Genomic DNA, 275,024 nt, shown 5'->3' on the forward strand with positions numbered 1-275,024 from the left:
CAGAACTCGAATGGTCTTCCAGAATGGATTACATTCGAAAACCAAGGTACCACTGTATACGTAGGGCCATCAATGGGCAATTTACTGTTAAATTTATACATAGCCCTGGTGAAAGGTCAGCACACTGATATAAATACTAGGTGCCTACCCACAATCTGTAACAGTACCAAAGCGTACCAGTAGCCACTATTAAATCTATAAAAGCAAAAACTATAGAATTTGAAAATCAGCCATATTTTATCTGAAGATTCTTTACCCCTTCATGTGGCATCTTCAGTCGCCCAGCAGCTTGTAAATAAAACTTATCAACCAAAGAAGAAATGATTAGAAAGCCCACCGATTCAAATCATGTTTTCGAAATTTATTTCACACTCCCGTTAAGAAATACCACTCATTAAAAAACACGTTTGTTTGTTGTCAAAACAGAAAAAAATATGATCTCTCGAGGTAAAAGTTCTGCTTTCAATTGCAAGATATATTATTAAAGGCGGCCACTTCCTTGCTAAAGACTTTTGCACAGCAATTCTTACTATCAAGACTATACAAAAGATACAAAAGCACTGGATCTGGCGAGCCTTTTAGCGTGGGGAAATAACAGTTCCCTTTCCCTGCTTTCTACTGGCCAATAAGAAAACAAGAGGGTGCGAAGGAGCCGCCCCAGGGGAAGCCGGAAGCGCTCCAAAGCCAACCTCCATGTCGGCGGCTGTTCGCGAGACTCTCTACTAAATGGAGCTTTTCTGAAGCCTCGGTCCTCCGAACGCTCTAGGAGCGGAGTAACCATAAATCACAGGAGGAAGACGACGAGAAGAAGAAGAAGTGGCCCTTCTAGCCCGGCTTCTTGTTGGTGGGGCTACACCAAAACGAAAGTCGGCAGGGGAGCGTATGTAGACGAAACCATTGGCGTTCTGAAATGTCCCTCTTCCCCGGGGAAGGGGCGGGAGTGCGGTTTTTAAAGAGACAGGCAGACATTTTCCTTTCCGAACCTGAGCAGAGCAGCTGAAGGTTGCGGAAACCGGGGGAAGCTGCGTGCATTGGGCCGAAGCAGGAAGGCAACAAGCGGGGAGCGGGAGCCTCCGAGTCCGTCGTGAGGACGAGAAAGAGCGGGCGGAAGACGAGGGGCTCCTGCAGCGGGTGGGCGCTGCGTGGTCCGAGCGTTGCATCGGCTCCCGGGGCTGGAGCGGGGCTTGCAAGGAGGTTCCGCCGCCGGAGCAACAGCTGGCCGCGAGATGAAGCAAGAAAACATCTTCCTCTTCGTCCCCAACCTCATCGGTACGTTCCCCGGGGTGCCGGGGGCGGGGGAGAGGAGGAGGCTGCGATCCTGAAACACGTCGGGCTGCGTGCGCGCTGCTTCTCCTCCCGGAAATGCTGGGAAGTGGAGTTTACCCGGCACGGACTTTTTAGCCCTCGCAAACCCCTGTTCCCAGGATTCATATGTGCTTTAAGGATGGTTTAAATGGATGGTGTGTGTGTTCGCATCCTGAATGAGTAGACCGGCTGGAATGAATGGGGGCCTGCCTTAGTCACGCCCATTAATCTGGATGAGGCAGCCCTGCTGTGGCTCCTGGTCAGTGTAATCCATGAGCCCCGGGAAGAGCCTCATCAACCCAGCTGAACTGCACAGGGGGAGTCGCTTCTGTGTAAACGTGCTTAGGGTGGGGTGCTGCGATGCTCAGGCCTGGCCCTAGTTCTGGAGACATGACCTAGTTCTGGGCCTCTCGAGATGTTCAGAAGCAGTAGAGCTCCAAATCCCGGTGCTGGGAGGCAGACACAGGTGGGTGAAGGCTCCTTGCCTTCATGCTTCGTTTAACAGACTTCCCGAATGCAGCCTGGAAAACCGGGTGCCGATGCCGGACTAGATCGACCTTTGGTCTGATCTCGCTTGGTAAGAGCTGAGAAGTGCATCGTGCTCCGGCCCCTTCCCCGCCTCCTTTGCCTTGCCTCCGGGCCTTCTGCTTCAACACTCCCGTCTATTTCCTACCCTGTTATTTTCACAAGTGTTAATCTGCAGCTGAAAGCAGCTGCATCTGGACTGTCTCCTCCAGATCAGATGTGACAGGCAGGCAAGTGACTCACCTGTCTCTTGTAGGCTCAGTCTGGACCCTTTCATTTCTTACAGTTGATTGTAGCTTTCAGTGCCAAAAACGAAAGAGGAAAAGGGTGTTTCTAAAATAGGGAGTCTGTTTCTCCTTCTCTTCTGAAGCAAACATTAATGATCTTTGAGTGACTCTTGCCTAGATATCCGGGGAGGTGGGGTTGTGGGTAGCAAAGCAGGGGAACCAACCAGAATTTGCATGACCCATTTCCCCAGTTTTCTGAGAGCTGCAGGGCTTGGGGGTTAAAAGATTCCAGGACAAAGTCTCATTTTGTTTTCTTGTCCTTTGCAGGTTACGCCCGCATAATCTTCGCTTTTATCGCGTTCTATTTTATGCCAACCTCCCACATAATAGCATCCTTCTTTTACCTCCTAAGCGGTTTCCTTGATGCCTTCGATGGCTATGCGGCTCGGGCCCTGGACCAAGGTAAGGCTTGTTTGCCTCAAGGCAGAGAGGGCTACAGGGTGGCTCATACAAGCCAGACACTGAAAGCACATGGCTCCGTGAGCAGCAAACTATAGTTCCCAGGATTCTTTTGGGGTGCTTTTAAATGCATGGCATGTATGCATTCTGTGTGGTATGGAACAATTTGTTGTGGTGTAATGCAGTCAGTTTGAATATATATATATACAGAGAGAGAGAGAGAGAGAGAGAGAGAGTGAGTGTGTCAGGAGCACATATATGAGGAGATGAAGCTGTCCCACACAGAGTTAAATCACTGGTCCATCTATTTCAGTGCTGTCTGCTCTGAATGACGGCAGCAGCTCTCTACAGTCTCAGGCTAACTGACCCTTTATTAAAATAAAAAAATTCCTTCCAGTAGCACCTTAAAGACCAACTAAGTTAGTTCTTGGTATGAGCTTTCGTGTGCATGCGAAAGCTCATACCAAGAACTAACTTAGTTGGTCTTTAAGGTGCTACTGGAAGGAATTTTTTTATTTTGTCTATGGCAGACCAACACGGCTACCTATCTGTAACTGACCCTTTACTAGTTGAAGATGCTGGAGGATGCACCTGAGACCTCCTGTGTGGGCAGCATGTCTCCCACTGCTGAGCTGCATTCCGTCCTCAGAAGATGACTGAGGTTGCCGTGTTGCTTAAGAGTATGAGCTACAAGGTCCCTGGCTCAAAACTTGGTTCAGGTTTGAGCTCACTGGGTGGCAGCCGGCAAGGAGCTATCCCTCAGTCTTACCCCTCCTCAGATCTGTACTTTGCTGCTGCTGCAACAAGGCGCTGCCTGCCTGAACCTCCCCTGCCAGCAGCAGCCACAAAGAAGGAGGGTCTGTGCCCTAGCTCCTTTGTGCAATGTGCCCCACCCCACTTCCTCTTGCAACGCAGTGCTACTCTTTGCCTCACCCTCCCTTCCAGAAATCTGCAGGAATAACACCTGGTTCTGGGTAAAACCCTCCAGATCCGCAACTGTAGCCAAAAGGAAGCGTGTCCAAATAGACTGAGCTTTTCTTGCTGAGATGGGAAGGTTTCACAAGGCTCTCGTTACTTTCCGTCTGTGTAAGCTGCACACAGAAACCTGTTGTTTTCAAGTGTGCCTGCCTGGACCACACAACTCATGGCCTCACAGCAGAAGCACAGCCACCTGTGCCCGTCACCTGCCTGTCAAGCACATAGCAAGCCACAATATATGCATTAAAACTTTGATGGGTGGCGGGTGACGTGTGGCTGCAGTCTCTACTGTATGCATAGCTTCCTCCCCATTGGTTTACAGCGCCCTTGCCTTTCTAATGTGTGCTGTTCTTCCCAGGCACCCGCTTTGGCGCCATGCTGGACATGCTGACGGACCGCTGCGCCACCATGTGCCTGCTGGTGAACCTAGCTATGCTCTACCCTGAATCTGCCCTTTGGTTCCAACTCAGCATGAGCCTTGACGTCGCCTCCCACTGGCTCCATCTCCACAGGTACCAGCTGGGGAAAGGAGGGACTCTGCCCTCGATGGCCGCATCAGAAGTTGCCTTGTACAATATTGGACAATGATGTCCAGGTCTGGCTCAGCCTCGCCTGCTGTGACTCGCGGCAGGGTCTCGGGCTGATAGGGAGCCTTTTGTATCGCCCATCTGCCTATTCCTTTTAACTGGAGGTGCTGCAGACCAAACCTGGGGTCTTCTGCAAACAACCCAGATGCTCTGCCACTCAGCCATGGTGCCTCCCCGGCTGGGATAGAGAGGCATGGAAGGGAAGAGAGGCTGAGCACCACTGGCTCCCATTTTAACTACCTTCTCTGCTCCCACCAGCACCGTGGTAAAAGGTGGGGAGAGCCACAAGACCATCGACTTGTCAGGGAATCCAATCCTGCGGGTGTATTACAGCTCCCGGGTGAGTGATAATTTCTTTAGAAAACTCTCTCCCCCCTCCCTCTCCCTCTCTCTGAACTCTCTCTCTCTCCTTCTCTCTGAACTGCCTCTCTCCCTCCCGCTCCTTCTCTCTGAACTCTCTCTCCTTCTCTCTGAACTGTCTCTCTCTCCCCCCTGCTCCCTCTCTCTGAACTCTCTCTCCTTCTCTCTGAACTGTCTCTCTCTCCCCCCCCGCTCCCGCTCCCTCTCTCTGAACTCTCTCTCCTTCTCTCTGAACTGTCTCTCTCCCCCCCCCTCGCTCCCTCTCCCTCTCTCTGAACTGTTCCTACTACATTTCTCCAGGCTTCCATCCCTTTAAAAAAAAAGTATGTTCAAAAGCTTTATTGAACAAATGACAAAACAAATAAAGCAAGAAGATGGGGGGGACGGACGTAATGTGATAAGCTACAAAAAAAAAGCCAAAGGAAATCAGAATTGTTGGTGCAAGGTCGGTGTAATTGAGCAATTTTCTATTTCCGCTGCTTCCTATGGGTCCTTTCTCCTTGGAATCAAAATAGAAATATCGCTTGCTATCATATTTTCTCTAAGGCAAAATACTGCCCCATTCATTCCCCTCCACCATCAGAGTCTCACAATCTATATTGGGAGATCCCTCCCTCTCTCCTAGTTCTGCCCCACTCTCCACCCCAAATCCTGTATTTGGAAGCCTTCTTGAAAAGTATGAACAGAAAGGGAGGGTCCATTCATTGTCATTAAAAAATATACTGCAGTACACAATGAACTATGGGGGATTTAATCTCCACTCGGTCCCCTGCAGATTTAGCTGTCTGCTTGAAGAGGGTTTGTGGCCATTGTATCATATTTTAAAAGTTTGGAAAGTGTTTCATATTTCACTTCTGCAGCTTCTCCGTTGGCTTCCAGTCAGTTTCAAGGCCTGATTTTTTTAAAGGGCTCTTTTGGATCTTTTAAAGCCCTAAGTCATCTGGTTCCAGAATTGTTTGTAATCAAATGATCTCAGGACGGGATACGCGGATCTTTAAAGTAATCCCAGTTGCAAATCAAGAGTGGATAAAGACAGTAAATAAACTTAAAACACGGGCCAGTTGCTACACTATTAAGTTGATAAGGGTAACAATTCCAGAATGCCTGAGCAAATTAACCAGGTCTTAAGCTAGTGCCAAAACAAAATCAAAGTTGTTTCTGAGTTGTCTTCAACAGCAGCCCCACATTGAGTGCGTTACAGTAATCCAGTCAGAAGGTTATTAGTGTTGCTGTAGCCAGGCTATCTCTATCCAGAAATGGCTGTAGCTGGAAAAACAACAGAAGTTGACCAAACACGGCTTCATTCCCCAAACCAGGCCTGAAACCAAGCTGGAAGGTGTCTAGATAATCCATTTCCTCCTGAAACGTCTGGAGCTGCATGATCATCCCTCTCCTGAGCACCTTGAAATATGCCCAGAAAGGGGATATTTGCAGCTGGGCAGTAGTTGTCATGCGCCTCCAGCTTCCCGTATGAGGCTGTCTGTATCTTAAGATCCCCCTCGGGGTCCCTGCCCCGGGGGATCAGGGACTTCTCTATGATGGCATCAAAGCAATAGAGCTCTCTTCCTAGAGAGCCCACCTGACTCCTTCATTGTTGGTCATCAGACGGCAGGCCAAGGCTGCCCTTTTCTGCAAAGTGTTGGGAGTATCCGACCACTGGCATAATGTGCCTGCTACTTATATTAACTTTGTTTCCCTCTTGACATAGCTGACATAATTTCCATTTTTAAGGGAAATTCCCTTATTCCGAATAGGATTCCTTGCAAGAAAAGGGAAAAGTTGACAGCTATGCCCTCTTGGATTGTAGTATTAGTAGTACCAGTGGTACTTACCGTATTTTTCGCTCTATAAGATGCACCAGACCACAAGAAGCACCTAGTTTTTGGAGGAGGAAAACAAGAAAAAAAATATTCTGAATCTCAGAAGCCCGAACAGCAAGAGGGATCGCTGCACAGTGAAAGCAGCAATCCCTCTTGCTGTTCTGGCTTCTGGGATAGCTGCGCAGCCTGCATTCGCTCCATAAGACGCACACACATTTCCCCTTACTTTTTAGGAGGGAAAAAGTGAGTCTTATAGAGCAAAAAATACAGTACATACATGATGCTGTACTGCATGCTTGTAAGCTGATTTAGCGGTGATTGCAGTCTGCACACATTTTTGAATAAACTAGCAGCCAAACAGAGCTGACATTCTTATGTGTGCAGTGGGCACGCCCTTCGGAACAACTCAGGTAGCTTCTCTTTGCTGTCTTTTCTCCGGCCTGGTTTGACATGGTTTCTCCTCTTCTTCCTCCTTCCAGACTGTCCTCTTCATCATGTGCGCTGGGAATGAGCTCTTCTACTGCATGCTCTATTTGCTGTGTTTTGGGGAAGGACCAGAAAGTGAGTATCCTAAGCCAGAGGGATGCTGCCTGGGGGTCGGAGGGCATTTCAAAGGACTCCTTCCTTACCCCACCCCCGTTTTCTTTTTCCAGTCCTGTCCGGACAGGCTGGTCTCTACCGCCTAGTCCTGTGGGTTTCCGCCCCCATCGCCATCACCAAGAGCCTCATCAGCCTGGTCCACTTGATCTGCGCCTCGTGCAACATGGCTGCTCTTGATGTCGCGGAACGCGCAAAGAGGAAGTAGCGTCAAATGACCCCAGCGGAGGGGCAGAAGCAGCACTCCCTTTCACGCTCGCAGTGGGACCAGCTTACCATCCCTCGCCGTGACAGGGCTAGCCACTCCACATGCACAGCTCTTGCTTGATGCGATGACCCCACCTTCCCACGAATGTATAGGATGAGGGGAATACGTCCTGCTCCTCCCGGCTCCCTCCTGCATTCCCATGATGCTTTGCACTTAGGAGAAGATTGGCTGGCAGAGAGGAATATTGACTTCGCCTGTGGGCTGAAATGGAGGGATTGGATCAACCATTTTGAGGGCAGCTAAATAGACCTTCGTTTCCAGCTTTTTGGTTCTGTGCTTCAAAACTTGCTGTATATTTGGGTGGGGCAGGACCAAATTCAGCCACAAAAGAAGTACCTTTTCATTTCCTAAAAGTGCATGGGAATATTGCTCTTGAGTTAGGAGGCCATATCATTTCCAAAATTCCCAAGTATATCTAGGCCTGGGCAGCAAATGAATTGGCCAGTTGGTGACCATTTGATTTGGATTATACATTTGAAAATGACTATCCTAGGTTCCTAGGAAAGAAGCCCCATTGAGGCTTGAGTTCTGTGTGCAGTATTATCCATTTTAAGATTATCTCTGGCTGTAAATTTCTGCATCTACTTTAGCCGGTGGTCCATGTTGTTTAGACATGCTTGGCCGTAAACAGCCATTTGGATCCTGCTCCCAGATTCTCTTCTCTTCTCACAATGCTTTGCTTGTGAGAGCATCTGCATTCCTTTTTCTGCTGTTGTTGGCTGTTTTTGCTACATGGAGCTGTAGGCTTCTAAATACCCTGGAGGAGCACAGGGCATAGAGGAGCCATTTTGCAGCATTGCTATTGAACATTACCTTGGCCCGCTGTTTCTTCACACAACTTTCCCCATCTTCTTTGCACGCAATTTCGGACTGACCATAGTTGAGATTGGCTGTTCTTTCCCCCTCAATCATGCATGTGCAATTTTGAAAGAGTGCAGTAGAATTCGAATGTGAGGTAAACATTGGGCAGTTTAGCAGCCATCTTGCCCAGTCTGGCTTCTCTGTCCTTTCTTCCTCTGAAGGCAGAGCAATTATTTGTGGGTTTCTCCCCCTATTTCTGAGCTCTTGGTAGTTCCCTGAGATATTCTGGGTCCTGTCCTTGCACACCTGTCTTCCTCTTTTCCCTTTCCTCAATCATTTGTGCATGAACATAAGTTGCCATATCACATCACAGTTCTGTTTTCCTCCATGTGATTTTTTTGTTGTTGTTATCAGTGATGGCTAGGTTTACAGTGACATGGTAGCCATTCTAGCCACTCCTAAGACTATGTAGGGCCTTTGGCCCTCTAGATGTTGCTGAACTGCAACTCCCATCAGCCCCAGCAAGCATGTCCAGTGACCTGGGATTATGGGAGTTGTAGTTCAGCATCATCTGGAGGGCTAAAGGTTCCCGACATTCACTTTAAAGCTTCCTTCTCTCAGCTCCCCACAAAAGCCAGTTCTTCCTTTTGACAAGCGGAGATAGAGGTGACTAATGACGGGGACTGTGGAGATGGGATTTGGCGGCCATCTTAGAAAAACCACCTTAAGGACCTGAAGTGACACTAAGGACTTGACAGCTGTATTGGAGCAAACCAACTTCAGGTAACCTGCCCCATGTCTTCATATATTGAGCCAAACTAGATTATTATTTGCTAGAAACTTCCCTCATCCAAATGGTGCGGTGGGGGCAGAGGGACGCCCAGGTGCTGAGGGTAATTATTGCTTCTGTGGATTGTCGTGCGCTGTCTCCTGCCGGATGGGGAGCAGTTGTTACCTTGCCATGTCCTCTCCTCTCCTTCGCAGCGTCACTGCCACACCCTCACAACCCCCAGTGGTGTGTAATTTGTATGTAGGTTTTTAAAAATTAAGACTTGGTGCAATAAGACACCCCCTCTCTCAACGGAGTGGGAGTTGCTGTAATAAAGACAACTGTGTAACCATATGATTGTGTGTGTGTTGTAATTTGGTGGGAGGTTTTATATAAGGATCTTGAAGAATATCTGGGTTGTTGGGGGCGGGTTGCTCAGGCACAGTTCCCAGCTCTGAATTTAACTGCATTCTGAAAGGGTTGAGAATGTCAATATGGTCAAGTGCTCACAGTGCTCTGTATGTTTAGATTTGGTCCTGGATCCTAATCTCATGGATGAGGTTGATCAAACTGCACACTCTTGATTATGTGGGTAGTTTGAGTCTTTGGGAAGGAGGCAGGAGGCACTAGGATGCTGCCAGAATCTCGTGCCTCCTTACCTGGCTTTGGGAAGGCAGTGCAAGGACTTGTGGCAGGGTGTGTGTGTGTGTGTGCAAATGTTGCAGAGGGCCACCAGAAAATACATTGAGGGCTACGTGTTGGACCACCCTGAATTAAATTCAGTTTTCCTTGTGAGTTTTCCTGTTGGGCAGAGAATTGGCACAGACACAAAATCTTTGCAGGAAACAGGGACAGACACAGCCATCATGCATCTGAGTTTATTTACTCGATTCATGCGTTGATACAAAAATCTGTAGCAGTTTATAATTTGACCTTCTCCCGCCCCGCCCCGCCCACCATTTCTTTATACAAACTGATAATAGGATTTGTAATATTTCTTGGAACTCCCCACCCCACACAAAAAAAAACCAAAACAAAATTCTGAATCTTATGAAAGGATTTGATTGGTCCCAGACTCAGGAAGACCCCACCCTTTCCTGTTTTTAATATAATAATTTTAATTAGCAGGCACAAATAATGCAGAACCGAGCAGAAAAATGAACAGTAACAAATAAGTTACAAAATAAGCAAATCTAGTGAATAAAAGTGCTTACCCATTTTTGCTCAACATTATGTTACGAGCGCTATATGGAAAACAATGAACTGTGATTTGTTTTTTGGAATGATGGCATGATAGAAATCGGTTCTCCTGGCGGAAATAGACCTGTTTCCACATCTCCCCATCAGGAAAGATGGTGGAAATTTATATTTTCACTGAGACAGTGTTGCAGAGGGATATGAAGTGTCAGGCTGTGACGTTTCCTGTTCCCTCCTCAACACCGCTACATATGAAGGCACACTTAGTGCTCCACGAAGTGAAAAACTAAACTACGTCTCAAAAACGGGGGGGAAAGGAAATACAAAATAAAATCTCCCTCTTGTTCTTTCCCCCCTAAAAACCTCACCCTGCCCCGAATTGTATAATAGTAAAGCAAACTTCATTCTTCAGCATCCAAAATTTTGCCCCACCCCAAATATGAAAACATCTATCAAGCATCATGTCAAAGATATAGGTTATGTGGTTTTTCATTCAATAACGGATACGTGTAAATGTAAAACCCCTCTCCCCCAACAAACAGTCTCTCCTATCATTCCATAGGCGCCTCCTCAAATTCTGCTTTTAACCCCCCTTCGTGCCCCACCCTCTCCTGGCCCCCAGGGTCTGGTGGTGGTTTAAAGCATGGTTTTGAGTGTAAAACAAGGCAACAGATTATTTTGTAGACCGGGGGTGGGTGGGTGGGTGGGAAGGGGCAACGGGTAAGGTAGCTTTGAGAGAACATCTGCTGCAATGGAACCTCTCCTTTCAGATTGCATTGTGGACCCCAACTTTGATCTGAAGTCTCAGATCAGCAGTTGATTCTACTTAGCAGGTCACTTGGAGTTAGCTGCTACAGGATGGTGGTTGCAGGACAACGGTCCTTCTCTCCAAGTGGACTGTGGGCCAATCCACTGCCCTTCTTGCTAGAGAGGACTGGATACCTCCCTCTCGGTGGGCTGGCTATAACTACGCAGGCCCCAGTTACTGATCCCTGTGCGAAGTTCTAATTCTTCCCTGTTATTTGCAATCCATCCCAAAACAATTCCTTGTTCCTGACCCCGTCCTGTTTGAGATTTGGGTTTCCTGAATCCCGCTGAACCCACCTCCCCTTCCATTTTGGTCCCGCTGGTATTCCATCTCCCACCAAACTGAACCCTATTTTCCCTCCTCTAAGAGACCGCCATTCACCTGCCAGCCCCCTCACCACTTTCCTGACCCCTTTCCCCCTCAAAGCCGTCCTTCCTATTGACTTTCACACCATAGTACACTCTGAGCTCTCTCCTCCCTTCCAAGTTTCTGATTCACCCCCTCAACTTTCCCTCCCCCCAAATATAAGCATATAAAAACATGCAGATTAGAATACTTGCATTTCAACATCAAAATACAACCGCTTTCCCCTGCCATCCCTTCCCACCTTAGAGAGTTACAGTCTCCAGGAAGCGGGAGAAAAACAACAAAATTGCCCTGCCTTCTACGCCATGCACCCATCAAAGGGAGAGCAAAATTATTATTTTTCTGAGGGATAGTTGAGGGAAGGTCAGAGGTTAATAATTCGTGCAGATGGGATTAACGGGGGGTGGGAGTTTAAGGTCACCCCCCTCACCCTAAATAAAGCCCTGTGACATCCTCCGAGCACAGATTTTATAGGAGGAGGCCATTATACCACCCCTTCCCCCATATCCCCACCCCCCCCCCCTCCCCAGCCCCATTGAATAACAGTCTGAGAAACAAAGCAAAAAATTAGTCACATTGTGCCGGGTGAAAATTCGTGTCTGACACACACACAATTCTTTGCTGGTGCCCTTCCCCCACCCACCCCGCCCACCCAATTGTCTCTGTCCAGTAGCATACACAGTTGTCCATCAGGCCCTTTAAAAATAGTTGTTGTTGTTGTTGTTGTCGTTTGGTATGGAGTGTATGCTCTCTTGTGTATTCCTCCGTCAGTGAAGTACAGTTTGACTCTCCTCTACCGGCGCCCCTTTCGTGTTCTGTTGCTCTGCTTACCAGTGTGGTCTCAACACTCTTCTCCAGCCTTTTGCTCTGCAGGGCTCGCTCTTATCTGCTTCCCTTCACAGGACACCCAACACACACACAGTTCCTCTTCCAGCGGATTTTAAACTGGCCTGGGTCATCGTTTTCACATCCAGAGGGAGTTTGTAGCCTTCAGTGCTTCCTTTGCCCATTCCACGCTCTCTCTCGCACCACCAGCTGATCTCATACATTAGCCTTTCATTCTGCAATTCTGTGTATATAACTTTCCCCATCCAGCAGTTTTTCAACTTATTTTCAGGGAGGGGGGTTGTCTTATCACACATCTCTCTCAGTCTCTCTCTCACTCACACGTTTTTGCTTTGAGACGCTTTTCCTGGCCCTGGTGTTTTCTCACTCCTTAGTTCCTGCTCTGTTTCTTTTGTCACGAGTGTGCGATTGCTGACCTCCCCTATCCATTCTGCCTTTCAAAAATGGCCTCGTGCCAGAACTGAGCAAACACATTCAGATTTCCTGGTGTGGCCGAAAAATTAATGCCAAAGGGCTTGGCCTAAACAGCCTTCTATGCCCTCCTAACTGCCTCCATTGCCTCTTGTGTGTGCTCAAATCTGCCCTGTTGCTGCCCTAAATCCATGCCAACTTGGGATAAAGGCAGGATATAAATAAGCAAATGCCTCAGCTGACTCCCACCCCAACTGGATACTTTCAGTTTCTCTTAATCAGTGTTCAGCCAAGCTTCGCTTCTCCTAAATAGCCACATACTGTATGCCAACATGACAGACACCAAAATAGCTTAAAGACTAACCAATGTATTATGGCATAAATGTAGTTTGTGGAAGTTTATGCCATGACATTTGATGGCCTTTAAGGTGCCACAAGGCCCTTAGTCTTTTGCAGCAAAAGCAACAAAACAACTTTATTATTTATGGTGCTTTTTTCTTTTACCACGTTAAGTCGGGTTTGAGAAGAAACACAGGGAATGGGGGCTGAGGTAAACAGGATGCCCTTTGGATAAGGACATCATGAAAACCACACAAAAACCATGTGCATGCCTGTGGCGCATCAAATACACTTCAAAATGCCATGTGCAGGCATCCCCGCTTCTCTGAAAATGTAAACACAACAGAGCATTGTCTCACCTCAAAGACTAAATTATTGCTGCATAAGCTTCTGTAGACTAGAGTCTACCTTATCAGAAGAATGGAGTATACATAATTGGGAGACAGGACAGGGTGGACAAAGATGAGCAAGATCGGAGGGAAATGTGCTGAAAAAGTACAGACTGTGACAGCTGTCAATGCCCAAATAAATGCATCATCAAAGCTGTGTTGATGGTAACACCTGCATCCTGGCATTGGTAAGCTATGTGTATTAATTGGCTTACCAAGGTCAGGATCCCGGTGTTATCATCAATACTACTTTGTCAACTAGTTTGCCTACATTTTATGTCATTGTCACAATCTGAACTGTTTCGCTCTGACCTCACTCCTCACCCCGCCATTTAGATGAGCCTGCCAACTCAGGTTACCACTTGATTCATCTGTACATGACAGCTTAAGCCACAAGACATCATTATTCTTTTAAGGGGCCACAGACCTCTTCTGTTGTATTTGCTGCAACAGACTAACAAGGCTACCCCTCCTCCCCCCCCCCCGAAACAGCTAGACATCCTGCCTTTTCCTGCTTCCATTTAGACCCATGTTCCGCTTTCCTTTTCCCTGTTGAAGAACCCTATGCAAGCCAACACCTTGTGGCCCTGCTCTAATGCCAGCAACTGGTCTTCTAGAGGAAAAAGAGATACCTTGCCATGCTCTCTTTTTTTCTGAATGGGGTGCCTACTAATACTGTTCTCTATCCTTCCCAGTTTCATTCATTCCAGCAACTTTCTCATGTAAAAATGTAGCAGCACCAGTTCTATTCCTTCATGACCGGTGGGTTTTTGTTCCCCTGTTGGCTCATTTGACATTCTTCCAACTTCTTGAGCTTCCCTTTTTCTTCCTTCCTCCTCTTTTGCACTTGCGCCTTCAGCTTGGAGAGTAGCGTCTCACACACACACACACACACACCCCGCATAAAACCCACCACCACTCTTACCAGTCTGTTCCCTTCTTTGCAAGGTCCTTGGCTCCTTCTTTCTCCTCCATTGCCTTGTCCACAATTTCCACTTTCACGCTCCAACTTCCACCGGTCCCATTTGTTAGAATCATTTTGCTCAGAGCTGTATTCCCTCGAGATTGATTTTATTCATTTCTCCAGCCAATACCGTAAATTTCACTGCCGTTCTCTTTCCTGTTGAGTGGCTGGGTGATGGATTCGGTTATACAAGCCAACCTCCACGCCTGTGTGTGCCACCAAATCCAGGCAGCTTTGGCCTCCTTGTTAGCAGACCTCCTCTGACGCAACAGTTAACTCACTACAAGAAACTCCCACCTGCAAAACGCTCAGTGGGCTCTGGTGGGCTCTTCCCTGCTTGCTCCTGCTTGCTGTCTTTGTAAACACGACGGATGAGAGCAGGAGACCTAAGAAGTCTTTCCTCTCTTGCTGCTGCTGCTGGTTCTGTTCATTTGTTCCCAGCAAACATGTAAACATGCTCCCCACCTCCTTCCCACGGGGGTGGGGAAAAAGAGCTTTTCTCCGGCAGGTTCTTGTAAACATGGAATATCGAAAGAGTTTTATTTGCTGTCGAAATTTGGCAGTGGATGGAAGATGGGCAGATGGGTCATTGGTTGAACAGATGACTGGATGGATGGAAGGAGAGTGAGAGAGAGTGCAGAGAGAGGGAGAAAATGGCGGAGAGGAAAGGGGAGATGAGAATACATCCCCGCCTAATTTTTGTTTCCTTTCTCCTGTTTCACCTTATTTTTGGTTAGCTAAAATCCCTAGAAGGATGGGACACATGCAAGCATAAGCAAAGGCGTTGTTTCTCTCAGTTTCGCTCTCTCGTGTCCCTCTCTCTTTCTCTCTCTCATCTCCATTCTTGTGCTCCTGTTTTTGCATGGTTCAGAGATGGATGGGGACATGGGATGGATGTTCTGTACTCATGCTGGCTCCCAGCTCCAAAGATGAAGGTTTCGGTGCTAGGGATGAAGTGGCAAGTTGAGTGCCGCCTTCACTGGAACACTGAGGGGTTCGGGTGGGGAAGAAGAGGGATTCGGGGGACGGGGACAGGGGCAAGGCAGGTTGGGGTTGGGGGAGCGGAATAAGAACACAGGGAAGGAGAACAGAAGAAGGAGACTTTTACTACCTGGAAAGAAACATGAAGGGGAAAACATTTTCACACATGCCCCAATTCAACCTCCCCACACCTGGCTTCCACTAGAATCTGGAGCATGTGGGAACAGGTCATTGGGAAAGCAACATGGAGGCTAAGGAGGCAACGTCAGGGGAAGGTCTGATGGATGTACTTATTTCCTCCTTTTTTTGTTTTTGGCTGCTTTAGGTATGCTGGCAGCAGGAAGCAGGGAGGTTAGGATGGGAAAGGGTTCTGAGGAGACACTGGTAGCTATGAAGATGGCCTGCTGTGTAGAATTAGGGCCAAGGTTGCGGCTGAAGGGCAAGGCCAACATAACCTTACGAAAAGCACTGTGTAATGCGAGGGGAGGGGAGGCTGTAGCCATCCAAATGTTTTGGGAATTCCCATTTCCATCAGCCTGGGTCAAAGGTCAGGCTTAGTGGGAGTTGTAACATCTGGATAAAACATCTGGAGGACCACGGGTTCCCCATATCTGGGATAATGTGTAATATTTTTGGAAAAAAGAAGCAATAGCTGTGCCCGGGGAGGGGGTTTGCTCTGAAGGGAGGACATGAAAAGCAGAGCATACAGCAAAAGGGATAAAACTGACCATTTCAAGAAGCTGCCATTTTCCCCAGAGGGTTAGGAAGAAAATGGAGGTGTTGGGGACAACTTTATGAGGAAAAGAAAAGCTCTTTTCTTTTGAGAAGGGAAGGCATGGAACTCGCCTCACTCCTCAGGTAACAGTGATCCTGACTGCTCTCCTGGTTTGGGGCTTAATGGAGTTTTCTTCTATTCTCTCCCCCCACCCCACCCCCAACATCATCTCCTGCAAAATTCCTCAAACTTGCTGATCCCTCCCCCTTTTTCTCTCAGTAGCCCCAGTTTGGCTACAGAATTAACTTAGCGCCTGCATTATATATGTATATTATCTCTCCACTGATAAGCCTCTCTCTTAAGAAGGGCAACTCTTACAAAGATAGTCAATTTGGAGCCTCTTCCCCTTCCTTTAAGCAGCCCCCTCTATTCCACTGGCTCAGAGAGAGGTCACAATCTGATACAAACATATATTCTTGACTAGAAATTGCACCATCTGTTTATTTATTTCATAAAATTTATACACCCCGTGACTATAAAGTAAAATTGGTTTAAAACAATAGTTCTGTGACTAAGCGCCGAGTGCCGTGGCAGATGCTGATTTTTTAAACAGCAATATTAAGGATTCTAAGAATAATATATTCTCCTCTGGCCTGATGGTGTTCCACAGGTCCCCCTCAAAAGCACTCAGGCAATCAGGATCCAGCCGAAATACGCTGTCAGGTGGCATGTGTGCAAATGAGCCACCATTCGTGTTTCCATCCTAGGCTCTCTACGTCCCATAATGCTTTGCTAAGCCCTTCTCTGGCCAAACTGATCACAAATGTTACTTTTTCCAAAAACCCAAAAATCCCTGGAATCCCATTCTGCTGGTTTCTTTGTACTGCAGCAGAAGACTGGGCAAGAGGGTTAGAGCTTAAAGGACAAAATGTTTGGACAAGAGTCCTCACCACCCCCTGGTCCTCGGGATACTCACCTCCGAAGTTGATGGCGCAAGATGCCACGATGATGAGCACCCCCCCGACCAACGCGACAATGCTCAGCAGCTTTGCTACCCGTCCCAGGCGCCGTGCGCCGTCAATGTCTCCTTGCTGGAAGCTGTTCCGGGACTGGCGAGGAATTAAAAAAGAAGGAAAAAAAAGGAGCAAGGGTTTGGTGATTGTCCTGACATACAGCCTTTTGGTTAAAGGAAGAACAGGGAGAATTGAAAGAGAAAACTCTACACTTGCCTACATTGTCAGAGGAAAATGGGCCCACACACAGGGGGCCCTCAGCGTGGTGCCACCACCACCCACCCGCACCCAAGGCAGTGTGTGCTTCTGTTTCAGCTGCTATGGCAGCAGCAGCAGCCCCTGCCTTCTGCTGTAGATTTCATAGATCTATAGGCTGGGGCCACCATATTCATCAAGAAAGCAGGCAGTCACCGCAGACGATACCACTAAAACAGCCATCCAGGGGGTCAGCGGGGAGGTGAATGGCAGCAGAGGTGGGTCAGGCTGGTGAGGGGCCCTTCTGAACCCGTGGGGCCCTCACCCACTGCCTCACCTGGCTGGCTGCTGGGGAAAGAGCCAGGGTTGTGGGGTGAGAGTCTTGCTGTGCTGTCCCAGACTGGGTCCTGAGCACCTTCAACGAAAGGCATTTCTGGCAGCAGGTGAGGGGAGGACCTTTGCTAAAGAGCCTGTCAATCCGCTGTCAGTTCAAGGGGACAGCAGCCAGGGGGCCTGACCTGTCACGAGGCGGCTGCATCAGTGCATGTAGTTTGGGAGAGGACCTATTGCTATGGCAGTGGCAAGAAGCCAAGAAGTTGAGATCCTTCTTGGCTGCTGCTTGGATAGAAGCAATCTCTGAGCTTCCTAACGGAAGAACGAGACACAAGAAAACAGAATTTAAGCCTGTGATCCTAGTACTGAAAGACACAAGATTTGCCCACTCTGGAAGAATGGCAGACGCAACTGATAGACTACGTGGAACTGGCAGAAATGACTGGCAGAATCCGAGACTTGGGAGAAGAGACGGTGGAAGAGGACTGGAAGAAATTTAAGGACTATTTGCAAAAGTACTGTAAATTGTATGAATGTTAGAATGATGCAGGATAGAAAGATAATTTGGCATTAGTAAATTTAGTGGAAAGAAGCATGAAAATAATTGAATCATAAGAACAAAGATGAAAATTGATTAATATTGTGTCAAATTTAAATATTTAAATATTTGATAACAAAGTGTAAAACTTGAGACATAATATCTGAAAGGTACAAAAACAAGATTTGAGAGAAGGTGAAGCACTGCTGAACATGACTTTTTAAACGGGAACGCAGGAAAGGGAGATGTGAGGGAGTCCGAAAGCAAGGTTATAGAAACTTGGTTTTTGAAGTTATTGTATTGTTGTTGTTTTTTTCTTTCTCTCTTGTATTGTGTGTATTTTCTTCTTATTTTTTCTTTGGTGATGGTGTTTTATGTGTTGGGTGTTGTATTTCTTAAAAACCTTAATAAATATTTTATAAAAAACAATAAGCCTGTGTTCCTATGTCCACCTGGAAGTAAACCTCATGTAGCTCAATGGAACTTGCTTCTGAGTAGACACGGAAAGGATTGCACAGCTCGTAGGGTGGTAGTGTGTGCTCAAAATGGATTTGGGTAGATTGTGAATGGTCAGCTGGCATGAGCTGCCAAACGTATTTTATTACATTTAGTGGGTTTTACCAAATAGGAGACCTGAAGGAAACTTTCTAGTAGGTTGGACGACTCTTGGAGAGGTGTCCCAGACTGCCTTCTTGTGTGGGTAGATTTACCTGTGAGGAGGTGCTCCCGTCTGAGATTTTAAGCAGCAGACTGAGCCACTTCCAAGTTAGTGGCCTTGCTCCTTGGCTGAGGAGGCGATTGACCCACAGCCTCAAGGGGCAAACAAAAGAGAACAGTGACAAGGAAGCGCTATTGTGGGGACAGCCTTGGTGCTGGTGGGTGTCTCAAAGCAGCAGGTGGCTCTCCTAGTGTTCCAGGACGCACAAACCAAACACACACACACATACACATAGAGGCGCCACTCCCTTTGCACTTACCATGACAGAATACACAAAGGCGACGATGTTGATAGGCCAGATTGGGCAGAAACAGGAGAGGGCAGCAATGAATATGTAGTCTCTGGGTTTCTCCCCAGCTTCAGCAGCTGCTGATCCTGTTGCAGAGGCCTGCCGGCTCAGGCTGGCCCGCGGAGACCCCGCAGATCCCGCTAAGTGCACCTGAGACCCAGACAAACTGCCCCTCGCGACAACCCTTGGGCCGCCATTGATGCTGTTCTGAGGCTTCAGGTCATTCAACGACGCCGACTTGGAGCGGGCTGGGGGGCTAGTGGGTGGGGCTGGGGTGGTCCCTATCTCCTCAGCTGAGCCAGCCCTAATCCCCGGGGGGTCCCCATTCTCCTGCGGCTCCCCCACCGTCTCCTCCTCAATGGTCACCGTCACCATCACAGGCGATGCGGGGGTCTCTGGGCCTTTGGGGCTCTTAGGTGGGGACTGCGGTGGCTTGGGCTGCTCCTCAGGCTTCCCCTCCTCCTCCTCCTCCTGGGCATGATCCTCAGGCTTCCCCTGCTCCTGCTTCTCCTCCTCCTTCTCTTGCTGCTCCTGTTCTGGGGGAGCCTCGTTCTTCTCAGCGTCGTCCGACATGGCAGGCAGCTACCTGGATTAGAGGAGAATTAGAGGAGGGGGAATGTTCAGGGTGGAGAACATTCAGCTGTCTTCCCCCCCCCCCACCTGGTACTGGGTTTAATCTGCAGAACCAAAGTCCAGGGCCAATGGACCAGCGCTTCTCAACTTGCAGCCAAGTTCCCAGAGTCCTCCAACCCCCTAGCAGCCTTCAGTGTCCCTTTGAGCTGCCTAAAGCAGGGATGGGTGACTTGACGGCCTTCAGAGGTGGTTGTGTTCCATTTCTCATCATTCCTGGCTGTGCTGGAGATACCCCTTCCCAGTTCTTTTTTTCCTTAAAAAAATGTTTAGGGGTACTCTCATTTTCCTACTCATATTGAAATACTGCCCCTCAATGAGGCCAAACTTAGATTCACAATATGTTTAGGGGTATGCACTGCCCTCTCCCCTGGTCTAAAGCGATGTGTGGATCAGGTTGATGTGCAAAAAGATTGACCAACTGATCAACGGTTGCAAAAATTGTGACAGCTGCATATGGGGGAGGGAGGAAATAACATCGCCTCTCTTCTATGTGGTTGGTTTTTTATAGGATATGGGACGTCGTTGCGAAAATTGCTACTTCTTATTAGACACGTGCTCAAGAGAAATAAAGTATAGGGTGCTTGGTTTGTAAAGAAAGGTGAATGGCTTTTAGCATTATATGGAAATATGAATTCAGCTGGGATGCAAGGTTTTCGTTTATTTTAATTGCTCCTATATATGGAATAACATAACAGGTGCTATTCATAGAGCAATAATTCATAGCTACTGTACATGCCTTTCTAATGACACAATGATATCATAATATATCATATAATGATATATTATAGTCAGCAAAAGAGTGGCAAAAGCTGTACTGGGATGCAATCTCAAAAATGATAGAATGATCTCTATACGAATCCAAGGCAGACCTTTTAACATCACAGTAATCCAAGTTTATGCACCAACCACTGGTGCTGAAGAAACTGAAATTGACCAGTTCTATGAAGACTTACAACACCTTATAGAAATGACACCAAAGAAGGATGTTCTTCTCATTATAGGGGATTGGAATGCTAAAGTAGGGAGTTAAGAGATAAAAGGAACAACTGGCAAGTTTGGCCTTGGAGTTCAAAACGAAGCAGGGCAAAGGCTAATAGAGTTCTGCCAAGAGAACAAGCTGGTCATCACAAACACACTTTTCCAACAACACAAGAGATGACTCTACACATGGACATCACCAGATGGGTAGCACCGAAATCAGACTGATTATATTCTCTGCAGCCAAATAATAATAATAATAATAATAATAATAATAATAATAATAATAATAATAATAATTTATTATTTATACCCCGCCCATCTGGCTGGGTTTCCCCAGCCACTCTGGGCGGCTTCCAAAAGAATATTAAAATACTGTGATACATCAAACATTAAAAGCTTCCCTAAACAGGGCTGCCTTCAGATGTCTTCTAAAAGTCTGGTAGTTGTTGTTCTCTTTGACATCTGGTGGGAGGGCGTTCCACAGGGAGGGCGCCACTACCAAGAAGGCCCTCTGGCCCAAAGATGGAGAAGCTCTATACAGTCAGCAAAAACAAGACCTGGAGCTGACTGTGGCTCAGATCATCAGCTTCTTATAGCAAAATTCAAGCTTAAACTGAAGAAAGTAGGAAAAACCACTGGGCCGGTAAGATACAATCTAAGTCAAATCCCTTATGAATACACAGTGGAAGTGAGGAACAGGTTTAAGGATTTAGATTTGGTGGACAGAGTGCCTGAAGAACTATGGATGGAGGCTCGTAACATTATACAGGAGGCAGCAACTAAAACCATCCCAATGAAAAGGAAATGCAAGAAAGCAAAGTGGCTGTCCAACGAGGCCTTACAAATAGCGGGGGAGAGAAGGCAAGCAAAATGCGAGGGAGATAGTGAAAGATACAGGAAATTGAATGCAGATTTCCAAAAAATAGCAAGGAGAGACAAGAAGGCCTTCTTAAACGAGCAATGCAAAGAAATAGAAGAAAACAATAGAATGTGAAAAACCAGAGATCTGTTAAAGAAAATTGGAGATATGAAAGGAACATTTCGTTCAAAGATTACCATAATAAAAGACAAAAGTGGAAAGGACCTAACAGAAGCAGAAGACATCAAGAAGAGGTGGCAAGATTACACAGAGGAATTATACCAGAAAGATATGGATGTCTCGTACACCCCAGGTAGTGTGGTTGCTGACCTTGAGCCAGACATCCTGGAGAGTGAAGTCAAATGGGCCTTAGAAAGCACTGCTAATAACAAGGCCAGTGGAAGTGATGATATTCCAGCTGAACTATTTAAAATTTTAAACGATGATGCTATTAAGGTGCTACACTCAATATGCCAGCAAATTTGGAAAACTCAGCAGTGGCCAGAGGATTGGAGAAGATCAGTCTACATCCCAATCCCAAAGAAGGGCAGTGCCAAAGAATGCTCCAACTACCGCACAATTGCACTCATTTCACATGCTAGCAAGGTTATGCTTAAAATTCTACAAGGCAGGCTTAAGCAGTATGTGGACCGAGAACTCCCAGAAGTGCAAGCTGGATTTCGAAGGGGCAGAGGAACCAGAGACCAAATTGCAAACATGCGCTGGATTATGGAGAAAGCTAGAGAGTTCCAGAAAGACATTTACTTCTGCTTCATTGACTATGCAAAAGCCTTTGACTGTGTCGACCACAGCAAACTATGACAAGTTCTTAAAGAAATGGGAGTGCCTGATCACCTCATCTGTCTCCTGAGAAATCTCTATGTGGGACAAGATGCTACAGTTAGAACTGGATATGGAACAACTGACTGGTTCAAAATTGGGAAAGGAGTACAGCAAGGCTGTATATTGTCTCCCTGCTTATTTAACTTATATGAGGAATTCATCATGCGAAAGGCTGGGCTGGATGAATCCCTAGCCGGAATTAAGATTGCCAGAAGAAATATCAACAACCTCAGATATGCAGATGACACAACCTTGATGGCAGAAAGTGAGGAGGAATTAAAGAACCTTTTAATGAGGGTGAAAGAGGGGAGCGCAAAATATGGTCTGAAGCTCAGCATCAAAAAAATGAAGACCATTGCCACTGGTCCCATTACCTCCTGGCAAATAGAATAGTGATGTATGGAAGTGAGAGCTCGAACATAAGGAAGATCAAACGCATCCATTCTGAAGGAAATCAGCCCTGAGTGCTCACTGGAAGGACAGATCATGAAGCTGAGGCTCCAATACTTTGGCCACCTCATGAGAAGAGAAGACTCCCTGGAAAAGACCCTGATGTTGGGAAAGGTGGAGGGCACAAGGAGAAGGGGACGACAGAGGACAAGATGGTTGGACAGTGTTCTCAAAGCTACCAGCATGAGTTTGACCAAACTGCGGGAGGCAGTGGAAGACAGGAGTGCCTGGCGTGCTCTGGTCCATGGGGTCACAAAGAGTCGGACACGACTAAATGACTAAACAACAACAACAACATATCATATAATATATACTAAAATATGAACAGAATGCCTCTGAATTTAGCTTTCCCTTTCACCTAAGTAGCTTCAGGCAGGTCTTCCAACACCAAAGATTGGGGGTTAGTATTTATTTCCTTCTCTTTCAGCAATCTTGAGCCCAGCATTTTATTTTATTTCATTTTACTTTGGAATGGGTGGCACCCAACCAGGTGAGGACACTCTCTCAACAAGGCCAACCCAAGACACTCTGCCTCCTGAGGCAAAATAAAACATTGCATCCCCTCTGGATCTCACTTCAGCACTGACAATGGGACTCACATCTGAGTCAGCAGGCTAGTTTAGCAGGGAACTGTGTGACATACATCGCTCTACCTTCAACAGAGAGAGGTGGCTGGGAGGTTCAGAAAGAATAGCATAGCTGTCAACCTTCCCTTTTTTGTGGGAAATTCCCTTATTCCAGTGCCATTTCCCACTGCTTCCCACTGCTATCTTGGATTGTTAGATATCCCGTAGACTGTCCCTGGGACATGTGAGGCTACTGATCCCTTATTTTCAAATCTGAAAGTTGACAGCTATGAAGAACAGTCAAGGACTGATACAACTGCCCACCCCCCTGTGACACCTGAGGCAGTTTCCTCACTCTGCCTCATGATCCAGCTGGCCCCACCACCCAAATACACACCATTGCTACCATCACCATCTTTCCGACCAACACAACCCAATATTGCCATTCCACTGAATGGCACATGCGCTGTTAGAAATTAGCCATGCGCCAGGCGCGTTTTGCTACTGGAGTGGTTCCAATAGCAACTACATGGAGATTTCTGGGCTCCAGGTTGGCAGCCACAGTTTTAAAACCTCTGCCTTAGTCCATCGTTTATTCCGGTTCCATTTCCACTGTGTGTGTTTCTCCTCCTTGCATACTGGGACAAGTGAATTGTTGTGAGAGCAAGCTACAGTCAAGTAACATAGATGAGATGATAGGATCATAGAACTGTAGCATTGGAAAGGACCTTGAGGATCATCCAGTCCAACCCTCTGGAGAATAGACATTCTGTTGTGGAGGCTGTAACCTAGTTTTAAGACGCCATTTGACACCTTGCTTATATATCTGAGTTTCTAGCGCTGGGCACATGTCAATCTAAGTGATGCACACAGCCCTTCTGTTACCAAGAGTTCTGTTACCTTCAGATGGAGGATGAATGACACCTTATTTAGAGATGAAGAAGTGTATAAAAAGGCCCCTAAAACCTTGAGAGACTATTCTGAAATAAATATGAACACCAATGTAGAAAAAAGAGTAATCTGGGACGCAAGCAAAGCTGTTATGAGAGGGTTTCTGATACAGCAGAATGCTATAAAGAAGAGAAGTCAAAATGAGAAGAAAGAAAAATTTTTGGAGAAAATAAAAGAAAATGAGAAGAAATTGAGAGCAAAACCAAAGTCCCAGGAGATTTTGAGAGAAATAAAATTCTATCAAGTACAATATATGGAAATAATGAATCAGGAAATAGAATGGAAAATTAAACAAATGAGACAAAAAACATTTGAATCAGCTAATAAATGTGGGAAACTGTTGGCCTGGCAAATGAAAAAAAGACAAAAATTAAACACTATTACAAATTTAGAAGTGGAAGGAAAGAATATACATAATCCAATTGAGATTAAAAATTGTTTTCAGAAGTATTTTAAACAATTATACATGCAAGGGCCACAGAAAGAAATGGACATAGACCAATTTTTGAAGATAAATGGATTACAAAAAATCTCTCAAGAAAACAAGTTAATGCTGAACCATAAAATATCTGAACAGGAGGTAGAAGGTGCCATTCAAAACATGCAATTGGGCAAATCTCCAGGACCGGATGGGCTGACTTCTAGATATTATAGATCTTTGAAAGAGTGGTTATTGCAACCTTTGAAAGAAGTCTGCAATGAAATACTGGAAGGGAAAAGGGCACCAGAGTCATGGAAAGAGGCGTACATTACACTGATACCGAAAATAGAGACTGAAAAGACTCAGCTTAAGAACTACCGCCCTATATCGTTACTCAATGTGGATTATAAAATTTTTGCAGACATTTTGGCCAAGAGATTGAAAAAAGTATTGATGGAAGAGATCCATAAAGACCAAGCGGGCTTTCTCCCAGGAAGACACATGTCTGATAATTTGAGGAATATAATAGATATTTTGGAAAAACTAGAAGTGAATATAAACACTAAAGCAGTTTTGATATTTGTGGACGCGGAGAAAGCTTTTGACAACATCTCTTGGAGTTTTATGAAGAAGAACCTACAGGGATGGGGGTAGGCCAAGGTTTTGAAAATGGTATAGGTGCAATATACTCTGAACAAAAGGCTAAATTAATTGTAAATAATGTGGTTACGGAAGAATTTAAAATAGAAAAAGGGACACGACAGGGGTGCCCAATCTCCCCACTGCTTTTCATATCGGTCCTGGAGGTCCTGCTAAACATGATTAGAAGGGACCAGTTGGTTAAAGGTATACAGGTTGGAGCCAAACAATATAAACTGAGAGCATTTGCAGATGACTTAGTACTGACATTACAGGAGCCAGAATCTAGTACTAAAAGGGTTTTAGAATTAATTCAGGAATTTGGTCAAGTGGCAGGCTTTAAACTAAATAAGTTAAAAACCAAGGTTTTAGAGAAAAACTTAACACCAATTGAAAGCGATAGGTTTCAGAACGAGACAGGATTGACTGTGGTAAAGAAAATGAAATATTTGGGGATTAACATGACAGCCAAAAATGGGAATTTATTTAAAGATAATTATGAAAAATGTTGGACGGAAGTGAAAAAAGATTTAGAAATTTGGTCAAATTTGAAGCTTTCACTGTTGGGCCGAATTGCTGTGATAAAAATGAATGTATTGCCGAGAATGTTGTTTTTATTTCAGACATTGCAAATTGTGGACAAGATGGATTGTTTTAAGAAGTGGCAGAGAGATATCTCTAGATTTGTCTGGCAGGGCAAGAAGCCCAGAATAAAATTTAAGATACTGACAGATGCAAAGGAAAGGGGTGGATTTGCCCTGCCAGACCTTAAACTATACTATGAATCAGCAGCTTTTTGCTGGTTGAAAGAATGGCTACTTCTTGAAAACACAGACATTTTAGATTTAGAAGGTTTTAACAATGTATTTGGATGGCATGCATATTTATGGTATGATAAGGTCCAAGCTCATAAAGCATTTAAAAATCATATTATCAGGAAAGCTTTGTTTAATGTTTGGATAAGATATAAGGACTTGTTGGAAAATAAAACCCCAAGGTGGCTGTCACCAATGGAAGCAAAAGCTTTGAAAAGGCTCAATATGGAGGCCAAATGGCCGACATACTGTGAAATTTTGGAACAAGAAGGAGATAAACTGAAATTGCAGAGTTTTGAAAAATTAAAAAACAAAGTGAGAGATTGGCTTCATTATTATCAGATAATGGAGACATATAATTTGGATAAGAAAATTGGCTTCCAGGTGGAAAAGTCAAAATTAGAAACAGAACTGTTAGAACCCAAAACTAAGAATTTGTCAAGAATGTATAATTTGCTGTTGAAATGGAATACTCGGGATGAAACGGTGAAATCTGTTATGATTAAATGGGCACAGGATGTTGGACATAATATTATGTTTGCTGACTGGGAACAGTTATGGACCACAGGTATGAAGTTTACGGCATGTAATGCCTTAAGAGAGAATATTATGAAAATGATATACAGGTGGTACATGACCCCAGTCAAGCTTGCAAAAATCTATCATTTGCCCGATAATAAATGTTGGAAATGTAAAGAAACTGAAGGTACATTTTTTCACCTTTGGTGGACATGCCCAAAGACTAAGGCCTTCTGGGAAATTATATATAATGAATTGAAAAAGGTATTTAAGTATACCTTCCTGAATAAACCAGAGGCCTTTCTCCTGGGCATTGTCGGCCAATTGGTGCCAAAGAAGGATAGAACTTTTTTATGTATGCAACAACAGCAGCAAGAATACTTATTGCAAAGTATTGGAAGACACAAGATCTACCCACCTTGGAAGAATGGCAGATGAAGGTGATTGACTACATGGAATTGGCAGAAATGACTGGCAGAATCCGAGACCAGGGAGAAGAGTCGGTGAAAGAAGACTGGAAGAAATTCAAAGACTACTTACAGAAACATTGTAAAATTAATGAATGTTAGAAGGATGCTGGATAGAAACTAAGTGGTTTCCAGCTGTAATGCTTTAAGAGATATGAAAAAAAAGGGTTTCACAAATGGGTAAAAGTTTAATGGTAAGGATTTGCTGAACTAACAAATTGAACTGGAATACAAAGAAGGGAGGTATGAGGAGGTCCGAGGAAATAAGTGTATGGAAGTTATGTTATTGAAAATTAATGTGTGTTTTTAACTGTTTTTTTATTTTGTATGTTTATTTTTCTTTTTTGTTATATCTTAAAAACTTTTAATAAATATCTTTTTTTAAAAAAAAGAGTTCTGTTACCTTCTGTTACAACCTGACTCCAATATATCTAAAGAGCCCCTGTGGACCCTTTACTCTGCAAGATCTACAAGAAGGACTAAGAAACTACTTATTACTTTATGAAAAGCATTTGCATTCTGCCTTTCATTTCATGGAGAAGCTTGTGTGGGAGACGTGTGTTTTTAGTTGCCAGTGGGAGCACCTAACAGTTGGCACATCTCCAGAGGTAACTCATTTCACACAAGTTGGGTGCCTGCATGGAGGAGGTCTTCCCTGCAGTACCATTTAGCAGACCTAGGGAACCTGTGGCACACTTAACAGGACCTCCTCCATAGATTGCATTTATATTAAATTTCGCCCAGTTTCTTATTTGGCATAAATTCAGAGTCAGCTTTTACGTTGCCCTTGGAAATGAACTTGGAGGAATGCTTAATGAAGAGCCTAGTGCTGCCAACGAACCCGTAAGGTGAGTAATGTTAAGCATAAACTCAAGGTGCCGTTCAGTTTTCAGTACAGTAGTGGGTGGATGAGGGTGAGAAAGAGATTTAAGTGGTTGGGAGATAAGCCCGAGCAGCTGGTTTGTGGATACCTTCCTAGTTAAATTGCAAAAAGCAAAACTCAAAAACAACAACATGCACACATACTTTAAGACATACCATTGCATAAAGGAAAATTGTTACGTGTGTGTGTGTGTGTGCGCGTGTGTAATCTGTGTTGTGATTCTTTTCTTCTTTTATACTTCACAGTAACTACAACAGTTTTTATTCACAGAGGATAAAGATCTGCCTCACCCCTTTTTGAATGCAAAGAGATCTCTGGCAAGCGCACCTTGTATGCATCTCTATTCCGTTGCTTAACAATAGGCTACATAGCGTACAGAACCAGAGAATGGGCTCGAGAGCAGCTAAGTGCTCCATCACATGGGGCCGTCCCCATCTGGACTGCCTGCCTTCCCTGAATGGCATTCCTAACGCCAACACTCCAGATTCAATATCTATGCTTTTCTCTTTCCAGAAACAAAACTGGGGAAAGCAGTCTTTGAAAGGAGGTTGAAATGGAACTCAAACAAGAAATAAATGCTCCCGTTTTAAATCAATAAAGTAGCTGCAAACACTAGCCCACTTGAAAACACACACCAAAACAACTATTATCAAGGACATGCACAAAACTAAAGGCATCCTCTTGCCCGAGGCACAGCTCTTAGGAATTGTGAGAAGGGCCAAGTACAAACAGAAGTATTCAGAGGGCGCTTTGGCCCTCTGAAAATAGCAGGCATTAAACTGGCGGCTCTGGTCAGTGGACCACTTCACACGTAAAACGGACTCCCTGACAGGGCCCTATAGCCAAAGGCAGCTCCTTTGCAAATGTACCTCAGTGATGCATATTGCAAGCAGGTGTTTATGGCATTCCCTTCTTAAAATGCCCTGCGTAAACTGGCCTTCTGGACTGCCTGCACCGCAGCTATCAGTGCAAACAAGTGGACCCACCATTCATCTTTGGCTGATACGCCACCTATACCTGGAAGCTGCCTTAGAGCAGATCAGAGCAAGGGGTATTTTTTCCACTGACTGGGGCAGGTCTCCAGTGTTCCAGGAAGGAGCCTTTTCCCAGTCCTTACCTGGAGCTGCTGGGGATTGAACTTAAGACTATCTGCATGCAAAGCAGATGCTCTTCCAGCTGAGCTATGGTTGTTCACCTACCGCTGGGAGATCAAGGCACTGTTGTGCATGCTTTGGTGGCTTCCAGATTCGAGCCCTCTGAAGCCCTCCACATGTGCTTGAGGATAGTTTGGAAACTTCAGCTAGCGGAAAATGCAGCAGCAGCAGCAGGCCACCTGCAGACAGATGTATGCGACTGTTCTTAAATATCACCTATTTTGAGACATCTGCCCTTAAAATCCTAGCGGTTTAGAGTCCTTGTGAACTCTTAAGATCTTCTGATGATGGCCTGTTGCTGATGCTCTACGGAGAGGTTGGATTCACTCCCAAATAGGGTCAGTGTCTTCTCAGTCGCAGCTCTGATGTTCTGGGAACTCATTATGAGACAGGTGAATAGTTTCCCCCCCGCTGTCTTCCGAAAACTGAGCTAAAATGTTTATTTTTCAGAAAGCCTTTAGAAATCAGTTGGTTTGTTATGCTTTGTTTGTTTGCTGGCCTAAGCTCATGCTAAAACTGTTGTGGCTTTTATCATTATCAATGTTTGATGGTGTACAGTTTTTGTGATTAAAATCGTAAGCCGCTGTGCAGGTTTTTTTTTTTTAAAAAAGAGACACATATGTGATAACATAAACAAACAAACAAACAACTGTACTTCCTGGTGGGCATCCTGTGATCTGTTGGGACACTTCCCTGGCACGTGCTGCAGTGCCTCTATAGTTGTGTAAAACCAAAGCAGACTCCCATCATATATCAGGCTGTTAACTGCAAAGCATTATCAGAAGACACAAGGTCCCAAATGAATGTGCGACTGTAGAGCTGTATGCATGATTATTTACATTTTTATCCTGTTTTTCTTCCATCATAGAATTCTATATGATGCACATCTCCTATCCAGGCAGTGACCAGACCCAGATGTGCTTAGTTTCATTGAGTGGCGGCCTTCAGACTGCACCCTAGAGCTCACAAAGTCAGATGACACCAAGTCAAAGGGCACACACAAACACACACAAACACACACGACTCCAAAACATCCAGTGTAACAAATACCTTGCACCGGCTTATCAGGAATTGGAAATGATCAGGACAGTTCACATCTGATCCAAGGAGAGAGACTGTAGAACTGGTATGCAGAACCAAGAGCATCTTTCGCCACAGTGAGATGAGCAAAACAGAAGCAGACTCTCACTACATACAGGGAATGTGTATGCAGAATTGAATTGCTGGTTGGTATTGGAGGGGAGCAGTAGGGGCTGGAACCATATTGAATTATCTTAAATTTACTGATTCTGCAGAGGAGAAATTAAATCTTGGCAGGCATAATTCTTCCATTAGACTCCTTCCTAGGTCATGCTAGCCTCTGCTTAGGTGAGTTATCACTAATCTCCACCTTAAATCCCTTTCCACCAGAGTCTTCACAAGGAAATTTCAGGGTGGGAACTGACCAACCTTGGTCCCCCTCTTCTTTCCCCCTTCCTTCAATTCAGTTCTTTGACAGAGGATAGACCACATGAGTGATGCTGTGGGTTGATAATCTTCAACAAAAGATGTTACAACTTCTGCACTTTCAGGTCTGACCTACCTCTCGAAGACCTGGGGCGCTTGGCCTGGACACAGTATACTGCAATGTTAAAATGTGCAAAGGCAATGCAATTTTAGAAGGTATGATCAGTTGCAGGGAGAGGGAGAGGGCATGGATCATCGGAAGAAAATAGAAGCTAGAGGGAGCTGGTATAGATCTTGTAGAGAGGAAAAAGGAAACCTTAACTATGTGAAGGGCACCAAATCACATGGGAGGGAGAAGAGGGGAGGGTGGAGGGTGGATGGGGAAGCCCCATGGGCCATCTCTGACCTACAGGCCAGAGGCAGCTCCCCCACAGCTGACAGACTGTGCTAATTTCCCTGTGGATACCACTGGGACTGATTCTGATTCAAATGGAACTTACTCTCACAGGTAAATGTGCATACGATTTGCAGGCAGACTTTGGCTTGATTATGCTCAGACTTCAGAGCACAATCCATTGGGTTTCCTGCAAAAGCACCACTGAAATTAATGGGAAATATGAAATATATTATTTGGAGGGAAGCAACAACCAGGGGGAATTTAGAGTTCTTCTCTAGAGGCATAAATGGGTTAGAAAATCATATGTCAAGGATGCAGGAGGCTGTGTTCATGCATTCCTTCCTACAATCTGGCCAAAGCTGTTTTAGTCCCCACCCCCCTGTTGTTTGTAAGAGGGAAGAGTGGCAGGGATATGTTTTTTTCCCCTCTTCAAAAAGTGCTACAACAATTGTCATGATATACTGGTTCTCATTACCATGTTCCTGCTTCCTGACTGACACACTCTTTGAACGAGACACAGACAGACAACATGATTAAAACACTGGCTGGCACAAAGATGCCATAACAGATTCTCTGACTGACACAGCCATCCGATTATTATGGAGCCTGGAGGCATGGAACACCTCCACACGACCAAGGCAATTGTGCTTGACATCCTGCTCCTTGCTGATCCATATAGTGCAACGGGCAACCACACAATTTCTCTAGTACCCATTCAGCAGGCACACCAAGAAGGCTGACATGTGGCACGGCCACCACTTTGTGCAATTCAGACGCACAGGGACCTGATTTGTTCCCGAGGCAGATTATTATTTTATGACAAACCCCAATGCTATGGACATTGATCCCTAAAACCATTACCTTATTTCCACACACTTGCATGTGTCCTGCACACATTTTGATCACCTGCTGTGCAGCAGATGTAACCACAGCAGTAAATACTGGGCCATCACAAAGAGATCTTTGCCTGACACCTCCGATTAGCCTGACCAGCCAATTTCTGTGCTTGACAACCTCAACAATTCCTTCCCAGTTACTGGCTCTGGCAACCAGCTGCTGCCTTCCTCAAACGGAGGATCTGCCATGGAGAAGCTGATTCCCCCATCTGTTGAAGCCATACACCATTGAAATCATCCTGACAGGCCCCATGGTCAAGTCACCAATGGTCTCACCCACTCTCTCCTTCACCCACCCACAGCCTTGCCATTACATCACATCCTTGGTCCACTGCTAAGCATTTTCTCTTATAAGAAGAGGAGACACACACACACAGCATAGTGCTGATGCAGACTCTCCTTTGACTTAGGGTAGTTCTGTGTGCTTTGTCCCTCGCCAGTCCACCCTCCGCAAGAAGTCACACGTTATGCTTGCTGCAAAGACCTATTAGGTGGCCGTTGGTCTTCCGACAGCTTCTTCTGCCAAACAGAATGGGAATTGTTGTACATTAAAGCATGCAAGCATCATAAAATCATCAAAGTCTCATTTATACTGCAGGTAGCTGGGGAGTGAACTTGGAAACCAGTTTGGGGGCCACACATCAGAGAGATAGTGCTTGACCCTACCTTGGAAGGAATTCCCTTTCTCAGATAAATCACCTGTTTTGGGACAGAGGATCTCACGTGTGAATGTGTTCTGTGCTTTACATAGGCAACATCCCTCCCTCCCTCCCTTCACTTTCTCTAAGACCACACCCAACTGGGCAAACCCACCTTGGCGCCCCCCCCACACCAGAGCCGCCCCTCTCTTTGGGCTGCTTCCACACACCCAAGCCCCACACAGTGCCTCCTTCTCCCTCTTGTACCAGGGGCAATTTCTCCTTCACAGCATCCATCCACAATCGCCTTCCCACCACCCAAACCGCCTCCCTTGGGGACTCCCGCTTCTATCCTTCATCTTACCCCTGGTGGGAGCTCACCTCCACAAATCCTTCCCTCCTCACCTGTTTTGCCTCACTGTTTACGCCCCCCTCCTGCCAGTGACTTCACTCCCCGCACCCGACTTCCCTAGACCACACGACCAACGCCTTCTGCTACCAAGGACAGCTCCTTGCAACCCTTTCCTAACTCCGAGACGCGTCTGTATCTCCTCCTCCTCCTCCTCACATCCACCCCGGTCCCCAGCTTCAAAGGGGAAAAGCAACCCCCCTTCGCCAACCTGCCAGCCATTCACTGCCCCCTTGCTCACTAAAACCCCATTCAGAGAGACTTATGGGGAAATCCTGCACGGGTCTACACAGCAGCTGGTCCCATTGAGTTCCTTAGGACTTACTTCCAGGAAAGAGAGTATCGGGTTGTAGCTTTAGCAAAGGCTTGCCACAGCCCACCCCTCTGCCCCCTTCGTCTCCTCCTAAACACCCACTGCCCTCCCCCCTCCATTTATGTCCAACTTCCCTCTCACGCCCTCCTTCCTTCACACCCATTTCTGAGCAAGGCTGAGCCAGAGATTCTCCACACTCAGCCTCCTTCTCCCACCTCCCTTAGCCAGCCCGTCCAACTCTTCGACCCATTTCTCGTTAAGGAACACACGCGCGCTCGCGTACACACGGGATCGAGACCCTCCAACATCTCCCCCAACCCCAAAACCAGCTGCTTTCTTCCTCCTCCCTCCCGCTGCCGCCCTCCTTTTTCTCGCTGCACCTTTCCCTCTCCATTCCTTTTATACCATTTCTGTGCCCATAGATGAAACCAGCAGCCGGCGAGGGGATTCGGTTGCCCTACATATCCACCCCCACCCACTACTCCCTGCTGCCCCGCCCTCACTTCGCATCCCTACACCCCCACCGCCAGATGCCTCCGTGAATCTTCCAGCCCCCCATCTCCATCGTCACCCCTTGGAGAGTGCCCCCCGCTCCCCTTTTCCCGTTCACACCCATCTCCGCCTGCTCCCTTCAGTCCCCCCCCCCCGTCTCCCCCGCCCGCTTGCCGCAGCACCGTTATCCTTTTAGACAAATAGATAAAGAGGGTTTGGGGGGGCTAAGGATGGACCAAGTCAGGGTCTCTCTTCTCCTACCTGGGCTCCCGGCTGTGTCCAGTTGGCAGAAGGGGGTGGGGTGGGCAAATGGCTGGCAGGATTAGTGCCCCCCCTTACGCACACATCACACCCCTCCCTTTCTGCTGTATCCCTCCTTCTCTCCCCTCCCCTTCTCTCCCTGGCTTCAGAGGGAGGAATAGATGGGGAAATGCAGCCTCCGCCCCCCTTCCTTCCTCCCCCCCCACAAACCCACCCCTCTTACTTGCTCACTCGGCAGCTTTGTCTGCAATGACGCCCCTTCCCCTCCCTTTGCACGAGTGTGTGCATCAAATGGTCTAATCGACCCTGCTTCTTCAAGGCAAGCTGGTTGAAGTTGGGGGGAGGGAGTTGTGGTTTGGGTTTTATGAAGAATCAGCTGATCGGGCGGGGGCAAGACATTAGCAGAAATGGTGTTGGTACTGGAAGCGTCCCACATATTCTGTATCTCCTCTCCACCTCAACCCCCCTGGAATAGACCAAAACTTCACGTCAGCAAGCCACAAGTGCAATGAGCATCAAAGGACTAAGAAGTCCCAGCACCGCCACCATTGCCTCCTCCTCCTCAGGGACTGCCCAGAGGCACAAATGTGTGCTGCATAAAAATGGGAGCTGGCAGATGAGGCTGAAGGGTGCCTGGGAAGACCCCATGGGTGGGACCTGAGGGTGCGGGACTGAAGGGGACCCCAGGCTGGGTGAAGGAGGGAAACTGTACCCTCCGCCCAGCTGAGCTCAGCAAGATGATGTGGGAAATTTTCTGCACCAATCTGTTTTTGGGGAATCCTGGCTCCACAGCCCTCCCTCCTCCCCCTCCGGGAGAAAATTATATAAAATCTCTCGCTTCCAGTTTCTCATCCATTATTTATAACCTGCCCCGGCTGCTGCACAAGGGAGGGAGGAAAGAGCCCACAATTAACCCGCCTCGCTCACACCATGCCACAGCTCCAGTGCAGCATTTGCTGTCTACCAACCAGCAAAAAAACCCACTGCCACTGCCGCCACCGCCACCACCACCCAGATGTCCAGCCACAAGGCAGCATTTGCTCCTTCTCCTAGAAAGGGGAGTTTGATGCAGCAACCATGAAAAAAAGAGAAGAGATCCTCCTGGGTAATCACAGGAAGCAAGGAAGTGCATTGGGAAACGCACTTAGAGCTGAGAATTGCGACCTGGTGCCAGATCCATTAGACATTTTAAATAGGCATAAAGGTCCTGAGAGGAGATTCTGATGGTGTAAGGAGGTAGGCAGAGCAAGAGAGACCAGCAAACGTAATACTTCCCCCTTTACACTCAAAGTGACACAGAAACAGTCTGACAATAAACAGACAAGAGTGTGGATTTTTTTCCTTCAATGTTTTTACTAAAATCTTTTGCTGTTGAGACACAGATCCAGAAAGGGTGCACGGGAGAAGGAAAGATGTGGGGTGAGGGAGGGAACAGGGAGAAAGGATAGATGGACACAGCTTCATTACATTTTGTGTTAACAAAAAACAAAAACAAAAAAAAAACCACAAAGGGAGATTATTTTAAATGTCAGGGGATTTTTTTTTAATATATATAATACAAAAAAGCGAGGACTCTAACCCCAAACTGTGGGGGTTGCATGCAACAAGAAAGGTTTTCAGCGGGTGGGGCATCAATGCTTGGTGTGGGGGGCTGACACGCTTGGAACACGAATCACGAGAGAAGCTCAGGAAATGGAGCATTAAAACAGACACCATGAAAGAATGAGGTGCTTGGGCAAGGAGGGAAATTCAGAGCAGTTCCTCAGCAGGGGAATGGAGGGCACTCCACACTGAAGCCATGGAGAAATCCAATCCTTTTCCATCCCATCCCACTGCAGCCCCCTGCCACCCCAGACTTGAGCTCCTGGCACCTACAATGCCCCTCAATCCTGATTTTCATCCCCCTTCTAACTTCTTTTTGGGTTTCCCAAGATCTGTCAACCCCTGAACCAACACAACTCTATTCCCAACTCTGGCCTCCCCCCGCCACCAGCTGCAATCTTGCCCCACAATTTTGTCCCACAGATATCCCATCCTTAGCCCTCCTCATTCTGTTCCTGAGCTGAGCTTGTTAAGTCTTTCCTGTCCCATTGTCTCACTCTTTTTGTGTAGCTGATTTAGGGGCAATGGGGAGCACTGCTGGAATGAGCAAGAGACTTATGGTGACGAAGACTGTAGCTATTTGGCTAAGGACAGGAGAGGGTGCATGGGTTTATGGGACTCTTGTGGGGCTAGACGTTAAGGGGACTAGAGCAGGGGAGTCAATAAAACGAGGGTGCTCTCTGAATGCACACACAGCCCTTCCATGGCCCTCTGAACAAGAGCTGCTGCTTTGGCTGGGCAGGTGCTTTCCCAGCACCACTATTTTACGAGCACAGGCAGGGGAGAGAATGAATGAAACCACCATTAAATTAAACACCCAAATATGGCCACTGCATATTCATCTGGGCTTGGAGGCTCCAGCTGCCAGTGAGGGAGAGGGATGGGACTGGGAGGGTCGGCTTCTGCCTCCCCACTCCCAGAAATCACCAGGGCTGTGTGGGGAGGGCTTGGCTCACAACCGAAGCTCCCTCCATGGGCAGCACCGTGACGGCGGCGGGAGGTGGGGCCGAGACGGCTGCCGCGAGGGGGCAGACCTCACCCGTACCTGTGGAGGAAGACAGATGTACAAAGTCAAAGGGGTTTCTCACCCTCAGAAATTTAATTAACACAGTTGTGTAGCCTGCTTCCTCCCACCCTCCCCCTGCTGTAAGCTGGAGTAGAAGACACAGCTGGTTTCACGTAGTAAGAAAGAGATGGATGCAGCTGCCCCTTCCTCCAAAGCACCATATTTATCCATGTCCTGCAGGGAAGTTCCCTTCCTTAAAAGGCTGAAAAATAAAGCAAGGTTGAAAGAACTCACTGCTCTAACTTGAAATTAACCGCAGACAATACAGCTAACTGGGGTTTATCACTTAAATTGTTGTCCTAATGCATAATAAAGGTTAAACTTTCACAGGAAAGTTTTCTCAGGGGATTCCAGCTCTCACAGTTCTCCAAGGTGCACGATACATAGGGAATACATCCATAGCAGTGAATGAGGCTAGAAAATCTCCCACTACATTACAGCATCTCATGGGAATAGATTCACTTACTACTGCCCCATGATCAGTTGTGTCTCAAAAGCAACAGTTACGCCTAACGTTGGACAGGAGACAAAGTAATGAAGGGCAAAAAGGAGACAAAACACCCATCAATGTGCCCCGTCTGTTGCTAACTTCAAAATATTAATAGTAGTCTATATTTCTTGTTAAAAGTACAAGAACTCCTTTGACTTTGGAAAAATAAAACAATATTCAGATAAATAAAACATTCAAAGGATTATGTGACCTTTTCATTTAAAAAAAATATGAAAGCTCAATCCTGCTTCTATCCTCTTTAGATGAACCTGCAAAAGGATCCTGAGTCACACATAAGCATCCAAACCAAGATAGGCACTGCAATATGCAGGCACTTAAACACTGGCAGAGGGATGCTAATTTAGGATGCAGCCGCCCCAGGGGAGATGGGGTTCTCTGTCTCCCACTGAGAATACAAGGACACATGGGTACCCTATGGGACAGATGGGCCTCCCCTCCCCATTCCCTAGGACAGAAGGAAGCGGCTCTTGCCTGGTGGCCCGGCCAGCGTTTCACCGCAGCGGTTGGCCCTCAGTGGCCGCAGCCCCTTCTCCTGCGTGCGTCTGCAGATGCCCGTTGAGCTGAGCTGGGGTCTTGCAGTGCACGCCACACAGCTTGCAAAGGAAACGCTCCAGCCGCGGGGCGGCCAGTCCGTGGTCCTTGACCGCGTGGACCCTGAGGTAGGCCGCTGTGGTGAACCCTACGGGAGGGGGAGAAGGACAAAAACCAGCCAGGTCAGTGTCCGGTCTACTGAAAACGTACTCCAGTGTCCTGTAATGCTTGGCTGTGCCTCACCCTAGAGGCGGCTGCGTCTCAACATCTAGTGAAAGATCCATTGCGACAGGGCTCCCTGGTGAAGAGGCAGCTTCTCCACCCCAGAGATGGCTGCATCTTGCCACCAGGTAAGCTATCTGTGTATGAACAACAGACCCCACTCTAGGGGCAGCTGCATCGCGGCATTGAGGAAGTAAAGGTGAGGAACTTAAGACTCAACACAAAAATATCAGAGCTGTAATCCTAGACCAGAAGTAGCTGGATGAGAAGAAAGCAAATTTCCTCCCCGCACCCCACAGCAAATCTATGTTACCTATATTCTTTGCAATATAAAATACTTAAAAGTCATAAAAGAATTATAAGAAGTGATTAATAGTAAACTGCTGCTTTATGCTTCTGAGAATCCAGTTATCTACAATATGTTGAAGATTTTATTTTAAATATATGGGTAAAGCATAATGGATTATGCATATTATCCAGTGAGATAATCCAGGTGTTTCCACAAAGGAAAAGCAGATTATTTTTTTTAAAAAACTGTTTCTTACTAACCTGCACATTATTCAGCCTATTTTGACTTATGTTTTAAGGATATTGTTTTCTATTTAAAAATAATATACCCATCTAAGTATGTCAGATGGGTAAATTTGTAACACACAAAATTCAAATATTAGCCCTCTTTTCATACTGTTTAGTTATCTACCTGCACATTGGATTCCACCTATATATGGAGAATTAGCAAAGCTAACTATATACAATAAATCATGTCATCCTACACTTACACAGTACAGTGAAGCTATTTAAGCCTGTGGCAAAATGGAACTAAGGAGATGCTCGGACATGTAAATGGAGAAAAAAAGATTAGGAGCCAGCTGTCTTCTTGTTGAGATAAAGCAGGAAGTCTGAGCAACAGCTGCAGGCCCACAAAAATAAAATGCTGCCTGGTCTCACATTGATCCTTCAAACGCAGCTTGTTTAAAAGGCATTATTATATATTCTTATCAAGTCAGTCCTCTTCTGCAATTCTGTATTTAATGCTCACAGAGAGTAAGTTTGGCCTCACATGTAAAGGATTCAAACCTGGCTTACTACTTCTATAGCAGGCATGTGCAACTCTGACTTACCAAGATGAATGCAGCCCACCTACCACATACTGTGGCCTGTCAGTTGGGTAATAAACCAATATAGCTACCTATAAGGCCCTGGTGGGTCACCATCCATGGCTGTTCAGCTGAGCTGAAGTTAATGAGAGCCTGGCAGGTCTGCTTGAAAGCTTGTGGAAAATCAGCCACATCTAATTCAAACTGCAAATGAAATAACCTGAAGCAGGTCTCAAGCATGACTCTGGCTGATATGCTGAGAAACCATATTATAAAGGAGCAAGCACTTATGCAAGTACCAATTAAAGTTGGAATCCTATGCAAATGCAGCTAGGAGTAAGCTCCATTGAAACCTAATTCTTACAAAACCTACATCAGATTGTACTGTGCGACTGCTAGCATTCCCAGAAGAGACAGTTAAGTATTTTTCTCTCACTTCCAGATACTTTCACAGAGAGCCCTGTCCTCTTACCTTTGTTGCACAGTTCACAGACATGATTCGGCCCTTGGCTGTGTACTTTCATGTGGTCCGTGATGTAGGCGGCGCTCAGCATCTTTCCACACACGTGACATGGCACCTTCTCCTCATGACGGACTGTGTGAGCACGCAGCCGATCCTTGGTGGCAAAGGCTGCTTCACATGTCTGCAGAAACAGAGAGAAAGGAATCATGGCGAAAACGTTTTTGCCTACAGCAGCCCACTTCCCAACCAAAGACTATGGGACTTGAGAACGTGCAAAGTTCCCTTTAAGTACAGGGGAACTGACATCACCTTCTATTGCACCAGAAACGCAGGCAGATTATTGGGGACAAATTAAATAATGGGAGGGAGTAGAGAGTTGATACAGCAATACTGTCAGTGGGGGAAGGTACCTCACATTTGAAGGGCCTCTCTGTCGAGTGGACTTGCCGCACATGGCTGTTCAAATGGTCCGGACTGTGGGAGGAAAGAAATATTCAAGTAAGTGATCTGTTCTTGAGGAATTCTCTTTCATTCCCTGCTATAAAGGTCCATGTCCCCCTCATTATTAAATTCATCTCCCTTTCCTTCTCAATCCCAACTATGTTGCTATAGCTGCATGTCTCCTAGAGCTGGGTTGCCCCTGTTTCTTTTACTGGTAAAGTTTTTCTGCCTTTAACAGATGCACAGGAATACACTTCTTTTGGAAAAGCTGTTCCTCTTAAACACCAGTTAGCTTGCAGCTGTTAACAGTACAATAACTCTGTCATTAAAAAGTGCCAGTTATAGTTTTAACAGGCTTAATTCATCATTTTTAAGCATTCACTGACGTGAGTCAAGGCAAGATGAGTGAGGGAGACTATGTGCCTACAGAAATGTTCTTGGGGAATTCATCCACTCAATGGTTTATTAAGCTGGAATCTAAGCTGGAAAACAATTCAGAAAAGGATTTGACACTCAAGAATCCAATTGATTTACAGGGAACCCTCCATTAGAAAGCAAGCTGAAAATAGAAACTGTAAACTTAGAACTGATAGATGCTGACATGTTTTAATCTCTTTAAGTTTAGAGCTGATTTTAATTTTTTAAAACATTTCTTATTTTTAACTAGCTTTGCTGATAATATTCTTGTAAACCTTTTAGAGGTTTTGTTACAATAAAATGGCATATAAATTTTGTTAAATAAATAAAATAAAGGTTGTCACTTATTTGAAAGGGTAAGAAAGTGCAGTGTTAAAAAATGGGAGCAACCTTGAATATATATAGCTAGCTTGCCTAGAGGAAATTTCTACGGCACATGTGTAATTTATGTGCTTTCTGCTGCTAAAATTACAAGCCCTTGATGTGATGAAAAGAAATTTTGGATATATTCAAGTAGTTTCTACCCAATGAAATAAACAAAAAGGGTGCAGAAAACAGTGTATTCTAGTCAGGTGTTAGGTCCTCTTGTATTTTATGTAGTTCTATGTGACTTGAGTGTATATGTATCAGACCATACCAACACTCCTATTTTAAAGACCTACTTTAAAAAGGTTGCATTTCTAAAGTTATTTCTTTAAAAGCCCATGTTTACTCCTTTATTGTTGCAAGTCAGAAGCCTGACTCTATGGCCTCTAGGAGCTGTGAAGCCTGGAATGTTACTAGAATTTTTTGTTAAATAGGTTAAATAAATTTGTAATTTTATGTTGTGAACCACCCTGATATCTATGAGTATTGTGTAGTACACAAATTTAATAAACCAATCAACCAACCTACACCTGTCCTCTTGCTTTCATTTCTACAAAGGGCTGTCAGATCAGAAAACTTGAGCACCTTCTTTTTATGTTCATGCTTTTTCTGGGGGCTTACAAGAACATCTAAAGCCCATGGGGCAATTACTGACTATTTTGTTTCTCTGGAATTTTCTTTGTATTTTGAGGACAGGCTGCTCTTGGTATTCCATGCAACTGCAGGTCCACGCAAAACCTGGGCCAAGTGTAGGAATTGAGATGGCCTAACTTATTTTAAAGACCAAGTGCATTCTTTCTACAGTTGTACAGAAAAGCTGGCAAATGTAACGGCAATTCTGGCAAAATCTCAGAAACAAAGGGAGAGAAATCTGGTTACAGAGCCTTTCTGATCAGGCTGCAACTTATCAGTGTTCTATGCTGCCAGCATGGTGACAATGCAGTTACTAAGTACATTTGCAAATGTTTAATTCTGGAAATGTGAGGTTTTCTTTCCCCACAAGCTGACCTCATTGTCTGTTGCTTGATCTAACAGCCAATTAATATGCAAAGGAATTCCATAGATCTGGCACTTCTTGAACTGCACACTTCAGACTGCAGGTGAGGTACTACATGTTTGAATACACCTTCCTGTTAAAACAAATCCCTTGAATGAAAAGCTAGCATGTCAAGAAAGCTTTTAGTTTCTTACTAACATGCTAGTTCAGTATATGCAGGGATTTGTTTTTACACGGAGGAACAATGAAACACGGACACGTCTGTTGAGTTGACAAAGTCAAGGAGAAGTCTTATGCTATTTCTACATGTTTGAATCTGACCTGAAATGGGCAATTGTGGGGTTATATTTATATTTTCCTGTTTCTTTTCAATACTTTATGAAAGCCACTTGTTGCACTTTTGTGAAGGCTCTTTGAATGTCTACACTTACCTCTCATGGGTGTCGATGCCTCAATCCCAGTTAGAAGCCTCTTGTTAATGGTTGCATTTTATAGGTACAGTGGTGCCTCGCAAGACGAAAAGAACCCGTTCTGTGATTTTCTTCGTCTAGCGGTTTTTTCGTCTTGCGAAGCAAGCCCATTGACGGATTAGCGGATTAGCCCTATTAGCGGCTTTTAGCGGCTTATCTGCTGATCGGATCAGCTGATAAGCGGCTTAGCGGCTTAGAAAAAGGGGGGGAGGGGAAAAAACCAGCAGGAACTCGCAAGACATTGTCGTCTTGCGAAGCAAGCCCATAGGAAATTCGTTTTGCGAAGCACCTCCAAAACGGAAAACTCTTTCGTCTAGCGAGTTTTCCGTCTTGCGAGGCATTCGTCTTGCGGGGCACCACTGTAGTCAGAAGGAAACACTGCCTAACACTCTGGTATTATAATACAAAAGTACTAGTGGCAGGACTGGGGAAATTTTCTGGATTGGGTTATACACTGCTAACTTAAAATAAGTCAGTGAACCACAATTGAGAAAATATGTGCTTTCACATGCCTCCCCTTTCCTTTCTTTCTGTCCTGTTTGTTCAGCTGGATTGGTACATAAGAACTGCAATGAGTTAGCTGCTCCTAGGACTGGAACTGGTGAGGGATTTGGATGGATTTCCCATGCGGTCTTTACTGTTCTGGAGTCCTCCCACAGAACCAGCACCAGCTGGTGTCCCTTAGAAAACCTCTTATATGGCCAAGGTAGTCAAGATTAGGCTTGGAGGAATTTGAGTTATGGCAAGAGCTGCAAAGGGAAGGGATCCTGAGGTGCCCCCAGACATCCCTCAATCAGTTAATGTTAGCTTCTAGTCTAATAGTGCCATCCTAACTCATACTGGTTCAGGATGTTGTCTGCTAAAGCTTATTCTCTATCACAAAGGGAAACACCTTTTCTAAAAGCCAACCTTCCTCACGTAAGCCCTGCAACAAGTCCCCTTTGAACTGCCTCCTCCCTGCACCCTTGAATCCCTCGTACCGAGAGAAACTCTTCCCACAGTGGCTGCAGATGTACGGCTTGTGCACAGCACCATCATGCGAACGGACGTGATAGCTCATGCGATCCTTCCGCTTGAATCGCTGCTGGCAGACAGGACACTGGTAGGGCTTCTCATCTGAATGAGACAACTTATGCCGATTGAGATGGTAGACGTCCCGGAAGGCTTTCCCACACATCTCACAAGCATGGTTCTTCCGGATGCGTTTGCCTGATGCTGTAGTGGTCACCAGCCCTGCTCCTGACCCTGCTGTGTTTCCTGCACCTTCGGCAGGGGCAGGTGTTGCTGCTGTTGTGCCACCGATGGCGGAAACACTAAGCAAGCTGAGGGGGACCATGGTGGGCATCTTCATGGTCGTGGGTCCAGCGCGAGAAGCTTTGGCCCCCGTATGAATGGCTTCATGGCGCCGCAGGTTGTAGCCATTTTTGAATTCTTTAGCACACAGGGAGCAGATGTAGGGACCTTTGCTCTTGGGCTTCTTCTGGGCATCACCTTGCTGTTGCGTAGCAGAAGCCGCCTGGGAGGTTGGGGCTTGTGTAGTTTGAGAGGATGGTGCTACCTGCCCACCACCACCCTCGGAAGCAGAAGGTTGCTGCTGCTTCAAAGCGGCCGTGTCTACTGTGGAAGCAGATGGTGCGGAGCCAGTAGCGGCAGCAACCACAGCAGCAGCAGCGGCTGTTTCCTGGGCTGCAGCCAAGACTGGAAGGAGATCCACTTGGAGGGATTCAGCAGGGGTGGCTGTCTGCTGGGGAGGGGCTGTTGTGGTGGCAGTCTGAACAGAAAAGAGATTTTATACTTGAAAAATACAGTAATGAACAATAAATCCTGAAAGCCTACAGTATTCTAGAAACTTGTAGAGTGGATGGAATAGTAAATTCCCATTTCAAAAGCATCCGTCTCTCATAACTATCTTTAACTCATCTTAGGTGGGGGAAGACTAAGGTGGGCTGGATTATTATTTACCAAATGTTATGGAAGGAGAAGCAGGAATACTCACTACAAACACTCACCAGCTCCACTGAATAGTTAGAATTCAAGTTAAAGAGCTGGGCATCTCAGAGTTGGAGAGCTCTGCTTTTACAGATACCATGCCCTGCAAAGTGAAGACTTGGGTATTTCTTACTAAGTCTGGAAAATCTAGCTCAGTACAGTGCCATCAGCTTAAGTGTACTGGAAGCTTCACCCTAACTCTAACCACAGAAACTACTAGCCCATTTGCTCTCATGCATCTGCACGTTTACAGGTGGGAGAAGGACAACCAGGTTCCAGTTTGTTAAACATTTCTTGCTGGTTGCCTGTGTGTCAAAGGCAACTGGATGATTGGCTGTTTACAAAGCTGGATTACAGAAACTTTACAGTGGTGCCTCGCAAGACGAAAATAATTCGTTCCGCGAGTCTTTTTGTCTTGCGATGTTTTTTGTCTTGCGAAGCAGGGTCCGTCACAACTGCGCCTCTTCAAGTGGCTTTAAGAAAAAAGCGCAAGACGTTTTCGTCTTGCGAAGCAAGCCCATAGGGAAATTCGTCTAGCGAAGCACCGCAAAACCGAAAAACCCTTTTGTCTAGCGAGTTTTTCGTCTTGCGAGGCATTCGTCTTGCGGGGCACCACTGTATCTGGGATAGCTTTCTGCCTATCTTAAATGTATACCCTCCCTTCTAATAATGCATATCATCATAAGTCTTTAAAATTGATGCCAGTGAATGGTGTGGAAACCACAGCATGCCTGAAGCTAATCAGGTGTGAACCTGATCATTCTCTTGGATGGGAGTTCCGAGTACGAGCAGAATATAAAAAACACATTAGAAAAGAAATTCAGCCTACAATATCTCATTACATATATGGCTGATGCGGCTTTGTACTATTTAAGTACTAGCCTGGTAGCCATGAGAAGGAATTCTATGCAGGCAAGTGAGTAGTCTCGGGAAGGAGTTATCCATCCCTCCTGTGCACCTACCAGAGAAATGCAGCTAACTGATGCAGGAGGGACAAAGCTCTCTGTCCATCTGCCATCCCTAGTGTGCTAGTAAAAACATGGCAGAAAAGCAATGTTTGTAAACTTATTTACAAGGCTTTTAGAAAGAAGAAATGCATAGATTTGAGCCAACAACCATTTAGACACCAATTTGTTCTTATTCCTTAGCCAAAATATTTCCCAGAATTTTCAATCAGGAAAGAAATCACAGGATTAGAGAAAAATGTGTTTGGAACCTTTTAAAAATCTAGAAAAGTATTCTTTTTAAAATGCTAACAATTTAAAAATCAATTTCAATGAAAATATGTTCAGTCCATATATGGCAATTCATGGGTCCAAACTAAGCCGTTTTACTTTGTGATTTTCACATAGAGAGATTAAATTTTTTCACTCCAAATTCTACAAACCAAAAATTACCTCTTCACTGAGCAGCTTTTGTGCATTAGCTATATAAGGTGATGAACATAATTTAACTCCAGGCAACAAAGAAATACATAAGGACCCGTGGTACTGGCTTGCCTGGCTAGATGACTTTCTAGTGTCCATCACCATCAGAAAACAGTAAGGACAACTACCATATCATGAAGTGACAGTCTTTCTCAACTTCTATAGAGGTGAAGTTAAGAAGAGACTTGAATTCAAATTCCTGTTCAGTCACTGATTTGTGACCAAGGTCAAGTCATATGTGTCAGAAACTAGGCAGAGTTACTTGGAAGTAAATTATGCTTTGTTTTGTATTGCTTATTCCCAGGAAAATGTGTGAAGGACTAACCCCTTAATCTCTGTACACTGGTCAGAAAAATGGAACAAGGGATGCTATCAGGAAAAATGACAAACCACTACATAAACCTAAGTTCAATCTAGCATTTCAGAGATCTGTTATTATTCAAAAATACAGTTGTCTTGGTTATGTTCCTTCAAGACCTTTTAAATTCAATTTAGAGCATTATCTGTAAGTGAAGTTCAAATAGTTCTTTCTCTGGTAGAGGTTTGTCAGCATCCAAGTCTGGGTAGCTTTCAAAACAACCAGCTATACGCAATATTAGTTATACTCAGAACAGATCCACTGAAATCAATGAACCTAAGTAATACCACTAGGTCTACTAAGGGTATGATTTAATTAGATATTACCCAATAAAGCTTTGATTCAGATTGCTTTTTAAAGTATAGAGTTAACCAGGGAAGGGCTGACCTTAAACTGCAATCCTATGCCTACTGAACATGGTGACACTTACTTCGGAAAAAATGTGTATGGGATAAAGCTGCCTATCAGGATATTTATACAATCATAATTTATTTTGTTTTAATTTGTTACCTGTTGAAGTCTGGGATATATGAGGCTAGTAATAATAATAAAAGCAAAACAAATCTAAATAGAACCAAGATAATATCTGCACAGCAAGGCAGAATTATTGGCCCCAGTAAAACTAACTTTTAATTCAGAGTAAACTTGAAGTGCACCAGATTAACTTAATGGGTTTGGTAAATGAGAACTGGGAGAAGGGGACGGTTTCCTTTAACATAAGGGTACTTGGCTTTAACACTCTGCACAAGCTTTATTGGGTGGTCTCTGGCAAACCATTATTTCAGAGCCTCAGTCCCACAACTGTTTTATGCTAATTTTTTTTAAAGTAGTGCTGCTTCTGTATTGATTTTAATTGACTGAATATAGTTGTATTTTATTGATTTTAATTTGTGAACTGCCCAGAGGACATGGTTAATTGGGTGGTATATAAATGCTGAAAGTAAACAAATAAAAAGAAACATTAAGTGACTGACATCAAGTAAGAGTGGCTAAATAAATGTAAAACAGTATTTACAGAAAGAAATACAGAAATTATTTTTTAAAATCAAGTATTTGTACAGGGTACCCTTTGAGGTTGAGGCAATTCGTATAAAAAATTTTGGTCTCCAGCACTGAGATGCAGCTGCCTCAAGTAGATATCGTTTTTCAAAGGGGTCCATCGCTCTCCATTTGGTGCCCAGACAGAGCTCACCTGGAAGGGGCTTTGACTGCAGCCCTGAGCAGCAAAAAATCTGGACTGGATTTCGGTCCCAACCTGCAGAGGGTTCTGTGTATGACTCTGCTAAAGAGACAGAAAAAAAGAAAGATTAGGGAACCTTAAAAGAAAAAGAATCCTCCCCACCCTTCAGCAAATTTGAAAACTCAAGAGTTACCGTAAATTCAAAGGACAGCAAGAGAGAAATGGGTAATTGTAGGAAATTGGTGTGTTTGGTTATTCCACAGGAACTATGGGTGATGAGATGAAAGATGTAGAGAGAGCAGCAATTGCTTGACCCAAGTAACTTCAAGCACTGAATGTAAGTGTGGAGTAATTATGGTTTACAACAGGAAAAATATGGGGTTGAATCCAATGTAAGTAGGGCAATTTAAATTAATAAATATGCCTTTCTGGTCCATTAATTTCAGTGGGTCTACTCTAAGCAGAACTTAGTTGGTTTCCCATGGTGTGGGAAAGGAGGAAAGTTTGTTTGTGGGAGAATAGAAAGCTAGGTGTAAGGTATGGGACTGTAAAGATAAATTGCTACACTGGGCCAAGATGAGGGTTTGACTATTGTGTACAAAAGTATGGAATAAAAGAGGGCATGTACTAGGAGAGTCTACTTTTCATGGGGAAAAGGACAGGCAAGGGATTCCCAACAGCAGTAGATATGGGCCAGCATTATGTTAAGGTCTATGCCTGGGAGATTCCGCCTCCCCAACCACACACATGATAGTGAAGTACTAGGGGAGCCATGTCTCTGACCTATAAGAGGAGGGAAAAGCAAGTAAAGTAGTTGCATATCTGAAAAAGGGGAAGGCCTGAGGCTGAGCTCTGCAAAGGGAAAACCCAGGCAGGAAGCACTAGGAGGGAGGGTGATTACCCAGGAAAGGAGCCAAGGGTGACAGCAGCAGGTTATTATTTGGTCAGAAACTGGAAAGGGGAGGTGGCTGGGGAGGTGGGGCTGCAGGTTTAAAGAGGAAATTGTCTGCAAGGGAGGCTCAAGAAGTGGAAGCAGGAGGTTAAGACAAGGAGCTCCAAAGGGTGGGGAAGTAGGGGCCTCATGCAATCTTGACAAAATTTGGCCACACATGCCTGGTCACAGGAAAAGTTGGAGGTAATGTACCTCCCACCGTGTATACAGCCACTATCTATATCATAATGCATTTGTAGGTGAGGAGGAAAGAAGTGGGGTCATCTCCCTGCATTTTTTAATGTCCAGAGACGGCCCCTTTAGGAGTCCACACATAAAGGTAGGCAGGAAACAGGTGGGAAATCCAACACCACACCTGTTGGCTGCCAAAGGTCACACCTAGCTACCTCCTTTTGTGCCTGCGCTTCAGGGTAAGTAAATAGCGGGGCCAGGAAATGAGCATGAAGCCTCTCGTTGGCATGTGTGGCCAAACTCGCACTGGTGTTAGGCAGAAACCCCTAGAGGGCACAGCTTTGGGGAGGGGAAAGCAATTATGGCAGGAGGACATTTTATTTTGTGGGGGGCATGACGGGAAGAGAGGATTATGCGCGCGTAGCCTTGGAGAGGGCGAGGCAGCTGTAGTGCGTGTGTATCTGAGGGGGGGCATTTTGGAAAGCAGGATCACTGGGAGTGGGACCGAGGAGGCACCGAGGTAGCAACTGGCAGGGAAAAAGGTGGGGGACAAGCGCGAGGGGATGGGCAGAGCGAGCGCGAGAGGGAGGTGACCGTTGGTGGGGGGGGAGAGGGAGATGAAGCGCGAGGCGGAGGGAGGGGCTGGGCACAGCGAGCGTAGAGAACGAGGGGGTAGGGGGAGCGCAAGGCTGCGCTGGGCGGAGGGAGGTGACCGTTGGGGCAGCGCGAGGCGGGGGGGGGGGGGAGCGCGTGCTGAGTGCGCCCTGCTGGCCCGCGCGCGCAAGGGCCCCCGCCCGCTGGGATTCCCGAGGGGAGGGGCGGGGCAGGGAGGGTGTGAGCGGGGAGCCTAGAGCTCTTGCTTGCGCTCCCTTGTCCTTCTCCGCTCGCGCTCCCCCCCCTTTTTTTAGCGGAGAAGGGAGGGGGGAAGGTGGAGGAGAAGGGAGGGGGGGTTACCTGGAAGATGAAGCTGCTCCAGTTGCTCGGGTCCATGGCGGCGGCAACGAGCGGGGGAGGGGGGGGTTCAGCTCGGCGAGAGGGGGGGTCGGGAAGGGAGGGGGGAGCGAGTGGGGAGCAGCAGCAACGTCGCGCGGGCGGGGGGAGTGAAGGTGGGAGGGGGGATAGAGCGAGGAGGCAGCGGCGCGAGGAAACCTCGGCGCGCACGCTGATTGGCCCCCTCTGCGCGCGCGCGCCCCCCGGCGCCACAGCCTCTCTGGGCGGGGAGGGGTGAAGAGGGGGTATGGAGAAGGCGGCAGGTAGCGATTGGGTGGGGCTGCCGTCCTCGCTCCCGACGTGCGCGGGATCGTACAAAAGGCCCTCTCGTGTGGTGCTTGCTGATTGGGTGGAGTGACGAGCGCTGTGGCCGTAGGGTTTTTTCTTTTAAAGAAGAAAGTTGATTGGCCGGCGCCAAGGCGGCCGCGCGCGAGTAACGGTTGCTCCTTTCCCCTCCCCGTTAGTTTTCTTTTGAGTGACTCCGTCCCCTCTCACAAAATGGCCGCCAGGGAAGAGCTTCATCCGTAATGGCCATTATGGTGCCTTTTCTCTTTCTGCCCCTCATTCCGTATTATTCAACCCCCTGCCGTACACTTATGTCGCCTATATTAAAAAAAATGTCGCAGGGAAGACGAACGAACTCGACAGCATATTTGGGCTTGCAGGTACTAGTAAGTAAGGTGTAGGACGATCTGCATGACGCCTGCTGTGATCTAGAACTTAACACAGATAGACAGCTATGCTTTCATAGTATGGGATTATGTCACTAGCATGCGGCATTGTACTGCAGCTTCAACCATATCTGGAAATAAACCCCGCTGAATCCAGTAGAAAGTCTGAATTGATATGGTTTGTATTGCCCTCTTGGCGCTTACACCAGGAGATTTTACTCATTTATGCAAGTTACTTTAATGTGACTTTTATGCAGACTTCACCTAGACAACCTTCAGCAAGAACTTGAGTTAAATGTGAGACTTCTAACTCTTATGTCACCTCTTGGCAAAGAAGGCCTCAACCACAATTATCTAGGGTCCCTTGTTTTATCACATGACAGGCTTGGGAAAACATCAGGATCGCATTTGTGTACCAAGTGTTCTTAACTGAGCTCATATTTAGCACCACAATGCTGCTGACTCAACTTGGCAGGCAAACAGATAACAGTGGGTAATACCTTGTTTACTTATTTTTACTGTGATTTCTGTCCCATGCACCCTGTTCAATCCACATTATACTTGTGCCAGGGCAGATTTGTAAGTTAGCTACGTTCATTTAATATATGCTATTTTACTACATTTATAATTTTCTTGTCCTCCAAGGAGTTCAAGTGGAGTACTTGATACCCTGTGGGATAAGTTCCAGATAGTGACAACTCCAAGGTCATCCAGAGCTTCATGGGCCAATGGGAATTTGAACACTATGAGTCTTCCTTGTACTAGAGGGATACTAATCTCTATAGCACTCTGTCTCCTGGCTTGAATTGCACTCTGCAACCACAAACCACTGAGTGTCAGACTTTTATATGGATGCTGTCAACATTTTCTCAACGCCTCTGCTTGGTTTTGAGTTGGACTTTTAAAAAAATCTTCCAGGAACCAATTTTCTACAAGCCTGTGTCTTGAATGATTCTGATAACTTACCTGTTTTAAAGCCAACCCAAAACACAAGTTTACAACCTATTTGTTGTATCCTTTGTAGCACTGAGCTGGGCAAATTGAGGAGTTACAATGTATCGCTATTATAATCGTTATATAATAGGAAGATGCTTCAAATATTTAAGTGGTGGTGGAGGAGGTGAAAATAAACATTTTCTAACAATGACAGTGTGTGGCCCTGCTCCTGGATTATGCATATTCCAAAATATAACTCTGTTGCTTATGAGTGGGTATAGAATTGCAGCTCAATTTCATAGTCAATGGGACTTGACCCCAGCAAAGAGGGACTATGAGTGCAGCCCTGCTGTGCAATCCTGAGCGTGGTTTCAAAAGCAAAGCCTGTGTTGAATGATGTTTACTCACAAGCACAAGTATGCTTAGGGTCGCTGCCTTAGGGCTTCCAAGTAAACAGGAGTCGAAGTGGAATGTCCATCATGTTTGCCGCACAAGTGAGGTCACGCAGTTTGCTTGGATGTTACGGCAGAGAAAATGGCTGACAGATTAACCCCCCAAAATGACACGCTTTTGTTTTTCTGGTGCACCTTTCAAATGGCTGAAGCGGACAATTAGTGTGCCTTAAATTAAAAAACAACAACAACAACAGACTAGGTGACGTTACGCTACAGAATTTGTCTTGTTTTGGAAGCTATTTCTCAACGCGCATGCGTTTTGCAGCAGTTCGGTACCGTAGCCTGAAAAGAAGGAAAATACGCATGCGCTTTGGGAAGGAACGGGGGCGTAGCAGCGAGCCGTGCATAGACCGATGCGGAGGCTCTGCGAAAACAATACGCTCGTGCGCAGTACAGCTCGCTGGTTGTGTCGCGCGCGCGGCTATATAGTGTAAATAAATCAATGCGCATGCTCCTAAAGCCTCGGAGAGCGCATGCGCAGCGGGACGCTTGCGTCTTCCGACTGCCGTGAAGAATGCAGTATGCGTTTGCCGCATGCGTAGTAAAAGCACCTCGCGATTTGCCGCCTCCCCTCGTTTCCCGTATGAGTTGTGATCTCCATTTTACGCTGCCTAAGCGCCAGCAGTGCCGCCTGTGTGCGAATTTCAGTCCGGATTGTTTCATGTTTGCAATAAATGTGAAGAGGCCAGGATTGAAAGCAGTTGCTCAAGAGTGTTCCTGATGAAGAATTAAGTGTGAAGCACGTTGGGTTTAATTTTTAAAAACGCATATATTATTCAGTCTTCTATCCCTGCGACTGATGCCTTCCCTCCTTTTTTACTGTTAATGTGTAAGAAGGAAGAAAATAAAGCATCAAAAGTAAGCAGGAATTCCCACCTTCAATTAAACTAAATAAAGTATTTAACTGATAATTATTTTGTAGACCTCTTGTGATCTTAGTGGACTTGAAGAAAAGTACATCCCATACAAGGTGTGGGAGGGGTAGCACTGTAAGGAAAAAAGGAATCATATAGAAGACTCCTTCAAGCTAGAATTTCAATAAATTTATCCCCCAAGCCGTTTTGTGTATCCAATAACCAGAAAAGTGCTGAAATAATTTCTCATACATTGCTTCTGTAATTGTTAAAATGTTGTGAGGTTGGCTTTCCTTTTTCATTTGTATACTGCCCACCATCTGAAAATCTCCGGTGGTTCACAACAAAAATAAAAGATGAAAAACCCCCACAAAATATAAGATAAAAACAAAAACCAGCAATGCTCCCCTCCCTGCCACACACAGCAAAGGTCTGGTTGTAGAGAAATGTAATGAAGGCACCAGGCGGACCTCCCTGGGGAGAGCAAATAAACAAGAAGGCCTGTTCTTGTATTGCCAGTCACCCTCCAGGTCTCTCATGGAGGAGGCACACGAAGAAGGGTTTTGGAAGATGATCACAGGGTCTGGGTCGGATCATATGGGAAGAGGTGGTCTTTGGGGTATTGTGGTCCAGTACCAGGACTTTGAATTAGGCCCAGAAACTAATTTGCAGCTAGTGCAGTCAAGCCAGGATCAGTGTCATGCTCAAACAGTCTTGCCCTGGTGAGCAACCTGGCTGCTGAATTCTGCACCAGTTGAAGCGTCCAAACCCATCTTCAGAGGCAGCCCCACGTATAGCTCATTGCAGTAATCTAATCTAGTGGTTACCAGAGCATAGACAACCGTAGCTGGGCTAATATTCTTGACAAATGGATAAATTGAGATGAGGCTATGACTGCAATCCTAATCCTGTTTACCTAAGAGTAAATCCCATTAATTCACTAGGATTTACTTCTGAGTAGACATGGTTAGGATTGTGTTGTAAGAAATAATTGTCTAGATTTGAAGCAAGGATTCAAAGCTTGAGCTCATACTCATGGGTAAATTATTTGACTACTTAAAGAGAAATATGTATTCCTAGATGTGCCCAGGTAGTCTGATACAGCATACCAAGTGTGCATCTATTACACAAATGTAAAGCAGTTTAAGCACCAGTGCTTTGCCCCAAAGGAACATAAGAATTGTAGGATGACATCTCAGGCAGAGATTCCTTGGTCCCTAAAACAGCTACAATTCACTGTGAATGCTCACAACTTTTATATCTGAAGTTGCATGATTATGCTGGATGTAGGGTAGGGTAAGGTGGCCAACTGTGCTAGGGCTCCTGTGCCTCTAACTGCTGCCCTATATTCTTCCCCTCATTGTCGCAGTGATTGAAAAAGCAGCACCTGCTGCATTCCCTCTTTTCATGCAACTGTTAAAAAGGGAGCCCTGCCCTAAAATAATCATTGGTAATTTGCCAGCTTTTAGCAATTGGGGTTGCTAGTCTCTTTGTTTGTTGAAGGATTTATGTAACTTGAGAAGTAAATAAAAAGGCAGAATTTCAGAATTTTTTACAAGCTTTCATCAGACCTACCTATCCCAGCATGATATATAAAAATGCTTCTAGGTCAAGTAGAAAATACCTTGGCGCTGTGGGTTAAACCACAGAGCCTAGGACTTGACGATCAGAAGGTCAGAGGTTCGAATCCCCACGACGGGGTGAGCCCCCATTGCTCGGTCCCTGCTCCTGCCAACCTAGCAGTTCGAAAGCACGTCAAAGTGCAAGTAGATAAATAGGTACCGCTCCGACGGGAAGGTAAATGGCGTTTCCGTGCGCTGCTCTGGTTTGCCGGAAGCGGCTTAGTCATGCTGGCCACATGACCCAGAAGATATATGCCGGCTCCCTTGGCCAATAAAGCGAGATGAGTGCCGCAACCCCAGAGTTGGTCACGACTGGACCTAATGGTCAGGGGTCCCTTTACCTTTACCTTTAAGTTAAGGTTACCAGACATCCCCGTTTCCCGGGTACAGTCCCCGGATTTACAAATCAGTCCCCATACAAAATCCATTGAAGTTGAAAAGTGTCTCCGGATTCATTGAAAAAAAATTGGTAACCTTACAGTAAGTCAGTCTCAAGTATCTTTATATGCGAGTGGGATTATACAATATCTGGTAGGAAGGATATGATACGATATCTGGTAGGCCACTTCCCTCGCATGGGAATTCCCTTGTGACTTTACAGCTATGTAAAGGACAGGCTTTCAACAAGTGAAGTGTTTCCCACCACTGCTCAAACTTCAGCTGTTATTCTTCATCAGGGCCGGCTCAAGACATTTTGGCACCTGAGGCGAACCACAAAATGGTGCCTCCCCATTGCCAGGGGAAAAGGAAGGAGTGAAGTTCTACATTGGGAACAAGGGTGGGAGGGAGACCCACAGCACCCCCTGTTTGTCAAGAGGCTGCTGTAGAGCGGGCATGAGGGGGCTCTGCCATCATTGCCACCATGGGTGGTGCTTTCCTTGGATGATGGATCTGCTGCCCCCATGGATCCTGCTGCCTGAGGTGGCAGACCCAAAGGAGGGCTTGTGAGAGTGGTTGGGTGCAGGGGCACCAAAGAAGGAGGTTAAAAAAATGCCAGAGTGAACTGTTCTGGTGCTTTATTAAAAGAAAGTTGCAGACTTCAGCAAATCAGCCTGCCAGGTCTCCCAGCCTTTACAGATATGGGACGGACACCGCAGCGAGGACATGGCTTGTCCGCACCCAAGCAAATCTGCATACATTATTTACACACAAAGCAGCACTCGTCACTTTGGCCAGGACTTCCATCACTCCACCTGACTAGGTGAAGGCATGGGTGGCAAATACCCAAATCTTACAGCTACTTCCCCTTTCTGGGCTCAGAGCTCCGCACCCTAAGCCCACATATAAGGATAACATCAAACAAGCCCATTAGCCTATAACAAAGCAAATGCATGTACCTCGGGTTAAGAACTTAATTCGTTCTGGAGGTCTGTTCTTAACTTGAAATTGTTCTTAACCTGAAGCACCACTTTAGCTAATGGGGCCTCCTGCTGGTGCTGCGCTGCCAGAGCACAATTTCTGTTCTCATCCTGAAGCAAAGTTCTTAACCTGATGTAATATTTCTGGGTTAGCGGAGTCTGTAACCTGAAGCATATGTAACCTGAAGTGTATGTAACTTGAAGCGTATGTAACCCGAGGTACCACTGTATAGGAGCTCATTGCTGCAACAACTACCAATTAATTGTGGGGTTATCTCAACTACCAAGGTGGCGTTAGCAGAGCTTCCAGAACAGATCACCTTTGGATCAACACAGTGGTTGCCTCACCTTGCCTCACAGATGGGCTGGCCCTGATCCCCACCCTCTCTTTCTTTGCCTGACACTGCAGTGCCCACAACCATTGTAGGCATGATGCTGAAGTTGGTTACTAGTTCCCAAACATCCAGAAGGCTGTTTTCTACAATATGGTATTGAATCCTGCCTGCTCCAAAGTTTCCCATGATAATAAGCCACTGTCAAATGCATATTCACATATGAAAAATAGCCAAAAGATGTAGGGAGGCAATAAGGAGCTAGGAGTTCACATCCCAGAATAAGCTCTGAGCACCACAATGTTGTGCTTCTGGGGGAGTGTCTCCTGTAAGATGGTGTTGAATTCCATCTAGCTCAGAGCTTACTTGGGGTGCAAGGGACATATATGATTACATTTTTGGGCAATTGTCCCTGTGCAGACATGCACTTGGCTGTTCCTTGCACCCAGAGGATTCATCAACATTTCATAGAAGACAGTCTCCCAGTTGTGCAAGTGCATGATTCGTGTGGTCCCAAATCTCACCCTGAGTTGCTGGCTCTCAGTTCCTTGCTTTTTTATTGTCACATGATGTTATCACACATTTGGGAGTGTTGTGCAAAGATGGTCCTTTTGGGCTGTGTCCAACACTAGTCTTACTCAATGAGTAGCCTCATTGAAATGATTGCGTCTAAGTTAGGCATGTCCATTGACTTCCATGGGTCTGCTCTGAGCATTGGCTACAACCCTTAGATTATAGAAAATCATTGCTTGTCCCAAAGGGAAGGGTCCCCTGAAAATGGAGGAATGTGGTGTCAGTATACTTACCTTGTGATTCAGTTCAGGGACATATATTTCTTTTTTAGTGTTTTGAACTTTCATCAGATAAGGAACTGGGAATTAGGAAGCTACTTCAGCATGGTGAGGCAAATCTGGAACTAGGATATGAGAAGCAGGAACCAGCTTCAGCAACATAATAGTGGCTGAGATGTGTGGCCACACTTCTATTATGAACAGCCCCAGTTCCGTTTGATAAGTTTGTCGTGACTAAGAACTCCCAATATGATGATTAGGGGGTGCAACTACCCATGTCTCTTCTCCCTATTCTTTCAAAGTGTGGCCCCTGCCCTTATGATTCCTTCCATGCTGTTAGGGTCATAGATTAAATTGCACCATCCATTTAGCAATCTGCTTTCCCTTTAAAAGGTTCTCTCCCACTCGCTACTTTGCTCCTCCTCTACCAGGAACCGAAAGCTTCAGGGGGAATTCCTGGCTACAAAACTCTCCAGAAAACAAGCGCTCTGTTCTGCAGTAAGTTTTCTCCTCTCGCAGATTCCGCTTCATTTTAGCTAGTAGACGTCTTCGCTTGGGATGTACTCTGGGTGCTACCCATCTAGAATCGGGAGGTTGGTTACAAAAGCAATAATCCCTTCCAAGGCTGGAGCTTGAGAAATTCGGAGTTGCTGAATCCTTCCGTCTGCCATTATCTGGAAATTTAATTTGTCTTGCTTTTTCTCCCTTCCCCCCAGATACCAAGTGCTGCAGCTAAGCTGTTCGAGAAGTCGAGCCTGAGATTTATATTTCCAACAAGATTCAGGTCCTGTAACTTCCTGTCCTAGTCTGTTTATGTGCCTGATTGCTAAGCACTTTCCCTGTAATTGCCTGGAGACTTTGATTCTGCTCCGTGGAAGTGGGTGTGTCCCCTTAGTAGCAGCCCCATCCAGGCTTCTGGTTCTTGCTGTATATTGGTTTCTGCAAAACAGGGCAGGGCTGGGTTCCCTCAGTTTGTTGAAGGATTAAGTGCAGCGAAAGGCATTGGTTTTAGCACAATGTGGATACAAAGGGTGTCGCACAGTTCCTCCAGGCCCTGCCCGTGGGGGTAAGCCTGTGGGAAGGTGACTCAGGAGTCCAGGGTGTGCCCAGGGCAGCGTTTTAAACCGGAGATTTCTGTCATCCCATTCAGATTGCCCTCTCTTTACAACCGCTCTCAGGAGGTGAGATGGCAGCTGAATCCATAATCCGGATTCCCCCATACCACTACATCCATGTCTTGGACCAGAACTCAAATGTGACTCGAGTGGAAGTGGGACCCAAGACCTATATCCGCCAAGACAATGAGAGGTGAGCAAGCCTCAAAAAAGGAGGGTCGTTTCTGTTTGCCCCCTTTCCTCAGGAGGGCTCCAGTAGTGCCACAAAAAGTGAGTGACGCAAGTGTTAGTAATTCCCTGCAGTAGTTATGCGCCTCTTCCTGCTTCACCATTTTCTCTTTCTCCCACAGATATACACTTCACTTTTAAATAGTTGTTTATGAGAGGCATCGCCCGCCCTTAACCATAAGGTTTGGGGGTTTTTGTTTTCGATAAATTGGTGTTATTTATACGTAGGGGAGACCACAGTAACAGAATCATTACTTTAAAATGGCTAAAAGAGAACAATGTCAGAAAGGGCAAACCGAACTCTAAAGTTCTTAGGTATGTTACAACAGGCATGACTGTGGAATCTTGCCTAGGCCGAAGCTTACTTCAGGTGCAAAGGACACTCGCCTTTCTGTAACTCTATTTGCACTAGTCTGTCACTGCACAGCCCTGTTGTAGGCTTGGAAGTGATTTGCATGAAGTCAGGGAAGTGGAGGGGATCCGGTTGCACAATGGTCATGGCAATGGAGTCAGAAAGGAGAGACACTGAGAGGAAAGAAGTGGTGTTTTTCAAAACGATGGGGTGGGTTGGAAGAGGGTGAGAAGGGGGAAACAGTGAGGTTTTGTTTTGTTTTTTTAAAAAGTGTTAACAAGGAGAAAGAGTGAAGATGTATACAACGCACAAACCAAAACCAAAATGCCTTTCTCAGCTCCCTTCTTGCTAAACTCAAACCTGGTTTAAACTGCCACATCTTTCCCCTCAGTGTCCTTGCAAAACTACGGGTATAATGAGGTCACTTTGCTAAACCTGAGCTGCCAACAAGCTCAGATATAAGATCTCTTCCCAGCTGCAGAGAACCCACAAGTCCACAGTCCTAGCTGAGCCTTTTAATTCTTCCCTCCAAACCTGCTTCCCGCTCCAGGATCGTGTTTGCCCCAATGAAGATGGTGATGGTCCCCCCTCGCTATTACTGCGTCATCCTCAATCCAGTGGTCCGAGGGGCAGATGGTGCCGTTGAGCTCAATGTCGGGGGGCAGGTGCGGCTTAGGCATGCCGACCTAGAGATCAGACTGGCTCAGGACCCTTTCCCTCTGTACCCAGGGGAAGAGCTACAGCAGGTAAGGACATGTCAGCTTCTCCTCTCCACAGTGGGGCCCCATAGCGAGGGCACAATCGGAGGGCCATTAGATGTGGGGCACATGTGTTTGGGCCTACAGCTGCTAGCCATGATGGTTCCATTGACCTCCATCATCACAGACAATACGCCTCTGAATAGCAATAGCTAGGGATGATACTAGCTAGGGATGATGGGATCATGAGCAGGAAAGTGCTCTTGGGCCCAGGTCCGGCTTGGGGGCTTCGCAGGGGCATGTGGTCAGCCGCTGTGAGAACAGGATCCTGGACCAGGTAGGCCTTTGGCCTGATCCGGTGGGGCCTTCCTTTGAGGTTCAGCACTTTGAGATTCTCCAGAGGAGTAGGAACATAAGAAGAGTCTGGTGGATCAGGCCAGTTGCCTGTTCGTCCAGCATCCTGTTCTTACAGTGGCCAGCTGGATGCCAGTGGAAATCTTCATGCGCTAATCCAAAAAGCAGGACCTGAGCACGAAGCCTTTGACTTGGGAATTGTTCCATTGCTGCTATGACTCCCTTTGCTCACTGTCTTCCTCCCCCCCTCTCCAGGGTGTCACACCTCTGCAGGTCGTCCTGCCTAACACTGCCCTGCATCTGAAAGCCCTCTTGGACTTTGAGGATGACCATGGCGGCAAATACGTTGCTGGGGATGAATGGTTGTTTGAAGGGCCTGGTAAGTGAGAATAAGCTGAAGTTCAGTTGTGGCACAAATGCTTGGTATGCAGAGTGTTCCAGGTTCGATTGCTGGCCTCCCCAGTTAAAAGGAGCAGGTAGGAGTTGGTCTGAAGAGCCTTCACCTGAGACTTTCGCCGGTCAGACTAGACCAGGGCTTCCCAAACTTGTTCCTCCAGTTTTGTTTTGTTTGGACTACAGTTCCCATCATCCCTGACTACTGGCATTACTAGCTAGGGATGATGGGATTTGTAGTCCAAAACCAGCCAGAAACCCAAATTTGGGGAAACGCCGGACTAGACAATAGGTGGACCCAACAGCCTGGCCTGGTGAAAGGTCGGCTGTGTGGTTTGAGGCCCACCTTGTATAACATCCTTGTTGTTCACAGGCACCTACATCCCACAAAAGGAGGTCGAAGTTGTGCAGACTATCCAGGCCACCATCATTCGGCCCAACCAAGCCATAAGACTTCAGGCACGGAAAGAGTGCAAGGACAGAGAGGGCAATAAGCGCGTGACAGGTATTCCTGCCATCCCACCCGCAGTCTTGTAAGGTGTTCTGTTTTTCCAATATGACCTGCCTTGTGACTCCCTCTTCTTCACAGGTGAGGAGTGGCTGGTGAAGCGGGTTGGGGCGTACCTGCCAGGTGTGTTTGAGGAAGTAGTTGATACCGTTGACGCCTATGTCCTGACTGAAAAGGTGAGTGATGGGCTTGTTGCCCCTCGTGGTGAGTGGAGGAGGCATGTGGGTCAAGTCTCTGCTGCAGTAGCTGAGCCAGGATGTTTTGTAGGATATTGTTAAGAGTGCTCAGGGTCCATACTTTGGAGAACGGGGAATCGCAACAGCTCTGAGGGGAAAGTGATTGCTCATCAGCTACCTCTTGGCTCTCCAGCTTAGGCACTTACAATTGATTACCCTGCAGGTGGTTGAAAATATAATATTTTCAGAGTCAGAGCAAACAAGTGGCTGGGACAGCTTTTATTTTTGCCCCCCTCTGCTTCTCCCTCCCTGCTCAGTAGGCAGCCAGGGAAGAGGCCAATATCTTTTGCCAGAGCTCTGAACTGACCACTTGCAAAGTTTTTTTGGAAACAGATGGCTCACTTGTGCTCCAGCCCATTGGTTCCCAACTAGCTAAATACTGATGAACCCCTGTTTTTCAAAAGCCAAGCCGTTAAACAGCTCCTTTTAAACAGCTTACCTAGACCATTCCCCATGCTCAGGGGTAGGCAACCTAAGGCCTGGGGGCCGGATGCGGCCCCATCACCTTCTCAATCCGGCCCACGGATGGTCCGGGAATCAGTGTGGTTTTATATGAGTAGAATCTGTCCTTTTATTTAAAATGCATCTCTGGGTTATTTGTGGGGCATAGGAATTCGTTCATTTCCCCCCCCCCCTTCAAAATATAGTCCTGCCCACCACATGGTCTGAGGGACGGTAGGCTGGAAAAGGTTGCTGACCCTTGCCCATTCTGCTGTTGGCGTGGCCACCTGTTGGTGACCACATGAAGTGCAGAACATGATGGCACCTTACATTTTTATGTATATAGGAAGATATACATTTTTATGTATATAGGAAGATATAGGAAGACACAGTCTATGCATGTGTGCGGGGGGGGGGGGGACAGAATTAAAAATGGTCAAAAAGCCATGGAATGGATCACAGATTTTTTTTTAAACCACATGTTCGTTAATCTAGATAAAACCTGAGTTGTTGCATAACTTCAGTCTGATGAAGTTATATATCTTTCTCCCCCCTAATGCATCTGAATATTATTGCAGTATGATGGTAGAGTATCACAGCTGGCTAGTAGAAAGTGATTGGCTACCACAACCAGCCAGAATGACTAGTTGTGTGTGTGGAGGTCACTTGTATGAAAAGTCTGTGGAAAAACAATGGTGGTTTCCCCCACAAATTCATGCCATGGTCTCTTTCCTTCTTACCCTTCCCTCCTCATAGAAAGCGCTGCACCTCCGGGCCTCAAAGACGTTCCGGGACTCCCAGGGTGTTACCCGGAAGACAGGAGAAGAGTGGCTGGTCACCATGGCTGACACCGAGGCCCACATCCCCGATGTTTACGAGGAAGTCCTGGGTGTTGTCGATATCACCACCTTGAACAGCTGCCAGTACTGCGTGGTTTGTGACCCAGTTGGAGCAGATGGCAAACCCCAGCTGGGACAGAAGAAGGTGATCAAGGTATGCGCCCAAACTCACGTAGCACAGAGGACTTTGGGGGCACAGTACTTTAAACCTCAGAAAGCACCATGGGAGTTTCACACTAGTAATTACGGCCAATCTCTTTACACTGTAGGAGGGTGAATCTATTTATCTGTATACTGATATTAGGCAGGGGCCTGCTAAAAACTTCATTGTTTCACCAAGTCCAGGCATCTAATTTTAGCATGTGATATGTGGTTTTAGTGAGTACAAGTGTTTTATAATGATGTGTGTGTGTGTTTGTGGTATTTTTTAATTATCGCTTTAGACTGTCTCGCATCACTTAGGAGGTCTTTTGTTCTAGTAAGCGGTATATACATTTTGTAAAATAGAATCGCCACATTTCTCAGGCTGGCTGCAGAGCCGCCCCCTGCCTCCCTCTCTGATTTCCTCCAACCCTCCTTGGCTGTTTCCGCAGGGGGAGATATCGTTCTTCCTGCAGCCTGGAGAGTGGCTGGAGCAGGGCATCCAAGACGTTTACATCCTTTCGGAAGAAGAGGGCCTCCTGCTCCGTGCCCTTCGCCCCTTGGAAGAAACAAACGAGGTAGGAGGACCTGAGCTTGCAGTGGGGGCAGGTCCGCTGGAGCACATGGGGCGCTGCTGCCCCATTGCGTGACCGCCAGCCCAACCATTCCAGGGGGTGGCCCTGGCTGTCAGCAGCCTCCTTTTTAGTCTCAGCAGCAACAGCAGGTTGGGGGACAAAACTAGAATTCCTTGGCTCTGCCTCTCATTGGCTCTGGCCTCCCTGCCTTCTGCCCTCCCAGTGCTAATTGGCACCAGCCCCCCCCCCCCCTGTGAGCTTGTGCTTGCGCCAGGGAAAGACTGGTGGCTTCAATGCAGGTGGGCAGGGGAGCCATTTCCCCCTGTTGTCTTTCTCCCTCGCACCCAGGATGGAGAGGAGGTTACGCACAAGCCGGGTGACCGTTGGCTGATCCGGGGGCCCCTGGAGTACGTGCCGCCGGCCGAGGTGGAAGTGCTGGAGCGGCGCCACTCCATCCCGCTGGCTGAGAACGAGGGCATCTATGTGCGGGATATCAAGACGGGGAAGGTGAGTGGAGCAGGCAAGACAGCGGTTACCGGATATCGGCTGCTCCTGGAGAAGCCTCTACGCAGCGCAGCCTAAACACACCAATTAGCAGCACCCTTGAGACACACACGCTTCCAGAGGTCACTGCTAACAAAAGTATCGTGGCACTCAAGACACAGTTTGTGTATTTGTGTACATTATTTATTAACCGTCCTTCAGTTGAAGCTTAAGAGCAGGCCTCCTCTCTCTCTCTCTCTCTCTCTCTCTCTCTCTCTCTCTCTCTCTCTCTCTCACACACACACACACACACACACACACACACACACACAAAATCAGGAGTGCAAAAGATATCATATGACTTCTATTCTGGTGCCTTGGTTGTGGTCCTTTGCAGGGATTAGAGAGAGAGTCCCTTGAATATGATCCTCTGCTAGAAGCAATTCTGAAGGTCGTTTTCCGCCGGCAGGAGACCCCAGTAAAACGTCCCTCCAGCAATCCAGCTGTTTTGCTGGAGAGGGTGTCAGGAAAGAGCCCACCCCCACCCCCCGGTGGCACTCCTGGAGGGACTGTGTTCAAGTCAAAGGGTTCCAGGGTCCGATTTTCCCAGCTCTTTCTGAGCTTATTGGGGCAGCTGAACTGAAGCTCACTCTCTGATCACTGGAAAGTGCACAACCCACTCAGAAAACTTTAAGGAATTAGAGGCATTTCTCTTGTCATGGAGGTTGCACTCCGTTGGAAAAGCTAGGACAGGTTTTTCCAGAAAGGTTGGTTGGCCCATGTATGGTCAGTTGTACTTCTGCGCACCATAGGGTTACTCAACACTATAGAGGGTGGTCAGAGGTCCTTTGAGAAGGAACCATTATGACAATTGTGGTTCCTGTTTCTCCTATCTCATGATGGGGAAGACTACTGCTCTCGAGGCAAGACATTTGGTACTTGATGTAACACTCTCTCCAGCTAAGAGTGCCTAATTGGGTTCCTTTCCTATGTCGTTATTTTTTCCAACATATTATTTGTTTCTTGCTTTTGTACTTGTTCCTCCACAAAAATAATAAAAATGAATTGCCAAAAAGAAAGAAAAAGCATTTGAAAGAAAGAAGCCATTTTGTTTGCTAGGCTGCATAAAGTGAAGATATAATATTCCAGGTTATTCTGGTAGGCTTTTCAGCCAATGATGTTTTTGCAGTATATTTCAATCTATTGTACCAGAGCTCAGCATGGTTCCTGACTTCTCTCTCTCTCTCTCTCTCTCTCCCCCTCTCTCTCTCTCTCTCAGGTCCGAGCTGTAATTGGCCACACTTACATGCTGTCTCAGGATGAGGAGCTGTGGGAGAAGGAGCTTCCGCCCCACGTGGAGGCCTTGTTGACTGTCGGAAGGGACGCTGTTGTTGATCGTTCCAGGGATGCATCTGAAGGGGGCACTGGGGCGGCCCGTGACCGGACTCGGGTCGTGACCTACCACGTCCCCCACAATGCCGCAGTGCAAGTGTACGACTACAAGGAGCGGAAGTCCAGGTGAGAGGACCAATGAGGGAGTGTGAGATTTCCCTCCACCTTTGGAAGAAAGCTAAACATGAAATGTGAGGGGAGCAGTATGTTATTTGAGGGTCTTGCTCAACTCAGTAATTGGGAAGCCCATGTTCTTCCATTATGTCGTTGGACTACAACTCCCATTGTTCCTGATCCTTGGCCTTGCTGGGCTGGAGCTGGTGGGACTCGGGTGCCCGCTGACCACAAGTTCCCCCACCCTTGGCTTAAATTTGGGAATTAATTTCAGGAATTTGTGGCCTCTGACCCAACAGGAAGCCTTTCCTCCTTAATCGTAGGTAGAGGGGTTGCTGGTTTGTTCTGTGGGAGTTTCCCACAAGGCAAAGCATCGCCCTGAGAAGCTCCAAGTGAGCAGCTTGCTCTTGGCAGTGGCTGATGGCGGAATGAAGCCTCTGCAGCCCCAACCTCCCAAGTTGAACTAGCTCCTCTAAGCTCCCTTCCCCTTGCCTGAGAAGAGTGGCTCCTCAAAGAGCCAACCCTTTGGTCTGAAGGCGGCAGGCGTTCCTGCTTTGTTTTGTGGCCTCTCGCCTGGCATTCTCCCTGTGGCAGACTCTTCAGGTGAACTGGGCTTGGAGGAAGGCACCTGTAACGGGTTCTGCAGGCCCCTGGCTAGCAACCTCTGGTTCTGTATTGGGAAACCTTGGCCAGTGACACGGCAGCCCTAGCTTCTGCTAGTTCCACCTGCTTTGTCTCTGCCCTTGTTCCAAGAGCCTTGGCACCAAAAGCAGATGGTGTGACTAGCAAGCTCTCTTGTTCGTTTTTCATTCATTCGCCCGCATCCTTTTGTGTTCATATCCCGCCTTTCCTTCAAGGAACTCGAGACACCATCCATGGCTCTTGCACATGTGCACACACTTTTTTATTTTATTTTATTTTTGCTGCAACCCTTCAATGTAGGTTAGGTTGAGAGCTCTTTCCTAGCATATTGTTTCCCAGTGAGCTTTTGACAACAGGGTTGCCTTACAGCGGGTTTATTCTGCCCAGGATGGGCAGGCAAAGCTGTATTGGACCTTCTAAGGGCTTCTGTGAGGCCCACAGGCTCCTTATAGTTAGAGAGTTTCTCTAGAAGACTAGAAATAAGGAAAGGAAGCCACTAATGAAAGGACCTCCTAACGTGGGATCAGGTGTTTTCAAAACTAGGGGCGATTCATCACTAATGCTACTCTTAATAGGAAGCCGCAAAACGAGTGGAAACATTTTATGAACCTTGTGGGAGACCTTTTCTGAACGGGACTTCCTTGTGAGTAAGCATTTTGAAAGGACTGAGGTCATAAAGATAGGCATCGCCGGTCAGTTCTCTAAATGCTTTGCGAAGTCCCTCTTTTAACTCCACTTCTCTTGTGGAAAATCAGTGTCTCAGCGGGACTAAATGAATTTAGGCTAGATGGCAGTTCTGTCCTGGTTGAGCAGTATCTTGGGAACACCTCCGATGTAGGCGGGCAGTGAAGGTCTGTGCTGGTGGAGGAGCCGCGTTTCTGTCAAGAGTTCATTTCCAAGTCGGATGGAAATGAAGTTTAACGCCCCCCCCCCCTTTATTCCCCCTCAGGGTGGTTTTTGGGCCAGAACTTGTGCTTCTGGGTCCAGATGAACAGTTCACGGTGCTCAGCCTGTCGGGGGGCCGACCCAAGCGCCCCCATGCTCGCCGCGCCCTCTGCCTCCTCCTGGGGCCAGATTTCTGCACTGATGTTGTCACCATTGAAACGGCTGACCATGCCCGCCTGCAGCTGCAGCTGGCTTACAACTGGTGAGTTGGAGACTACTGCTGAAGGGAGGCCGAAGGGAGACCCTCAGGTGGGCCAGGAGGGGGTTGTGCTGGGGGGTGGGGACATGTTGATAACAGTAGGGAGGGCTGAAAGTACAGTGGTACCTCAGGTTACAGACGCTTCAGGTTACAGACTCCGCTAACCCAGAAATAGTACCTCGGGTTAAGAACTTTACCTCAGGATGAGAACAGAAATCGTGTGGCGGCAGTGGGAGGCCCCATTAGCTAAAGTAGTACCTCAGGTTAAGAACAGTTTCAGGTTAAGAACGGACCTCCAGAACGAATTAAGTTCTTAAACTGAGGTACCACTGTATGCACAGAACTGAGAATTTTTGTTTCTTTTTTATGTTAGCTATAACTCTTCCAGTGCACACAGAGGCATACACTGTGTACCTTATTCTCCTCCCAGAATTCATATGTTTTTTTGAAGCCTCTGGGTTAGCTCAGTTGGTAAAGTATGAGATTCTTAATCTCAGGTTCTGGGTTCGAGCCCCACATTGGGTGAAAGAATCCTGCCTTGCAGGGGTTGGACTAGATGACCCCTGAGGTCCCTTCCAACTCCATAATTCTATGAAATAAAACAAGATAGGGGAAGATGCATGTGTCACCCAGGTGTCTTTACTGTTCACGTGTAAAGCAAATGTGGGATGTACAGTGGTGCCCCGCAAGACGAATGCCTCGCAAGACAAAAAACTCGCTAGACGAAAGGGTTTTCCGTTTTTTGATGCGCTTCGCAAGACGAATTTCCCTATGGGGTTGCTTTGCAAGACGAAAACGTCTTGCGAGTCTTGCGATTTTTTTTCGCTCCCCCCCCTTTTTCTAAGCCACTAATAGCCTTTTAGCCGCTAAGCCTTTAATAGCCGCTAAACCGCTAATAGCGCTAATCGCTAAGCCGCTAATAGGGTTGCTTCGCAAGACGAAAAAACCGCTAGACGAAGAGACTCGCGGAACGCATTATTTTCGTCTTGCGAGGCACCACTGTATTTCTTTTTTAAATGAGAAAGAACACATGATGGAGTGGAGGGCAACCCGCCCCTCGCTCCCCAGATTTATTCTCCACCTTCCCTCATTGTGCTCTATAGTATTTAAGCCATTTCTCCCAGTCCTCTGGCTCAGTTCCAGCATGGCAGACAGGCTGGAAGGAAACTGGCCAGAAGAAAACTACTTGCATGCAAGCAAGACTGCAGCAAAGTGTGTGTTGTGTGTGCCAGGGGGAGGCTGTCGTTTCCACCCCTCACTCATTCCTGGTCTGGGTGGGTAAGTGGGTGTGTTTTGAAATAGACCCAGACCCACATATGTTTGTGTTTCTGCCCTTTTACTTACATATCTCCACTGTGTTTTATTTGGCACAAAGTAATTTTTCAGCAGGATCACAATGGGTAAAACGCGAGTTGGAGGGAAGGAATGAGGTGGGGCCATGGGAGGTCAGGTCAAGTTGGCTAAGAGTTGCGGGAGATGACAGATAACAGTATCTGTCAGGGAAGACAAGTGTGTTTTGCTTAAGTCCCGTTCCATAAGTACTGGAAGCCAAGGCAGGCAGGCTCTCTGAACCTTGACTACACATTGCTGCTGTCATGTATTTTTTTATTTGTTTATACAACTGAGGACTATCAAGTATATCCACCAATTTCCCCCCGCAGGCACTTTGAGCTCCCCTCTGCTGCTGAAGCTTCCCGCCTGTTTAGCGTCCCAGATTTTGTGGGTGACGCCTGCAAGACCCTGGCCTCGCGTATCCGGGGGGCTGTGGCTGCCGTCACCTTTGACGACTTCCATAAGGTGAGCTGTGTTTTCCCCCTTGACTTCCTGTCACTCGGAGGGCACAAATACTTGTATGTCTCTATTTTTTCCCCTTTCTGTTTGGGAAAAAAAAACCAAATCCTTAGTCCTGTATTCATCAATATCCATGGCCAGACCAATATATTTTGCTGCCTAAGGCAAAGTGGCAGGTCTTGGTTTTGCATCGTCATTTCCCCAGTTCATTATACTAATGCGTTCGCTGGCGCGGAAGTTGTGAAATGCTATTTCTTACTGGAAATGAATGTTGCCAGAACTCGAACCGCCTGATCTGTGCTGCCGTGTTTGGCTTCGATGGGGAAGGGACCATGCGCGGCTCCCTCCGATTCGCCCCCAACGGCCTCGTCATCAGCAGCATTGACATCCAGAGCGTGGAGCCCGTGGACCAGAGGACGCGAGATGCCCTCCAGAAAAGCGTCCAGCTGGCTATCGAGATCACCACCAACTCTCAGGAGGCAGCTGCCAAGTAGGGAACCTCTCCGGGGGGTGGGGGGTGGGACCCTCAAGCCGACACTTCCCCAGCTACGCTCCAATCCATGTGACACTTCCTTGGCCAAAGCATTGCCTGGTCCCTCCTCCTCTTTGGCCTGTTATTCCTGTTCCCCCATTAGGACAAAATGTCCATGAAACAACCATCTGTCCAGAATTCTGACTCTGGAGCATCATGATACATGCAGTGTCATTTTGGAAAACCCTTAGAAATCATGCTAGTTGCTTTTTTTAAAAAAAACCACAACCAATGTAATTCATAGCGACTTAAGACAACATGAAAACCACCCTAAAAATAAAACAGAAAAATCCAAAACTCATTCCTTTTTAAAAAAGGCAGGACTGTTTTCTATATCCAGTCTGTGCGCACACATCCAGTATTTTGCACATACACGGCATGTAGATTTCAAAATCCTGTACCAAATTAAAGCTGGTCTTTGTGGCCACCAGGAATTACACAGTTATAGCTCTCTTTCCATCCAAGATTAGCTCCCAGAGTAGCTCTCAATTAAAACTCATGCAAATGGTGCAATAAAATTAGGGATTTGGGAGGGGATGTTCTCTTCGGCCCAGACTCCGGGCTCTGCTCTGCTCTGCTCTCATTCAGAGACAAGCAGCCCTCTCTGCTGGGCAAACGAAATAGCTGTGCACACCCCTCTCGTGTCTTGTTGCTTGTTCGGCTTTAGCTAGCTGTGAGAAGAGGCAAGGAGCTAAACAGGGCTCTGCAACCACCGGAAATCTGATTCGGGCATCTCTCTGGCTTCTGAAATTTCAGCAGGTCATTGAGGTGCCACACTTTCAAGCATGTCTTGGCAGCTTCATGGGCAGTTTAAGGCTTCCCAAGCTCCTTCCTTGACTCCATCCAAGTGTCGACATCTATTGCTTTCAAAACATCCAAACCCCACAATGAGTTTTCCCTTGTCCCTCTCCATCTTCCTGACCCTTCCACAAGTGGCAAGCGGTCTCTCCCACCCCCTTTCCCTTTCAGGCCACCAGAGCTTCAGACCAAGAGAGGAGGGCGGCAACTTTTTTGCAGTCCTTCAAATGGATGAATCTCTGCCCTGCCCACTCTGACCTTCTGTTTTCTCCTTCTCTGACGCCATTTTCTTTCCCCCACATCCCAGGCACGAGGCAGAGAGGCTGGAGCAAGAGGCTCGCGGGCGTCTTGAGCGGCAGAAAATCCTTGACCAGGCCGAGGCCGAACGGGCCCGGAAGGAGCTGCTGGAGCTGGAAGCACTGAGGTGAGCGAGTCAGGACTGAGAAGGGGCCAACCCCGAAGGGGCCCTGAGTGTCGCATGGGCCTGGCAGCAGATAATGCCCAGGGGGGCTTCACCTTCCCTCACTCCTCTCCCCACAGCACAGCGGTCGAGAGCACTGGGGCAGCAAAGGCCGAAGCCCAGTCACGGGCAGAAGCTGCCCGGATTGAAGGTGAAGGGGCAGTACTGCAGGCCAAGCTGAAGGCTGAAGCCACGGCCATAGAGACGGTGAGCTCCTCTGCGTCCTCTTGTGATTCTCTCCTAGTCTTGCCTCCCTCTTGGCGCCAAGACAACAGTGGCTCTCCCGTTCCCCTCTCTAGGAGAGTGCAGTGGTACCTTGGTTCTCAAACTTAATTCATTCTGGGAGTTCGTTTGACTCCCGAAACCGTTCAAAAACTAAAGCGTGGCTTCCAATTGGCTGCAGGAGCTTCCTGCACTCAATCAGAAGCCACGTCCGCAACCCGGAACACTTCCAGGGTTGCGGCGTTCAGGAGCTGATTTGTTCGACAGCTAAGCCGTTCAGGAACCAAGGTACCACTGTGCTGCGGGCTGCTGGGAAAACTCATCTGAAAACTATGTTGACTGCTATAATTTCTTCTTCTTTTTAAAAAATCTCCAAAGCATTTGTCACCAAACAGTTTTTTATACATATATAGTTTCTTCTTGACTTCCCACCCCTTCTTTCCTGATGTTTGTTTTTTAACTCCTTTTTATTAACTGTTTCGATAATCCATAGCTTATATTTCAAATCTTGCCTGCGACTTCATGTATGGGTGATAATTTGATAGATAAATCCATCCATTTCCTCCTTAAACACTTCATCATTGTGCCCTTGTAATTTAGCAGTCAATTTCGCCATTTTCCCAACTGCTATAATTTCCCTCCCAACTGTCAGAAGCTTACTTACTCTCCTCCTTTCTGTGCATAACTCATAACTGCACCTTTAGCCTAATAATAGCATTGTTTTGGTTCTCTGTTTTGTAAGCACAGTTCTCTTGCACTTGCCAGGGTTGGGGTATTTTGCTACAGTAGTGGATTTTTTTGCATGGAGATATAGTTGAGTTGGACAGCATGCTGAGATCCATTTCAGCTCTAGCATTCTACCCCTGTCTGAGTGGAATTAAAAATTCCTGATTAAGAAAATGTTTCTTAATCAATACATCAAGAACACTACACTCAGGAATGCCTGACCTGGAGGACTTTTTAAATTCCATGGCTCAGCTATTCCAGGAGCCCTTGGCTCGGTGGCTCCTTTGGCGAGCCCTAGGCCCTGGCAGCTGCCCAAATTTGTTTAGAAGAAATGATGGCTGTATTAGTGGCACGTTTGAATTTTTAAATACATTGACTGGATCCAGAAGTGCCTTTCCATGTACAAAAGCCATCTTCCTCTTGTCAAAGTGGGGCCTCTCTTTATGCCCTTGTCTCCAGGACATCGGGAAAGAAAAGTGGGAAATAATAATTAAAAGTGCTTTTCCTTTGGTGTAAAACTCTTCCATAATTGGAAGTATGAGACCCAATTCTCAAGATTGCATGCCACACGCTGCACTGCTTCTGGGCTCTTGTGCAGATGTTTTAACATAGAGCTGGCTTAAAAACTGTGGCCCTCCAGATGTTGGTGAACTCCCAACTCAAGCTACCTTGAGTCCTGCCAGGGGGAAAAGCGAGATATAGATGCATTTTCAATAATATATAATAATCAGCCACCATGGTCAATGGCAAGGAATGGTGGGAGTTGTAATCCAAAACCATCTGCTCCTAGTCTAAGTAACCGTGCTAGTGGACTGCTTTGGTTTCCACTCAGATGTTTGGATCCAAACCAATGTGTCCTAGGTGCAATGTTTATTTCAGAAAAACAACCCAAACCCTTTTATGCCTGTTGTCCTTGTCCCATGTGCTAAGCATGTTGCGCACTCTCTTCCCCACCATCCCTTGCAGGAGTCAGAACTGAAGCGCCTGGACCGAGCGCGAGAGCAGGAGCTGCGCTTCTGCAAGACTCAGGCCGAGCTGGACGTGGCTCGGGCGGAAGCTCTGGCCGCTGTTGAAGTGAAGAAATTTGAGGCGGTGATAAATGCGCTGGGGGCCAGCACTATCCGTGACATTGCTGTGGCCGGCCCAGAGATGCAGGTGAGAAGCGAGGAGAGAAGGTTCTGGAGCAATAGGGAGAGGTTCTTTAGAAGTGTGTCACTTTTATCGGGGAAGGACCCGTGGCTCAGTGGCAAAGCTTATGCTTGGTCCCAGTTCTATCCCTGCTGGCAGCTTCCGTTAGGAAGGATCTGGCAACAGGTGATGGCCTGCCAGGTGGAGTAGAAGATAACTGAGCTTTTTCTAAAGCAAGTAACTTGACCTGGCCTAAGGACTTGAGGGATGTGGGGGGCAAAATAGAACTTGAGTGTTAGCAACAGGGAATCCTAAGAGATTGCTATGTTTTGGCCAAGGGGATTGATGAATTATCTCACTAATCTCGGGCAAGGTCCAAGGGTGGTTGCGGACCAGATCCAGGCATTCTTGGAGGAAAATGATTTTCTAGATCCTTTTCAGTCGGGGTTCAGGTCTGGTTTTGGCACAGAAACTGCTTTGGTTGCCCTGTATGATGACCTCTGTTGGGAGAGAGACAGGGAAAATGTGTCGACGTCTCAGTGGCTCTCAATACCATCGACCACTGTATCCTTCTGGAGTTAGGAGCGGGTAGCCCTGAGTGCCCAGCTGCACCCCTATCTGCAGAGGGGTAGCCTAAGTCTGGTTGTCTGTGCTCTGTTAACCTCTAGATTAGATTACTGCAAGACATTATATGTGGGGCTGCCTCTGAAGGTGGTTTGGAAATTTCAGCTGGTGCAGAATTTGGCAGCCAGGCTGCTCACCTGGGCAAGATGATTTGAGCGTAGTACACTGATCATGGCCCAACTGCACTGGCTGCCAATGAGTTTCCAGGCCTAATTCAAAGTGCTGGTTTTGACCTTTAAAGCTTTAAATGGCTCAGGACTACCTCTCCCCATATGACCCAACCTGGACCCTGCAACCATCCTCTGAGGCCCTTCTTCATGTGACTCCTCCATGAGATGTCTGGAGGGTGGCCATTTCTGTGGTGGCTCCCCATTTGTGGAATGCCCTCTCCAGGGAAGCTTGCCTGGCGCCTTCATTACATATCTTTAGGCACCAGGTGAAGATGTTTCTCTTTAACTAGGCCTTTGGCTGATTGATGTTCTATGCCTTTCAAAATGTGTTGGTGGGAGGGGGGGCGTTATTGGTTTTTGTTATTTTATGTCCTCATTTTATATTTTTAGATTGTGATCTTTGGATGAAGGGTGGTATACAGATTTAATTATATTATTATTAATAAAATAAATTATCTTCCATGCAGGCAAAACTACTCCAGGGCCTGGGCATTCAATCCACACTCATCACAGATGGTTCCTCCCCTATCAACCTTTTCACAGCTGCAGGAGGATTGTTGGGGATTTTGCCCAAGCCTTCTGAGACCTGATAGATCCTGGAGATGGATGCTTCCCTTCCGGATGAAAGCTTTCTTTTAAGTACCTTTGCAAACAACATAGAATGTAATAATTTCCCCAGGCCATCGGAGCCTCCTTTGAATGTGCCTTTTTTTTTTTGTACAAGTATACAATAAACACTGAAGCAATCTATTCTATGTAATTTCCTTACTCATTTTCATTTAAAGTATGGAGTTGTCGTCTTGTGGGAACATTGATCCTGGGTTTGTTGGGGGGGGGGGAGAATCTTGGCTTTTAAGTGAAGGAGTGTTGGTCAGAGATGGGAGGCACATCCATTGTGAGGTCATAGAAAGTGGGTGTGGCCAGGAGAGCAGCTATGCTGAGCAGAGGGCAATTTCTGCTACTCCAGCTCCTGTACTCTTTTACAAATCTCCCTGAGCTGATCCTGAGTAGTCCTCGGCTTGTGACAGGTGAACACAGGTCTTCCTCCACTGGGCCTCCTTCCACCCCACTCATCCCCAGCAGCAGTGAGTGCTGCAGAAGTGACCATGGCTCAGTACTATTCCTTTCAGGCAGAAGATCCCAGGTTCAATATCTGCATCTCCTGTGAAAAGGGTCTGGAGTAGGAGATGATGGGGAAGACCTTCCAGCTGAGATGCTGGAGAGCTGCTGCCAGTTGGGGTAGACAATACTGATCTAGGTTTAAGGCTGCTTCCTAGACCTTGCCTTAGGAACCCTGGAATGTTTCATCTGGCTGTGTGAAGGGTCTCTCCACAGTATAATTTCGACCCTGGGCATTTCCACGCTACTCGTTTTAAACTGCTTTAATTGGAAGCCATAACAGGGAGTCCTTGGATTCTGATCTAGAAATATGTCAACAATCTTGCATTATTTTTATATGGCTAGAGATGGTTCCAGCCCTGAACCAACCAAGCTAAGGCCCTTTGAAACTACTTTACATGTTATACTTGTTGAAGTGATATAGTTACTGCCAAAATTCCCCATTACCACAGTAGCTTCCAAATAGGTTCTCAGTGGAGATTATCGTCCCAATAAGGTTCTGATGATGTTGGATTGCTGAGGCCTTTTTCCTTCTCCCCGTTCATCTTGCAGCACAGATTGTCGCAGGAAACATTTGCTCCTTTTTAACTTCCGCTCTTGCCCAAGCAAAGTAAAGGGCTGTGTGGGGCAACTGTTCGCGAGGCCAAAAGGAGTTTGCGGTGGGTTGTGTGTGGCCTAAATCAGGGCTACGGCAAAGCATTAGCGTTGTGTGGCTGGCTGGAAGAGAAATATTCGTTGTTGCTGCAATGCAAGGGCGTGACTGTTCGTGGAACAGGAAATTAGTAGCAAATGTTTCTTGGAAAACAGATTTTTTTGTGTGTGTGCTTGCGTTTGTAATGAGGTCAATGGACTAAGCACAGGAATGCTAAAAGTGCCCACTGATGGGAGGTGCTTTTGGGGCCCACAGCTCGTGCAGGAAACCCAGGGAATGCCACCAAGACGGATTTGTCCCAACATCAGCCGCTCTGGTTTGATTATCCCGACACGGATGAGAAGAAGATCCTTGCCGTTTACAAGCTCATTGGAGAGCAGCCTGAGTATATTCCCCCAAGTGAGTCCCCCTGCCACTCCTGTCTCTTGACCCTCTCTCAAACGCTCCCTCCCCAATAGCACCTGCAGGGGAGGGGGCTGAGCACAGCCTTTGCAGGCACCAGGTCCCAGCAGGTTTAATCCCTGGCATCTCCAGCTGAGAGCTGGGAAAGACCCAGGGTGCCAATGATGGCCTGAGTTGACCATATTAGGCTAGGTGGACTAATGGCCTGATTCCCCCTGCTCTATGCCTAACCTTTGCTCTCCCCCCTTTCCAGAATGATTCAGGGCTGCTTTGAGCTTCCTCCTCCTTGCCCTGTGCTCTAGCCTTGCCCTATTTCCCCATGACAAACCAACCCTCCTCTTCTCTGCCCCCTACAGGTTCATTCCCTCACCAGCTGCGTTATATCCTAGTGGGATCCATTATACTCATCCTGCTGTTCTTCCTCTATCAGATCATATCTAAAGTGTACGTGTCATTTTGGTCGGTGTACGTTATGCTGCAAGTATTCTCCCTGCTTCCTTATTGCCTTTGGATGTCATTATTTACTCCCACCTCCACGGATGGAATGACACCCCCTCCCCTTCTTCTTCTGCAATTTCATTCAGGATCTTCAAGAAGTCAAATGCAGGATAAATATCCAGGGGATCAGCAGACACGGCTCTGTAGCCAGCCAACCACCCTTTTGTCTTTTCCTCTGTTCAATAAAAGGCTATTGAATATTGAATAAAAGGCTATTTCTTTTGTGAGTGGTGTGATATGCCAATGGAAAATCAAAGGGGGAAGGGGAGCTGGGATTGGCAGGTTTTGGTTTATGGGGCACACGAGGGCTTAAACAGCAGACAGACCTAAGTTCAGGACTGCGAGCAGCATGTGGAAGGCTTAGCAGGGAGAAGTAAGAAAGACACACATTGGCCCTCTGCTGGCATTAGATAAAGGCTCCTTTAATACTTTTGCAGACCTCAGGTTATAAATACAGCCCGCCCACCCCCTATTTACAGCTGGATCCCTGCCCCATGGAATGGGCGTTCCTAGGAGGGAAGAGGGAAGAGGTTGGTGTGCCGAACAGGAGGAGGAGGTGGAGGCAAGAGGCTTGGTTATTGCTAGGTGGAGGGAGGGGTGGGTGCATGTTAGGAAGCACACCTCTTGGAACCTTCCCAGTGCAAGGGGATACATTTTATACAGCATTTGGGGGTTTTCTGGGCAGGTGGCATCACAGTAATACTGAAGATCACTTGCAATTTAGCAGCATCCAAAAATTCCAGGGTGTTTCCCTATCAGCTACCCTACAACAATTCCTAATTCTGCTGATAGAACCCCTAACAATACAGTGTGAGGAAATCCAGACTATTTCCCTGCCCCTTTTAATAATAGCTGTGATACTGTGACTCTATGGATAATAGTATAGAAAAGCCCCCGTTGTCTCTCTTCCCTACCTCCCCACCCCCATCACTAGCATCTCTCTCTCTTCCCAAGAAACAGCACCACCCCACCCAAATAACTGAGTTGTCTCCTTGCCTAGTATGGGCTCAGGTAGTCCTGGGGTGCTCACAGCATGGTGTGGAAATAAATAGCACATATATTATTTGGGGGGGGGGTGATTTGCGAGAGCCCCTAACACACTAGAGATGCCTTGTTCTTATCTTGCAGCCTCAAATAAACTTCGTCCGTGTACCCTGGTCTCAGCCCTCCTATATAACCACTGGCCTGAATGTCCCTCTGTAAAAGAAACATCTCATATATATATATATATATATATATATATATATATATATATATATCCCTTTGGTTTAGGACTCTACCCCCATCCCCACCCCCGAGGAGTTTCAAAATACTGAGTGTTGCAATATTAGAGGGCTGCCTTTAGCAAAGGAACCCCACACTGAAACCAAAGGACTATTGTCTTTGTCCCTTCCGAATACTTCACTGGAACCCCCCGCCCCCCGCAACGCCTTTCCAGGCCTCCCCAAATCCCCTTTGGCCTAGGAGCCCACTTCCCCAATCCATCCAGTCCCTCCCATACCCCAATAAATAAATAAGTTAGAGGAAATGTGGTCTGTCCGTCTGTGGCTGAGGAGGGAGAGGTATCATCAGTCCAGCACCTGCGTCTCTGGTCTGTGCCCATTTCGCAGCACCTGATCCTTGGCAGCGCCCTGGGAGCGGTATACGCGGAAAGCGCCACGGCATATGAGGCCAAACCAGTAAACCTGGGGCGCCATGAGGATGGCCGATCCCAAGTTGTACTCGGCAGGGATGGAGAAGGGCACGCGATAAAGGGGCAGGCCGGCATAGTGCCCGTATACCCAGTACATGTAAGGAAAGAGCAGGATCCGGCAGCAGAAGAATGTGATCAGCATGATTATCCCATTCACCTTATGAAGAAGGGTGTGTTGCTGCTTGTACTGTGGCAGGAAAGAAGAGGAGGGATTGAGAGGGCAGTCAGGCCACAACCAGCTCCCTCCAGGAAGCCAAAGAACCTGCCCTGCCCCGCTGGGTTCTCATTCCTCTCCCCAGAAAACCCACAGGATTGGGCCATACTTACCAGGATGAGGACTTTGCCGAGGCAGACAAAAGGGGTGCTGAGCTCAGCCATCAACATACAACCCAGGAAGAAATCGCCCTTGCCCTGGCGCCAGAGCTGAAGTGGGGGAAAGCAAGAAGGGTGACTTGTTGGGGGTGGGCGTTAGCAGCCTCCAAAGCACACAGCCCCACTCCTGCTCCATGCATCAGCATCCCATCCCATCCCTTCCTCGCCTCCTCCTCCTCCTCCTGTGGTCAGAGGTTCCCACGCCAGGCCACACTCACCACGGACATGGGGAAGCAAACCAGCACCATGAAGAGATGGTGGACCACCATGAGGAACTCCTTGTGCAAGTAGGTGCGGACGACGGTGCGCAGCGTCCGGGTGCCGGCCGACTCGTGCCCCTTGACCCGGTACTTGTGCCAGTGGCACAAGAACATGGCGTAGATGTCGTAGATGAAGTAGGGGATGGCAAACTGGGTGTAGGAGGAGGTCAGCCAATGCCTGCAGAAGGAGGAGAAAGAATGCTAGGGCAGGGGAAGGTTGTGAGCAAGACACAGTCCTGGCAGTGACTCAGCAGGGAATTCCAGCCGGGGGGGGGGGAGCAAGAGGAGGTGCCCCGCCCCCTTGGAACAGGCTCACGGCCATGATCAATGAGTATTGATGACATGCTGATGCGCTCTGCTCACACAAGGTCAATGAGAACAAAGCCTTGCCCATACCCCCCAAGTTCTTCCATTCCTGCTCTCACAATGCTGGGCTCTCTGTGGTTTAACAGCTCTCTGTTGTTTCTCCAAGCCACGCTGACCATGGCCATATCCAAGCTACAGGCTGCCATTCCCACCTCACCTTGTCCTGACATTGCCTTTCAATCCTGACCGCAGCCCCACTGCCACCCCCAGTCAGAACACCCTCAATCCCCTTAGATCCAGGATATTTTGTCTGACTACCGGCAGCGAACCATGCTTCCGACCTTGTGCTTATTTAGAAGTCCACAAGTTCTATAAAAGGTAATAGGATTAATGTAAATAAGTCCAGGACATTGGCCTTAATCCTATTCCATTTCAGGTGATAAGAGGGGAATTCAGGGACTGAAAAAGGTGCTTCTAGCCCTGATCCCTTTCCCCCTTCAGGCTGAGAGGAAGGCAAATGGAGTGCTGTTGCTTTAAGTCTGGGCTGTGACTTCCTTACTGCCACCTCCCCAGCTGACTTCTCGTCACTCTCCTCCCTCACCACTGCAGCCTGCCTGGGCATTTGTGCTGATGGCTCCATGCAAGGTGATTAGGCCAAATGCCAGAGAAGCAGCCAGGATGCTGCAGTGCTCTGCGGGATGCAGGGCCCAAGAGACGCTGTGGGGTGCTCAGCTTGGAGACCAAAATGGGGCAGGTGGGATCCAAGCAGAATTCAGATGGGGTGGAGGTGGAGGTGGGGGCACTGGTAGACGGTTTCTGTGCTACAGGACTGCAAAGATGATATCAGGAGCCCGGCATAGGGGTCAGTTAAGGGAATGCTTTGAAAGAGTTGAAATCTTGCCTACCCTCACCCACATTGCTTCCCAACAGGAGATTCCCAGTGCAAAGGGCACAGTGAGAGCATTGTAATGGATATACAGAAATCTGGAAACTCTTCTCTTTGCCCTAAGAGAATCCTCAACTCCTGCCTCTAACTGCCTTGCTCTAACCAGCTGGAGTTTACTCTCCAAAAGCCCAGATATCCAGCCTCCATATGATGTAACCTGCTAGAGCCCCCTCCCCCCTCTAGGGAGCCCAGGAATTCGTCATCACTGGTTGCCCAATAAAGCCAATTATGAATCCACAGAACGCAAATCAGCAGTAGAAACAGCTGTTGCTTTGGTCTAATCCCCTGCCCTGCTCTATCCTAGGGGAGAATTAGCACACGTGCCCCCCATTCTAGCCTGTCCTGGGGAAGGGACTAATCCCAGCTAAATTCATTAGCGTGAAATGAAGCAATCCTGATGGCAAAGCGAAAAGGGACGGTGGATTGGAAAAGGCCCAGACACATACACACCCCACACCTCTATCCCGTCCCTCTTCCAGGAGCTCTCTGGGTTCCTGCTGTGTCTATGGTCCTGCTTGCCCTGCAGAGCTGCCCTCTTGCCAAATTGGTCTCTGCAGAGACTGAGGTCTGGCAGCTGTCCTAGAATCCAGTGGGACTAGCGGCTCCTGCCCCTTTGCTCTCTCTCCAGCACACGCTCTGGGAATCCTCAACTCAGGTGCCCCATGAACTGCGTGGGACCTTGGGAACGTTTGTGCAAGAGGGAACTGCCCATGGTGCTGAACTTAGAAGCTGGAAGAATGAGGCTGGCATTTCTGCAGCACCATGGACAGCGCTCTGTGCCACACAGGCCAATCTGCCTCAGTCATTGCCATCGCTTTTGCCCTGCTCTCTCTTTCCAGCACCCCCTGTTGGATTTGTAGCAAGTGGGAGCAGCTTTCAAAAGCAGAGTTCACGACTTTACTCTCCAACTACCTTCCAAATGGCTTCTTATGGGGCGGAAACAGCAAGGCACTGTCCTCTTCCCACAAGCCACTGCTTCCACCACTGCTGTTCCCCACAGCACCTCCTGCTGGTAAGATTATTTCATTTCCTGTGCTGTGCCTTCCAGTTCCCTGTACTGACTTCTTCCCAGGCCTACTCCTTGCTGCACATCTGCCTGTAACATGTCACTGTCATCCTGTTCTAAATTTGGTGCCCATCCCGGTGAGGGTGTCAGGTTTCTCACTAGCGTGACCTTGCCAACACTCTGCTGGGCCGCGTTCAGAAAGTGAGGTTGGGAAAGGTGTGGGAGACACAGGGAGAGAGAGGTTACCGCACTGCAGTGCTGGGCTGGCATGCACACAGCAAATGCTGACTTACTGGTCGTCGATAACGTGCTTGCAGGAAGAGGAGACGATGTAGCCGACCGTGGAAGCCATGATGGCCTGCACCGAGGAGACAAACCTGTTGTAGGGAAGAAGTGGGAAACAAAAACAAAGTTAACTACCATTGCCTCTCTCTTCTCTTGGACTCAATAGTCTGCTCACCATTCCAGTTCTGACCCCGGGAATCCAGACCAGCAGACCTCAGAGCAATGAAATGCCCCATGGAGCTGATCTGGGCCTCCTCCACCTTGAGCCCGGCCAAGCACCTTCAAATCCATGCTCTTTGCCATCCCAGAACAGCTGCTATCTTAAGGTCATCTTAGGGGATCAGCAACAATTGTAAAGAGCCTCAGCTGCTCTGTGACCCTGACACGCAGCCTTGTCATGTGATCACCAGAGACTGCCAACCCTGGAGCAGCTTTTGAGCTCTTAGATATATTCACTAAGCAATGAGAGCAACCAGACATTCTGCCCCAGAGCACCCCCCTGGAAACACTGAGCAGACCAAGTGTCTTAACACTCCTGGAAAGCCCAGCAAACAGCCTTGATCTTCTGAAACACCCTCTTAACAGCAGATCCCCAGGAATCTCATCCCTCACAAGTCACAGACCTTGCCAAACCCTAACCCTAACTGTGGGTTCACCAATCTCCTCAATGCTGGGCTCCAAACATCTTGCTGAGAGGAAGCCTGGGTTTATATGGGCTACTGCTTCTATTGGCTGTCGTCGTGGGATAGTGACACCTCATCACCCAAGTTCAGCTGTAGCTCAGCTCTTGGTTCCCAATTAATATGTCCCAATCTCTCCTTGAGAAACCCAGAGGTCTGGCTCATGGTCCCAGGCACTCCACCTCTCCCAGAGAATCCAGCAGATCTGTCCCTCTGCTTCCTTGCAGATATGCCCACAGATCCACTAGGGAAAGCCACTTTGCAACTTGCTGCACCCATTCCAATCCCAACGGACCCAGGAAACCTGGCTCCCAACCCCGCCTCATTCTAGGACCTATTTAAAAAAAGAGCCTCATTAGAAAAACCTAGTTCATAGCCCATCCTCTCTATGCCCTTGTACCACTCCCCTTTCAAAGAAGCCTGCCCCTTTCCCTGAAGCCCTGGACCCACTGCTTTCACCCTCATCCTTCAAGAAAATATGGGAGGGAAGAGTCCTAGCCCCTCACACCTGAGGCCTGCTGGATGCCCACCCTCGCCTGATGCGGCCCACCCTCCGCTGCTGGACCCTGGCTGCATCCTCCCTCCCCTGGCTCCCTGGTTACCTGGCGGAGACGATGACCGCGTCGGCCTCCTCCCATCGCAGCCATGGCAGCCACTTGAGGCCGTTCTTGGACAACAAGAAGAGGCCGGGGAAGACAATGCCCCCTGCTACCAAGGCGTGAAACATCTCGCTCAGGCTGCAGGGTTGAGGGGGGAGGAGGAGGAGGAAGAGGAGGAGGAGGAGGAGGGGGCCACACAAATGGGGAGGGTCAGCGGGGCTAGGATCCCTCCAGGCGCTCCCCTCGAGGAAGACTCATGGTATCCAAGGGGGCGAGGGGGGGATGGAGAGGGAAGGGGGGGATGGCGGTGGTGTGCGGGTTGGTCCCAAGCAGAGCTGCTGTGACAGACAGAGAGACAGAGCCAGGGGAGGGAGGGGGAGCAGGGAGCAGCTGTCAGCACAGTGCGGGAGGGAACTTAAAGAGACAGTGGCCTGTGGTGTGTGGAGGGACTGGCGGAGGAGAGGAGCGGGCGGAAGGAGGATGCTGCGAGGATCAGCGCAGCCAAGAGCGGCAGCAGAGCCCGGGGACTGGAGACAGGGGCTGCTCCGCTGGAGGAGGAGGAGGAGGAGGAGGAGGAAAGGGAAGAAGCGGGTGCTGATAGGAGGGAGGCAGGGAGAGGATGCGGGTTGGGGCTGCTGGACTCTATAGGTGGATCCGAAGCGGGGAGAGGTTTGGGGTGGTGACTCAGAGCGGGAGGCTTGGGACAGGGAAGAGTGGCGGAAGGAGGGAGAGGAATCTGCCCATTCATCTCCTTCAAACCCTCACCGCAGCAGGGAGTCCCCTGGGTTTAGCTTCTGCCTCTTTTAAACTGGGAGAAGCTGGCTAAGAAGATTGGGGGTGGGGGGAGGGGGAGGCATTCCCCCCCATTTGCAGCTAATCAGGCAGCAGAATTAACCCCCTGAGTGCCAGATCATCCTTTCCCCTATCTCTCTCTCCCTCCCTCCCTCCCTCCCTCCCTCCCTCCCTCCCTCCCTCGCTTAGCAGGAAGTCGTGCTCACAGGATGATTTAGGCTAATCCTATAATCCCAGCCTGGTTTGTGAGGAAGGATCAGGTCTCTGATGTGGGAAATGGGAGGGTGGGGGGGGGTAGAGAGAGCGAGGTAAAATGAAGGGGGTGGGTGGGGGCAATTAACCCTTTCCGCTCCCAAAGCATTAGGGACTAATCCTCCAATAAAGCTCCACCTGCTGAGCAGGTGACCCTGATGTGACCTTTGATAGGTGGGTGGAAAGAGCCTGGCAAGTGCCTGTGGAACTAACTAAAGCAATACTGACACCTTGTGCTGGACTATAGGAACTGCAGCAGGTGGGTTTCCCAAAGAACAGAGGTGACCTGGTTTTATGAATTGCTTTAACCCATTTCTAAGGTGGGCCAAAGATATTATGTAGTCTTGAAGTGTGTGGGAGAAGATTACGTGCTCACCTACAAGAGCTGACTGGACTGGCAACTGAATCTTGCTTTGAACTTCAGCATAGGACTGCATCTCCACTATATCTGAAGGCAAGAGCACACAGGGCTCCGTCCTTCAACACCTCGTCATTGCTCCATCCTTCCCACCTTTCACCCCCATCTGATGAATGATAGGGCCATTCTCTCTCTCTCTCTCTCTCTCTCACACACACACACACACACACACACACACTAAGAGAATCTGGGTGTCCAGGTAGTCTCTCACTTGGCAGATACATAGACTGCATTGAGCTCCTCCATTTGCCCAAAGCGACGCAGAAACCGATACACTGTGTAGAAGAAGCTAGGATAGGCGGCCAAACCCAGGAGAAAGAAATAGGGAAATTCTATCTGCAAAAACTGGGAGTGGGAGAGAATGTCAGAAATTAGATTAGTCTCCTAACTAACAGAAGATTCTCCTCCAATAAAAAGTCAGCACATCACACTGGTCAGCAAAGTACAACTATTCCGCTGGTTATTTTGGTCACCCCCCCCCCTTACATATAAGTTATTGGAGGAAAGTATTGTAGTGGCTGGTAGCCATGACAGCTAAGGCATGGTGCAACAAGGCAAGCTTAGACTATGGAGTCCATGGTCTCCAAGGAACCACCTTCATTTGGAAATGTGCATTTGCCAACAATGCTGTGTTAGGGGCCCTTCTACTTATTCTGCTGAGAGGGTCCCCCCCAAAGCCCCACCCTGTTGGCATCAGTTGTAATGCGGACGTGGTTGCTCCACGGACAGAAGCAAGACACCTCTGCTAGCAGATGCCAAGAATAAAGGACAAGAGGGTCTCCCTGCTACACTCTGCTTGTGAACTTATTGAGCTGGATACAGGATGAAGGCTTGACAAGACCTTTGGCTCCATACAGGAAGGCAGTTCTTATTGTGCTCTCAGCCAGCCAGTTCATTGTGAACAAAGTATACTTTCTGTTAAAATGAATGAAGATTTTCACACTGCAACCCTATAAACATGACTGCCTAAGAAAGTAAGTCCCATGTACTTCGATGTGGCTTGCTCCCTGGTTACAGGATTGAAGCCTAAATTGACTTAATCAAAAGCAAGACTGGAGCATAGTAAGAACTGCCTTGCTGGATTGGACCACAAAGTCCATCGATAACTCTTACATTCCAGAGCTTTTCAATTAATTGTGCCATTATTTCCTGGGTCGTCCTGTCCTTCCCCTTCTCCCCGCCCCACTCTCCACCATCTGCTGCTGGAGAAAACTGAAATTTCCTTTGCTTCTGGAAGAGAGGAGCCTCTTCACTGGTACTGAAATCAATGAGGGACAAATGTGCACATATATGACCTCAACCAACTCACCTGTCCCCATGCCATCCTAGCAAAGACAGCAGTGGTCACAAATGACATCCCAACCATCTGCTGTCCTTCACATCTATGGAGGGTATTTCATCTTGGCAAGAGATCTTTCCCTAAGGGACTAATGAAGATGTAATTGAAATCTCACAGCTGAAAAGGATTCTACTTAAACCACATATTATTTCTTGAATATATTATTGATTTAATTTGTATACCACCTTGCCTACCCAAGGTAAAGATATGTTTTCACATTCCTCCTGAAAGTTAATAAAAATGGAAACTGGCACAGCTCACTAGGGATGGCATTCCACAACCCAAGTGATCAAATCGTACTGGAACCAACAACTGAGGCAACAAAGAGATGCATTTCCTAACAACCCATCCATGACCTAGTGGCTAGAGCAGTGGTCCTCAAAAGGGTGTGGCGTGTCACACAGGTTGGGCAGGAGAGGATGGCAAGCGTGGCAGGAAGATTCAAGGACAATCAATATTGTATCTGGGATATGATTTGTGTTCTTATGCATTGTTTTATACATTCTGGATGTCCCATGATCATACTATAAAGTAAAGGTAAAGGGACCCCTGACCATTAGGTCCAGTCGTGGCCAACTCTGGGGTTGCGGCGCTCATCTCACTTTATTGGCCGAGGGAGCCGGCGTACAGCTTCCGGGTCATGTGGCCAGCACAACTAAGCCGCTTCTGGCGAACCAGAGCAGCGCACAGAAACGTCGTTTACCTTCCCGCTGGAGCGGTACCTATTTATCTACTTGCACTTTGACGTGCATTCAAACTGCTAGGTTGGCAGGAGCTGGGACCAAGCAACAGGAGCTCACCCATCGCGGGGATTCGAACCGCCGACCTTCTGATCGGCAAGTCCTAGGCTCTGTGGTTTAACCCACAGCGCCACCCGCATCCCTTATATTATAAAGTAGGTGTGTTCTATGATATAAATCAAGCACTTCTATTTTTTGTTTTGTTTTCCAATGTGTTTCTTATCAATAAAAATCCAGTGTGGTGCAAGCAAATTATGATGATGATGATGATGATGATGATGATGATGATGATGATGATTAACTGAATTTATATACCTCCCTTTACCCAGAGGTCTCAGGGCAGTTCATACTTTATTCTGAAAGTGTTTCCCAGAGAAAAAGTTTGAGAACCACTGGGCTGGATTGTTAGACTCACACCATTCCCATTCCTTGATGAGGATCACTTAGGCTGGTCACTATCTCTCAGCAACAACCTCACAGGGTTGTTGTAATGATGAAATGAAGGGAGGTTATACCTGCCACCTTGAGCTCCTTGAATAAAGGTTTGGATGGAAATGTAATAAATAAAACATATATTCACGCCTGTGGGATAAACGCCACAAGACAAACATACGAAAAAAAGAAAGCAGCAGGTTTTATGCAAACACAGACACAATCCAAAGCTGTGCACTTTCCAATGTCATTGATCTCAACAGTGCAACCCTGTGTGAAATAGCCACACTTTAGGTTTTCAAAAAGGCCTGGAAAACCCACTTGGTCTATGTGGCACTTTCGTATTACTCCATCCAGTTATTGTACTCCTTTTGGCTGACAGGTTTGTTAAGGTTGTGGCTACATTCAATAAAGTAGAGGGAAGTTTCATATAGTATTTTATCTTTGCGCTATGATGAAGTGCACCTCTAGCATATCTGAGGTATTCACCAGTATATTTTTAGTGGCAGACCTGGAGTTGCATCCTTGCAGCAAGGCTTCTGCCCTCTAACCCAGTGGTTCCCAAACTCGCCCTCCCCCCGCCACTACGCGCCACGTGGGCCACATGAAAATTGGCAGACCGCTCTGCCTTTTGTAGCAATTTCAATGTATTGCACTAGATGCTATATGATTTTTAATTGTAATTTCAGACAAGCTGTAGACCACCTGAATGAAGTTCGTCTGGAAACCACCATTTGGGAACTTCTATAGGCCCCCAGCCAGCATAACTGAAGCACATCATTCTTTGGGCGGGGGGGAGTCTGATATTTGAAGATTTGGGCTGCAGTCCAACTCTTGAGTGGGTTAAGAATGGGCTGAGGAGGCTCTGCCACTGCTGAAATTCCTGCTGTCCTCAGTAGCTAGGACAAGACACCCCAAATGGAGCATTGGGGGCACAGGGTCAGGCAGAGCAAGGACAGCCAATGAACCGCTGGATATGGGATGGATTTGGTTCCCGCTGCTGTGCCAGCCACTCCAGGGTCCCTGGGGCCACATGGCCCGAGGTTAGGATTGCTCAGCTAGTACTTCTGAGTAAAAAACGCATAGTAAATTTCAAAACATTGGGGTATCTAAATGTTATTTTTTTCTGATTAGCAACCACTTAGTAACAATGAGTAAGTAGATCAGCGTGAAAACCTTTGGATAGGAACCAAAAAGGGAAGCTGTTAATCCGCTGAAGTTTCAGCATTACAGTGGTACCTCGGGTTACATACGCTTCAGGTTACAGACTCCGCTAACCCAGAAATAGTACCTCGGGTTAAGAACTTTGTTTCAGGATGAGAACAGAAACTGTGCTCCAGCGGCGCGGCGGCAGTGGGAGGCCCCATTAGCTAAAGTGGTGCTTCAGGTTAAAAACAGTTTCAGGTTACGAACAGACCTCTGGAGCAAATTAAGTACTTAACCCGAGGTACCACTGTATATCTGGGGGGGGGGGGGAATGACATATTTTCTACTACATAAATGAACCATAGGTGTCAATTTCATAGAATGGCAAGAGACCAACGAAGGTCATCTAATCGAACAGCCTGCAATGCAGAAACCTTTTGCCCAATAGCCCTGAGATGAAGAGTCTGCTGCTCTACCAAATGAGCCATCCAGTGCGAAGAGTGAAAATCCATTTTTTTACGAGAACGAGGCACTTAAATAACTAGCTTACCCACCTTCAGGAATATTAATGCAGCGACTTAAATATTTTCTTATGAAGGCAGACCTGCGTATATATTTAAATGACTCTTTCAGTTATTACATATGCACCGCCATCCACCTGGGCGCATCTGAGTAACTCTGCATGTCTGCTCTCCTTCCCGCCTAGTCCTGGGACTAATTAACGAGGGATGATTAATACATTTAAATTATTGCAGCAAATGTCTGCGCAAACTCAAATCGCGGCCTGCCCTCCTCTCTCCTGCCCTCTCTGCGCATCTATAACGTATTGCACGCAGCCCGCCCCATCCCGGGCCTAACTGCCCCTTCAGATAGTTTGTGGTTTCCGTGGCAACAACGAACCGCCAACAATAGTGGGGGCACGGGGAGGTGGAGGGGTGGAGTGGAGCGGAGCAGGAGATACGCTTTGCGCATGTGCACAGAGCTGCAACCCGTCTTCGAGACAGATGCAGGAAAAGTGAAGAGGGGGCAACGCGGTTTTTCTTGGGTTCCTTTCTATCTTTTTCTCTCCCTCCCACACCCCACCACCACGTGGGGGGGGGGGGAGGAGCGCTGCCCATAGCAAACAAAGAAGATCGCAGCTCCGTAGCCGAGGCTGTACGTGGGATCGGAGCCTCCACCCCAATTTCTCACCTCTGATTGCCGCCCCCCCCCCGCCCGATACAAAAGAAGAATTGTCATTTAGTGCGGAAAATGCGCTTAAAAAGGAAAACCCTGGCAACGCCAATGTAGCCCATTAATCATGCTCATTCTTGCGGGCTGCGGTACTGCGGGAGGGAAAGAGCGCTTTGCAACAGCCCTGCAGTGCCGCCGCCCCGTGAAATATTGTTGCGTTGGTAACAATAATTTGTATTGATTTGGGACTTTGCTATTGTATATAGGGTTTCTATTTCTTTCCTAAGCTGCTATGGGTATTCACTTGGAAGAGTAGAGTAGAAATATCCTAATACAGTAATAATAATAATAATAAACAAAACAAAAAAAAAAACCAAACAAAAAAAACCCGGGGAAGCTGTTCTGCAGCATCTCTGGTTTCTAGTTCCAAACCCTCACGCAAAATACCCTTCAGATTGCAGGAAAGCCGAATCTGCTTAAATTGTACCCCGAGGCGAGGCCAAATCCAGTGTTCAGGTGCACGCAAAATCGTGGGGCTTCGTCGAATCGCATGAATGCATGCAGATGGGTGGGTGTGCTGCACTTTGAAATGCTTAATTAAAAAAAACAACACAGAAGGACTCCCGAATAATAGTACGATCTCCTATTTTTGCTGCTGTTTATGGGGCTTGGACACTCCACTTCTCTGTCGCACCTAACACTAAAATCCTGCATTAATTTCCCCCGTCATTTTCTATCAGCAGCAGCCTCTTTCCGTCCCGGAGGAGACCGAATATGACGCCCGAAGTAAACCCGGTGGCAGCCTCCGCGTACGAGTCTTTTATTTATAAGTCTATAATCTTCCTATTGCGCGCATGGGCTGCGCCGCGGAAAACGGCGAAGAAAACCGAGGGAATCATCCGCGCATGCGCCGCTCGTGGAGTAACGACAGTCATGAACTTTTGAATATGATGCGCTTTCCGTTTTACCCCCACCCGGCCCCGCCCCGCCTCCTTCCCTCCAGCCTTCGGGGCCTGATTGGTCGCTACAACGGGCCAATGCCGCGCTACAGAACACTCCCGTTACTGGGTAGATTTCCTTCAATAGGTAGGACGAGTCTGTCTGGCGACGTTTCTGTGAGGACCGAGAGGAGAGTGGAGGAAAAGGCTGACGGTTTGGCGGGTTGCTGTTAGGAATGAACTGGGATGACGTTTACTTGAATGCAGGAAATAAGGGAAATTCCCGACCAAGAGATTAGATGAAGGGCTTTGACTATTGTATCTCGAGCTGTTCTCTTCCCCCCCCGCACCAAAATGGAAGAGGCCCACTCGCTTCTCCTCTCGCTGACGTCACTTCTGGCGCAGGCGCCGCATTTCCGTTGACGCCACTTTTTTCATTCTTGTCCGAACTCTCGCCTCACTTCCGCGGAGGAGCGCAGGGGCCTTAAGAGAGTTTGGTCGCAGTGGGAGCCCGTAGCGGGCCGCGCGCGCAGGTGCGGTTTCCAGGGCGACCGAGGGACGCCTTGGTATATTTACATACTGCATGGCTCCCAAGTTGCCCAGAGCAGCGTCTCCCCCTCTCCCGTTTTATCCTCACAACAGCCCCGTGAGGTAGGTTAGGCTGAGAGACAATGGCTTCAGAGCCCAGTTTATTCTCGGCCATTCGCTCCACAATGCAGGAAGCCCGGAAAGCGTATGAACATGATACGAATAAAGCTGCACAGTGAATGATAAACTGTATTCATAAGGGAGTGGACATTAATGAGAAGAGACTGGAGGTTCATCAACATTGGAAGGAGGAGGAGGAAGGCCTGTTTCGTTTCCATTTGGTTATGGAAAAAGGGAATTTTGAGGAAGGGAGGGATGCTATGAACAGGGAGAGGGGGTTGTGGGGCCAACTGTCAAAACAGAAGACAAATATTCGAGCTTCATTTCCAAAATAAAAATTTATCCCAGTGACACTGAAACTTTAATCAATACCATTCTACATACAGGTGTGTGTGTGTGTGTGTTATAACAGCAACGTAAGAGCTTTGGAGCCTGTTTGATCAGTCTCAATATGGTTTAGACCTCTTTGAAATCAGTAGTGTTCAGAGTTAATATATATGAATGAAAGCTTCATGAAGAAAGTGAGTTTTAACTCTGTTGTTCAGTAAATTCTGACCCTCTCTTTTGATCTAGCAGACTATAGATGTTGTGCTCAAGGAACAAGTGGAAGCATGGTCTATAATAGCTTCAAGTTATTTGTCTCTTCCTTGGGGCTATGAGCTATCCATGGAGCCTCCAGAGGTTGATGTCTAGTCCTTCCCCAACTGAGGAATGGCAGTAAGTAGAGCATTCTTATTCTGTATTCACACTGCCCTTCACTTCACTTCTCAAAGTGCCCCATCTCTCCTCTCCCAGTTTGACATGTGACTGAACTGAATTTAATAAATCTACTTATGAATCAATGAAGACTGATTTGAAAGCCATGTGTTAAAAGTCGGACATTTTGAGTTTGGAATATTGATTATTGTGGGATGCTGTCCATATAAGTTTTAGTATGTGATCCTCTGTGCCTCACAGATATTTGAAGGTTAGAAACTCACTAAACAGTACTATCTCTGCAGCTGCTGCCGCCGCCACTAAATTAAGAGGAATCACCTAACTTCCAAACATGTACTAACCTATGTCAGAGAAGCTATACACTTGGTGTATATGCTTCTGGTCAGAGGTTAAACATTCCCTCTGCCAATTTTCTGATATTAAGAACCTTCCAATTTCCCAGAAGGTATTTCACGTTAAGTCAAAAGCTGTATTTCAGTGCTCAGCCATGTAATTCTTTTATATGCTCTTCTTCCTCCTCACCACTCCATACTGTAAACGTCCCTTCTCCTTTGGCTTTCCTCCCCTTACAGACTCCATCGCTGAACCCTCCACCAGACCTCCCTTTTGCCACAACCTTATTCCTGCCTCTCCCTGCCATCGTTTTCTTGGTCGTTGGATCCTACTTAATACTCCTGGCCCTGGTCCTTGTCCTCCGACAGTGCCTGATGGTAACTTGGGGAAGGGATGGCAATAGTTGAAAGGGCAAACACATTTGGGGATTTTTATAGATCTATATAGATCTATCTTTTCCATAGTGCATTACAGCATACCATATGACTGTGCATTATGGGAGCAGTAGTCCTTTGGAGAGCAAGTAGAAAGGGGTAACGAATTCACATCGTTAATATTGTGTGGTTGGTGTTCTGACAATTTTGAATTGCTTGCAATCAATTCCGTAAGAAATCATAGGAGCTCTAGCCTACGAGAGATGAAAGGGATTGCTTCTTAACTCAGGTTGCTTTGTTTCCTTCTCTTACCTCTTCACAGGCCCGGGGTCTTTGTGCCAACTGCTGTTCCTGTGAAAAGCGGCCTTGGCCAAACATGTGCGAATGCTGTTTGACCTGTGCAGAATCATGTGACTGTGCCCTTCCATCCCCAACCCGCTGTATGGATCGCTACTGCACCTGTACTAATGTGAGTTTTCCCTCTGGATAATTGATCAGCTTTTTGGAAATACCTGAGACTAGTTCCCCCTGGGGTCATTTGAATACAGTGGTGCCTCCGGTTACTTCTGGAGGTCCGTTCTTAAGCAAAAACCATTCTTAACATGAGGTACACTTTTGCTAATGGGGCCTCCTGCTGCTGCTGAGTCTGCCACTCACATCCCAGGGCAAAGTTCACAACTAGGGGCATCTATTTCCGGGTTAGCGGAGCTCATTACCCGAAGCATTCGTAAGAAGAACGGTACGTAACCCGAGGTTCCACTGTACACAGCAGTGTCCAGGTGGAAAAGCAGTCCAGGGCTTAGCAGATGAAAATGTGGGGAGTGGCAATGACTGGCCTTCATGTATGTTACACATTTTGGGGAGGAAACTTATTTTTTTGTTGGTGGGAGGAGAAGGGTGAGAGGGTATGGTTGCATGCTCTGTTACTCTGTGCTAAGAGGAGAGAGAGAGAACAATTCAGAGCAGAATAATACCTTGGCTTTTTAGAGCAAGGATGGCAAACCTGTAGTTTTCCAGATGTTACTTATTTAACAAGATTTATATAGCACTGAATTTTAAAAATCTCTATGCGGTATGCATAAATCAATATAATATATTCATAACAGCACTCATAAAATCAAACTTAAAAATGGGTAGACATAAAATTTATCAACATGTATAGGATTATGCTGCATATTTTGAATTGTGTGGCAGCTCTGCTGTATACCTGTGTGTGGTGTGTTTGTGGATGTGGCAATGTCTGAATGTGGAATTAGATCGATATTCTGAGCTGGAGAGTGCATTTCCTATGGATCTCTAATTCTACCTGCGTGAGTAACAAAGCCAGCAAGTTAGGCAGTAGCAAAGATGTGGTATTGCTGGAGAGATAATAAGCTACCTGAATAGTTTCAAGCAAAGAGGCTCTTGAAAACAGCAGCACTTGTTATTTACTAAAGCCCATACTCCTTAAAATCATATGCCAACTGAAACAGTATATATAATTTGAAAGGAGGAGAGGGACAGGCAAGAGGGATCTGTGTGGGAGGAAGAAAGATGAACAGGGTAGACCGACACTTACACTTTCTTTAGAGCTTGTCAGAGCTTCTCCAGGGAGGCTGTGGCCTGCATGTTGAGAAACATTGAACTTACAGGTGTTCAGAGTGGAAAAATGTCAAGGCAACCTACCATGATATTCAGACCTATCCTTTGCTGGTATCTTATCTTCAGACAATGCCTATTTATTAATTTAAAATATTTATACCCTGCCTTACAACAGTCTTGTAGTAATCATTATTCAGTATTTCCCTGAGTCCAAGTTTAGTGAAGGATGCTGTAACATCTTGATGCAGGTATTTCCATAGGTTAACAGTGTACAATTTCTGTCTCTTACCAGCAGGGCTGGGAACCAGGGGCTTGTTCCTTTCCTCGCTTGTGTCCACTCTGCGATTGTGCCTGCACATACCAGCCCCCAGACTGCCAGAACATCAATTGCATTTGCTTTGAGATCAAACTGCGATAAAGAACTCAAAATAACAAAAAGATTATGTCTGTGATTTGGGAGTGTGGGAGGATTTGGAAGTCTCCATACCAGTGGTGGATCCTACAAGCGGTGGACGAGTAAAAAGGGAAGTTAGTCACTCAGCCTGACATAATTAACTTGTCCTGATGCAAGAAGTTTTGAAACTGAGCTTTTTCTTTTTCATGTTGATTTTTTCAAATGCTTTTGTACTTTGTACTGCATGTTTGATATTAATGTTTTTATATGAATTGCTGCATTTTATAATAAAGCAGGTTGAGTATCACTTGTGTCTCTCTTTAATGAGAATGCAAATGGAGTCCATTTAATAGACCTTTGCTGCATGGAGAAGTTTCCTAAACTCAGAAAGTGCTGGGACGATATAAGAACAGAAATTGAAGAAATAGTGGGCTATACTTTACCCAAGGGTCCTCTAATTTTCCCATTTGGGTATGCTCAAGAAGCTCTTTTAATAGAGGACAGGGAATGAAGACAACATCTCTTGATGGCTGCCAGAATTATTATTTGTCAAAATTGGGGGAAACAGAGCATCTATGAGGTAAAAAATAATTAAAATATGGGACACAGTATGCATGGTTAAGCCACAGCTGTCAACTTTTCCCTTTTCTTGCGAGGAATCCTATTCGGAAAAAGGGAAACGTTGACAGCTATGGGTCACACATGGTTGGAACCAGAGAGGGTAGACAGCAAGATAACAGATTTATGAAGAAATAGAGTCTCTTTGTAATGTACTGGAACCATAAGGTACAGAATAATGCAGTTATTTAGAACCTTGATCTGTTATACTTATTTTCATATGGAAATTGGTTTTGCTATGTTCAGTTCTAGATACACCTTATAGTTATGTTGTTGGCATTTGTTATATGTTGTTGTGTTCCACAAACACACACTAACAGCTCTAGGCAAACATAGATGGGAATGAGCAAAGGAAAGTGTAAAAGGATCATGAAGAGATTGGGGAATAGGGTTGTACTGGAAAGTCTGTGCCTAGCCCTGAGAATGTTCCTGGGAAGCTGAGGTGCCCTGGCTGTCTGAAGAGACTAGCATGTGCTACCTTTTAGTTCTGCAGACCTAGGGCCATCAAGGATAACGTATGGTTTCTCATAGAATCATAGAGTTGGAGGGGCCACAAGAGTCATCTAGCCCAACCCCCTGCAATGCAGGAATCTTTTGTTCAACGTGGCACTTGAACCCACAAACCTGAGATTAAGAGACTCATGCTCTACTGACTGACCTGTCCCAGCTAACAGGGAAACTGCCCCTCAAAAATAAAAGCCAACTTCCCATTGTGGGTGCATGGACCTTAGTTCACCAAGTCTCTTTACAAGGCTAACAATGGGATCCTATGCATGCCTTACTCAAAATCCCACCAGACTTACTCCCAAGTAAGTATGCATAAGATTGTTGCTCCAGTAGTTTGATATATTTGCATATGCAGATAAGGGATGCAAAATTTGAATGGAGCGGAAGAGCACTAGTAACTGATACCCTGCATATCCCAGCAAAATACATTTAATCACTATATTCGACAATTGCTAAACAGCCGGTCCTCTCGTCCTTCTTTACTGAAGCATTATCACAACAGGGGGCAAAAAAAGTGGGAAGCCCACAGCTAAACCGCCCATCACAAAAGCAGCAGCTTGTCTCTGGATGGAGAGGCGACTCCATCTTGGAATTGGGGCTCGTTCCCACAGCCAAGATGACTCTTTCCCCTTCCCGACTGCTTCACGGCCAGCTTGCCCGGCTTTAAGATGGCCGCCCCTCCCCGGTTTGAAGGGGGAGCGGGGGTGCGTCACTTTCCCATCAACCCTTCTGTAGCTGCAATCAGGGTCGCTTGCAGCGATTTGAGGGAGGGGAGGCTGCTGGCCGGAGCGCTGGGGCTCTGAATGGGTTAGAGCCGGGGAGCCGGGAGCCAGGATGCCTGGGTCCTCTGGGGAGGAGGGAGCGGGGCTGCAATAGGTCGTGGCCGGGAGCTGTGGGGTTCCCCGGGAGGAGGCGAGGTGTGCGAGGGAAGCCATGTGCAGACAAGGGAGAGAAGGCTTCATTGTGGCGCTGCTGCAGAGGGGCACGCTGAAGAGCGCTTGGAGGGTGCACAGCTGATCTTTTTTTCCTTTTTGGAGATTGCTTTTGATCCGTTAAAGGGCTGCAATGTATCATCGGGGTGTTGCTTCCAGGGAATACTGGAGAGTAGTAGAGTGGATGCATGGACATCGGAGGGGAGAAAGGAGTTGCATTATTGTTTGTCCAGAGCTGGTGGGGTGGTAGGCAGATAGGTTTCGGGAGGCTGCGTGCAATATTTTTGGATGCTGGAAATTTTGGGAGGCAGGCTACTTCTGGGGGGGTGTTTTATTATTGTTGTGATGCACTGAGGCTAGTTGGGGGGGGGTGGAGGTGGAGAACGCTGGCCAATTTGTGATCTACCGAGGTGGTTGGGGAATGGTCTCCATTAGGGGACGCAGTTTGGGGTGCTGTACCTTTCTCCAGAGGATAACCAGTGAATTGGGGGCAGGGGCTGATAACAGGAGTGGATCTGTGAAAAGTCCCCATTAACCTTTTGGTGGGTTAAATCCTATGCTGGGGTAGGAATGCTTTCATATGGGAGTGTTGCAATTCTGTGGAAGTTATTCTGTTCACTTGGTGGGTATGTATCTTCATCTGAGAAAGATTAGGTTTTGAAAAGGTTGACTTCCTCCAAACCTTGACTTTTTTTAAAAAAAACACTAACCAACAGTATCCTGCTACATTGATGAGGTGCTGGAGGAATTCTGGAGGAATTTTTAGAGCGTGCAATCATATCACACTTTTGGGGGGGGAGGGTTGTGTGAACTACTTAATTCACCAAGTGTGACCTCTTAATTTTGTAGGGGTGTTCTAGTACAAGGACGTAAATATACTGTATGTGTTCCCCGCAGATATACCACTGGTTTCGTTGTATTATATGAAGATGGTTATTCAGTAGAAACTGTATTTGAGTAGGTATTTAACTGTTAATAGGGTAGGTTGGTCAGGGAAGTGCCCCTTCCCCATTATATTAGAACTTGGGAGGGATGTCTAGAAGTGACCTAACTTTTCATGACATCCCATTAATTTCCAGCTTTTGATTGCAAATTGTAGAAGTGTTGTCTGCATTTCTGAGTCGTTTCTTTCCTTTTTGGAAGTCTACTATTGTCCGAGAAGAGGGGTGTGGATGCTGTCAAGGGATATCGAAGTTAGATTATCTCAGTATATGAGAACTTGGGGTGGAGCGACATAACGAAGAACAATATTCCTTTGGTGGGGGGGGGGAGGGTGTTATGTGCATCTGGATTATTTGGAGGTCACACTGAACTGGAAGGAAACCGGAACAGCTACATGAGGTCACTGTTCAACAGGTTAATTTCCTCTTGACAAAGTGCTCTCAAACTCCGGGGCAACTTAGATATCAGTTTTCTCAGAAATAATACGGGGGTGGGTTTCTTTCCACCCCCTGATGCTGCCCCAAGCCATGTCGGCTTTTGGGGATGCCCATGAGTGGTATATGGGGGCTCTGAGCCGGCAGGAAGCAGCCGCCTGTCTCCAGGGACACCGCCATGGAACCTTCCTGGTACGAGACAGCACCACTTGCCCCGGCGACTACGTGCTGTCCGTCAGCGAGAACTCCAAGGTGATTTCTGAAAAAGGGAATTTGGGGGTGGAAGGGCCCTGTAGGAGGAGCTGAAAGAGTGTGGGTTTGATTGCCCATTGGAAGCGGAGGGTGGGAGCTGGGTGTGTACCTGTGGAGGGTCACAGTGCGACAGCCTCCTGCTTCTCTACCCTTCTCTTTCCTCCAGGTGTCTCACTACATCATAAACAGCCTCCCTGGGCGCCTGCGGATCGGGGAGCACGAGTTTGATGGCTTCCCTGCTCTGCTAGATTTCTACCGCCTCCACTACTTAGACACGACCACTTTGGTAGCCCCCGTGGGACGGGTTGTGGCGCCGGCCTCTGCCCAGCCGCCTCCCGCTGGGGAATGGGTCCGGGCTCTCTATGACTTCGTCGGCCGCGATCAGGAAGACCTCCCCTTCTCCAAGGGGGAACCCCTGAGGGTGCTGGCCAAGCCGGAAGAGCAGTGGTGGACAGCGCAGAGGGCCGATGGGCGTGTGGGCATGATCCCCGTGCCGTACGTCCAGCCCTGTCCGTACGCCCACCCGAGCAGCCACGGTGCCCCCCGCCACGCTCCGGTCATAGCGAGGGCGGTGCAGCGAAGGGTGCCCGGTGCCAGCGACAAGACGGCACTGGCCTTTGAGGCAAGTAATGGGGTGGTCTGCACTGGGGGCGAGTTCACAAAAGGGAACGAGTTTCTGGTTACCAGGTGGGTTGGGGAAATACGCAGATTACTGTTGGGCACTGAGGTTTTTCGTTGCACAGAAATGTGGCGTTCTGGTCCAGCCCTCTTCACACACCCCAAACGAAAAGCTTGTGTTTGGACTAGGTTTTGCACATTAATTCAGATGAAATAGTTATGCAGCATAACACTTATCTGGAGGGTCGATGAGCATAACTTTGAATAGCTATGGAGCAGGATGAGTGGTGGAGTGGAAGGAGGAAAGAACGCATCAGTTCGGATGGGAAGGGGTGTGGAGGCTGTGTGGGAGTGCAGACGTTCATCCACACATTAGATGCCTGCCATGGTCCCATTGCCAGGCTACACGCCTGAAAACTAGGATCTTCAATCCATGTTATGTTTCTGTACAAAACTTCATACAACACACCCTGGCTTTGATCCTGTTCCTCATTTGAAATGGCAGTGAAGGGAAGATGAGAAGCTGTGTGATTTATTCAGGAGAAAGACTTGTTTGCGGGGGGGGGGGGGCTGGCTGTGCAGAGGTGGGTGGGTAAAAAAAAATGCCCCCGTGATATTTGCATTCTGATCCCTTCTGTGTCTCATGATGCTCTACAGGTGGGTGACCTCATTGCTGTCACCAAGATGAATGTCAACGGCCAATGGGAGGGGGAGCTGAACGGGCGCCGTGGCCATTTCCCCTTCACCCATGTCAAGGTCCTGGACCCTGAAGAAGCCAGCTGAACATTTGATGATGTAACCCATGGAACACTGACTTTCCCTGCAGTGGGGCACGACCCTTGAACTCTGACCCACACTTGTGAGCTTCTGACCGTCTCAAACATTGTACTTCCTTGAATTTTGACCTACCCGGTGGATGTTATTGATCATCTGGTTCATTGATGCTCAAGCTCCTTGGATATGGACCTCTTCTACCACTTTGGACTCCTTAACCCATGAACCCTGTTCCTTGACTCGCTGTTCTTAAAATGCTGTGGTAGTTGAACCCTATAAACTTTTGACTCTTTACAGGGACCCGTTCATATTTCCTCCCTAGAAACATTGATCCATTTTGGCCTTGTGATTTTTTCAACTCTGATTATGTGCCCTTGAATCTTGCAACTCCCCATCCTGTGCCCTGTGAACCCAGAAACTCTTGAGCTTTGATTATTGATCCCCTTATTCTTGTGATTTTTTTTTTTCATTTGATCCTGTCCACTTTGGGTGGGGAAACAGGGCGGGGGGGGGGGGAGTGCTTGGCTTTGGCCAGATGGCTGACAGGAAATCCTCCCCACTCCTTATAGAGGCCCCGCTTCACTTGTTGTCTGTTCCAAACTGCCTTGTTAATTAAAGTTTCCTGCCGATTATCCCTCGCTGGAAATTTACTCCTTCTGGGGTGGGGCTAGAGGGTTAATATGGGAAAAGAGTAGCACAGTTGTTATGGTAACGAGCATCACAACCCAGGCCTCAAATGTTGCCATGGTGAAGTGGAGCACAGCCTATTGCTGTAGGCAGGAGGAGGCAGCAGCAGCAGGCCACAAATGCTGCGTAGAGCATCTTGGTTGCGTGAGGATCACTATTAAGTCTCTCTCCATGCCTGCCAATGGTTCCTGCTTAATAGGTACAGTATTTCCCCCCCACCCCAAGTTTATATACCTATTTACTGGAGCCGCTTGCCCTGCTTGTACCTCTTCTTGATACAGTCCCAGCTGCTCCCTTCTTTTAACAACATCATTGGCATATTCAGAATTTCAAAATTCAGTATGTTATAGAATTTAGAGCAGGCTTCCCCAACCTGATGCCCTCCATGTTAAGTTGTGGGTGAACATATCAGACGACACAGCGATTCTTCAAACGGCTCTTGTTTATTCACAGGCCAGAACAGAACGGAACTGAAGGGTTCAGTCAGCCTGCTTATATAGAGCTCCAGTACAACGTAACTGTAACAATTTTCTACAACTATCCAATCACTGAATGTCACTTTCGATCCCTTATTTGCATAACTATCTACAGTATCCCCTGCTGGCCCAGGGTGAGAACTTCAGTACATAACACTCCAGACCCCTTCAAACACCAAATAGTATCTGATCTCGGAAGCTAAGCAGTGTCTGTCCTAGGGAGTACTTGGAGAGAGCCAGTGTGGTGAAGTGGGTACAGTGTCAGACCACATACACCCCCTTGAGCTCCTTGGATAAAAAAGTGGCTTGTAAATGCCATAAAGAATAACTCCCGTCAGTCCCAGGCAGCTTGATGGAGCTGTAGTCCAAACCATCTAGGTGGCACCAACGCAGGGAAAGACTGATTTAGAGGCACGATTTGTGTGGCACACCATACACAAATTACATCTGTACATACACAACCCCTTGATATAAGGTGAAAAGTCATCTTGTTGATTTGTAGTCGTGCTTTTGTCATTACTTCCCCCAAAATCCCTCTGTGATCCACGGACATCTTAACCCATGTTTATCTCTAGATGGAAATTATTCTTTCTAGGTGGCAGGGAAATGTTAGAATCATAGTACCATCATCACTGTTGGTGATTTAGCTCAAGAGCAGGATCTTGCTCAGGACGCGATCTGCAAATGCAGGATGCAACCTCAGCATCCTTGACATTTGGATGACCAGCCTTAGCTTCCAAAACTCCCCAGTCCATTCCACTATCAAACAGCTCCTACCATTAAGGAAACTTCCCCTGATATTTTAGCTGCAATCTGCTACTTGTACCCATTGGTTTGAGCCCTGCCCTAGGCAACTATTGTGCCTCCCTGTAAAAAGGTCTGGCCTGGGTATTCTCTCTGCTAAACAGGCCAGGGCAATGTCAACTCTTCCTTGCAGGACTTGGCTGAAGTTCCAAAAGTCCTGTAGCGGCCAAATTCACCCGCCCATGAGGAAGCATCTAGTTGTGTTGACACTTGCTCTGCACCTCACCCTGAGGCACTGCTTATATAATGTAAGATGAGACAGCCTTCCCCCGCCCCCTTCATCATCTGATGAATTTGGGAAGATGTAACTTCTGTCCACTTCATAGCAGCGAGACATCTGCTAGAAAAACAGAGGGGCTCTTGGTCTGCCAGCCAGCTGCTTTACAGCTGGTGTAGCCACTGCCTTCTCTTCCAGTAATAATTTGAGGTGGGGTTTGTGTGAGAAATCCCAGTTCTAACTGGTTGTGTAGCTCTGACTGTAGACTTGAAGAGCCTGACATGTCCCTTAAATAATCTTAAGGCCTGTTTTCTCCCCAGGCCCTAAATATCAGGAATCCACTTCCTTTAGCTGAGTTGGTCCACCACACTCATTGCTTTTAAAAAGATTTCACAATCCTAGGATCATACTGTGGGAAGGGACCCTAGAGGTCAACAATAGCCCCCTACACAACTCAGTGCAGGGTGTGTTAATGCAGGATGCACCCCCAACTGATGGCTGCAAGCCCCACTCTTAAAATATTTCCAGCAAACAATAGCCTGCCATCTCCTCAGGTCCTGCTCTGAAATGGATCGTGCCATCTTTCTGTAACCTAAACAGTGAGTTGCATATACCTCTCGTTTTTTAAAAAAGAAAAACAAACCCCTTTTGGTATCGAGTTGTTGTTCCTGCAGGGGGGCAGCAGATGGCGCTGGGAGACTTAAGGTCCTGGGGTAGGGGCAGAAATGGGAAACCCAACAGAAGCTTTAAAATGCAAGCCAGTAGCAGGAGAAAATTGGGGGGGGGGGATCACCCAAGATGGAGGGTGGAAGTTGGCTCCTTTGGCCTTCTCCTCAGGAAAGGGAGGAGGGGGCTGGATACAGCTCACGGGTTGAGGCAGATGGCCAAAATATATTCTGAATCCTAGGGGTTGCTTGCAGTCTGCACCACCGCCAGTGCAGGGCTGCAGGGAAGTGGTTCGAAACCGGGCTTTCCGGCAGCGAGAAGGATAGCATGCATGTGTGGGGATGGTTGCTTGGTTGGGACTGAGCCACACTGGGGGAGGGGGCATCGCACAGGTCTCTCAGCCCCGGGCCCCGTGACACCCTTGCTGTTCCTTGCTCTGCAGGGAATGTCAGAGGCCTCGTGTTTCACATTCCCAGACCCCAAGGCCTATATTTAGGCTGCCCTGCGAAAGGCCAGGGGTCGGGGAGAAGGTTAGCGCGGCCCCTCCCTCCCGCTCCGGCTCCCTTCTTATACAGCCCGGCCCCCGGTTTTGCCTCTGCCAGTCACCCAGCACCCAACGGAGCCGTCGTGTCTTGCCAGAACCCCCGCTACACCCACGGTATCTGGGAGATGGGAGGGAAAGGAGGGGGCTGTGGAGGGGTGGGCGGGAGAAGGGGCTGTCGAGAAGAGGCAAATCTGGATGGTCGCGCTGCTAGGAAAGGGCCCCAGATGCTGCCTGCATGAGATTGTGGGAAGATTTCAAGGGAGAAAGGATGTGGGGCTCAGTAGGGGTGCAGTGAGCGGCCTTAGCAGGAAACAACATCTATAGCTCAGTTAGTTGCAGTGTGGTGCTGATAACGCCAAGGTTGCATGTTTGATCCCTAAATGGGACAAGTGCATATTTCTGCACTGCAGGGGGTTGGACTAGATGATCCTCAGGGTCCCTTCCAACTCTGCAATTCTATTATTCCATCTCTGTGAATGACAAGGCATGCTATTGGTGGATGTTGTCTCAAGGGCGTATCCTTCTGCCTGTTCTGAGTTTACAAACAGTAGATTTCTCCTTTAAAAGGGGGAAAAAAGCAACAACGAGCCTGTCTGTGTCTGATCTTCGCTCCTTTTAAATCCTGTCTCTGTTCTCTTCCCATCACCCCCTTTATCATTTTTTTATTGCATAATTGATGGGGCCTCCCTAAACCTTGAATCTTGTTTTCATACATCCAGTTACTCCATGTAAGAAGACCAAAGGGACTCCAGCTATATTATCTAACACGGCTGTTTCCTTTGAATGCTGCAATGACTTGCCAAAGCCTTGCACGGTTGCTGATTGTTTGAGGAAGTAACGCTCACATAATCCCATGGTATCTGGGACACAGGAACAGAAAGTATGTGTGTGTGTGTGTCTGTCTCAATCCTTCTGTCCCTGGTGCTTGCCCAATCCACCGCTCCAGGGTTTGGGTGTGGGTGTGTTGTACCTTCCAGTATTTGTCTTGCAAGCAAGCCTGTGGCCTCACTTTGCCTGGACCTCCATTGCTCCTTGGCTTATTCTTTGCTCCTCCTTAACCAGCTTCCATCTCTGTCTTATCTAAGGCAGCTTTCTTTTCTTCCAAATGACGCTTTCAATCAGGTCGTGCAATCCCTGCATCTGTAACTCAGATGTAAAGCCTACATTTAATGGAATGTGTACTTTGATTTAAAAGTCCCGCCTGCTGCTTTCTGTCCTGCATGAAAAGGATACCCTTGTCCACACTGCGGTTATTCTGAACATTACTTGTGAAAACCCTCTTCCACATAAGGTGGTCTGGACAGGGTGCGTATGGTAGATCACTGTGGGTGCTAAATGGGTTACTGTTTGTCAACTAGCAATCCAGCAACGTTAAAAAAAATGGGGGTTGCAGGCCTTTCGTGGAAGGATCTGCTTTGCTTTTGCTTATTTGTTGTGAAGGGCCTGGGGGCATGCCGTCAAGCTCCTTCCATTGTTGCTCTCCTCCCCTCTACAGCCACCTCTTTGGGGAGCAAGGGCTTCCAGAGGTGGGTAGCTGGGTTAATCAATGTGTTGCAGAAAAAAAAAATAGTCTTATGGCACCTCGAAGACTTAACAAATTTATTGTAGCATAAGCTTTTGTGGACAAGAGTCCACACCATCCTTCAGAGGAAATGGATTTAAGTCCACAAAAGCTGTCACAATAAATCTGCAGTGAGGCTCTTTGATATTTGAGATGGGGAAGGCAGAGCTATAATGCCCTTAACAGTTGCTGGCGGAGCAGAAATTTTAGTAGGCTAAACTTTCTTCAGCATGAAGACGAAGAAGGGGAAAGCTTCACTCCCTACACTTCTGCACTGGAAGTGCGGTGGCAGTATTGATTATTATTCAAAAGGCTTCTGTATTGAGTCGTCTCTCAAAGCGGCTTACCATCCATACCGTTCATTAAAACAGCCAACAACGAACATCTATTGCCATTCAGCAACCGTTTCAAAGAGACAGGGAGCCTTTCGCCACCTTCTTCCTGGAGCCTAGACTCCTCCTCCTATACCCCCCTTGTTAGCATTTCGGGGCTTGGTCATTTTGGCGTTGTGGATGAGCAGCTGTTCGACTGCATTGTCGTTTAAAGGCTGGCTGATCTAAGACTCTGCAGAAACTTTATAGGGGGCGAGTGGCTGTGATAGTTGTGGTGAGAAGGGGTTGGTCTTACTGGCCCTGCAGAGGTGGAGCAAACAGTATTAACTGCTGCGGGTAGGCCTCCCTCCCCCTCTGCCACCTCCTCTCTCTGTTGTACCCTTTAAGGCAGTGCATGAGGTGGAGAAATCCGGGAAACGCTTCACCTGTTGAATGGGTGCCTGACCTGCTATTTAATTAAAACGGCCGGGCAGCTTCCGGTGTAAATCACTTTGTTGATTAACTGCTCGGTATGACTGTGCGTTTTGGAAACGTAAAAAAAGAGTAATGGAGATATATTCTTTAAAAAGAGACAGGGACGTTCTCCTCAGGGAGGGGGAAGAGGTCAGGAGGCAACCTTACTGGAAAAGTGTGGGGATCGGGTGGGGATCGAGAAATCGGCGCATGAGGAAGAGGGATCTGAACGGATGGTGACCTTTCTGCCGTTCAAGCCGCGCGTACGTTCAGTCCTGGCAGGGAAGCTCCCAATCAGCCAACCCTGTTTATAGTCGCCAGTCAGGTCCGAATGGGGGGAGGGGGAGGGGCGCCTCTCTCGTACCCCCTGCCGCCTGCTACGTGCTTTCCTGCACAGAGACCAGTGACTCAGCTATTACCGTAATCATCCCAAGAGAAGCCCAGTTTGGATTCTGACCAGGGCTAAGAAGAAGGTTCTGGACTTCGGATTGGGGGGCCAAGGCAAAGGGGCGGCGGCGGGGGGGGGGTGTTGCAGCATTCCCATGTTACACCGACCCCACAGGTGCCTGGCCTTTTCGCTCCTCTCATCAATCAAACAGCAGCTGCCTCTCACTTCCCAGCAGCTGGGGTGTTATATAACCCACCTTGCTCCCCTGGCAGTTCCTTGCTCAGTGCAAAAAAACCGACAGCAGCCCAGTTTTCCACCCCAGCCCACATCTTGGATGTGCATAAGCGCCCAGCTTTTTTCTCTGGGTTATTGAATCTCTCCTGGTTCATTACAAGTGCAGTAATTGCACAGGGAAATCTGCCCCACAACTGAAACAAACAAGCCGAAATGCACTGTTGTCCTTAAAACATGGATCAGTGGCACTTTAAATTGCAATTAGCATATTTTATTAAATTTATTCCTCCCCTTTTTACAAGAAAAGCGGTCTCAAAGCAACGGATAGCAAGTTTAAAATGCAAAGATGACATAAACTAGCCCAAAGCTACACGGTACTAAAAGTTTATATCCACCAGCAATCAGTAACAGAAAAACAACACCTGCCCATCCCAGAATGTGGACACCATGAACAGGCCAAAAATCAAGCCACAGCAAGATCCAAATGCTTGGGAAAACTGCAATGTATCTGCCTGGTGCCTAAAATCTTAAAAGCCAGATGCCAAAGGAACCTCCTTATCTGGCTCTCTAAATTGCAATTAAGTTGGCGCCAGAGAATGTCAGATGGGACGAATGTTTGGCTCCTAACACCAGAAAGGTTGAGGCTCATCCCAGTGTAGTCTTGAGCAAAAGGCATTCTGCGCTTCCTCTGATGCACTCCTATTTATGAGTTTACAGGACTAAGAAGAGTGAAACCAGGTTCTGGGAAGGTGCCCTGAATTGGATTAAGCTCTGGGCAGAATTCAAAGTGGTTCAGATAATTTTGGGTTTATATGTTTTGCTTTTTTAAAAAACTATTAGACAGCTGGACTGTTTCAGTGGCCAGGCTTTGAGTCAGTATTACAATTCTTCCTCCCTGCCCCCAATCTCAGTTAGCAACCTATGACATCTTTACCCCAATGCACAGCTTGTAGGCCAAGAAAGCACTGACAGGATCACAACTCCAGAACCCAGATGCTTGGTCTTGTCAAAGAAATCTGTTGCCCCTATACTGATAAAGCCACCAGTTTTGACCCTGGAGCTTTTATGGGGAGTTCAGAATCTTCACCATCAGCTGTTGTTGCTTCTGATCTTTTAGTACTGTAATCCTTTATCCTGGATTTAAAGGCAACGTTTTGCAGTGGCCTGTGGCTACGGGCAGCAAATATTTGTCCTTTCAAACGAGTCCTACTCCCTTGCAAATGTGCTTAGGCTTGCAGCCTTTCCCCGTTATAGAAGCTGCCCTTTCGCTTGTGAAAATTCCTTTCTGCGATGCCATCTTATCGCTCCCACTCCGATTCTCTCTCTTGCACAATCAGTCCCATGCCCAGGCCTCTCTCTCTTTTCCGCAGCTAAAGCCCAACACTCATGGGGGTGAGGGGATCCAGAAATAGCAGCGTGTCCTTCAGAAAAGGACAGAGGAGCTGGAGGAGCGGGGATCAGGTGTCCCCTTGAAAGGTCATCGCTGAAACTAGAGTCTGGGAGAGGATGCAAAGGGGGGACAGACCTATGGAGCCCGATTTGGCTTCCCTTCCCATCTCCCAGGAAGATGGGGCAACGCCCTCGGTCCTCAACAACATTTTATCCCTTCGTGCTCTTTAAACGAGCAGGTTAAAAAGTGCGTGTGCCCTTTTAGGCTATGCAGTGAATGCGCCTAGCGTATGGAGGTTTCTAATCTAATCGCAAATATGAAAACGTGATTTTGCTCCTAAGCACACGCTGGGATTCTGCAGCACGGTCGGCCACGGGAATTAAACCTCTTATTTCCACGCGTAGGAAGAGTGGAGCAGAGTTCGTCCACACTTATCTCCGTTTCCTTATATTTAAATAAATACCTTCGCCGCTATTAGGGGGTGGGAGAGCTTGGGCCCTTTAAGTCTCCTCCCTCCCCCCCCCCCAATGAGTCAATTTCACACCCTTTTCCGCCTTGCCCTGTTACATGACGTTCGATCCTGGAACGCGGAGCTTCTTTTGAGCATTCGATTCGAACGCTTCACTTTGCTCGCGCCCATCCCAGCTCCTGTTTGCTGCTACTAAGGAAGAAGGCAGGTTTGACCCCCCCCCCATTTTCTTACGCACGCATTCCTCCAAGGAGAACCCTTCCTCTTTACAGATTAGGATTTCGGGGGGGGGGGGGAAAGAAAAAATAAGGAATGGCCGCAGGAGCAGTTGCGGATATTCTTTCGCCGCCGCCGCCGCGGAGGTTTATATAATATGGGGATCAGACTCGGAGATAGATAAGATGGAGACGGTAAAACGTGGGGTGGAGTGGGGGAAGGGAGGAGGAAGTCCCGGTGGGGGAAGAAACGCAGCATTTGAAATCACGTGGTGAAGTTTATGTACAACTGTTGCAGAGGGGGAAAAGAAAACAGGACAGCCCCCCCCCCAACTAAAGTAAGCGTAAATACTCCTCGATCCTTTCCTAATACTTTCCAGTTTTGCCCCCCTGCAATTGGACTCGCATTGCAAAGGTGCTGCAGCTGATTGGGGTAGCTAATATCAGGGGGGAAGCTCAGAGCATGGCGAGGAGTCGAAAAAACTGGGGTGAGAACTGGGGTTCTCTTGAGGAACAGGGTAAACGGCTATTTCCTCTGTCCTTGAAATGTCCTTGGTATCTGCTAGCCATCACCTGCTGGAGACTTTGCTTCTTCTTTCAAATAAGGCTTTAATCTGGGCATCCCCTTTGACCTTAGTGGGAATCCTCTGATTTCCATAGCAACAGGGAGGAGCAGAATTCTCTCCCGCCCTCCTGGCCAGTCTCTGTACAGACACGAAAGTCCTTGTTGTGGGTGTCTCCTTCAGATACAGGACTGAGCAGGCAGAAAAGAGGAGACCGCGTTGCCAGGCTTGTATTAACGCTTCTTCGCCTTCTCCAGTTTAGCCATTCAAGATGCCTCACCAATACCCAGCCTTGACACCTGAGCAGAAGAAGGAGCTGTCGGACATTGCCCACCGCATTGTGGCAAAGGGCAAAGGCATCCTTGCTGCTGATGAATCCACCGGTAAGGGACAGAGAGCTGCTGGGTGGGGAGGACGAGCCAGGAATGTGGAATCAAAAAAGGGCTGCACAGCCTCCATTTTAACGTAACAACTGTTTGCTTCATCCTCTCCTCCACCTCCTAGGCAGCATTGCCAAGCGCCTGCAGTCCATCGGCGCCGAGAACACTGAAGAAAACCGTCGCTTCTACAGGCAGCTGCTCTTCACCGCTGATGACCGGGTCAACCCTTGCATTGGTGGAGTCATCCTCTTCCATGAGACCATGTACCAGAAAGCCGATGATGGCCGCCAGTTCACCCAGGTCATTAAGGACAAGGGCGGCGTTGTTGGCATCAAGGTAAGCGATGTGGGTGGCAAGTGATAAGTCTGAAATGCCTGGGCCCACCATGTTTGGTGCCCTGGGAGGTAGGCCAGTTCCAGTATTCTAGTGACGCACGACCTTGAAGGCTGCATGACCTTGCAAAAACAGCATCACCACAATGCAGGAAAAAATGCTCCGACTTGAAGGCACTACCCACTTTTTAAAAAATCTGTTTGCAGAAGGGCTTGTTAACTGATTGAGCTAGCATCTGAGCAAACCTTAAAGAAAATCCCTATTCTCTTTAAAATTAGATAACCTCTCCACATGTCACAAGAGACATCATTTTAGAAGAGGCTTTCTCTCCTGTGTGTGAGAGGGGCAGTTGTAAGCAATAGAAAATTATTCATTTTTTTTTTAAAAAAAGTCTGCCTGATGGTTTATTTATTTAGAAAATGTATAGTGGTGCTTTCCCCCTCCTTGCTCAGAGTAGTTTACAAATACGAAAGGAAAAGAGTGGTCTGGCCATGAACACTAATTACCAAACTAAGAACAGCAGCCAAAAAACACACAAAGAACTTCATCACGGCACTTGCGATCAATGCACTAAGCAGCAATAGGGAAAAGCTTGTTTAAAAAGGAATGTTTTCAGTCACTGGAATGGAGACAGAGGGAGACTGCCTAAGCTCATGGGGCAGAGAGTTCCACATATGGGGCTGGCAGCACAGAGAAAGCCACCTTGGGCAGTGCTACCTCTCTTGCCTCAAGAAGACAGACTATAAACACTGCAGTCCTACTGCATAAATGTGGATATGCTTAGATGGGAACTAATCTTAAGGGGATGAAAGCATTGGAGACCACAGGGTCATCCGGATTTCTCTGTTGCCTCCTTCCCTCCAAATCACAGCCAGATAGTTTGAATCCCAGTTACCTATTCACTAAGCAAACAAAAATCTTGGTCCATTTATGTGCTAAACAACTTACATATGGCCTACAGACTATTGAGTTGGGCTAGCAAGTCGATAAGCAGGAGCCATTATTTATGTTGTTTGTTTCTGGATGAATGACTTGATAGGACAAGATGTTTAGCTTAGTGGAAAGAAACATGCCACAAAGCAAGCCACAGGCTTAACAGACTTCTCTGCCTCGCTTTCCTCCCTGCAGGTTGACAAAGGTGTTGTGCCTCTTGCTGGGACTAACGGAGAGACTACTACCCAGGGTGAGTCTAGATCTCTCTGTGTTGGTAGGGGGAGTTGTGAAGGGAAGTCAATCTAGCCTGGAGCTAGGAGAAGCAGCTGGGTTTGACGGCATCCGCCCTTAACCCCCCTTTTACCTGTGCAGGTCTGGATGGCTTGTCTGAACGCTGTGCCCAGTACAAGAAGGATGGCGCTGACTTTGCCAAGTGGCGCTGCGTCTTGAAGATCACTCCAACCACCCCTTCCCACCTGGCCATCCTTGAGAATGCCAATGTGCTGGCTCGCTACGCCAGCATCTGCCAGGCGGTGAGTGCCAGCAGGCATTGAGGGAAAGGGGGGCATTCATCAACATCTACTTAAGCACTAAGCAGTTTCTAGAAAGACCCACTTGTTTTCCGTTTTTTGGATGCTGGAAGAAGGTTGAGTCATCAGGTTATGTGCAGCTCATGGCTCGTTTTATGACTGACCGGACGGCTGGCATTAGGATTGTTTTATCTGCTCTGTATCGCTGTTTATATATTTTAAAAAGGGATTTGTAACCAACCCTGAGGTCGTTAGATGGCGGGTGGGATGGAAGTACACCAAATAAACAAATGGATGGAGCAGTGGTCTGACTCCGTAGGGCAGCTCTTTGAATCTGCCTTGCAGCTTGGCAGTCAGAGCACATCTCAAGATGGTAGTGTCGAAATGGCAGTTTCGTCCTCTTCGCCAAATACCGCTCTGGGAAATTTCCCAAGGACATGCAGTGCCCTTATTTTGCAAATGGGTGGAGGCAGTCTTCTGCAACTGCAGTACCCATCTGCTGCTACAAGAGGGCAGCAAGGAATTTGGTAGGTTAGACATGTGGCTTCCCCTCCTGGGTGGAATTTCCAGCTCTGATGTACTTGAACTAGGAAGGAATTGAACATACTCAGTAGCTGCTGAAACATCTAGGTGGAGCCCTCAGAGCATAAGATGCATCTAACTAGATTAGGCATGTGATTAAATGTCCTTCTTGCAACTTGGAATTCTTACTGTGTTTTGATTTAGCTCTGTTTTTTTCTGTGGGATCGTAACTGTCCATCTCCCCTGTCTCTCAACTCCAGAACGGAATTGTCCCCATTGTGGAACCCGAAATCCTCCCTGACGGTGACCATGACCTCAAGCGCTGCCAGTATGTGACTGAAAAGGTGAGGTGGATGTGGAGGGAGGCGCTTGATTGACGCAAGTTGGTGTGGGCTGGCTTTTGCCCTTTTCCCCCCCTCATGCTATGGAAGGAAAGGAGAAGGATCTCGGAAGAACTTCCCAGCACTGACCTCCTGCTCCTTCTGCTCCTTCTGCCATGCCTAGGTTCTGGCTGCCGTGTACAAAGCCCTGAGCGACCACCACATCTACCTGGAGGGGACCCTGCTCAAGCCAAACATGGTGACCGCTGGTCACGCTTGCACCCAGAAATACACCAATGAGGAAATTGCCATGGCAACCGTCACCGCCCTGCGCCGCACTGTGCCCCCAGCAGTTACTGGTAAGCGAACAGGACCCAGAAGCACCTGTTCCTTCCTGCCCCACAAAAAATATGTGGCAGCCCTCAACAATTTACACTGCAGTAATATATGGAGCCCATCCCTACAGGACGGCTGCTGGTATCTGTTCAATAGTGGAGCTATCATTCTAATAGCTACAGAGTTGCCACCATAGTGTATTACAATCGTACCTCTGGTTACGTAAACTTCAGGATACATAAGCGCCAAACCTGGAAGCATATTTATGGGTTTTTGCTACATGCACAAAAGCGGTCCCTGCGGCTGTGGAAACCTTGGGATCCGACCGGAGCTCCGGAATGGATCCTGTCCACAACCGGAGGTACCACTGTATTTGTTCAAGGAAACTCCTTTAGCTTTTGCCTGGAGAGCTTCCTGTAGTTGGGACATTGTCCCACCCCACCAACTTTTTTGAAAAAGATGTGCCAGACAAACCCATTTTTGTGTGTGAAGGGACAAGTGGTGATTCAGGAGGCAGAACTGGGGTGTGTGTGTGTGTGTGTGGATATAATACTCTCTATTTCTAACGTTTTCTGCAATCAAACTCTTCTTCTCCCCCTCCCCCTTCAATTCTGCATTTCTCAGATATTAAACCCTTCCTTCCTTACCAGCTGCTAACTGTATTGTCTTGCCGCAGGTATCACTTTCCTGTCTGGTGGCCAGAGTGAGGAAGAGGCCACCATCAACCTGAATGCCATCAACAACTGCCCCCTGCACAAGCCATGGGCCCTGACCTTCTCCTATGGCCGTGCCCTGCAAGCTTCTGCCCTCAAGGCCTGGAGTGGCAAGAAAGAGAACCTCAAGAATGCTCAGGAAGAATACATCAAGCGCGCTTTGGTACGTATTGCTGGGGCCCCGGTCGCCCTGGGGAGTGGGATCTAGCAGGTCAGGGCAAGGGGCTGGGTAGCCACTGCACAGCAGCAGCTCCTTTAAGGTGCTCAGGGGTTGGGTATGTGCAGCGATCATCTCCCCAAAAGCTGCCCTTTGACAGAGGCGCTCAAAAGGGCTTTAGGAAGACATGTATTATTAGTAAGAGGATCAAATGCAACCAATCTGGTTGGGTGCAAAAAGCAGAAAAACAAAAAGCAACATTGGTGGGGAACGGGAAGGGGTCTAAGGTGTGTCTCTGAAAAATAAACTAATTAACTGGTCACACATTGCATTGAGAAATCAGGGTTCCCAGGTTCTGTTTGCCCAACCTTTTGGTGGCAAAAGGTAGGGCTGTGGGCGAGGTGGCAGGGGGTTGCAATTGTCAAAGTTACGGGTAAAGTGACGCTGGGAATCAGGACTCCTTGGTGTTTCCTCCTGGTAGGGGACAGGAGTTTTGTGTGTCAGGAAAAGGGGCCTGATTTATGTTGTGGCTGTGATCCTAATAAGGAGGATGTGTGAAGTGTAGCTTTTCTTTTTAAAGAGGAAAGCAGTTCCAACATCTCTTCTCACTCCCCCCTCTTGTTTTACACAGGCCAACAGCCTTGCCTGCCAGGGCAAATATGTTCCATCTGGAAAAGGCGGAGCCGCTGCCAGCGAGTCCCTCTTTGTCTCCAATCATGCTTATTAAAATCAGAGGCCTGGCTGCGCTCTTTTGTTGTTAACGTTGTGCCTGTGGTGTCTCTTGTTCTGTTTCTTGCCCTGCCCTGCTTCCTCTCTGCCAGCTTCTATAGCAGGGAAAGGTGGACATCTTTGCCTTGCCTTGACAGAACCCAGAAGCCTTGGCTTCTTCCTTCTCCTTGATCCACCTCCCCACCGCCACCTCTGTATGCCTTGTGTGTGTGTGTGTGATGTCCCGCTTTTCCTTCTGGTGACCGACGACACTCCTGGTCCGTGGCCATAACACCGAAATGTCTCCGGAGCTGGGACGACGCCTGACTCGCGGACTTCTAGAAATAAAAGAGAATCTATTTAAACATTGCCAGGGTCTCTGTTGTTCTTTCTTTCCCCCGCAGAGTTCTAGATGGAAAGTTTCATGCACACCATACCGAAATATGTTCAAGGAGCTGCATTGGGCTTATGTCCTGTTTTGCTCATTGTTGTTTACTCCAGGGATAGCCAATGAATGCAGTGCCTTTAATAGGCTGTGGACTGCCCCTCCTATCGTAAGGACATAAGAAGCTGGTTCAGGCCAGTGGCCCATCTGATCCAACATCCTGTTCTCAGTGGCCACCCAGATACCTGTGGGAAACCAGGCAGCAGGACCCCAGAGCACTCTTCCCTCCTGTGGTTTCCAGCAAGTGGTATTTAGAAGCATTTTCTGCCTCCAACCATTGAGGCAGATTATAGTTCGTTAGTAGCCATTGATAGCCCTACCCTCCCTGACCACTGACCATGCTGGCCAGGGTTGATGGAGAGTATTTGTCCAAAACATCTGGAGAGCACCATGTTGAGTGGCAGATTGTGTTCCCCCCCACCTTGCCCTTCTTTTTGAGAGTCTTAGAAGCCAGGGACTTGAATCTCTTCTATATAGCTGTTCAGCTATGCTTCTTCCACTTAAATGACCTAGCTATCAAAGTGTGTGTCTCCATTTCCCCCAGAAAAGTGTTGAGCGAAATAGTGGTGAAGACTTGTAGATCATGGGAAGTAGCATCAAGGACTTTGCTAGTTAGCTTTTCTTAGAAGAAGCCACATCAGTTTTTATTCACTGTACCGTACAGAAAATTGTTTCTGATCATGGATAGTTTGAGGAATTAATATGGGACGTAGAGGTGGAATTATCTGAATGCTATTTAGATTACTGCTAATAATTTCCTGTAATCTTTGGGAAGATTATTTTGCTTTGAGAAATACCAAGCATATTAACCTGGTAATTCCATTGCAGCAGATTGGCTAGAGGCCTATAGAATAGGAATATCGCATGCAAAAGGAACTTGAAAATATGGGTATACGGTACTACAATGCTTTTAGTTGTACTACATGGAACACAGCCCAATTTGCAATCAAATGGAGTGGGAAATGGATAGGATAGTCTTTAAGTGAAACAGGATTGATAAGATGTCTTATCTTTTTTAGTGGCTTGACCATAAGCTCAGTTGGGTGTGCTAACAACCCCCAACCCTGTATCTCTAGGTTTTGAAAAGTGTTGGATATAGAACAAAGGGAGAGTCATCAGCTTGGACCATCCTCAGTAAATGCACAAATCAGGCTTTCGTGTGCTCTTGTAACAGATAGGTAGCCGTGTTGGTCTGCCATAGTCAAAATAAAAAAATTCCTTCCAGTAGCACCTTAAAGACCAACTAAGTTAGTTCTTGGTATGAGCCTTTCGTGTGCATGCGTATCTGTGTATCTGAAGAAGTGTGCATGCACACGAAAGCTCCTACCAAGAACTAACTTAGTTGGTCTTTAAGGTGCTACTGGAAGGAACTTTTTTATTTTGACTGTGTGCTCTTGTAGTATATCACAGATCAAACTTAGCACAATGAGGGAAGCTATCATTTCCCAAGTGTGGGAAATGGCTATTTTGGTATCATGGACTACATCCTTTGACAGGGTGGTGGTGTCTTATTTCCCATTCAGCTAGGAAAATGCTCAATTGTCTCAAAGCACAAGTGCTAAGGGATGGAAGGTGCTGACAAATCTCTGGATTCAGCCAGAATAACAATTAACTTCTGCACAAGTTGTACATATATCAAAGCTCGAGGACTAAGCAGCCCCCTTAAAGCCACAGCTCTGCCCCTTCGGCTGAAACCCTCTGGATCCACGGAACGCAGCGCTGCCTGCCCTGTTTAGACTCTGCTAACTCACACCCCAGGGGCTTCAGACGGAGCTCTTTTCTGCAACATAACAGCATAGATGACCGGTAGGGTTGCAAATCATTCCGCTTTGGGAGTGGGGGCACTTTAAAATCACTTTCCCTCCCGCCCCCGCATGGCTCATCACACCCTTCAACTGAGCTCCTCCAAGGCGCGCCCTCAGAAAATCAGGAGACGCATCCTCGCCTCCATTTCAGGAGGCATCCTCCCTCCCTCCAGCAGCTTCCGCCCGTGATACTAGGCCACTTCCAGACCGACATCCTTCTGCCTCCAAGATACAGAGACACAGAGAGACCTTTTGGACTCCAACTCCCATCAGCCCCAGCCGGCAAGGCCGACGGCGACGAATGACGGGGGCTGTAGTCGAGCAGAACCTGAAGTCCCATAAGGTGGCCTCCAGCCACGCTTTCGTTCTCGACCCCCTTAGCTACGTGCAAACACCTTGTGAAGTGCTGTCTAACTAATACAATGTTCATATTTAAAAGGGATGCGCGTCAATTAAATAGTAATTGGGGGTGTTATTGGGTTATTGTTCTTATTTTGATTTTATATATTGTGATTTTTTTGTGTGAACGCCCTGAGACCTCCGGGTATAGGGCGGTATATATTCATAAAATAAAATAAAATAAAATAAAATAAAATAAAATAAAAAGGTCCCCCCCCCGCGATCTCCGTCACTTCCGGCGGAGTGTCAGCGGCGCCTTTTAAACCCCAGCATGGCCGGCATACTTTTTCCGCCACGCCACGCCCTTTTTCGTCACATCCGATGAGTCAAGGTCCCGCCCCTTCAAAGGGATAGCGGAGAGAAGCCCCGCCTCACCTGCGCCCGTTCTTGGTCCTAGAAGGAAGCGGAAGTGACGTCCAGCGCCCAGTAGTTGGTGGGAGAGCCGGAAAGAGAGAGGGGGAGGGGCCGGGCCCGGGAGCCGGAGGGAGCCGCGGAGCAGCCGCCACCGTCGCCGCCGCCGCTACCGGGACCCCAGGTAGGCGCCCGGGAGGTGGGGCGTCCGCGGGGGGAGGGGGAGGCGTCCTTTCCTTTGGCTCCTGGCCGCGGGCGGGGGCGCCGGGGAAAGTTGGTTGCCATAGAGACAGCAGCCCGTGGGGTCGGGAGGGGGAAGAGGGGAGAGTTGTCACCTGGAGGGAGGCTCTGGGCGCTTTTCACAAGCGAGACGGCCAGAGCTTCCTGGGGGAGCGGGACTGGTGGGGCCCATGAGGAGGAGGAGGGAAAAAGAGGGGCTTCTCTCCCCTCAGGCTCATGGAGGGGGCAGGCGTCGCCCTGTCTTGGGGGTGTCCAACTTCGTGGAGTGAGGTGTTTTATGTTTTTCCCCCGAAAGGAGGGCGTTTTGGAAAGGGATGGGCGTGGGGTGGAAGGTGGCCCTTCTGAGGGTGCGAGGGAATACAGCAAGTAGCAGCTGGCTGAGTAGGTTTTATTAACTTGCTTGATTTCTTTATATGCAAATTTCCCTTTGCCCTTTTAATGGCGAGTTCAGGGGATATGGGCTCATTTAGAAGCGTGAGGGGGGCAGAGAAGCAAAGATGGGTGCCATGATGGGAAGATCTTAGAGACCTATAGGGTGGCATTGTCATGGTAACAGGAGGTAGTTGGTCATGCTCTGCTCTCTCCTTTGATGTGACTCATCATTCCTTATCTTAAAAAGTTCTGGGTATCATTGGGCAAAAAGATCAGATAGTGAGGTGAGCTTTTTGAATGAGATGGTTGGGTGGAGGCACCTTCTCCTTACTGTTGGATAAGAAAGATGGAAAAGGTGGGAACTTTTTCCTAGGAGATAATCTGCTCACTCTGTTGGTGTTGAAAAGAAGTCCTGGGACGCAACATAAAGATTTCACCACCCTCTCCCCTCCTCAGATAACAGAAGTGTGTAGAACAATGATCATTGTTTTTATAACAATGCATTTTATTTTACTGCCTTCCAAATGTATACTGTATTGCCTTTTCAGTATATGGGGCACGGTTTGCACAAATCTTTGGAGAAGCTTGAAAGAGAATGCCTCTGATACCAACAACTTCATATTATCAGAGGGTCTGAAGGCATAGTCTCTTCCAGCACTTTTTAGTAATACACATATATAAATATAATCCATCTTGGGTTTAATTCACTTTCTTATTTGTTTTGTTTTGTTACAGTGTGTGAAGTTTCTCCCAGTGTTTCTTTACAGGTGCTTCAGGGTAGTATAAGGGGTTTACTATATAGATCAGCCTCCCCTAACCTGGTGTCCTCCAGATGTTTTGGTCTCCTATCAGCCCCAGCCAGCTTGACCAATAGAAATTATAGTCCAGCAAAATTTGGAGAGCACCAGTTTGGGGAAAGCTGATGTAGATTATAAGTCTCTCCCTTACTGATATTCCTTGTGATTCTTCCTATAATAGTAGGAAACAATATAGAGCTGAGGGGCTGTTATTTGACTTTTACTCTCATCCTTTTTGATGGAAATATTTTCTAGGTGTATGTGCTCGACTCTTTCCCCCCATTGTCATCAAAGGTGTATGCCTTGATGTTAAATGTTATTTTTTAAGAAAAAGTTGACTGCAATTCTATTCCTACAAGGGGGCAAGATGGCCGAAATCAGTGACCTTGATCGTCAGATTGAGCAGTTGCGGCGCTGTGAGCTCATCAAGGAGAGCGAGGTCAAAGCCCTCTGTGCCAAGGCCAGGTGAGTGTTGCCTGACATCTATAAGAATACCTGTTCTAAGACTGTAAAATGCAGCCAATTACGGTGTAGAGTGTCTGTGTGAGACACATTTCCTTTTCTTTCTCTGCAGAGAGATCTTGGTGGAAGAAAGCAACGTCCAGAGAGTAGATTCCCCAGTAACAGTGAGTCTTGTTTTTTAGCGAATGTTCATCAGTGTTTTGGGACCCAAATGCTGGCAGCAATAACACCTGAACTTTTTATTTTATCCTTTAAAAAAAATTGCTGTCACAAGGCGTTTTACAAATAAGAAATTGAAGCATGCTGCTGATTTTTTTTTAAAAAAAAACATCCTTTGAAGCAGGTTGAGGGAGGCCAAAGGTGACTTTCCAGGACACTATCTGGCCTCAGAACTATTCCATATGCCATGTTACTGTGTAATATCCTCATGTGTTTTTGCCTCAATTGGAACATGTGCTTGAAATGTAATCATGTCTCTTTCCTGGATGGAAATTTGGTGTGTGTCTGCGTAGGTGTACAAACCTCTTGAGTTTTATCTGACTGGAATGTAGTCTTGTATAAGAGGTACAAGTCACAGCTGTTTCTCCATCCATTTCTGCCTTTGGCCTCATTCCCTACTAGCAGGCAGAAACTGGACACAGGCCAACAGTGGAATGTGAACAAGGTTCTCCTCTCTTGCCTTAATGAATGAACAGTAACAGAAGAAAAAGGATATCAAAACACACCACCTGGATTCTTCTGAAAGTTCCAAAGTTCTTTTGAACAAGAGGAATGACAGAGGGAACACATATTTCCCTGGGGGTGTAGTTTCAAGAATGTTTTGCTATCACCAAAATGCCATGCTCCTGCCTATCCAGCTCTTACTGGTGGGCAGAGAGAAGGGCCTTGGTCTTTCAGATACACTGGACTAGGTATGATAGTAGTAATAGCCACCTTGAGAACATTAAAGAGTTCCATATTCTTTCCAGGTTTGTGGGGATATCCATGGCCAGTTCTATGACCTTAAAGAGCTCTTCAGGGTGAGTACCGCTCAGCCATCCAATTCCAGTGCCCAATTTCAGCTTTCAAGCTCTCCTGGGACAATATATTTACATGCCCTTTCTTTCTCTCCTGCAGGTGGGTGGTGATGTGCCTGAGACCAACTATCTTTTCATGGGTGACTTTGTCGACCGTGGCTTCTACAGTGTTGAAACATTCTTGCTACTGCTGGCACTCAAGGTTAGGAACGACCCTTGCCCCTCATGAATCCAAGGATGCTTTCCTTGTTCTACCTGAACAGAGATGCTGGGAATTCTGGGTTATATAACATTTCCATGTCTGTGGTCTATGCCGGTTTGGTTGTTTTCTCTTACAGGTCCGGTACCCTGACAGGATCACCCTGATCCGTGGCAACCATGAGAGCAGACAGATCACCCAGGTATATGGCTTTTACGATGAGTGCCTGAGGAAATACGGCTCTGTCACCGTTTGGCGCTACTGCACTGAGATCTTTGACTACCTCAGCCTCTCTGCTATCATTGATGGCAAGGTAAGCATGCTGTGTGTGTTTATGATGGTAGGAGCATTTGAGAAAGAGTGTGTGCACCCCATCACTGTGTGCAGGGCTTTCCAGAGAACTAGAGGCCCTGTTCCTGTGGCAAGGGCCTTACAGCCTAAAAGAACACTTAGGTTTTCTGGTGTGAGAGTAGAGTGCAATAGACTAAAGTGGGAAGACAACAGCATGAGTTTTAATGTGGTGGGCAGGGAGGTGCTGTTTGGCCCTAGAACTTCTACATGCAGCTTTCCAAATGCACACATTCCTTTTCTGTTGCAGATTTTCTGTGTTCATGGTGGTCTGTCCCCATCCATCCAGACACTGGACCAGATTCGAACGATAGATCGCAAACAGGAGGTTCCTCATGATGGTCCCATGTGTGATCTTCTTTGGTCTGACCCTGAAGGTATATTTGTGCATGGAGTGGGGTGGTTTTTTTTGTGTGTGTGTGTGTGTGTGTGTGTGTGTGCGCGCCATGCATGAAGGAGAAAGGAATCTTTGCGTGTTGCATCTGGTTAAGATGGTAATAGTATTTGTTCCAGGAAAAGTTTAATAGGTTAAACAGTATTAGGAGTAGAGCGTACCAGGAAGAGCCGTGTAGCCCAAGTAGAAGAGCGTTGAGCCTTTAATTCTGGCTTAAAATTGCACTGAAACCGAAAGAGGCGGAGTCTGTTACCAAGAGGACCCCAGCAACTTTGATCTGACCTTGTACTTCTGTACAAGCTGCTAAAGAGAGATCACAATTGATACAATGGAGTTCTGAGCACTCCGTGGAACTTATTTAATGAATCTGTCCTGTGTTTTTAGTTCTTTATGTTGTAAGGGAATGAATAGGGTCTCACTTATTGGAAGGCAGAGCATGCTATAGTCTCTGTGGGTTTAATGCCAGATAAACTGCACAGTGAGCTAAAGGAATATTTGTTTATTTGTTTTTGTTTTAAAGCTTCTATTTCTTTTACTGCTTAGTGCAGTATTCCAAAAATCTCTAAAACAAGAACCTTTGAGTCTTTGATCTAAAGAAGATCAGGTATTTTCTGCCCCCATTGTTTCATCTCACTCTGGTTCTTTTTAAAAGGGGTTGACTGGTAAAAATGGACGTGGAGCAGCCCAAGCTGGGTGGGGTGAGGGCTTTAGATGAAATCCTACCTCTTGGCCAATTGCTGATCAGCTTTGTTCTATAAGTTCATCAAGAGCAGCTGCCCTTTCCCCTAGTCGATCATGCCTGGTACTTTGTTTCCTTTGTGTCCTAAGCCCAGCTTTTCTGTCCTTTGCAGATACCACAGGCTGGGGGGTGAGCCCACGAGGTGCCGGCTACTTATTCGGCAGCGACGTGGTGGCGCAATTCAACGCGGCGAATGACATTGACATGATCTGTCGAGCGCATCAGCTGGTCATGGAGGGGTACAAGTGGCACTTCAACGAAACAGTTCTTACTGTGTGGTCAGCTCCCAACTACTGCTACCGGTGAGGAGACAGAAGGGATGGGTGTGGAATAGCGGGCAGATATGGCAAGCCTAGCACTGTGTACTGTTTGAGCTGTGTGGCATATAGGAGGGATTGCAGGGTCAGTCTGTGTGGAAGGGTGGCATTGATGAAACTGGAGGCATCCCATTGTGACCCTTCTCCTCTGCTCTGCACACAGCTGTGGGAATGTGGCAGCCATCCTGGAACTGGATGAACACCTTCAGAAGGAATTTATTATCTTTGAAGCTGCCCCCCAAGAAACTCGAGGCATCCCGTCTAAGAAGCCTGTTGCGGACTACTTCCTGTGAATGCTTCTTCCATCTCCCCCCCACCCTCCCCTCGTGCGGCTTCTGTTTTTCTTGTCCTGGCTGGGGTGGGCAGCCTCTTTGAAGTTTGGCAGGGTTCAGGTCTCTTCTCCCCCCCCCCCCGCCCCACTCCATTCCCCTTGCCCAATAAACCCTCAGTTCTGGACCCCTTAGACTGAATTGGCCATCTTTTTCCACACTACTGAATTCCAGCCAGTCGCTTTATAGTCTCTTCAGGGCTGCCCTAATTTTTATTCTCCGCCCGAAACACATTTTTGGGACTTCTGGTCATTGAAAAACCTAGAACTCTGTTGATCTCGGATCACTCCAGGCGAAACGGGGGGAAAAGGTCAACCCAGAAATGGAGAGAAGCTGTAGATCTTCAGAGTTCTATGGTTTTCTAGGGGCGCAGCTGACAGCCTCCCAGCCTAGTTCTCTAGCTCATCTGCAGTGCGACTGGAAATTATTTATAGAGGATGTATCAGATGGAGAGAACTGGACTTGGAAATAAAGAGGAAACCAGTGACCAAAGAATATCTGTAACTGTTAGGAGGATGCGGTCTCTGGACTAGTTCTCTGCTTCTGCGTCACTTAGGTGCTTCCTAGTTTAACTCTTTTTTTTAAAACAAAAATATTTTTACTTTTTGGTCAGCTGATCTTTGAACTCCGGTTTTGGTGCCATTCCATAGCATTTAAGCAGAGAATAGGAAGTGCTTCAAACCTTGCTGTGTCTGGTTGCTGGAAGACCTAGAACGGTGGTTTCTTCGCACTTCGGTGTATAGTCTGCTTGAGCTACATGGAATAGATGAACATAGACTGGGAAGTGGTTCCTCTGTGTGCCGCCATATCTCATTCCCACTTTCCTCAAACATTTATTGGCCACTGGAAGGTTAAACTGTCCCCACCTTTTTGCCAGACTTTGCAAAAAATAATAATAATTAAAATAAAGTAGACTTTCTGGTCACTGGAGGATGCAAATGCTTTATGAAATCCATTAAAAAAATTTGTGGTGGATTTATTAAATGTATTATTGGCAAATCTATATCCTGTTTATCCCCCTCCCTGCCGCTCCTTCTCCTTGAGTGGGGAGACTGGGACCATATCACGCTAGTTAATTTGACCAATGGGGCGTGCTCTCTGTCTCTCTCCATCCCTCCATATCCTACCCCCTGTGGGGTTGGTGTATCCAAATCCCACCCACCACAGGGTTAAAATCTCCCACCCCCTCCCCTTTATTCCTGTGAAGGGATACTCACATTCAATCCAGATATCTACTTAGAGTTAGAAGGGGAAGGCGGAACTTCCTGCCACTTTTCTTACGTCTAGGAGTGCTTTCCCCTCCGATGATCTGTCTCTTGCTCTAATTTTATTTTGTTTTCATTTTGGGTTTTTTCCTATTTACAACTTTTAGATAAAAAAATTCTAATAAAACTAAAAAAAAAAAGTGACATTTTGTACATTGCGTATTTCTGTGGCCACATGGTTTGTGAGCAGGGTGCATGTTGAATGCTGCCAGATCCTGGGCAGAAATATCTGTGTAGGTGTCCTCCTTGTCATTCCTTACCTCCCAAACCTGCTTGGCTCCTGCAAAGAGTGGAGGATGAGATGAGGTCCATACTTTCACTGTTGGGGAGTGTTTCCACTTCCTTTATTGAGTTGAAGCTGACGGAATATAGTGTCAAGTAATCTTCACGGCCTTCAGTCATGCCACAGGGAGAATCTGTCTACCTCGGAGCCTGTTATCTAATATATGATACTACTACTTCCTACATTTTTTACAAACGAGTTTCTCACTTGATGGTGCTGCTTCTCGAGGCAGGTTGGTGCTACACACACCCATCAATACTTCCTGACCCAAAAGTGCTCTGCAACTGAGAACTGCCCCAATTTATTTAACCTGTTTTGGTGAGATGTCTTAAAAGGATCTCCTGATGCCTTCTGACCAGTCAAGCTGGCTGGCAGAGCAGAAATCTAGGCTGGAATTTCAGAATTCTAGCTTGCTTAAATATGTCATGGAAGAAAACAGACGTACACTATGTTATGACCTTAAAAATGTTTAATTATAAGACAGGCAGGATACAGACAAGTTTACCCTTCCCAACATGGACAGTAATAAAGAAACAGGGAAAGCCATGAAATCTAGCAGGGGAAGCAGAATACCTAGAAGACAGGAATTCCAGGGTTTGTGGGAGGAGCAAGAGTTAGAGCATAGGTGGCTGAGAGCCAGGATAGCCAGAGGGGGGGCCATAGACGCGAGGTGGAGGCGGGTAGGGTGCGAAGCTGAATTTGAAAGGGGGAAAGGAGGAGGTATCGGGGGGTTCTGTTCCCCCAAGGAAAGGAATAATATCCAGCCCATTCCAACTCGCCGGGAGCATAGGTCTGAAATCAGATTGCTCGGGAGGTGACTTGGTACTTGGGGATGATGGAGGAGCTGCCATTTCTTGACTTGGGCTGTGGGGAAAAGATGAGGGGTAAGTCAAACACTGATAAAAATGCAGGTGGCCCCCCTTTGAGTGGCTTGACATGACCAACCTTCCAACTGCGTGTATCTGCCCAACGACGTCTCCCCACAGACAGCTATAGTTTTTCTGTGTTCTACTGGTTCTAGCTTCCCCATAGATAATGCTACAGCCCTGAATGTCTTTTCTGCATTCTTGCCTTGCATATTCTTCCTGTTAAATGTCATATTGTGCGGGATATTGGCCATAGTAATCAGTACATGGTTAATTCTGGTTCTACCACAGAATGGCCTTGGTAAGGGCCAAACACCTTTCTCAGTTAGCGATTTCTGCACTGGGTTGGGTTCAGAGACTCCGCCATTGCATGCAGCTGGTGACAATTTGTGGCTGCTCTCTGTTACGGATCAAGCACTAGCATAAGAAGTAAAGTGGTCTTTCCTCACTAAAGGCTGCAGGTTATCTATTTGGGTAGGTTTTTAAGAGATTGCTCCAGTGGCTTTTTTCATCATGGGCATGACCCTTGCTTTGTAACTTGCTTTACAACTGTATCTTCCAGTAAGTTAAATGTTGGTTAGCAGCTACTCTGGTATGTCAGGCAGACTTCTACTTACTTTTAAAAGTTTTCAACTGGCACAAGTACATTTATTTGTTCAACACACCAAAAAAAGGGGGGGAGTGGGGAACATCACAGCTGGTAGCCAACTGCTAACTAGAGAGGGCAACACCTATTTTCAGACTAAAAAGCAAAGTGAACTTACAAATATGCTAAAGACATTTCCCTCCCCCCAGAAGCCTCTTGGCACTTGTAATGCCCTGGAGCCAAGGTGGCCATGATAGTGCCCTGCTGATATTACCGAACTCCCATCTCCCATCAGCCCCAGTCAGCATGGCCAATGGTCAGTGAGGAGGGAAGTTGTAGACCATAGCATATGGAGGGCACCATGTTGGCTAATGTTTAGAGTACAGTGGTACCTCAGGTTACAGACGCTTCAGGTTACAGACTCCGCTAACCCAGAAATAGTACCTTGGGTTAAGAACTTTGCTTCAGGATGAGAACAGAAATCACATGGTGGTGGCGCGGCGGCAGCAGCAGCGGGAGGCCCCATTAGCTAAAGTGGTACCTCAGGTTAAGAACAGTTTCAGGTTAAGAACGGACCTCCGGAATGAATTAAGTTCTTAACCTGAGGTACCACTGTACAGCGCAGTCTTTGCCAGGTGCAGCTGCAGCAATTCTCAAAGTAAAATTTGGACAATGGGCACATAGAATCATAGAAGAGTTGAGTTGGAAGGGACCTTGAGGGCTCTCTGCAATTCAGGAATCTTGTCCAACATGGGGCTCAAACCCACAACCCTGAGAATAAGAGTCTTGTGCTCTACTGACTTGTTTTCAATGCCACGATGTAGCTGTACAGTAGATAATTCCAGTTACAGTGGTACCTTGGTTCTCGAACTTAATTTGTTCCAGAAGTCTGTTCATGCCATAAAAAGGAAAAAGTGCCTATTGCCAAGTGGGTTTGTTTTTTGTTTTTTTGTTCCCTCTGGCAATGATTCTTCAACGTATTAAGCGTGACAAGAAATCAGAGCACTTCAAATTATTGCCTGGGTATCTTAAATGCTGTGAGGGTGCTTTCAAATCAGCCCTACCCCTCTAAAAACATTTATACCTGTTTATACCCTAGGACAGGGTTTATTCAGCCACCAAAGGAAACCTGAACACCAGGGTTGATTCAGATCCCCCAGGGATGCTCCACACTTATTTTACAAAGGCAGAAGTTTGGCAACACAGCTCTAGAACTCGAGGAACGTGACGTGGCTGGCTCACCTGCCGTAGGGTGAGGGTGCCCCCCGCAAGCCATGGAAGGCGGCTGGGTGCTGCACATAAGCCTCTGCTCCGCTGGGATTGATCCCTGCAGTGGGGTAGAAGGAGCAAGAAGGGTGTGGAAGCGCAGGTGGTGGTTGTTGCTCCAGGGGTGTCTCCTCTGTCAAGGTGGAGTCGCAGGGGCCTTTCTTGCTCTCTAGGTGGAGGCGAAGTGCAGGTAGGGGAGGAAAAGCAGGCAAAAGGTTATATAATGGGAAAGGGGAATAATAAAACAGGATTCGTATGGATTTAGAAAGCACATAAATGTGGCATAGGAGGGAACCTCTAGGGACATATACAACTTTTTAAAAAAATATCCAAAATAACAGGTTCTCTGGAATGTTGTCTGAAATAAAGAGGCAGTTCATTATAGTACCAGGGGTTGTGACCTTTTCAGGTAAGTTTGTGCTACCAGGGCAGAGCAGGGTGTGATTGTAATTGTGGGGAAAGACAATTAAGAGGAGGCAAAAATATGAAACAGCAGGTATAATTTAATGAGTTATAGGACTAGGGGTGAAGGAAGTGATGGGATGTTGTGGCAGGGGTCGCAAAAGTCAAGCAGTGAAAGGAAGCAAAAGGTGGTCATTGTATGTGGCATTGTAAGAAATGGATATACATAGGACAGTGAGTAGCTACGGAGTTAAGGATGGTGAGGAGGGAGGCTCACAGAGTATCCACTTAAATGATCCTCACTTTGTTTAATGAAGTCTGGAGAGAAATGTTGTGTTTTGCTTTTAAAGTGGTGGAAGGAGACAGAGAGCAGACAATGTCTTATGAAGCTAAGCGACAGAATAAGGTATGTTTGTTTCGCTTACCATTTTCCCCCATGTTGGCTTCACATTCATTTGCCTTCATTTTCCTCTTGATTCGGGCCTCGCGTTCCCTAAATTTTGTAAGGGGGACCATAATAACATGTGGAAAAGCAATGTTAGAAGCCAGGGGCAGACTGTAATAATATGGTGCTCTGAGCAAGGACAAAATCCCCCCTCCTTCTAATATTTTTTATTTTCTCAATAATTCATTTTGGTGTGGTTGCTTTTTTAATGGATGGTCTCAGCAGGTATAAATTTAGTAGTAGCAGTTGTTATGAGCCCATTCATCTTGGCGCCCTGTGATTCTGCAGCCCAGTGAACTACAGTATTTCTCCAGTGAGGACAAGCCCATCTCCTTATGGTCTAGGCCCCCCCCCCCCCGTCAGTGGCAAACATTTTGGGAAGGGAATCACTGCTGCCAGCTAATATGAGGGCTGAAATAGCTCCTCTCTACGGCATTGACATCTTTCCTGATCGGGTCAGTTCACCTTTTGCTGTTCATGCCATTCTCCCGGAAGCCCTTTGCGAAAGGGTTGCTCTCTATCTTCATCTGAGTGATCTGGGAGGGGAGGAAACAGGAAAATGTTAGGTAGGCAATTGAAAGGGTATGATTAGATGTATACGCACACATATTTTTATGTTTTCTGAGATTTGGTTTAGCGTGCAAGCACAGAATTATTATCAATCTTTCAACTTTTGTATTATGTTTTCAAAAATGATAGAATACTGGCATATGCTGACAGCATACAGTATTCAAGTTTCAGAACCTAGAGCAAAAAATTTGCTTTTGCGTGGGCTTCTGTAATAGAAGAGACAGTCAAAAAAGAGAGCTCTCCTAAACACATCTCTACTCTTGCTGGTACTAGTTCTTACCTAGATGTGAGCTGATTGCCGTGTTATGGTTTTTTCCAGGTTTGGGGCTGTGTGTGTGTGTGTGTGTGTGTGTGTGTGTGTGTGTGTAGATAGATAGATAGGTAGATAGATAGTGTGCTTTTTTCTGGGGGTACGCATACTCATAAACATTTTGTGAATCTAAGTTTGGCCTCATTGAGGGGCAATATTTCAATATGAGTAGGAAAATGAGAGTACCCCTAAACATTTTTAAAATCTATCTATATCTATATCTTTATCTCTATCTGAACTGTTCGAAGTGGGTATGTGTGCAAAATAGCTTTTAACCAATCTGGTGCTCTTCAGAAGTATTGGGCTACAACTCCCATCAGCCCAGGCCGGCACATAATGGGAGGAATGAGACAGAACTATTTTAAGGCCGGAGGAGGGATATCTAGTGCAATAACTATTGTACACCCTGTGTGAGAGTAGAGGAATTGCACTGAATAATAGTGTTGTGACATGGGGTTTGTGATTTCAGCTCTCTTGACATAATATGCCAGAGACAGTTCTCTAGTAGCACTTCTTTATTAAAGCAAACAAGACTCAAGACTGAGGAGGGGAAAGCTACATTTATAGGGACAGGGGACTAGCTAGAAAGGATACATTTTGGAGGGAACAATATCAGGCAATCACAGTCCTGCCTTTTGGAGGAAACCAATAAGAGAGAGGATCCAAATACAGCAGCTTAAATGAACCAATAGTAGCTGTACCCTTTGAAACCAAAAGGCAGTTACTTTACCCTAATGCAAATACCGACAATAATAATACAGATATAAAATCCTTTAACTCAATACACAACAAATAGTTTTTGTTAAGTGATATTAAGGTGCAAGGAAATGGTTAAATAACAGAGAAGCTGAATTTGTGTGTGTGTGGGGGGGTATATTTTAGGGCAGAAAATTACAAAGGAATATCGCAAAACATGGAAAGACTCCCAATGAAAAGTAAAGGCTCTGACTGAGTAGAGGGAAGGATATTTTGGTTGAGAGGTATGAAGAGCTATTCAAAAGTGGAAAGAAACACAGGAATGGAGTAATAAATAAGGACACATAGGGGAGTTACAAAATGATGAGGGCTGCACGGGCCCAAGCGGAGGTGGAAGGGCACCATTCAGCATGAGGTGAAAGGTTGTGGAGTGAAGGGATAGGGATATGGTCAGGAGGAGAAAGGAGCTGAGGTGATTTAGAGGCGGAAGAATCCTGAGGAGAAGCCATTGTAATGGCATCAAGAGATGTGGGTGGGCAAGTGAAGAAGGGAGGCCTCAGGCCTAGAGTTTTATGGAGGTGGACAAGTGGGGGAAGAGAGCTTCATAGGAAGGCGGAGGGCGTCAACAATCCCAGATTTCATGGAGGTAAGTGAAATGTAAGGTTTTCCCCATGTCACAGAAATGCCAAAAAAAGTGTGTGTGTGGAATATATTTTTGCAGCACTATTTAAAAGGAAAAGTCTCACATGAGGGGGCGAAGGGATATGGCCAGAGAAAAGGAAAACAGGCCATTTTAGTGACGTAGAAATGCTCAGGGAAGGGCAGTGGAGTTCCAAAATGTGCAGTGTTGGAATGGTTTTTAGTTTGCTGTGATTTTTCCTGCTGTATTGATAGTGAGTCGCATGGGATTAAATTGAAAGCGAAGTCACTTAGGATCCCTTGCGCCTGCCCCTCTGGACATGGGGTTCGGTTGCTACTTAGAAGTGAGGGGGTAATGCTCCGTGTGTGTGTGTGTGTGTGTGTGTGTGTGTGTGTGTGTAAAACCCTTATGAAAACAGAGGCATCTTCTTGCCACGCTTCCACAAAATAGCGGTGGTGGTTCAGGAATATGTTGCTGATTTAATATTTGTGCCAATTCCAGAGTGTCTCTAAGGAAATGAGCATTGGAAGGCTGCCGTTTCTGGAGCTTGGTGAAAAGAACGGGCACAAAAAATAATATGGAGCGGGGCGTTGGTCGCACAGAAAGCCAAAGTAACTTTCTGGGGAGGGTCTCCCGTGCTATTTCTCTAAAATGAAGCTCTGTCTCACATTTGTGCTTCTATTCTAAACACATTTCCTCTGAAGTCCTTTAGAATTTGACGGAGTTGATGTTCGCCTGAGAATTCTCAGGACTGCCGCCTTTTTTTAATGGCCAGTTTTTGATTTGATTATCATTTGCTGATGGAAAAAGTGCCTTTCCTTCAGGGATAAGCAATGGGGGGGCAGTGAGGGCAGGAAATGGATAAATCATTTGTCCAAGGTGACACATCCCTGCTTCCTGCCACCAATGGGGAAGGGCCTTTTAGATGCAAATATTAAATTTATAACAGCGGCCTTGTTTCTCACCTGTGGGTTCTGGTAGGCTGTGACAGTCAGAAACTGGGTCTCGGGAAAGGTGAAGGAAGCGCAGCCACTGCCTGCCCCACGGCGTCCTCCGGCTCCAACCACATGTATCCTCGGCTGGTAACGGTGCATGGAGTGAACAATCAGCTGAGAAGGGGGTGCAAGAGCCAGAGGTGAGTCATATTATCTGTTTACTTGTCAAAACAGTTTTTCCTACCATATTTCATTTTTAATGCAAACAGATATTTTAGCTCCTGTTGTAGTCAGGGCCAGTGTAAATTCTGTGAATCTGCCCGAAGCACAGGCTTTTTTATGTTAAATTGCAGGATTCACTCGCTTGAGAATCTCTGTTTTATTGGACATTAAGAAGGAGAGCAAGATTCTAGTCCTTATGGCTACATAATGAGGCTTCAGTCCCTGGTGAAATCACATGGACTGAGTAGACTTCTAATGATCCAAATATGGGGCTTCAGGGAGCTGCATAGTTACTTGCCCTTTCTCATGAACAATGCGAGCAAAATAAATTATGCACAGAGTCACAGAATTGTAGAGTTGGAAGGGACCCCGAGGGTCATCCAGTCCAACCCCCTTCCATTCTGGAATCTCAACTACAGCATACATGAGAGAGAAAGCAACATATCTATTGTGTTTAGTTTATATAATTTGCAGACGATGTAGAATTTCAGAATGCTGGAGGAGATTTTATTTTAAGCACAAATTGTACAAAACCCTGGGTATGCCTCTTTGCTATATAACCCATAGCCATAATCCAATATTGTTAGCAATCTGAACCGCCAAATATCTGTTAGTGCCATTCTTTTAACCCATTTTCCCCTTGAGGTGCTCAGAGCATTCCCTACAGCTATATTCCTTTCCACTTAATATCCTATGCCTCATGCCCAAAGTGCCCTTTCCCCCTGGCCATACATGTCCGTGGGGATCCAGTGTGTTGTTGGTGAGCTTGACCCGGTGGAAGGATACAGGTTGGCGCATCCAGTGGGCGCCTGATGCAGGCGAGTCGGGGTGGATGTAGACCCTGTCTGGTGGGGGCAGTTCAGCCTTGCCACTGGCGTCCCACCGCTTGCCATGCCATTTGTACCGGGAGCTGCCCACTGGGACCACATCCACTAGCAGTAGGTACTTGGCTTCAGGATCCAGTCCTGTTACTGAAACTTTCAGCTGTGGAAACATCCGCCTGCAAAGTTGATTAAAAATGTGGGTTAGAATATTTTAACTGGGCAGGCAGTGCAGCGGGGGGGGGGGATTCATCAGTGAGACATAACAAAAGGCAGGGGGAAGAATAGGACCACCACTTACTCCTGCTGCCGCCACCACCCTCAGCAGTAGTTGGCACAAATTATTATTATTATTTTTTCATTTTTGATGCTGACAAAATCAGAAAAATAAAAGAGCAGGGTGAGTGATCCTGTCATACTGGACATCTATGTACAGGGAAAAGTGAAGAAGATTAACAGTTCCTGATGATATATATCCCATCTCAGTACTAAGTTCCATACAACACAGCAGAAACTCCCACTACATTTCCGAGCACAATTCAAAGTGTTGGTGCTGACCTTTAAAGCCCTAAACGGCCTTGGTCCAGTATACCTGAAGGAGCGTCTCCACCCCCATCGTTCTGCCCGGACGCTGAGGTCCAGCGCCAAGGGCCTTCTGGCGGTTCCCTCATTGCGAGAAGCAAAGCTACAGGGAACCAGGCAGAGGGCCTTCTCGGTAGTGGCGCCCGCCCTGTGGAACGCCCTTCCAGCAGATGTCAAAGCGATAAACAACTACCTGATATTCAGAAGACATCTTAAGGCAAGCCTGGTCAGGGAAGTTTTTAACGTGTGATTTTACTGTATTTTTGGTTTTATGGAAGCCGCCCAGAGTGGCTGGGGAGGCCCAGCCAGATGGGCGGGGTATAAATAATAAATTATTATTATTTATTTATTATTATTATTATTTATTATTATTATTATTATTATTATTATTATTATTATAAAATTGTTCCAGTGTGCATATATATGCCTCTGACATGAAGGTTCCATTAGTTGCAGATAGTTGTATTCTGTGTGTGTGTCTAAGTGTCTAATCTTTCCAAAGTCATCTCAGATCATCATCACATCATGTGGCATTGAATCCCATGGATTAATTATGGGAAATGTGAATAAGTTATTTCGTCTTTTGTGTGCTTTGAATGTACTGTCAATCATTTCATTTTGATGACACTTCCCCCCAGGATCTAGTATGGAACTTACAGGAGGGATGAAGGAAATAGAGAGCTATGTTTATCAGCCTCTAATAAATCTAAACTCTAAACTCTAAAGGTAAAGGTCAGGGGTCTCCTTTCCTTTACCTTTAATCTTCCCTGATTCTGAGTTTCTTGAGCAGTGCTGTAATTTCTAAGGAGAAAGGGGATAGGCACTGGCTCTGATTACTCAGTACTGGGGAAGATGCAGTCCACACTGGTTCAGAAGCATTGGTTTTGCATGTGGCTGGGGAATCACTAGCACTGGGACAAGGTTCTGGAGCTCAAGGTCCACTTTTTTCTCTTTTACCTCCTGCTTGGCATCTCACCTGCCTGCCTTGGTGATGATCATCTCTGTACCAATCCCACTGAAACGCTTCCAAAGTTCTCCATTCTCCAGGCTCATCCGTACTCCCGGGGGTAGGCGTGTAGTTGGTGGGGGGCCGGATGGGAGAGGCTGGCCTGACCCATAAGGGAGGCCCGGAGCAGAGGGCAGGAGGCGCCCTGGGGGTTCCAACCCAGGGAAGAAGCTATCCAGCTTAGGGGCAGCATCAAGGTCTGACAGCAGGGAAGAGAAGAGAAGGGAACAAGTCAGAAAAGAGGGCTGATGGAGCTGAGGGATATTGGTTGAGCTGGGGGGGGGGGAGCGGGAAAGACAGGGGCTTGCAGGCAAGACTGAGGGGCTTCATCCCAGGAATTTGTCACCCTCCTGCTGGTTTCCGCCTGTTTGCTCCCCCCTCTCATCTCCCCCGACCAGTTGGTCTTGGGTGCTAAAAGTCCAGCTGACGTGGGGAGCAGGAAGCAAGCAATGGAATTTATGTGAATTTTGCATTTCTTCTGTCCCAGCCTGCCCTCCCACTGGCCTGTTAAACCCACAACTGCTTTCTTCTTTTCTGGGTACCACTGAGTCCTACTCATGCCCCTCCTTTGGGTGCCTGCTGTCAGCCTTCCTCTTGTGTCCCCCCCCCCTTCAGATTCTAAGTCCTACATTTCTCCCAGAGCATAAAGCAACTCTGGCCTCCAAATCCCTTTGCCCCATCCAACCATCTCTGAGAATTCAGCAGTCTTGGTTCCCACCCAGTCTCCATTCTGTTCTATCCCACTTCTCTCCTGCCAAGCACAGAAGTCCTGGATTGCAGACTTCCCCCTCCCCTTACTCTAAACCACTCTCCCTCCCAAAGAACCTAGAAGTCCTCCTTATTATAGTTCCATCTGCTCTAATCTCTTAACACATTGCAACTCCAGCCCACCCCCATTCTAAAGAATCCCACAAACTGTGGCTTTCATATGTTTCTGTTCTTTTATCCCACCCTTCTTCCAAGGAGTCTAGGGAAGCACACATGGTCTTCTTCCTCAACAACCATGCAAGGTAGGATATATTAGAATGAGAAATGGTGACTGGCCCAGCATCAGCCAGTGGCTGAAATGAGGATCCACTTCAGCTCAGTCAATATTTTTGGCATGTGATTGCTCCTCTACTCACCCTTGTTATCTAATTTTGGCTTTTCATTTCCCTCCCCCTCCCCCTCTCCCACCACCACCACCTTCCCCACCATCATATCCCGATTTCTCACCTGGATATCTGAAGGCTTCATATTGAGGTGCCTGACCCTGGGGATACCCAGCCCCGGGAGGTGGGGGAGGTCGCAGAGGATAGGAGCCCCCATACTGTGAGAACATCTCTGTGGGGTGATACATGGGGTGCTGCAGGAAGCCTTGGAGCCAGGACGTCTGGGTTCTCTGGGAAAGGAGTGAGGACCTCGTGGGTTAGAACAGGTGAGACTGGAAGCCAGGGCTCCTGCTTTCTCTGGGGAGGAAGGAAGGTCTAGAGGGTTAGAGGGATGGTGCAAGTCGTAAGGGGACCTCTGGGGGAGTGGGGTGCAGGGTAGGAGCCTGGAAGGACGGGAGGCTGTTCGGCTAGAGCAGGGTTGAGGGGCTGGGAGCCAGCTTTCCCCGGTTCTGTCTCTGGAGGCAAGTCTGGGATGCATCCACCCTGCAGATCCTCTCTTTCCCTGAGGAGCCCCTGGCTGGGGCTGTATTTATGATTCTGCTAAGACCCTTTGAAGTGAGACCCCAAATGGCACATTCACACCTCAAGAGGGGAGGGGTTTGGGGCTTAAGGCAGGGGAACAAGGGAGAGAAGTAGCAGGGACATATATATTCTCTGTCGCAGGGCGTCCCATCCTTACACACCTCCTAGCTATTTCTGTCAACATTGCTCTATTTTATCCCACTTCCTCCTTCCCTGCTATTTCATCTCTGGCCTGTGTGCTGTCATGCAAGATGTGTGCAGAATCCACTCCCCCCTCCCCATTCCTGTCCAATCCCCACTTCATCTCTTCTGTCCCAATTTAAGCCCCCCCCCCCATGCCCAGTCCCACCTCAGACTTCATTAAGAACAGTCAGCTGAGTCCCTTTCTGAGCCCACCACTTGATTTCTCCTAATTGCCTAATTAACACCCTTGCTCCAAAGTTTCCTGATTGATCCTGACCTATGGGATCCTTGGTTTACAAGTGGGTGAGGGAGGAGGTGCCATGGTCATTTGTCATCCAGATGTTTTCACAGCTGGACAGGACAGCTGCAAAGGGACTGTCAGATCCTTGGGAGTGCAGCGTAGGTCCTCGAGTGAGTTTATATCCACAGTTGGAGAGCCAGGATACCTTGGTTCTCTGGAAGCTCATTGTGGTACAATATTTTCTAAACTGTTAATTTAATTGGTCGTGGAAACTAGTATGTGATTGCACACAATAATGGCGCAAGTGGAACAGACAGAGGAGTAATTGAGTATTGTGATGTCTCAGGATGTCCAAAGTCCGTTTCGGGGGCCTAATCCTGCCCACCAGTCGATTTAATTCAGCCCCTGTGGCACTTTATCTCCTGGGGTAAGATCCTAAAAAACCCCCAACAACTTCAATCCTAAAAAAGCCTCACAACTTTGGGGTAAAACCATAAAAAGGTCAACAACTTTGGTCGGCCCTCACGGCCCTTCACTTCATCAAATCTGGCCCTCTTTGAAAAAAGTTTGCACACCACTGATTATGCTCTTGATGGTAAGATGTATGCATAGCCCTATTCAACAAAAGAGGAGTGTCTGTAATCAACAAGAATGTTCTTTAACAAATCAAAGGTCAAAATTTTTGTTCAATGTTTTTGTTCTGTCCTTCCACTAAGGAACTTAGGGCAGTGAACAGGGTTGTTTCCCCATGTTTTCTTCAGAAGATCCCTGTGAGGTTGGTCAGACCGAGAGGTAATGACTGGCCAAAGGCCACCCAGTGAGCTTCATGGCTGAGTTGGGGTTTGAACCTGCATCTACCCAGCTCTAATGTGACATTCCAGCCCCCACTGTGCCACACGACATCTCCAATTATGCTCCCAGAAAGGCTGAATTCTGCAATCTGACCAGTTTGTGCCAGTTAAACAAATCTGCACACAGTTACTTATTTTGCAGAATTTATTCTCCTTTTCCTAGCCATGATAAAAGGGCAGGGAGCTAGCTAAGTCACAGAAATCCTTCTCCTGATCGCTGGAAGTTATTTGGCTTTGCTGCTGACTTTATAGACTTCGCTGGAAATTATCTCTGTGTCTATGTCTCTGTGGTTCTAAGGGCAGGACACTAGAATTCTTAAAATTTAAGGTGCTGAATTCTGCACCCATATATATTTTTTTAAATTTATACACCACCCTTTATTTAAAGATCCCAGGGCTGTATACATCTTTAAGAACATAATTTATGCAACATAATAATAAAAACATAATACACAGCGTGATAATAAAATAATCATAACAACAGTCGCCCCCACATTTAACAGGCCATAGGTTATTTAATGGCCGAAGGCCTGGGTAAAGAGGAATGCTTTTGCCTGGTGCCTAAAGACATGTAATGATGGCACCAGGTGAGCCTTTCTGGAGAGAGCATTCCGTAAATGGGGAGCCACCACCGAAAAGGCCCATTCTCATGTTGCCACCCCCCAAACTTCTTGGGAAGGGAGGGTGTAAAGAAGGGGCTCAGGTGACAAGTGCAGGGTCTGGGTTGGTTTGTATGGGGAGAGGCCGCCCTAAAGGTATTGGGGTCCTGAGCTGTGCAAGGCTTTATAGGTCAGCACCAGCACTTTGTATTGGGCCTGGGAACCAATTGGCAGCCAGTGAAGTCGGGCCAGGATCAGCGTTAATGTTCTCAGACTGTCTTGTTCTTTAGAAAGGCTGACGGGGGGGAAATCCGACACCAGAGCGACCAAGCTTTCCAGAGAGAGTGGAGTAAATTTATTCAATATATAGACAGTTATTGTAAACATGTAAAGACACTAGCAGGACTGAGATAAATCATGCAGTGTTTATTGGAAGAAATTTTCTATTTTGTGCATTAAGTTTAGGATAAGTTAGGATAAATGTAGAATTGAGACGGTATGAATGTGTGAATTTAATATATGCTTTATAAAAACCAGATGACAGAACGGAGGGAAGTCAAGTGGCTTGGTGGAGCTAAAAACGTATAAATGGAGACATGATGTTATAATATTGTTAAAAATGGATATATATATATATATCACAAACTGTCTTGTTCTGGTGAGCAACCTGGCTGTCACATTTTGCACCAGCTGAAGTTTCCAAGCCGTCTTCAGAGGCAGCCCCACGTATAATGCACCACAGTAATCCAGTTTGGAGGTTACTGGAGCGTAGGCCACAGAGGTTAGGCTATCCTTGTTCAGAAGGCATTCTGTGCCACCTCTGCACAGGGATGTGCCCTACATCTTCTGGACAAGACTTCCATTTTCTGAAGGAAGACCTTTTACTGCAATAGCTTCCTTGACTCTTCTCATGAACTGTGCTGGCGCCCTCTTGGCCCTTGTGGTACTTTTCCTGACCTGTGTGGTACACATTGTAGCTGAACTTCTCTTGTGGTTTTGAACAAACGTCAAGCGTTCTGGAGAGATTTAAACCCCTTAACTTCCTTCCTACCATTCCTCTAATTTCTGGAGAAGTTTCCTCTTTTGACATGAAACATGACTCCGTTGGACTTTCCTGGCAGTTCACTTAAATATAAGTCGCGTTTGATAGCATTATCCTTGCCGTTTCCAGTTACTTCATAAATAAATAGCTGGATAGCTCAGTTGGATAGAGCATGGTGCTGATAATGCCAAGGTTGCAGGTTCAAGCCCCGTAAGGCACAGCTGCATTTTCCTGCATTTGCAGGGGGTTGGATTCAGCGGTTCTCAACCTGTGGGTCCCCAGATGTTGTTGGACTACAACTCCCATCATCCCTGAGCTCTGGCCTTGCTAGCTAGGGGTGATGGGAGTTGCAGTTCAACAACATCTGGGGACCCACAGGTTGAGAAAGGCTGGATTAGATGATCCTCAGGGTCGCTTCCAACTCTGCGATTCTGTAATCTTGCACTAGGACCTACAATTCATGGCCCACATAAGATGAAGGCCAGGGTTGCTGCGTCTTTGGTCAATTCCATAACCAGCTGTTCTAGGGCATAGCCATTGTGTGCATTTGTTTTTACTGAAACACGTGTGCACTTGAAACCACATGAACGTATAAATAACACAGAGGGGCCCAAAGTGTTGTTGGTGTTGGTGTTGTTTTTAAAATTACTTTCTTAACAACCCTGCTTTAAGAATAATTTGCTTGGTATGCCACTGTGTGAGCTTTCAAGTTCTGCCAAGAGATATTGGGGTAGATGCAAAGCACCATGCCCCAGCTTTTTCTAATGGGCAGCAACAGGGCAGTACTGTAATGATGCCAATACTGTGTGTGGGATTTGAGCGCCCTCTTCTGCTGCTTTAAGGAAATGCCCAATGAAAATAGAGAATTTGCATCCTCTACCTGCCTAAGCATAGGGGTGCGGGTGGCGCTGTGGGTTAAACCACTGAGCCTAGGACTTGCCAATCAGAAGGTCAGCGGTTCAAATCCCCGCGATGGGGTGAGCTCCCGTTGCTCGGTCCCAGCTCCTGCCAACCTAGCAGTTCGAAAGCACGTCAAAGTGCAAGTAGATAAATAGGTACTGCTCCGGCGGGAAGGTAAACGGCGTTTCCGTGCGCTGCTCTGGTTCGCCAGAAGTGGCTTAGTCATGCTAGCCACATGACCCAGAAGCTGTACTCCAGCTCCCTTGGCCAATAAAGCGAGATGAGCACCGCAACCCGAGTCGGTCACAACTGGACCTAATGGTCAGGGGTCCCTTTACCTTTACCTGCCTAAGCAACCTTCCCTCTCGCTGAATCCCCTTGCCTTGTTGCCCGCTACCTTTGGCATTCTTGGAGGGTGGGGGTTAAAGGCATGGAGGAATGAGATTGGCTGTGCCCCTTCTCGTGCCCCTTTATATTAAGCGAATGTTAATACACATCACTTGGGAAGACAGGTGAACTAATATCAGTGTACTGGATGAAGCAAAGATCACCAGTGTTGAAGCAATGATTCTTCAACATCAACTTCGTTGGACTGGTCATGTTGTGCGGATGCCTGATGATCGTCTTCCAAAGCAATTACTCTATTCCGAACTTAAAAATGGAAAGCGTAATGCTGGTGGTCAACAAAAGAGGTTTAAAGACGGTCTCAAGGCATATCTCAAAAAAGTAGTATAAACACTGACAACTGGGAAACACTGGCCTGCGAGTGCTCCAGTTGGAGAACAGCCTTTACCAAAGGTGTCATGGACTTTGAAGACACTCAAACTCAGAACACAAGGGAGAAACCTGCTAAGAGGAAGGCACGCTTGGCAAATCCACACCGTGATCAACTACCGCCCGGGAACCAATGTCCCCACTGTGGAAGGACTTGTGGGTCCAGAACTGGCCTCCACAATCACTTACGGACTCATTGTTAAAATCCGTGTTTATGGAAGACAACCTTACTCGGCTACGAGTGATCGCCAAAGAAAAAGATATTAAGCGAAGGTAGAGTATGGAAGACTCTTGCTGTAGGTTGTTACTATGGGTGATGGCAATGTCAGCAGACAACCTCCCCACAATTCGTGCCAAGGCCCCTCCCTCCCTGTTAAGCATGGAATAAGTGTTCAAGGGTTCATCTCTGCTGTCTCCGGATCAGTAAAACTCAGTTCATTTGTAGTAGCTCCTGATACTAATATGCTTTGAGGATTGCTATGAAGTGAAGCAGATTCCATTACAGCTTTCTGATTATTGGGGGTGGGGGAGGGGAAAAATATATCCGTGCTTGAATCTCATCATTAATTCTATCTTTGCCTCCCAACCCTAAATGCCTGTCGTTCTAGCCATCTGTCTGGGCTGGGATAGCAATCACACCTGCCCTGTGCCAATGACAGTTGAATCCAGGAGGGTGATGACAGCAGCCTCTCTATAGATGCACAGTTGTTGGGTGTTGGGGGAACTGGAAATCTTTTGCTCTCTAAAATGGAACTCCCAGACCTGTGGTGCCAGAAGCTAGCACCCAGGCACAGCTGTGTGCATGATTCATGTATTGCAGCGGGTTGGACTAGATGACCCTTGGTGTCCCTCCCAACTCTGCAGTTCCGTGATTTTATTCAAAGGCTGTATATTGCTGACGAGAGGATGCTGGGAGCAAACCTGGTGCAGCATCATGATAGTCACTGTTGGGAGACAGGACACTGGGCTGAATAGGTTTTGTTCTGGGCCAGTGAGCTGGTTCTTAAGTTTTAAAAACACTTTCATAGATACTTAAATAAAATAGGAAAGCAATCGTTTTGTCCCCTGAGTTATTGTGGCAAGAGAAAGGTATGATGTGGCAACTAATTCATGTTAGGGGGTAAAAAGAACATGCCTCATAGTGTGGCGCAAGTATTTTAATCCAAATTTGCCGTTTGCAAAAACTGCTCCAATAAGAGTTGCATATTGCCAGATACTGTATGTGGGTTAATGCAAAATTGGCGGTCTAATTCTGTCACTGGGCAGCAGAGGGAGCTATTGAGCAGTGCCATTTAGGACAAAGGAATTGTGGTTGAAGTGGGTCAGGAGGCGTCTTTGAAGATGCAAGCGCTTATGCATATAATTTGTAGCTTGGGGGGCATGATGGGAAGGAGAAGTTGCTAAATCCTCTTGCTTCATAACCAGAGAAGAGAAGGGGAACTTCGCTAGCTGATCTCCCTCTCAGTTCCTTCCTGGTCTTCTTATTCTTCAGCTGTTGAATTGTCTGGGACTTGGAAAATCCACCTTCTTTGAAATTATGCTGTAGGTTTGGTTGTTGCCAAGAGACGTGGTGAACACCATCCTAGTGCAGAAGGAAACCTGCAAAATGAATTGTCTGTGATAGCTGAGCTAGTCTCCCAGATAAAATGGGCAGGATGAGCAAACCATAGTTTGCACCCGAGTTTTCCAATTCTTCACCAAGGAGGAGACTCATTGCTCTTGGATCTTTGAAACGGATTTCTCTCTCTCTCTCTGTGTGGTTAGTGCAGGTACTACTGCTGTCTTAAAGGCTGTGTAAACTAAAATGAAGACTCCTCTCCCATCCCTGGGAAGGATAGCTTGGAAAATATGGAAATCTGCCTCACAGTATGCTGGGTGCATGGCTGCCTGTTTTCCCAGAACCTCCCTTTGTTCAAAGCTCATTGTCTCTCTCACTGGGACCTTGTGAAGTGATGCAATTTACATGGAGGTGTGGCTAATGAAGTAGTCACTAACACTTACATGTTATGTATTTGTTGTTTTGCTGCTGCCCTTATTGGCTCTTGGCATACGGAACCTGCCAAGAATACAGCCTTTAGAAAAAGGTGGGGTGGTTAGAAATGCCAGAAACAAATAAATAACGAGGGACAAACAAGGCCACGAACACTCAAGACTGGAGTCGTCAGTACATCCCTTTCTAGGCAGACAGTGCAGTCTACACCGCCCCCCACCGTAGGGAAAAAAACGGTATCACTTCAATGCTTTTATTTATATAATACATACTCGCACAAACTCACAAATACTGTACAACCCACCCCTTCCCTGCCCCACTGTACACCCCCACCCCCCGCCTGTGTGATTTAATGCAGACTCCCTCTGTACAACAAACCCCACCCCACCCCAAACCCCTTCTTGCACACTGCCCCTGGCCTAGGTGTCTCCTGGTGTGCTGCCACTTCTTGCCACACGATGGCGACATATCTGAGCCCCGAGTATGTCCTCCTGGCGGAAGCGCTGCTTCCTTCACAGCTTCCGTGCACCTGAAGGTGGTTTGGATGGCAGCCCATTGGTTAGGAAGGCAGAGGCAAGCCTTGTGGAAATTGTCATTTCTGGCACTCCACCCCTTACATATGTAGCTGTCCAAAGGTGGCAGCGTTTGTTCCGTTCTGTTTCTGTTTCTTTCTTTCAATCCCAGCCGTTATCCTTGATCATGTGGTTGAGTTCAATGATGTACTTGCCCTCCTTGTACTTCTGGCTTGTCTCGAAGGCTTGCTCCTGCAGAACGAGAGAATGAAAGCGTGAGCTTCCTTTAAGGTAGCGCGTGAGTCTTTCGGGGAGAAGAGAGTGGGGGATGCCAAGGGAGACTCACATATTTCCATCCAAGCGTGGTCTTGCAGTTCTCGCAGTAGATGTCAGCCACGGCGTGCAGGCCTGTCAGCAGCACCCGCTCCTCTGCTGGGCCACATCCAACATTTACCCTGCAAGGGGGGGAAAGAGAGAGGGTGTTGGAGCCCCTGATGCTTTCCTAGTCTGAGTTTCACCTTGTCTTTAGATCAGTGACGGGCCTCAATCTAGGCAGGTATTGGCCAGGGCCCACCGTTCTGCTTGCCACGAACCGCCCCCTCTGATGGTATAAACCCAGCCGCCTTCCTGACCTTAAGAGTTGGGGAAGTGAGTGTATTATCCCCACCTTGTGCCCTGTGCTTCTGATGCACTTCCAGTGATCAAGCCCACGCTATGTATGGCGAAATGAGAGAACAGTCATAAACCTGTCTCTTCAAGCTATAAGTGGGAACTCACACAAGGAAATGCTCCCCAGACAAGGAAAAGGGCACTCTTCCGCTGAAAAGCATCACACCTGAGGGCACAAGCTTGTAGACCTAACATTTTAATGTAATAATAATAATAATAATAATAATTATTATTTATTATTTATACCCTGTCCATCTGGCTGGGTTTCCCCAGCCACTTTTAAGACCACATAAAGGTTTAGGGTTGGTTGTTGCTGGCTGCTTCAACCTTGTATGTAGCTGTCTTTTATAGTTTTATGCCTTATGTTTGCTGCTCCCCTCCTGTGATACTCACACAGAGTTGAATAAATATGCCCGACCTTGGCTTCCTTGAAAAGACTGTAATGACAAGAGACACAAAAAACAGGTTGAAAAAAGAGAACATACCCAGAGGGATAGACACGGTGTTAGTTACGGCAAACAAATGACAGCAAACACAAAAGGCGGCCCGTGGCACCTTAAAGATAAACAGACTTCTTGTGGTCTTGTGGTGTTAGCAGCCCTAACTAGCAGACTTCTGTTCCAGCTGCATACCTCTCCCCCCCCCCCAAACTGATGGTCCTTAGCCTCAGCCCTGGTTTCTCAGCTCCCTTCTGCATTTCCTTATTTGTTCTCTGGCTTGTTTTCAGGCACACCCCACCTCTCCACACTGGATTCTGTGTAATGATTAATCAGCCAGCAGCTCAAACTTGTTGACCTTGCAGTATCTCAAGCACAGGAGGGTGGAGATGGCAGCTGAATGTTAGGCTCAGGAAAGACAATACCCTCCCCACTCCCTGTAAGCTGCCCACCTAAATTCTCCCCATTCTCTGCCTTCATTCTCCACTTCTGACCAGTGGCCCTCTCCTTCTGAGCACTGGGGAAGTCTAAAATAGTCCCTGCTTGTGAACTGTAGCTCCCTAGGATATGATCTCGCAATTGGCAAGTCTTCTAATCCCTCCCCTTCCTTACGGAGCATTTATAAATTGCTCACCAAGGAAAAGCTTCTAGGCCTATAGCCTGGCCCACTTGGGAGGTGAGCCTTGGTGATTTCCCCAGAATAACCTGGCCCAATTCCAGGGCTCTAGGCAGTGGAAGGGATGGAGCATATAGTGCTGTGGGTTTCGACTGAGATTTCTCATGCTGGAGCTGCGGCAGCAGGTAGAATATTCACTCCAAGGGACCAGAGTTCAAATCCTGTGCCTGCCACAGTTTGCACGTGGCCTTGGGAAATCCACACTGCCCTGGACAACTGCAAAATGTGAATGCTTCCTTGTGCTAATGTGTTTTTACCCGGTTTCTTGATTTTGTTGTCAAGTGACCCCCCCCCTCACAGTTGCTGTGAGGACAAGCAAAGATAAAAGATCGTAAAGGCACACTAAAAATGCTAGATACATGGTTGCCGTCTGATTATTGAGATGGGGCTAATATCAGCAAATCAGAGTAGGACTCCCTTTAGTTTCCTGACCCTTTCCCCCCAACTTTTATGCTATCTCTTCTTCCTTCCTCCTCCTTTTGGCTAAGATCAAGTGTAGTAAACCAATTGACGGAGGGAAAACAACCCCTCTGGTGCTGAGAGCTGCCCCCCTCCCGCTATAGCAGTGTGCCAGGGACTGTCCCACCCCCCACCCCTTTTCACCTTGGAGATGAGATCGTCGTGGTTGGCCAGGTGTGCCCGGCAATGCACGCAGCTGTAGCGTCGGTGGCAGTTGTCCAGATAGGCTTGGAAAGTTTTGGGTTTGGACAGCCTCACCATTGTGGTGGGGTCACGCAAGTGGGAGAAGCTTCAGGGGAGTTGTGAAGAACAAGAAGTCCCTAGAGGGGAAGCTGTGTGGGCGGTGGCGGGAGGAAGCCCCCTGAAAGCCCTAAAAGAGAGGGAGCAATGAGAAAAGGGTTACCAAGGTATGGACAGGCTCGTGAGTGGAGGGGAGAAACAGCAGGGAAGTCAGGGTGCCTGGGACCTGCTTCTCCTTAGCCCTGGGAGCCAGCCAAGTTCTGCCTAACCGGTCTGGTGTCTAAACAAAAACAGTACCACGTGCTTTCCCTCCCTAGGCAGCTTCCTGGAGGCTCAGCCTGTAATTAACCCCAGGATGTAGGTCAACTCTGATCATCTCGTGATGAAGCAGCAGTACCAGGAATAGAACCCAGGTGTCCTAGCTCTTCCAAGCAGTGCCTCTCCAAAGAGCCTTCCGTTTGTGGCCTTTCTAAAATCTCTGGAACCCTGGGTGCGACTGCCAGGACCCAGGAATTCCTGGCTTTCCATTCTCTTCCTTCCTACCAGCCTTCACCAAGAGATCTGGGAGTTTCTGGCACATTGTCAAAGAATTTAAACAAATCGACCACCTTTCTACGTGTTCTGCTTTCCCTTTGGTCGTGTGTACCTAAGTCCCTGTTTTAGAGATGTCGGGTGGCGCTGTGGGTTAAACTACAGAGCCTAGGGCTTGCCGATCAGAAGGTCGGCGGTTCGAATCCCCACGACGACGGAGTGAGCTCCCGTTTCTTGATCCCTGCTCCTGCCAATCTAGCAGTTCAAAAGCACATCAAAGTGCAAGTAGATAAATAGGTACCGCTCCAGTGGGAAAGTAAACGGCGTTTCCGTGCGCTGCTCTGGTTCGCCAGAAGCGGCTTAGTCATGCTGGCCACATGACCCGGAAACTGTACGCCAGCTCCCTCGGCCAATAAAGTGAGATGAGCGCCACAACCCCCGAGTCAGTCACGACTGGACCTAATGGGCAGGGGTCCCTTCACCTTTACCACCTACCGTGGTCGGTTGCTTTATGTCTCCCCAAGCAGACTGGACTTGAAATGATTAATTTTATGAAAATCTTGGGAGGTGGGTACGAAATAAGGGCAGATGCACAAGGAGGCGAAAATGTACAAAAGGAATCCTTGTTGGGGGTGGGGTGGGGATCTGATCAAAGGATGCTAGAAAATGTGCAGATGTGAAAAGATGGTGGGAGTGAGAGGTGGGTATGATGCCCTCGGTGGATGAGTGCTTAAGGAACCTACAGGAATTGCTGTTAAGGAATGCAGACAGTGAGGAGGCAAGGCAGACGGGGCGGGGGAGAAGAGCTGCAAAAAAAATGCAAACCGAAAGGATGGAAGCCACAGATAAGCATGCTTAAGTGCAGTATGGAGGGAATGGTGTAGAAGAGGCAGATGGGTGCAGAACCAGAGGGCAGAGAAAACAGAAAATTCCAGCTGGAACGTGGAAGAAGGAGATATAGAAACAAAGCAGCCTGCGGATAAATGGGGTGGAAGGACCAGACGGGGAGAGGGGAGGCCAGCAGAAATAACGCGCCTTAAATGAATGGTGCATTGGAGGAATGGAGTGGGGAGGAAGGCAAAGGAAGAGCCCTTTGCAAGGGAGGGAGGGATGCTTGCTTTGCAAAGGGAAGTGGCTGGGGGGGGGGGAGTGAGTCTGGAACATGGTATGGGGGAGGGAAAGAGAGGCGGTTCCTTGAAAGGAAACAAACCAGGCAAGGGAATGCTGAGCTGGGGAAAATGGAGGCTGTAGCTCCACATCTTTGCAAACAAATAATACTGGGAGTTGAATTGAGAAGGTTGGGGTTTTTTTTTTTTGAAGGGAAGCAACATTTAGAGTCACTCTATGGTGCAAAAGACCCGGCGCCCTCCAGATTTCCCATCCCCTCTTTGCTCTTATTGCAAATTGCTGTATTGCTCTGGTCTCTACCTCCTGTATAAGTAGACATTCGGTGTTTTTCCTTGTTTAGGGGTGGGGTAAAAGAAGAGAAAAAAGTGCTACAATAGTGGCTCAGAGGAACAAGGTGTGTGCGCAGAGATCAAACAACTGAAGAGGAAATGGTAAAGAGAGGAGAGGTGGTAGAGGCAAAACTGAAAGGAATGAAAAAAGGGAGGTAAAAGAAAGGGGTTTTATTTTACATCTGGGATACAACCTCTGTGGCCCCCTCCCCAATTCTCTGTGAAAATTTTCCCCAAACTGTAGAGAAATTCGAAACAAAAAGGTTTATCTCATTACTGGAGAGCATATGGTTGGTAAAGGGGCAGTCTGTGATTTAGTTCCTCTTCTGTGCAAAATACAGCATTGCCCCATGGGCAGTGAAAAATACTAGCTAACAGGTAGGCATTTTATTTAGCAGATAAATGTGTGGTTGACCATCTGCTAGATACAAATGATAATAAAGTAATCTAGGTTCCACTTTGATGATCAAAGGCGCTCAGGATATGAACAAGGGTTCAATTTCCATAATAATGCACTTTACACATTGACCTCATCAGACAATGGGGACTTTCTTTCACATGGCAGAAAACAATGGACCACTACATGCAGACGCAGTACAATGCGAAGGAGGAGTTTCTTAAGGTGCTTTAATATGGCAACCTTGTAAATAGGTATATTCGATCCCAGGGCCTGGCCTGTCTTGACCTTGGTCTCTTCCTTTTTAGGACAAAGATGGCAGTTTCCACATTAAATTTGGGCTTGACCTTAAACCTTGCATTCATATTTTCTATAGTAATGAAAAGTAAGACATGAATGTGGGTAGGATACAATATTTAAGCTATCTGTTTCTTATGAAAATATGTTATACAGTGTGTGGTTCAAGAAGTAGGGAGGGAGGGGTTAACAGAATACTGGGGAGGAGCCTCTCGGGAAAGAGGGAGGGGCCATGACTGAGAGGGTAAACCAAGTTAGATATTACAATGCAGTTCTGTGCCTGTTTACTTGGAGGAAGCCCATTAAGTTCAGTGGGGCTTACTTCTGGGTAAGTGTGTATAGGGTTGCTGCCTAGGCCTTCCCACCCCCCAAAAAATCTATTACAAAATATTACCAATGTACAAAATGTACATTTAATAATATCCTTATTCATTAAATACAAAACATGTAATGTGTATGCAAAAGGAGGGAAGGTGGAAAGAGTGGGGTGTCTGGTAGCAGTTTATAAACATAAGGCTTGAATACTCATTAAGGGAAATTTCTAGTTGGATTCTCTGACAAATGAAAATAATGTGATTTTCATTCAGTAGGTTAGAAGTAGGCAACTGTTGCTAAGTTTGCCAGTTTTAGGTAAACTTCCCTATTAGACCCAATCAGCCAAAATGTTTTTCCATTACTTGTAATGATGGAAACATGAATACAGTATGATAAAATATGAATACAATATGATAAAATAAAAATGTGATGGGCAGAAGACACTCTCTCTCTCTCTCTCTCTCTCTCTCTCTCTCTCTCTCTCTGTGTGTGTGTGTGTGTGTCATACCTTTATGTCCCTCAATATGAAAGATGTCAAATTTGATCTCAAGGCTAAGTAGTGATGAGGAGGGATCTATTCAAATTGAAAACGTGTCAGATATCAAAATTTCAAGCTGGAAAAAAGGAAATTTCCTTTATTTGGCTCTAGCTCATCATCCTGGCTCCTGGGAAATACAGAGAATTACATGTTCTCATAGACAGTTAGGATTCCATTTGGCACCATGCCTCTAATCAATATTGCGCTGGCAGTGTATTCTAGGGGCCAACAACAACACAGGATAAAAGGGTGCCATTTGAGAAGATCTTGAAAAAAGGGTGCCATTTGAGAAGATCTTGAAATGAGAAGATCTTGAAAATTAAGAGCCTTTGTCTATACAGTATAGCGTTTCCTTCCCAGTAGAGGCTTTTCTTTTTTTTTAGTATGTAACAGCTCTTTTGAAATCCAGTACAAGCAGGGGGCATACTTTTACATTAGGAAAAATGCCCCCTTTTGTTTCTAACATATTCTAGATCATTTATGTAGTGGGTCAAAGTGCAGGCAGGCACTGCTAAAACAATGCGGGGAAACATATTACAGGTGCCTGCTGTAAGGAGGAGCAAAATAATTAATTACCCGCTGGAATGTCTTCCATCCCTTGTTATTCACCAAACCTATTTGTATCGGTCGGATTATTGCACCGCGATTAGGTGTTTACAATCTCCCACTGCAGTCACTCACCCTAAAGCCCGATTTCCCATTAGAGGAAAACACTCCCCGGCGCGCGCAAAACCGGGATTCTTGGCATTTTAAGGACTAGCAAATTTATTGTGGCATGTTGCTTCCAGAGCCCACTTCGCCAGCCACCCTCCACCAATCTCACCTGGCAGAAGACAAATGCCGAAGAAGCCCGTCTTTGATGGAGCCCCTTGGCTTCCCCGAGGCCCGTCTAGGTCAGGGCGAGGGTGCTGGTGCGGATTTTGGGTGGGGGGAGACACCCCACAGAGAGACCTGTGGCCCCCCAGAAAAAGCTCCAGCTGGAAGTCTAGACTTCCTCTTGTTTACAAACCAAAGCCGAGAAACAAAGGTGTCTCCTCCCCTTTTTTCCCTCTCCCTCCTCCTCTCTGCGGGCTTTCCCCCTATGCTCCTTCCTCTTTCTGCTCAGCCAATGAGGGGAGAGTATGCAAATGAACTGCAGAACTTTTAGAAGGGGCGGGGAAGGGAGTAGAGAAAGCACATAACCTGGCACGTATGCTGGGGGCGGGGCGGGGCTTGCGCTGCGTGGGGCTTTGGTAACAGTGAGTGCCCCTGAGCCTGTGCAGAGTGCTTTCCCCTCGTTGCGGGAAGCAGGAGCTTAGAAGGTTTCAGATCAGGAAGTGACTGTCAGGCAGCTGTGTGTTTTTGTTTTTCGGGAAGTTGCCTCTTGGCACAGATAAAACATCACAGCATATGGATATGGTGTTTAATATTAGTAATAGACTTTTCGGGACGCGGGTGGTGCTGTGGGTAAAACCTCAGTGCCTAGGACTTGCTGATCGTAAGGTCGGCGGTTCGAATCCCTGCGGCGGGGTGAGCTCCCGTCTTTCGGTCCCAGCTCCTGCCCACCTAGCAGTTCGAAAGCACCCCTAAGTGCAAGTAGATAAATAGGGACTGCTTTATAGCGGGAAGGTAAACGGCGTTTCTGTGTGCTGCGCTGGTGCTGGCTCACCAGCTGCAGCTTTGTCACGCTGGCCACGTGACCCGGAAGTGTCTTCGGACGGTGCCGGCTCATGGCCTCTTGAGCGAGATGAGCGCGCAACCCTAGAGTTGGACACGACTGGCCCGTACTGGCAGGGGTACCTTTACCTTTAATAGACTTTTCAGTGTGGATTTCTCAGGAGGAGGGGAATGGGAACTGGCCATTGTCCAGTCATAGACAGACAGCTTTGCTTCTGGAACATTCCAGGCTTAGTCCCTGGCATCTCCAGTTTAAAAAAAGGATCATCTGCAAGTGATGGGAAATATCTCTGCTTTCTGAGACCCCAAAGAGTCATTGCCAGTCAGAGAAGACAATACCAGGCTGAATGGGTATTACACAAAGGGAGTAACCCTGTGCACAAGAAGGTGAAATTAAACTGGAATAAAGTACAATTGCCCATTTGGTATAAGGTGCAGCTTTATACACTCACAACAACCCTGAGCTAGTGGCTATGCTGACACACAGTATAACCCAGCAGAATTTGTGGCTGAGTGGAACTTGAATCTATTGTACTTCTAAAGTCCTCAACATGCTTTTGCAAATAGGCACAAATGTCTTCTGCCAGAGAGAGGTAGCCATGTTAAGTCTGTTGCAGCAAAAACAGCTTGTGCCTTCTCCCCTTAATAAGTTAGTAAACTTTCCTATTGTCCTTCTTCCAGTGCATACTGAGTACTTTTTCCATTGCAGCAAGCATTTTAAATGAAGTTTAACACAATGGTTTGAACTGATCTTTAATTTTTGTATTGTATCTTTGTAAACCGCTTAGAGACTATTGTAGTCAAGTTATAGATAAACTGCTTGAATACATAAATATATTTATTGTGGCATATGCTCTGATGAGGCACAGTCCTCTTTGTCAGGTGCATGAAGTAACTACTGGCATGGGAAAGTTTATATGCACCCCTGAGTGTGTGTAATTTACCGGGGGGTGGGGTGGGGGGAGATTCCAACAAGAGGAACAATTAGTTTGTGCAATGAACTTCTCCTTCTCAGGATTTGCTGAGACCCAAATTCCGCAGTGTCAAAATTCTGATTACGTTGCTTTCCTGCTTCTCATTGATGTCATAGTTTTGTTGCTAATCTGTGGCAGCAAAAAAGGCTTGAGACTCCTTGGGCTTGTTTCTTGGGGCAAAACCTTCTGTAGGCGAAGGAGAACCCACTTAGTCAGATAGCGGCAGTGGACAGAGAATGGTGGCTTTGTCATATTGCCGTCCAAGCATAAGTTTGAGCATATAGAGCTGTCCTGTACTGAGCGAGACCATTCATCTGTGCAACCCAGTTGTCTGCTCTGGTCTGGTTGTGGCTCTCCAGCGTCATTTCACGTTTTTATTTTGCCTTCTCTTGTACTGTTTAATTTGCATGGCTGAAGTTTCCTGCAGCAAGTATTTACTCTGAGGTGGTGACTAATGTTGGGAGAGACCTATGTTCAAATCCTACTGAGCCATAAAGCACGCTTTGCAAACATGGGGCCCAAGCCCTATCTCTCAGCCTAATTCTACCTCACAGGGTTGTTGTGAGGTGGGAATCAAGCACCCTATCCTGAGCTCCTTGGAGGAAGGGCTAGATAAGAAACGCAGCTTTACTGTCTTATACTTTTCTTGTTACTTCTTGTGGCATCTTGTGGTTCTAGTTAGGATTATGTGACTTGATCTATAATGGAACTGATGTGCTGAAGATACAGTGGTACCACAGGTTAAGAACTTAATTCGTACCGGAGGTCCGTTCCTAACCTGAAACTGATCTTAACCTGAGGTACCACTTTAGCTGAGGTCCAGCGCCGAGGGCCTGCTGGCGGTTCCCTCATTGCGAGAAGCGAAGCTACAGGGAATCAGGCAGAGGGCCTTTTCGGTGGTGGCGCCCGCCCTGTGGAATGCCCTCCCATCGGATGTCAAGGTGATGGACAACTACCTGACATTCAGAAGACATCTTAAGGCAGCCCTATTCAGGGAAGCTTTTAATGTATGATATTTTAGTGTTTTTTGGTTTCTGTGGAAGCCGCCCAGAGTGGCTGGGGAAACCCAGCCAGATGGGCGGGGTACAAATAATAAATTATTATTATTATTATTACTATAGCTAATGGGGCCTCCCGCTGCCGCCATGCCACCGGAGCACGATTTCCGTTCTCATCCTGAAGCAAAGTTCTTAACCCGAGATACTATTTCTGGGTTAGCGGAGTCTGTAACCTGAAGCATCTGTAACCTGAAGCGTCTGTAACCCAAGGTACCACTGTACTGTATTAGAGCCCAGGGATTGGAACAGATGACCACTGGATTTTCTTCAGCCCCAAGAGTCTCTCTACCATGACTCTGAAATTAGGCAACAATTCTGTGGCAGCAGCACAGCCACAGAATCTTGTTTCCCACAACCATTCATAGGAGAGGGTGCCTATGTTGTTCTTTCTCTCTTTCTTGGACTGTTTATGTTTGTGTGCATTGGCCACTTCTTATTCATTAACTTCTCAGGGCAACAAAGCATCCTTGAAGAATTCAGGATGGCAAAGGAGGAGTATCTCAAGAACCAGCATTGTCCAGTGGATTAAGGGCAGGGATGTGTAAGGTAATAGTGGATAATGATAGTGGTAGATGTGGGGCAACCCAGCCTTTAGGACTGAGTTAGGGCTCAGCTAGAGAAACCTGTTTTTAAAAGGTTGAGGTTCAGCACTGAAACATGCAAGCTGTTAATGGATGCCTCTGAGCATGTGCAAACGGTATTGCCACTTTCTTGCGGTAGCTGAGCCCTGAACGTCTGGGACTAGGAATTGGGGCTTCCAGTTCAAATGGCTAAGTTGACTTCAGCCCTGGACCACTATAGAATCCGAGCACTGAGGTTGACTCAGCTCAGAGCAGGAGGCAGAAATGGTGGCTTTGGCTAGAGATGAAATTAAGGCAGTCGTATTCCTGTGTCATGTCTGGGAGAAGGCACTTCAGCATGGATTGAGTCTGCTCTGACCAGTCCTAACTCCACCTTTGCTAAGGTGATTTCAGTCCATTTCTGTTTTAGCATTAGTAAGTGTTGTTAACACAGTCATTTAACTTTCCTTAATTATGAATCTTTGCGGGATTAAATGCTATATCACGCCTGTGGCAATTGGTTTTTAACATCTCTTTCTGACTTTAAAGATCATATAAGAGTGTTGGGGCATGAGAGAGCAAGGACATGTGACATGTAGGATGGGTGGATGAACTTGCAGGAAGTAGAAGACCAGAGATGAGGTTGTAATTGGTTCCTGGTTCCAGCCGCTTATTGTTAGCAAGCTAGACACAGGTTTCTCATGCACACACTCTTAAGAGTCTTGTGAATCAGGCTCTTTGGACATTGGCAACAGAGTGTCTTGGCAGATTTATCACATGGACCTTAACCTGAGGGTGCTTATTGAAGATACATACAGTGAATCAAAATATACACATTTAACATGGGGGATAACTCAGGAAATAATGCATATCTGTTATGGCAGATGGGGAACAAAATGTACACCTTTATTTGGTTGGAGAGAATTAGCTAATTAATTCTAACCATGATTGAACCAACACACATGGACATGGCATAGATGCAAGAAGAAGTAAGTCAATTAAAATAATTGACGGTGCCCAAAAATAACTTTTGAAGCAACAAGTGGGGACTCAGAGGACCAAGTGAAGAGAAAGCACAGCAAAATAACTGAGTTAGGCTTGGCAGTTCTGCATGGCAGCAAGAGTGGTTTGCAGCAAGAGTGGTACCTAGCAAAAGAACAAAAAGTGGGCTGTGAAGCCCATCTTTTGTACACTTTTGGACTAAAAAGCTTCAAATCACATTTCAAAGCTTCAAATCACATTTCATTGGTTACTGAAAATTTATATCTCAGATGTCAAAGGCCAGGGCAACGGTGTGTCTTCAGACGTACCTCTGTGGGGAGGGAACCCCACAACCTAGGAGCTGCCACAGATAATGGTCTCTCTCGAACCCCCACCCCTGAGCCCCCGAGTGTGGTGAAACTGCCAAGAGGGCTCCCTCTGCTGATCTTAACACCCAAGAGCATCTGTAGGAAAGGAGGCAGTTTTTCAGACATTTGGGGCCTAAGTCATTTAGGTATTTAAACCCACACTTCCATTTTCTCCTGTTGCTTTCCCAGGGAGCAAATGGCAATCAGGTTTTCCGCGAATTGCTGTTTGTTCCAATTCATCGCTAAAGAGCAAGTTTTGCAGGGGAAGGAGGAAGGGCAAAGGCAAAACCACTTGGACCCGTGGTTTCTGAGCACAGGGCAAGAGGAAGTGTGGACAAGCCCTGATTTGATTGGGCTAGAAATAAACTTGGCAACCAATACAGCTGTTTAAAAATGGGGGTTGTATGTGATCTATATAGAACATCAGGCTGTAACCTGTCTGCTGTGGGCTGGCCCTGTTTGCCTGGTTCCAGGTAGCAATCAAGCCACTGTATTTTTGTACCAATTGCAGCTTCTGAACATTCTTCAAAGGCAGTCCCACACATCATGCATTCCCATCATTTGGGGTGTGAAAACCTCTCCAGTCATAGTGTGTAGGACTCCTCCCGATCATCTGTTTATAGGGCATTCATCTTTATTTGCTTGCAAGCATTTATACATCATCTTATAAGCCATTCATTCATGACACACTTGTCAGTGCATTTCCCTGTCACCTTAATAGCTACAGAAAGTGTTTATTTTAAAGTGGATTCGTTGCTTTACGGTGACAGAGCCCTTTAATCCACTTTAATTGCACACACCGAAATTCCCCGATATAGCAAAATACTGACTCTCTCGGCTCGCTGGTGTATTGGCACGAGGACATCATGCTTGAACACAAAAAGTAGTTTTAGCCTGGATAGCTGAATGCTCCCTGGGCTTCTGGTGGCAGATGTGTCAGTCGGGATGGTTTAAAAGCTCATTGTGTGAAACAAGGATGTGCGAACTTAAGTTCCTTACTCAAGCTGCTTATGTACATGTGTTGATTGGAAACCAACCTCAAACCTTACTGTGTACATATCAGCAGTTCTGGGGAAGAGTTCAGTATCAGCAAATGCAAAGCAGAAGCCACAGCTAGAAACTTATATTGTCACTTGCTGCTTGTTGCTGCACAGGAATGTGCCCAGGGAGGGTGGGGACTGGTGGCAACAAGCAACACACCCACCTTGGGAAACATGTTGGCTTGCCTCTCAGCTACGCTCAGCCTCTGCTGACACCAAAAAGCACAGAGGAAAACGAAAGCTTGTCTTAAGAAAGAAAATAGCGTAAGCTCCCTGAGCTCTGCCAGACACATCTATTTATTGCCCAAAGCATCCAATTCCTGCCTTGTCTCTCACAACATCAGTAATAGGGGGAAATCTCATTCATTTCGCTAGCTTTTCCTAAATCTTTCTCCATACACAATATTGGAGAAGAGTTTGAAGTCCTGCATTAAAATAGTTACACATTCTTGCAGATGACTGAGTTCACTTGTGTTTCTTTGTGTGGCATATTATTCAGGGTTTTTGTGGAGTGGGGAGGTGGAATTCTAGTTTGTGTTTTGCCATGGGGAAGAAGCTTGGGAGAGTTGTTGATAGTTTCCAGGAATGGTCCTGGAATAGTCTGGGAGGTACTTGGAGATCTCCGTCTCTATAGCTCCAGCACCAGCAACAACAGAGTCATCATTGATTGCTCTCCTACCAATCATGATGGCATCGTGGAGAGGATGCGCCGTCTCCTCAATGAACTGCTCCATCCTCCACGCAGGATTATCATGCAGGCCTTAGCCTTTGGGCAGTCTGTGAAGAAGTTGTACCTGTCTCCTCAAAGAGGTCACAATGCCTGAGGAAATAATCAGTCAGGGAATTTACACTGGTATGGATAGATCCACCACAGGCCCTCATGGTCCTCTTGAGATCTTCTTCAGGCACTCGGCCAGCACAGAACATGTCCCGGTCAGCAAAGTACTGGGTAGCCACGCCACCAGTTGGAAGCTTGGAGAGGATGACTTTGGCCCCTGACTTGTGGAGCTTGTCAAGCCCATCCTACAAGATGTGCCACTCGGCGTCCACGATGGCCTGGTAATCCTGCACAGTGTGGACTCTGACTTCAGCATTGTCCTTCTCCGCCTTGAGCTCCAGATTGATATTGGGGGACTCATACTTCTCGGGCTCATACTTCTCAAAGCCAGCATAAGAGAAGGTCTTCTTGAAGGCAACTCCTGCCACCGGTTGGGAATCCACCAAGGGCTCCTCCCTGCACCTTCTTGATCCCAATCATTGTGATCTGCAGCAGCTCGTCCAGCATCATGATGGCATCCACCACCACCTTGGCAAAGAACTCTTTCTGGTGGGAAATCGGCTTTGAGCTCAAGGCTGTGCTTGCACACTTCTTCAGCAGGCTCTGCAGCGCCTCTCGGTCAGTCTTCTTGATCTTAACGGCAATCTTCTTGATCTTATTCGCTGCCAGCTGGGTTGCAGTGTGGAAGGCAGTGATGATGATCTGGGGGTGCAGCCCTTCTTCCACATAGGGCTTGATTTGCTTTCGGAATTCAGCAGCTAGAAGTGTAACTGAAGTGGTGCCATCGCCAACCTCGGCATCCCATGATTTGGCAGTGTCCTATGCAGCAGGGTGTACCACATCGAGAAACTTCAGGATAGTGGCGCCATCATTAGAAATGGTTTTAACCTTTAAAGCCCTATATGGCCTAGGACCCTCGTACCTAAGGGACCGCCTCTCCTCGTATGTTGCACGGAGGACCTTATGGTCTTCAAACAAAAACATCTTGGAGGTCCCGGGCCACAGGGAGGTTAGGCTGGCCTCAACCAGAGCCAGGGATTTTTTGGCTGCGGCTCCAATCTGGTGGAACGCTCTGTCACAAGAGACTAGGGCCCTGCGGGACTTGACATCTTTCCGCAGGGCCTGCAAGACAGAGCTGTTCCACCAGGCCTTTAGCCAAGGCACAGTCTGACCCCCCTGCTTTGGTAATCCTCACAGAACTCTGGCCCAATGGTTGCCATTAATCTGATTTGAACTGATTTTAGAATGAAATGATTTTAGAATGTTGTATTACTTTACTGTTGTTAGCCGCTCTGAGCCTGGCTTCAGCTGGGGAGGGCGGGATATAAATAAAATATTATTATTATTATTATTATCGCTTTGCCTCTGTCATCATCAATGAGCTTGTCCATGCCCCGAGGGCCGAGAGGTCTGGCTGGCCTCTGCAATGACTTGGCAGGCATTGATGTTACTCACAAGCTGAGGGATCCAATGAGAAGTTTCTGTGCCTTCCTTCAGCAAGATAACAGGCATAGGCATCATCTTTGCGGCAGCCAGGTTGCTAATGGCCCCTCCCCCATTTCTTCTCACACACACACACACACACACACACACACACACACAGGCATTTCTTCTTCTTTTGGGATCTTGTTGCTATAATCAAGAAAGACTAGAAGCGCAATATACAAATAAAGGTTTTCAGGCTTCTGCAACAGGGCTGTAGCAAATAGTGTGCTTTAGCACAACTGTGGCCAGATAAAATCCTAGACACTCTGCACATACCTTGCTCATTCAATGAAAACACAACACACTACTAGTAACAGGTTTATTTGTTTCTTATTTTACCCCCACCCCCAACAAAATGTCTTTTCTTCTCTTCTGACCTCAAACACCTCTCCCCCTTTTCCAGTTGGGAGCTATTCTCCCACATTGAGGATCATTCACTGCAAAGGGGCGGGTGAGCGTCTAGATACTTCCGGAGGAGGGTGGGATAATCGGTCATGACTCCGGAGACTCCATAGCTAAAGGCTTCCTCAAAATACTTATCCTCATTCAAGACCCAAAGAAGAACCTATACGGAAACAAAGAAAAAAGAGATGACGGGTTTGAGAGTGGAGCCCTTAGTTGTTCTAGCTGATCACTTATTTATGCAGCTATTAATTCAGTCAACATTTTCCCTGCAAGCAGGATGTTGGTGGTGGAGGAAAAGCCACAATAACTGCTTTGCAGTCAGCAAGATGCTCTTTCTGGGAAGAAGAAGAAAACTTCCTGGTTAGGAAAAATCATAAGGATGACTTTACTGATTGGAAAACACAAGATGGTTGCACTAATGCCACAGGCATCTGAGAACCAATATAGAGTGGGTTGTGTGAGCTCTGAGGGAGGAAATTCCTGCTTGAGATTTTGTCTCGGTTATGAACTTGTTAAAGCGGCATTCCGTCGCATGCCATAAGCACCACTAAGCTTTCAAGTACACATGACACAAATCTGGCAACGTGTGTCTTAAATATGCTACTGTTTCTACATCTCGGCTCCCTACCTGAAATGTGGGAGTAATGAGCTACGGTACTTTCACAAGGCTGTAGTTGCAACTACAGAGGAGGAGAGCTGAATTAATCTGTTGCAGTAAAGCAAAACACACATACACACACACACACACAGAGAGAGAGAGAGAGAGAGAGAGAGTGCATATTTGCACCATGCATGCATTTAAAAGACATGACTTCCCTAAAAGAAGGAACTGTAGTTTATCCCCATAGAGCTATTAATGTCCTAACCAACTACAGTTCCCAGGATTCTTTGGGAGGGAGTAATGTGATTTAAATAGATGGCATGCAATGCAGCCAAAGTTCGGTCTTTAAGATACCATAGCTTGCTTAGGAGGAGGATATAATCCATTTAAAAAAACCTGATTTAGGCACCCCTTGCTGCCTAGGAAAGGGACACAACCATTTATAAGCACACTCTCAAATCCTAAAACAGTGAAAGCCATGATACAGTGGTACCTCGCAAGACGAATGCCTCGGAAGACGAAAAACTCGCAAGACGAAAGATTTTTTCATTTTTTGAGTCGCTTCGCAAGACGAATTTCCCTATGGGCTTGCTTCGCAAGACGAAAATGTCTTGCAAGTTTGTTTCCTTTTTCTTAAAACCGCTTGAAGAGGTGCAGTTGCGACTTGACCGTGCTTCGCAAGACGAAAAATTTGCAAGACGAAAAAACTTGCAGAACGAATTGATTTCGTCTTGCGAGGCACCACTGTACTTGCGGAGGTAGGTGAAAGTGCTGGGCACACCTCTCTCAGCTATCTACCACCCAGGGTTGTTGCACATATAAACATGAACTATGCAGCTCTTTTTCCTGAACACACAAGAATACGCTATTATTATGACTCTGTGCCTCTTGGGTGAAGTGTCAGCACTATATGTAAATATAGCTAATAGTGACATTAAGAAGTCAAATATCCCTCTTCCCCTTGCCACCTATTGCAAAATACTTAAATACCGGGCTAAAGCCTTCTAGCTCAGCCTTCAGCAGTTTCTGCTAAGGAGGGACCATAATTCCTGATTCCTCCAAGTTAATTTACCTGTATTCCTCTGTCTTCCAGATGCTTGAAAAGCTTTCCCCGCATTGTCATCCTATAAAAGAAAGAAAAATATGCTGGGGTATATCGGAGCTGTTCAAGTGGTAACATTTGGGGGAGGGAGAGAGAACAAGAGAAACTGCCCCTTTACCTTTTGTGATGGCCCCCTTAACAAAACCATGACCCACTATGACCTAAAAAAAGAAAAAGAAAAAAGAACAGCAGCTAAAAGTGGAGAGGGGGGGAAATCAGGTGGGTAGGTCATGTGGACCTCTCTATCCTGATAGTTTTGAGCATCAGTCAGTTCTCTAGATTAGAGATACAGAAGAGGGAAGCAGCAGGTGATGAAATGGCTCCGGTTTGGTGGTGAGCAGGCTTCTTAAGAACTGAGCAGGTAAAGTATTGCTTGCTTTCACTCACTTGTGGGCAAATTTAGCCAGCAGTGCTCCAAACCAGCCCTTTTTTACTGGAAAATATGTCCTGCAATTAAAGGAAAACAAAAAGGCAGCAGAGTTAACAGATCACTGAGAAGTCCTCATTTCCTGCCCTCCCCCAGCCCAAAATGCACAGGGTCGGGCTGCATGCCTCTTGCCCTCCCTCCCGAGCAAAAGCTCCACCCAGTTTCCTTCGGAGCTGATTAATAGGCGCAGCATGCTCTCCCCTATTCCCTCACGAGGAGGCGGCGCCACTTTATCTGCATATTCATGAGCTTATTTATTATTCATGAGCTTTCCCGCACCCCCCCCCATATTTTTTATAAGTCCGCGCCCCTGTCCGGCTCTGTCAAATAGTCTAAATCACACCAGTTGAGTCCTAACTGGATCAGACCGAAGGTCCCAAAATTCCTCTGAGGATCCCACAAGCAGGACATGAAGGCAACAGTGACTGGTACTCAGAGATATTCTGCCTTCCAACGGGGGCTTGCCATTTAGCCATCATTCCCTCTGTTCTTGATGTTAAGGTGTGAGTGCCGGTGCATATGCGGCCAACATAGCCACACACACACAAACGCACGGAAGTATCAATGGGCTTGTGGAGCCCTGAGATTTGCAGATGGACAAAAAGTCTTGGGAAAAGACTTCCAGTTGCTGATCCTTACACCAGGAAAACTGTCCCTCTGAACCTTTACAATTCTTTTCACACAGACACACACATACACCTCCCCCAGCTTCTGTCACCTGTTCATAATGGAGGGCAATGGAAACTCAAGGAAGGTTTCTTTCAGCGGCACAAACGGCAGGATCCCTATGTAGTACAGGAGAAGGATCGTGATGCCACGTTTCATGGAGAAGATGTAGGGCATCTCTGTGTTCTGGGGGATGGGTAAAGAGGAGAAAATGAGGTGAGGGTTTTGTGGTTTCTAGGCTTGATAGCCAGGAAGAAATACGGAACATGTTGTCATCACCCCCACTGATTCCTTCAGCTCATCTGGGACATATCTGTGGGTATCATACATCTGCACTGCACACTTGAACTGGTTTGGACATTTATCTTCCCCCAAGCAAGCCTATGAGTTGCAGGGATGTCAGAATTCCCTGTGGGAGCTCCTGATATCTTGCACAGATGTACATCCCCCAAGGTCACTGACAGAGGAACCTGGCAGCTTAACAAGTTGGACCAGTGTAGGCAAAGAAGCAAACAGAGAAAGCAGGAAGCTGTCTCCTAGCCATGCCCTGATTGATTTATTATGGCATGTACTTTTGACCCATGCCTCATTTTTATTTTTATTTTTTTTGCTATATGAGAGAGTCTTGTATAGTCTGAAAACCTGCATTCTGTTCTACAGTCAGAAACCTGGACCAATCAAAGGCATTGCCTCATTTAACGGTGCCAGCATATCAGTTACTGAGAGCCCAATAGCTGTGAAGGTGGATGAAAAACTGTCAATAACATACAGCTGCGCAGCATTTCTTCAGTACTTTCCCGTCAAAGGCGGCCCAGATGGTGATGTGGGAGCGATTGTATTCTCGGACAAGATCTGCTACCTGTGCACAAGAGGAAGAAGGCAGAGCAACATGGATTCAGTTAACAGGTTTTTCTCAAAAGCACAGACTTTCTGTAGTTGTCTAAGTCCTGGAAACTGAATGGAAGATCGTTGTGGGAAGGCACAGATGGTCTCTCTAGTTACCAGTCATTGGTGTGAGCTAAGTGTCTGGACCAGGGCAGTCTGTTCCACACAGTCCAGCCCTTCAGAGGTTTGAATTAATTTCAACTTGGTAGTTGACTACAAAGATCAGCTTCCTTACAAATGTGGTTGAGTTATATGAATGGGAGGGAAATCCCAGGGAGGGTAGTATCCATGTTAGAGCAAAAACAAAAAATGAGCCTTGCGTAGCACCTTAATTGCTAGCAATTTATTGTAGTGTGAGTTTTTGTGGACTAGAGCCCACTTAATCCAAGGATGCGTCTGATGAAGCGGAGTGCCTAGTCCCCAGAGGTTTGTGCTACAATAAATTTATATTTGTCCTTAAGGTGCATGAGACTCCTTTTTATGAGTGGGAGAGTGAAAATGTGGAGATAGGAGAGCAGCACTGATGTTGCCTAGGTTAGCATAACCTACTACAGTGGTACCTCGGGTTACATATGCTTCAGGTTACATACGCTTCAGGTTACAGAATCTGCTAACCCAGAAATAGTGCTTCAGGTTAAGAACTTTGCTTCAGGATGAGAACAGAAAGCGTGCTCCGGCGGCGCAGCAGCAGCAGGAGACCCCATTAGCTAAAGTGGTGCTTCAGGTTAAGAACAGTTTCAGGCAGGTTAAGTACGGACCTCCGGAACGAATTAAGTACTTAACCCGAGGTACCACTGTATAAGGTGTGATGAGCTGTGTGTCCCTGATTAGGAGTAGGGTGAGGTCTGAATATTGAAAGGGGAGATTAGCAAAAATCTGGATCGTGACCTAGAATGAAGATGTTGGAAAGAAAAGAAGCGCGAGTAGCTTGTTGCCCCCATACCTTTCGTATGAGTTCGTCGCTATCCTCTTTGATTTCTAGATTGACCGGTACTCCAGGGAATTTCTGGAAAACCTCCTCCAAGCGTGGAATCCGGTGGTCTTTGCCATGGGAGTAGCGTCCTGTTGGAAAGGGTGGCTTATGCAGCAGGTGAAGCATACTTTGCTGGTGCAGAACCCCACCCCACGTGAGCACCCCAAACACAGCACCCCTCAAACCAAAGCAGCTCTGCTCCTCCTACTCACCTGGGGAAAAGTTCACCTCCAGAGAATCCTTATAGGGTGGCAGATCCTATGGGACACAATTAGGGTAAGGACTAAGGAGCCAGGAGGACACCCGGGTTTTCTTGGGGAGATGTGGGATTGGGGGGCTTAGAACATAGCTTGGGGCAAGGACCCCTGGGTTCTTTGGGATGGGGGCAGGTCCTGGGTTTAGAGCCATTGTCCTCCAGCAAATGGCCTCTAGGAACACGATTCAGTCACCTGCAGGGGACTTGTAAAAGGGTAAAAGAGTATTGGGAAATGACCCATAATGAATTGGGGGAAAAATGTTTAAAAGTATTTCCCCCCCAAAAAACCAGTCTTTTCTGTTGAGGGTAATTCAGACTGAAATTCCCAGGTGTCAGAAAATGTTATTTATGTGCGCCACTACTGCAGCCTGTGATTTGTTAGCCAAAAAAAGGGAAAACGAGTGAGGTCCCAACCAAAGAAGAATGACAACTTAAGTTGACAGAATATGCTCAGCTTGCAGACTTAACTTATAGAGTAAGAGAACAAGAAGAACATACGTTTAGAGAAGATTGGAAAACATTTATTGAATATATGGGAAATAACTGTGTACAGCTGAAAGCGCTGGCAGCATTAAGATAACTTCAATAAGTTTTGATGGATGTAATAATGAAATACTGAATGGTTTAGTTTTTGTAAAATATGGTTGATGATATGTAAAATGAACCATGGAAAGAGAAGAAGGGAAGTTACTGATATCTTAAGGATGTATGAAGGAAGACTTTAAATTTACAGAAAATTTAATAAAAAAATTATATTATTCAGTCACCTTGCCAGAGGGTCTGGTCAGTGGCTGGAGGGGAGACCACCTGGGAACTCCACATTCACTACCTCATCGTCCTTCCTTCCTTCGTTTAGAATTATGTACAAACTGCTTAATCAAAGAGCTCTCTGTGGGGCACATAATAAAATTGTAGATAAACCATAGCTAAAATCCACGATATTAATAAGCAAATACGCATAAAATAATTATAAAAACACAGATACGATCAGATTTTTTAAAAAAATGAACATGGGTCAGGTGAAGTTCTCTGGATGGATAGGCTTGATGAAATAAAGTTTTTGGTGGGCATCCAAAACAATATAGTATGGGCCCCTTCTAGTTCTCAAGAGGCAGGGAGTTCCAAAGACAGGTGCTACCTTGTGTTCGACCGCAGACAGAAAGAGGGACGCAACTCTAATAAATATCACAAATAGTAATGAATAGGGGCAGGGTACGTCGCAAACCTTATAGTCTGTCTCGCTGATCTTGATGTTATGCCCTGTTTGGCGTTCCAGGTTGTCATCATGGGACACAACCACAACCCCATCTCTTGTCATGTGGCAGTCAAGCTCCAAGAGGTTTGTCCTCTGGGTCAGTGCGCTGGAAGGGCGGAGAGAAAGATCAGCATGGGAGGCTGGATGGCTGTAGCAGCAACATCAGTGCAAGGCAGGATGGGGTGTAAGGAAGGGGGGGCAACACTCACTGGCTAAAGGCTCCTAAAGTGTTCTCAATCTCTTCTCCAGCACCTGGGAAGAAAACGGAGATGTTGACAGAAGGCAGGCACTCGGCTTCCTAAGGGCTGGCATGGCATTACCCCAGTCCCCTTCCAGGGACACCAAGGGCCTGTTCTTTTTGTGATCTAGGAATGCGGCATTGCAGGTCTAGAGAACTGGAGCAGAAACAAAGACATCTGCACCTGTCAGAACGGGGAGAGTGGGAGGGCTAGCTGCTAGGAATTACGGCTTCTCTCTCTCAGCCCTGGCTTGCTGCAGCACGCCACCCCTCCCCTCCCAGACCTCTGTCAATGCCTCCCCCCCAAGCAAACATCCTTGCAGAACTCACCGCCCCGGTGGGAGACGTGCCGGCATCGAATAGGAAACCTGTGTGGCTTGTGGAGCAGATGCGGCTTCTTTCTCAGGCAGTGGGATATCAGGGCATAGATCCCAAGGGCAGGCAGCCCAAAGAGGAGTAGCTGGAATCCCATGGCAGTGGTGGAAAGAGGCTAAAAGTCCTTGGCTTGGTGGGTGAAGGCAGGAGAGAGACGTCAGGCTCAGCCGGGGCCCGCTGAAGTCTCTGGAAAGGGAATGATGCTCATGGATTAGGAGCAGAGCGGAGGGAGCCCTTCAGGTCCTCTGGAAATGGAGTGAAATCAGGTGGGTTGGGATCCCTGAACTCAAGAAGATCCCAGATCAAATGCAATGTGTGATAAGTGTTGAGAGCAGGACTATCCTGGCCGGGAGTGGCTGGATAAGCAGGTTGATGTGATTTTTTGAGGCACTGGAGGAGGAAGAAAAAAAATGAGGTGTGGAGAAGACAGAAACTTACTCCTCCTCTCTGCCTGTCAGGACCTCTCTAATCTTGCACCTGTTCACCCGCTTGAATGACTGTACATGTGCATATATAGAGGCACGCACACACGCACACACACATCATGCTCCTGTCCCCTCCCCTCCTAATGCCAACCTGCACATTTTAAAGACTGCCACTCCCTTGGGGCAAAGAGCAATTTTCTTGGCAGCCGAAAGTCAGGAAAGTGCTCTGGTCCTTCCTGCTTTGAGCCACTTGACCTCATTCCTTTCTCCTTTACTTCAAGAAGAGATTGCTAGAGCCCTTCCCTCCCACCATGGCAGCAGATCTCATTCCTAAAATTAAATAAATAAGGGCCTTTCTTAGATGTGGAATGAAATGCTTTTTTTTTTTTTTTTACAGGTTGGCAGTCAGTTAGGAATTCCTCTCAGTGCAAAAACTAACTCCCAAAAGGGGATTTCCCTCAGGATAGCAGCAAAGAGGATTAAGGGGTTAATTTCCTCCTTCACGTCCACACTGATCTATCAGCGCTCTCCCTCTCTCCTTCCCCCAATGCAACTTACATTTAAAAAACAACCCTGCCCTTTAAATGCAAAGACACAGGCAACATTTTATATCGGCTGCAGTTTTTGGAAAGAGACGGATCTCCCTTCCGGTCTGTATCTTGTGCCACCTTTCTGGCAGGAGAAGCCTAATAAATATTTAACTATGGTTGACATAAGATGAATTTCGCTGCCAGCTTATCTCATGGGGAAAAGGGAGAGTGTTCAAGTTGTGAGAGAACTGATGGGCCAGGCTTTCTGGGGGGCTCAGGAAGAAATTACATTTCCTTGTCCCTTTTCACTGCCCCCCCTTTCAGGGTTTCTACTTTCAAGTCGTTGAACTAGTTATATTGGGATGAAGGGTTCAGACCTTTCCACTTAAGGTTATGTCACCTCAGGCTGCTTGAAATTAATTTCATCTTCCTCCTCTAAACAGCAGCTCAGTGTCATTCTTGGGGAAAACATTTATTTCACTCTGTTGTTGTCACTGACAGTTTGCTTTATCATCGTGTAGAATAAGAAACCAGCCTGGAAGGGGCCACATTGACTGTAAAGTCCTGCAGTGAGGAATCCCTTGACCTCTTGCTACTGGTTGCATTTCAGTTAACTTCACCTGAGGATGCCGTTAAAACTCTTGGTGAAGTCCGCCCCAAAATGTTCTCACTTGACTCTTCCTGACCCGGAACAGGTCGCCTAGGAGGACTGTCTGGTTTGGTCAGTCCAGTGACTGATGCATCACTGCCAGGGGAACATGTTCCTACTTCCTTAAAGGAACTGGTGTTTTGACACCTCTTAAATAAATCACCATTACAACTTTCCTGCCTATATAGGCTGGTCTCTAATTTAGAATTGGGCCAGTTTGGGGTATGTGTGTGTGAGGAAGATGCTTGAAGGGCTAGCAGCAGCAGGACAAGTCTTGGGGTGAAACTAATTACGGTGGTACCTCTGGTTACAGACGCTTCAGGTTACAGACTCTGCTAACCCAGAAATAGTACCTCGGGTTAATAACTTTACCTCAGGATGAGAACAGAAATTGTGCAGCGGTGGCTGGGCAGCGGCAGCAGGAGGCCCTATTAGCTAAAGTGGTACCTCAGGTAGAAGTCAGGGGACCAGAAGGCTGGGGCAATGCCTGTTTTCAGATGGGATTGCACGGTCCCTGAAGGAGCAGGTCTGCGGTCAGGAGGTACTCTCAGACACACAGCTTTGCTTCTGGAATCCCAAAGGTTCTAGAATGCCTTTTTAAAATCCTCATCTGATTATCCAGCTGTGCCCACTACTGAAATACAGACATTTATGCTGGGTATACACAGTGCCTTTAAAGCACACACACTGCCCCAAGGAATCCTGGGAACTGTAGTTTACACCCTTACAGAGCTACCATTCTCAGCAGCCTTAACAAACTACAGTTCCCAGGATCCTTTGGGAGTGTGCTTCAAAGGTATGGCTTGTATGCAGTCTTAGCTTAGTTCGTCTTAGTTACTTCCAGGTTAGACTGTTACAATGTGCTCGGTGTTGAGCTACCCGTTGAGACTGCTTAGCACAACAAAGTTGCTTAGGATCTTTTGTGAATGAAAGGTTAGCACCCACAAGAAGCTGGACCTTGTCAAGTTTCTGCCCCTATCCTCCTCCAAGATGTCTGTTTCTGCCACAAACGCTTGCTTCTTTTCAGAGATATGTAAAAATATATTTTGTTCTATTGAAGCTTTGAAAATGCGTCTCCCTCTTGAGGGGTAAGGGACGCAGGTGGCGCTGTGGGTTAAACCACAGAGCCTAGGACTTGCCAATCAGAAGGTTGGCGGTTCAAATCCCCGTGACGGGGTGAGCTCTTGTTGCTCGCTCCCTGCTCCTGCCAACCTAGCAGTTTGAAAGCATATCAAAGTGCAAGTAGATAAATAGGTACCGCTCCGGCGGGATGGTAAACGGCGTTTCCGTGTGCTGCTCTGGTTTGCCAGAAGCAGCTTAGTCATGCTGGCCACATGACCCGGAAGCTGTATGCCAGCTCCCTCGGCCAATAAAGCGAGATGAGCGCCACAACCCCAGAGTCGGCCACGGCTGGACCTAATAGTCAGGGGTCCCTTTACATTTACCTTGAGGGGTAGGCATCACTCTGTTGGTTAGTGAATTGCTTTAGGTTTCATTGCTTATAACAAATGGTACTTCGTTTTTAATGTCTACTTTGTAAAGTAGATAACTGAAACATAGGAAGGAAAGAAACTCTTCCTCAAACTCATATTCCAGGCTGTGCCCAGCTAAGTGGTACCCCTTGTAATGAAAATCTCAGCTCTGCCTCCATGTGCAGATTTTTTTGCTACCTCCTGATCTCCTTTGTACCTTCCCCCAAACATGTTCAACCTTTGCACCTGCATCACTATCTCTCATGCGGCTTCTTCCCAGCCTGACTGGCTGAATGAGCAAGCCTATGGGGGATGACGGCAAAGGCTTTGGTTGCCAGGGGAACCCAGCAGATGCAGTCCCCAATTGCAGTTGCCTAGCAACTGCGGGGCACCCTGTCCTCATCTCCCCAACCTGACAGAATAGCTGGCTGGGCCCAGAGTGCCAGCGGTGTTTGGTGCTGTTGGGGAAGACGTCAGCGACAGAGGCACTGAGAACAAATTGCCCACATGCCCAATAAGACAGTCTAACATGTGTTTGTGTTAGAGAGAGAGAGAGAGGTGCTGCTTCTTTGTCGCTTGTTTTGTCAAGCAACCTATAAGAGACTGAATAAATGAACTGTGAAGGTGAAGAGTCGCTGGATACCTTGTTGCTGTGATTTTCCCATGTGTTACTTGGCTACAGTCTTAAGAGAGGTTCTTGTCTCAGTTCTTGTCTTAAGAGAGAGCTTTTGTAACCTTGAAGTGTCAGTGTGGTTTCGTGTGTTTGATTCCGAAGACCCGTTTCAGATTCGTGAGATCGGAAAATAATATTTTGGAACTCATGAGCATTGCTTTGATCACACCAAAGGCCCTTTAAGCCCAGCGCCCTTGTTTCCCAACAGCCAGATGGCCCTGGGAAACTCCTTGCCACACCTCTGTTGTTTTGTTCTAGCCTCTAGTAATCGATGGTAGACTGCCTTTGAACGTGGATGCTACATTCTTACCTGGTGAAACAAGTTACCATCACTAATAAGACTCCCTGTTCCTCTGTTAGTGGTGATCATCGCATCTTGTGATCACAACCACAAAATAATATTTTGAATATTTTGAAACTCAACCTCCAAAGTGCTTTATATGCATTATGTTGTTGTAATTCTCACAAACAAGCTGTAAAGCAGATCAATTTTTTATCATCCCCATAATGTAGATGACTAGACTAGGCTGAGTAGGACTGAGAGAATATAACACCTTCTTGACTGTGCTGAGGCAAAGAGAAGATTTTGAGCTAAGAACTGCATGACTCACAAGTCAGTCTCTAAGACACTAACGCCAAATTTCCAGTGCAGCAATTAAGTTCCACAGGGAAGAGAGATGTAGGGACACAGTACCCCACACTTCTGTTTGTCCACATGTCTATAAAATTTTCTGTTTGCCCCATGCTTCCTAGGCATGGGTCCAAGTGGTTTTTCATTTGCCCCACTGCTTTCCCTGGGAAAACCCACTCTTTACCTATGAATTGGAGCAAACACCAGTGTGTGGAAAACCTGACTGAAGCTTACTCCAATTCATCAGTAAAAATTGAGTTTTCCCATGGGAAAACAGCAGGACAGGCAGAAGTCTGGATGAGCCCTGAGTTGCGGTTGTCTGGTAGCATTGGTCAGATTTTGCACTTAAAATTAATTTCAACTCACAGCTGCCAATCAAACAACTACCCCCATTTTGCACCAATGGTATGTCTAGCTGACCACATCTAGCTGGGCTCGATGTAGCTTTGGTCTGACCCTGTTTATATTATTGGATATGGACACTTAAGAGACTTCCTCGTTCCATGTTGTTGTGTTTTCGAAAGGTATTCAAGATAACTCGCCCCAAAATAGTTACCCCCTGCTATACTTCCAGGGCGGCAAAATGGTGGTTTATCTCTCCTCCCCCTCCTTTAATGCACTTCTGCAGATGCTGATTATATTATGGGCTTTGCTTATTGAGCTGGAGCATAGAAGTGGCGTCTCTTGCCTGTTCATCCTGTACACAGAGCATGGAGGCGGAGAGAGGCATTATTGGTGGGGAACCCATAGGCCTCCATCTGGCAGCTGCTCCAGCCAGCACAGCTGGCAATCAGGGATGATGGGTGTCCATCAATAAATGGAAGGGACACAGCTTCCCCACTCCTTCTGGTCTAGAGGCACATAACTTGCCAAATCTCCAAGCCCATGTGGGTCTCGCTAGTGCCTGGAATAGGAGACCCACTGGGAAGCCCTCTCTGTTCAATCCTTGTGAAGAGAGCAGGATATAAATATTGGTATATAACTCTTTAGAGCACCCCATACATATTGAGAACGAAGAATATTTTCCGGAAGGGCCAGAAGACACTTCAGGAAAGGTCCTTGCAGGTTCAGGCATCTCCAACTAGCCTGCCCCTCCATGGATTTGCCCAAGTCTGCCTGCCCTGGGCTGCCGCTCAGAAGAGACATTCCTGGATAAGAGGCTTTCAAAAACAGATCTATAAATGTAAACAATCAGTCAGAGGTGAAATAATTTAAATGGGGGGGGGGGGAGTTTCCTTTCTCAAAAAGTGTGGGTTTTGCTTTCAATAAAATAAAATAAAATAAACACGCAGTGTGGGAGGTTTTTCCCCAAATTGCTTTTCCCTGCATCAATTTCAGCCTGCTTTGACAGACATTGTTGCCTAACCAAGACCTTTGCATGAGTCTAGATTAAAATCTCCAAACATAAAACATTTTATTGATGTGCATCCAGCTGCTTGTTAACTTTTTTAAAAAACAACAACAACATACTTCCTCTCCACTCTCCTGCTTTCATGTGAGTCAGTCCCTGCTCACTTTTCCTTATTCACTGGTGACTTTTAGATATTTTGGATAATGTCAGCTGTATACATGCTAGAGGAAGACATCTGACGCACCCCATTCCCATTTCCTCTGAGGGAGATGCAAATCTCTAAGCATGCTTTAGAATTGTCCTTAATTTGGTTATCATCACCTTGTTCACTGCTGCCGGAACAGTGTGCTTTAGGAGTGTTCAGAGCACTTTACATACCGTACATACATACATACATACCGTACATACATACATACATACAAACAATTATCGATGCCACAATCCTGTAAGGTTGGTCATAGGAAAGCACCTTATTGGACCATTGGCTCATCTCAGTCAGGAGTGAGGGACCTTTGATATTCCAGATGTTCCTGAACTACAACTCCCAGCATCCATGGCCATTGACCATGTTTGCTGGGGCTCATGAGAGTTGTAGTTCGGCAACACTTTCAAGAGGCTTGTCTTACAAAGTACCTTAAAGATTATGAGATTCCTTATGCTCTGCCTTGATTACTGAGATTCTCAGGGGGCACTTCTGGTGCTTTTCCCCAAACCCCTGAGGTTCAGGTGGCCTTTGCTTGGGTCTGAGGCTTTCGTATGACAGGCCTTGCCCTGTGGAACTCCTTGCCAGTAGGGGTTTGGGAGGAACCACCCTTCTTTCAGACATCTCCTAGAAATGTTTAGGCATGCCTTTGCAAGATGCATTCCCTCTTTTTTAATCAATCAGTATTTATTTATTTTTAATGGATACTGTTATGGGAAAATTTAGGTGCGAGGCTGCTCAGTCACCCAGCTCATTGGGCAGAGCCTGCGGGTCCCTGCAAAGGAAAAAAGGAGTCCAGCCACCAACCGGAGCAAATAGCTGTAGACCAAAGTTTATTGCGCAACAGGTTCTAAGAGGAATTTTGAACCGCGAGGATGGGGTGACAAGGACTTTTTAAAGTTTCTATCTTATCCCAGCATACAGTTCATTAAGCATCATCACTACATCATTGCTACATCCGAAAAGGGGAGGGTTATACATGATAAACATAGGAGGAATGTGTTGGGGCAACAGGCAGATACAGGATATGTATTGGGAAGTACATTCTAGGCACCTACTACAAAGGGACGATAAAACTTTGATTTGCATCATCTGCCACCTGGGCAAGTCCAGAGGAGTACCTTTGCCCAGCGATTGACACCTATGAGTACCTTCCTGTGAGAATGTGACCTCCCACTTGAGGGATTATGGCAGGGACCAAGTGGTTTCCAAGTCCTTGGCCAATGAAGCAAATTGGCAGTGGAATGAAGGAAACTGGCAAAGGAGTCAATTTTATATGATTTTTAAAGCTAGGTAGCTTCCCTGAGCTGTCAAGTCGAAAGGATACATTTATGCATAATATTTGTAACATTTAACAACTTTAAAGATGTGCCCCCCCTGTAATTTCTGTAACAGATAGCTTTTGCTGATATTTATTATTATAATTGTATACTGCCTTGATACATTTTTTATGAAACTGCAGGTTATAAATGCTTAAATGCCTGGAGGGTCAAAGGTTCCCCAATCCTGAGCTCAGCATTGACTACTCTTCCCTGGCACCTGCTCTTTAGGTAAAGGTAAAGGGGCCCCTGACCATTAGGTCCAGTCGTGGCTGACTCTGGGGTTGGCGCTCATCTCGCTTTATTGGCCGAGGGAGCAGGCGTACAGCTTCCGGGTCATGTGGCCAGCATGACTAAGCTGCTTCTGGCGAACCGGAGCAGCGCACGGGAACGCCGTTTACCTTCCCGCCGGAGCGGTACCTATTTATCTACGTGCACTTTGACATGCTTTCGAACTGCTAGGTTGGCAGGAGCAGGGACCGAGCAACGGGAGCTCACCCTGTTGCAGGGATTCGAACCGCCGACCTTCTGATTGGCAAGTCCTAGGCTCTGTGGTTTAACCTACAGCACCACCTGTGTCTTTTTTTAGGAGGGGGTTTCAGAACTGGGCTTTGCCTAGCCCTGCCGGGAGCCACGAGAGCTCCTTTTGCATTCGAAATATCTGCTCTTCCACTGAGCTCTTCCAGCCCTTCTCCAGAGTTACCACCCTCATACTGGAACTGCAGGGGCTGAGAGAAGAGCGAGTCACTTGCCTAAGGCTACCGCACTGGTTCATAGCTGTGGGGTTTCTTGAAGCAGTTACATCCCAGCATTCGCTATGCAGCACCCTCTACCAAACCTCAGCTTTTCTTAAGCAACAGAAAGCGGCAGCTCCCTAAATATTTCTCAAAAACCAAGAAAGCAGAGAGACCCTTGAGTAGGCTTGCTTCTAGCTGGAAGCCGCAAGAGGCACAATCACTCCTGCTGCCAAGCATGTGCAATATACAAACCTATACTGGTGAACGTGTGCAGAGACACAGGCACAGCCTTTTTCTTTTATTTCCTCCCCCCCCCCTTCCTAAAGTGAGTCATGCAACTTCAAGCTGCCATTTCAGATGCCTTACAAAAAACTTCTGTCTTGATTTCCTCTGATTGTAATGCTTTCTTGCCATAATGGACCATGTGCATAATAGGATGCCTATTTATATTTCTAGCCCGCCCCCCCCCCATCTTGAAGACTTGAGGCAAGTGCCAATAAAATATTTGTGCACATAAAACAAGCAATTAAAAATTAATAGTGGTAGGTGGGGGATTTTAACCTCAGTTGCTGAAAGCCAGGCCCAAATGGAAAGCTTCCCTAAGAGGCTCAGGCTTCGGTGAAGTTATGGAAGAAGGCCTGTCTCTATAACCACAGAAGTTGTCTTTTGGCCTGCTCTTCTAAATAATTTTATTCTAGTCACCAGACTCCCCAACCAAGACTTAGAAGTGCTCTTGAACTGAACACAGAGGACTGCTCTCAATACACAGCTGAATGAAGCATAAGAGGTGATAGAATATGCTACATTACTCCAGACTGCTGGTGGGGTAATGCCAAGTTCAGGTTTAGTGAACCTTTGGCCCTCCAGATGTTTGCTTATGTATTTATAACCTGCAGTTTCATAAAACACCCCCTGTCTGTAAAAACACCTTCCTGCAAGTAGAAAACAAGCTGATCAGGCTAAGCTACAACCTCTCTCCCCAATATGCTAGCTTTTTACTTGCAGTGACTCCTTTCTAAATAACAAGCAGATTTAAAATATGGTAACCCCTACCACTACCAGTCTAAATTGAACTATTTTGTTCTCCTACATGTGTACACAAAAGCCTCAGGGAAAAAACCCACCTCGCCTAGCAATAAGGAATTTGAATATATTTCAGTTACGTGCCACTTCCTGGTTCAAACTTTCAAACACTTGCTGTCAGCTTCAGTCACCAATTGCCCAATGCAGTCTCTTTTGCCTACCCCAGGAGAACACCCCCCCCCCCACAGAGACCTCTGTGGTACAGTCACACTGAGAGAGGAGGTTTGTCAGCTCAGCTGGAAGCCCATGTCCCAATGGTTAGTTTTCCTGGTGTCAACACACTGGGTTAAGTATGAAACAGGTGGAGAAATTTCTATTTTGGTTATGCAAGGACAAACTCCTGGAGTTTGGCAATGAATATGAGATAGGTATGACAGTGAGAGGTGGGTGGGAGAAAGAGTATGACTCAAATGCAGACGCCTGTATCGCTGATTAACTAACACCCCCCACGGCTGAAGGGATTGATGGTGTATTTATATTACCCATTTTGTGATATACGTACTGGATACCTCTTGGAGGGTAATTGCACAATAGCAGGCAGACAGGTCAAGAGTGTTTCAGAAGGCATCTGAGGTGCGCTAATGATTAAATTGCAGGCAAAGCCCTGCAAAGGGATCACCACAAAACATTTCCTGCATTCGCAATCTGGTAAACAATCTTCCATAATCAAAATATCTTCCTTCGTGGGTGCTTTAGTGGCAGTGGAAGAACTCTGCCAAGTGCCAAGATGATGTGGTGTAAGCCTCTGCTTTTTCCAGCTCAAGCCTGTCATGCAGATTGCAAGGGAATGTATTTCCCCCACCAACTCACAGACAAAAAACTTTGCTTGGTTTTGGGGCCACTGGCATCTTGGTTGTTGCAGCATGGGAGACCCAGCCTTGCAAGGTTCAGTCGTGTATCAACAAGCGCACACGTTACAGATCTCACAAGGAGGCGGCCTCTTGTGTAGGACACCAACTCTCAGTCAACCCTCAGATGGAACAGGGCCTTCTGTCATGGCACCCACACTATGGAACATCTTGCCTCAATAAATTTGGGTAGCCCATCATCTGCTTTTGGAAACCCATTCAAAACTTTGTTCAGGCCATAGCTTAGTAATGCTTTGCACTCAAGAGGGTCCCAGTTCAGACCCTGAAATTTCCAGGTGGGGTCTGAAACCCTATCAAATCACTTCCTATGCTCCACGAATGTGTGTTCCATTGGCCATGATAACCCCCTGCTGCTTTTAATATTGTTACTGGGGTGACTTATTGCCACTATGCTTTAAAATGTGTATTTATTTGTTAGTTAGTCTCCACCGAAGGGCCAACAAGGCAAGCTCTCTCGCCTCCCCCCCAAGCCCTGAGAATAGTACTTCAGCTGTGTTTGAATAGCTTATTGCAAGGGCCTTGTACACATTAATATTTTATTCCATGGAAGAGGCCATGTGCTCAGTTTAACATTTTCTTCTCAAGTTTTTAAATGATCCTATTTTTTAAAATACCTTAATGGAGGCTGCTACTATTCAACAATTATGAGGGACAGGAAATAAAATTTAGATTGAAAGAGCTGGCTCTCAAAAATGTAAATTTTGGCAATATTCAATAATTTCTGAATGGGACAGGGATCGTCTCATTCCTGAACTCCCCCCCATCTGCCACAAGCCTGCTGTCCATTACACCTCAGCTGACAGCAACTCTGGGGCAGACAAGATGGTGCCACTTGCCAACTCCAATATGTGCAAGCTTGATGTGCTGCCATCTCCACTTGGGACAACAGCAACCCATCACAGCGAACAGACAAAAGCCCCAGCTCCAGCTGCCTCCTTCCTACTTCCCCCTTGTGGCTTGGAACAATGCTAACTACCCATTATCCCATGACAAAAATCGAGTGAGTTGCAATCTAAGTCAGGTAAGGAGGATACCTCATGCCAGCATAGAATCATAGCACTGTAGACTTAGAAGGTACACCAAGAGTTGTCCTGCAATGCAGGCTGCAAGGCAGCGACTTCCAGGGCAGCACTAGGAAGGGGAGGCTGTAAGCAGCTTCTTTTAGCTTTGAATTCTGACTATCAAATAATGGAATTGCTTTCTGGTGTGTTTTTGTAATCCTGGAAATACTAGGGTGTTTTTTTTTTATGGGGAAGTTTACAATGCCCCTTGGTCACCGTTGTAAAACTCAAGAAACACAGAGATCTGTTTACGGCCTGCAAGATCCAAGACTGGAAGCAGCGAAGGCAAAGGTGAGGATTTTGCAGTCGTGCAGCCGTCCCCGCTGTCAGCATATCCTGTCCTAACACTCCTTTTGCACCCTCTCACCACAGGCCACTTCCTTCCTGTTACAGTCATGTCTATTAAGATACTGAACTCAAGGCAGCACTGCTACCCCTTGTACAATGGAGATGCAAGCGTTCCTGTTGAATCTTCATTGCACTTTTGTGCGGACTAAACTTTTAAGTGAAAAACTAGTCCTGCAGCCAAGTCTTCCTTCTGGGCCAGTCTTCATTCTTGATGTTTAGCAGGGGCAGATGTCTACCCAAAGCTTCTCTTTTTTCCTCGACACCCCAAACCCTCCTGGGGAAAAAACAACTTAGGTTCTCAGACAGTTAAAAATACATGTTTCCCCCTCCAAAATAAGACAAAAATGAGGCATTGAAGGAATAAAGGAATGATTTATTTCAGGGTCTTTTTATACAATTCAAAGCAGGAGGGGATGGGGAGGCATTATTTCCCTTCAATCCAAGTTCCCTCATAGTATTACACGCCCCAGGAGGAAGCCCATTTAGCATGCCGTCGTGGATGGACAAACAGGCAACACTGTCCGAACAGAGACTTCCTCCTCACTCAACTAGATAAGCTAAGGAAACAAACAGACAGACAAAATCCACATTCCCGTTTTTCTGCTTGCAACATTTCTGTCTTTGGGAACCCGAAGGTTCTGGCAGTTCTTGCTCATCCAAACTGGTACCCCCCTCCCCAAAATGGCACACACAGAGGTGGGAGGGCTTAAAATCCAGAAGTTAGTCCATCTAAGAAGTAGTGCTCCCTTCCCAAAAGCTTTGCCTTCAACCAAGGCTGCTTCCTTCCCAATACTTTCAGCAGACAACAGTCTAGCTGCTTGTTCCTGGTTTAGTGCTCGCATATCCAAAATACCTCCTCCCCTCAAGAGTTTGGTTGTTACGGGGCAACTGGGTTGTCCCCTCAGGACACACAAGATGTGATCGTCCGTCATCTTCCCAGCCTTTCCCCTCCCTTGTAAAATTCATGTTTGCTGATAGCTGCAGGCCCCTGATCACTTTTGGACTTTGATCTGACCAAGGCAAATGGGGGGGGGGGAGGGTAAAATTCTGCACACATTGTTTAAGAACATCATTGATGAAAGTGGAGGGAGGGGGAATTAAGAGGGCAGCCATGTTAGTTTGTAGCAGCAAGAAGACAAAAGTGCAGTGCCGTTGCAGAGGCCAATTGGTTTCTTGAGGGACATGTCAAAGGGTTCACGTACCCCGACTGCCCAATTTATCAAGATGCGAAATGGAAAGGGGGAGGAGGGAGGGAGGGGGAGGCAGACAACCACAAACCTTGCCTTAAAAGAGGAAGCAAATGAAGTTGAAAGCCTTCCTTTTCATCTGCACAGCCACAGAAGCAGAAGGGGGAGACATTCCCCCCCTCTTCCGAACAGGCACACCTTTCTAGCTTTGTAAAGATCTTCATCTTGCGCTGCACAACAGCTGCTGCCCACAGTGACGAGATGTGCATGAAAGGTGTTTGAAAAATGGCACTAACCAGCAGACAAAAAACCAGCACATACATGCCCTCCATTTGCGCAGGGAGGAACCAGGACTCCTGTGAGTTCTCAAGGAGTGTAGTGGGGGGGCGGGGGGAGAGAGTCAGAACCCTTGGGCTCTGTTCCCAGTTGTGGAACAGTCATGTGGTTCTGTGGATTACAAGAGTGAGAGTCCAGGAGCCAGGATTTAGGTTCAACTCCCTTTGTTAATAATGCCCAAGGGATCAGAAAATGGCCCTGCTAAAAAATCTGCATTAGTTTATTAACTCGTTAACAAAGACAATAAAATGCCAAAAAAAGGAGATGACACTCCGCTCCCTTCAATTTCTTTGAGGGAGGGGTTAAAGGACAGGGGAAACCGATTTCCTTTCCCTCCTGTAGGGGAGGGTACTCCCCTCCCCTTCCCCAACCTGGGCACCAGGGTCTCACCCTGACACATCACATTAAGGGGGTCCAGAGATGGGTTACCAGGGTTCACAGCCACGTAGCAAAGCGCAGTTGTACAGCAAGTCGACAGGGGCACCCCCAAATTGGTACCCCCTGAATCCTGTGCTCCCCTCTAAAATCCAGTAGGGGAGCTGGGTACAGTCCCAAATCATCTCCTGGTGAAGCAGAGACCTGGAACAAAAAGAAATCCTATGAGAATTACAGACGCAAATACTCAGGAGTCCTGTCTACAAATCACACGATGCAGCAACATTTAAATCGCTTAGCTGCAGCGGGGAAACCAAAAAAACCCAAAATCATCCACATAGCAAACACACATTTCTGAAATTTGTAATAGCAAAAAGTGTCTACCTAACAAGTCTTGATAATGCCTCACAACTGAATGGTGTATATGTGTGTATATGTGTAAGCATTTGCAGGCAATGATCAGCCAACATAAAACTTCTCTGGCTACATACACATGCAAAGTTCAGATAAAACTCTCTCTCCAGGTTCCTTCACATGTGTGTTTCATAACTTAAGCAGCTTGCAGCAATGATCTGCTCCACCCCGTTGGACATCCCCAGTCCATTCACAGAAATGTAGGTACCGGGAAGTGGAATCTCCACCAAGGGGATGTCCCAAGTTCATCGTCGCAAAGTAACTGGTGGTGGGAACAAGCCACTTCAGAATCACCGCATTCAACACCGATCATGTGAATAACTTGGGCCAACGTATTTCTGCCCCACAGCTGGCCTTCCCAAGGTCAGGCAGATTTACTAAAACAACCTCTTGACCCGCAGTGCTGTTTGACTTACCAGTGGTCCGAACAGCCCCTCAGGGCCCCTGGTAACCAGGCTGGAATCGTGCCGTCTCCTCAAATATCAGCTCTTTCAGCTTCTCTTTGGGCAGGTCATCCAGCTCCATGTCAAAGGTGAAAGGCTCCTCAGCCACCGGCTAAGCGTGGAGCAAAGGGAGAGATGTAAATATCTAGGAATCCTGGTCCCCAAACTCCTTCGTTTCCCAAGTCCGCCCATCCTAGCCCACTGTACTCCCGCCTTCTCATTCCTCGCCCTGCGCTCCCAAATCCCCTCGAACGGTAGTCAAACCCCAAGAACCAAAGCGTCCAGCACCTCATCTGAGGGGTCGTAGTACTGCTCTAGGTAAGGGTGGGCAAGGGACTCCTCCACTGTGATGCGCTTATTAGGGTTAAAGGTCAACATTTTGTCCAACAGGTCCAGAGCTGAAAAAGGGAAAGGAGGGTGGGGGAAATAGGATGCAGTATCAGCAGCCAGACAGCAGAGGGCAACAGAAAGAAAACGCGCACACAAACACACACAAAATTGTGCCAGCAAATAGTTGCAGGGCTGGAATCTGGCCACAGGTGGCAGCAGAGAGCAATGAAGGGTGGCTGGCATCACCGACAGCATCCCATAGCAAGGTTCCTCCTGGATCAGGACCAGGGCTCACCTAGCCCAGCATCCCGTTTCCAATGACGGCCAGGTAGATGCTTCCATGCGCTGCTTGTGCAGCAACAGCTCTCTCCATTTTGTGCCTATTCACAGGTGTATTTGTTTTCGAAGTGGACGTTCCTTTTCTCCGTTGTGAATATGGGCGGCTGCCGACATCACAATTGCGCCATGCAAATGCGTCTACCCCCTTTGAATGCGATCTATGCTGGCGGCCACCAGCCCCACAGGCTTTGCTCTTTCCTCCTAGGGAAGATGCTTCACCGCACTTGACCACCTTGGCTGTTCACTTCTGTACCTTCTCCCAGTCTGCACTACCCTGCATGGCCTGGGCGTGGTCCAGAACGACATTCCTCTAGCTCAGGCATTGCTACAGGTTTAAGGAGAGGCACCAGAGTGTTATTCTCAACACCTTTCCAATTAATTCAACATTTGAGTGCCTGGGAAATCCGAGTGCCTTTTTTTGCAGCAATGATACACTGAGTTGATGTTTTCAGTGAGCTGCTCACCATAACCCCAGAATCTCTCTTATGCACTTAATAACTGGCTTTCATAATGCTTTTACCAATTGACCTGTAACAGTAAGACTTACAGGTGTGGCATTTGCAATTCACCCCCGAACCCTTTCTTTAAAATTGGCCTTACACTGACAAGTTGCACATACTTGTGAAGTTGCTGGGCTTTTAACATCTAAGGTCTTTAAGGACTCTAAGGTAAATGCAATCTGTCCCCAATTGCAATTTGAAACTTATCAATTAGCTCCTAGAAATCTTCACTGTGTATCATCTTGATTTAACGTAGCTCCTTAGTGCTCTGTATTCCAAACACTGTCATAGAGGAGAGCTCTCACACACCGCACATGTCCTCAACATGTGTCTCAGCCATCACCTGTCCTCCTTCCAATGGTCTTTTCACACTTTTGTATTCTAAGAACATCCAAATGCCACTCTGGCTGGTTTCTTGCTCTTTAGAAGAAATTGTTTGCTGCCTGTTTTAAGTCTCGAGTTATTTGCTTTTCAACTTAAAGGAAGTAAGTCTCACTGAACTTAGTGGGAGTTGCTTCCAAGTGAAACATGTGCTGGATTGGGTTACAACAATTTGACAGATTGTGGCAAGGGAACTTCTCTGAGTTGCAACATTTACCATCAGCCAGCCCCCAACTGCCAAAGAGCAGAAGGAACCACCATAAACAGCTCCAAATACCTTTAATGTTTTATCTTTTTGTGGATGAATTATAATTTGTTTGGGGAACTGTAAGCTGCACAGAGCATAACCATAGTGCAACAATCTCAGTTGTCCTGGCTTCAAGGGGTCTAACATTAGCATCAACACGTTTTGTCCACCTTTATTGGTAGCTGACAATTTGATTGGCATTACCCCTGAGTGCTAATTAAGAACTTTTATCCTATCCTCAGTTTTGAGGGCACAGAATGTTGTGAACATCCCCTATCAGGGAATGAGTTATTTCAAATCAGATGCTTCTCAGTTGGCCTGCTTTCCTCTAGAAGTCTGCATAAAGCTGCTCTGTGGTGTTTTTTATTTGAAGTCCCAACAATCCACTTTCCTTTGGGATTCAAGTATAGCCTGTCCCATTGCTTTGTCTAGGGTGTGGCTGTGTGTTTATGTTATTAGTTAGAAACAAGACCACAGCTCTTATATTGTTAATAGCTGCATCAAAAGGAAATTTCAGGACATGCTAATTTTCATACCCCTTCATGGCAAGAGCGATGAGAGACACAAAAGTCCTGGTCACACTGGGTGGAAATGCAGGTGGCTGAGCAACATTTATATTTGAACAGTGAGGGGGAAACTGCAACCTGCACAGGCTAATGGGAACCTTCTCTTTCAGCAGTCACTGGTGAGCATGAAACAAAAGTGTTTAAAGACTTCTGGCTTAGGTTATATTGGGAAGTATAATTAGGCATATATAGTTGGGAAAACACTGGAATGTGAGAATGGACAACAATGAGCAATGCATGCTGGGACACAGAAGTGGCTGAACACCCTTTGCCTTCTTCCTCCCTTACCTTTGAGATCAGCCTTAGGGAACAGTTTGGCCCAGGGAACCTTGGGCTTTTGGGGCAGCGACTGGAGATAGTTGCGAGCCTTCATGTTGATGATGCAGTTCAAGTCGTCTTGAGATGGGGAACCCAGAATACCTGTAGAGATGGCAGATAGAACTTTGTTGGATATATTGAACAGGGAAAATAGTTTTCAAGTTCTGTAACAAGCAAGGCCTCGGGCACTGAAAAGAGACCAAGAAGGAGGCAGAGTTGGCCATTCAATGGCGAGTGCCAAAAACCTCTCTCCTCCAATACCAAATGCTTTACTCCCTGATATTTTCCCCTTACCCAGGATGTGGTTCAGCTGGTCCAGGTAGTGCTTGCCAGGAAAGATGGGTCGGTTTGACAGCATCTCAGCCAGGATACAGCCCACAGACCATATGTCAATAGACTTGGTGTAGCCCTGAGAAGGGGGTAAAAGACATGGAAAGAGAACCAGGTTCTGGGCTCCCCGTGCCGTGCATAACCAGCCCACAGTTCATAAAGAGGCTGCTTTCTCCTTGCACAGTGACTATCTGGCAGGATGAAAACTAAGGTTCCTTTCTTTATGAGGCATTGAAAGCCTGAAACTATGGCCCCAGCAAAAGTACAGGGTTCAGAAAGACATCTCTCTTTCCCCAGATTTTCAGAAAAAAATAAATACCCATATGGTGGGTGTGGGCTAAGTGTTATTAAATTAAGAAAATGTCTTCATGTTGCTTTCATGGCTATGTTAATCCCCCCCCAAAGTCGAGACACCTCACTTCCAAATGAACTTTGCATCGCTAGTCTTCACTCTGACTATCTTACCTTGGAATTAAGCATGATTTCAGGGGCTCGATACCAGCGAGTAGCGACGTACTCCGTCAAGAAACCTGTGTGGTCATGGTCTGGGTCTGCGATCCGAGCCAGGCCAAAGTCACAGATCTGTAAGGAGAGAGAGGGGGGACCCCAAAGGGGATGGGCATGAGTAGCAAACCCAGGGTGAGCAGAAATCTAAGGTTGCAAAATGCAGAGGAGGGCGGGGCAAGCTGGTGTCAGCTGGAGAGGGAAGGAAAGAGTCTAGCAAAAGTTGCTGAATGCCACCTTCAGGTCACACGTGGTGTTGATGAGAAGGTTGCTGGGCTTCAGGTCCCGATGAAGCACATTGGCAGAATGGATGTATTTCAGCCCTCGGAGAATCTGGTAGAGAAAGTAGCAGATGTGGTCATTGCTGAGCTGCTGGGTCTTCAGCAGCTTATAGAGATCAGTTTCCATCAAATCCTGAACTATATATCTGCAGAGGGAGAAATGGTGCCCCCTCCAGGAAAGAGGGAGCAAGAGCAACAGTCAAGAAAAACAACTTTAATAGTAGTACTGTACGTAAAGGAGCATCTAGGGAGGGGAAGGGGGAACCATAAAGTGCACACAAAGTGCTGAGCCACCCATGATGCCACCCACAATTTGTCCCTCAGGCTGAGTTAGATTTTCATAGGTGTAGTCCAGCCAGATACTGAGTGTTGCTAACACTTCCAATGACTGCCAAGCAGAATGTATCGCTGATAATGATGCAGCCAATAACACCGCCTCTTCACATGCTTGTGATGTATGGTACTAAAGGAACATTCTTGATCCAAGTGATCATTTTAGCCCTAACCCATTAAAAGCACAACGCCCAGAGCCATGCTCAGAAGACAACAGGAAGCCAATGCAGATGCTGGCGCAATCTTTTCCCAGCAATTCCACAGCACATCATTATGCTGCGTGCCAGCCAAAGCCTCAGAGCCACGCATTTGATTCAAGGACTCTATGCAGATCACAGTGTGACTCCCACAGCCTCTGGGCATCAAAACATATTTTCACGTAGGTGCCCTTCCAGGCTTGGAAGGGACAACAGTGGCCTTCAAGGATACACATCACGCATCTGGTCAATGGTAGGTGCACGCAGGATGTCATTGATGCCGATGACATTCTCATGCTTGAAGCGCAAAAGGATCTTGATCTCTCGCAGTGTGCGCTGGCAGTACGTCTGGTGCTCAAAGGGACTGATCTTCTTTATGGCAGCCCGGATCTTGTTGACATGATCGTAGGCAGAGCTGTGGGGGAAAGGAAGACAAAAGACACATGCAGATGGTAACCTCTGGGTCTGTGCACATACATAGACTGTCTCCTCAGTATAAAAGCTTGCATACATTCTTTCTCCAAATTGCCAAATGCCTTTTTCCCCCTCCTCTCCCCCATTGGAAGAAAACAGTCTGGTGATCCACAAGAGCAACTGACAAGGGGAACTGCTTCCATGCAAGGCAGTCAGAAAGCCCCAAATGTACACCAAGGTTTTGGATCTTAAGTCAATAGGATCAATACAAGGACAGAAAGATAAGGGAGAGAGGAGGAAATAGCAGGCACAGCAATACAAATTGCATGATACAATTATTTAGAAAACCCAACTGTTTGGCTCCATTATCACCACTTGGCACAAGTCCTGGCAGCTGGCAAGAGCTGACAGAATGAGACCTAAAGAGTCAACACTAGGTGGCATGGTACAGGGAAGCTCTGGCCCTGCAGGTGTTGCTGAACTACAACTGCTACAATCCTGGCCACTGACTATGCTTGCTGGGGCTGATGGGAATTGTAGTTCAGCAACATCTGCAGCGCCAAATGTTTCCTATACCTACTGTAAAGTTCTCAAGACATGGAGTGTAAGCACAGAAGCCTAGAAGATCAGATGCTTAGCAAGGAGATAATAAATACTTCAGAATAAAAGGTGTTACACAGTTTGACTGCTACAAGTACTGGCAAGCTGTTGGGTGTAATATGGTGGCTAGGTTTCATACAATAGGATATTGCAAATACCCTAGCTTGGGTTAACTTTTGAAGGCACAAATGAGGCATATACAGCAGTTCTGAAGGTTCAGTTATTGGAATAGCCTACCATTAATATAAAAACTATAGGCCTAGTGTCAATCCAAGTCTAGAAAAGAACACACACTATGTCTCAATATGGTATTTAACAAGGCTGGCAAAACTATGGAGCCTACAGGAATAGTGGTGTAAAAAGTGCTAGCACTGAGTGGGGCTGACATCATAGTAAGCATTCCCGCATTACTTAACTACATGGCAATGAGAGGTTTGGCAAGAAGGCAGGTTAGCCAGCCTCCGACTTGCAAGACGTGTCCCTGGTGCCAACAGCCGTGCAACAAGAAGTTTGTCAGATGCAACTTCTCCACCAAAGTGCTGCAGTGATAAGGGGGCACCAGGGCTGCGACCACCAAGCTGCTTGCCACCTTGGTATTAAAATGCACAGAAGCGCCCTTTGAAAGCAGCAGGAAGGCACCAGCCAGCCTCCGAACAATGGAGGCATGAGCAAGGAAGCTGGCAAATATTGGCACAAGGAGATAGCGGGCCGGCAAGGGGCAGTCCCTGGGAGGGGCTCGGAGCACAACAATGACTTGGCAGGGCTAGGGCGTGCTGCTTCTGCTCGTTCCTAGTTCACAGGGCAGTTTGGGAGAAGAGCATCTGCAGAAAAAGGCTGCAGCCGAGTGGAGAGCCCTGCGCGTGCAACGGGGAGCCTTGGAGCGGAGGAGCAACGGGAGCCGACACGGACAGGGTCGGGGCGGGGAGAGCAGCGTCGAGAGCGCGGCAGGCGCCTCTGTCGGGGTTCAGTAACTAAGAAGCAACATGGCGGAAGCCTGTCGGAAAGGCTACGGCGGCTGGGACGGCCGCTTTCGGCGGGTCAGCCAGCCAAGCCTCGGGCTCCTTGCGCGGGTACGGCGCCCGGACAGGGCCATTCCGCGCGGTTCGCGCTCACTCACCAGACCATGCCGTAAGCCCCCTCGCCGATGTACTGCAGGTCCGTGTAGCGCGGCCCCACGTCGAACACTTGCCCTTTCACCGTCTCCACTCCCAGCTTCGGCGCTCCCGGTCCTGGCACAACCCCCGCCCCGCCTGGGGCTGCTGTCGCCGCTGCTGCCGCCATGGCCGACCTGCTCGAGAATCTCCTGCAGCCGCTCCTATCGCTGCTTTACCCGGAACCGACACCGCCCGACAGCACCGCGCATGCGCTCGCCGAGGAAACGGAGAGACCGCCACTGCCCATGCGCTCGGCAGAAGCTGCGGCTTGAGGTTCCTCTCAGGGCGCATGCGCCCAGCCTGCCTCATAGCGTTTTGCGGGCCACAACGCGCCTGGCTCGGATTGGGACGTCAAGAACTCGACCCGGAAGCGCCGCACCCATAACATTCCACTCAAAGCGATGCTCCACCCTCTCGCGCGCGCAAGCTTCAGTCCCGTTGGGCCACGCCCTTTGGCTCTGATTGGGCCACGCCTCTTGGCTCAGCTCGCCTCCAATCCAGTTCCCGACGCCACGCGCTTGCTCTTGTTTCAAGGCCCGCCCTTTTCCCTTTAGTCGCGTGTTCGAATCCCCAGTGAGGCTATATCTGCATACACTTGCAGGCTTCTTTGTACTGCATTCATTTGGATTTCGATTTATAGTCCACTCCATTCTGAATGGAGAGGTGCAAAGCTACACCGGTTGGATTTATGCAGCTGTGCAGCGGCAGGAGCTCTGCCTTCCTTTATTTACTACCTATGGCATAAGGGCTCCAAAGAAACTTTATAATAAAAACAAAACAACTTGGGTTTAACAATGACTCTCAATACCTATGGACAAAAAGGGGTTCCCAAGCTATAGTCAGAGCAGGACTCCGTTAGGCAAACCTTAATTATTGGGGGTTATAAAATCCAAGAATTATAGTTGGAAGGGACCACAAGGGTCATCTAGTCCAACCCCTTGCGGTGCAGGAATCTTATGCCCAACGTGGAGCTCAAACCAACGACCCTGAGATTTAGAGTCTCATGCTCTACCGACAGACCACTTGACCTCGCACAGGGCACCATATTAACAAAAGATTATCAAAGGCTGCCCCTGATTTGTTTTTGTTTTGTTTTTTTAAATCTGCTTTTCAGCCAAAGGAGCAATCCCCAGAGTGAGTTGAAGCAATCAGTAGTAAATGTGTTCTTGCATGTAAACCTGAAAGACATGGTATAAATGGCGAAATATTTGGAAGGAAAAGGTAAAAAAGCAAACTCCTGGAGAATGCCTGGATAAGTCAGTTGGTTAAAGGGCGGTGGCACTGATAACGCCAAGGTTGCAGGTTTGACCCCCTTATGGGACAGCTGCATATTCCTGCATTGCAGGGGGTTGAACTAGATGATACTCAGGATCCCTTCCAATTCTATGATTCTATGGTCTCCAGATCTTTGGGGGAGCTTTGGTCTCTTGTGAGAAAGGAACATAAATAATAATAATAACAACAACAACAACAACAATAATAATAATAATAATAATAATAATTTTTATTTATACCCTGCCCTCCCCAGTCAAGGCCAGGCTCAGGGCGGCTAACAAGCAATAATAAAAACAAGTTGAATGAATACAACTTAAAAACAAAATTAAAATACAACATTAAAATATTGAAACATTAAAATATTAAAATGTAGCCTCATTGCAGGAGGAGAAAGGAAAAGAAAAAAGAAAGAAAGAGGGGGAGGGAATCAAATTGGCTCCAAGTCAAAGGCCAGGCGGAACAACTCTGTCTTACAGGCCCTGCGGAAAGAAATCAGATCCTGCAGGGCCCTGGTCTCATGAGGTAGAGCGTTCCACCAGGCCGGAGCCAGTGTTGAAAAGGTCCTGGCTCTGGTTGAGGTTATTCTGACTTCCTTAGGGCCTGGGACCACTAGGGTGTTGCTATTTATGGACCTTAAGGTCCTCTGTGGGGCATACCCAGGAGAGGCGGTCCCGTAGGTACGAGGGTCCTAGGCCATGAAGGGTGTGACAAAATGTGACATTTTGAAGCTCCTGGGAAATTCTGGCCATCACAAAGCACAGAGATGGATAAAATGGCCACTTGATTTCTTGCTTTATCTCCCTTATGACATTCTAAAGCTCTCTGTTGTGAACATGGCAGGGTTTTTTTTATTGCTCCTAATTACTTCCTCCTGTGTTTTAGATCAGGAGATACTATGATGCTGGAAAATTTAGCCATCCTTTTCTTACAAAGCACGAATTCACCTGTTTAAGGACATGATTGTTAAGGGAAAAAAGTTGACGCAAAAAGTATTCTGTCAGTCTAAAGTGGAGGCCTCTCAACCTTGCCCTTGGGATTCTCTCAGGCATAGGAGCCAACTCCTAGGGGCAATGAAGGTTTCCACCCCCACAATGAAATATTTGAGGGGGCTGGGCCCCTGCAAGTTGATAAGCATTCCCATTCAGATGGTGTGTGATCAATTATGTGGGGCGGGGCTTTCCTGGGCCCCCACAATATTTTATTCAAGTTGGCACCCCTGCCCTCAGATGCCATATCCCCTCCTCAGCCACACCCCTCACCAGCCCAACTACACTCCTCCGACATTTTCGTCTGGCTGCAATGCATCTTTGCACTTTGATCCTGCCGCTGGGTTTCCTGGGTGGAGAAAGGGGTGTGTAGAAACAAGCCTGCCACACAGAAGTACATTTTGCATTCACTGCTGTGACCACTTTTGCCTTCTCGCTACTGGCATGTGACCCTCAGTCTGGGAAAGATTCTCCATACCTGCTTGAAAGGCTAAGAGTTGCGTCCAGTGGTAGTCCTACTCAGAGCTGACCCATTGAAATGAATGGCCATGGTTCATTAATTTCAGTAAGTCCGCTCCAGGTAAAATGTATGCAATCCTATATGTGTCTACTCAGAAGTCAGTCCTGTTGAATTCAATGGCATTTACTAAGATTTCAGCTTTATTGTAGTAGTATACGCTTTCCTAGACTAGGCGGGGTAGTGTTGAGAATGCTAGGCAGGGCAGGTTAAAGACCCTGCTAACCACAAAGTGTATTTTTAAAAAGCACTGTAGGATCAAGTCAATGGCTCATCTAATCGAACTTCTGGTTCTCACCGTGGTCCACTAAGATGCCTGTGGGAGAATTTCAAACTCGATGTGAAACAAGGGCCTCCCTTCCTGTGATTTGCAGCAACTGGTACTCATAAACTTTAAGGCAGTCACACTCACACACCTGCTTGTTGCAGAAATCAGAGGGAAAGGCATCCATTCTTCCCTGAGCTTCTTGAAGGAACGGAACAAAAATATATATAATAAAGATGTGGTGTTATCCTGGCAGATTATTTACATAAAAGAAATTATAGAAGGTTGGGTGAAAAGGCCATGTGATGTGCAGAGCTACATGTGTCTACTCAGAAATAAGCCCCATTGAGTTCAGTAGGGCTTACTCCCATGTAAAGTGCATCTAGGACTGCAGCCTAAGCACCAGTTGTAGTCAGTGAGATTTCTACATAAAATTCAAATGTATGAAAAAGAATTAGCACACCATCTACCCACAACAGCATCTGTAGGGAACAACACTACTTTCCTGTGCTTTGATTTGCTAACTTAAAACCTACAGCAGTAGTAGAGAAATCTGTGCTCTCAGTTGATCACAAACAGAAATGCTTCTCCTTCTTAATTTATATAGTTTAATGACAAAACAGACATCTCTGGATTTGTTTGAGAGAGCTTCACTAGATTTAAAAGGGCTGCTTAGTTTCTTTCTCTGCACGGTCGTCTTCTGTTCCCTGATCCACCATCACCCACACAATCCTCTAGCTGTCCCCTCCCCACAAAACAAAACCCCAAACAAAAAGAGGCCTTGGCATCTTAAACAAATGTATCCTAGCATCAGATGTCCAGTATGCAAGAGCCCTCTTTTGTCTGATGTCATCTGCTGAAGAGGACTCGACTCTTAGCTAGGATTCAAGATCACATCACAATAAATGCATTAGTCTGTGAGGTGCCACAGAGCTCCTGGCTTTCTTGAAGCAACAGACTTGACCTGGTGACTCATCGGGAATGAACGCCTAAAAAACATTTCTCTGCCTCTCAGTGAGGCCGTGCTTGAATAAATAAAAGCCTGGCCTCCAGGCAATTACAATTCTGTGCCAAAAAGAAAAGAAAAAAGTGAAATGGGTTGGATTTGCATGAGTTTAGTTTTATGCAGTAATTGTCAACATTTTGCATGCTTTATCCAATGTCTTGTAGTTAGAGTGGGCATGGAGCTATGTTGAGGATTGGAATACCTCTAACCATTGGGAATATTGTCCAGGAATTCCTCTGGCTTCCAAATTCTCAAGCTGCCCCCAGAGGTTGCCCACCCAAAATCAATGCTGTTGTTACACAGCACCCTCTTCCTCCAGCAGTGTTACCAAGCGGAGTTTCCATTGAAGGAAAGAGCCCTGAGGAGGGAAGACTTGCAGTGTCTATGATAGTTTGGTTCATATACAGTGGTACCTTGGGTTAAGAACTTAATTCGTTCTGGAGGTCTGTTCTTAACCTGAAACTGTTCTTAACCTGAGGTACCACTTTAGCTGGGACGCAGGTGGCGCCGTGGCAGGTTAAACCACAGAGCCTAGGACTTGCCGATCAGAAGGTCGGCGGTTCGAATCCCTGCGATGGGGTGAGCTCCCGTTGCTCTGTCCCAGCTCCTGCCAAACTAGCAGTTCGAAAGCACGTCAAAGTGCAAGTAGATAAATAGGTACCGCTCCGGCGGGAAGGTAAACGGCGTTTCCGTGCGCTGCTCTGGTTCACCAGAAGCAGCTTAGTCATGCTGGCCACATGACCTGGAGGCTGTATGCCGGCTCCCTTGGCCAATAAAGCAAGATGAGTGCCGCAACCCCAGAGTCGGTCACGACCGGACCTAACGGTCAGGGGTCCCTTTACCTTACCACTTTAGGTAATGGGGCCTCCTGCTGCTGCTGCTGCACCGCCGAACGATTTCTGGTCTCATCCTGAAGCAAAGTTCTTAACCCGAGGTACTATTTCCGGGTTAGCAGAGTCTGTAACCTGAAGTGCCTGTAATCCGAGGTACCACTGTATATGTGGCTGATGGGTCCATACTACAACTCCCATCAGCCCCAGCCAGCAAAGCATTTTGGGAAAGTACCATAGCTGTAGTAAAGCATCTGTGGAAGCAAATATCAGGCCGTCCCACAAGGCAGCAGATTCCTCCAGGAAGCAACTTGGGTAGCCACCGCCCTGTGAGAAAACCATGCACCCCTAATTTCCCCTCTGTCTGCTCATTCCAGCTGCAAAAATGGATGTTTCTCTCTCAGTCTGTGTACACCTTGCTGTTTACTCCATCTCCAGCGTGCTCCCGCCACAAGTGTTTGAAGCTGAGTACATGTGACGTTAGCTAGAACTCATGTGCATCTTGCAGTTTATTAAGAAAAACTCTGGTTTGGTGCGTTTTCTCTCAAACCAGCTGCCATCTGATTTGAAAACGTAAGCCACATTCACTTCGCAGTTAAGCTGAGGTGTGTACATTTGAGGGAACTGTTGCACATGCACACAAGCTGACAGCCTTGTGAAGAGGATATGGGGTTGCATGCACGGGGGAAACCAAAGCGGTCGTGTCTGTTGGGTTAAGATACCCCCCCTTCCCCTTTCTTGGAAGTCTGTAAGTGTGCGTGTGTGGTCTCGCTGCATTTTAAGCCCCTGATGTGTACATAGCCTCACACACATAACAGGTAACAGCTAACATTTACTCAGAAATAAGCCCCACTGTGTAAAATAGCACTTACCGCAGGTTAAGTGTGTGTAGGATTTGCAGCTACAGTCTTCCAAGAATTTAGGTGAATTGCCCATTCAGGGGACCACCCCCAGCCATAAAAGAACATTAGTATTTTATTTTTTTGCAAAACCGTGGGCTCTCAGCGGGTGACACTTGGGGACAATGTTGTAGTGATATAGATCTGTTTGCTGGAGTTGGCCAACAAACTCACAGTACATACCTTCAGAGCCACAAGGCTTAGAAATTTGGGGATTTATTTCAAAATGAAAGCATTGCTTTTTAAGGAGCTGAATTCTGCTCCTGTACCACCTTCTACATTTTGGGCTACTGTGGAATCTAAGGCTTGGATGCAGCCTTGCTTATTACTAAAGGATGGGTGTGAGCAAGGAAGCAAAGTATACAAAGGCATGTGCACAAATTTTTAGAAAGATAAAGCAGGTAACAGCTAACATGCTATCCGATTATAATTTTACCAAAAAGCCACCGGGCTGTGGCGAACTGTTCCTTCAGGCAGGAGCGAAGAGACCTGTGCCGCCTGCAACCTTTCCAAATAGTTGGTTTAACGAGGCATCCCTTCCAAACCGTTTGCGTGTCTCTGTTTAGCACAAACGTATCAGTAATTCTCTGTAACGTTCAGGATGAAGAATATGTACGGAGAGGAAATGAGATGGGGGAGAAAGAGAGAGAGACCTGAAGATGGATGCTCTGTGTATGTGTGTCTGTTTGTGTGTAGGGCGAGATATGACTAGCAGAGCCTCTGAGCTCCCTGCTTGGCGCACGCTGAGCGCTGGCCCTTTAAGAGACCAGCCCTCCTCGCTCTGACAGTTCCAGGGCGATGGCTCTGTTAAAAAGCTCTGAGCAGCTTCATCTCCAATTCATTGTGTGGTGCATCTGCAAAAGAGGCTGCAGGTGAGAGTTTGGGGCTGGGGGGCGGAAGGACCTTCCGGTTGGGAGGGGGAGATGGCAGTGAATTGGGGAGGGGGCTTTTGCTCGCAGAGCACTGGGGGGGCCTCTTGTATTGATTATTTTATGCCTGAAGCACTTTTCAACGTGCAAAACGCTGCATGTTGCATGTTCCTCCTGTAATACCTAATTCACAGGACCCTGTGAGGCAGGTCACAAAATTTACTATTCCCATTTTAAAGCATGCGAAGCCAACCATTTTTTAAAAAGAAAAATCTCTTGTGGCTTAATCTGTGCTCAGGATTTTGCTGTATTTAGAATTTTCTTTCCAGGTCACATTGGCTAGCAACCCTTGGCGTGTGATGTGTCTGTTGTCCCCTGCGCCCAGGCATGGTGTCATAGATGGAGTGTTTGGTTTTAGGTCAGATAGTCCTGGTTTCAAATTGTCACACCCCAAGTGAAGTGAACTCGGTGACTGTGGGCACATTTTTATCCTCAGCCAAACCCACCTCGCAGGATTGTTGTGAGGATAAAATATAAGCCCATATATATCATCCTTAGAAGAAGAATGGCATGCAGATCTGACAAAGGCATCGGGTCCAAAAAAAATTGCCTTCCCTTTCCCACATGCGGCTTGGCTTTGTTGCTTGGGTAATCTAAAGAGTTTGGCGCCGTTCAAACCAAATCGTGCTCATTGGGGGAGCAAATATGGACTTATCAGGAGCTTATTTCTTACGGGCATGGGATCGGGCTGCTTATACCTCTCATTTGAAACGTGCAGGCATCTCCCGAAAGGGCTGCCTGCACGGTGCTTGTGGAACTGCCTGCCACTCCTGATCTTTCCCAGAATCTGAATGCTGTTTTGGTTGGGGTGTTTGTGGGGCTTCAGGTGTGGTTTTGCTGGTTGGGGGAGCTTGCCAGGGCAAGGAGCGAGGATGCACAACCCTCAATTATCTTGCAGACTGTGTGACTTTGAAATGATGGCATGATTGAGACCATTGGGGCCACAGCTAAGACTTCCTAGCTGCCAGGCTGTTATATGGTCTGAGATATAAATACTGGGTTGAGGGGTTTGGTGACTCTCACCAGTGCTTACGGGACTAGGAATTTGACCCTGGGACCATTGTGATTTGATGCCCCCCAACAATGTGCAAGTGAAACTCTTTGTTTTTGTTTTTGCAGGAACCATGAGCCGTAAAGTTGTGAGGTCCAGTAAGTTCCGCCATGTCTATGGACAGCCGGTCAAGGCTGACCAGTGTTACGATGACATCCGTGTGTCCCAGATGACCTGGGATGGGAATTTTTGCTCCGTCAACCCCAAATTCCTGGCCATCGTTGTGGAAGCTAGTGGCGGAGGAGCCTTCCTGGTCTTGCCATTGTCCAAGGTATGTGAGCCACTCTCTGGAAAGATGGCCTTTCTAGAATCTCCTGACCCCCACGGACCTCAGCCCTCAACTCCCACCAAATTCAACCCCTTTCAGCCCAGCCACCGCCAACCGACAGCTACATGCATGAATCTTAACTCTGAGGTCTCTCCCCCCCCCCCCGTCTTTCCGGGGTGGCGCTCTGAAGATGGCACAGAGGAGGAGGGACGGGGAACTTGTGAAACTGCCGAAACGACAGATCTCTTTCGACAGGTTTTTTGTTTTGCCTTAAATGGCCTGAAGTTTGAACCTGCTGCGGAAATGGGGCCTTGAGAAAGAGGAAGTGGGTTTGGGGCAGGCAGAGAGGGGAAGGAAATCGGGAGAGCGCTTGGTAACTAATGAAGCTCTCTCGGCCTGCTCTGCCTGTGATCCAGTTCCATGCGCCCCCTAACTTGCTCCCCTTTACTGCCACCCCAAAAACCCCTCTGCACCATTCCCCAGAAATGGAAGCCAACAAGTGATGGATTCAGCCTTTCTCTAGGCCTCACGTCCTTTCCAGTTCTTCCAGTGAAACCAATTGCCATTGTTAGATGTCTGGCTTTTGCCTGACCCCCAGACCTCATGTTTTACAAGTGACTCTCTTCCCCTCCTGTTTGGTTGGGGCATTTTCTATCTTTTTGTCACATTTGAGGTCTTGGTAGGTTAATGCTTCTGACGATGCCCCTCTACTTCTCAACGTGTGTGGGTTTGTGTGGTTCAGTCTAGTCACAACACACTCAAGGACCCCTCCCCCCCCAAAAAAAATGCTTCTTCATTTTTTATTTGGCCACTAAGTTGAGGCTCAAAGCTGAGGCCGGGCCTCCTCGCCCCTCCACATTTTCCTCTGCGACGATCTTGTGTTTGCCCCTAGGACACAAGTGTCTCATGACTCCAGCGTGATATGGGAAGGAGGAGCGGATTCACACTCCTGAGAGCGACAAAATGGGGGAGAGGGGAGGAGGGGAAGTGCGAGAGGGAAGCCATGTGAGTGTTGCTGATCCCAGTGAGGCTGATCCCCTTTCCAGCAGGGCAAATGGCCCTTGACGTTGGCCCATTGTTCCTTACTTGGTTGCTGGACTCCCACCCAGGTTCCGGTTCCAGCCCATTTATTGGGTGGACGGGACAAGCAAATCTCTTGGTGGTCACAAGCAGAAGAAACTCGGTCCCAGAAGAAGCAACAGGGAGGGAGACAGATTGCAGAGCTGGCATTTACAATGTGCAGAAGGCTGGAGTGGCGATCTAGAACAGCCATTGGGATATGTGGCATGAGTCCAAGTGTGGGTGGCTAGCTTAAGCCCAATAAGGCTGATCAGACAACAGAGGCTGCTCCATTAGAGCGAATGGGGCTCACCAAATTCTCAGTTTGCCCTCAGCCAATCACCACTTGTCTGCCTTCTTATTGACAGCCAAGCTGGGGGCAGAACTGCATGCCATTGGCTCTGGCGCCACCTACTGTCAGCTCCCCTGCTGTCTGCCCTGCTAAGCCCAATGGGCACCAAGCAGCACTGCGGTCAAATCTGTGGGTCACATACCTTTGAAAGGGTAGCCCGGGGTTGCAAGATCCTTTTTAAAAAATAAATTTTATGAAGGTTTATAGAGAAAAATACAAAACTTAATGCCCCCCTTTTAAAAACCAAGCTAAAACCTTTATCTAAAAACATAAAGGGGGGGAGAGAAGAAATAGAGAAAGAAATAATGAAAAAGAGAGTAGAAAATAGGGTAAAAGAGAAAGATTGGGGGGAGGGGGACCACCTAAAGGCAGCCAGGCCTGTTGTTGTGCATTTCATAGCAGGCTGATGCCAGGAAGCGGAGGTTTTCACAGCATGGAGATAAACGTGATCACTTGCTGCTGTGATTCAGCTTGCTAAGAAGCGGTGCCTAAATTGAATAGATAAAAATAGCCAACTGTGGCAGTGATATCTGCAGATCAACCTTTCACTCAAGGCACAGGAGCATAGGCTGGTTGAAACGTTGACAACTCTGCAGTTCTTTCAGTGGAGCTATGCGGTTTTGGGGGGAGGAGAATTGGTGGCAAATGCCTCTCTGTTTTTGCGCAAAGGAGCTGAAGAAGGAAGGGAAGTATCAAAGTGGGGTGGGTGGCAAAGAAGTAGAAAGGAGAACTTGGCAAGGAGGGTTGCAAAAATCCAGCCACCCAGTTAGCCACTGGCACTTCGGACAGAGCCTGACAACCGGCACTTGGCCTGCTGCCATCGCCTCCCCTCTTAGCTGGCTCCTGGGGCAAAAAGCTTATTTCTGCAGAAGATTTATAAAGTGCTTGATCAAAGAGCTCTCCAAGCAGTGTTCAGATGAAATTGTACATGAAACGCAGCTAAAACCCACAAACCATTTAAAAGCAAACATGCAGCAAACTATCACCATTAAAAAACAAACCCCGAAGATAAAAGCCTTAAAACTTTAAATGAAGATAGGTTTTAAGAGAAGCAGTCTTGTCGGCTCCTAAACTTTTTGAAAAGGGATTGCACTCCTGCAAATAATATTTCAGGGTGGGGCCAGTGTCAGGGGTCGCCACTGCTGTGGACCCCCAGACCCCCCTGGCCCTCATCTGCCCCGCTCCAAGAGTGAGGAGATCCAACTGCATCTTCCACTTCCCTTGCCTGTTTGTTCCACAGCTGGGACTGATGGGAATTATGGTCCAAAATGTCTGGAAGGCGCCAGCTTGTGGAAGCCTGTTCTGAGGAACAGGTGTGCCTTTTGGGCTGCAAGGAGAGGGCAAGTGATTGGGTAGCGGCCAAATCTCACCCCTCAGAATTCTGGAGCGAGCACTGCATCATGGCAGAAAAGTAATATGCTTAATCTTCATAATGTAATACGCTTCATCTCTACAAGCAGGGGATGGGGAACTTATTTTTTTAAATATTTTTATTGGGTTTTCACATTTTATATAGACAAAGACAAAACACATAACACCAAAACAGACATAAAAGACAACAAACATATATAATTCCCAAAAATCTTATTTTCTAACCCTGGTCCTTGACTTCCCCCCACCCCCTCCCTTGCATCCCTATTCCCAAATTTATGTCAGCAAGTTAACATTTCTTTCCATCTTAATATTAATCCTTTTATAAAAACAAAAATAAATTTTCCCTAAGTTGGACCCCAATTCTCTTCCCTCGATTCTCATTTTTTCTTGACTAATTTTCTTATTAACTAAGCCCCCTGGTCTTGAGTGTTGTTTCAATTTAAATGCTTCCCTCCCTCCCATCCCCGCTTTGCGTCCTTTCCCAAAACATGTCCAAAATAACAGTTTTTAGCCTGGATTCCGCACATCCGAGGCTCTCAAATCCCTTTCAGCCCCTCTCCGCCAGTTTTGTTGGTAGCCCTTTTTGTCGGTCATCAGATCTCGAAAGATTTCTTTAGCGATCAATCCAGTCAGTCCATAGTCTCTTCCCATATTTAAAGACAACTGCTGAAGAATTTCCACAAGGCCTAAGTCTTGATGATAGTCGAAATCAGAGTCTATGTGGAGGCCCCATTTGTACTTCTTTATTTCAAATTCCTGAATTTTATAAACTCCCAGGGCCTCCACTTTCGTCTTCTGTATCTTTCGTAGGCTTAAAATGGATTTAATCCAGTAGTCTCCTTGCTTGTGTTCTCCAGATGTCGGCTTCTGGTTTGTATTTTCCCACATAACTTGTTCTCTTTCTTGTTTTGTCTTTTCCTCTTCTTTGTTTATTATTTCAAATTCAGCTGTGGGTTCCTTCTCACTCTGGTCCTCATCACATTCAGCAGAACTACTTGTTTCCAAATTCAAGGTCATCAATTGTTCAGTCATAACTGTAGTCTGCTCCTGTAAGGTTCCCACCAGTGCAAACATCCTTTCGATTTCTCTCAGTATCTTTCCACCCACAGCCATTGTAATTCCACAGAGTTCCCCCTAGAGGGAATCTGGTTACTTAATAGTCTTTTCTCCAACAATCCTCTGTCCTATTATTGTTTCTTTGTTTCCCACACTTTTGATTCAATTGTAGCTCCTTTTAATCCGGAGAGGTCTTAAATGGCAATTTTTCCACTATTAACCGTCCATTTGACAGCTTTGACAGCTGTCAAATTCTGCTCCTCTGTACAGGCTCCAAAGCAGGTCGCTCCCGGGCCCGGGAGGGAGGGTTGTTTACCACAAAACGAAGGCTCTTCCAACACTCCACTCTCCAGCTCAAATTTACCTTTCCAAATCTTGGAAGTTACTGTCTCTTTGAAACTCACCCTTTACCGGGTAGGCACTCCAGCTTAGTTCATAAATCGTTGCTCTGGATCTTCTGCAAGGGGGGGGGTGGGGACTTCCTTTTAGCACACCCCCCGGTCGTCTCTAATTCAGAAGGTAAAATTTTTAAAATTCGGTTCCAGATTACTCACGGGTTCTTTTTTTCAGTCCAAATTCCAAGGAAGGAAGTCAGCGCTCTCCAGTTATGGCTCGCGGCTTCTCTCAGCGGCGGTAGTAGACGACTCTCAGTGCCGCGCCGTCCCCCGTATCCCCTTTCGCGGATCAGGGGGGGCGCTTAAGGCACCCGCCGAGTCTTCAGTCCGCAGGCATCCGCGCCTGCGGTTTTTAAGGGTCCCCGTGTCGCCGGCACGGCAAAGACCCATCCACCGCTGAGCCGATTCCCTCCGGAGCTCGGAGGGAATCCGCCATTTCCAGATCGCGCCAACCCGGAAGTCCGGGGATGGGGAACTTAGGTCCTGCCCCAGGTGTTATGGAACTCCAACTCCCATCAGTCCCAGTCAGCATGGCAAGTTGCCAGGGATGATGGGAATTGTAGTCCAGAGTTGTCAAGAGGGCCGCAGGGTTCCACATCTCGGCTCTAAAGTCTGAGAAACCCTGATCTGGACTGGAGAGCCACCACTGGAATGAGTTACATCAGAGTTGGGGCCTTACCTGGAATGCCTCCCCAACTCTGCTTGAAACTTGAACCTGTGCCATCTGCCAACACTGGAAAGCAGTTGAGAACAATTTAAGTCAGGGAAGGCAGCCAAGAACTGCCAGGAAGAAGGGGGAACTATGCTGGCAAGTCAGCACTGGGGGAACTTTGGAGTCTAGGACTCCTACTTCTTCCTTGCCGTTATAAATACTTGTGTTGGGGCGAGCTGCTTCTGGATTTCCAAACCTTTGCATGTTTTGTGGAATCTCCTACATGTCTCTAACAGGGATGGAGTTGGGGGGGGGGTGGAGAAGGCTGGTAGCTGCCAGGTAGTTTGTGTAAGGTGGTTTATTGCAGGCCCATAACCAGAGGGGGAGACAGTGCTTTAGTTTCATTGAGAGGCACTGGAAAGAAACACCGTTCATTTGTGGGATTTTAACTGTCTTGTGAATTAATTGGTTCTCCAACTTTTTTTCTCTGGGCCACACTTTCAGTGTCGCAACGAAATTTTTATTAGTGAGAAATACAACTCCTAGCTGTTCTTGGCACCTGTCTCTCTCAAGAAACAATGGAGTGTGCCTCTCAGGGTGAAGTCAAACAGCTGCATTAGCAGCACCAAAGTTGATACTGTTTCTGGTTGTATATTCCAAAAAAAATCATTTTGATGCTATACTCAGTGCCAGATTTACGTATAAGCTAAACAAGCTATAGCTTAGGACCCCACTCTCTTGGGGCCCCCCAAAAAATTAAAGGGGGGGGACTGGATGTACATTTCCAAAATATAAGATAAAAAACCAAATAAAACAATACCTACATACAGCAAATGGCATTAGATAGATACCTATTAGGTCCATAAATTACCATATAGCATATATTCAACACAAAAACAGCGACAATTTGTTGACAAAGGACAGCTGCACAGATAAAGGGCTCCATTACCTTCAGTAGCTTAGGGCCTCATCAGACCTAAATCTGGCCCTGGCTATACTATACTATATTACTGAATATACTATATTACCGAATTGTTTAAAAGTTTCTTTGATTCTCCTTGAATCTTCCTGCCACATTTGCCATCCTCTCCTGCCACACCATTTGAGAACTACAGACCTGGGACAACCCCCCCCCCCGAAAATATGGATGTCTGCAAAAGTTCAGGGTTGTTTTTATTATTTATGTAATCAGAAGAACAGGGCCCTTCCGTTGTAAATGAGTCTTTTATGTCTCAATCTCTTTGTCGGCCACTTTCTCTACTGGGGCCAGCTGCCAAACTCTATTAAGTCAATTAGATATGGGTGCCCCTTTCAAGTTTCCCCCCCAAAGCCAGGCTTATCACAAGTCTAGCTGCTAGCAAATAAGTAAGAAATTTAAATGAAGTATTGGCTTTTTGACCCTGAAGTATATCCAGTCAAACTCACTTGGCCCTCTCTCCCCTCCTCTTTTGCAGACTGGCCGCCTGGATAAGGCGGCCCCGGTGGTCTCGGGTCACACAGCCCCCGTGCTGGATGTGGAGTGGTGCCCCCACAATGACCACATCATTGCCAGCGGGTCTGAGGACTGCAGCGTTATGGTGAGTGGGAGCAACTGGATGGGGGAAAGGGATGGGGGTGGGGGAAGGTAGGAGCAGGGCTCATTTGCCAAGAGCAGGGTGGACGGAGACAAGTGGGTGGGGCTTAGAGGGAGATGTTGGGGGAGGAGCTTAGGGTGCTTCCAGACAGGGGCACTGGTGGGCAGTGCTTGATGGAACCTGTGCAGGTTGAGGGTTTTTTTTTTTTGCCCTCCCCTTTGTCACTCCAGGGAGGCGGGTGGCACTGTGGTCTAAACCACTGAGCCTTAGGCTTGCTGATCAAAAGGTCGGCGGTTCGAATCCCTGTGACGGGGTGAGCTTCCGTTGCTTGGTCCCAGCTCCTGCCAACCTAGCAGTTCGAAAGCACGCCAGTGCAAGTAGATAAATAGGTACCGCTCCGGCGGGAAGGTAAACGGCATTTCCGTGCCCTGATCTGGTTTTGCCAGAAGTGGCTTAGTCATGCTGGCCACATGACCCGGAAAAAATGGCTGCAAAGCAGACAAACGCCGGCTCCTTCGGCCTGTAAAGCGAGATGAGCGCCGCAACCCCAGAGTCGTTCGCAACTGGACTTAACTGTCAGGGGTCCCATTACCCTTTATCTTTTGTCACTCCACGCCTTACCTCCTCTCAGGAAGCTGGGGAGAAAAGGCATGGGATGGGCAGGCAGATACAAAGGGAATAGGGTGGAGCACATAGAATGATAAAATCACAGAAGGGACCTTGAGGATCATATTGTCTGCTCCCTGAAACGCAGGAAGATGTAGCTGTACCTTACAGGGATTTAGCCTGCAACCTTGGCATTACCAGCGCCACACTATAGCTGACTATATGGACACAGGTGCCGCTGTGGTCTAAACCAGTGAGCCTCTTGGGCTCACCGATCAAAAGGCTGGCAGTTCAAATCCCCGCAACGGGGTGAGTTCCCGTTGCTCGGTCCCTGCTCCTGCCCACCAAGCAGTTCAAAAGCACACCAGTACAAGTAGATAAATAGGTACCGCTCCGGTGGGAAGGTAAACAGCGTTTCCGTCATGGTGTTCCATTGCACCAGAAGCGATTTAGTCATGCTGGCCACATGACCTGGAAAACTGTCTGTGGACAAACACTCCCTCGGCCTGAAGTGAGATGAACGCCACAATCCCATAGTCGTCTTTGACTGGACTTAACCATCCAGGGGTCCTTTACCTTATAGCCAACTATCCATGAAAGGGTTCCAAAAGTCAAGGGGGCGGATCTTCAAGGGGGAGATAAAGGGTTGTCTTCAACTACCTTTTACTCATAGTAGAACCATTGAAATGAATGGATCCGTAAATGGCCATCAACAAGTTAGAGCCATTGATTTCAGTGGCTGTTCCCCGAGTGAAAGTTGAAAACAACCCAAACGTAACCCAAAGGTCACCTAGAAAAGAATTCATCTGGTAGGTGAGAAGGACTGTCCCCCTTATTAGGATTTATTCCTACCCCCTGCAAGCCCAAATAAATAGCGATCTGTGTAGCGCCCTGCAGAACCTCACAGGGAATGGCACAGTGCAATAATTCAAGGAGCGCGCCTTAACAGCTTCTCTGACACCCTGGGGGGGGGGGATGGTTCTCACCCAGATGACACCCACTGGCAAACCTATAGCCCCCAACAGGCCATTTCCTGGTTTGCTTATGGGTCTGGCTGCCCCTGCAGGTATGGGCTAGGCATGGCTGGGAGCGAGGAAGGGGGTTGCCTCTTGCTCCCGATGTCCTCCATTCTCTTTGGTGCCTTGCTTTCAGGTCTGGGCAGTGCCTGAAGCCGGCCTCGTGAGGTCCTTGAGCGATCCTCTGGTGACCCTCGAAGGCCACTCCAAGCGGGTGGGGATTGTCACGTGGCACCCGACGGCGCAGAACCTCCTGCTGAGCGCAGGTAATGAGCGGCAGGTGCATGGCGGGCTCACGGAGGCGCCGCACTCGCAATCTGGCTGGCGCGCAATCCTCTCTCCCTTCCATTGCTGGTCCTTTGTTATCGATGGCCTTGCTCTCTTTTGCAGGCTGTGACAATGCAGTGACGGTCTGGGACGTGGGGGTCGGGCAGGCGGCCCTCTCCATGGACGAGATGCACCCAGATGCCATCTACAGCGCGGCCTGGAACCAGGACGGGTCGCTGCTGTGCACGGCCTGCCGGGACAAACGTGTCCGGGTGTTCGACCCGCGAGCGGGAGGCGCCGTTGCCAATGTAAGTATGAACTGCAAACTGCGGAAGTCTGTGTCCTGTGGCAGCAGGAGGGGCAAATCTAGATCAGTATACAAGACCAAGTGAATAATTCCCTAAGCCAAGCTAAAGGGTCCCTCCATCCCAGAATTTGATCTGCGAACAGCAGAATCCCACAAGGCAGGGCCAGGTGAAGTTAGCTGCCCCCTGTTGCTTGATCTGGGAACCAGAGGTCCCACAGCTTATATCAGGCTTCCTCACACTCGGCCCTCCAGATGTTTTTGGCCTCCCATGATCCCTAGCTAGAAGGACCAGTGGTCAGGGATGATGGGAATTGTAGTCTCAAAACATCTGGAGGGACGAGTTTGAGGAACCCGGCTTATATGCAGGCTTCATTCTTAACTCCCACACAGAATACATTTTTTGTTGTTAACAGCTTTTTATTGAATTTTCCAAAAAGAAGTGATAACAAATACATACAAGCTAAATAATAATACCATATTGCCCCAAATATAAGCCGCTCCCTTAAAATTCCGCAGGCACTCATACCCGTTCCGTTTTACCGTATGTCTGTTTCAGCAGCGATATCGTAAAAGGTCGTGAATTTAAGCTGCACTTTAACTTTTCATGGTTAGAATTTGGGGGGAAAGTGAGGCTTATATTCAGGCCAATACGGTAAATCAATACTAGTCTAACCCCCTGCAATATCATATATAATACTTACAGTGATCTTGATTTTCCAGTGCCACTCCAACAGCACCACCCATGCATAAGAGGGAGCTTGCAGTAGTGGGGGGGGGGGGTGGATGTTTGCAGAAGTACAAAAAAACCCACCTTTACAGAAATACATCTGAAAGACTCCCCTGTCCCAGGTAGTGTAATTAGGACTGAGCATGCTCAGTGGGCGTGGAATGCTCCACTTTGTCAAAGCTTATTGGCCACCTATAGAAACATCACCCACGACTCTGCCTCGTGCTTTAAGAGAGGGGGAAAAACAACAACAATCTTGGATTGCAGCTGTTGCAACATCTTCCATGACCATAAATTGATTAAACAGGGAGAGATAATTCTTCGGGTATCTGGTGCCAACCCATTTAACTGGAGAGTCCTGAATCTGTAAAGCTGTGAGCAAGAGACACCCATCAGGCATCGTGGGGAGGAAATGGAGCCTGTCTCCCTAGCGAGTGGCACTTTATAGGTGTGGGCGGAGCCTACCTGGAATAGGTGTGGCCAAAGTCTTGGCTGTATCTGATGCTTCCTCGTGCCTCTTCTTCCCACCACAGGAGCTGCCCCGCCCCCACGAGGGCTCGCGTCCTGTCCGGGCGATTACTGTGAACGATGGAAAGCTCTTCACAACGGGCTTCAGCCGCATGAGTGAGCGTCAAGTGGCGCTGTGGGACCTGGTGAGAAGAAAGGAGGGTTGTCCTCTCCGATTGTCAGGATGTGTACCTTTCGTTGCCGTAATGGAGAAGGGGGAACACCCCCCCCCTACTTCAAGGGAGGCTTGCTAATAAAAGGACATACCGTATATTGTACATTACACGGCCACCTGTGCCCCCCCTCTACATAATTAAACAAAGAAAACGTTTTAAAAGAAAAGTAGTACACGTTTCAGATTCCAAAAGAGTAGTAGGCATGTTGGTTTGTTGCAGTGAAAATGACGAGGTGTCTTGTGGCACCTTAAAGGCCACTAACGGCTTTTAAGCTTTCATTGACTTCAGTCCCTGCAGCTGCAGTGACAAGTTAGCAGTCAAATACACACACACACACACACACACACACACACACACACACACGATTGGGGGAATTGCGTGTGTTATCACAGGTACTCTAGTTATTGCTCATTAACTTTCTTTTGAACAAGATTTTTGAATAACGTAGCATTTATTTTGCACTTTTTTTTGGCTCATAAAGCATGTGGTTCCCCTTAATTCTGTCAGCAGTTCTGACAAAAATCTCTGTAAAACAGACCAGCTGTTATGCCCACATTACAGACTGAGTGTTGATACTGAGGCTGCTCACCTAAAACTGCCTTCTTCTGCTGGAGATGTGGTCTCCTAATTCAGAATTCAATCTCTTCAGTGCTATTTTTCTGGAAAAAGAGGTGCTGGTACTCACCATGAATGCTTATTCTATTTTCTTTCTTTTTTTCAATTTTTTTAATTGATTTTCCAAATTTATAACAAACATAAACAACAAAAAAGGGGGGAAAAACATTACAATATAAAAAACATACAAACATTAATCCTATTATAATCCCGTTTTTGTTACCATTGTTAGATGACTTCCTCAAATCCTTCTAGCTGAGTTTCTATATGACTCATTGTAGCAATTTTCCAATACTAATTTCCAATGAAATTAACTTAGTCAATTAACATCTTTCTTTCTTATCATATTCACTTCTATCCATAGTATTATGCAATTTAAAACATTTAACTCCTAAGCCAATTTGGTATTCACAAATAGTGCTACTTATATTATCTTAGAATATTTTACTCAATAATCCTTTAAATTTCTTCCATTCTTCTTGGTACTCCTCCTCTTTCTGTTCGCGGATTCTTCCAGTCAGGTCGGCCAGCTCCAAAAAGGCCATCATGATTGCTTATTCTCTTATAATGGCAATGGCGCCCACCTGAGAGGTGCTGGAACTGAGTTCTGGCTGGGAAAAAAGCCCTGAGTCCTTTGGCTACTGTGCTATGAGCCTGCAACCATGGGTCATCTCCAATCTAGTCCTCCTCAGTGTAGACCTACCAAAGTTAATACAGTGGTACTTCGGGTTACATACACTTTAGGTTACATATGCTTCAGGTTACAGACTCCGCTAACCCAGAAATAGTGCTTCAGGTTAAGAACTTTGCTTCAGGATGAGAACAGAAATTGTGCTCCAGCGGCACGGCGGCAGCAGGAGGCCCCATTAGCTAAAGTGGTGCTTCAGGTTAAGAACAGTTTCAGGTTAAGTATGGACCTCCGGAACGAATTAAGTACTTAACCTGAGGTACCACTGTACACGTGGCTAACTTACGTTCCTTAATCTCAATGAGTAGAGCGTTGCTGGATAAAACCCCATGTTTAGTGGTTCGAGAACCCCTTCATCCAGCAATGGGGATACCGACCACATGAGAATATATGCTGCTTCTTCATAAGCAGAATTGCCTTCAACTTGGCATTTCTAGTCTCTCTTCCTCCTTGGACTCTTGCTCCCACCCACTTAAATTTAACTTGCTTTCTCACTTTTACTCTGCAGAGGAAACCTGAGGAGCCATTAACCCTCCAGGAGCTAGACACAAGCAGCGGAGTCCTTCTGCCTTACTATGATCCAGACACCAACGTGGTTTACCTGACTGGCAAGGTGAGTCCTGGATGGATGGGGCTGTCTGTGTTTAGAAGCAGAACTCCAGAGGAGCTGTTCACAATTTTTGTGATGCTAATCGAGGGGGTTGTGGTGATCTGAGGGAAGAGAGCAGGGGAGAGCTTGAAACCGACATTTCAAGAGAGGAAGAGGGGAACAGAAACTTCTTCTAAAGAGAGGGCAAAATTTCGCATCCTTCACTGGAATTTTTAGAAGTGCGTCTCAGCTTACAGGGAGGAAGAGGGGGGTTTACAGTTGGGAAAGCTCTGGAATGACGAGGATGAATCAAACCCTTGTATTTACCTGTGTTGTTGCAGGGAGACAGCAGCATCCGTTACTTTGAGCTCACGGGAGAGGCACCCTTTGTGCACTACTTATCCATGTTCACCTCCAAGGAGTCGCAGCGAGGAGGAGGCTGGATGCCCAAGCGAGGCTTGGATGTCAGCAAATGCGAGATTGCCAGGTATTTTGTGAATGTGTTTGTGTTTCTTCCTCTTCCCACCCCGCACCCAAAGGAGGGCATGCCCGGTCCCTTTCCTCCTGCCTCAATTTATTCCCCCAGCACCCCTGCCAGGTAAACTTAGCTGCCCCGTTGGCTTCTATTTGTTGATGGACTGCAACTCCCATCACCCCTGCCCATCGGCCATGCTGGCTTGGGGCTGATGGGAGCTGGAGTCCAGCAACATCCACAGGGACACAGGTTATCCATTCCTGCGCTAATAAATAGTAACTGGTCCAGTGAGCTTCATAGTTGGGTGGGGATTTGAACCCCCATTTTGCTAGTCCTGGTCTGAAACACCAATCCGCCTTCCCTCCAGATGTTTAGGACTACAACTCCCATCAGCCCAGCCAGTACCATGTTGGGTCAATGCTTCTCTAACCACTGCACCGCCCTGCCTCCCTGATCAAGGCAAAAACAAAACATCTCGGATTCTTTGGCTTTAGTTTAGGGGCATTCGCCTCCCTCCCCTCCAAGGCTTATCCTTACTAGAAGTGTTTCTTGCTTCTCTCAGGTTTTACAAGCTCCACGAGAGGAAATGTGAACCCATTGCAATGACTGTGCCTCGGAAGGTAAGCTGAGATTCCTGGGTTCTGTAAATCGTGGAGGATGGGGAGATCCACAGTGTGTCGTTGCAGAAACTCAACTTCTGTTTAAAGGCAAAATTTGCATTTATTGCTCCACCCACTTTTGTCTCTGGCCCCTCCCCCCTCTAGCATGTGGCTCTTCAAAGGCTTCCCAGAAGGGAATGTGGCCCCTAAATAATTCTCTAGCCTTGTTCTATGTAATTGAGGCATCCATTTTACCCTCTTGCCATTTGAGTTTGGATTTGTTGTTCTCAACTTTTCATAAACCACTTTGGGGTTTTTTTTTTCCTTTTCTTTCAAGCGGTATGTAAATGCCATGAAATAAATAAAAATAAATGAATTTTGGAGGGACCTTTTCAGGACATCCTTGACAGAAGGATGGACCGAGGCCCAGGAGTCGTCCCCCTGAGGGAGAGGAACTGCTGCTCTTTCCCCATTAACAGAGTGGGAGGTCTCTTTTAGATCTATCTGCCCCTTCTGTTCAGCCTGTGTCTTTGTGTGCCTTCTCTGCAGTCAGACTTGTTCCAAGAGGACCTGTATCCTGACACGGCTGGACCAGATGCTGCCCTGACCTCCCAAGAGTGGCTGTCGGGGAAGAACGCCAGCCCCATTCTCATCTCCCTCAAGGACGGCTACACGCCCCAGAAGACCAGAGAGTTCAAGGTCAACCAGACCCTCCTTCAAGGGCCCAAAAGAAGCCAACATTCCCACGAAGGGACAGCGCCAGGGGTAAGAAAGGGAGAGAGCCCAGGATCTGGGCCACCACCAGAGCAGAGCCAGTGGGTCTGGGTCCGAGGGTCATCAGAATAAGGGGCAGAGTCAGAGCTGGAAGAACCAGTTGCTGTGGGTCAGAACTGAAGCTTGCCTTGTGTTTTCCCACAGAGTCCAGCTCTGGAGCAGCTCTCAGAGGACCTGAAGCGGCTTCAAGCCACTGTCTCAGAACAGGAACGGCGCATCTCAGAGCTGGAGCAGATTGTGAAGAAATAGCACCCGCCCTTCCACTGCCACCCAACCAATAGCTGTTCTCCATCGGTCATACTGGACTTTGTTTCATTGGTCTTTTTTAAACCCTTCAGTTTTTTTAAATGGGTGGATCCTCAGGGCATTATTAAGCACCACCCACCCCCAAACTCAGGGCAGAAAGTCAGCCTGCCAGCTCCAAATGGGCTTTGCTTTTGGCTAGCCAGGTTCCACCTGCTGCCTTGATTCTGCCTGGGCAGCACTAAGCTCACCCTCTTGCCAAGTTCTTGCACGCCAGCCGCCTCTGCCCCACGACCTGCTGGCGTCCTTCTCCGCATTGCCTCCCAGCTCCCAGATTAGATGCATGGCACTGCCTCCATGTTGCTGCCTCCCCTGAGAAAACTTTACCCACCTTCAGGATTTTTGTAGAAGTGCTGTAGGACCATCTTCCTGCAGGGGTTTTGTCTCACGTTTTAACCAGGGCTGCAATGTTTCACTGACAATCAGTTGAACATTTTGGTTAACTAGGCCGGGGTATGTTTCTATTGGCCAGCAACTTGCAGGGGATGGGGTGAGTAAGTACTTCTTTTTAAAAAGCAGGTAGCAAGGGCTCTCTTAGAAGACACATTCCCTCCTATGTGTGAGAAGGGAAATATCTTTTTAAGATGTATGCTGCAACAACCGCAAGTGTGCATTACCTAATAAAGTACGCTTGTTTCTTTAGAAGTATTGTCATATGCAAGTTTATATGAATACTAGTCAAAACTCACGACGATCAATCAAGTTTTCTTGTATTGTGCGGCAGTACTAGTGGGGTTTGCCTAGTACTTATTTTTAACCTCTTCTTAAACATCACAGAGACCTCCTCCAGAAAGGTAGGCTAGAAATTAATAATACCAAGTGGCCTGACCTCCCCGTCCCCTCAGTCCAGAATGCAATCAGATAATACAAGCTCATCTTTTAAGCACCCAGAGGACAGCAAACACAATCAAAACCCTACTATTCCCATTTTTTGTCATAGTACATACAGTAGCCAGTCACACCAAGCCGTATTTCTACAGCTGTTTTGTTTAACCACTAGAGGGCAGCATAAGAGGGGTTCCCAAACTGCAGTCCCTAGCACAACACATTACAATTGCTACAACAGGTGGAGATTTCGTTAAGTGGGCCACCAAGAGCCTCAGCAATTTTCAAGTGGTCGGGAAAGTTTGGGAACCACTCTTTTACACCCAGCTGCCCTCCTCTCTCTGTCTCCCTAGCTCAGTCAGTAGAGCATGAGACTCTTCATCTCAGGGTTGTGAGGTTGAGCAAAAGATCCCTGCATTGCAGGGGGTTGGACTAGATGACCCTTGAGGTCCCTTCTATCTCCTGGGACTTTAAAATCTTACTCTGTATTTGCAAGAACAATCCCACCTCATTTACCGCTTCTTTAGGGGCCAAGACTTCTTTTAACAATCAATGGCAGGTGGGTGGGAGAGAAAGAGAAGAGATCAAGCAATGATCTCCTACCAACAAAAACAAAGTGTTAGTTTGCACACTTACTAAAAAAATGTAGCTGGAACCTTTTCACCTATAGGTAAAGGGAAAAAATTACTTAGTGCCCCATTCCCTTTGCCCCCCCTTCTTCCCCCCTCCTAAAAATCTGAAACACGCAGGATGGGAAGGTATTGTCAAAGCAGGAGTGGAAAACCTATGAGCCTCCATGTTGCTGAACTCCAACTCCCATCAGCTCCTGCCAGAATGTCCAATGGTCAGGGATGATGGGATTTGTAATCCAGCAACACCTGGAGGGTCACAGGTTCCCTATCCTTGTTTAGATAATTTGGCTTCAGAGATGCTCAGAGCAGAGTCCAACAGGTAGGAATGATTAATATAACACACAAGGAAACTGGTTTTACATTTTATTGTCTGCTACATGCTTTTCCAAGTCCTCCTAGTATTCCCACTGGGGAGACCTGGGTGGGTCCCGCGCCTGCAAATGTTTGCTCCACAGCTGCCTCTCCCGTTCCCTTGGGGGTTTGTTTTGGTCTCTGGGCTGCCGCCACCTTCTTTCCCAGGGCAGAGGAGCTCCTCTCTCACTTAGCTTCTTGTTCTTTCGCCCACTGCTCTGGCGTTAGCGTTCTCTGCTCAAAGGCATGAATGTGCTTCAACTCCTCCACTAAGACTTCATTGACCAGCCTAGGGAAGGTGGGGAGAGGAGATGGAAATAGGCAAAAATCCAAGGGCATTCTTGCTTCTAGACTGCATCTTAGTAATGCAATTTTTTAAAATACCACTCTGGCCATTTTTAGCTACCAGCAACAACTTCTAACGCACACAATCAAACCGATTAATTCAAGAAGTCAATGGTGTGGTGCGGAAACTGTTTCTCCACTCTTCTCTGTGAAAATTTTTGACATTTCCAAAAATGAATGGCTGCAGATGTGATTAGTAATGTGGGGAATCCGTACAATACCAGTCAAATTGGTTGGCTTCAAAGTCGTAATTAACTTTTTCATACCACTATACAATGAAACATCTGTATCTAATATGCAGCACTTTGGGCTGTTAGTATGTTAGTTTTCAGTGCCTTCATTTCCCCCACCCCTAAAAATTAAACAATGTAAGGGAAGTCTATGCTATTGAATTGTTATGTCTGAACATTTACAAGTACTCCAATAAATACAATTTACACGTAAGCTTTCAGTCTGTTTGAATAAAACATTCAAGCAACACTGGGGGGGGGGGAATAAAAATTACAATCATTTAAGTGCTTTTGGAAGAGACAATTATACCACATGTAAGCCTAACATGACATGCATATTTAGTTTTGTTTATTAAATACAACTCAAATGGCTAACTCCAGATAAGAGCCCCCTCTACTTAAGGCATTTTATTGATTCCAAGTTTTCCAGAAAATAATCACTGACCATGTTTTTATGGACAAAGTTTGTAAAACATTTCCTGAGTCTTGCATATTTATAAAGTGCTATTTGGTTTAATATAATTAAACTATAGGCAGCATTGATTTAGACACTTTGATCACATTAATGAAAAATCAGAACATCAATTTAATAAATTCCAAGGATACAGAAAATGTCAGTGAGTGTGTTTTTGAGATATACATAATTAATTGTGAACGCAATGGAATTTTGTAAAAGTGCAGTGTGTTAAGTAATTCAGACAGGGGTCTAATGAGCCTGGTGTAAGAGCTAACAGTGTTGGACTAGTCCAGTGATGACCAAACTTGGTCCTCCAGTTGTTTTGGAACTACAATTCCCATCATCCCTGACCACTAGTTCTGTTAGCTAGGGGTGATGGGAGTTGTAGTCCAAAAACAGCTGGAGGGCCAAGTTTGGCCATCACTGGACTAGGAGAAGACCCAGATTCAAACATCTGCTGTACCATGAAGCTCATGGAATGACCTTGGGCCAGTCACTCTCAGCCTAACCCTCCTTCACATGGTTGTTGTGAAGGTAAAATCAGGCAGGGGGCATGTGATCCACCCTGAGGTCCCTGTAGCAATGGTGGGATAGAAATGTAAGGAAATGCAAGAATGAAACAATAATGGAAGGGAGAAGTTGCTGGGTAAGGAACAGCACATGAAGCTGAAGCACTGACAAGAGCGGGTGAGAGATACAAAGAATACTTTATTTTGGAGTCTTTTGACTCAAGAATCTGAGTCTTTAAAGAGACACTGCCAACCAGTGAGAGGAGAAGAGAGTCCCCCTAGCTATTCTAACTCATTCTCTCTCTACTTACCGATGCCGCTGCAACAGGGCTTTTCCTCGGAATCGTGGGGAAACTACCAGGACTTTGAAGCTTGTGGCACAGCGTCCAGGGGTTGTGTCTTCAACCTCCTTGTGTAATGGGATGAGGAAAAGGTTGATCATACAGAGTTTAGAAGAGGAGTCAACGCAGGCCACCCCCCACCCCTCCGCAAATTCATTTCACGACCTATGTGTCGTGAAAATACAAAGCAAGCCAAGCCAAGCACCAAGGTGTGTGCATAATGCGTACCAAGCCGTACAACAGAAACAGTGACGGTCGACTCCCTACTAAGAAGGGTACACTCACTTCTATTAATCTTACTACAGAACCACACAAAGCTGGTCAAGGGTGCAGTCCTAGGTACAATTATAGAAAGTAAATCCCAGCAAGCTCAGTGGAAAACACTTAGGAATAGCAGACACGCTCATGACAATGCTAAAAGGCGTCCCACGGGTCCTAGAATATAGGTGATAGTCATTCTGGTTTGATCTCATTTTAGACAAAATTTAATATCTATCAGATGCATTACTTATCTCTTTCCTTGCACTCCTCAGTTGAGCTCCCAATATTTTAATTGCCAAGATTTGCAGCTGACAGCTAACTAGTGTGAGGCTATATTTCTGTGCACACTTTCCTCGGAGTAAGCTCACTAAACACAGCAGCCCTTCCTTCCGAGCAAACCTGGACCAGGCTGGCGCTGTGAGAGAATAAAGAGCGTCCAGGAGCCACGCAGGGAAAGGAAACAGAATGGCTCTTCCAACAAAGGAAGCGGCGGCTTCTTTTTCAGAGAAAGAGGGGCGGGTCAAAGGTCCCTGGGGGGCTGCCCCGCTTACCACATGCTCGGCCTCGAGCCCCTGGAGCAGCCGCTCCCGCAAGGCCTCCACGCTGAGAGCGCCAGACGCCTCCATCCTGCCCAGGGAAGCGCCCGAGATGAAAGAGAACCCCCAAACGCCCCACTTCCGCCTATGGCACACGTCACATCCGCCCCTGGTCTCCTCTAACCAATCACATCGACCTAAAGTCGTGCGTGCCTGCATCACTTCCGCGTAATTTATTTTACCGTAGAGAAAGAATAAATTAGAGCTGCCCCACCGCCGCAGTCTTTTGGGGGGAAATTGAATTAACTTTCTCTTCTAAATTTGAATGCAAAGTATATGTCGATATTATTATCATTATTATTACTTTACCAAAGAGAAGAAATAAGGACTAGAGTGACATCACCTTGAGCCTATCGCAGGCTTAGGCTGCAATCCTAATGCCTGTGACTAAGACGCATTGAACTAATTGGGGCTTACTTCTGTGTAGATGTGCAGAGGAGTGAACTAGAGACATATAAAACCGCCTCCATGTTTGACACCGCTTCGTTAAAATATTCAGAAACGTTTATCTGAGTGTTTATTTTTTTTTTGTAATTGTTGCAAGCCATATTCTCAAATGTAAACAAAGATATATCTTAGTACAACCCTGTTAAACAGCTTAAAGATGAAAATGAAGAAAAAGCGCCTTTAGGTAGAATTATAGACTTTAAAAAAATGTTTTCGGCTACTCTTTGACACTAGTTCCGATTAGATCTCTTAAAGATTTTCTTAATAAGTCTATGCTCCCTGCACACCCGTGACGTCACCCGCACCTCTCGCGGGAGGTTGCCCACGTGGGCGGGGCATGTCTTCGCCGCAGCCAATAGAATGCAAACGAGGCCGAACTCAAAAGAAACGGTTAGCCGGACCTAAGGTGGAAGGTTGACGGGTAGCAAGCGGACCGAGATGGGGACAGAAAAGTGGGGTGCGGGGCATGATGGGAAACTGCGGATGGGCTCAGGCGGAGCATGATGGGAAAGGGAGGGGCCTCTGTTTGAAAGGCGCAGGGCATGATGGGAAATGCGAAAGCAAGAGCTATATTCCGGTAGTGCTGCATGGCAGGCAGAGGTTCAATAGGTGCAGCTCTCCCTTCTATGGCAATAAAGAACCCTCGCTGGGCCGCTCTTCCTCCAAGAAATGTGTTGACAAGCAGCAGCCCAATGTGTCCAAGTCTCCCCTCCATGGAGAGGCAGTGATGCTGGATTTCTGCCCTGCACGCATCTCTTGAAAAGGAGCCCTGCCAGGAGAAGAGGCGGCAGCCCTATGCTGAGCGGCGTGCCAAACGGGAAGGCGTCGGAGCGAAGGAAGGGCTGAGGTGAGAGAGGAACAACAGGTACCGCAAAAAGAGAGCGGGACTCTTTGCCTAGCGCTTGCTTTCTCCTTCCTTGTAGGTCTCCTTGGACGTGCCTGAGCCCTCGGCGGTCGCCATGGTGGTGGAAGTGTGCAACTTCTTTGGGGTCTACCTTCTGTACTGCACCAACCCTCGTTATCATGGCCGAGTCTACGTCGGCTTCACTGTCAATCCCGAGCGACGCATCAATCAGCACAACGGCGGGAAGCGACGTGGTGGGGCTTGGAAGACGAGCGGCCGTGGTCCTTGGTAATGCATAGCAGCCGTGTTATTCCCATAGCTGTCAACTTTTCCCTTTTCTTGCGATGAATCCTATTCGGAATAAGGGAATGTCCCTTAAAAACAGGGGAAAGTTGACAGCTATGGTTATTCCAAGTCAGACCTTTGGCCTATTCAGCTCAGTAGTTGTCGACCACTGACTGGCTGCAGCTCTCCAGGGTTTATACTTAGTGAATGGAGGGGGGCTTTCCCTGGCCAGCCTTAACTCGACATATCAGAAATTGAACTTGGGATTTTCTGCCTGTAAAGCACATATTCTACTACTGAGCTATGACTTTCAAATTTCCCTTTTCTGTCTATGTCTTCCATCTAAGTATGCCCAATTTCTAGGCCGACCATTCTGAGGAGACTTCAGTGCATACTGCGAACTAGACTTTCTAAGCTGTGCATGCTGGGAAATCGAATTTTCCTTCCTTTCTCCTTGCAGGGACATGGTGCTGATCATCCACGGTTTCCCTTCTGATGTGGCTGCTCTGCGGGTAAGGCCCTTCTCAATTTACGCTCATCTTCCTTTTCCTTTTTAGCAGTGGGGTTCCTTTCCCCACAACTGCTAGTCCCACACACACCTAAGCAATCTCCTTTGATTTCCTCTCTCCCCCACGCAGTTTGAGTGGGCTTGGCAGCATCCGCACTCCTCCCGCCGCCTCACTCACGTGACCCGCCGCACTTCGCGGGAGCGCCAGTTTGACTTCCACCTGCGTGTCTTAGCCCACATGCTCCAAACTGCTCCTTGGTGCCGTCTGCCCCTCACCATCCGCTGGCTCAAGCAGGAATATTGCAGGGACTTCCCTGCAGGCCTGGAACCTCCGCTACACATGCCGGTGGCTTTTGGGCAGGTCCGAGCTGTCAAGACCAAGGGGGTGAAGGCTCCAGAGGTGAATGTGGCTACTCCAAAACGCTGCAGCATCTGTCTGAAAAAATTCCAGGTAATGCTGGGTCCAGGGTATTTGGTATCCTACCCACCTGTCTTCATGGACTGTCTGGATGCAGAGGAGTGGCATTAGCTGGGGAAGGCTCAGAGCCCGGGGAGTGGTGGTGCGATGACTGTGAGTGGTCAGAGGGAGAAGAGGGAGCAGACTGGGAGGTGTCAGAAGCTGAAGAGGGAACAAGGCTTGGTGAGCAGGAAGAGGCTGTGGCAGAGAGCAGTCCAGACGCAGAAGCAGAGCGGAGTGGAGGGAGGCTGCTGAAGAAGCCAGAGAGTCTCCCCCTTTCTTCTGGTCTCCCAGAACAGGGAGAGGAATGAAGAGGGTGGAGCAAAGAGAGACAAGACCAAGGAGCCTCAGGTTCCTGGGGAAGGATCTGCGGTAGAAGCCTTAGAGAGCGGTGGGGAGGCAGGGACCTTCAGTCCTCACAATTGCCTGCTTGAGGCAAGACCTACTGGGAAGAGTTGCTGTGATCAATCACTAGGCCTGCCTTGTTTTGGGTTTTTTTGAATAAAGAGTTAACTTCATTGACACCAGGTGTTCTATTGCTGGCACGCCCGACTCCAGCTCCTGACACCTCTCAAAGTTGGGTCACAGGCGTAGGGGGACAGAGAAAGATCAGGGCCGAAAAGGTTCCCCACCTCTCCTTTAGCAGGAGAATGGATTGGAGTGAGTGGGGCAGGGAATGAGGGCTGGAAGCCGGCATTCCTGGATGGTTTGAGAGGTGAGATCTATGGAATGAGTGTCCGTTGCCAGATTTTTGAAATAATCTGGGGGAGATTTGAATTTGGGGCAATAGGAACTTGGAAGTCTGTCGGAGAATGCAAAAGCCCTACTAGATTAAGCCGAAGGTCCAGTCCTGTTCTCACAGTGGCCAACCAGATGCCTCTGGGAAGCCGAAAAGCAGGGCCTGAGTGCAGCAGCACTACTCTCCTCCCTGGTGATTCCCTGCAGGTGATACCCAGAGGACCCTGCCTCTGACAGTAGGGGGGGAAACAGCCATTGCTGTACGCCTTTATTAGAGAGGAATTGGTGCTGTTTCCTCCTGTGTCTGTTATTGGAGTAGGGATTAAGCTAGAAGGAGTTGAAGACTGTGTTTTGGATTTCTTTTTTCCCCTGCAGGATGGTGACAATGACATCCCCTTGCACTGCTTCCACCCTGGCTGCACCATGGCTGCTCATATGACTTGTTTGTCTCGGGCTTTCCTAGCGAAAGAGCCACTTCACTTCCTGCCAATCGAAGGGCAGTGCCCGGGGTAAGCAACTCCTCTTGCGCACCGGCAGAATTAAGAGGTTGGAGCCAGCTGACAGAATTTGAAATGCTGGCACTGAGGCTGCCCTATCCTGCTCCAGCTACCACACTGAGAAAATCCTGCTTTCTCCCCCTTTCCCCCAGCTGCAAGAATCTTGTGCTCTGGGGGGACCTGGTTCGTCACCATAAAGGCTGTTACGGCAACCTAGAAGCTGATCCCACCTCCTCCCAGGTAAAGGCCTCTAGGTGCTATTTCTAGATTTGACTAGTTTGTGCTGGAAACTATATTGTGTTCAAGCAGAGAGATTAGGGTTGCCATATTTCAAACAGTTAAACATCTGGACATTTTAAAGTGTCTGCTATTTTTAAGGAAAATCTCCAAGAACGACACTGCTGACGTGGGTCGCCCTATGTCCAGATTTTACCAGGCATTTTAGCGATTTCCCCCCAGACACTGCTTCCGACTGCAGTATTCCGGTTATGTCCGGGAAATTCCGGCTATATGGAAACCCTAAGATAGATGTACAAGCCCATCCCTGTCCCGTATAAGCCTTTCTCCTCCAACCAGCTCCCTTTCCTTCCAATCAAGTTAATCTCCTGCCTATGCTACTTAAATTCTCCCTCCTTTATTTGGTCACATCACCTCTGGCATAAGCCCCACCTGTTCCACTCTGCTATGTTGTTCCTTGCACGTTAATCCATTTCCTTCCTTTTATGCTGCAGGAGCATTGGACTAATGAGCTGCAGCTGTGAAGGAGGAGTCCTGTGCTTTTGCAAAAGCTGTCCATGGCTGACCTTTCGTCCTTTAGGGCAGCGGAAGAGTGCCCAGGAATTCCGACACTTTGTGTGACCCTTCTGAAAATCCCAGCATGCCCTCTTCCTCTGCCCTGAATCAGCTCCTGTGGTTGCTACTTCCCCGGCTGGATCTGGGCTCTTTTAAGCTTCCAGCCCCAGAATCATGCAACTGACAAGTGAAATAATTAATTCTCCTAAGTGAAATGATTAAATAAAAGTACTGAAGGATTCAGCAGGATGCCTATGAAATAAGAAAAGCAGGGGTGGGAGAAATCAAGACTTGCAAGATGAATGGAAAGCTCCCATCCTCCAGGATTTTCTGGCTGGGAACCACGGAGAGTGGATGTTCCAGTGCTCTGGGACAATGGTGGGAATTCTGCCACTGGCATTCAAAACATTGAAAGGGCAGAGCAGAGCAAATTGGGGCCAGAAGAGCAAGGAAAAGCAGCCGAAGAACTGTAGTGGAGCGGAACCTGTGGCCTTTCGCGTGTTGCTGGAATACAGCTCCCACCATCTCTGCCCTTTGGCCATGCTGGCTGGGGCTGATGGCCGACGGAGTCCAACAACAGGCTCACAACTACTGCCCTGGAATGTGGTCAAAATTAGGACAATTTTATATCATGCCTATTGCACTGGCTGCTCATACAGAACAAGGAAATGGCATGTTTCTTGACCATTCATAAAATACAGTAGGTTCTGAAGGCAATAGTTGTACTTCATATTTGCATGAGTTTTTTTCCTCTCTTTAAAGCACTTACAATTCCTCCCCTTAGGCTAGTATTATCCCTATACTGCAAAGGAGAGGACTCAGTGAATAGTGGCACGCCTAAAGCCACTAAGTGAATGAAATGAAAGTTCAGCCAGAGACTTCTCACTGTTAAAGTATGTCGAGGGTACGTTTACTAATTCTTGAAAGCTGCTTTATAGAGGCCCAGTTCACATGTTAATGCTAAGCCAAACCAGGGCTTAGCCCCAGCAGTTGGCATGACCAGGGAGGAGAGCTGTGGCTTTGGTCTGGACATCTATGTCTTTGCATGTCTGCGCTAAGTCATGGGCTTTGTGTTTTCAGAACAAGTAGGTCTTCCATTAAAATGTGATCTTCTCCCAGCATAATCAGAGTTCTCGATCTTAAAGAGACTAAAATAAAGCCCATATGGGGAACCAAGAGCATATACAAATGAGCCCCCCAACAAACTTAAAAACCCTTAATTACCCATAATGACCATGTGAACAGATCTGCAAATGCTTAAGCCTGCATCTATTTTGTGCTTTTTTAAACAAAAGATCCAAGATTGCACTTAGGAAAGCTCAGTTTCTCCCCTGCCGTAAACAACATATTAAAAAATAATAATCTGTGTGCTTCTGCTCTGCTCTTTTAGGAATCGCAACCATTGATAGAACATGACTATGAGAGCCTTGAATAGCAAGAGGCATCCTGCTTAGGGAACAACAGCAACTCTTGCCAGGTTTTATTAGAACCGACGTCTTGGTTTTTTAATGTTTGAATTTTTTTTGTAAGTGGTTTTTGTACCACATTTTGGGAAACTGGGGAATAAATTATTAAATAAATAGAAGCGCTGTTGATTTTCCATTTCTAGAGAGTTAAAAGTTAAAATATACCACCGACAGCCAAGTCAGTTACACCGTGCATTACTCAACCTGTAGGGGCACAATCACTATCCTGCAAAAAGTAGTAAGCTGTGCCAAGGAATCACAGCAGGGCCCTGTAAAGCGTTCAGCAACAAGAGCCATTGCCCAGAATGGGAGGCTGGGACGTTTCCTATTTCCCCATCCAGCCCTCCCTTTCCAACCTGGGCTGCCAAATTTTCAACCAGCCGCTGCACTTATAAGCCTTTAACAGCAGCATGATGTGTAGATATTCACAACTGGTAGTGTTATCCCCATGCTGAGAAACTGGTTGATTTTATGCACGTAGAGCCACTAATAAAGGCAGAAGAGCACATTTGGCCAGTTTATACACGAGTTAGGCTGTACCCTATTTCCCCCCGGGCTCCATTGCAGGCATCATTTTTGTGAGTCCAGCATGCTCCTCTGCTCCTGGAGCATATTTTGCCTTTTAAATGCTTAAGAACAAAACAAGCGCCTACTAAATCAGGCCAACGGCCAATCTATCATCCTGTTCTCACAGTGCCCACTCAGATGCACGTGGGAAACCTGCAAAAGCACTCTTCCCTTCTGTGCCTTCCAGCTTTGGGTTGTTGCCACGATGCAAACGGTCAGTTTCAGGCATGGGTACAGCAAAGTGCTGAAAGTGTACTTCTGACTTGGCAAAGCTTGCTTGCATACAAAAACGTTGAGTGAGACGCTCAGATTTTGCAGTCCTCCCAGTGGCACCTGCTGGCTTGCGCTCAGAATCCTGACCATGTCCTGATACATATTCTACCTCCAGCTCCAGCAAGTGATCCCATGATAACGTTAAATAAATAGATGAAACCTGACCCAGGCCTGCCTTTCTGGATCCGAATGACAATGGATAGTTTCCCTTTCTCTTAAGATGCTCCCCCAGTTTCACGACTTCGCCAAATGACAGAACAGATAGTACAGACCCTTCTCCCCCACCCCTCCCCTCCCCACCCCCTGGAAGCTGCTTGCCCTCAGACATCCTTTGATCATCAGATTCGAGATGCACACAAGCAACAAAAGCTCTAGAAGCCACCCCTCTGCCAACAGCATAGCCTGCCTTCTGAGCCTCCCAGCGCAAACACCCGGCTGCAGCCTCTTTGCCTCGGGATACAGGAGTAAATTCCTTTGCTCTCTGCTCAAATCTGTCGCACCAACAGGAGACAGCGGGAACTTCGTCAAGACCTTCCTTGGCTGCAACAAAAGGAGAAGGTGAGTTATTGTAAGAAACCAGGAATTCAGCCCTTGTTTTCTTGTCAATTTGGTTCATAATGACAGCCAATGCAGTGTGGCGGTTGGTGTCAGACTAGGACCTGAGGGACCAGGGTTCAAATCCCCACTCAGCCATGAAGCTCCCTGGGTGACCTTGGGCCAGTCACTTACTCAGCCCATATAACAACAACAACAATTTATTTATACCCCGCCCATCTGGCTGGGTCTCCCCAGCCACCCTGGGTGGCTTCCAACAAAGTATTAAAATACAGTGGTCTGTTAAACATTAAAAGCTTCCCTAAACAGGGCTGCCTTCAGATGTCTTCTAAAAGTCTGGTAGTTGTTCTTCTCTTTGACATCTGGGGGGGGGAGGGCGTTCCACAGGGCGGGTGCCACTACCGAGAAGGCCCTCTGCCTGGTTCCCTGTAACTTGGCTTCTTGCAGCGAGGGAACCACTAGATGGCCCTCGGCGCTGGACCTCAGTGTCCAGGCAGAATGATGGGGGTGGAGATGCTCCTTCAGGTATACTGGACCGAGGCCGTTTAGGGCCTAACCTACCTCGCAAGGTTGTTGTGAGGAAAAAAATGGAGATGGGGAGGGCTATGTACTTCCCATTGAGCTCCTTGGAGGAAAGGTGGGATAAATACATAGAAGCATAGAATTGGAAGGGACCACAAGGGTCAAACCTGCAATGCAGGAATCTTTTGCCCAACGTGGGACCCGAACCCACAACCCTAAGATAAAGAGCCTCATGCTCTACCAACCGAGCTATCTCTAATTCAGGCTGAGTTTGAACGCAGAAAGTGTGGAACCACTGCTCCTGGGTTGCACCACTTCAGAATACAAAGGGAGGGGTGGCTTGCTTGAATGTTGGCCCACATGTAAACAAGCACATCCACACAGCTGAACATAGGCCCCATCTGCACTATCAATTGATAGCAGTATCATGCCGGTAAAGTAACATGGCTTGCCCAAATGAAACCTGGGAACTGTAGTTTTTAAAAGGGTTTTCTTAGAGTTGTTAGATGAGGTCTGCTCCTCTCACGGGACTACAATTCCCAACACTCCCTGGGAAGAGGAAGCAACTGTTATGCCACTCTGGGAATTGCAGCTCTGTGAGGGGAACAGGGGTCGCCTAACAACCAACAGTCAAAACAGGTTTCTCAGTCCACCCTCTTCATGCGGCTCAGGACCACAATGCCTCAAGGATTGCCTCTCTCCATATGATCCTACCAGGACCCTGAAATCATCTTCTGAGGCCCTTTTTCATGTGTCTCCTCCATAAAAGTCTGGAGGGTGGCAACATGAGAACCGGTCTTTTCTGCAGTGGCCCCACATTTGTGCGATGCTCTCACCAGGGAGGTTCAGCTGGTGCCCTCATTATACAGTGGTACCTCGGGTTAAGAACTTAATTCGTTCTGGAGGTCCGTTCTTAACCTGAAACTGTTCTTAACCTGAAGCACCACTTTAGCTAATGGGGCCTCCCACTGCCGCCGAACCACCGCTGCACGATTTCTGTTCTCATCCTGAAGCAAAGTTCTTAACTTGAGGTACTATTTCTGGGTTAGCGGAGTCTGTAACGTGAAGCATCTGTAACCCGAGGTACCACTGTACACCTTTAGGTGCCAGGCAAAAACATTCCTCTTCCACCAGGTCTTTGGCTGATTGACATCAATGCCTTTGGTATTGTGGGGGGGGGATTATTGGGCTGTTGTATTTTGTGTTTTTTATATTGTACTTTTATGTTGTGAACTGCCCTGTGATCTACAGATAAAGGGTGGTATAAAAACAACAACAACAACAAATGCTTCCTTTCTACTGGCACACCCCCCACCCTCACAAGATGCGGCTAATGGGCAAGCCAGAGTCGGCAGAGGAGAGGAACAGAAGGCAGCTCCTACCACGAATGGCGCCTCTGGTGGTTCACGACGTGCGACCTCCGCGTGAATCTCTTCCCGCAGTAAGCGCACTGGTGGGGCTTCTCCCCCGAGTGGACGAGGAGGTGCTTCGTGAGGGTCGTGTTCCTGTTGAAGCTGTTCCCGCATTCCGGGCACTGGTAGGGCTTCTCGCCCGTGTGGATCCTCTCGTGCCGAATGAGGTCCCACCTCTTGCGGAACCTCTTCCCGCACTCCTTGCACAGGTGGCGCTTTGTTTCCGGGTCGGCGAGGACTCCTCTGAGCCCCCTGTCCTTGATGACCCGGACCGAGAGGCAGCCCCCCTTCTGCTGCAGCCCCACGCTGCGCTCGCTCCCGTGCGGCCTTCGAGGGTCTCCTCTGGGGAAAACAGCCTCCCCGAATCCTCCTGGAGCTCTCCTTCCCGGCTCCTCCACTGCAGGCTGGTGTAACTCCTTGGCCACAGTTCTGCTTGCAAAGTAGCTTTCTGTTGGGAGAAAAGAGAGATGGGCGTTTGGGGTGGAGGCACCAACATGCCATGCTCTGCATGCCAGTGATCTTGGGCTCAGTCCTGGGCATCTCCGGTAACAAGAAAGGAGGGCAAGCAGAGCTCCTGGGAACTGCGGTTTGTTAAAGGGCACTGTATCGCAGAAACCTAACCCTACAAAAATGGAAAAGCCATCCTTCCGAGGCACTACCCTGTTGCAATTACCTTGCAAGCTGTTATCCTCGTCAGCTGGTTTGGTTTCCCTGCGAAGATGTCTCTGTGTTGAGTCCGACAGGTCTACAATGGGGGAGTTTACAATAACCATCTCAATCGGCACCGTTATCTGAAAGGAACAGAACAGGAAACGGTTGAATTTAGGTTGCGCAGAACAAGAAGCCCCAACAATAGAAGAGTGACTAGTGGGGTGCCACAGGGTTCTGTCTTGGGTCCGGTCTTATTCAACATCTTTATCAACGACTTGGATGATGGACTCAAGGGCATCCTGATCAAATTTGCAGATGACACCAAACTGGGAGGGGTGGCTAACACCCCAGAGGACAGGATCACACTTCAAAACGACCTTGACAGATTAGAGAACTGGGCAAAAGCAAACAAGATGAATTTTAACAGGGAGAAATGTAAAGTATTGCACTTGGGCAAAAAAAATGAGAGGCACAAATACAAGATGGGTGACACCTGGCTTGAGAGCAGTACATGTGAAAAGGATCTAGGAGTCTTGGTTGACCACAAACTTGACATGAGCCAACAGTGTGACGTGGCAGCTAAAAAAGCCAATGCAATTCTGGGCTGCATCAATAGGAGCATAGCATCTAGATCAAGGGAAGTAATAGTGCCACTGTATTCTGCTCTGGTCAGACCTCACCTGGAGTACTGTGTCCAGTTCTGGGCACCACAATTCAAGAAGGACACTGACAAACTGGAACGTGTCCAGAGGAGGGCAACCAAAATGGTCAAAGGCCTGGAAATGATGCCTTATGAGGAACGGCTAAGGGAGCTGGGCATGTTTAGCCTGGAGAAGAGAAGGTTAAGGGGTGATATGATAGCCATGTTCAAATATATAAAAGGATGTCACATAGAGGAGGGAGAAAGGTTGTTTTCTGCTGCTCCAGAGAAGCGGACACGGAGCAATGGATCCAAACTACAAGAAAGAAGATTCCACCTAAACATTAGGAAGAACTTCCTGACAGTAAGAGCTGTTCGACAGTGGAATTTGCTGCCAAGGAGTGTGGTGGAGTCTTCTTCTTTGGAGGTCTTTAAGCAGAGGCTTGACAACCATATGTCAGGAGTGCTCTGATGGTGTTTCCTGCTTGGCAGGGGGTTGGACTCGATGGCCCTTGTGGTCTCTTCCAGCTCTATGATTCTATGATTCTATGATTAATAACGGACTGGCATTACAAGCTACAAGAATTTGCTGAAATGCCACAGTTAACAAATACCCTAAGAGGCAATTCAAAACAGAAATTTATGGAAAAGTGGGATAGGTATAAAACATATGTTCAAAAATACAGTAAAGGTTCACTATCTATGCTGGCATTTGATTGACGTTGGAGTGAGACTGAGTTGAGAAATAAGACTAAGAGCACATATTGACATAGGAATGTATTAGATAATATGTAAAGAAATATATAATAATAAGAGTACATTCATTTGTAAAAAAAGGAATATACAACGGGAAAGACAGGAAGTCTAGTGTGTTGGTATGTATATGATTTTTGGGGGGAAATGTTTTTTTCTTTGTTCTTTCTTTTTTTGTTTGTTTCATTTTCTTTTTAGTTATATAAAATCTGTATATAATTTTTGTATACATGTTGGAAATTATATTATAGTAAGTCCTGTAATGTAATATGACAATGTTTACCGATGAAATATAAGAATGTTAATAAATAAATAAAATGGGGGGGGGGGTTAGATTGTGCAGAAACTGATGCCGTGTGGCACCCATAGAAGCTCAGTTTCTGTATTCAACAAGTCAGGTTTCTAGCCATTATGGGTGCACAAAGATAAGTTTCAATTGCGTGGGTTTGAAATGAAATGTTTTGCCAGAAGAAAAATGAAAGTGTGGTCAAGACTCCCCGTGGCCAAGTGACGAGATTCCCCATACAAATGTTGACCGCAATGTACGGTTCTGGGAGAAAGGAAGGATATATAATAACAATAACAATAATATAATATAATACCATCTGAAGGATGTGAATAGATAAGTGCCAGCAGCCAGGGTGCATACAGATTACACAGAGCTTTCTCAATCAGAGCAGAAACACAGCCTTGTAGGGAATGAAACCAGAAAAGAACTGCCATCTCTGTGCCTCAAGAGGCTGGCAGCGTGTGATGCAATCACCACAGCTAGTATATGAAGAGAGTTTGTTGACAAGCTCCCCCCCCCCCCCAATTCTGTGGTGAGGAATAACCTTCCCACTTTCAGACGAAACCACAGCCCACTTTGTGTTGGCCACATGGGGCTACAACGGATTTTTAATTTGTCTCCTGTGCATCCAACACATACAAAATTTTCAATATCTGCTGTTACTCGATAGTTTGTAGGTACTTTCCCCCCAGTACATATACAGTGGAACCTCAGTTATGGAATGCTTTGGAAGTCTAATGTTTCAGCTTTCGAACGCCGACAACCCGAAAGTGAATGCTTTTGTTTTCGAATGCGCCTCAGAAGTCAAATGGCTTTCAAGGGGCGTTTTTCCATTTTTTCCAATGGATTTTGCTGACAGCCCATTGCGCCTCAGTTGTCGAACGTTTCGGAAGTCAAACAGTCTTCCAGAACGGATTATGGACAACTGAAGTTCCACTGTATTCAGGGAAAGATGGAATCTGCCAGGACAGTTCTCAAGATGACTTGCACCCTCGCGTCAATTTTTCACACTGTTCTTGCTGATTATACCCCTAGCGATATGTCCCCACCCTTTCTGCTAGACAGAATTCAATTTCCTGTTTGCAAACCCATGAAACCCTCTCAGCACCTCCAGAAAAGACCAGGGCCAATTATGTCCCATACCTGTTGGGCCCATCTCTCAGTCTCCTGCTGCTCCTGCAAAAACTCCTCAGCCAGAGCCACGGCCCGGTCGCAGGTCTCAGGCCCACGTTCCCTGATCCAGTCTTGCATTTCCTGTGGCAGGATGACAAGGAACTGCTCCAAGATCAGCAGGTCCAAGATCTGCTCCTTGGTCTGGCTCTCGGGCCTCAGCCAACGGTGGCAAAGCTCCTGGAGCTGCTGGCACGTTCCTCGTGGCCCCTCGGCGTCCTGGTAACAGAAGTGCCGAAAGCCTTGGCGATGGGCCTCTGTGGCCATGTAGCTGTCCAGCCTCAAAATGGCCACCTTCACCTTCCCATAGTCGCCTTTGTCTTTCGCATCCAAACCAAAATAGGCCTGCTGGGCTTGGCCACTGAGGACGGGCACAAGCCGAGTTACCCACTCCTCTCTAGGCCACTGAGAAGCATCGGCCACTCGCTCAAAGGTGGCCAGGTAGGCCTCGGTGTTGCCCCCCTGGGACAGAGGAGGCAACTGTGGGTTGTCCCGCACTGAGGCTGCCACTGGAGTGGGCACCACCTCCAACACCCGCTGCCATTGGCAATCCCAGCTCTGAGGCGGCTCCTCTGCCAGCTCCTTCTTCACCTTGGGCACAGATGCTCTCGCTAGCTCCTCGGCAGCGCCACAAGGGCTTACGCTGGGGAATTTACCATTTCCTTCTGGTGAAGCGCTCGCTGCTTGGCTCTGAGCCTCCATTTTGACTCGAACCGGCAATGGGAGTCCCAGGTCTGCCATTTCTCCTTGGGGAGCCGCCATTTTGGGAGTGGGCGTTGAAGTCTGGCCTCTTTGCTTCTCAAGGGACTGATGCAGTCACCGCTTTCTCTCAGTTTCAGTTTCTCACGCTGAGGAGAAAGGCCTCTCAATCTCTTGACTTGACCTGTGGTTAGAATAATCTGTGGTAAGGCAGTGAAGGCATTGTCCTGTCATGAAAAATAGAACACTCTTAGCCCAGGACTGCTCATCTGAAGATTGTTCCATTTTTATTCTCACCCTGCCTAATATTCCAGTCCCCAGGTGCACAACGAAGGGGAGGGGACCACAATCCCTGGCATAGAGATACAGTGATGACTGATAAGAACACAAGATCCCTCAGAGAAAGTAAAATACAAGTTGATAACCCTGTTTGCCCTTCCAACAACACTTGCTAGTTAATATATATGGTGGTCAGCCATCTTGGCCTCTGGTGCAGACACAATCACTGTCCATGTACTGTCACTTGATAAGAGCATTTAAATGAGATGGAAGCCATATAGAAGAATGCTTTATGCTTTTATGTGCTTAGTCCAGTGTGGTGTAGTGGCTGGAGTGTCTGACTAGGACTTCGGAGGCCAGAGTTCAAATCCTCTCACTCAGTCATGAAGCTCACTGGGTGGGGTGACCTTGAGCCAGTCAGTGCCTCTCAGCCTAACCCGCCTCACAGGGGAGACTGAGGAAGGGAAGAACCATGTATGCCACCATGTACAGATCCTTGGAGAAAAAGGCAGGATATAAATACAATAAATAAAATAAATAATAGCTACTACCAAGTTGCACTTAGTCACAGACTCAAGACTGATGAAGTGGGCCTAACTATTTTATCTTTTGCTTTCAATGCAGCCAGGTGGAAGGGCTGTTTGTTGACTGATTGATTTTGATTATCTATAAACCGATAAACATGCAAAATTCTATAGTGGTAGGGAACAAGAAAATGAAAAAAGAAGTGAAAATGGATAAACACTTCTACAGAAAAGAAAGAAAAGTCAGATCCGACATAATGTACACAATGTTGGGACGCTGTTATGAGAGGAGCTGGAATTGGATAAGAACACAAGAAGGGCCTTGCTGGATCAGGCCAACGTCCCATCTAGTTCTGCGTCCTGTTCCCACAGTGGCTAACCTGGTGATAGGTCCACCTCCCACCCCCGTGGGTCAAGGCACTGCTGCCTCACCTATTTCTCTAAGGCAGTCAGGGCCTGACCCACATATGCAGGAGGACTGGACCACTTCAATCTTTGGTACCGGAGTGGGGACTCATTATGTCAGAAACTTCCTACAGTAGAAAAAACCTAGTACAACCGAGACAGAGTGAGCTAGGCTAAAAACAAACAAACGAAGATGCTTCGATTTCTTGATCTGCAGGGAGCAGGTGCCCTTGACTCAACGTGCAAGTTTAAAAAGAGGGCACGCTCCATCGACAGTCCTTCGTAGTGCAGCGAAATCTCGACGGACCGTGCCAGGAAACGATCCCACCTCATTCTGCTGTGTGCGTGTGTGCGTGCATACTGTCTATATATATGTATATCTATGTGTGTGTGCGTGTGCGCGCGCGCCTATGAGCATATATATCTATAGGTATACACTCCAAGCTGGATCTACGAAAAGGGAGTGTACAAACGCGTGCCGGGTCATCTTTCAAGACAGCAAGGAAGAGAGTGTATGCGTGCATTTGCATTTGCAAGGGCAAGCAGGCAGCCCTAGTCCAGGTGTGACCCCAACCCCCCAACCCCCACCGTCCGCTCCCCGCCCCCTCCACCCCCCGATCCAGGGAGCAGAAAACTCTGGAGCAGAAGGGGGACCACGTGGCCCTCGGAGGGAGGAAATGATTCTCTTCCTACCTTTTGCGTCCCTCCTGGCAGCTTCTCTCCACCCACATCTGGAGGCTCGCACTGCGCAGCCTCTCTGGCTTTGCTGCTGCTGCTGCTGCTGCTGCTGCTCTGACAGGGGCGGGGGGCGGGGGCGGCGCGCGAGGGGGACCCAAAGCCACTTTCAGTTCCTTCCCCACTTCGGGCGGAACGGGAAAGTGCCGTAGCATTTGGCACCCCCTTCTTCGGGTGTCTCGGAGCCTCTCTAGGCTCAGGGCTTTTGTATTTGATTTTTTAACCCTTCGAGTATTTCCGCATACGGCTAATAAGCTTCTGTGCTGAAGTTGACTTGGCTAAGGATGGGCGAATCGTGTCCGTTTTGGGTACTCTCAGTTTCTCGCTTTCCGTCCTGAAGTTCAGCTCTCCACATTTTCACATGCAGGTTTGTTTGTTTAAAGTCTTTATGAAAATTCATCAGCATTCTTCGGGTGAAATCTTCCTAATAACGCAAGCATTCCTATGCGCAATTTTGCCTCACCTGCACGTTTTGGTAAAGCAATATTCCCAAATGGAATCGTGGAGTTGGAAGGGACCCTGAGGGTCATCTAGTCCAACCCCCTGCAATGCAGGGATCTCAGCTAAAGCATCCATGACATGTGGCCATCCAACCTCTGCTTAAAAACCTCCAAGGAAGGAGAGTCCACCATCTCTCGTGGGAGTCTGTTCCACTGTCAAACAGCTCTTACTGTCAGAAAGCTTTTCTGAATGTTTAGTCCAGGCTTCCTCAACCTTGGCCCTCCAGAAGTTTTTGTCCTACAACTCCCATGATCCCTAGCTAGCAGGACCAGTGGTCAGGGATGCTGGGAATTGTAGTCTCAAAAAACATCTGGAGGGTCGAGGTTGAGGAAGCCTGGTTTAGTTGGAATCTCCTTTCTTGCAACTGAAAGCCATTGGTCCAGAGGAGGAGAAAACAAGCATGTTCCCTCCTCCATGTGACAGCCCTTAGGATATCTGAAGATGACTATCATGTATGCTCTCAGTCGCCTCTTTTCCAGGCTAAACATACCCAACTCTTTCAAGCGCTCCTCATAAGGCTTAGTTTCCAGACCCTTGACCATCTTGGTTGCCCTCCTCTGCACACGTTCCAGCTTGTCAATATCCTTCTTAAATTGTGGTGCCCAGAATTGGACACAGTATTCCAGATGCAGTCTGACCAAGTCAGAATAGAGTTGTATTACTACTTCGCTTGATCTGGACACCACACTTCTGTATAGTGTATACTCCTGGAATGCATTTTTGTACAGTATGTCATTTTCACAGTTAAATGCATTTTTACTCACAGTTTACCCTAGTTTTTGCATTTCCGTACAGACGCTTGGCTGGATAAATGCACTGCAGAGAAGTCCAAATTTTGAAGAATGGCTGTGTTTTGGTTCATGTATTATTTTTGAAAGTGCAAATTAGCTTGGTTCGTCTTTAAATGTCAACTGAATATAATTTCTCCCTCTTGGGCTTCTTGTCACCCAAACCCATAACAATGTGTACTGGTTGTCCCAAACAACTTTCACATTCCACCAGCCCATTTAAGAAATGATACTTGCCAGTAATACACACACACACACACACACACACACACACAAATTTCAGTTTTTTCCAGACTCCCAAGTGCCTTGAGGCCAAACTAGACATGAGATTATTATCCACACCTTTAGACTTTGCATGACTAATTTAAAAATAAATATCTGATAAAGGCACGCCTGAGGGAGGATAGAATCCTAGAGAATCGTAGAGTGTGAAGGCACCATGAGGGTCATCTAGTTAGTACAGGAATCGTTTACCCACCATGGGGCTTGGGAGGAAAGAGTTAATTTCAGGTACCGCCTCTCTGTGGGCGGAGCTATTGCAGGAAGAATGCCGGGGAGTTCCATGACGCTGCTGCAGCTATTCCTCTGTAAGTTGGGACCCTCGCGTGGGGGGCTTTCCTGGGTTAAATATACAGTACTGTAGTACATGATGGAAGCCAGAACTCCTGGGTTCACCAGCAGTAAATCGCAGATTAGTTCTTATGACACACTAGACTACTAGTCACAATCAAGCGTAGATCCCCCTCCTCCTTCTGTCTTTCGGTGCAAATGCTTATGAATTGAATTAATTGCAATCTGCATTTTGTGCCTGCGAGTGTAGAACCAGAGATCGTCGATTATTCCCGATAAAAGATGGACGTGTGTGATTTTTGTGTCTGCCCTTTTTCAAGGGGCTCGTAACCTTAACACGTTTAACCTTCTGCACTGGCCACTTTTCGCTGCGGAATTCTGTGAATGTTTACTCCAGTACCCTGTGCTGAGCAATCTGGAGGAAAATAAAGTGTGAATAGTGGGGAAAGGAAAGCTAAGAACACTCAATAGGCGAAAGTTATAAACCAGCACTCTTTTGATGGCTTTCCCACATTTTGGACACAAGGTGTGCTTGCTGAGTTCTCTTGGGAGCCGGTGAACTCTCTGCATTCGTCTCCTTGTCGTGTAAAGCCGCTTCTCCTTTTCCATATTACGGAGGTTCTTGCCCCCATCCATAAGGCTGATCTTTGTGTTTTTATTCTCCTTTGAGTAGCTTCTTGTCTCATTAAATCACAGGTGGAGAACCTTTTCCAGATTGAGGGCCACATTTCCTTGCCGGCAGTCTTCTCAGGTCCAGAGGCAAAAGGGTGTGGAGCAATGAAAATAAATGGTTCCTTTATACAACAGGCTTAACAACTTGGCACACACTCTCACACCCCTCTCTATCCTGGCCCCGCTCTAGATCCTTAGGGACCAGTTCCCATTTATTTCATGGTTTTCGAGTGGGTTCCAGAATTTACGGTAGCAATTCAGCAATGTTCCAGTAGATTATATTGATGGATTGTGGGGGTTTTTTGGATAGGATTCTTATTTACCAGCCTCAAAATGAGCCATTTTCAAAACTGCAATTCCAGCGCTCTGCATTTCCATATCACAACAGTCATTCCCCCCTCCCATTTGTTTCCAAGATTGAACGTCAAGAAGGAACCTCTTCCGTCCCATCCAAGCCATGTCTGTAGGCTGCAGTCTTGTGAGGATGAGTGTCCTCTTCCGGCCACGCCTTCTGATGTTACTGGACCACCCGCATCGCGCTGTCCACGCCTCCTGTGCTGCCTTCGCCGGACACAACAAATGGTCCAAGGTCAAAAACATTAAGGGTCCGAAGGATGAAGCTCGGGCCCGTGTCTTCCAGAAGCTTAGCATGTTGATCCGATTGGCTATAAGAGGTACAGTGGCAGGATTTCTGTTGCTATTCTGTAATGGAAGCGGAGATTCCTAGCCCACAGCTAGGCTCCCATGTTTCCACTTGCTGCGTGGCAAGTATGCCACTGGTCTCTGGCAAGCATGGGCGAACCCCAGCTTTGCCCACATACTTGGAGCAGCAAATCTGGTCAGTGGCCGTCCCCGCAGTTCCTGTTCCCCAGCTCCCAAGATTTATACAGAATGCACTAGACTACATTCCCCTCCATTATGCTACGTTTTCTTATTCTTTTTTTGATAATTCTTTTTATTAATTTTCAGTTACAGTCCAATAATAGCCTCATTATAACAATACCAAATTATAATACCATTACTAATACCAATCATTCAAATACCGAATTATATAATTTAAGTGGCCACTAGATTTGATGGTTTGATGATTTTCTTCATTTCTGCATTCCAAAATCTTAAGGATTTCAATTACATTCCAGTCAAAATAATAATCCCTTATGCAACAGCTGCAATATTAATAACTTCTATTCATGTTGGCACATTAAATGATTTATAGAACTACAAGCGAGGCACTCAAACTATATCCTTGTTCTTCCTGTGCGTGGCAATTATTCTGTCCCTGGTGTTTCTTCCTTACGCTGAATTTTCAATTGTAAACACTTTAGGGCAAAGACCCTCTTGCGTTCCCATCATTCTGCGAAGCGAGACAACGCTTTATGATAAACCATTCGTTTAAGGGTAATCTTCTGTCTTCCTTCATTGTCTTTGCCAGAAGGTGGACCCAACCCGGAACTGAACACGAATCTTGCCAATATTATTGAGCAGTGCCGCAGCAAGAGCATGCCCAAGGCCTCCATCGAAGCAGCACTCACCCGTGGGGTACGTTTCTGAGCTGTTTGGAGCCAGGGCGCAGATGCGGATGCTGCCACATCTTTTGTGTGAGAGGAGAAAGGTGTGTGTGTGTGTGTGTGTGTGTGTGTCTGGTGGGGTAACAAGGAAATGGTAGTGATTGGAAAGGGGTTGATTGGTCTGTGTCACTCACTGTCCTTTGTGTCTTCAAGCCACCCTTGCCCAAAACTTAAATTGGTAGTAGTAGTGGTAGTAGTAGTGGAAAATCTTTTGATTCTCCACATGGCACTGAACTACAACTCCCATCATCTAGGTGTGGGTGTGTCTGTTCCTCAAGATACAACTTACTGTTCTTTTCAACTTTTCTCTTTCGGTAGGAAAAAATCAGATCGTCCTACCTTCTGTATGGGGTGCGAGGCCCTGGCGGCTGCACCCTACTAATTGAGATGTTGACGGACAATACGAAAAGGTCCTTCAATGAAATCCGGCATATTCTGAACAAACACGGGTTAGTGTGGGGGTGAAGTGGTCGGCTGGGGGTGGGGACCACATCTGGCTTGCAGTGGTTGAGAGGGTCTTACTGGGTTGGAGGAGAGGGTTCTGGATTATTTGCTTCCCGATGGTCACAGTGCGGCTTTTCTGGATTCCCTTTGGACTGGAGAAGTTCAAGCATTCCGCATCATACGGCGATGGTGGGCAGCAGATGTTGGCTGGTCCTTCTCCTCCGTGTTCCCCACCGTCCCAACCTCTTACTTGTTGGTGCTGGACCTCCAACGGCTCTTTGACTCAGGCAGATTCCTCATGCATTTCAGTGTTGCTGCAAACATTCAACTCCAATGCTTAGAGGGCTGTGGGGCTGGGATATAAGGGGCAGGACAGAGGCGGTGGAGACAACACATCCTTGCTCTCCCCACCTCATCTCTACATGATGGGGAACATGTGAGGAAGATTCTGTGTCCAGGGCAGCTGTCTACCAGCTCCATCTGGTACGCAGGCTGAGACTCTACCTGCCTGCAGACTGTCTTTTTTTTTTTTAAAAAAAAGATATTTATTACAATTTTTAAAACACCAAACATACAAATTACCATCACCATATAACATACAAAGATATAAAGTAAAATTATAGAGTAAAGAAAAGATACAGATAGGATAAAAGTTGTTCACAGATCATACTTTCATAGTCTTTGGACTTCCTCACATCTCCCTTCCCTGCGTTCTCAATCATATAGTTACATGCAGCAATTTGTTACCTTACTTCCATTCTTATTATATAAATCTCACTGTCTTGCCAAAGTGTTGCATGCTCTGGTTATCTCCCGCTTGGACTACTGCAATGCGCTCTATATGGGGCTACCTTTGAAGGTGACCCGGAAACTGCAACTAATTCAGAATGCGGCAGCTAGACTGGTGACTGGGAGTGGCCGTTGAACTACATTGGCTCCCAGTACATTTCCGAGCACAATTCATAGTGTTGGTGCTCACCTTTAAAGCCCTGAACAGCCTCGACCCAGAATACCTGAAGGAGAGTCTCCACCCCCATCGTTCAGCCCGGACACTGAGGTCCAGCTTCGAGGGCCTTCCGGCAGTTCCCTCACTTCAAGATGTGAAGCTGCAGGGAACCAGGCAGAGGCCTTCTTGGTAGTGGCACCCACCCTGTGGAACACCCTCCCACCAGATGTCAAGAAAATAAACAACTACAGAAGACATCTGAAGGCAGCCCTGTTTAGGGAAATTTTTAATGTTTGATGTTTTATTGTGCTTTTAATATTCTGTTGGAAGCCGCCCAGAGTGGCTGGGGAAACCATGGGTCTCCTACTGTTGTTGGACCACAACTCCCATCTGTGACCTTTGGCTCTGCTGGCTGGGGCTTATAGGAGCTGGCATTCAGAGTGTGTCAAAATGCCAGCCTTGCCCAACCTGATGCCCTTGAGACATTTTGAACACCAGTTACCATGTACTGCCAGCCAGCATGACTGCTTTGGCTGGGGCTTATGGGAGTTGTACTCCAAAGTACTTGGAAGCCTCTGGGTTGGGGAAGCCTGCAATAAGGGGTGTTTTGGTTGGGGTTTTTTAGTTTCTCTCTGGGAGGAGAGGAATGTACTCTAGTAAGTTGGAGGTGGGACCATAGGAACCTGATTTCTCTGGGAAGAACATGGTTAAATAATGTGTGTATGATACAGGACTGAGGCCTGCACGTCAGGCATGAGTTCTATATGCAGCCTCTGAGCAAACCGTATTCCCACACTGCTTCTAGTTTAGAACGTCACTATCACTTAATGTCTGTGCTGGGGGGCGGGCGGATTGCTGCTCCCCACTTTGTGTTCCCTGCAGGGGCCAACTTGTCGACGGGGCCCAACATAACTTTGAGAAGAAGGGCGTTGTCACGGTGAGCAGCGAGAACCGGTCCGGCAGCGCCGTCACCTTGGACCAAGCCCTGGAGCTGGCTATCGAGGCTGGAGCTGAAGATGTCCAAGAGGAGGAAGATGAGAACGAGAAGATGCTTCTGAAGGTGAGAGGCAGGTTTCTCATGCAGCTGCACTACCGTGTTCGAGTCTGAGAAGCGTTTGCGACTGAATGCCTTTCTTCTTTTGCCCCCTTCTGCCTAGTTCGTTTGTGCTGTGCCAACATTGCGCCAGGTCCGTGAAAAGCTCGACTCGCTGGGCCTGTGTTCTGTCTCTGCTGGCCTCGAGTTCATCCCGACCATCAGCACCCAGTTATCGGACGAGGAGATGGATCAGGCGTCGCGGCTGCTGGAGGCTCTGCGGGACAACCTGGATGTTGTCCGGGTGTACGACAATATTGCATAGATTGATGAGCCTCCCTGGAGAACCTCTCTCGGCATCAGTGGGAGCGGCAGAAGACTGCTATAAGCTGTGGCCTGATGTGCATCATGTCAGAAGCCTTGCTGCAAGGTCAAATTTGAGGTGCCTTTTCTGAGCAGTTAAGTTTGGCAGCTAGGAATGAGGGTTACTGTGCTGCTGAGGCCTCCACTTGTCTCCCCTGCTGGACTTTTCTCTCATAGTTAATGGTACCTTACCTGGAGGCAGGCCCACACTGTGAGCAAAATCTAAGGGGCCCTCGAGCAGCTGTGGATGTCAAGTGAGCACTCTGGCAAGGCTGGATTCTGGCCCTGCTTTGCACACTTCTTCTGCTGGAAAATCCAAGGAGTGTTCACTACAAAGGCCTCCTTCTTGAAGCCGCAACATTCTCTGGAGTTCCAGTACTGAAGCAAGGTCCATGGACTTTTAGTCTTATTGATGACCCAGGAACAGCCAATGAATTGAGGTTATTCATGAGCCAGCAATGGCATAGTTACCTGAATGCCTCACTACCTCACCGCCTGACTCGATGCCCAAATGATCCAAATGGGATTTTTATGTTTTCTCTGGCATTGTTTGGAGGTGGGTGTGATTGCTCAATAACCCTGCAAGGGCAAAAACCTTTGATAACATTGCCCACTTTGTAAGAGTGGAAGGCTGCAAAGCAACATGAGGCCGAAAGCATGTTTTTAAGTGTGGTGGAAGCAGTCTGAAAGCTCACATGTATTTTGCCTTGGAAGACATTTGTTGTCAAGAGGCAGAAGATGGTGTGTTCAACATGCCACAAATCATGTCTTTATCCTGAGTGTTGCCTGACGTTTGGAGAGAGCTAATTAAAGTTTTGTGTTTGCTGTAGCCTTCTGGTTCTGTTGCATAGAGCAGAAGTGGGAATAAGGAGTTTTGACTGGAAATGAGTAAGAGGATTGGCCATTACCCCCCTACTGGAGGCTCCCATAAATACTGGGTCATGCTTGTTTTTTTATTATGTGTCCAGAGGAAGGATCCCCATAAGAGATAAGGAGAACTAGCCAAGGGAAATTTCTGCCTTGTGCCTGAATGCACTCTCTCTACACTTCCTTCAGTGAATGCTAGAGAGCGAGTGTTTGGGAGTATGTTGGCAGCTAGTACACGTCTTCAAAACTATTTGTGTATGTTGCCGACTGTTCCCTTATTAATGTGTGTAAATGTACTCTCTGCACTTGAGGCTGCCGCCCTTTTGGTATTTGTTTGGTGGCTGCGCATACGAATGTGTGATATTAACAGGTGGATACCTGCATGCCTGCATTTTAAGCATCTCCCTGTGCCTGCATTAGGTGCATGTGAGAGTGTGGATTTCACTGGACGTCTACCAGTGCCTCACTATGTGAAAATTAACTCCTTCGTCTCTTTCCAAGTACCTGTCCTTTCAGTCTCTCCGTGTTTATGTACTGTGGCTTTTACATTAAGTGTGGATTAGTTGCTAAAGCTTTCGTGTCTTGACCTCTTGAGCTTGTGAAGAGTTTTTCTGAGAAGATGGTTGTACTGCACTTAGTTGTGCTCTGGTTGTGCAGTACAACCATCTTCTCAGAAAAACTCTTCACAAGCTCAAGAGGTCAAGACACGAAAGCTTTAGCAACTAATCCACACTTAATGACCCTCCTAAGTGGTACTCAGAATATCACTCAAGAAATCACTCAAGATATCCCTCAAGTAATTAAGGAACAAAAGAAGAAAAGTCACACTAACCTGGGAACTTCCTCTCTGCCCAGAACGTCAGAGGCCATACACCACACCCCCTCAACAGTATTTATAGGAACTCAAACACTGAGATCCTGCTCTGTTCCAGTAACAAGAAGCCGAAAGCACCAGCCTGAAGATGACGAGTGAGACCTCGTCGAAACGTCGCCTAGACACCCCAACTCTTACATGGGAAGACACCCGAAGACACCAAAACCTGCATTCCTGTACCCGTGAAAATCTACGAAAGCATATATATATATATATATATATATATATATATATATATATATAGAGTACCATTAAAACAAAGCCCACTGCTTCCTACCCTGAAAAGAGCCAGCCCTCCCAACTATTACCAAAATCTGACCAAAACTGGGAGATTGTGGAGGCCAAGAAGTCCACAAGAGAGAATCCTTTAACGGAACTGTGTTCTTACATACCTGATCTCAAAGAGTCCTGCAGGCAGGGGCAAAATTTCAAACAGCTTTATTACAAACAGATTTCACTGATGAGTCCTGTACACAAGCCTCTTATCATACAGGCCCAAGAAAGTAGAAGAACCTGTCACAATGCTTTGTTCTGTCGCCATCAGCTCCTCCTCCGATGTCTCTTTGTAGAGAGTTAAGCATGCCCACATGATCCTGCCAATACTGGCCTAATTCTGCTCTGACTCGACCCAAGGAAACCCTCAACCATTAGTGACAGTGATTTTCATTAAAGTAGAAACACCGAAAGAAGAAAATTGACAAGCAATCACTTGAAGTACTTATTTCAATAGTGTGTGTGAATGTAAATACATGGCTACTCCAGGGGAGAAATAGCCAACACAGTGCCCTCCAGGAGCTGTAAAGACTGCAGTTCCCATCATGCCTGATCATTGGCCATACTAGCTCAGACTGATGGGAGCTGTAGTCCAACTGCATCTGCAGGGCACCACATTGGCTACCCCTGTTAGGGAGTCTCCATGCAAACTGATGCCCATGAATAATAAAAGAGATAGCACCAGCTTCAAAGCAGACCCTTCAAAGCAGAACTAGCAGTTTATGACATCTGTGCAGTTGCAGCTACTAGAAAACTCAGGTGGAATAATGGACAGCTCCGGCCTGTGGCCTCCGGCCCAATTCAGTCAGTGTCACTCTCTGGGCTTTGGGGGATGGGGGACCCTCCTGAGGGAGCGCAGGGCAGAAAAAGTTCTGCATATCCGTTGCCGCTCGGTGGGGAAGGGGTGGCGGTGGGGAAGTCCAGGCCCACAGGCCCAGCCAGGCCTTGGCTTTGGAAAGCCTCATAGTCAGTCCCAGGGTTTCCTGAGGGCAACCCCTCAGGAGGGGGGCCATCCGCTTGGCGGCACACCTCAAAGCGCAGCCAGCGGTACCCGGTGCACTTGCGAGCTCCTGGGCAGCTCTGGATGAGGTGCTGAATGGCCGGGTGGGAGAGGCCAAAGAACTCGGCCCCTGCTGGCTCCAGCTGCGCTGCTCCCACAGCCTCAAGAAGCTGAGCATGGCAGGCGTCGGGAGTGGAGCCAGCGACCACGCAGCCCGGCTCGTCCTCAGGGGCAATCTCAAAGTGCGGCCCGCCACCGCCGTCCTTGATCTGGCAGGTGTAGAGGCAGCGGTGGACTGGTCTGCGGGTGCTGGCGAAGATCCTGGTGCTGCAGTAACCGACGGGATAGATGGCCGTCTCCGTGTGGAAGCCTGGGCGGTCGGGAACAATTTCCCCCAAGCTGTAGACGGTCAGTGGACCCAACGCAATGGGTAAAACCGGCCGCCCGGAAGGATCCAAGGGAAGCGGCGGAACCAGCCGGCGGACGCTGAGATCGGGGGCCGCCCTGCGCTTGGAGGCCCGGCCGTTCTCTTTGCCTTTGCGTTCTCGGCGGGGCTTGCGGGCAGCCGGCTCATCCGGCGAGGGCTGCGAAGCGGAAGCGACGGCCGGCAGAGGAGGCTCGTCTTCCGCCAGGGCTTGCGCTTGCAACAGGCGAGCGAGCAGGAACCGGCGCTCTTCCCGGACACGCAGGTATTTCGCCTCGAGCCTGGCAATCTCGTCGCACAGAGCTGCGTTCTCGTAAACCAGCACTTTGGCCGCACGGCGCAGGCGCCGGAATTTCAGGCGGTAACGCTCGCCTTGGTTTTTGCGTAGGGTTTTCTTCATGGCAAGGGGGGTGGGCAGGATGGAAGGGGGCTCGCTTGAGCAGAGAAAAGCTGGGGAGGAGAAAAGATTCAAGAGGCAATTCAAACATGAACATACACACGCCCACAAAAATCATACAAACATTTCCAGCTCAATATTATCCCCAGGATCAGAGTGAATAATCATCTTTCATAATGCTGAAAAGGTTCTGATACACATTCAGATGAACAATATACACCTTGGGTGTACTGCTATCCCTAAATCCAGGCACTGGAATGTTTTTGTACCTTCAGGGGTGCCTGAAATTATGCTCAAAAGTACATAGGATCTTTTTTTCTCTCTAACTGGATCTTCACTTGCACATGATGCTGAAGGCTCGCTGTGGGTTCTTAGCAGCATCTGCTCAAAGAATCTCCTACAAGGAAATTGCATGAGTTTTCCATTCCGACATTTCCATCCCATTTTGCTACCATTTCCCTCCGGTAGCAGTAAAATATTATGGGATTTTAAGAGGCATGACTTCCTGGCCAGTTTCTTATTTTAGATATTAAAAGCATCAAACAAAGGGCAGGCAGTTCTGTAGCAGTGGGGTAACTGGAGTAATAGAAAATATTAAACACAACCTCCATAAAACTAGGAGTACTTAGCAAAGCTCCTCTCCGGAATGGAAATGGAATGAGGAAGCCGTAGCCAAAGAATTTAGAGAGCTTTGATAGCAATTTATAAAATTATGTATAGCAAGGAGGGGGAACCTCCATAGGTTGCTGAACTGTAACCATAATCTCTGGCCATTGATCACATTGGCTGAGGGCTGAAGGGAACTGGAGTGCAATATCCGGAGAGCCACAGGTTTCCCAATCCTGGTATATAGTGTGGATATGTGTTTTCCCACATCCCTGTTCCATATTGGACCATACCGCCCTGTGATCCTCAGATGAAGAGTGGTAAAAACAAGAACTCAGGGGGACTCAGTGAAATGTACTGGCAGTAGGATCATGACAGATCAGGCGAATGACCCATCTAGTCTAGCATCATGGAAGGTATTTGTCCTATACACACACGTCATACATGTAAAGCACATGCAACACACGTTTACAGCTCATGGCTCCCACCCCTAAGAATCCCCGGAGTTAAGGGTGCTGGGAACTGCAGCTTTGCAAGGGTAAAACTACAACTCCCGGGTTTGTTTTTTTGAGATGCCGCGTGCTTTAAACGTATGGTGTGGCTCTGCCGTCTAAGTTTTACTTAAGGCAGACCCAGTGAAATTAATGGGCATGACGAAGCTAGGGCGCGTTCATTTCAACAGGCCTACTCCTGAGCAAAACTTAGTTGCCTACCATCCCTGCTCTCACTGCAGCCAGCCAGATGCAAGCCTAAAGCACGACCCGAGTTGCAATTTATGCTTGCAACTTATGCTGAATTTGGGGGTCGGTGCGATACACGCAGCGCTTTTGCCAAGGAAGCGGCTTCAAATGATGCAACTGCCTGCAAACAATCGATGCTCAGCCACGGGATCCCCCCCCCATCCCCCTCTTTCATTTGCAGCCCCCCAGCTTCTCACCCAAACGTTTCTGCTGCTGCTGCTGCTCCCTATGCTCTCCCGGAAGCTCTGGCGGGGACCGGAAACTTCCCTGCGCCGCGCGCCCGCGCCCCGCCTGCATAACCCTTTCCTCCCTGGACAAAAGGACAGCCTGTTTTCCAATCAGGAAGGGCGGGGGGGGGGATCGAGGAGGGGTCTCCAACCTTTTGCTTCGGGCGGGGCATCAGCGGGGTAACAATGTCAGAATGTGGTCTGAAAGGTCCTGAGCGATGCTGCTCACAGTGCGAAAAGCCCTCCTCGTTGCGCCTGGCGCACCTCGTGCTCCCTCTGCGGAGTGGGAGCCAGCCCTGCACTGCTGCTGCACCGCTGTCTCTCTAGGCCGGAGAAAAGTCATATCCCTACGCCTGCTGAATAGCACAGGAGCCCCGTCAGGAGACAAAATCTGCAACTGGATTCTCGGAAGGGGTTAGGGAGGGAAGCCAGAATTCCGGCTGAGAAGGAAGTGGGGAGTCTTATTTACCAAGGGGGGTGGTACCAGGTTCAAGTCCTGGCATCTCAGGTACTCCTGGGAGAGGCCCCTGCCTGAAACCCTGGAGAGCTCCCGCAATCCGTGTTGACAGTATTGAGCGAGACGGACCAATGGCCTGATTCACTTTTCCATTTTTCCCCTATGAGGTGTGCAACATGCTAACAAATACTGCCTTGTTTCATGTTAAGTGTCACCAGAGCTAGGGGGAAATGGCCGTACAAATCCACCTCAAAATCCTCTCCTGCAAAATTTCGTGCCAAATATGTTACTATTTTTTCCCCATTACAGATAGGTAGCCGTGTTGGTCTGCCATAGTCAAAATAAAAAAATTCCTTCCAGTAGCACCTTAAAGACCAACTAAGTTAGTTCTTGGTCAAAATAAAAAAGTTCCTTCCAGTAGCACCTTAAAGACCAACTAAGTTAGTTCTTGGTATGAGCTTTCGTGTGCATGCACACTTCTTCAGATACACTGAAACAGAAGTTGCCAGATCCTTCTATATAGTGAGAAGGTGGGGAGGGGTATTACTCAGAAGGGTGGTGGGAATGGGAGATTGGCAGATAGCTGAGATGAGCCTGTTGACGACTCTTAACGACTGTAATAGGTCTCACAGGAAAAGGCAAGGGGTGAGAAGGTGAGAAATGGCTTAGTCATGTATAATGAGATAAGAATCCAATGTCTCTGTTCAGACCAGGTCTCTCCATGGTTTTAAGTTTGGTAATGAGTTGCAATTCAGCAGCTTCTCTTTCCAGTCTATTTCTGAAATTCCTTTGTAGTAAAACAGCTACTTTGAGATCTTGTATAGAATGTCCTGGGAGATTGAAGTGTTCTCCTACTGGTTTCTCTGTTTTGTGATTCTTGATGTCAGATTTATGTCCGTTTATTCTTTGGCGTAAGGTTTGGCCTGTTTGTCCAATATAGAGAGCTGAAGGACACTGTTGGCATTTGATGGCATACACAATGTTAGACGATGAGCAATTAAATAGTCCCGAGATGGTATGTGTGATGTTGTTGGGGCCAGTGATGGTGTTGTCCGGGTGTATGTGGCAGCAAAGTTGGCATCTGGGTTTATTGCAGGCTCTGGTGCCAGTGTCCGCGTTAAGTCTGGTTGTAGTATTATTGTGGGTTAGGAGTTGTTTAAGATTGGGTGGCTGTCTGTAGGCAATGAAAGGTCTTCCTCCCAGAGCTTGAGAAAGAGAACTGTCATTGTTCAGTAGAGGTTGTTCATTGCCTACAGACAGCCACCCAATCTTAAACAACTCCGTGAGACTTCTGAGTGCGTGTAAACCACCTAAGCTAATGCCCTCCAGATAACAAACTAAATATCGATGTATGTAATTTTTATTTCTTAATTATATTTAGTGGTAGTATGGCTGTATTGTTTTTTGTAACATAAAACCATTCAATAAAAAATATTTTTTTTAAAAAAAAGCTAATGCCCTCCGGAACATGGTGTGGCAGTAAATTCCGGAATAAAATGTTTAAAAGATTGTTTAGGGTCTCTGCACGTGTTCAAAGACAATTTCGCCTTGACTTGACATGCTCTGGGGGCACTATGTCCTTCCTGTCACTGAAAGCATATTTGGGGTGGCGCCTATTAAGCAATTGACACTCCTTTCCTAATACACAATGTCTTTGGGGTAATTTATTTTCTAACCCTTTCCCCACTGGGGAATGCCAAGTAGGTCTTCCCCCGTTGTCCTCTATTCTCGTGGGACAAATGAAACAATATTTCTGCCCTACAGACATAATCTGATCCAGCCAGGCTGGCTGGCTGACAGACAACGCGTGGGTGAAGAAATGAATTACCCAAGGTCATTTTACTACAACGCACGCCACGACTCATCCACGGAGCCCTTCGGCTTCTGCCATGGGGTTTGGGGCGGGGAGTGTGATTCCACCCCTGACAACCGCCCCCCCCATCAGCTCTCGTCCCTGCCTGGGGGGAGATGTGGGGGGAGGTCAGAAGGCGGCACGCGCACGAGATCTGCGGTCTCTACTGGCTGCTAGTACTCCTGGTGCGCCGGAGAAGGGAAGGGGGGAGCGGAGCCAAGCGGGAGGGCCAGGCGGGCTGGAGGAGGCGGAGCTGGGCCTGGCGGTGGTGCATTGTCTGCCGGGCTTAACCCCTCGCGTGCTGCGAGCCGTGCAGGGGGGCTATGGAGACGGTAAGGGGTGGCAGCGCAGCGCGGGTGAGGGGCTGGGGAGGAAAGGGGGAGCCTTCGCCGGAAGGCACCCGGCTGCGCACAATACCAAGGGACCTTGGAGAAGGGCAGGCCGTACGCTGCCCCGGGGGCGGGAGAAGGGACAAAGATCCTGGCAAAGGAGGGGGGCTGGCAACGAGGCTCAGGTCTCCAGGCCCGGGGATCGGGAAAGGGGGCCCTCGCGGAAGGCGCGCCCCGAAGCTGCTGCGCTTGTGCGCTCTGGCCGGGGCTGCGTGATGTTGGGTTTATGGAGAGCGCGCTCCCCCTGCCCTGGCATGCGGAGATGAGGGAGCCCAGCTAAAAGCAAGAATTTGGGAGGTACAAGAAGGCTACGGAGACCTCGAGATTTCTGTAGGGAAGGACCTGCGGTTCCGAGATGCGAAGAGGAAGGTGTAAGGATATGGCCCCGATCCTTCCCAAGCGCGATCTTTTGCAGAGAGGGGGAGGCTCCCTTTAGGCCCCGAGCGGACCTGCGGGATGTGCGTGTCCCTGGGGCATGCGCGTGGCACCGTAAACCTAACCGAGCTCAGTTTTCCTTCCCAGCTTCGGTTCCGCCACAAGATTCCCCCCGGGGTCACGCCATACATTCAGAACACGCCAATGCCACCTTAACAGTCCTGGAGAATCCTGGGAACTGTAGTTTGTCTAGGGTGCTGGGACATGTAGTTCTGCGAGGCCAGCAGCCTTGACAAACTACAGTTCCCATGATTCTTTTTTTGGGGGGGTGGGAGCCCAAAAAAGAGTGATACAAGAGTCGTTTAAAGGTATGGTGCACGAGTGGTCTTGGTATGACCAAAGAGTCTGACTTGGAGACTTGTTTTTTGTAGGTGTGATTTACATTGTTTTATCTTACCCTCTGCATACATGCGTCATTCTCACAACAACCCTGAAGGGCGAGCTCTGATTCGCCTTTATGCCAAGCTACAATTCCCAGGATTTTTTGTGGGAGAAGCCGTGACTCTTAACAGTTATGGTGTGGGTGTGAAATGCCTGCCTGCTGGCTTGCCCTTCCCTCTCTCATCCCTGTGTCTGTAGGGGTCAGAGAGGGATGCTGCTTCTACAGCCTCAGACCTCTACAGGAGGACCCCTTTACTACCTTATCTGGCAAAATCTTTATCCAGGCCAGAGCTAGCAGTGTGGGAGCCTCACCCCGCTTTGTCCCCATCTACTGACACTCTCTTCTCTCCCATGCAGATGGAATCGGTACCCTACCCAGACTTCCCAGGGGATGCTGAAAACAATGGACCCTTTCCTCTGGAGGAGGACGATCCCAGCGTCCCAAAGTACCATCCGCTTTCTTTCTCCTTTTCCTTTCCTTACCTTTATAAACCCAAAGAGGGCTGCTCAATTCTTTGCCCACTTACCTGGGAGTGAGTGAACTCAGCTGGGTCTTTCTTCTGGGGAAACATGTGCAAGACCAGGCTGTGTGACACTTAACAGTCCTGGGGTTGCATATGCTCTGATGTCCATGTGGTGCTTGAGACTTCGATGTGGCCCTTTTGCAATAACTCTGGTCTTGGCAGGTGGTGGTGGTTGTAGAACTGCGTGCCCAAGGAAGATTGGCCTCTCCCAATTCCCTGGGCACCTCCCCTCATTCCACAAACATGGGGCCACCACCAAAAAGGCTCCGTCATGGGCCACCAGCAACCAGGCAGGGCCCTGTGAAGACACCACCACTAAGGCCTCGCCTGCCCATTGCAGTGTTTGGGGTGGTTGATCTAGGCATCATTTGTGCAATACAGAAAGGAGAGTCACTTAGGAGAAAATGACCGGTGTTCTTCTGGTCAATGTAGGTATTTGATTCACAGGCTCAGGGAACCCATATTTCAGTGCGAACATCCAGTTTGTGAAAAAACCTAAAGGACTTTTGGGCCACCCCAACCCTTGGGTTTTTATTTATTTTTAATGGGCATGTGAGATTTGTGTGAGGAAGGTTCTGTAAGGTTGCCCCGTCTAAATGGCTTGTCCTTTAGGTTCGCAGTCGTCAAACCACATTTCCCCTGGATGGAGCATGGGGAGGAGATGCAGCTGCCGGAGCCGGGAGAGAGGCAGGAGCTGACAGTGGTCAATGCAGGTAAGTGGCAATGGCTTGCTTGCACGGAGGGGACAATGCGGTCTAGCGGTTAGAACTTTGGACTTTGGGGAAACCAAGCTCTACATCCCTACATGGCCAGGACGCTCACAGGGGTGACTTTGGGCTGGTTGGTCTTAGGCCTGCGGTGATTTTGTTATATGCTTGATTTTCATAGCATCATAAAGCTGTAGAGTTGGAAGGAACCCTGAGGATTGCCTAGTTCAAAACCCCCTGCAGTGCAGGAATATGCAGCTGTCCGCTAGTCTCCCAGAACCAGACGAGGCATGAAAAGGGCGGAGGAGAGGTTGGCTGCATGCAGGCACAGTTTCTGATTGCTAGAAAAAAGGCCTGGTGAGGAGGGGACCTAGGAAGCTGCGGGGAGGCAGGGATCTTCAGTCTCAGCAACTGCTCCATGGAGACAAAACCCCTCCCATAGGGTGGGCGATGAGTTGCTGTCCCCGGTGGCAGAAATTCATGCTCCAGCACCGGGGGGGGGGGGGAGAGAGCAGGCGGGTGCAGGGCTGGCACACGTTCTGGGGGCGTGGCATGCTGCCTGCGGGGGCGTGGCACCCAGCGTAGGCAGGGGGGCAGCTGCGATGGCACCCCACCGGGATTGCACTGCTGGGGGCGGTGCGCTCCCCCCCGCACTCCTCTTCCTCCGCCACTGGCTGTCCCCATTAGACCTGACACTCAGCCAAGTCTGTGAGGGTCGTGTTTTTGCTAATAAAGAACTAACTCCAACTTTGAACTGTGTAACAACAACAACAATTTGTTTATACCCCGCCCAACAACAACAACAACAATTTATTTATACCCCGTCCATCTGACTGGGTTTCCCCAGCCACTCTGGGTGGCTCCCAACAGAGTATTAAAAACACAATAAAACAGCATACATTAAAAACTTCCCTAAGCAGGGCTGCCTTCAGGTGTCTTCTAAAAATCAGATTTATTTCCTTGACACCTGAAGGGAGGGCGTTCCACAGGGAGGGCGCCACTACTGAGAAGCCCCCTTTGCCTGGTTCCCTGTAGCCTCACTTGCCTACACACTCCTGTGACAATAGGCCTGATCCAGCACAGCACTTCTTCACGATCTTCCTTTCTCCCACCAGGCTCTGACACACCAAGTGAGGAAGAGGAGGAAATGGTGGAGGGTGCTGAGGAGCAAGGGGCCTCGACTTGCCTGGAGAGCTGGGACTGGGGCCAAGCAGCGTCCGGAGAGAAGGACGCGGAGGCCTCCATCTCCACAGACCCTCGGCCGTTCCGCTGCTCAGAGTGTGGCAAGGGCTTTGCCCAGAGCTCAAACCTGGTGAAGCACCAGAGGATCCACACCGGGGAGCGCCCGTTCCGGTGCCCCGAATGCGGCCGCGGCTTCAGCTGGAGCTCCTCGCTGGCGGAGCACCTCAAGGCGCACGGCGGGCGCCGCCCCCACGCCTGCGGCGAGTGCGGGAAGTGCTTTGCCCGGGGCTCTACGCTCGCGGAGCACCAGCGGGTGCACACGGGGGAGAAGCCTTTCCGGTGCCACCAGTGCGGGGCCCGTTTCTCGCAGAGCTCCACGCTGGCGCACCACTTGCGCACACACTCGGGCGAGCGCCCCCACGCCTGCCCCGACTGCGGGAAGCGGTTTGGGCGCAAGTCCACCCTCGTCACGCACCGGCGGACCCACACCGGCGAAAAGCCCTACCTGTGCAGGGAGTGCGGCCGCTGCTTCGGCGTCAGCTCAGACCTGGCCAAGCACGTGCGCAACCATCGCGCCAACGGCAGTGGCTGGGGGAATGCCGCTGCGGAAGTGCCCTGCCCTACTCCGCTGCCAGCCGCAGATCCGGGCAGGCAGCAAAATGAATATGCTTCGCTTGAGGGCTCAGATGCAGGTGGGCAGCAAAATGACTGTGCAGAGGAGGAGGAAGAGAAACCCTTTATGTGCTCTGAGTGTGGGGAAGGCTTCGGGCAGAGTTCTGAGCTGAGTCAGCATCAAAAGATCCATCTGAGTGAAGTTGTGCACTGCTGCCATCAGTGTGGGGAAACCTTCCCTGACCAGTCAGAATTAGACGCCCACGTGGCAAGTCACAGTGTGGAAGAGAAGCCACACAAATGCTCTGACTGTTATGCTTGCTTCTCTGAAAACTCTGCCCTCCAGATACATCAGAGACTACACCTTGGAGAGTTATCCCACTTCTGCCACCAAGGAGGAGAGAACTTCCCCGATAGCTCTGACTTGGAGGAGCCCCACAGCACCCGCAATGGGAAGCAGAATCCCTTTGAGTGTCCAGAGTGTGGGGCCCACTTTGCCGAGGCCACTGCTTTGGCCGCACACCAGACAACCCACCTGGATGTGGAATCGTTTCCCTGCCCCCAGTGTGGGAAAACCTTCCTTGATCGTGATGAGTTGGCCCTTCACCAAGTAAGTCATGCTGGCAAAGGAGATGAGGAGGCAGAAGAGAAGCCTTATAAATGTACCATCTGCAGCACTTGCTTCCCAGACAGCAGTGATCTCCTGGTGCATAAAGTGAGCCATGGGGCGGATGAAAGATCCCACTCCTGCCACCAGTGTGGCGAAACGTTTCCTAGTGACTCGGAGCTTGCGATTCACCAGCTGAGCCACACGACAGAGGCCGCCTTAGACAAGCTGTACTCCTGCGCCGTGTGCGGCAAGTCCTTTGCGCTATTTGCCACGCTGGCGGCGCACGAGCGCACCCACATGTCAGACGACGATGCCTACCGCTGCCCGACGTGCGGTGAACGTTTTCCAGACAGCGGCAAGCTGGGGAGGCACCAGCGGCGCCACTTGGGCGAGGAGAGGCCATTCCGGTGCCCGGCGTGCGGCAAGGGCTTTGTGTTGCTTTCGGGGCTGCGGCAGCACCAACGCGACCCTCCGGCCCGGTGTCCTCAGTGCGGCGAGACCTTCGTGTGGCGCTGCCGACTCACTGAGCACTGCCGCAGCTGCCACCCGGCGGAGCGTCCCTACAAATGCCCCGATTGTGGCAAGGGCTTTGCCCAGAGCTCAAAGCTCCTGCGCCATCAGGTGACACACACCGGTGAGAAGCCGTTCAAGTGCCCCGACTGCGGCAAAATCTTTAGCCAAAGCTCCAACTTGGCGGAGCACCGTCGCACGCACGCCCCAGGCAAGGCGCACTGCTGCGCGATCTGCGGCAAGGCTTTCGCCCTGGGCTCCTACCTAGCCAAGCACCAGGCCACACACACAGGCGCCCGCCCTTTCCGGTGCACCGAGTGCGGCAAAGGCTTCCGGCAGAGCTCCAACCTTATCCAGCACCAGCGGACGCACACCGGCGAGAGGCCCTACGCCTGCGCCTCCTGTGGCAAATCCTTCACCCAAAACTCGCACCTGGTCAAGCACCGGCGAGTTCATACAGCCGAGAGGCCGTACCGCTGCCCCGTCTGCGGCAAGAGCTTCCGGCAGCGCGGCAACCTGGCTGAGCACCAGCACCAGCATGCCGGCACCCGCCCGTACGTCTGCGGCGCCTGCGGGAAGTCGTTCCGGTGGAGTTCCGCTTTCTCCAAACACCAGCGTACTCACCTTGCTCCCTGACCCTGTGAGGAAGGGGAGAGGGGGGGGAGCAGGAAGTCCTTCCCCCATATCTGGCCTTCTCCGAGCACCAAAGGACCTTCCTTCCTTGGTCTCTGTTTCCTACATCTAAACAGGAGATCCCTTTCTAAGAATACAGACCAGTGGACTTGGGCTGACCTGATCCTGACCTTTCGTCTTAAACTTTGCCCCTTCAATCTGACCCTGAGTATAGCCTTCTGCATCCTGACTCTGAGGCCTGGCCTTCATGCAAACAGGAAACAGATTTTGAACCTCTAATGGTGTTTACAGAATCACCCTTTGCAAACTGATGGCCCCGCAGCTTCAATTTCTGTCCCCTTCTCTAAAATCTAAAATGGTCTTCATGCTGTTTCTGGGATTTTTCCCAAGGGAGCAAACCTCGTAGATTCTTGTCTCGTTCTCTGAGCATCACTAATCTTTGTCGTCATGCCCTGGTTAATTTTATAATTTCTAATTTCAGACTTCTGATTCTTATCTTTAAATTTCAGCTATCTGAATTCAGTCCCTGACTGAATTATGTAACACCTGAAACTTTATATTTAGCCTGTGTGAGACTCCCATTTCAAAGCCTGAAATTCTAACCAGCAAGTCCTCAACTTCATCCGTGAGCCAGTTTTGTTTCCCGGATGTTAAGGAGAACCCAACAGAGAAGTGACAGACATTGAAGCTGGCCGTTGTCCTCTGAACTTGAACTCAGGGCTTCAGGCCTTACTTTGTTCCCAGTAGGAGCCTGTCAAATGTACCATGGTCTTCTGTTCTTGGACAACATGAGCTTGTTGAGGGGGGCGGGGTCAGTGATAGTCAAAACTATCTTTTGTAAAATTGGGAAAACGTTTGAGAAAGTTTGCTTATTTTTCTGTTACATTTATTCTGCTGTCCCTCCAAGAAACTCAGGGCAGGTCTTTTGGGCGTTAGTTACCGCCCTTTTATCTTCCCTATTGTCCTATGAGATGGTTTGGGCTGTTTTCCCCCTCAGAGTTACTAAAAACAGCTTTGTGGCCCAGGACTCTGGGCGAGTGGGAGCATTTCTGCCCTCATCGAAGCTTTTTTGGAAGAGGACCGCCTGGCATTTCTGTCCTCGCATCATTGTCCTCTCTATTCTGAGGTCACATCCACACCATACATTTAAAGTACTCTGATACCACTTTAAACAGTCATGGCTCCCCCCAAAGGATTCTGGGAGCTGCAGTTTGTGAAGGGCGCTGAGGGCTGATTGGAAACCCCTGAACCCTTCAAAGAGCTCCAGAATTCCCTGTGAAGAGGGATCAGTCGTTAAATGACATCTGGCGGCCATTTTGTGTGAGCGGCCGGTCCAACTGAGGAAGCAAGATTCATGCCAGCAATGGGGAACCTGTGGCCTTCCAGATGTTGCTGGAGTCCAGCTCCCCACAGCCCCAGGGGAACATAGCTGTCAGGGGTGATGGGAGTTGTAGTCCAGCAACATACTGAGGGCCGCAAGTTCCCCATTCCCGGTCTAAACCATTAAGGGCAACGAGTGAAAGGAAGGAAGGAAAGTGTAAATATAGCTAGTTTGCATGATGTTTAAACAAACAGGAAAAGCAAATCTCTTCCCACAAAGGGGCAAAACGTCACCTCCTCTTAGTTTCTTTACTTTCTGTTCCTCTCAGGCTGAATGGAAGGAACTATTGCATTCAGCTCACATGACGAAAATTCTGCAACGGCAAAAAGGTGGATTCTGCAACCTGAATAAAATTATGCAAATGTGCATGGTTTATCTTGGTTTTGCTTCATTTGTTTTGCTGGTGGTGCTTGGAACGGGGCAGGGCAAGGAGGGGCACTGAACTCCCCACCGTCCCTGGCTGCTATAAATCTTATGCAGCAACTGTGTGCGCTGCTGATATTCACCACCCACAGGATTAAATGTATCTTTAAAAACACAAGAAACTTGGTTGTTGGGTGGGTGGGTAGAATGAAAAGGAAGGGAGCTGAATGCCGTGGCCAATCTCATTCTGCACCTTTTTTCTGCTGTTGTGTAATTGCAACATATACACCGCCTGATTATAAGGGTATGTTTTTTTTTAGTGAAAACAGATTGGGTTGTAAGCAGGTTTGAACCACAGACCTAACAACAGCTTGCCAGGGATGTAACAGTTAAGATTCTTCTCTACACTGTCAGACATCATTGGATTTCAGCTGGTGGGCCAGGAGGAAGAAGAGGCTATTTCCCCCTTTAGCTCCTCCCAAACTGGAGAAATGCAGTCCAGCCACAGGAGAGGTGGGCATCATTCAAATATGGAGTACTGCAGCAGAGCCAGCAGTAGTCATGTCTGGGATTGTTACGTCTTCAACAGGTACATGAATGCATATTCAGTAAAGTGAGCAAGCACTTAACTCGAAAGTTTTTTGGGTTGCTTTTTAAAAAACCACACGTTTAAAATGCAACAAATAGTGTGGATATGGCGCTGTCCAATAATTAATGCAGCAGCTGTTCTGGGGGGCGCAAGCAGCAAAGGAAGGCCAGCTCTGTTGCTGCTATAACTCACCTTGCCCACCAGAGGGCAGCTGTTCCTGTTCTCAATGTCCGAACTGATTCTCCATCTAATCACTGTTTCTTCAGCAGGGCATCTGCACCTGTTGGATTTATGGCTGCTATAAAGGTGTTTAAGGCAGAGTACCTCTGTCTATGGGGAAATGATGCACAAGGATAGTGTTTTTTGGGGGGAGCACTGCAGACTGCAGGGGACGCGGGTGGTGCTGTGGGTTAAACCAAAGAGACTAGGACTTGCCGATCAGAAGGTCGGTGGTTCGAATCCCCACGACGGGGTGAACTCCCGTTGCTCGATCCCTGCTCCTGCCAACCTAGCAGTTTGAAAGCATGTCAAAGTGCAAGTAGATAAATAGGTACCGCTCCGGCGGGAAGGGAAACTGTGTTTCCGTGCGCTGCTCTGGTTCACCAGAAGCGGCTTAGTCATGCTGGCCACATGACCCAGAAGCTGTACTCCAGCTCCCTTGGCCAATAAAGCGAGATGAGCGCTGCAACCCCAGAGTCGGCCACGACTGGACCTAACGGTCAGGGGTCCCTTTACCTTTACTTCAGACTGGGGTATGTGGGAAGTGTGCTCTGAAGGTGGGCCCATGGATCCAGTCTTGTGTGACAGGCAGGTGTTAGCATGTATGGGCCTGTTTAGTTGTCATGTGAAACTTTCATGTATGTACATATCATGATGATAAGCAGTTCAGGTGATTGGGTTACTACAATGCACTCTGTGTGGGGCTTCCCTTGTACTCGATCCTGTTTTTAAGCAGAGTTTGGATGGCCATCTGTCACGGACCCTTTAGTCGAGATTCCAGCATTTCAGGGGGTTGGACTAGATGACCCTCGGAGGTCCCTTCCAATTCTATGAATCTAAGCTGCACTTAGTGGAGAATGCTGTAGCACCATCGCCGGCAGGTAGTGAGATTGCACATGCCAGCATAGAACGCCTCTGCTCAGAGATCTGCACTGGTTGTATATAAAGCCCTTAACAGCTTGGGACCACTTTACTTGCAGGATCACCTAACCCCATATATGCCCACTCAATTGCTTCAACCTGCACAACTGGCATTGTTACACATGCTGCATAATGCTCGTTCCACTCTTTCCAGTGCCTGCTTAAATATTTCAAAAACTAGGACACCCCAAAAGCTGTTTACAAAAAATGTGACTTGCCTAAGATTCTGCCTTTCAGAATTTCCCCCCAGACATCCAATTCCTTCTTTGAAATCCTGTTAATGTCTGGGGAAATCCGGACGTATGACAGCCCTAGCCTTAAAACATTTTGGTTTAGGCAAGCCTATTCAGACATGTAGAAGTTCCATGTTGCTTTTGATCAATACGTGTTTTAAACTTCTTTTATCAATACTTTTTATGTTTTATTATATGTTTTTGGTAAACCACAATTTTGATGAATACAAAGAAAGGAAGGTCGTTTGACCTCCATCCCCCACAATCTATCTAAAATGAAATTGACTTTTAAATAGGGTTTGGGGAACAGGAAAATGGCCTGCAGTTTTAGGGCTCCACATTTCATTGACCCTTTAAAATTCAAACCCGAAAACCTGACTCTGAGTCATAATTCTCCTACTTGCTGTAACGTACATCTCTTTCCTGCAGCTGTTATAGATGGGTGGGTGGAAATTCCACAGCTTCAAAGGTTTGGGGGGGGGGAAACAACTTTGACTTGGAAATCATCCCATGGCAGGGAAATGTTGTGGTTTCTGCTAGGTAAAAGCAAACGAAGTCTCCAAGTATTTTATTTTATGCTGACGGGAAATGAAAGTCAAAACACCCATCTGTAGTATGGAAAATGCCAAGATGTTGATGAAGATTATTTTAATGGGAGCTTGTTCCAAAAGGATTCCCAACCAACCCCAGGAGCAAAGAAGATGAAAGAGTCTGGTGGAACCTTATAGACTGACAGCTTTGTTGCAACCCAGAAATTGTGTCCGCAGAAGATGAACGCCAGTCTGCAAAGTGGGGGGGAGTTCAAAACCAGGAAGCTGCAACATGAAATCATAGAAAGCGATCTGGCCGGCCATCTACAGACTGTCCAATTCTTCTCCAGCCCTGTTTTCTCTCCCTCCCCCCCCCCCGCCACTTTTAGTATAGCATCAGTCTCAGCACCATTTTCTGTTTCACCTCCTTTTCCTTGTGGGAAAATGGCACCAAAACATTAACATCTGGCGTGGCGGAATGTTGTGCAGGCAGGGAAAAGCAAAACAGTCACATAAGAGCAGCTTGTGAGCAAGACCTTAGGGATGCAGCAACATCCAGTGTGGGGTTTGTGTGTGTGTGTGTGTGTGTGTGTGTGAGAGAGAGAGAGAGAGAGAGAGAGAGAGAGAGAGAGAAGTGTGTATGTGGTGTTTTTTTATTTAAATGGACTGAAAATGTGACTGTTTCGGATGCTTTGTTAGTGATGAAGCAGAACGCAAGCCTTTCCCTGAATAACAGGTGAAATGAAGGGAGCTTAAATATGCCATGCCTTCTAGCTGTAAAATGAAGTGGCGCAGCAAATTTGTTGGAGGTCCACAAACGGAAACCAGAGATCCTGGGCCCTTGCCCATAACCCAGCAGTCCCTGCTCGTCCCCAAAATTATAGGGCAGCTTGCCCCCTCTTCTGCCCTCCTCCTTGCTGTATCCTGACTCCATAAAGCATGCCTAAAGATGTTAATGTACTGTGAATTTGCCATCTCCTCCATCTTACCACGGAACAACCCACAGGGACAGATTCCATCTCTTCTGCCCTCCTTCCTTCACTTCCTCTAGTTCACAGGTGCTGTTTTCAAACATTTGTTCTTAGGGTCTTTTTTGTGGACTGTACTGTCAGCACAATTTATTTATTTTTATGAAGTTGCATGATTGTATGTTTAAATGTAAAAGCATCACAGCCTGGGATAGTTCATTCAGTAAAGCATGAGACTGAATCTCAAGGTCATGGGTTCGAGCCCCATGTTGGGTAAAAGATTCCTGCATTTCAGGGGGTCTGAAGGGTCCCTTCAGACCCCCTGAAATGCAGGGGGTCCCTTCTAACTCCACAATGGGGTCCCTTCCAACTCCACAGTGATTCTGTGCTATTATTCCCCCTGTTCACAAGCAGACAAATGAGGCTGTGAGGTGCAAGTCAGAGGAGGAATGAAACAGGACCCATTTTCAGAATACAGCTGCTAACTGCAAAGAATAACCAAGGAATATAGAGGGGCATATACAAATAAATGTACACATTGGATGATTCTGTGCATAAATATACAGCCAAGTTTTTTATAATAAAAAATCTGAAAACAAAATGGGAAAGAACAGCAAGAAATACTTCTCTTCGTTCGTTATGTGATAGGAATTTTGAGGTCTTAGATATATGGTAATGTTCATAAGTGTACCAACCAAGCACATACATAGATCAGCACAGGAAGAATGACCTGAAGCCATTTTGATTCCCAAATTGACCAAATGTTTTCCCTGCAAGTAGGGGGCGGAGGGTCAGGGAGCCTTCCCATTGTCTCAGGAATTGAGTAATCAGCATTTTAATGGGTGACAGACTATCAGGAAAGGCAATTAGATAACCTGGCAAACAGGAAAAACATTCAAATTTCTGTTTTAGACCACCTTTTCTGTGATGTATGTATGATGTATCTGGGGGTGGTCTTGATCTACAGGGTGGCAATTTCAAAAGTCTTTATAAGGCCTTGCGCGCCATTGTTCTGGGTCCCTCCTCCTTTCCTGCGTGTGAGGGGAGCACCCTGTTGCAACAGATCAATAAAGATCAAGCTTACTAGCTGCTTTGCTTCTCAATATTCTCTGGTTGGCCTCTGTTATTTTCTCCTACCAATAGGGAACGTACGTAAGGACTCTATATGGGCTCTCGGATACCCCATAAGGGAAAAGGGCAATTTTTGTTTGCAACAGTTATTAATTTGTTCTTTAGGGAAACATGCCTCTGATCATGTTAAAAGTTTGTCTCAGTGTGAATAGAGGCAGAAGACACAAATGTGCCTTTGCAACAGATAGGAAGAACTTGTGGAGCTGAGGCCTTGCAAGGGCAGGGAAATCACACTTCTCAAGAAACGTACACCTGTTGCTTTTCCACCTGCCGTACGGCGAACAGAGACCCAATGCATAAACAGCAACAACCCAGCAACCCTCGCTTGCGACTCTTGAGATGCAGCCCTGGGATTTGAAGGGTTTTCCTATGTGCAGTTTCTCTTCCGAAGTCCACACTGTTTCTGCAATGGATTAACAGTCTGGAGACCTGTGGACGAAAGAACAAGAAAGCAGAAGAAGGCCAGGAAGCCTTTGATGTCCCTGTAATCTTTAAGTCAGGGGTGGAGAACCTGTGGTCCGGCTGGCTGAGCTGTAAACAGAAATGGAACTCCTGCTGCCTGTTTTTTTCCATGGTCGGTGGCAGAGGGAGGGAGAGCGCATCTCCCCCCCCCCCCAAAAAAAACCCAGGCAATGCATCACACATACAAAGACAGGGAAGAGGACAGTGATTTACATAAAATTTGCATATGCTAATAATCACTGTAATTGAAATTGAAATAGGCAACACCATAATGGAGAAGACTGGCTAGGTGACCCGTATGCCTGCCTGTCCAGCAGCTAACTGGGGGCTAGCCAAGAATCCATTCGCTTTGGACTACAACTACCATGATGCTCAGGTGTTGGGCCTGCTGGCTGGAGCTGATGGGAGTTGTAGTTCAAAACAGCTGTAGGGCACCACTTTCAAAGTCCCTTTAAATTAGGGGTAGGCAACCTAAGGCCTGGGGGCCGGATGTGGCCCTATCACCTTCTACATCCGGCCCACGGAAGTCTGGGAATCAGCATTTCTTTACATGAGTAGAATGTGTGCTTTTATTTAAAATGCATCTCTGGGTTATTTGTGGGGCATAGAAATTCGTTCACCCCCCCAAATATAGTCCAGCCCTCCACATGGTCTGAGGGACAGTGGACTGGCCGACGATTGAAAAAGGCTGCTGACCCCTGCTTTAAATGGAGGACTTCATCAAATAGAGCACTGCTTCCTATAAAAGCAGGTCATCTGGTCAACCTAGGTAGAACATAGACAGTAAGAGGTAGAACCTGACAGTAAGAGCTGTTCGACAGTGGAATTTGCTGCCAAGGAGTGTGGTGGAGTCTCCTTCTTTGGAGGTCTTTAAGCAGAGGCTTGACAACCATATGTCAGGAGTGCTCTGATGGTGTTTCCTGCTTGGCAGGGGGTTGGACTCGATGGCCCTTGTGGTCTCTTCCAACTCTGATTCTATGATTCTATGATTCTATGTGCTTTTGCATGCATAAGGTCCCTAGTTCAGTCCCCACATCTCAAATTAAATGAACTTAGGGATTTAGAGGTTTGGGGAAACAGGTACCGGTACATTATTTGAGAAGCTTACGCTTACAATAAATCTGCACGACTTCAGTTTTAACTTCAGAGCAAATGCTGGATGTGTTCCTCATTTTAAAGTCAGAGTGGAACGTAGCTGAATTTGGAGTACAGTAGTGTGAAAACTCAATTCGGAGATTGCTTTTTTGCTGTTTCTGCAATAGGACATTTCTATAGACGAGTGGGAAGGAGCCCCAGGATCCTTTGCAAGGGAGGGTGGATTTAATCCATCAATATAAAGGCCCAGAAAGATTACTGGTAAATGTTTGCTCTCCTTGTATTCCTATTTATCTGGTTGAAAAAAAAGACTGGTTTTTCAATAATTCCAGGGAAGTCTAAGACTGAAGCAACAGGAAAATAATTTAATTTCTTGAAGTCCTTTTCCTTCCCCGTAATTTTGTTGCACCCAAAGGGGAATACATATATATATAATATAAACAGCATTAAAAACAGTTTAAAACAAATTAAATTCACTACTAAACTGTTTTTACTGGTGTATTTTATATTGCTATAATTTGCCTTGACAACGTCTGGCACAGGGCAGGTGGTAACAACAACAACAGCAACAACTGCAACAACTGCAACTTCTTGGGACAACAAATGATATTAAGCTGACTCTGGAAGTGAGGTTATTTTATTCAGCACATGATTTGTGATAGAGAAGAAGACCGGCTGGGTTCTAAGAACTGATCCAGTCCTGTCTGTTGCAATGACCCAATACTTTTTAAAAAGTAAAAGTTGAAAAAGGGCAATTCACCTCCTCTATTCCAAGTCAGGGTGGGTAAATACTGTGTGTCAATTTCTCTCTCTCTCTCTCTCTCTCTCTCTCTCTCTCTCTCTCTCTCTCTCTGTTTCTCGTTTTTCCATATGAGAAGTTCAGTTCACATTTCTACATCAGATTGCAAATTCCTTTTTTAATCCTCATGAAAGTTCTAGTGTGCATTTCTTTTAGTGTACACATTTTGGTGTGCAATTTGACCTAATATGCACATTTTTGCAAAGCATATTTCACTTATATATGCATTTTATGCATACTTTAGTATATGCATTTTGGTACACATTACTTGGCTGGAGAACTGCATCGCATCATTCAGAGAATGCGAATTTTGAAGGATGGCTGTGTTTTGTTTTGCTTATTGTTTTGAAAAATGCAAGTTAGCTAGATTCACCTTTAAATTTGAACTGAACCGAATCTCTGCTCCCTAATTCTTTTTTTTCCTTCTTTTTCTTTTTTTTAAGTTTTTCCTTTATTACTTTATTATTATTTATTTCCTTTATTATTTCCTTTATTACTTATATACTCAGAAGTATATCTTTACATCATAACTTTACATCTTACAATTATACATATTCCTGTTTTCAGAGTATGTTCGTAATTATTATTATCATAGATCGACAAGTATTACTGTACACACAAAAAAGAAAAAAATGTAATCTTAAAACCATAATATTCCTCATAAATGAATGACTTCCCGTCTCTTCCATTTTGTACTAATAAACTTATTGCCTATATTTGTCCATTGTCTTTTTATTTATAATATTTTCTTATCAGTTTTCCTTTTAAATTTGTTATCCACAGAAACTACTTAAAGGCCGTTACCATTTTCAGATCGCAGCAATTATTCTTCAAGTATTCCTTAAAACAATTCCAGTTTGAGACAAACTCCTGTTTAGATTTATCTTTGATTCTTTTTGATAAGTAGTCTAACTCTGCATACTCTGTTAGTTTTTGTATCGAATCAGATCTGGTGGGTACGTATCTGCTTTTCCAATGTGTAGCTCTTATAACCCTCACAGCTGAGGTGGCATACAGAAAGATTTTCCTTATTTTGGGGGGGTGATATGCAAACCGGTAATACCTAATAAGAATGATTCAGGTTGATGGGGTTTTTTTTGGAATATTCACTTTTGAAATTCTTTTAAGTTCCAGATAAATATCACTCCAAAATGGTTTACTCCCCCTGCATGTCCACCACGTATGTAAAGTATTCCCTACAGGTTCTCCACATCTCCAACAGTTATTATACATCTTAGCAAGTTTACAAGGTGTCAAGTGCCAAAGGTAGAAACTGCTGCCATGAGATGCAAACAGGAGCCTCCTGCGGATTAATGTAGAGTAAAATAGTGTGATGCTTAAAATACTGACATTAAACTAAATATATGAAAATTACCGTATTTTTCGTCCCATAGGACGCTCCGTCCCATAGGAGGCACCTAGTTTTTTGGGGGGGAAATAAAGGGAATTTTTTCCCCCTTTATTCCCCCCCCAAAAGCAGGTCGGGGAAACCGAACCAGGTCGAGGAACAGCGGGATGGCGGCGCTGCGCCTCCTTGCTGTCCCCCGAGCTTGTGGGGCTGGCCCATGTCTGCCCGGCGTGAGGGGCACTCTGCATCAGGGCGCCCCGCCCGCCCGCCGGGCGGCAGGCTGCTATCCGCAGCGTGGGGAGCTTTGCGGGGAACTCCTGCAAGGCTCCCCACGCTGCGGATGTCTGCCGGGCGCGGGGGGCGCTCTGCTTCAGGGCGCCCCTCGCGCTGGGCGGCAGGCTGCTATCCGCAGCGTGGGGAGCCCTGCGGGGAACTCCTGCAAGGCTCCCCACGCTGCGGATGTCTTCCTGAAGCCTGGAGAGCGAGAGGGGTCGGTGCGCACCGACCCCTCTTGCTCTCCAAGCTTCAGCAAAAGCCTGCATTCGCCCCATAGGACGCACCCAAATTTCCCCTTCATTTTTGGAGGGGAAAAAGTGTGTCCTATAGGGTGAAAAATACGGTATATCCCGGTCAACGGTTAATAATTATTTCCCTGGGAGTTATCTCCATTAAATACAGAAGGACTTAAAGAAAAATTGTAGGTTTTCACTGTTAATGTCCAAGGGTTACAATAGTAATATATCCATTTAATTAAAAAAAAATACTAGAGAGCAAAAAGCTAGTGTCAGTTAAATTAGATTCTTTAAAAATAATAACCATATCAAACTGAACCAAAATACTGAAAAAATGTTTTAAGACATGGAATCCAATATATTTAAAATTCATATATAGCTGACCAAAATATAATCTCTTTCCAGTGGTGTAAGTTCAGAAAAAACCTGTCTGTTAATATTGCCTAATTCTAAATATCTTTATACTTTTAAGTTCAAAGGAGATCTATCCCTTAAGCTCTCAGTCAAGCATATTCTGTGGAAAAAATATCACCCTCTCACCTATTCCTGTGCACTGTGCTTTAAAAACTGTAATAGAAGGTGTTTGAGGACTTCATATTATCGTTATGGACTTAGATTTTCATTCAGTAGATTTTGCTACTGAAGAAAGGTTAGTAATTTACAGAACTATCCTGTCTGCATTTTCTCAGAAACAAGTCCCACTTCTATCAGTGGGATTTACTCCCAGGTAAACTGTACCAGTTTACAGGGAGAAGCTTTTGCCCAAAAAAATCTTTTAAGGTTGTGTTTTGCTTTTTAATTAATAGCTGCCCCTCTTTTCTCTGCTGTCTTTTCTCATTAATCTGCCCAGAGGCCTGAGGATAAAGTAGAGCAGGATGGCTAAGCATCATGTGGTTATCAGTTGTTGCTCTGCTGTGAAACTTGCATGAGATGTAAAAGCCACGTTCGCCTGCAATTTGCCACCTCTTCCAGATTCGGGAGGAGGTGGGGGAAGAATCCTTGCTAGATAATTCACATTTCTGCAAATTACTAAATGACTCGGCGAGTTGTCCAATGATAAAGGCTAGAAGCTTGGTTCATTTTAAACAGAACCTGCAGTTCTCAAGGTGCAGCTAAATGTGAAGGCAGCCCAACCTCTTCCAAGCCATCACCTTGATGGCCAGCCAAACTTTGTGGACGACAAAGTTCCAGAGTGAGGAATGAGGCCAAATCACGCTGATCTGGATGCCCAGCACAAATGAACCCTCTACTGCTCATGGATCACGCTTTGTCTCCGTTGCCCTCAACTTCATATGCTCTGAAAGTAGCAGGAAGCCTCACAGCTTTACAAATACAGTGGTACCTCGGGTTACATACGCTTCAGGTTACATACGCTTCAGGTTACATATGCTTCAGGTTACATACGCTTCAGGTTACAGACTCCGCTAACCCAGAAATAGTGCTTCAGGTTAAGAACTTTGCTTCAGGATGAGAACAGAAACTGTGCTCAGACGGCACGGCAGCAGCAGGAGGCCCCATTAGCTAAAGTGGTGCTTCAGGTTAAGAACAGTTTCAGGTTAAGTACGGACCTCCGGAACGAATTAAGTACGTAACCAGAGGTACCACTGTGGCTCCAAGGTTCGGGGAAACGTATGGCTGAACCCCCCATAACTGCAAAATTCCTTCTCTCCTGTCGTTTTTGCTTCTGGAAGAGGGGCAGGGGACTCTTCTGATGGCCACCAGGAGAAAAATGACTGAGGAGGTGATTTAGGGGGTGAGATGTGAGCAGAGCAAGAATTCGGCACACCCTCCCAACTGCCCACGTTGCACGTAACATCAACCCCACCCCCATTCCATCCACTTAGTAAGGAAGTTGTTCGGTGAGTGACCCAACTCTTAACACATGCTGGGGATCAAAGTTTCTGTTGAAAAGAAAACAAGGCCCTATAATGACTCTCAATAAGCCGCGCGGCAGTCTGAGTTTCCAAAGCATTGCACCCTGCAGCGTGGCTTCAGACATAAAGGCAATGCTCAACATTCATCTGGGCCTTCCTCGTAGCTGAGTGGTTGGGCATCTGCTTTGCATGCCAGAAGGTCCCCGGTTCAATTCCTGGCATCTCCAGGTCGGGCTGGGAATTCCTGCTGCCTAAAATCCAAAAGAGCTTCTCCCAGCCATTGTAGACAATAAGAGATATTGGTCTATGTCAGTTCTTCATTTTTCCCATTTGTAAATTTGGTTATCCACATTTCTTCGGCAATTTGTGTATTTTCTTTAAAAAAAGAAATCATGAAAATTCTTCAGCATTTTAAAGTGAATTTCTCCTAATAATCACACTTTTATGCTGTTTTGACTAATGGATATGTTGTTGCTAGGAATTTATCCTAATACAATGAATCACTGCATGCTGTTTTCACTAATATATCAATTCTAATGCAGACTTTCCCATAACATATGCTTTTTGTTGTTGTTGCAAACATTAGTTGAGAAACCCCATTGCAAAATTCAGATAAGTGTGGCATTTGAAGGATGGCTGGGTTTCGGTTCTCATATTGTTTTGGAGAGTGCAAATTTAATTGAACCATATTTAAATGTCTTTTACTTTTCTTTGTTTATTGCATTTCTATCCCACTTCTTTTCTCCAAGGTTCAACCCCTCCCCATCTTATCTACACAACAAGCCTGGGAGGTCGGCCGAGTGGGGATTTGAACCCAGGTCTGTCTCCCAGGTCCTAGTCCTACACTCCAACCACTGCACCACGCTGGTGCAAATGGAATAAAAATCCTCTCCCATCCCTAGGAGACAGCCCTGAGCTTGATGGACCAACATTCTGACTCAGCAATAAGGAAGCTCCCTGTGTTTTTCAGGTGCCTTTCATTCCTTACCTGCCTCGGCTCAGATGACCTCCTGGCCTTCTCCTTGAGGTCTCTCTCTGTTCTGGAAGCATCGCAGGGAAGTGCGTGATGACCCCCTTTGGCGGGCGCGCAGGTACTCACGGTAGTTGCGCGTCAGCAAGGTGTAGAGGAAGGGGTTGATGCAGCTGTTGCCGTAAGTCAAGCAAGTCACCAGGTGGTTGATGGAGATCTCTGTGTGGACGGGGAGGTGGGCAGCCTGCTGGCAGTAAAGAGGCAGGAGCTGCCAGACCCAGAAGGGCAAATAGCAAGCCCAAAAGGCCAGCACAATGACGAGGATGAGGAGGAAGACCCGGTTCTTTGGAGAGCGGCCCAACCCGCCGCGCGTCTGCGACACCCAATAAGTCCTGGCCAAGCGCCAGTAGAGGGACCCGATGATGATGCCGGGAGCCACGATGCTGGTGCTGAACAGGACGCTCAGGTAGACCCTGTACTGCTCCTCACTCCAGGTTGGGGAGCAGAGACGCCGGACGGGCACGCCGTCCCCCACTGCCCGCTCCTCCTGGTGGATCATCACCATCATGGGCAAGGCCAGGGCAAAGGACAGGAGCCAGATGGCCAGGGCCAGAGGTCGTCGGCAGCGCCGCGCACGCCTTGCGGCCTGGAAGGGGTGGGCCACGGCAGCGTAGCGCTCGCAGCTCATCAGGGTGAGCAGGAAGATGCTGGCATGCATGGTGAGGAGGTCCAGGCTGAGGAGAACCCGGCAGCCGGCCTCGCCGAAAAGCCAGTCCTTCACCAGCCCATTGTGGACAATGAAGGGGGCCGTCGACAGGTACAGCAGGTCGGCCAAGGCCAGGTTGACCAAGTGGACACGGAGCGAGGAAGCTGAGGGTGATGCCCGCACCACGGCCAAGGCGTAGAGGTTTCCCGCCACACCGGTGGCACACATCAGGCTCAGCACAGCTCCCAGGGCTGCGGCTGACTCACCTCCCTCCGACACAGTCCCGTTGCCCAGGGGCACCCACAATGAAAGGTTGGTTGTTGGTGGCTCCATGGAGAGATGGCCGAGGGTAGGGTGTCCAGGAGAACTTCTTAACGTCCCCCCGGGCCTTCAGAGAAAGCGAGACAGCAGAACCTTGCTCTTTTCTGACCTACCTACTTATTGTTTTAGCTGCACATCTATCTTTCTTCCAGGCTATCTCTGTGTCCATTTGTCTACCTATTTTTCTTCCACTTACTTCTGATCCTCCGAGAAAGAGAGAGAATTTGATCTCCGTGTGCAAAGGTTTTTCTGTGGGGGTTCAGCTCCCCAAAGACCTTTCTTCTGTGTGGTGCACACGGTCTCTGCTCCACATCCAGACATGAAGGGCTTTTTGTTCCTCGCCTTGTTCCTCCGCTCAGTGTGTCCAAAGCTCAGCGGTGGCAAGAGGTCTCCAGAGTGTGCGAGGAGTATCTCTGAGTGTCTGTCTGGGGCTGCGAAGAATTCTCTTCTCCTGCATTCCTCGCACCCTGCTAGTGTCGGTATGTTGGGGTCGAACCTTGACCCGGCCCCACACGGGGAGCACAGCTCTCGGCTCCTGTCTGAACTGAAGAACCTGTTTATTTCATCCTTGGGGTGGAATTCTGACAGCGTGTCAGCAGAAGGGACTGTGGGGCGGGCAATGGGACAACGTACGGGGGTCCGATTGGTCCGGAGTTTGCAACAGTAGGAATCGCCACCTCCTTTTTCTCCCCCACACCAAACAGGCAGACACCCAGGGTCCAACTCCCTGCTGGCATAGTCATGCAGCTTTCCATGGAATGATGCCAACCAAGAGAGAGAGAGCGGAAAAAAATAACCAAGAGATAGAAAGACAGAAGGAGACTGTATGGATCAATGGACAAAAGAAACTCATAAATGCAAAAGCAGAGAGAGAGAGAGAGAGAGAGAGAGAGAGAGAGAGAGAGAGAGAGATGGGAAGAAAATGAGCAGGCAAGACAGGGACCACCAGACCCACCTCTTGTTCATCATCAGTTTATTTATATAGACCACTTTTCCAGAAAAATTGTGTTCACAACACATACCAACTGAACAATAATAAATACAATTAATATGTATCTACAAAAACATATGAATCATGGGTATTCATAGGACTATAAATACAGAAATCCATGCAACATTATATAAAACATTACATAAAACAATACAAAAAGGTGTAGCCTAACTTATCAGTTCAGGAGAAAGAATGTCCATCACAAAAATAAACTTGATAGCACAGTGGATACCTCCGTTTTCGAACGTAATCCGTTCCGGAAGACCGCCCGAGTTCCAAAACGTTCGAAAATTGAAAACTCAGTACGGAAGCCATGTGGCATGTTCAACTTCCGAGGGAAGTTCAAAAACCAAAGCATTTACTTCCGGGTTTACGGCTTTCGAAAGCCAAGGTATCACTGTATACAAAATGGAGGATTGGGTGCAGATCACTCTCCCCAAAGGATATTAGATCTGTTCCTGCATCAAGGTAAGTGGTTGGGAATAGATGGCCTTTCTGTATTATTAACAATGGATTTTCATATCTACCTCTAATTCATAGTCCCACCCATAAAATAAATATTTTTGACCTTTTTTTTGCCTGCCTAGTTTAAGAGAATTTAGGGATTAGCGATTCAGCTAGGGTCTACTTTGTCATAGATGTCATACTTTCTTGTCCTTTCCTCCCCAAAACGCTTTGTTTTGATTTATGGAATAAGGATGTTTTGTTCACCATCATGAAATAGGGAGAACTTCAACAACAAGTCCTCAACATAGTAGAATGCCTTATTATTGATTTGCTACTTAAACATATTTCAGACTTCTCTTTCAGCTTATCAGGAGCCCCACTCTTCACCATGCAAAAAGGCTGTCAAAGTTAGAAGATGAGCTGTGGTTTTTAGATCCCTGAATATCCACCAAGTGAGCCTTCACCAACCTGGTGAAGGTCATTCAACCCCTACGAACAGGTAGTGGGGCCCATGGGGCTGCAGGAGAGAGGAGAGGAAGGAAAAGTCCTGTGGCATGAGATGCCTGTTCCATCAGTGGATAGACACTGTTGGATGTCACCTACAGTCTGAATTTTCTGGCTGCTAATGTAACTTATGATTTATGATTGTGTAAGTCACCTGGTATGTGTTATGCCCTAAAAGGAAGGCTGCAGTAAGTACTGCGGTTATTAAAATTGGGCATATGGAAGCAATAGGATGACTAAAACCCTATTCTTCTTGGAATAAAAATAGTCCAGACCAAAAATATGGTTCCAAAGCTTTACTAACAGAACTTGTTCCAAAACAGACTTACAACAATTAGGATACATCCAAATAGTTGCCTAAAATCATGTGTTTGTCCAAGCATAGGCAGAACATCATAAAAATATAAAATTACTTCAAACAGAACTGAAAGCAAAGTTCTTTCTCTCCACACAGACTCCATTACAATCTGACTGTATTCTCTCCAGAAGAAACACCATTAGCACATCCTTCGTCTTTGGTGGCTTGAGAACAAAGATTTGGCTCACACAAAATGGCGATTTGCAACTGAATACCCCTCTCATGTGATTTAAGTTAAACACCACAGTGAGAGAGTAGCAGAGATACATTCTCAGTTAATTATCCCTTTATTAGGCACTCAGAAAGTCTCACTTAGCTTCAATGGAGTTTTCTATGGTCCCTTTAGCCATACACATACAGAGTTATTTCCCTTTTCAATGTACAATTAAACAGTTATACTTAATAAGTGTGTGTGTGTGTGTGTGTGTGTGTGTGTCACTGAACATTTATGCAATTTGACCTTTAATGAGGCTGCATATATTCTTTAACTGAAACAGGGACACGTGTCTATTAGCCCTATTCTTATGCCCAGAATCACTGCCTGATTCTGCTTCTCTTACTTTCACATTGTTGCAGATTGTTAAAGACTATACCACTTAATATAGGCATAGGGAACCTTTGACCCAATAGATGGTGTTGACTTACAACACTCAACCACACTGAGTGTTGGCCCAAGCGGCCAGGCTGGTTGGGGTTGATGGGAGGTGTAGTTTAGCAACATCTGATCTAACATATGCTATATCCATTTACTCTGCAATAAGCTGTGCTCAACTAAAAGGGTGTGGGTTCCTTTTGTTTAATGATATACTGGGGAAATGTTACTGGTCTGCAATATAGCTAATATGTTAATTTCTGTTTCTCTCCGTTTCTCATTTTTCCAGTCGTAAATTTGATTTTCCACATTTCCACATCATTTTGTGGTGTTTTTTTGTTTTTTTAAGTCCTCATGAAATTTCATAAGCAAATATGCATTTTTGCATTCAATCTTGCCTAATATGCACATTACCCCCTCCCAAGCTATTTCCCTAATATAATAGACATACCTCAACAGTTGCAATGTGTGAAAAGGTTTTCTGTATGTTGCATGATGCTTTAGTGCTCATGTGCAGGCATACACATGCTTTTGCATGACAGGCAAGACACATGCACAAGCACACGCCAAACAGATTCAGAGATTTAACTTCCAGAGATTCTGCAGAGGCAGCTGAACCCTGAAGAATGGCATCTGTATTGTCTCCAGTGTACAAAAGCCCTACACGGTGATATTCTTCTTGATTTTATGGGAAATCATCTTAAAGGGTTTTACCTTAACCAAAAGGTGAACAATAACTGGTTTTTAACAACCGCATGTGACCTTTTTTGCCCGAAACCAATCTGATTAAAAATCCATTTGTGGGGACAACCAGTTGCAGTTATTTATCAACAAGGATGCAAGCAGAAGATTCGATTGAATGCTATAGCAAAGTCTTTAACTTTGGTTAAAATCACAGTTTGTACTGTGTTTTCATCTTCAGGTACAAACAGTGCATGAATGTGTGGATTTACTACACTGGAGACAATACAGATAGTAATTTTGCCATGGAAGGCAATGACTAACAGCTTAGTACTAAAACAGATTTTTCATGGAATTTTCAGTCTGTTTTGCTGCCCTTTCTCTGCATTCGGGCACCCCCACTGGCAGAGTCAGTAGTCAAGTCTTCTGTGTTTACTGGTGTTGGGGAGAGAAGAGAGGCTGAACTCGGATGTCTTCCAGGACTTCTGCTCTGGAAGAACACTCTGAGTAATTTTCGGGAAAAATCCCACTGAGATGAAAGGAAAGGCAACAGCAAAAGAAAGTCCCAGCTCCCATGCACAAGCACATATTTGCTGATTCCCCACCTCCTGACTCATCCAGATTGCCCCCCACGCAATTGCCATCCACCGTCCAGAAAATGTAATGGTACAGAAGGCTTCACCTGTTGAATTTGCGCCTGCTACATCAAGAAGTCTCCATCAGAAAATAATAATAGGGGAGGAGTTATGCTTCTAATAACAAAGCACTTTGGACACACTCACGGTAATGCCCCTCAATGTTATTACACCCTATATATATGTTATATCACACACACACACACACACACACACACACATTACGTTACGATATAGAAGCGATGCGGCCACGAGCTGGCAGCTTGAAAGCAAAACATAATGGGAATGTTGGGACTGTTTCCGTGGGAAACAGAGGGACAGTCTTTTCACAGTGCAAAGCACCAGAATTAGCTCAGAGTGTAATATGAGCTGTACAGGAAGTACAGCAGGAGGAGTTTGTCTCTCTGCTGTTGGAGTTTGAAGAGAGCAGACGTGTTTTCTGTAACACTGCAAAGACAGAAATAAAGGCATGTAAATACGTTTCTGTCTATCTCTTTCCCCTGCCCGGGGGGGGGCAGGAAAGAGTGGTGTGTTCTTCTCACGCTGAGGAGGATCGCCGATCGTGACCTCTGCCTGGATCCTGCCGGAGAATGCAGACAGGGAGGTCAACCGGTGATTCAAGCCGGGTGCCTGGAGAGTGGCCAGTTTCTCCTGATAATGGCTTGAATCCCAACAATATTCACATGTCCTAGGTGTGGGAATTATAAAATATAGCAGCAAAGGATTCTGGGAGTTTGGTTCAGTGTAGAGCTAAGAACCTCAAGGACCGCCTATCATCTTCTGAAGCCTTTCTTCGTGTGCCTCCTCCCCGAGAGGTCCAAATGGTGGCAACACGAGAAAGAGCCTCCTCTGCAGTGGCTCCCTCTGTGGAATGCCCTCCCTAGGGAAGTTCCCCTGGCACCTTCATTATACACCTTTAGTCTTTTTAACCAGGCCTTTGATTGATTCGATTGACATCTGATGCCCTTTTAAAATGTGGTTCTTTGGGGGGGTGTTATTAAGTTGTTTTTATTTTGATTATATATACTGTGGTTTTATATTTTGATTTTGTTCTGTGAACTGCCCTGAGACCTCCAGGTGTATAAATTCTAACAACAACAACTACTGGTGTGCCATGGCATTCTGGTCCAATCTGTCAAAAGACTTCATTTCTCCTGTGAAGACGCTGTGTATATTTAACAAGGCAATGTCCGTGAGCAATGCATATGTCTCTAGCTTGTGAACGTGCTGTTATACACATGTGAAATGCTTGTGCAACCTGAGTGAATCCACAGGCGGTCTTTGCCCAGTTGCCTTTTTGAGCTGTATTTGGACACCATTCTGTCAGGCATTTGTGGCTGTGTGGCTTGAATGCGTGTGTGTTTTATCTGCCGAATCTACTGTTCAGAAATGTGTTGTTGCTGCTATTATTATTATTATTATTATTAGGGAACGAACATGACTCACTAGACTGCTATCATGTCATGTGCCCCTCTTTCATATAATATCTGTACCATTTATGAGGTGCCCTCTCCTCCATTCGTCCTGATGGCAGAGCCTCGCCCCACCCTTCTTCCCCTGCCCTCAGATGTCCCCCATCCACTTGCTGTCAGTCTCTGCCTTCTCCTACCCTCAACCCCGTCTTAGGCTGGTCACCAGCTTGGCTTGAAAGGAGGTTATTCCTGGCTTGAGTTGTGTGGATTATACTGAGGGAGGGGGGAAGCATATGGCGGGGGATTCCTCGCCAGCAAGCCACAGCCTCAGCCAAAGCAAACTAGGTTGGCGCTGCTGGGTTTGTCTAACCTTGTGACCCTCCGGCGCGCAGTGTTCCCTGGGAGGGAAATGGGGAATCTAACAGATTCAAGCAAGAAGCCAGGCAGAACCGATCAAGAAAGGTCGTTTGGTGTCCTGGGCAGGGCCTGAGTCACAGCTCAAAAACCTATCAAGCAGTAATAGAGAGCCTGAGCTTGTGCAGAGTGCATTTTGCCCACTCACCATCCGTCTGGTCTAGCAGGTGGTGCATCAGGACCAGTGGGCTGCAGCCCTATCCTGCCCTCCATCAAAGGTGGATCGCAAGAGGAGCCCTATCCTACCCTCAAAGTGTCCCGATTTCCCAGGGACAGACCCAGAATTACAGAAGTCATTCCAGTTTGGGGTTTGATCCTGCTATGTCCTGGTTTTCCCTTTTCCTCCCCTCCACATCTCAGAGAACAATTAAAAGTGGTGGGGAGATCTGCCCCTGCCCCACTCCTGTCCTTTTTGGAATAGGTGCCTCTGTGTGTGTGTGTAGGTGCCAAAACAGGGTCCTGTTTATACTGAAAATAAAATACCTGCACCACATGAAGGAAATTGTGACGCTGGCATACAAAGCCCTTCCTATAATTTTGAAGGAAAGTGTAACCAATCTCCACTTTAAGTACTTTAATTACAGTGCCTCAGCAGTCAGCAATTTTTAAGGAAACCTGTGGAGTGTTTATTCCTGAGCCTTACACTGCAAGCCTTTACAGAAGTAAGTCCCACTGTGTTCAAATTTGCATCCATACATGTAAATTATCATATGCAAGGTTTACTGGTGGTCAGCTCCCAATTCTAGCTCCACCTCTGAGTCACTGAGTTTTAAAAACACAAGAAGGGTCTAGCTGGATCAGGCCTAAGGCCCATCTAGTCTAGAATTTTGTTCTTGTAGTGGCCAATCAGATGCCCTTATGGGAGGGCCAAAAGCAGAACACGAGCTCTTCACCTCTGTGCCCCGAGGGATCCATATTCTTAAAAGGAAAACGTGGCATGATGCTAAACCTGTTGGCCTGTTTAAGGGACCTGCTAGACGTTAAGTCTCTCAGGTTTCATTTTTTGAACCCCACACCCCATTTTGGAGTGTTTAAGCAGCTGGCTCTTGAAGACTGCTTGCATGATTCAACCTCCTCAGTTGTTTTTCATGCTTAAGGCTCTCTCTTTTTGGCCCTTCTAGGAGGAAACCATCAAAGGCTGCTCAATTCACAGCGCCAAGTAGACACCTCCCTAAGCATGGTCAGCTACACTTTAGAGCACAAGAAGAGCTCTGTTTGGCCAGGCAAAAGGTATTTCTTGTTCAGAAGCAACGGTGGCCAGCCAAATGCCTCCAGGATGCCCTCTCCAAACCCTGGTTGCTCCTCAGCAACGGGCATTCAGTGGCCCTGCACCTGAACATGGATGCACCACGTAGCTTCCAATAGCCACGGAAAGATCTATCCTCCATTAATTTGTATAATCCCTCCCCTCTAACAGTGAACCCAGCTGGCCAGTGCCAGCAGGACTATAGCCAGAGTGGACCCACTGAGAAACAAGAAGGTGCGTTTGGAGAAAATCCAAAATTTGCAAAACTACAAAAAAAAAAAAATCTGGGAGAAAAACCCCCCCAAGAGGCCACCCAAAAGAGCCGTATAAGGAGCAAGCATGCTCAGTGGCTATAGAATATTGAATGTCTTCTTTGGACAAGGGATGGGAAGAGAGGAAGGCTTGAGCAATTTGCAGTGGAACATTTTAGCTCCTTTTAGGCATTACCTGAAGGAGCATCTCCACCCCCATCGTTCAACTGAGGTCTAGCTCCGAGGGCCTTCTGGTGGTTCCCTCACTGCGAGAAGCAAAGTTACAGGGAACCAGGCAGAGGCCTTCTCAGTAGTGGTGCCCACCCTGTGGAACGCCCTCCCATCAGATGTCAAAGAGATAAACAACTACCTGACATTTAGAAGACATCTGAAGGCAGCCCTGTTTAGGGAAGTTTTTAATGACTGATGTTTTAATGTATTTTAATACATTTTGTTGGAAGCTGCCCAGAGTGTCTGGGGAAACCCAGCCAGATGGGTGGGGTAGAAAATAATTTATTATTATTATTATTATTATTATTATTATTATTATTATTATTATTATTACTACAGCTCCCATGTAACTCTACACAGGAGCTGGGAGTGGAGACACACCAAACAGCCCTTCCCCTGGCATCTGCACAAAGAGCATGGAAAATTGTGGGGATGGAGCCCTTCCGTGTCCTGCATCTGCCTCTCTCTAGCCAACGGTAGGGCTGGCCCCAAGAGATCTGAGTATCACATAGCTCCCCTGGTCAGGACATCAACCTTGTCCAGAGTGCAGACAGACAATAAAAAAATTGGTCTTGAATTGAAATCACTATGTGGCTCCCTAGTTTACCTACCTAGGATCCTGGGGTTGCACCTAACTTTGGCTGTGTACACACTATACCTTTAAAGCGTATTTGAAGCACGTTTACGCCCCTCAAAGAATTCTGGGAACTTTAGTTTAGGTAAAGGCCTCTGGGAATTACAGTGGTACCTCGGGTTAAGTACTTAATTCATTCCGGAGGTCTGTTCTTAACCTGAAACTGTTCTTAACCTGAAGCACCACTTTAGCTAATGAGGCCTCCTGCTGCCGCCATGCTGCCGGAGCATGATTTCTGTTCTCATCCTGAAGCAAAGTTCTTAACCCGAGGTACCATTTCTGGGTTAGCGGAGTGTGTAACCTGAAGCGTATGTAACCTGAAGCGTATGTAACCCGAGGTACCACTATATAACTCGGTGAGGGTAAACTACAGGGCCCAGAATTCTTCGAGGGAAAGGATGCACTTCAAAGGTGTAGTGTGCACACAGCCTTTCTACTCAGAGTAAACCCATTGAAATTAATGGACCCACATTAGTAATGCCCAGTAGTTGCAGTGGGCCTACTCTGGGGGTGACTAACACTGGACACGCAGCCTCCTGATTCCCAGTTATCCCCTTCCTTGTTCTTGTGAGTTATTTTCCAATATCAGACCTGCGGTGCCTGGCACCTCGCAGAAGGTGTACTTGAGCTACAGGAAAGAAGGAGACATGAATAACTTTCCTGCTTTCTTCCCTTGCCCATTCTCTCTCCACCTGGAAGCCAGACACAGTTTTGGTATTTGGTTTTTTTGAGGGGAGACAGGGGTAGTTGCAGACGGGGGTGGGGAGCAGAGAGAGGGATGCCTAGGGAACAGCTCATGTCATCCCTTGGCCGCCATTTCCCAAACCGGAGCCTGAGGACAGCGGGGGGCTCCCAGCCACCATGCCTGAATTCTGCACCAGCGCCAACAACTCACAGGAAAAATAAACCGAGAGGGAACAGCAGCACCGGCACCAGATGTGGGGCAAAAAGCCCCAAACCTCCGCTAACAAATACTCAGCTTTAGAAAGACCAGGAATTCTGGATTTCAAACTGGTCCAGCCTTGGGATGAGCAGGGGGCGGGTGGACGGGGGACGCGACGATGACGGTAGTAAGCCGCCTGCCTGGTATCATCGTGTTGTAATTTTTTTTTATAACACCAACTCAGACCATTGGTCCAACTGGCCAAGTATTGCCGGCAGCTTGCTCCACAGAATTTCAGGCAGGGATTCTCTCCCAGCCCTCCATGAAAATGCTAGAGCAGGGGTAGGGAAACTAAGGCTTGGGGGCAGGATGAGTAGAAGGTGTCCTTTGATTTAAAATGCATCTCTGGGTTATTTGTGGGGCATGGGAATTCATTCATTTCCCCCACCCCAAAATATAGTCCAGCCCCCCACAAGGCCTGAGGGACGGTGGACTTCCCCATGGCTGAAAAATGTTGCTGACGCCTGTGCTAGAGGTTGCATGTACAGTGGTGCCTCGCAAGACGAAAAGAATCCGTTCTGTGAGTCTCTTCGTCTAGCGGTTTTTTCGTCTTGCGAAGCAAGCCCATTGACGGATTAGCGGATTAGCGCTATTAGCGGCTTTTAGCGGCTTATCTGCTGATTGGATCATCTGATAAGCGGCTTAGAAAAAGGGGGGAAAGGGGAAAAAACCAGCAGGAACTCGCAAGACATTTTTGTCTTGCGAAGCAAGCCCATAGGAAATTCGTTTTGCGAAGAACCTCCAAAACGGAAAACTCTTTCTTCTAGCGAGTTTTCTGTCTTGCGAGGCATTCGTCTTGCGGGGCACCACTGTATGTGGTCATGTAGTACAAGTATGGCCCATCTTTCCTCCAAGGGTAGTGGTACAAGGTTCTCCACTCCCCCTTTTATCCTCACAACCAGTGGCGTCGCAAGGGGGGGCAGGGGGGGCGGTTCGCCCCGGGTTCCATGTTTGGGAGGGTGACAAGAAGGCACCCCACGGGGTGCTTTCACTGCCGCCCTGGCCTGGGCAAGGCGGCAGGAGCAGTCATCGTGCCGCTGAAGCCACATGTGGAGGATCCTCAATTTGTGGCTGCAGCCGCGAGCAGAGGATCCTGCCACCGTCCGTACGGCGTTTGAGCGGCGCCGGCGGCAAACCGCTATGTACAACGCATGTGCGGTGTCGTGTGCATGCGTTGTATGTAGCGATGCTGCACATGCACTGTACATAGCGGTTTGACACCGCCGCCGCCTGAGCGCCGTACAGATGATGGTGGGATGCCTCCGTCGCCAGCAGGAACCGCTTATGGCGAGCTGGGGGCCCCCTCCCAGCCTCCCTCCCTCCCCGGCTCGCCGTAAGTGGCTCCCGCTTTGTTGCTTTACAGCGAGCTGGGAAGGGAGGGAGGGAGGGGGACAGATGGGAGCCGTGGCTCCTGAGAGGATGAAGCTATGCCAGTGGCATAGCTCCCCACCTTGCCCGACAGCTCAGGGTACTTGGGAGTCACGGGGGTGGGGGCGTAGGAAGGGGGGTGGACATTTGGTGCCCACCCACGACTCCCAAGCCTACCCCAAGCTCTCGATGGGGGGGGGGGACAAAAAAAATTGCACCAGGTACCACCTGGACTTGACACGCCTCTGCTCACAACAACCCTGTGAGGTGGGTTAAGCCAAGGAATGTCGACCGGCCCAAGGTCACCTGGTGAGCTTCATGGGGATGTGTGGGGATTTGAACTCGGGTCTCTTAGGTTCTAATCCAAAACACTCTCATTGCTACACTACACCTGCGCAGAGGAGACTTGCTGAACCTAAGTTAGCCATGTGGATTAACTTCAGCAGGTCTGCTCTGAGTAGGACTAGCATGGAATTTGGTGACTAATTCCACCCCACCCAGTGATTGATCCTAAGACCTTTTCCATGCAACCGCTGAGCACGATCCTGGATTTGTGGCCCTCTCACTCTCACCTTTACAGGATATTTAATATGCAAGGTGTTACACAACAGCCCTGTGCAGGGACGGATTTAGGTATGATGAGGCCTTAAGCTACTGAAGGTAATGGGACCCTTTATATGTCCAGCTGTCCTTTGTCAACAACAAATTGTCGCTGTTTTTGTGTGTTGAATATATGCTATATGGTAATTTATGGACCTAATAGGCATCTAGAGCCATTTGCACATAACAAAATAAGTATTTTATCAAAGTTACTTTTGAACTGAAATACAATTAAGAAGAAGTATATGGGGGGGTAGGAGAGTGGGGTCCTAAGCTATAGCTTGTTTAGCTTATACGTACGTAAACCCGGCACTGGACTTGACCAAGGTCTGTCTTGCAAATACAGGCATGGTTTTGAACTCAGGACTCTCAAATGTACAGCTGATCAGAACTCAGGACTCTCAAATGTACAGCTGATCAGAGTCCACACTGTACCAGCTTGGCATTCAGACTGGCAGTGGACAAATTTAAATTTATATATGTCAATGAGGTATTTACATCAGCACATACAAATATTAAACTGCAAGCCCCGTCCCTCCAGAAGAGGCAAGCCCTTAAGAAACCCTTTACGGCAGCATGAATCAGACGCCTTGGCCAGACCCAGGCCAGCGAACCGGTTTTGGATTAAATGTGCTCTGGCTGGCCTCACCCGCTGTGAAAAGGCCTTGGCCTCTCTCGCCAGCCTGTGAACATGAGAGGGACCTTTGTTCATGGGCAGAGTTTGTTTTGCCACCTGTGTGTGACAAGCGCTTTGAGGTGAGGCAAGGGGAGTCTGGAAGGCGGCTTTGATTTCACCTTGGTGGGGGCAGAAGGGGAAGCAGTATTTGCTGACAGGCAGAGGTGGGATGGGGGGGAGGCAGATGCTGGCACCCAGATGTGTATTCAGAGGAATGGTGTGAGTGTCTGTGAGGGGCTGGGGAGGGAGGCAGACAAACTGCTGAAGCTGCACTCCTTCTTGTGGGGGCAAGTGGGGAGGGATTTACTTCCTCGCAAGACAAACTGTAAGAGCTCCTTGTCAGAGCAATATTATATCATGTTGAAGAGTCATGGCTTTCTCCAAAGAATCAGTTTGTTAAGGGGGCTGATATTTCTTAAGAGACCCCCTGTTCCCCTCATAGAGCTACTATTTAACTCTATGAGGTTTAACAGTTGATCCCTCGTCCCAGGGAATTCTGGGAACTGTAGCTCTGTGAAGGGAGCAAGGGTTTCCTAACAATTCTCACATACCCTCCAACATTTCTCCAATGAAAATAGGGACGACCTATTCCATAATGATAATTTCACTATTTTATACCCCACACATATCTTACTGGTTTGCCCCAGCCACTTTGGGTGGCTTCCAACATATAAAAATATTAATAAAACATTAAACATTTAAAAAACTTCCCTACACAGTCATACCTCGGGTTACAGATGCTTCGGTTGCATGATTTCGGGTTGCGCACCGCGCCGAACCCGGAAGTACCGGAACGGGTTACTTCCGAGTTTCGGTGTTTGCACATGCAGAAAAGCGCTAAATTGTGTTTTGTGTATGCGCAGAAGTGCTGAATCGTGACTCACACGTGTGCTGAAGTGGCGCTGTGGGTTGTGAATGCTGCAGGTTGTGAACGTGCTTCCCGCACAGATCACATTCACAACCCGAGCGTCCACTGTACAGGATTTCCTTCAGACAGCTCAGGGGTTGGAGAGCACAATTCTCAACTACAGTTCCCTGCATTCCTTGGGGAAAACCATGACTGCATCTGACCTTGAAGAGTTTGTGAGTAAATCATTTTTACCTTAGCAAATGCAGTGGCGTAGCGTGGAGGGTGCAGGGGGGGCCGGCCGCACCGGGCGCAACATCTGGGGGTTAGGGTTAGGGGGCGCAAATCCACGGGTAAGGGGGCGCAAATCCACGGGTTAGGGGGCGCAAATTACTTGCCTTGCCCCGGGTGCTGACAGCCCACGCTACGCCACTGAGCAAATGTGTGGTCTTTTTCTATGCTAGGGGACATAGGAAACTTTGGAAATAAACTTTTTAAGGAACCTTTTGCAACTCACTTGAAAGGGCACTTTTTAAGATTCTACAGCTGTTGTAAACAAAAACTGCCCTTTTCCCTTATGGGGTATCCAAGAGCCCATATAGAGTCCTTACATAGGTTCCCTATTGGTAGGAGAGAATAACAGAGGCCAACCAGAGAATATTGAGAAGCAAAGCAGCTAGTAAGCTTGATCTTTATTGATCTGTTGCAACAGGGTGCTCCCCTCACACGCAGGAGAGGAAGAGGAACCCAGAACAATGGCGCGCAAGGCCTTATAAAGACTTTTGAAATTGCCACCCTGTAAATCAAGACCACCCCCAGAAACATTATACATACATCACAGAAGGGGTGTAACCTAAGACCACCCCCCAGATACATCATACCCACATCACAGAAAAGGCGGTCTAAAACAGAAATTTGAATGTTGTTTTTCTTCTGTTGTTGTTTATCTCCTGTCTGGCAGGTTACTTGATTGGATTGCCTGGGGAGCCTGGCCAGTCTTTTGTAGTGATAAATACTTAGTTCCTGGGCCAGCTCACAGGCTCAAACCCTATTCATATCTTAAATGTGCCCTTAAGACAGGATTTGTGAGGAAAGAGACAATGGGGAAGTCTCCCACATTGACCTTGCAGAGAAAACATTTGCTCAGTTTAGGAATCAAAATGGTTCCAGGTCGGTCTTCCTGTGCTGATCTATGTATGTGCTTGGTTGGTACACTTATGAACATTACCATATACCGTATTTTCCGTCCTATAGGGCACACTGACCCATAGGACGCACCTAGTTTTTTGGGGGATTTTTTTTTTTAAAAAAATTATTTCCTCCCCACCGGCCGCGGGGCTGGGGCGGGGGAAGCCCGAGCTTCCCCCGACCCCAGCCCCCAGAACAGGCTGCTGCGCGCAAGGCTTGCGGACCTCTGCCCGAAGCACGGGGCGTGCTCTGGAGCGCGCCCCGTGCTTCGGGCTGCAGGCTGCTGCTCCCAAGGCTTGTGGATAGCTTCCTGAAGCCTGGAGAGCGAGAGGGGTCGGTGCGCACCGACGCCTCTCGCTCTCCAAGCTTCAGCGAAAGCCTGCATTCGCCCCATAGGACGCACACACATTTCCCCTTCATTTTTGGAGGGGGAAAAGTGCGGCCTATAGGGTGAAAAATACGATATCTAAGACCTCAAAATTCCTATCACACTACCCACTTTCTTCATGCCATGCATAATTTTATAAACTTCTATCTTGTCACTTTTTGCTGACCTTCTCTCTAAACTAAAAACTCCCAAACACTGCATCCTTTGCTCACATCCCCGCTATCTTATCCTCCCGTTTTCATTTTTTTGCAAGCCTCAGGCCTGCATTTTGCCATCATTATGAGTAATTGCTTTATAATTGCTTGTATTATCATGGCGACTCCAGCTCAGAGGGTTAAGATGAAGGGGAGGGAAAGCGGTTGCATTCTTCTGTGCCCGGAAACTCAAAACTCCCCGCCATGGATGGCATCTCCACGGTGCCTCAAGTGCCCAGAGACCATTGAAGCCTGTGACATCTGTAATTGGTGAAGACAGCAATAACAGCCACATCCCAGTAGCAAGTATTTGCTAATTGGAAGCCTGCTGCTGATGGACTCAAGAGTTGGATCTTACAAAGGAAGTGGGCAGAACAAACAGGACGAGGAGAAAAGGGAGGCAAAAAATCATGTGATGAGTGTGACAGAAAAGAATTGGTTATAGATTTAATATATCTCAGAACAGAGGCTGTGCGAGGAGGATTTTACATGGAAGAAAGCCAAAAAGATAGTTCAGATGAGTAGATAATTTTATGATGATGATGATGATGAGTTATTAAATTTATATACTGCCCTTCATCCAACAATCACAGGTCAGTTTACAGGAGAAGTAATTTAAGCTTGTTCATAACTTGAAAGCTTTAAAAGGTAGCACGTCTGGCTCTGTACAGATTAGGGTTGCCAACATTTCCCCCTAGTCTTTGGCCTGTGTCCTTAAGAACAGCCCAACATGAGGAAATTACCAGGCCATATCCAGGGCATGATCTGGAGGCGCACGAGGCGGCAACATTACTGATGCTAAGACTCACTTTTTCCCTCCTAAAAAGTAAGGGGAAATGTGTGTGCGTCTTATGGAGCGAATGCAGGCTGCGCAGCTATCCCAGAAGCCAGAACAGCAAGAGGGATTGCTGCTTTCACTGTGCACCGATCCCTCTTGCTGTTCTGACTTCTGAGATTCAAAATATTTTTTTCTTGTTTTCCTCCTCCAAAAACTAGGTGCGTCTTGTGGTCTGGTGCGTCTTATAGAGCAAAAAATATGGTAATTAGCAAACAAATGGTAGCTTACCCCAAACAGAGCTGCAGTTCCCAGCACCCTTAACAAACTACAGTTCCAAGGATTCTTGGGGTGGGGTGTAAGAATGCACTTTACGCATATGATTTGTACGCAGCCTCAGAAGTGATTTGGGGTCTTCAAGGTTGCAGACATCGCTCAGCCTCGAATCTGGAAGGATGTGTATATGCTGAGATGACGGTTTCCAACCTTCCCATTTCCTCTGACAGATTTCTTAACTACGTTCTTCAGCAGCGCTCATGATCTACCTTGAGTTGTGATGCCCTCAACAGC

At 47.4% G+C, this 275,024-nt stretch overlaps 22 protein-coding genes and 1 pseudogene across 68 annotated transcripts; 11 read left to right on the forward strand and 12 right to left on the reverse strand.

The window, feature by feature from the left end:
- The first annotated feature begins 800 nt into the window (after positions 1-800).
- On the forward strand, positions 801-9,050 carry CDIPT (CDP-diacylglycerol--inositol 3-phosphatidyltransferase). The gene is made up of 6 exons (XM_083469264.1): positions 801-1,269; positions 2,385-2,519; positions 3,853-4,006; positions 4,340-4,421; positions 6,741-6,822; positions 6,915-9,050. Exons 1-6 carry the CDS (start codon positions 1,227-1,229, stop codon positions 7,064-7,066), a joined length of 648 nt encoding a protein of 215 aa, XP_083325390.1. The 5' UTR covers positions 801-1,226; the 3' UTR covers positions 7,067-9,050.
- Positions 9,051-9,560: 510 nt separating this feature from the next.
- On the reverse strand, positions 9,561-34,228 carry PRRT2 (proline rich transmembrane protein 2). 3 transcript variants are annotated; one of them, XM_083472230.1, is made up of 4 exons: positions 34,063-34,228; positions 18,769-19,384; positions 16,689-16,821; positions 9,561-15,003 (listed from the first exon to the last, which is right to left on the reverse strand). In XM_083472230.1, exons 2-4 carry the CDS (start codon positions 19,369-19,371, stop codon positions 14,993-14,995), a joined length of 747 nt encoding a protein of 248 aa, XP_083328356.1. In that variant the 5' UTR covers positions 19,372-19,384; positions 34,063-34,228; the 3' UTR covers positions 9,561-14,992. The 3 variants fall into 3 exon arrangements, with proteins under 3 accessions (XP_083328356.1, XP_083328354.1, XP_083328355.1); XM_083472228.1 differs by having other exon boundaries at positions 34,055-34,224; XM_083472229.1 differs by lacking the exon at positions 34,063-34,228 and adding an exon at positions 33,832-33,996.
- A 936-nt stretch (positions 34,229-35,164) lies between these two features.
- On the reverse strand, positions 35,165-49,392 carry MAZ (MYC associated zinc finger protein). 16 transcript variants are annotated; one of them, XM_083469188.1, is made up of 8 exons: positions 49,046-49,382; positions 46,981-47,067; positions 44,966-45,031; positions 42,995-43,785; positions 39,734-39,797; positions 39,333-39,504; positions 37,482-37,689; positions 35,165-36,478 (listed from the first exon to the last, which is right to left on the reverse strand). In XM_083469188.1, the coding sequence occupies exons 1-7, from the start codon at positions 49,079-49,081 to the stop codon at positions 37,502-37,504; spliced, it is 1,404 nt and encodes a 467-aa protein (XP_083325314.1). In that variant the 5' UTR covers positions 49,082-49,382; the 3' UTR covers positions 35,165-36,478; positions 37,482-37,501. The 16 variants fall into 16 exon arrangements, with proteins under 16 accessions (XP_083325314.1, XP_083325300.1, XP_083325313.1 ...); XM_083469174.1 differs by having other exon boundaries at positions 46,855-47,070; positions 49,046-49,349; XM_083469187.1 differs by having other exon boundaries at positions 46,981-47,070; positions 49,046-49,341.
- On the forward strand, positions 48,308-72,956 carry MVP (major vault protein). 8 transcript variants are annotated; one of them, XM_083469151.1, is made up of 18 exons: positions 48,308-48,330; positions 56,817-56,884; positions 57,279-57,408; positions 58,346-58,541; positions 59,103-59,226; positions 59,614-59,745; positions 59,830-59,924; positions 61,182-61,418; positions 61,858-61,983; positions 62,329-62,487; positions 63,743-63,981; positions 65,561-65,758; positions 67,417-67,552; positions 67,825-68,036; positions 69,184-69,300; positions 69,417-69,543; positions 71,251-71,439; positions 72,674-72,956. In XM_083469151.1, exons 3-18 carry the CDS (start codon positions 57,287-57,289, stop codon positions 72,794-72,796), a joined length of 2,532 nt encoding a protein of 843 aa, XP_083325277.1. In that variant the 5' UTR covers positions 48,308-48,330; positions 56,817-56,884; positions 57,279-57,286; the 3' UTR covers positions 72,797-72,956. The 8 variants fall into 8 exon arrangements, with proteins under 8 accessions (XP_083325277.1, XP_083325276.1, XP_083325278.1 ...); XM_083469150.1 differs by lacking the exon at positions 48,308-48,330 and adding an exon at positions 48,337-48,633; XM_083469152.1 differs by lacking the exon at positions 48,308-48,330 and adding an exon at positions 49,538-49,746.
- A 131-nt stretch (positions 72,957-73,087) lies between these two features.
- LOC310691524 (fertilization-influencing membrane protein) lies at positions 73,088-75,076 on the forward strand. 2 transcript variants are annotated; one of them, XM_083471374.1, is made up of 4 exons: positions 73,088-73,234; positions 74,233-74,376; positions 74,736-74,823; positions 74,964-75,076. In XM_083471374.1, the coding sequence occupies exons 1-4, from the start codon at positions 73,141-73,143 to the stop codon at positions 74,989-74,991; spliced, it is 354 nt and encodes a 117-aa protein (XP_083327500.1). In that variant the 5' UTR covers positions 73,088-73,140; the 3' UTR covers positions 74,992-75,076. The 2 variants fall into 2 exon arrangements, with proteins under 2 accessions (XP_083327500.1, XP_083327499.1); XM_083471373.1 differs by having other exon boundaries at positions 73,126-73,291.
- A 202-nt stretch (positions 75,077-75,278) lies between these two features.
- On the reverse strand, positions 75,279-87,045 carry TLCD3B (TLC domain containing 3B). Of its 3 annotated transcripts, XM_083472957.1 has the most exons (7): positions 86,698-87,045; positions 83,796-83,913; positions 82,698-82,831; positions 79,754-79,837; positions 77,161-77,380; positions 76,898-76,993; positions 75,279-76,757 (listed from the first exon to the last, which is right to left on the reverse strand). In XM_083472957.1, exons 2-7 carry the CDS (start codon positions 83,850-83,852, stop codon positions 76,446-76,448), a joined length of 903 nt encoding a protein of 300 aa, XP_083329083.1. In that variant the 5' UTR covers positions 83,853-83,913; positions 86,698-87,045; the 3' UTR covers positions 75,279-76,445. The 3 variants fall into 3 exon arrangements, with proteins under 3 accessions (XP_083329083.1, XP_083329085.1, XP_083329084.1); XM_083472959.1 differs by lacking the exons at positions 82,698-82,831; positions 86,698-87,045; XM_083472958.1 differs by lacking the exons at positions 82,698-82,831; positions 83,796-83,913; positions 86,698-87,045 and adding an exon at positions 81,028-81,959.
- A 1,177-nt stretch (positions 87,046-88,222) lies between these two features.
- Positions 88,223-92,608, forward strand: LOC310692283 (uncharacterized protein). 9 transcript variants are annotated; one of them, XM_083472961.1, is made up of 5 exons: positions 88,223-88,402; positions 89,479-89,619; positions 90,192-90,329; positions 90,649-90,795; positions 92,200-92,608. In XM_083472961.1, the coding sequence occupies exons 2-5, from the start codon at positions 89,614-89,616 to the stop codon at positions 92,323-92,325; spliced, it is 417 nt and encodes a 138-aa protein (XP_083329087.1). In that variant the 5' UTR covers positions 88,223-88,402; positions 89,479-89,613; the 3' UTR covers positions 92,326-92,608. The 9 variants fall into 9 exon arrangements, with proteins under 9 accessions (XP_083329087.1, XP_083329094.1, XP_083329089.1 ...); XM_083472968.1 differs by having other exon boundaries at positions 92,203-92,608; XM_083472963.1 differs by having other exon boundaries at positions 88,276-88,402; positions 89,476-89,619.
- Positions 92,609-94,062: 1,454 nt separating this feature from the next.
- On the forward strand, positions 94,063-98,010 carry LOC310690409 (crk-like protein). Its single transcript, XM_083469257.1, has 3 exons — positions 94,063-95,986; positions 96,153-96,608; positions 97,262-98,010. Exons 1-3 carry the CDS (start codon positions 95,813-95,815, stop codon positions 97,385-97,387), a joined length of 756 nt encoding a protein of 251 aa, XP_083325383.1. The 5' UTR covers positions 94,063-95,812; the 3' UTR covers positions 97,388-98,010.
- Positions 98,011-98,132: 122 nt separating this feature from the next.
- ALDOA (aldolase, fructose-bisphosphate A) lies at positions 98,133-111,678 on the forward strand. 3 transcript variants are annotated; one of them, XM_083469218.1, is made up of 9 exons: positions 98,133-98,264; positions 106,635-106,760; positions 106,882-107,093; positions 108,219-108,273; positions 108,396-108,556; positions 109,336-109,419; positions 109,580-109,754; positions 110,408-110,607; positions 111,233-111,678. In XM_083469218.1, exons 2-9 carry the CDS (start codon positions 106,649-106,651, stop codon positions 111,326-111,328), a joined length of 1,095 nt encoding a protein of 364 aa, XP_083325344.1. In that variant the 5' UTR covers positions 98,133-98,264; positions 106,635-106,648; the 3' UTR covers positions 111,329-111,678. The 3 variants fall into 3 exon arrangements, with proteins under 3 accessions (XP_083325344.1, XP_083325343.1, XP_083325345.1); XM_083469217.1 differs by lacking the exon at positions 98,133-98,264 and adding an exon at positions 100,344-100,886; XM_083469219.1 differs by lacking the exon at positions 98,133-98,264 and adding an exon at positions 100,831-105,803.
- A 2,665-nt stretch (positions 111,679-114,343) lies between these two features.
- PPP4C (protein phosphatase 4 catalytic subunit) lies at positions 114,344-120,931 on the forward strand. The gene is made up of 9 exons (XM_083471048.1): positions 114,344-114,493; positions 116,078-116,183; positions 116,293-116,344; positions 117,149-117,199; positions 117,297-117,398; positions 117,535-117,708; positions 117,994-118,120; positions 118,989-119,178; positions 119,357-120,931. Exons 2-9 carry the CDS (start codon positions 116,086-116,088, stop codon positions 119,484-119,486), a joined length of 924 nt encoding a protein of 307 aa, XP_083327174.1. The 5' UTR covers positions 114,344-114,493; positions 116,078-116,085; the 3' UTR covers positions 119,487-120,931.
- Positions 120,932-121,521: 590 nt separating this feature from the next.
- TBX6 (T-box transcription factor 6) lies at positions 121,522-132,141 on the reverse strand. The gene is made up of 8 exons (XM_083469210.1): positions 131,633-132,141; positions 130,388-130,616; positions 128,741-129,008; positions 127,817-127,960; positions 125,101-125,171; positions 124,616-124,683; positions 123,765-123,957; positions 121,522-121,934 (listed from the first exon to the last, which is right to left on the reverse strand). Exons 1-8 carry the CDS (start codon positions 131,754-131,756, stop codon positions 121,685-121,687), a joined length of 1,347 nt encoding a protein of 448 aa, XP_083325336.1. The 5' UTR covers positions 131,757-132,141; the 3' UTR covers positions 121,522-121,684.
- Positions 132,142-139,342: 7,201 nt separating this feature from the next.
- YPEL3 (yippee like 3) lies at positions 139,343-146,235 on the reverse strand. Its single transcript, XM_083469273.1, has 5 exons — positions 146,022-146,235; positions 141,568-141,793; positions 140,245-140,288; positions 139,529-139,637; positions 139,343-139,434 (listed from the first exon to the last, which is right to left on the reverse strand). The coding sequence occupies exons 2-5, from the start codon at positions 141,682-141,684 to the stop codon at positions 139,345-139,347; spliced, it is 360 nt and encodes a 119-aa protein (XP_083325399.1). The 5' UTR covers positions 141,685-141,793; positions 146,022-146,235; the 3' UTR covers positions 139,343-139,344.
- A 2,730-nt stretch (positions 146,236-148,965) lies between these two features.
- On the reverse strand, positions 148,966-153,760 carry LOC310690405 (T-complex protein 1 subunit eta-like; annotated as a pseudogene). Its single transcript has one exon. The product of its transcript is annotated as a T-complex protein 1 subunit eta-like (transcript).
- A 645-nt stretch (positions 153,761-154,405) lies between these two features.
- GDPD3 (glycerophosphodiester phosphodiesterase domain containing 3) lies at positions 154,406-161,825 on the reverse strand. The gene is made up of 10 exons (XM_083469229.1): positions 161,237-161,825; positions 160,878-160,920; positions 160,639-160,774; positions 159,370-159,415; positions 159,128-159,246; positions 158,069-158,158; positions 157,352-157,485; positions 156,594-156,653; positions 156,177-156,228; positions 154,406-154,663 (listed from the first exon to the last, which is right to left on the reverse strand). Exons 1-10 carry the CDS (start codon positions 161,376-161,378, stop codon positions 154,529-154,531), a joined length of 957 nt encoding a protein of 318 aa, XP_083325355.1. The 5' UTR covers positions 161,379-161,825; the 3' UTR covers positions 154,406-154,528.
- Positions 161,826-172,983: 11,158 nt separating this feature from the next.
- On the reverse strand, positions 172,984-182,241 carry MAPK3 (mitogen-activated protein kinase 3). The gene is made up of 9 exons (XM_083469216.1): positions 181,844-182,241; positions 179,945-180,127; positions 179,139-179,328; positions 178,863-178,979; positions 178,362-178,476; positions 178,038-178,169; positions 175,675-175,784; positions 175,360-175,498; positions 172,984-174,733 (listed from the first exon to the last, which is right to left on the reverse strand). The coding sequence occupies exons 1-8, from the start codon at positions 182,005-182,007 to the stop codon at positions 175,379-175,381; spliced, it is 1,131 nt and encodes a 376-aa protein (XP_083325342.1). The 5' UTR covers positions 182,008-182,241; the 3' UTR covers positions 172,984-174,733; positions 175,360-175,378.
- Positions 182,242-188,377: 6,136 nt separating this feature from the next.
- On the forward strand, positions 188,378-206,614 carry CORO1A (coronin 1A). The gene is made up of 11 exons (XM_083469200.1): positions 188,378-188,530; positions 189,707-189,909; positions 196,249-196,371; positions 198,127-198,256; positions 198,381-198,565; positions 199,825-199,944; positions 201,786-201,890; positions 202,208-202,353; positions 202,904-202,961; positions 203,490-203,705; positions 203,859-206,614. The coding sequence occupies exons 2-11, from the start codon at positions 189,712-189,714 to the stop codon at positions 203,961-203,963; spliced, it is 1,386 nt and encodes a 461-aa protein (XP_083325326.1). The 5' UTR covers positions 188,378-188,530; positions 189,707-189,711; the 3' UTR covers positions 203,964-206,614.
- On the reverse strand, positions 205,825-208,668 carry BOLA2B (bolA family member 2B). Its single transcript, XM_083469271.1, has 3 exons — positions 208,520-208,668; positions 207,678-207,775; positions 205,825-206,114 (listed from the first exon to the last, which is right to left on the reverse strand). Exons 1-3 carry the CDS (start codon positions 208,592-208,594, stop codon positions 206,012-206,014), a joined length of 276 nt encoding a protein of 91 aa, XP_083325397.1. The 5' UTR covers positions 208,595-208,668; the 3' UTR covers positions 205,825-206,011.
- A 656-nt stretch (positions 208,669-209,324) lies between these two features.
- Positions 209,325-214,717, forward strand: SLX1A (SLX1 homolog A, structure-specific endonuclease subunit). The gene is made up of 7 exons (XM_083469243.1): positions 209,325-209,858; positions 209,935-210,143; positions 210,601-210,652; positions 210,779-211,099; positions 212,219-212,352; positions 212,493-212,580; positions 213,072-214,717. The coding sequence occupies exons 2-7, from the start codon at positions 209,971-209,973 to the stop codon at positions 213,099-213,101; spliced, it is 798 nt and encodes a 265-aa protein (XP_083325369.1). The 5' UTR covers positions 209,325-209,858; positions 209,935-209,970; the 3' UTR covers positions 213,102-214,717.
- Positions 214,028-224,162, reverse strand: LOC310690383 (zinc finger and SCAN domain-containing protein 12-like). Of its 2 annotated transcripts, none has more exons than XM_083469199.1 (5): positions 224,031-224,162; positions 221,404-222,313; positions 218,601-218,718; positions 217,898-218,375; positions 214,028-215,978 (listed from the first exon to the last, which is right to left on the reverse strand). In XM_083469199.1, the coding sequence occupies exons 2-5, from the start codon at positions 222,190-222,192 to the stop codon at positions 215,963-215,965; spliced, it is 1,401 nt and encodes a 466-aa protein (XP_083325325.1). In that variant the 5' UTR covers positions 222,193-222,313; positions 224,031-224,162; the 3' UTR covers positions 214,028-215,962. The 2 variants fall into 2 exon arrangements, with proteins under 2 accessions (XP_083325325.1, XP_083325324.1); XM_083469198.1 differs by having other exon boundaries at positions 221,404-222,356; positions 224,031-224,123.
- A 129-nt stretch (positions 224,163-224,291) lies between these two features.
- Positions 224,292-231,786, forward strand: TACO1 (translational activator of cytochrome c oxidase I). Of its 3 annotated transcripts, none has more exons than XM_083469240.1 (6): positions 224,292-224,439; positions 227,020-227,277; positions 228,036-228,142; positions 228,490-228,620; positions 230,444-230,621; positions 230,719-231,786. In XM_083469240.1, the coding sequence occupies exons 2-6, from the start codon at positions 227,061-227,063 to the stop codon at positions 230,917-230,919; spliced, it is 834 nt and encodes a 277-aa protein (XP_083325366.1). In that variant the 5' UTR covers positions 224,292-224,439; positions 227,020-227,060; the 3' UTR covers positions 230,920-231,786. The 3 variants fall into 3 exon arrangements, with proteins under 3 accessions (XP_083325366.1, XP_083325367.1, XP_083325368.1); XM_083469241.1 differs by lacking the exon at positions 224,292-224,439 and adding an exon at positions 225,842-225,948; XM_083469242.1 differs by lacking the exon at positions 224,292-224,439 and adding an exon at positions 225,996-226,457.
- A 1,334-nt stretch (positions 231,787-233,120) lies between these two features.
- On the reverse strand, positions 233,121-240,215 carry TBRG1 (transforming growth factor beta regulator 1). 3 transcript variants are annotated; one of them, XM_083471394.1, is made up of 2 exons: positions 239,382-240,215; positions 233,121-234,845 (listed from the first exon to the last, which is right to left on the reverse strand). In XM_083471394.1, the coding sequence occupies exon 2, from the start codon at positions 234,793-234,795 to the stop codon at positions 233,773-233,775; it is 1,023 nt and encodes a 340-aa protein (XP_083327520.1). In that variant the 5' UTR covers positions 234,796-234,845; positions 239,382-240,215; the 3' UTR covers positions 233,121-233,772. The 3 variants fall into 3 exon arrangements, with proteins under 3 accessions (XP_083327520.1, XP_083327519.1, XP_083327518.1); XM_083471393.1 differs by lacking the exon at positions 239,382-240,215 and adding an exon at positions 236,518-237,118; XM_083471392.1 differs by lacking the exon at positions 239,382-240,215 and adding an exon at positions 236,336-236,463.
- LOC310691531 (uncharacterized protein) lies at positions 238,109-246,410 on the forward strand. Of its 4 annotated transcripts, none has more exons than XM_083471391.1 (4): positions 238,109-238,655; positions 240,237-240,325; positions 241,016-241,116; positions 242,226-246,410. In XM_083471391.1, the coding sequence occupies exons 2-4, from the start codon at positions 240,237-240,239 to the stop codon at positions 244,658-244,660; spliced, it is 2,625 nt and encodes an 874-aa protein (XP_083327517.1). In that variant the 5' UTR covers positions 238,109-238,655; the 3' UTR covers positions 244,661-246,410. The 4 variants fall into 4 exon arrangements, with proteins under 4 accessions (XP_083327517.1, XP_083327514.1, XP_083327515.1 ...); XM_083471388.1 differs by lacking the exon at positions 238,109-238,655 and adding an exon at positions 238,662-239,006; XM_083471389.1 differs by lacking the exon at positions 238,109-238,655 and adding an exon at positions 239,197-239,434.
- Positions 246,411-251,160: 4,750 nt separating this feature from the next.
- LOC310691923 (urotensin-2 receptor-like) lies at positions 251,161-259,265 on the reverse strand. The gene is made up of 2 exons (XM_083472195.1): positions 258,071-259,265; positions 251,161-251,421 (listed from the first exon to the last, which is right to left on the reverse strand). The coding sequence occupies exon 1, from the start codon at positions 259,089-259,091 to the stop codon at positions 258,081-258,083; it is 1,011 nt and encodes a 336-aa protein (XP_083328321.1). The 5' UTR covers positions 259,092-259,265; the 3' UTR covers positions 251,161-251,421; positions 258,071-258,080.
- Between the last annotated feature and the right edge of the window lie 15,759 nt (positions 259,266-275,024).

This window comes from Podarcis liolepis (assembly GCF_965112155.1).
Source record: "Podarcis liolepis genome assembly, chromosome: 13".
Taxonomy (NCBI): domain Eukaryota; kingdom Metazoa; phylum Chordata; class Lepidosauria; order Squamata; family Lacertidae; genus Podarcis; species Podarcis liolepis.

Bases quoted from the DNA above. Each gene is read 5' to 3' on its own strand.
- CDIPT (XM_083469264.1), top strand. From the start codon at position 1,227: ATGAAGCAAGAAAACATCTTCCTCTTCGTCCCCAACCTCATCG. The intron at 2,520-3,852 runs GTAAGGCTTGTT...TGTTCTTCCCAG, and splicing joins GGCTCGGGCCCTGGACCAAG to GCACCCGCTTTGGCGCCATG. The intron at 4,007-4,339 runs GTACCAGCTGGG...TGCTCCCACCAG, and splicing joins CACTGGCTCCATCTCCACAG to CACCGTGGTAAAAGGTGGGG.
- PRRT2 (XM_083472230.1), bottom strand. From the start codon at position 19,371: ATGTCGGACGACGCTGAGAAGAACGAGGCTCCCCCAGAACAGGAGCAG. The intron at 16,822-18,768 runs GTAAGTGCAAAG...ATTCCTCGCCAG, and splicing joins CCTTTGTGTATTCTGTCATG to TCCCGGAACAGCTTCCAGCA.
- MAZ (XM_083469174.1), bottom strand. From the start codon at position 49,081: ATGGACCCGAGCAACTGGAGCAGCTTCATCTTCCAG. The intron at 47,071-49,045 runs GTAACCCCCCCT...CTGTCTCTTTAG, and splicing joins GGAGCAGCTTCATCTTCCAG to CAGAGTCATACACAGAACCC. The intron at 37,690-39,332 runs GTAAGAGGACAG...CCCCTCCCGTAG, and splicing joins CTGTGAACTGTGCAACAAAG to GGTTCACCACAGCGGCCTAC.
- MVP (XM_083469151.1), top strand. From the start codon at position 57,287: ATGGCAGCTGAATCCATAATCCGGATTCCCCCATACCACTACATCCAT. The intron at 59,925-61,181 runs GTGAGTGATGGG...CCCTCCTCATAG, and splicing joins CCTATGTCCTGACTGAAAAG to AAAGCGCTGCACCTCCGGGC. The intron at 68,037-69,183 runs GTAGGGAACCTC...CCCACATCCCAG, and splicing joins TCTCAGGAGGCAGCTGCCAA to GCACGAGGCAGAGAGGCTGG.
- LOC310691524 (XM_083471373.1), top strand. From the start codon at position 73,141: ATGCTGAGCAGAGGGCAATTTCTGCTACTCCAGCTCCTGTACTCTTTT. The intron at 73,292-74,232 runs GTGAGTGCTGCA...TGGGGCCCACAG, and splicing joins CCCACTCATCCCCAGCAGCA to CTCGTGCAGGAAACCCAGGG. The intron at 74,377-74,735 runs GTGAGTCCCCCT...TGCCCCCTACAG, and splicing joins GCCTGAGTATATTCCCCCAA to GTTCATTCCCTCACCAGCTG.
- TLCD3B (XM_083472957.1), bottom strand. From the start codon at position 83,852: ATGGTTGGGATGTCATTTGTGACCACTGCTGTCTTTGCTAGGATGGCA. The intron at 82,832-83,795 runs GTGAGTTGGTTG...TCCCACTCCCAG, and splicing joins CTAGGATGGCATGGGGACAG to TTTTTGCAGATAGAATTTCC. The intron at 76,758-76,897 runs GTAAGTATGGCC...TTCCTGCCACAG, and splicing joins TCGGCAAAGTCCTCATCCTG to TACAAGCAGCAACACACCCT.
- LOC310692283 (XM_083472961.1), top strand. The intron at 90,330-90,648 runs GTAACTTGGGGA...ACCTCTTCACAG, and splicing joins TCCTCCGACAGTGCCTGATG to GCCCGGGGTCTTTGTGCCAA. The intron at 90,796-92,199 runs GTGAGTTTTCCC...GTCTCTTACCAG, and splicing joins GCTACTGCACCTGTACTAAT to CAGGGCTGGGAACCAGGGGC.
- LOC310690409 (XM_083469257.1), top strand. From the start codon at position 95,813: ATGCTGCCCCAAGCCATGTCGGCTTTTGGGGATGCCCATGAGTGGTAT. The intron at 95,987-96,152 runs GTGATTTCTGAA...TCTTTCCTCCAG, and splicing joins CCGTCAGCGAGAACTCCAAG to GTGTCTCACTACATCATAAA. The intron at 96,609-97,261 runs GCAAGTAATGGG...GATGCTCTACAG, and splicing joins AGACGGCACTGGCCTTTGAG to GTGGGTGACCTCATTGCTGT.
- ALDOA (XM_083469218.1), top strand. From the start codon at position 106,649: ATGCCTCACCAATACCCAGCCTTGACACCTGAGCAGAAGAAGGAGCTG. The intron at 107,094-108,218 runs GTAAGCGATGTG...TCCTCCCTGCAG, and splicing joins GCGGCGTTGTTGGCATCAAG to GTTGACAAAGGTGTTGTGCC. The intron at 109,755-110,407 runs GTAAGCGAACAG...GTCTTGCCGCAG, and splicing joins TGTGCCCCCAGCAGTTACTG to GTATCACTTTCCTGTCTGGT.
- PPP4C (XM_083471048.1), top strand. From the start codon at position 116,086: ATGGCCGAAATCAGTGACCTTGATCGTCAGATTGAGCAGTTGCGGCGC. The intron at 116,345-117,148 runs GTGAGTCTTGTT...TATTCTTTCCAG, and splicing joins GAGTAGATTCCCCAGTAACA to GTTTGTGGGGATATCCATGG. The intron at 119,179-119,356 runs GTGAGGAGACAG...CTCTGCACACAG, and splicing joins GCTCCCAACTACTGCTACCG to CTGTGGGAATGTGGCAGCCA.
- TBX6 (XM_083469210.1), bottom strand. From the start codon at position 131,756: ATGTATCACCCCACAGAGATGTTCTCACAGTATGGGGGCTCCTATCCT. The intron at 129,009-130,387 runs GTGAGATGCCAA...TCAACTTTGCAG, and splicing joins ATCATCACCAAGGCAGGCAG to GCGGATGTTTCCACAGCTGA. The intron at 124,684-125,100 runs GTGAACTGACCC...TACAAAATTTAG, and splicing joins AATGGCATGAACAGCAAAAG to GGAACGCGAGGCCCGAATCA.
- YPEL3 (XM_083469273.1), bottom strand. From the start codon at position 141,684: ATGGTGAGGCTGTCCAAACCCAAAACTTTCCAAGCCTATCTGGACAAC. The intron at 140,289-141,567 runs GTGAAAAGGGGT...TTGTCATTACAG, and splicing joins ACGACGATCTCATCTCCAAG to TCTTTTCAAGGAAGCCAAGG. The intron at 139,638-140,244 runs GTGAGTATCACA...CCCCCCTTGCAG, and splicing joins GCATATTTATTCAACTCTGT to GGTAAATGTTGGATGTGGCC.
- GDPD3 (XM_083469229.1), bottom strand. From the start codon at position 161,378: ATGGGATTCCAGCTACTCCTCTTTGGGCTGCCTGCCCTTGGGATCTAT. The intron at 157,486-158,068 runs GTATGTTATTGA...CCCATCCCCCAG, and splicing joins TGAAGAAATGCTGCGCAGCT to AACACAGAGATGCCCTACAT. The intron at 156,229-156,593 runs GTGAGTGAAAGC...TTTCTTTTATAG, and splicing joins CTGGCTAAATTTGCCCACAA to GATGACAATGCGGGGAAAGC.
- MAPK3 (XM_083469216.1), bottom strand. From the start codon at position 182,007: ATGGCGGCAGCAGCGGCGACAGCAGCCCCAGGCGGGGCGGGGGTTGTG. The intron at 179,329-179,944 runs GTATCCTTGAAG...CTCCCTCTGCAG, and splicing joins ATTGACCAGATGCGTGATGT to ATATATAGTTCAGGATTTGA. The intron at 178,980-179,138 runs GTGGCATTCAGC...CTCTCCTTACAG, and splicing joins ACACCACGTGTGACCTGAAG to ATCTGTGACTTTGGCCTGGC.
- CORO1A (XM_083469200.1), top strand. From the start codon at position 189,712: ATGAGCCGTAAAGTTGTGAGGTCCAGTAAGTTCCGCCATGTCTATGGA. The intron at 196,372-198,126 runs GTGAGTGGGAGC...CCTTGCTTTCAG, and splicing joins CTGAGGACTGCAGCGTTATG to GTCTGGGCAGTGCCTGAAGC. The intron at 201,891-202,207 runs GTGAGTCCTGGA...GTGTTGTTGCAG, and splicing joins TGGTTTACCTGACTGGCAAG to GGAGACAGCAGCATCCGTTA.
- BOLA2B (XM_083469271.1), bottom strand. From the start codon at position 208,594: ATGGAGGCGTCTGGCGCTCTCAGCGTGGAGGCCTTGCGGGAGCGGCTG. The intron at 207,776-208,519 runs GTAAGCGGGGCA...CCATTACACAAG, and splicing joins GGCTCGAGGCCGAGCATGTG to GAGGTTGAAGACACAACCCC. The intron at 206,115-207,677 runs GTAAGTAGAGAG...CACCTTCCCTAG, and splicing joins GCCCTGTTGCAGCGGCATCG to GCTGGTCAATGAAGTCTTAG.
- SLX1A (XM_083469243.1), top strand. From the start codon at position 209,971: ATGGTGGTGGAAGTGTGCAACTTCTTTGGGGTCTACCTTCTGTACTGC. The intron at 210,653-210,778 runs GTAAGGCCCTTC...TCCCCCACGCAG, and splicing joins CTGATGTGGCTGCTCTGCGG to TTTGAGTGGGCTTGGCAGCA. The intron at 212,581-213,071 runs GTAAAGGCCTCT...TTTATGCTGCAG, and splicing joins CTGATCCCACCTCCTCCCAG to GAGCATTGGACTAATGAGCT.
- LOC310690383 (XM_083469199.1), bottom strand. From the start codon at position 222,192: ATGGCGGCTCCCCAAGGAGAAATGGCAGACCTGGGACTCCCATTGCCG. The intron at 218,719-221,403 runs GTATGGGACATA...TGTTCCTTTCAG, and splicing joins CTGAGAGATGGGCCCAACAG to ATAACGGTGCCGATTGAGAT. The intron at 218,376-218,600 runs GTAATTGCAACA...TTCTCCCAACAG, and splicing joins CGAGGATAACAGCTTGCAAG to AAAGCTACTTTGCAAGCAGA.
- TACO1 (XM_083469240.1), top strand. From the start codon at position 227,061: ATGTCTGTAGGCTGCAGTCTTGTGAGGATGAGTGTCCTCTTCCGGCCA. The intron at 228,143-228,489 runs GTACGTTTCTGA...CTCTTTCGGTAG, and splicing joins AAGCAGCACTCACCCGTGGG to GAAAAAATCAGATCGTCCTA. The intron at 230,622-230,718 runs GTGAGAGGCAGG...CCTTCTGCCTAG, and splicing joins ACGAGAAGATGCTTCTGAAG to TTCGTTTGTGCTGTGCCAAC.
- TBRG1 (XM_083471392.1), bottom strand. From the start codon at position 236,435: ATGCAGGCGGGGCGCGGGCGCGCGGCGCAGGGAAGTTTCCGGTCCCCG. The intron at 234,846-236,335 runs GTGAGAAGCTGG...TCTCCTCCCCAG, and splicing joins GCAGCAGCAGAAACGTTTGG to CTTTTCTCTGCTCAAGCGAG.
- LOC310691531 (XM_083471388.1), top strand. The intron at 240,326-241,015 runs GTACCATCCGCT...CTTGTCCTTTAG, and splicing joins GACGATCCCAGCGTCCCAAA to GTTCGCAGTCGTCAAACCAC. The intron at 241,117-242,225 runs GTAAGTGGCAAT...TTCTCCCACCAG, and splicing joins GCTGACAGTGGTCAATGCAG to GCTCTGACACACCAAGTGAG.
- LOC310691923 (XM_083472195.1), bottom strand. From the start codon at position 259,091: ATGGAGCCACCAACAACCAACCTTTCATTGTGGGTGCCCCTGGGCAAC.